Source organism: Guyanagaster necrorhizus (genome assembly GCF_019112545.1).
Source record: "Guyanagaster necrorhizus MCA 3950 unplaced genomic scaffold BT62scaffold_21, whole genome shotgun sequence".
Lineage (NCBI taxonomy): Eukaryota > Fungi > Basidiomycota > Agaricomycetes > Agaricales > Physalacriaceae > Guyanagaster > Guyanagaster necrorhizus.
This window is the reverse complement of record NW_025064900.1, coordinates 585,649-862,281: the sequence shown is the minus strand read 5'-3', so window position 1 is coordinate 862,281 and position 276,633 is coordinate 585,649. Positions and strand designations below refer to the sequence as shown.

The window sequence follows — 276,633 nt, the reverse complement described above, 5'->3', positions numbered from 1 at the left end:
TAAAAAAAGGTAGTTCGTGCCGTTGCTTCCGCTTTTCGTCAGTGAGCGTTCTCGGTGGCACGACGTCACGGCGGCGTGCGGGAGTGCGCGGCGTAGGCCTATTCTCTGCGAGACGGGCACGAGCAACAGTTGTATCCGCGTCGTTCACAGTATTACGACGGCGGGGTAGAAACTGTGGAGACCTATTGAGGGGAGATTCCGTAGAGGAGGCAGGGGAGGAAGTAAACGCAGGTGATGCGAGTACAGAGTCGATAAATGTTCGAACGTGGTGAGGGATGGCAGCAGAGGCTCAAGGCAGTCGCAATGAGCCCGAAGACAGTTAACCATTGCAACATCTCGAGCCCCCTTTTTCACATGAACCAAAATAGTATTCTCCAAGTCTTTTATCAGCAATGAATAATATCGCGAATATACAAGCCACGCAGGGCTTTCTTCTCATCCAATGTCTGCTTCTTCAGAATCTTCACTGAGGCATCTGTCTCCACAGTTGTCGATGCTGGGCGCTTCAGGGGCAATCTTGCTACGCTGGACATTTTCAGCCGTGAAGAACGTCGAGCACTAGATTCTCCATAGAAATTGGAGGGAGAGATGGGAGCGTTGTTCGCCAAAAGCAATTCAGACTCGGATTCGGCAGGTAATAGGATGGTCATGGTGCGTCGTTGTCAGTAAAAGATGGCGCCCCTGTCGCAAGCACTGATTTTGCCACTTTAGGGCAGGCTATTTCGTGTAAGGAGCCATTTCGTGTCACGATCACCTGATTCGTTCAGTCCGAACCGGAAATGCGAAGGAGAAACAAATACGCATTAATACGGCATCGCTTTCACTCTTCCCTACTCATCATGTTCACAGAGTCGACAGCTGGTGCAACAACTATCTCTTCAGGTTACAGGTGATTTGGCATATTACAATCTAGATACAATTGTTGAATCTGGTAATTGGACACAAGGATGCGAATGCAGTGGATATCAATAATAAGTAATGCCAAAGTAAGATATGCTCTAAGTCCGTAAAATGCGAGAAGTCATGATTCCACACGTATGGTGTGTTTCTGATGCTAGATTGAAGAATGGGAGGCGGGAGCAGGAATGCAGACTGATCTGAGTAGATTACATTGACGTCGGTTCTAAAACGTCAGGTTTAAAGCGTAGTCGAGCGATGAGAACGGTGGCATCCCGAGAGCCGTTTCTGGATATCTTGCTGGTAGACACGAAAGGAAGGTCCTCGTGATAAGAAGGACCACCGAGTTCAGAGGGAACCTCGTTGTCGGTTTTGATCACACCCCACGGCTGACCATTTCCAGGAGGGAGAACATCAAAGTAGGCCTATTGCGAACGTCGCGTCAGTAAATGATAACGCTAAACAATTAATCAGATAACGCACTTGCCCATCTGGATGTCCATGACTGACAAACAACGCATAATCGGGAGTAGTTAATGTTCCGATAACTAAATGGCTAGCTCAGAATAAGGCACTACGGGTACAGATCTAGAACCACCTACCCAGGAAGAGGTCCTCCTTCTGGATACGATGTTGGGTTCCGTATGTCGCCAGGATCTCGTCAACATTAGCCTTGAACCACTTCCTCGGCGCATCTAGGTTCTCAACATATGTGTAAACTGTTGTCTCCGTGTGCAGAAATGCGGTCTTATGTCCGGCACGAAGCGGGTGGGAATATCGTCGCCTAGAAGAACAATGATATCAATGACGCGGTGCTTGATCGTCAATAGGTATATTACTCACGAAGATGTGCTAGGAAAAGCATCCTTTTGGGCGGCGCTACGCTGGTCTGGCCGGTGAATCTGCACCGTAACCTCGCCATATCCATGTACCGACGACATCCCAACCGGATGCTCATCAGGCGATTTCTCTGGATTGACACAGTTGAACAAGGTTACAAAGGCACCCTCTGGCTTCTGTAAGTATCCAACAGCGCCGAGGTACACCTGAGACGGGGTCCATAATGGCAGGGTGACTGTGCCCAAAGATTAGCCTATTTCAAATGATGCATCTAGACGTCAAAACCTACGAGACGGATGGAACTCGTGGGTCAAAAGTAGCCTGTACCTGCGTTCATCCCGGGCTTCAGCAACGGGTGGAGAATCATAACCGTCGTATTCCATCATATTGCGAATGCTTTCATCTTCTGACTGGAAACTGGGGGTGGTCGACTCGGCAGTGGAAGAAGCGTGGCTCGAAGGCGCTGACGAAATGTATGCCATGGGTTCAGGCATGTGGACATTCATGGGAGCCTCTCGGAACGGAAGAGACGGCATTGGAGGTGAGGCCGACATGTCTCGAGCGGTACGGAATGATGCTGAAGGAGAACCTTGCAGCGGACCGAGAGTCAAGTCGCGAGCTATAAATGGATGAGAAAAATCCCGCCAAGAGATTTAGAGACTCACGAGGCGTGCCAGGTAACAAAGGTACAGGATGCATGTCGGGGCTAGGACGCGAGACACGGAACTCGAAACTTTCGTTGTCCCGCCATTCAGGGAATTTTAGCGAGACGACCTCAGGTAATTCCGAGCTTTTTCGCATCTGCTTCAATTCTTGAACGATCGTGGAGAAGTTTGGACGCAGGGACGGCTCCCTCTGCCAACATGTTCCAATCAAGTCTTGCAAAGCTGAAGTACTGAAATGCGTCGATGGAATATCGGGACGAGAATCTTTCACTGGTACAATTATTAGGACATTTTTAGGGGTAGATTTAGAGTAACTTACCAAGGACCAAATTCCTAACGGCATAATCATCCATGAATGGCCAGGGCATTCGTCCCATGGACAGAATCTCGATACAGCACATCGCAAATGCATACACGTCCATCTCAGTAGTCAGCTGGCTTAGACCCATCATCAATTCCGGCGCCTGCCACCTCAATGTGCCGTCTGTAGAGTAATGATGAGTGCGGGATTCAGAGTTCACAACATCGAAACTTACAAGGCAGGGGCATCCCACTGATGCGACAGGCTTCCGATTTCATCTCGCTCTGACCAAAGTCAGAGATGACGCAGCAAAGCCCATTATCGACAAGAACATTAGATGCCTGTTAAATGGTCATCGATTGGGGTCAAAACCAATAAATAGAAGACAACCTTGAGATCTCCATGCAACACGCCGTTACTATGCAGGTATGCCATTCCCTCGGCGACCTCATGCATGAACTTTAGAAGGTCCCATCCCTTCCAGCCAGCACCCATAGAATTCCGCGAATCGGATAATCCTCCAGTCGTGCCCCCGTCCACCCGTCGCAAGAACTCCACCAACGTTCCGTTCTTCAGATAGGGACTGACGAAGAACCACGGTGGATCACCACTCGCACTGCTGGCACCATATAGCTCCAGTACGTTCGGGTGTTGCAGCGTCTTCCAGATCCCGACCTCTCGGATGAATAGATTTCTTGGAGTCGTCTCTGCAACAACCTTGATAGCCACAGTTTGTTCAAGCCACGTTCCCCTATAAACATCAGAGGACGAGCCCCCGATCTTTCCCTCGTCGTCGACTTCATAACTACGCCAGCATGTCAGCCAAATGTGGTTTCAGAATAACGAAAACGCCTACGGAGTGATGGTCCAACTTAGTAGATTCAAGTTTACTTTCGAACCTTGACTCATTCGCCACAATGTGTAAGAATTCAGATAGCGTAACACGGCAACGTTGTGATGTCAAGCGAGATTCTTCAAGAATCGAGCGGTCCTGAATCCAAGGTCTCGAGGCGCAGCCCTGCGACCATGGATATCTGTGTGAATGCAAGTAAAGCAAGATTGATTACATAATTACAATACATGTCATAATTCCACATGTTCTACTCATGTTCCTTCAATTGAAACTCTGTCATGCTGGGAATAGAGCATTGCAATTATTGCTCTTCAACAAGGAATGCCTACATGCACTACTAAAGTCCATATTCATAGTAGTCTTACACAATGCATTGATACCAATCTCGATAAACTCTTGATCCAACATATCTTCTCTCTCCATGGAAGAAATTTCTTGACATTTCCTCCTGCTGTCTGTACTACTGTCACTCGAACTCCGGCGACAGGCGAGACATCTTCCATCCCCTGCATACTAATCCTCCTCGCCATCTTGATCAACTCACCACGATTGTGCCCGGTGCTGGAAACAGATTCGGCGTCATCAGTCGCAACTTCCTTCCCTCTTTCCTTTGACAACGTTGCTGGGGAAGGACCATCACTGCCTACACCATGACCCTCAGCATCGGCCTCATCAACTAGATGCCGGGAGCAGAGGGGTAGACCGAGAGTGATATTCAGATGTGGAAGAGAGTGACCGAGATAAAGGAGATTTGAAAGGGCCAGTGTTGAGCGATGTACGGGAACCAGTACTCGGGAGGCCGAGAAGGCCAGGCGGCTTGGGGGTAGTTTCCTCTTCCCGTATGCCTGTGGGTTGAAGGGCATTGTACCGCCTCAGAGACTCAATGATGACCTCTGCTTCTTTCTTCCTTTCCTCGTTTGACTCCTGAAGATGCTTGAGGGTACGAATTTGGATCGAGATCTAAAAAAACGAATTAACAGGAAACAAATGAGTGTCTGTAGCTAGCACGTACATTAAACATTCCCATAGCGTCCTGTAGTCTGGAATTGCAGGCCGCCATTTGCTTTAAAATCTGCTTTCGTTTAACATGGGCCTTGAGGGAAGAAAAACTAATGAGGTTCTCAAGAAGAACCCGGACCCTGCTAAATGCGCTAAAGATTTCACGTAAATTGATTACACGGCAATCGTAGGGCACGAAGAAGAACGTACAGTGCAAGCTTCGACATAGGAAGGGTCAACTCAGTGCTGACCATGTCACCAGCTTCATGTATTTCCTGTCGAATCGACAAAAGGATATTTGCACAGCGTTCCGTCAGACGTAGGCATTGCAAACGATTCATCTAAGAGCCAGTGAGATGGTATGAATGAAGGAAAGCAGATTACATATATCTACCAGCTGCAGGGTGTCCCATATCTGAAGCAGCATTCCCGCGATATCTTCCAGGACTGGAACTGGAGCAAATTCAAGGAAGACTTCGCCCAACATCAGTACTTTCTGGCCAACATCGAGTGCATTACCCAGGATCGATGATTCCGCTCGATCCACGCGCTTAAGTCATCGTAAGCAATACCGTTACGTTCCAAATGGCAGGATCTTCACCTGTCTAGTCGGAACCCAACCCTCCTTCTGCTCCGCGGGCAATGCATGTCTGCGCTTCGGCGATTCCTTCGGAATGAACTCGTCTTTGTCCAACGATGTCGACGCCAATTCTCCAAGAGATGTGGGCGTTCCGACAGACATTTTCCAAACGGACTCGTCAATGACACCTGACGACATGGATAGAGGCCGCGAGCGGAACGAGGAAGACTCTCTGTCTCTCAGAATGGTGGTGGCCAGTGATGAGGTAGAGGCAGATAATGGCGGGATGGCAGGCAGCTCTTTGAGCGTTGGTACTGAATGCCCTCGCCGTCGGCATTCAGGTCTGGGGGAAGAAGGGTTGAGCGGTGACGACACTTTAACGGTCGACGCCGACTCTGAGGATGGAGGAATATGCGCAATGTCCATGGTATAAAGTATTAAAAAATGCCTCTGGGCGTCGTCTACAACGGCGAGCAGTGAGGTCGTCGATGTAAACAGCAATGGTGAAGAGGGTATAAAGAGGGTACCCGCGGGAAGATCTTTCCGATTAGGTTTCAGATCAGTGTCGATCGGCGGAAGTATCGGTGCAAATCTGCTTAGACTTGAAATTATCGAAAAGCAAGTCTGTCAACAATGCACTTGGGAAAATGTGCCCCATGCTACTTTCATTTCTCTTCTACGTGTGTACATCTATGTGTGGTATGGCTTGCCTACGACCCTGTATAAACCTGTAGCGCAACTGTAGCAACCCGAAATGGTAAGTAGTTTGATAAATCATTTGATGCACTGAGCTATCATTCTGCATGCTGTCATCTTCCTCCACATTGACAGCCCCGAAGGAAGCTCCCGAGATCATCCTCGGACATATGGAGGAAATGCTCAGGGCTCTCTCAGGGGTACTGGATCAATAATCGTCAAATTTCTCCAACGAATTTTGCTGACTTTCTTCCCACGGAAGTAGTTGTTTGCTAACAGTCATGGCAATGATGACATCCTGCTTCTGGTATCAGGGAAAGCATCGTCTTACCACGGCATAACCTTCTGAACCTGCGATATGGGCAGTTGCTGTGGACCTAGGCAGCCACTTCATGCCCTCCATGTATTCCTCTCTCCAGCGTAGCGCCTCGTGAATCATACCTGTGTATCAAGCGGCATCCAAAAACGAGCCGACCGCTTGAACTGGCACACTCTGGAGGTGCTTTAACTGACAACTGGACTACGAGAGCGAGAGTATAGAGCCGCAGTATTCCGCGACCACCAACATAGGGATCGTCTGATGGAAGAGAAGACTACATTGTAAGACTAATTCGAGCCTGAGGACGATATAGCAATCCGGTGGGTATAAACGAGAGACTCGGAGATAACGATATTACAGAATGTCAGTAACTTGGGAATAACCTCGTATCTCTTATTATGAAAGAAGACCTTTCTCAGCCAGATAGGAACGATGCTCTTGTCGGTGTCCCTTGATAGTAGAATCCACGGACCGTCGCCATATAGGGAGTATCACCTACAATACATCAGCCAAGTCCTTCTACTGAAGTAGAGACGTACCCAGCCAATGAAACTATAGATCTCATCTAGGAACACATGATTTCGAGGTGTCGCGCCTCTGGTGGAAGAACGGAAGATGTTCCCTAACAAGTCCGCTGATATATGAAAATCGCCGCGCTGAACACCTGGCTTGCAGTGAAGGAGGATCCGGATGCTAACCGTAATCAGAACCAACCTTTCAATAGACCCTCAGCAGCCTTGTCGGGAGTCTGACCTCCATCCGTCTCTTCAATTGTGAGAGTAATCTTCGGCTTGCTTTTGTTTTCCGCTTCATAGCCTGGGCTATAGATCGTCCCAGGGAAGAATGTGTGGACAGAAATTCCGTACAGGAGCATTTCCGAACGAAGCGTTTCCGCTAGGCCTACATAAGTCGAAAAATTAGTAGCAGCCTGCAGAGAAGTTGGGGGAAAATAACCTCGTAACGCGTGTTTCGCAGGCGCATACGAGGAATAGCCCATAATTGACATGTAACCGAGGAAAGAAGAGACGAGCACAATCTTTCCAGCTTTGTTCTCCCGCACCATGCGCTTTGCGCCGGCCTAGTCACAGTAGTTTTAAGAAGGACTGAGTCGGAGAACACCAGGAGACACGTACCAGAGCTGACCATGCCTGCACCCAGTACCCGTTATCCATTCCCTTTCTCATCGACGTTTCGTCCTCTTCCACAAAAAATCCTGGTACTGCCGCCCCGGCGCACAAGAGGAGAGCGTCTGGGCAACGACCATTGTGTCCTTCGGATGCAGCTTCCAATGCAGCCTCGGACGATTTACACTCGCTGAGATCGTAGGAATACCATCTGAGAATTTGACTGGGAAGCTGCCGTGCTTTCTATGTGGCTTTAGATCCACTTGAAGCAAAGTAGAAGTACAAGAGACACACCTCCATCTCGGCATGTGCAGCACGTAGTTTATCTTCGTTACGGGCGACGATGGACACGTCTGCACCGAGCTTGACAAGAAGAAGGGCGACTGAAAGCCCTAGGCCCTGGGATCCGCCAGTCACATAACAGTGCTACATTCCAAAGAAACTGAGCACAACGATCATCAAAGGATTCGATACCATTAACCTTCCCTTTAGGATCCCATTTATTACGGTTGAAAGGAAATCTTAGCATGAGGACCAGTACAGCAAAAACGAGCGTCACCACAGTGGGAATCATCGTGGTGAGAGCTGCAGGATATTTAAATTTGCTAACAGCCACGTGGACAAAGCCGGAATCGCCGTATTGTGTGTTTCGCCAACAATACGGCTATTCCATATTGACAATGTGGCCATCCAACTGTAATTCTTCCTCAGCACCGCCTTATGTTAACAGCAACCAGAGAACAGTCGAGGCTCCGAGACGCACTATATAGACGTACGTGGTCACTGTTATCGGTTGTTATGCTGTCCAATGTTCTGATTATTACAATTACTAGATTGATGGGGTCGCAGAGGTATTATGCGATCTACAACAAACTTGCTGATGATACTAGCATTGAATATTATTTGCTGTGAAACACAGCGAAACCACTATTTGTCCGGGAAGCGCCGGATTTCGCCAGCGAAGAAGTCCTGTTTTTATGATAATCTGTACCATGGATCATTGCAAGTGTTTATTCTCACATAGAAGACAGAGTCAGAATCATGTACCGCAGACTTTCAGCACATCCAAAGTCCTCATTCAACAAACCGACTCTGCCAATCCTTCACTAGTTGATCCTTACCTGGAGGATAGAGATGAGTATATCATACACTCACCCATGACCGTAAAGGTCAATTTGTTAGTAATAGAAGAACAGGTAAACTACTACCACGGACATATATCAATAAAGATAGGGCAATGCTAGAAAGATGTGTCCAGAGCGAAATCATGAGGCGTAAAATAGATATAAAAACGGGGGTCACAATGTAGCAAGAACGAGAATGAAATCCAATAGATTGTAAATACTAATACATGTAGGCAATTACGTGTAGATCAAGTGTGTGTAGATATGCGAATTTGCGAAAGGGAGTCCCAAAGGTATCTATCTAGGTCATGCGAGAGGAGAATGAGTCTCACAGCAATCATTAAAACAAAAAAAAAGACAACCAGGATCTATCGCGCCAACATTTCCTAGACGTTCCTCGCTTTGGCACCTTTTGGTACACGAGCGAGCCAGTAGAAGAAGAGTGCACCGGCGATGTTCACTACAATGTACACCCAAAAAATGCCCAAGTTCCGCCATCGGTGATCGTACGATGAGTTGATCTGGGTCAAGAAAGCGTTCGTTGACGTGACGGAACAGAACTGACAGTTGGACGTCGCGTTAGGATTGGAGATGCTGCCTCCGGCTACGGCAATGTAGTCTGCGAGGTACTGAGCACAAGTTGTTCCGTTCGTAGGGTTGAACACCGAAACCTCGATATCCGAACACGTCGCCGCCGTATTAGCTAGACCTGTCGATAATAGGCCATCAACCAAATAGGTAAATGGGGATACGCGGTACATGAATATCCAGAAATGGGGGAACTCGTCTGGACCAGCGAGGACACTAAAAAAAGATATGTCAAGTCAGACCGCAATTCCGAATCTGACGGAGAAGAGGCTCTCTTACCCGCAGAACAGCAATGTCAGCGAGAACAGCATGTTGGCAAGGTTTCCTCCAGTCTCCGCCGTGTCAATACCGGCAATGATCATGTCCGTAAACGTTGATGTGAACACGAGGAACGACCAGATGTAGAGGAAGAACAAAGTACCACGTTCATGTATGGTGTCCGTCGCGTAGGTGTTGGCGTACAAGCCCACGGGATAATAGTAGCAGAAGAAGATCAACACGCCCATCAGCGAGTTCCAGGGCAACTCGGCTGTGATATTCGCCAACATGAAAGCTTGCCATGAATAGGTCTTCGACGGGCGTTCTCGAACTTCATACAGCGACCTCTGTGTAACGAAATGGGGCATGATTTGATTCACCAAGTTACCGAAGATGGTCATCAACATGAAAACGGAAAACATCTGGTTTTGCAGGCCTTGGAGAGTATTGTCGGCTTTGAAGAACGAGAAACCAATGAACAATGCCTATAAGATTAAGAACCTTGAACAAAAGACAGCGACGTGAGACGAAAAGATAAAACTCACCGTCAAAACCGAAAGAGCCGTTTTGGAATAGATATATGAAGGAGTGCGCCAGTATTGTTGGAAAACCCGATATGTACAGATAAGATATTGAGAAAAGAAAGGAGCGGCAAACTCGCGGGTAGCGTTGACGTCGGTGATAGCGACGGGATCGATAGGTTTCGCGTTCTCGCGTTTGCGTGCCAATTCCTCCTTGATAGCAACGAGCTCCGGGCTCTGATTCCATGCCTCAACGAAATCGCGAGAAGCAACAGCTCCAGGGGCAGCACCAATCACTTGAAGCATCCATTCGGCTGGATTGGCGTCAGGAGGACACCGCGGAGCACCGTTACGCTCAAAGTAGTCAATCATCGTCTGCGAGTTTTTGCCAATATCGCCATAGTAGACCGTCTGCCCACCACGACCGAGGAACAAAAGTCGATCGAATTCCTGGAAGAGAAGCGCGGAGGGCTGGTGGATAGTGCATAGAATGGCTTGGCCATTTTTCGCCAGTTTACGGAGAAGTGTGCAGATTGACCACGCGGTTTGACTAGGATCAGAGTATATATCAGGACTATTCATCGTGACCACAGAGGCTTATGGATTTTACCTGTCTAGACCCGAAGTAGGTTCATCAAGGAAGAGCAATAACTCAGGCTTGGCAGCCAATTCCACAGCAATAGTTAGGCGCTTTCGCTGTTCGACGTTGAGACCTGATTGGATTCAATCAAACACCGAGCTAACCAGCCAGAAGTCATGAACGCATACCTTCACCAGGAACACCGACGACAGCATCAGCATACGATCCCATCTCTAGCAAGCGAATGACTTCTTCAACGTATGCCACTTTCTCGGCATCCGAGATGTGCTTTGGTTGTCGTAACCTAGCACTGAACTCAAGAGCCTCCCGAACAGTTGATGTCTGGAGATGCAAATCCTAAGGACACCAAACTATGATTAGTATCATCCCGGTAAAACGTTTGAAGCGGACCGCACCTGCTGCTGAACATAACCTGTCTTGCGTTGGAATGAGCTGTCCCGATGGTGACCATCAACCAGCATAGAACCCGTAACGACACCCATCGTAACACGGCTAGCGAGCACGTCCAATAAGGTGGTTTTACCAGCACCAGAAGCACCCTACATCACAATCAAAATCAGCGATAGCCCCCCATGTCGCACTGTAAAAACGAAGTCCTACCATGAGAGCAGTCAATGTACCGGGTTCGACCCATCCATTGACGTGATCCAACAGTCGTCTCGGTTCACCCTTGATTTTAATATCGTAACAGACATCCTCCCAATGGAAGATAGCGGTCTGCTTCTGAAGTGCCCCAACTGCTTGATCTTGCTGACGAACCAAAGAAGTCTTATTCTCGTCAAGTGCATCGCCATCAGCCTCCTCGTCATTAGCCTTGCTGGGTTTGGGAGGAAGGTGCCCACGTCGAAACACGAGCACTTCGCCCTTGGACTTGGCTGCGGTGATGTATTCAGTCGCCGTCATGTATGTGAAGCAGAAAAAGCAAATGAAGCCAATTATGATGCCAAGGTTCCTGAAGGACTGACGTCAGTACATGGGAATTTCATATCAGTCGAAGAATTCGGCGTTACCCACCTCCAGAGATGCGAACGACGGTACTTGAAGGTTTCTTGGAGATACCGGGTGCCCAACACGAAGCTTGAACCAAGTTCTGATCCCGTCGTCGAACAAATATGATTTGTAGAGCCGACGTCAGAGTATGATGGTCCTGATGGTACGTAAGCGGAGCAAGGATACTGTTGCCCATCGAACTCGTTAACCATCAGACTCTCGAATGCGTAACCGATGGGATCAATGTAGTTGATCCATCGGAAGTAGACGTGCATTCCAGATGTAGGTATCGTGAAGCCCGTGTAGATAACCAGAGCGAGGATGAGAATAGCAGCAGGAGCCATGGCCTGGGAAATTGTCCGGGACAGTGCACCGATGGTCCGGAAAATCATCGACATTGCCAAAGTACACATGAACGAAAAGAGGAAGAAGACAAAGAATCCATCGACCGTACGACGCAGGTTGGTCATGAAGTATAGGACCGTATTGAAAAATATAGACGTAAGGATCTTCGCAGGCAGATCACAAATCATAGAGGAGATAGCTTCAGATGATGGGTGATAGAACGCCATGCGAGCATGTTTTTCAACGATGGGGCGTTGTTCGTACAATGTAAGAATCTATGAAATAATCATTAGATCGGACGTTCCGAGATGAAGATAGAGGTCTGCGAAACTAACCTCAAGAGCGGAACTAAAAGCATTCATAAGGATAGCAAAGAAAAGCAATGCCCCACGACTATAGAAGCTGCCGGTGTCCTTGGGAAGATTGTAGAAAATACTGGAGATGATCAAAGACAAGATGGAATTTCCAAAGAGAGCGGTGAAGAACAGAGTCATATCTCCATGCAGTCTCTGGAAGCCACGACGAAGGCATAGTCTTACTTGCATAGGCATAGAGAGGGTATATGGGGACTTTGCGCGCCTGTAGACAGAGGTTAGAGAAAGTAATGAACACGAAATTGCGCAAGGCCCAGCTCACATTCCCTTAGCCTGTTGCGCTCTGCGAGAAACTCGGAATTGGTCAAGCTGATCGCCGCCGATGGGGAACTCGCGGTCAAATTGATCGATCTCCTGCAAGAGACGTTTTCGCTCTTCACTCTCCTTCCATGCCTTGGCAAACTCGTCGGGTGTACGCGGAACCTTTGACTCGTATCCGGGTCGAACCTGACGTTCGGCGGGATTAGTGAGGGAAGTCAAAAAGTCTGCGGTGGTTTGACGCTCCGGACAGTGGAAGCCCATGTCGACGAAGAACCGCTTCGCAGTCTCCGTACGGCCAAAGTATATCTGGCGGCCCTCATAAAGAACGACGGCCTTGTCGAAGATCTGTGGGACGAAATTAGGGGGGCACTAATCGAGAATCATGACGTTACACACATCGTAGATGTCCTGAGAAGCCTGATAGATCGCGACAACAGCGGTAGCACCCATGTACTTGGTTGAAAGCCGGACAGTCTTGACGAATTCTAGTGCAGTTGCGCTATCGAGACCACGAGTGCTATTGTCCCAGCATTGCAGGGGACTACCGCTAAGTGCAACCTCTGCGATACTGACACGTTTACGTTCTCCACCGGAAACGCCGCGGACAAAGTCATTTCCGACCTTGGTGTTCAACGTATGGGAAAGACCAAAGACCGCCATTACGACATCCCGCATGTGTTCGGCCCACATGTCCCTCGAGACACCAGGGAGACGCGTACGGGGTGTCCGGGCACGAGCAGCAAACGATAAGGTTTGTCCGACGGTGAGATTGGGAAAATGGACGTCAGTCTCCGCATTGTAGACAACTTCGCCGCGAAAATCGCGGTGCATTGTCTTCCATGGAATACCTGAAAGACACTCAAAATAAGCTTACACGACCGTAAAATGGAACCGACCTTGATAGTTAATCTTTGCGTCCTTCTCGACGAAAAAGCCGTGGGTTTCACCAGATATGGTCTTGAGCAACGTCGTGCAACCACTAGGAGAAAATATTGTCACGCCTAGCTGAACAGAGAGAAAAAAGCAACGCACCTGCCAGGACGACCAAGAACGACTAGCATCTCGCCATGCTTGAGCACACCTTCAAAGTCCCGCAAGATATCTATCCTTCGGCCCTTGCTTCCAACCAAACCCCCGACCATCCTAGGCAAGTCGAGGAGCACATTCCCAACGGTCTTTTGGTGGTCAGTAGGCTTCCCGTACCCATACACGTTCAAATTCTGAAAACTGACGCCAGCTGTACGACGAGGATACCGGTCGGGGTCGCGTGAGGTGATCTGAAGAATGGAGCGAATCCACAGATGGTAGTCGAACTTGCCGGACCGGGGATCCATGCGTGGGTCAGTACAACCCTCAAATGGATTGTCGTCGTCACGAAGGCCCTGCCCAGCCAGAGAGGCATTTGTCAACGACCTGGCCAATTGTACGACTTGCTCAGCATCCTCTGGAAATGGGTTGGCGTCATAGGCTGTGATAGCAGATTCATGGTCGGCCGAGATCCCCTCGGTGACTTTTTCGTTGGGATCCTGTGTTCTCATCGTCGATGACAGCGACGGAGGGGAAAGAAAAAGAACGAAGAAATGGTACGGTGGAAAGAAACGCAGCGTCGCTCATGATTGTTGATTTAAGGAATGTGTAGTCGTCCAGGGGCCCGCTGACATATGCACAATTTGGTTACAGCACGAGGCCCGGCGTTGCCAAGCTCTTGTGACTTTTTAACTCAGATCATGCTCGATCGAGCCAAGATACGAGCCGAAACTTTCGTACGTCCATCTTTTGTGTAATTCTGCCACTTGGGACTTGTATGCTGATTGAATGGTGGCGGCTTCCTCGCTTAAGGTACTTCATAAACGTTTCAATAAGAAAAGTCCTAGTTCGAACCGGCAAATTTGGTACACTAACTTGAACGGTCCAAACGTTCACATGCCATCCAAGGATGACCTTTTATGTAAAAAATTGCTGGTATGAACTGGGGCCCAGATCGGCAAGGGTATGGAAGTTTATTCCCGCTCTGTCAAGAGGTATCGTAAGAACTCCAAGTATTCCTGAGCTTTCTTTCGCTAACGCAAGGATTATTATTCAACTCACTCGTTTCAGTTAGTTCCGCACCATATGTAAAACGGAATCAACCATCTCTGCGTGATCGTTCCGGCACATTTATGCTTCTTTCGTTCCTGATGGAATCTTTAGAAGCGGCGGAATGACTGCCTATTCCTCCTGGCCCGACAAACAAGGTCAGAATTGTGTGGCGTGCTTCAATTCGGATTGCGATGTATTCCCTCTGGAACACCCATGACCATCTCAATTCCAAGTACATACTATCATCCTTCCTAACCTCTGGCCTCAGTGGGACGTTGGCGGCAGACAGTCAATGCCGCGGTATCTCCCGGGCTCCGGTGCCTGACATGCAGTCATTACGGCTTTGGCATTGGCCCTTGGGAACCCTGGCAACCCCTGAAAGGAATACTTTTCCCGCCATGTCAGTCAAAGTAAAAGACACCGACTGCGTGAGATTATTTATTGGACAACGATTCATACCAGATCTAGCCTCCAAACTCAATCGCCGCTACCCAAAATTGATTAATGCCTATTGTACTAATTTCTATTTACGAGGTTCTTCGGGGTTGATATAGATTAGTAGAGGCTCGGGCCATTGTGGGACTTGTGTGTAGTCTACATGAATGACATACGATTCAGAAATATAATCAGGTGGGAATAAACAGACCGCTTATGCAAGATAAAATCGATAATTATGTCTTTGACGGCGGTGATTCTTGTCCCTCAGATTGTGAACGGACACGCGATAATCCGAGTGCTATATTGTTATATATACTCCACTGTGATAGCAAGTACCTACTGAGCCGCGTCTTTCACAGCACGAAATCATGACCAAATTCTGATTCGTCATAGAAGTAGGCTACGAAGTGTTCGAATGGTATCAGAAGCACGGGGCGCACTTCGAATTCCAAGATGAAAGCCAGCTTGACATCCGTATTCAAATTTCAGGGCTCCCGTATTCTAATGCCCCCGCCAGGGGAATTAAGCGAAGGAAAATTGTTCACTGATTAGATCACTCCTGCCAGGTGAGTGCGCGCGTCAGTCAAAATGCAACTGAAATCGACCCGGGCAGCAAAATCCGTCGGAATCCCGACTCAATTTGCTGTGGTTAAAAGCCTGCAATGGGTCAGATATACATCTGTCATCCACCCAAATAGCTGCCTACCAGGAGCAAGTACTGAGATCGACAAGCATGCGAGAGACGGTCTGACACTTCCGCGAATGATACAACTTCTGAGAAGCTCATTTCCAGATTATGCACACCCACCATCGATCTCCATCCTCATAGCATAGTTGGAATCCAAGTTGGGTGGACCGCTGTTCGATAAGCAACGCAAAGGGTATGAAGGCGAAAAAGGCGGTCCAGACGAGAAGACAGCACCTGACAGGGTGGTGTAAAGGGAATGGACCTGCATCCAGAACTGAGAAGCTGTTTGAATTCATTTTCGTGCAAGTAGCGGCATGTTTTCGATGGACTGCGCTTAGAAGCGGCGTGAAGGACAGACTTCTCAACAAAATGAATCAGATCCACTTCTACTTACATGGCAGTATTATTTATCTTCTGCGCATTGGGAGAACCCAGATGGCGTTGATAAAGACGAAATTCGTCCCAACCCGCTGTCAAGACAGTGACAAGATAGAGAAGAAGGGCGGTAATGAGCGCAAGTCGTTGCCAAAAAAAACCCGACATCCGGACCGTGGCGCTGCACGCCACGGCAACAGATTGGACTTGAATAAAGTATAAGAGAGCCTTCGTACATCCAATTCAATAAAAGCTATTGATATCGTTCTTCGATGCATTGAGACAGTGAGCATGGCAGATTCCTCGTAGTGACCGCAGTCCCCGTCTTCAAATTGTCCAAAAAAAAAGCTTCGACTCATTGTCGAGCTAGTGCTGGCGTACGAAGACCGTCCAGCGCCGCAGATAGATACGAAAGCCTGACAGCCGCAAAGGCACCCCCTCTTCCCCGGATAGGAGACCTAGAACACAGAACAACGTATGAAGAATCGAGCTCAAGTAAGGGGACGTGGATTGGGAGGAGGTCGGGCCGAAGTTCCGAAAGCCGAATTCAACGCGTGTGCTCCTTTTGGGAAGTGACCTGTGCCTTCTGCCACCATGATGGATCGTGTTCCTCCTTTGACTGCCAATTACTCTCAAGCCTGCTACGCCTGCCTCAAAACAGAAGGTCCGAATACAAAGATGTCGCGCTGTACACGCTGCAAACGCGTGTCATACTGTGGAACAGGTGTGTAACCGCTCTTCCCCCTCAACGGCTTTCTGACTAATGAGACATGCTAGACTGCCAAAAAGTTAGCTTTTTCTCCCCCCCTCCCCCCCCCAGAATCTCGGATTTCGGTGGAGCGAACATTTTTATAGAATGACTGGCCAAAACACAAAGCAATCTGCAAGGCACTGGACGCAGTAGAAAAGAACCCTCTTGCCGTCATGACTCTGACTTCTTCTCTCGCTGACGCACCATCTACCGATATCAACTTTCTGAATACTCTCGGTGATCAAATAGTTCAAAATGAAATCAGTCAAATCATGCAGCCCTTTCGCAAAGAAGGACGTCCACTGAATACCGCTGAACAAAATCTGCTAGCATTCCAACCCCGCTGCATGGCTTGGTATGTTACGCATCCTCACAAACAAAAACTCCACCTTTATGTCTTTAAAGCGCCAGGACTGACCGTCTCCTCCGAATGAAACCCTCGCCACTTCGTTCCTCGTCTCTTTCTTCTTGTCCAGACTGTAAAATGGCTTTCTACTGCTGCGACGATCACTGGGAAGCTGTCCGCCATATACATCGGGACCAGGCCTACGAAGAGGGACTGACCCAGTGTCAGATCAATCAGCAACTGCGTGCTGATATTCTCTTTGCAGGCTTGATGAGTGGAATGCCCGTGCCATTTTCTTGGGCCCCGGAGCGTTTGAAGGATGCTTGGCTTACACTACAAGGTGCGACGTGGGAGAACGAGTATCAAGATGATGTTCGGAGCGCGTTTGGTGCGGCTTTGCCTACATCTGTGGTGGTCCGAGCGGTCTCGAACCAGCTGTCGATGCCTATGACGATTTTATGGGCATTGGAACACTTGAACGAGGGTGACGCGTGGACCACAAAGGAAACGTTGACTATTCATGTAAGCATTCTTCAACGAAGTCTATTGTGACTTATATCGCAAAGATCGTCGGCGCGTATGAGGCTGAAGTCTTAGCTGGCCAAGTCTTTGAGGAAATTCTTCACAGACTTCCTCAGGTAAAGACTCTCAAGGTAATGCTACTTCTGTTAACACCCAGGCTCACCTTGACGGCGTGATAAGCTCGTTCTTTGTGGTCCACAACTGCCAAATATGATGAAGCCATGGTCTTCCAAAGTGATGACCATGGACACATGCTCGTGCGGCCGCTTCATCCATTATCGGTGTCGTTGCTTGACTCTCATGCAGAGACTGCAAAAGCAAATCCCGCGCTCGTTTCCACGAGCATTGTCGCGAGTACGTATGCTGTATCTTACAGGCTTATTCCGACTCGTATTTTTTTGTAGATTGTACCATGAGCTTGGTGCTGGTTCTCACTTCCAAAACCCCGACCTTGCCGTCGCCTTCAACTCTGGTCTCTCAGAAGAAAGCGCTGATACGTGGCCTAACACCATCAAATTCCTCAGCCAGCGACGCATACCCTCAATCTTCACTGTAAGTTTCATTTACGGCTTTTGTATCTTAGTTTCTAACTTTAAAATGTAGGCTTACAATCGCCATGAAGCGGAAGCCGACGCCAAGATCCTCGCATACTATGGTGCGCGATTAGTACGTACCCTCGGACCTAGAAAGAATCCGTGGGGGAGTCTTCTAGCCAAGCCCGAACCGTGCAAGGTGTATGGATTCTATTCTGTGAATGGCTGGGTGGCTGGAGCATTCCGTTAACGTATAATGCGTGTGAGTCCTAGTGTGTGTTTGAGCATTCTCTGTTTCCTTTGCTTAGTCGATGAATTCAATGTGATAAGGTCGCTCATTTTCAGACGCCAATGTTCAAATCACGCCGCAAAGATGAAACTTCTGAATGTACGCAGAAAAGGTACGGGAGATCGCTTTTCGCACAGATTTTACATAAACTTTGCGGGTTCCCAAAATTCATCGATTATCTCAGGCAGGTAATAAAGGTTTTGGATCTTTCAAAATACGAAGTTTGCCTTATTCCAGAAGAGCGTTTTCAAGACGGATCATTTGCCGTGTGGATCATTTCGGAGGAATACTATGAGAAATCGCCCATCTTTGCCCTCAGGTTGGCCGTTACCAGAGCTGGTCGGAACACGTTCTTGGCGGTGTTCGGATCTATTTCACATGACTATAGGTAAAGTCTTTGTTCGAAAAGAACTTGATGAGCCGTTGATGGTCAGGAGTAGCCAATTATTCGTGCTTTCACAGGCGTCGGAATGCCTTTGCAACATACGCGCAGAATTGTCTTCGTAGCGATCAAGACCATATAGGCGAAGGTAATCGTTAGGTATGCAATCGAATGCCTTGGGAACAGATAATTGACGTCTTTCTAAAAGAGTATACGAGCGATGCTCTCATCAGAGTTGCTGTTCCATGATGAAAAGATGATTCTTTAGCGCGTTCTTGATGCTTCTACGGCGGCTATAGAACGGCACCAACATCTTTAGGTATCGCGGGTTGATCTTCGAGATTCAATTTCGGCTCAGGGAATATTTAGATGCTCCTCAAGGCTCTTCAAGTGTGTACACCCCAAATCTTGGTGAACGCCGCTACGTTAAAGCAAAAAATCTGATCGGGGATCCCGGTCCGGCGGTGGAGCAGTACAAAACTCAAAACCCTTCCGTCGCCGATCTACTTCACCCCCTCCTTGCTCCACCATGCTCTTCCGACTTGCCTTAACTCGCAGGGACTCCATTCTGCTGATTTTGGGAGCATCACTGATGCATCTCCTCACTATTGTTCATCCTCCCTATTTGTTGGACTCGAATATCATTACTATCAATAACCACCTCCAGCATATTCCAGAAACGCCTTTTCAGGCTCCTATCTTGGCAGAGGATGTGTCGCCAATGATGGCCCAACCGGGCGAAATTGCTATGATGACTGCGGAACCTTCGATGCCATCGCAGATGGTCCATGGCGATCTACCACACACGTCCATCATCCATCATGCTCCTGGATGGACGCTCTTCCGAAATCTGTACATGTCTAACGGCACCCTATTTCTTCTCTCTTCGAATCGCTCTTTTCCAGAGTTCCGTCTAATAACCAGCTCTGGCCTACCTTCAGAGAACACACCAGGAAATGTCGCATTGCGCGAGCCGACTTTGCAACATATGAATTATATTACTCCTTTAGAGGCTCAGCAACGTTGGGGAGGAGCGGCAAGGAATCGCGTATCGACAGTGGATGGGAATACGGTACGTCTCTCAAAACGCATTCATGTCGTTTTTTTTTTCAAGTCTTTTCATTAGCTGCTTGTCAACGAACCGAGTCAATTTCTAGGACACTTCTATCACTTCGTCGCTGAGCTCTTCTTTGGCGTGCAAGCCTTCTGGTACGGGGCCTTCCCGGCAGCTTCCGTTGCTAATACCAATTCTGCGAAATTCACCCATGCCGCCCCACCCACACTGGACCGACTCATATTCGCCAATAGTGATGGGAACGGATGGCGCGACTACCCTGGATTCAACGCGTACTTTTTGCGCGCAGCGTTCCCCTCGCTTGCCATTGAAGACAGACGGGATTGGGCGGACCGAATAGCAGCTACTTCAGGCTCGTCTGTTGATCGTGCATGGCATTTCCCGCTCGTTCTCCTTACTGATCGGAGCGCGGCGCATCGTGGTGTGCTGTGCGGGAGTCAGACGCAGCGGATTGCATCTGAGGCGTGGGAGTACATGCGCGAGCGGTCTGGGGTATTGGGATTCACGGTTGGTGGGTGGTGGGAACCCGTTCGTGCGTCTGTGTTGAAGTTCGCTGGTCTGGACGTCGTCAGGTGGGAGGGGGACGACCTCCCGATGCCGGATAAGGCCGTCATCACGTATATCAGTCGGCAGGGTACTCCGAGGAGGAGGCTCACGGATGAGGCGCATGACTCGTTGGTAACGGCTCTGCAAGAATTGGTTGAGAGGAAAAAGGAAGAAGGCTGGGAACTCAATGTGATACAGGCTGAGCGCATGTCGAGGGATGCTCAGCTACATGTTGCGGCCCGGACGACGATCCTCCTTGGAGTGCATGGAAATGGACTGACGCATCTTCTATTCATGCCCCCTACGAGGGTGTCCACGGTCATTGAGATCTTCTATCCTGGGGGATTTGCACACGATTATCACTGGACGACGCGAGCGCTCGGAATGTCGCATGTCGCGGTGTGGAATAATACGTCCGTATTGATTATATCTATCTCAGTCTGTTTGACACTGACGCTGAGGACTAGTTATCGCACGTATCCGAACGAGCCTGTCGTCGGCTACCCCGAAGGATTTCAAGGAGACAATATTCCGGTCCATGGACCAACGGTCGCACAGATAATCGAGGAGCGTGTTGCCGGAAGGTTTTGATGGAGGATATACTCTGGTTTGTTATCGGGCGCATTATTGCTAATTATTTTATGGTGTATCATGTTCATGTATTCTTTAGTTTTCTTGTCATGGAGAGTGACTCGACTGCGTCCCCCCCTATCAACGGTAACCGGAATACCATTTCCCCCCGCCTGCTAGACGCTCTCCATTGATGTTCAACGCGAAGAGACCTCTCGATATACCGGCGCGTTATATCGCACAGCAAAGGCCAGTGCATTTGAGCTGGTAAAAATGAAACCTTAAAAGGTTTTGTTTTAGCAATGCCTTTTTCGGCCCTGAAAAGGGCGTCAGTAAAACGGTATGAAAAAAAATTCTCCCCCATCCCTATGGAACGGCTAGAGGCACTCTTGATTAGGCATATGCAGGACAGACTCGAGGAGGAGCATATAGCTAGGAGATTCACTGTATCCCTCGAAATGCCCCGAGGGATATTCGTGAGTGCCTGATGCGCCTACGCCTCGCTATACTTTTCAACTGGCCTAGAATCTCAATCTCTTTGTTCGGTACTCTATTGATGATGGACAATATCCCATTTGGAAGGAACCTCCAAAGAGCAGGAACGAGAATCGCAAGAGGCGTTGAGGCTATTTTTGAGAGCGCAGTACTGAGATTAAGAATCAGAAACGAATAACGGCGAGTAGGAGAAGATAGAAAGTATACAATGTAGATTTGGATGTCTGCCATCTCAGACGAACTGTCGTCGGGAGCGCCGATTGGCATCTGAAAGATACAGAAAGCAATATTTAAATTGTTGCCTTTGTTTCTAGAGTAGTTGCTTAGTCCAACAATATCAAGTGCGGCCTTATTGGTTCATTGAAATAGGTTTATTCCTTCGGTCCTTGACTGACAAGTTCATGAAACTTTCCGCAGAGCTATCAAGTGAAGTATATCAGCAGCGTAATATTCCATCATACAAGCAGGACTTCAATTTTGACCCGATAGCCCGTAACGTAACGCACTCAAAGACTTCCCTCAACTAGCTCGATGAGAATGCCGGACTGAAAATCTTCCATTGACGTTGGTGGACCGAATCTGTGGCGGCGAGCAGTCCTTTTCCCACCATCATCTCCCACAGGTGTTTTTGTTCCACTCTTCCGCTTTCAAATTCGGGTCTACGCCGACATCTCGTTGGATTTCATTCCTTTAAAACATTCACCATGTGTGGGGGAGTGAAGACATGTCAAGGAGCAGTAAGGGAGGTTGCATGTCGTGCAGCAGGTATGCTTTGAAACCTGTCTCCGACATATCTTGCAAAAAAAAAATCAATATGGTCATCTGAAAACTCAGTCATCTGGAATAAGTGAGAGAACGAAGGCGGATGGGAGGAGAGTTGAGCGAGTCGGTCATAGGAATTGGACGCTGGAAGATGCCACAATAATGCGTGCGCTTCAGTTGCTGGGATGTATCACCATAAGATTATTGTATAGAAGCTTGGATCAAGATCGGCAATGAGTATTATGGTGATGACGTCTGACGAGACTCATGCTACAAAGTCAACTCCATCCCTCAAGATCAGAGGAGCCTGGGTTCCTTCCTGCTCTCTTCCTTTAACAAGAGCCGTCAGGATCATCATTGCAGGAACGAGTATGAGATGTGGGGTAGGAGCCATCTTGGAGAGCGTAGTGTTGAGATTGATGCATAATGGACTAGAATTCATGTGTACTGAGTAAGAGATTCAGAATCTGAGAAAGGCAACTTTCGTGTTGCTTTCGTGTACATAAAGAGTTTACATACGGAAGAATTACATACATAAATAAACAAATATTCTGCTTCTTACCACCATTTTAAACCGATGTCAGAACCTGGTCCGTCCGCATCGACAACCGGTGCCAGTCGTGGTAGAGGCCGAGGAAAATCCAGGGGTGGCTTAGGAAAATACCTACGTGCTCGTGGTCGAGGGCGTGGATATGGTCGACCAGCGGAATTCCACCAACGGCTGGTCCTAGAGGACGAGGCAGCAGTCGAGGAAGACGATGAAGAGAGGGCCGAGAGGGAGCGCAAGTTCTCCAAGCGGCATCTGGGCACCAATGCAGACAGATACGCTGAGTCAGACCCAGGGCTCGATTCCGATGGTGCGTCGCTTTCGTGCATATCACTGATTCGCGTCCTGATTTTCACTAGGCGAACCAATAATCGAACCAGAAGTGGACCTGTCATCGTTCCTGCAGCGACAAAAGTTGTCCGACAACCCGGGGTCGTCGCTGCAAACAATACCACCCGATAACGACGATGACATAGATCATTCCCTAGCGCATATATCCTCCCGTGGTATAGGGTCAGAGGCACCGTCGCGCAAAGGAAAAGTCGAGCAGATTGTATGGGACGACGAGCTTGATGAATTGTCAAGGGAAAAGGCAGTAGCTGACGCTAATCGAGGTTCGGTTTTCCTTTATAATAACGATACTGTACATTCATTCAGCCTTATTTAGACCTGAAATCTCGTTTTCGTGCCAAATCCGAACGACTCGGGAAGAAGCCTACTGCCCCTACTGCTCGAGAAAGAAAACAAGGCGAGTCACAGAATTTTGTGTCGTAGGATGTGGGACTGAGTTTTTTCAGAGGCTTCTTACGTCAGTGCTCCAGCGTTACCGCTTCCTGAAGGCGCTGCGCCAAAGGACCCCAAGGCGGATATGGAGGATTTCCTTGATGGCCTTTTAGGCTGATTATTGCTCGTCGGGACAGAGAGAGGACTGGCATCACAAAGCTACATACTTTTATGCGATTCACTGTTATCTGCCTTCGACCCCTCTTCCAGTACCTAGCGAGCCAAGAAGCTATACTGCTACATCATGTTTGTTACGACGTCCATCTTTTTTGTATCACAGTACTCAATGTATCTACAGGCGATGTAGCTCATGACTCCCTAAACAACCTGGGCTCAAGATGAAACGTACAAGGGTCGTTGGATATAGCAACAGATGCATGAAGCTGCACTTGACCCTGGGTCAGCCCTGAACCCATCGTTGCCCTTTTACTGTCACGCTTGGATGTTGTGGGTCTTGCGTCAGCGAGCCTGCAAAGAGGAACGGTTCCAGTACAACTAATCTGCCAGCTACATCGCGATCTTCACTTCATAGAGACCGTGCCTTTGTACTCTTTTCCTGGGCCCCGAGTGTTCTGGCATTCAGAAGATGAGACGTAGAATGCTGAGTGTTCGGAGCACGTTTGGTGCGGATTTTTGTACACCCGTAGTGGCGCGCCGCCTCGGAACGGGACCAATGATGTGGGGGTGTATTCGTTGGTGACAGGGAGCAATAACGCGTCGATCGTAGACGTGGCGGGCTGTATGGTAGATTGGGTGCGGGTACTGTACGAGGACGGGGCGAGGATTTTTTTGCTTCAAAATGTAAGGACTACCACCACGATAAGAAAGAAAACGCAGCTGACGGCCCGGGGCGTAGATGGTCCCGCTGAATGAGACGATCCTGTATGCGCCATACTCGTACCCAAACTTTTACTTCAATGGGCCGCGGAACACGACAGAATGGAGCGTGTTTATCCGCGAGCCGGTGTTGAGTGGGAATGCGTTGTCGCGCGCGATTCTGCAGGCTTTGGTGCCAGAAGTTCCTGGTGCCCATATCGGGATCTTCGACTCGCATGGGCTGTTTCAGGATATACATGATAACCCGGCAATGTATTTGAATGGAACGGCGCCGCTGAATGTGATGGGTGCAGTGGTGTCGTGCGTGTACCCAGAGGAAGGCGAGACTGGTAGTGTCCAGTGCACGACGGTGTTCGGGACGGATCGGGATAGTTATCTCTGGTGGGTGCATTCCATTTTGTTTATTTCCGGTTGTGGTAGTGATCTTACTTTGACGTGGATGGCCGATGTAGGTATGACGAGCTGCATCCGAGCGAGCAGGCGGACTGAATCGTAGCGAGGCAGATTGCACAGGTTGCTAGAGGAGACGAGAATAAATGGACGACCTGGATTTCATGATCCTATGATGATAAAGATATGAGGCACGATAGTGATACGATAACTGTAAGTATGGCAATGAAAAAAGAGAGAGGTTTACGCAGAGGAGGCGTGAATATATCTTGTAGAATTAAGGCAAGGATTGTCTGCGAGTCCCCCATTACAGTACCTCGCTGGTAGTCCATCAGTTAGTAGTATATCCAATTCCTATACTGAGAGCTACTAGTCATCCTTCCATTGGATTCCTACTTATTTATACATTCAGTGTTTAAAGAAAGTTGAAGAACAAAAATGGATCTGATCATCGCTTCAATTTTCTACAATCAGCATCATAATTCGGCTGAGAAAAAAGGGAAATAGTGCTAGCGCACTGCAGAATAATTAATTATTTAATTAGTTATATCTTACACCGCTGCGGCGGGTTTTCCGTCCAAATGTGCAGCTGGGTATCGTACACTGTTCGCACCCCAAGATTGGCGACCCCGACTCATATTTGTTTGTGGTAGATCTCAAATCTAGTTGGTCCTAGAGGGCGAGGCACTGGTCGAAGAGATGAAGAAGACAGGGCCGAGAAACTGCAAGTTAAGAGACATTTAGGAATCGATATCGTGAACCAGATCCAGAGTTCGGTGCGTCGCTTCTGTGCATATTAATAATTCGCGTCCTCATTCTTATTAAGTGAACCAGCAGTGGAACTAGAACTGGACTTGTCAGCATTCTTTGAGAGACAATGGTTGTCCGACAACCCAGGGTCGTCATTGCAAACGGCACTGCTGGACGACGACGAGATGATTGGCTGGCGCATACATTCTCTCGTGGCATACATGTAGCATCAGAAGCATCGTCGTATAAAGGAAGGGTCAGGAGGATCGCGTGGAACGAAGAGCTTGAAGGGAAAAGGCAGTAGCTGACGTTAATCGAAGTCCAGTTTTCCTTCACTGTCGCTGTACAGCTACTCAGCCTTACTTAGACCTCAAATCTCGTTTTCGTGTGAAATCAGAATGACTGCGGAAGACACCAGTGTTCGATACAGAAAACAAGGCGAGTCAGAATTTTGTATGGTCGGCTGCAGGACTAACTTTTTGTAGAGGCATCCTATAGTAGTGCTCCAGCGTTGCCACTTCCTCAAGGCACTGCGCCCAAAGACCCTAAGGCTGATATGGAGGATTCTCCTGATGACTTTTTAGGCTGATTGTTGCTCGTTCGGGAGGGAGAAAGTGTGCTGGGGAGAAAGTGCGCTAGCACTACGGAGCTACTTTTGCGCGCCTTTCGCAAGTGGAATTTCAGAGGACCAACTTCCTCTTAGCAATCAAGACTCAGCGGGCCGGCTGGGAGGGTCGAAAGCCAGTGACAAGAAACCGCCCTACATATGTCGCTACACACATCTTTCTCGTGTCACAGTACTCAACGTTATTACAGATGATGTAACTCATTCTATCCGCAGGGATTCTTAGTGTTGCCACTTACTGGTGTTTGGACTTCAATGCGCTCAGAACAGATTACTGGAACCGTATCGCTAGGTCCGAGAGGGATAATGGAGAAGTGCTGGCGGTAGTTTTTCACTGATATGCCTTGTGTAGGTCAGCTTACCCTCAAGCTTTCACCCTCCATCAACCTCCTTCGTTGTTCGGCTATTGTTTTCCGCCTTTTAACCAATAGATTCGAGATGTCTTTATTCTGCCTAATGCTTTTCAGGCGGTCCACCATCTTCACAATTCGGTGTTGCCCTCGTCGCCGCAAGACCTCTTTTGGTCGCTCAACCACGTAACCTTTTTGTACTGATCTTTCTCTCAGATATGACTATCGTTCCTCGGCCCTTATTGCTGTCCAAGCAAGCCCAGTTTCCGAAGGTCTTTGGTATACTCGTACAAACCGTCAGAAAAGAATCAACGCAGGGATCAAAAATGCACGATACCATTCTCGGATGTGGAAGCTGTACGTGAAGTATATTATCACAACGCCAATACTTCTCCCTCTGTGAGGAAGAGCTGTCGCCAATGTGTTGAACCAAGCACGTTCGCTTCCATTGCGCAGTGTGTGAAAGCACATTTTGCTATTCAAGTTATAGCCTATGACAGGTTGACCATCGAGAGCCGAGCCATACGGCTCCCAAGGGACGATTCCTTGTGTCATATATCGCGGACTCCATGGCGATAGGATAGTCTCCATCGATGACGCTACGTCTGGCCGTGTGCCATGTGGTGTCGGGGACGTCAGAGCGATGGTATCGCACTTTGTTTTGTCTCGACGACGGTGATATCAAAAAGCCCATGATGGCGTCCAGCAACCATCCTCGAGGCTCGTAGCTAAGAATATCATGACCTATGCAATGTGAATGCCGTCGTCGTGCTATCTCTAATCATTGGCTTATACATGTTTGTATAGTCAATGCAGCTAAGCCCCCGAGATAATTCGATGCTCATAACATTTCTGCACGAGCTCGGAGCGGTGACGGGTTGATGCATTCACGTTTTCTTCACGCATGTGGCATTTGACTGCTCTACTTTGCTTTCAGGTTAACAGCATATTACAGAGGTTAGGGGCACCGTTTAGTGTGGAGTCTGGTGTCTCTAGCTGGATGACTTGATTTAGTTTTCTGTTTCGAATACTGTACTAATTCGTTTGGGTCTCTGAATTCACCGATCTTGTTCCATGTTTCGACTGCAATTCTTTGGTCTGCGTCGTCTTTTGCATATATCATATGAAAGACCAGGATGTGAGACATCTCGCTTGCAAAGTATTTAGGCCGAGGTACCGGCGAGCTTCGTACCTTGGTACCGTCACCATCTCCTATTGCAACCCTATTGTCTCTAGGATATCTTACCTTGTTTCCACCTTCATTCTCAACCCGTCTGATTCGTTAACTGAAAGACTATTCCTAGCCGTTATCGAGGGGTAAACAAGACACTCACAAGGAACATGGGTGAAGTCGAGGTATGTATTGGATGCATTCAAGCCGATGTACCTCTTCTAACTTGCTATTAGAACAAGTTATCCTCTTCTCCTCGCCTTGAGATGGTCAATTATGAAATTAAACCTCATACCACGGACGTGGACCTCCTTCCACTCCTTCGTGCCGGCTTCTCGTCTCTGGACCTGGACTCCTCCATGATCAATTCCACCAATACCCGAATACAGCGTCTGGATATCGAAGTGCAATCTCGTCAAAAGGAAATCGCTTCGATCCAATCTGTTCTACAACGTCTTCAAGAGGAGTGCGATCACACCGTGACCGATCTCTGATAATAAATCACTATTGTCCCCTATCCGACGCGTACCACCTGACGTCCTGTTGCACATATTCAATTTGGTAGCTGATGATAGTGAGATCTGTCTCACATCACTTCCGTTCATCCTTCGTAGCATATGCTACACATGGAGGGTCCTTGTGTTGTCATCGCCATCCCTTTGGTCTAAGGTGAACACCGATGTAACTAAATACCAGTGAGAGAGGAGTGAATTATACAACTCGAAGAATCTCCTCCGCACCGCCTTCTCTCTGTCGAGAAATTGTCCCCTTAGCATGTCAATTCAGAGCTCGGGCTACACCCCACAGGCATGGGCGTTAATGACAGAATGCATCGCTCCTACATCTCAACGGTGGAAATCCCTGTCTCTCTGTGTCTCTAGTCCTGAAAGCATCCGTGGCCTTTTGAACATCTCGGGACACCTCCCAATGCTAGAAAGCTTGTATTTTGCCATGTACAACCATCATCCACAAGATTACTTTGATACCGCGCTTTCCCGTATTTTCCGTTCCGTTCCTTTACTACGCTCCGTTACAATAGCTGGCGACTTCTTTGCCGAATTATCGCTTCCTCTTCATCAACTCACGAGCATCAATTTCGACTCTGGGCTAGGCCAGACGTCTGACAAATCCCTTTTCTATGGTTGTATTGTGCAAGGGACGGAACTGAAATCGTTCACCTTCCATAGCATGTCTGACGGTTGTTCGGACATGCGGAAATTTTCGGCACCATTACCGGAAATAACCCATTTAAATATCCGACAGCTTTCACCGGGATACGATATTCCCACAGGTCTGAAGTATTGTACTTTTCCAGCACTGGAGGACCTGACTCTTTTTGATTGTCTTAAACAACAGTCTTCACAACTCAGAGATATTGTACATGAACTTGGAATGATCTCCGAATTGTTGAAGCGCTCCAAACCCCGTCTTCGATCCTTCGCCGTGTACAGGCCTCTTCCTTTACCGGTTCTTAACGACATCGCCATGAGGATGTTTACGTCCCTCACAGATCTCGTCATTGCCGTAAACGAGAAAACATCAACTGAAATAGTGCAAAGATTGGCAGAACCTTCGTTCGCCCCATGTCTTCAGCGATTGTCCCTGCATATCTGCTTTCCAGTAAGATATTTATTTGAAGACGATTACCTGCACCCTATGGCTATATCCCGACACAAATGTGGGCTGAAATCGCTGGTCTTGTCTATTCCAGACTCCAACGCTTTAAGGTCCTATCGCCTTCCGGTTAATTCTGACTGGAAGGAGCATTTGTTGCAAGTATATAAACTGAAGGAAGCTGGATTGGGAGTGACCTTCTTCTCGTTGAATAAAACAGACTTTTTTAATGATGAAGTTGCATTTAATGGGCTTGCAAATTGGCTTGATCGTTGAAGTAATATCATGTAGCGTTTCGCCTAATTGTACGATTTGTAAATTTACTTGCTGGTTGTATTCTTGTGCCCCGAGTTTGATTAAATGAACAATCAATCCATAGAATGTAATTTATGGTGAGCGACGATTATCATGCCTGTTATGCTATGGGATAGTTGTGATTATGTACTTCCCGACCGGTGTTTTACCTGAGCTATTCATTACATAAAGGAACGGTGGAATCGGAAATCAGACGTGATTTTATCATATATTTTGAAATTTGACTTATATATGGATGGTTCGTACTTGAATTCTTCCTTGAATTCTTCTCAAGTCCATCCTGTGCCACTTTCTATTCTGCCCATTGACTTCCATCTCCTTAGGGTGCATCATCAGCTGTACCCACTGCACTTGTCAAGAACTTTGCCAATGCATGGTTTAGGTACAGATGCAACCCATTGCAATTAATATTGACCAGGATGGAGATGCAGAGATATGGCCTGGCCCAAAGTCTCTCTTCCTTTTACCACCATCATCAATGTGATGATGATGAAAGTCACCAAACTGTTCCCAATGTGATGGACCTTGATGATCTGAGTGCATGTATATGGTGGAACTCTCTGTAATATTTGTCTCATTGCTCAATGATAATGACAATGATATGGATGGCCTTGCTTGCATTCAATACTGATATCCAACTTGCATTGTGAGTCTTGCAACTGTCATTTCATCATTTTTGGCAATTATAAAGCCTACTATAGATGACTGATCCTGTCTGTACATTGCTTGGCATGCATATAGTCACTGAAATTCCCATTTCATCATGTATAGCTGGCTTCTGTTGGCTTGAAGACTTATTTCTAAGAGCAATACTGTCTATATGAAGTTCTGAGCTTGTGAAAAGGTAATATTTAAGCAATATTAGGTATGTAGTATGGTTTTTTTGGTGGTGTATTCAGTGGCTTATGCATCTACAGTCCCATTTCAAGGCTGAAAATGTCACATATCTGCCTCTTATAAGCATTATTTTCACCTGTTTATTGACTGATTCATCTTTTAGATCACTAACTCCTCATATGCCACATATATTCACTTAAATTCCAGCTGTACCAATTAGTGTGGGCCACCAACAGTTTGGACATTATTTTTAGTGTGGTATAGAAGCCACAGACTATGTTATCAGTAATAGAAGGTATGAGATGCATCCTTTCCTGTCATTCACAGCTCATACAGTTGCTTTTTTAAGCCTATTTTTATATCTACCAATATTGCTACTACAACTGAATTGCAAAATGTCTACATGGCTTGGTATCATCTTTTATAGGCTTGCAAAGTTGGCAGGCCCAGTGAGAAAGGATGATTGGACAAGCCTCCAGTGACCCATCATCAGAGTGATCCACTATTTCACTCAAGTTAACTTCTGTATTGCCAAGATGTTCCTAATGATACTGGGGTGGTATCAGCAGTCCTCCTTGATAAAGTGGCCCATATGTCATGCATAAATTGATGTTGGTGTTAGCATCACTAGAGCAGTGGCTCCATGTCAATGCATCAACAAAATGTCTTCAACTGGATGGTATTGGTATATTGTGTTATTTTATGCAAAATTAACTGCAATATATGATCTCAGTTATTGCAGGTAGCTCTCTTTCCTTTTAAGGTCAATAAAATATATTATCATATTTGCACTGACTTTTTCATTCCTGAGGGACCAATCTTCTCTCTTTGGAGATGGATCAATCTTGATCAAGCTGCTATATAATAATCTTATGATGATACATTTTAGCAACTGAAGTGCATACATTATTGTGCATTTTCTGGTGTTCTATTTCTACAACCAACTCACTTGACTATGTCATGTCTCATCTGGCTTCAACATATCAGGCAATGGTGTGTATGGTTGTAATGAGTGTGATTTTGGCTCTTTTCTTTATACTTCAAACCTAAACTTTGCAGATGGAAATACAGGTTGCTGAAAGTCTCCTCATTCCAGTTGAACTCCTCAAATCACTTGAACTTCTCAACTCTGGAGTGAAACTTTTCAATGGAATAGCAGAAATAGATTTGATGCACATCATTAAAGGAAGAGAACAGGAGGGAGTACAAGTACCTATGATTGTCTGAGCATTGAGCCTCTCCAAAGAGCAATAACTGACTTTCTACTCTTTCAAGACCAAGTTAGACTATGACTGTAGGTAGGTATTCCCATCAACATCAAATTATGTGAAGAAATAAGCAAACTTTAGCCAACTAGCTCAGCCTTCTCCACAGTTGTGAATTATCATATAAACAGTGCTTCTGAGAAAGTGCTAGCACTAGAAGTTTAATGCCTTTATAACCACTGGTACCTGCATCTCTTCTTGTTCTCTTCCTTTGATGATGGGTATCAAACCCATGAATGCACTCTCATTGAGAATTTCTGCTCCAGAATCAAGAAATTTGAATGATTTGAGTAGCTCCACTATGATAACTTGTAGTTGGATTAATCTGTTGGTGTCACCATGTCAGGTGGAAAGCAATCACCAAAGTGGGTTGGATGCATCCATACTTCCATCTATTCACAGAAGACAAGCTGAAGTCAGAGAGAAGGAGAGATGAGAAAAGGAATGCATCCTATACATCCATAGACACTATCATCTAGGTGAGGGTTAATTAGATAATTAAAGTCTATCTCAAAGATGGTGGCTCAACTGAAGTTCAAGCTATTAGAGGTCTTTTCAGTACAAATTATAATGAATAATTGAGAATAAAATAGGCCTACAGATTTGCATGTAGACTGACTGAAACTCTGTTGCTTTCCTAGAGGAAGTGTTCAGGATTTCAGATGTCAGGATCTTTGCTTCATACATTCAAAAGCCTGCCATCAAAAGTGAATAAGCCTTGGAAGTTGGAGGGATACCTCAGTTCCATCAATTGTATGTATACACTGAAAGCATCACTATCTGTCTCTTGTCCACTGAAATCTCATTCCACCTCTGGTCTGCTTGTGTTATAATGGGCTCCAAAGGAATGACATCATTTTCAGCTGAGTACCACAAAAAGATAAAGATGAGAGGATGTAGATGCAGAGTTTCCTTATATGCTCATATAAGAACTTGATTTGAAGAAAAAATAAATAAAGCAACAAATACATTTATGGCAGCATTGAGCAGAAGCATGATCTCATAATCTGTTATGTGAGTTGTTTCTTCTCTAACTTGGGATTGATACCCCAGATGTCAGCTGAGTTCATAGAGTGTCTAAGAGATCGCAGATGCTACAGTGTCCTCAGCAGTAAGAGTGAATATTCTAAAAGTAACAGGCAACATGTGAGCTATCAGAAAGTGTGAAACCTAGAATAATTACTCATTATGCCAGCTATGAGAGGATCTCATCCTTGTCCAATAAATCTTTATCAGATGCTATGGCTATTTACATTCAGCAGGTTCTCAGATGCAGTGAAAGATATATGCACCTAGGAGAGTCACAAGATCCTTTGAACCATTGTGGAGAGTATTCTTAATTGTCTCACATGTGGTCTTTCTTGCTATAGTGTTGAAATGCTGAAAGATCTTACTCTTCAGCATGGGTATCCTATCAAGAATGGATAGCACTGATTTTGGTAGGAATCTCCAGAGAACCAGAGCCAAGATTACAAGAGGAGTCAGTGATATGTTGGAGAAGGCAGCACTGAAACATGTCAGAGCAATAGACATAAGAATGGAGAAAGATCTGATCTGACTTACAATGAATGTTGAATCAAGTCTGCTATTTCAGATGATCTGCTATTGAGAGTGGCAAAGTTGTACTCCAAGAAGGCTGAAAACTAATAGTGAGAAGAGATCTCCATTCTCACTGAGAATTATATCTAGGCCTATATTGTCTAAAGCAGCATGGCCAGCCCATTTCAACATGTTGATCTTCCTTGGAGCTTCACTGACAAGTTCACAGATCTTCCCACAGAGCTGATTCCAAAGTAAATTTTGAGTAAACCATTACAAGAGTGTAACAACAAACTCTGATACCAGTAGCCTTAAACACACTAGCATACTTTTTAACTGAATAAATGAAAATGCTGGACCAAGAACCCTCTGTTGGCACTAATGTGCAGAGCCTGTGACAGCTATGATGCTTCTTTCTACTGCCATCTCTCATACATGCATGATGTCCCTCATTTTGGGGTAGTAGTATCCAGAATCATAGAGAATGTGTTAGATAGATTTGGAGTCAGAGGTCATCAGGATGTCTTGCTATAGCATTGGAGTCAGATGATGAGCAAAAATCAAGAAAGCACTTACTGCAAAGCATCTCTTAATACAAAACATGTTACTATATGTTTTCAGCCAAATTGTCTCTAAGCTGCCAGTGGTGGATTGAGCATATAGTTCAAATTTATGGCCTGAGTGGACTGTTAAGGTATTGACTGATTTCTACAAAGAAACAAAGCTTGCCTAGTAATATCGAGGACTGTGATGGGTCATGAAGATGTCAGATAGCCTTAGTACTCATGAAGTACTAATAGTACCCCACTAGAAAGAAAAGAAAGAGTATGAATGCAGTGATAGAGCATATTGTCACAGTGGAGAGTTCAGACAATGCTAGAATTAACATTTGATATGTAAGAGGAGATATTTATTCATCTTGGCACCTCTGAAAAGGTAATTAACCAGAGCCTTTTGGTGCCTAACCTCATTGTTGTCTGTGTAAAGCCATGATGCTTCATGGTAGAGTGCTCTTCCTTATGCACAATCAGAAGGAGTGTTTCCAGTTAGAGCCTGACATGAGAGGTCAGGCTGCTATAGACCTGGCACTTAAAGCCATCTTGTTTTTTTTTGGTTTTCTACTTTAGACAAATAAGCACAAGGACATTGAATACCACCACTAACCACTCATACTCTCTCTGAAATAAACTTTTTTTTGAGAAGTTTTTGTTGTATTGATATTGTGATGCAGATGACAATTGAAAACAAGAGAGATGACAGTCTCAAAGTTGACTATAATGCAATTCAAGTATTCTTCATGTGCATGAGTGGATGCTGTGGTGTGAAAAGATGCCAATCAAGAATTTGATGCTCACTGGTTTTTGACTAAGTGTTGTAGATATAAAAGTAGCAAACAGCAGACAGAAGGTATCAATCCAATGCAATAGAGGGGATAAAAAGGCCTCTCAGGCTCCTCAAGGCTTCTATGCGATACATAGATTTCCCATCAGGCTCATGGCATTATGCATGTTGCATGCTGGTTCTCTCTATTCACATCCCTAGAATAAGCATCAAATGATGTAGCTTGAAAAAAGTCTAAATGATCTTGATCACAAACTTCAGAATCAAGTTCAAATAACAACCAATATATCCTGGCTTATATCATTTTTTTCATGCTAACAGCAGACCAGTTCAACAATACTCACTGAATTGTGATACAGCACTGCTAGATACACCCTCTTTATCATGTGAGATCTCATGCAGTTAAGACACAAGTATTCCAAGCAAGTCAGCATAGTAGGACTTCTAAGTATATCACAGTGTATTTAGCAGAAAAGAGTAGTCAGATTTCAAGCTGATAGTAATTAACACCTGTTTAGTTGACACTCATTTACTTAGTCAGCACTTTATGCATCTGGACAGAAGCATTTTCCAAGTCTCAATAATGTCCATTGTCAGTGAACAGTCACTTGAATATTCAACTGTAACTGTGGAAACTTTCTGCATTTCACTCTGGTAGATCAAACTGCAGCTTGTGATAAGAGTGCTATTTTAGTGTAGAAGCTGCACCCATCAGTAACCTCAACACTTGGTAGTCTCATAAACCAGACTGAACAATCTGTATGAAGATATGTCATTCAATGGATCTGGTACTCAAGAAAAAGCTAACACTTGATGATCTTTCTTTGCTGGTACATATTTATGTAGTTGAAATCCTTTGTCTGAGAGAGACTCTTTGTCTATTCTGCCAGTGATCTATCACAAGACTCAGCACTCAGCATTCCTGTACAGAGTTGGCATCACTGTCATGATTCCTACTAAACTGACTCACAGTTCAGATTGGCTGCCTTCTCCCACTGGAAAAAAATACCCTATCTCAGTTGCCATATATGGTATATACAGTCTGAAGCTTGAAATGCTAATCACATGCTGACAAGGAAGCCTTCCAGATGAGCCATAAATGGGATGGACAGGCATGAAAAGAAGTATTTGACCTTGGCAAGCAAAATATTAACAGCAAGCCTATAGTATGAGAATTCAGAACTGCTTTCTCTCAGTACCAGTCATTGTGACATTGCTCAATATATCCCTATCTCATCTCTTCCAGCATGTTCTATGTAAAGCATAGCAATGAATCAGCATCTCTCAAATTTTCTAGAAGTTGACATATTCTTTTTGATCATTGACCACAGTACAATTATGTTTCAGAGACAGAGATGAAGTCTGCAAACAAAGAAGAAGATTAACAGAATGGAACTAGACATCAATAAAAGGTCTTCAGGAGGAAAGTGGTTCTAGATGCTCCATTGAAGAGAATCTGAGTGTGCACAAGATGAAAACAGATACAGCAGAGCACTATCCACTGACCACACTCACACTAACACACACACAAAACTCTTAGTTTGTGGGAGGATTATAATGTGATAAAAGTAGTAATCAACAAATATAATTGTCTTCTTCAATGAATCCACAGTGCACAAACAGTAATAGTGCACATACAACAGTCCTAGATCTCTCTAAGTCTCAAAGCTTTTCATTTTATCAAAACAAGAGGTGGCAACAGGTGTTGCCAGGCCTCAAGGCAAAAATCTCTAACACACACAATACATGACTCAAAGCTTTGTGCTCTAAGCAAAAACCAATCACAAACATATCCATAAGTGCCAAAGAGCACAGATCTCTGTTCATAAGTTTTCAAACTGATTATAGACTCACAGGATTCAAACTATGCAATCCAAAGACACAAAACACAATAAAATGCTATTCAACAGACCAAAAGGTTTGAACCTCTACCAATCTGTGGAAATAACACAAAAGCACACACTAATCAAGCCAAAGGGTTTGAATCTCTGCCACCTGTAGCACTGCATGTCACAAATACTTTAAAAACTCAAGATGATGCCCTTCAGATATCACTCTCTTATTCTCAGATTAGAGTGCAGTCCAAAACCTCTTATCAAACTGGATTCAAGTCCTTTATGAGCTTTGATGCCTCACTCAGTTCTCAAAGTGCTCTCAATGATATTTAATAATGAGTTTATTTTCTTGCCTGAAGTTACAAAAACAAGCCCAGAGCTAGAGTGCAAAACTTTCTGTGCTCAATACACCACAACTGTGAGAGTCAGAAACTTGTATCCTACTCATACAATACTATATTTAAATACTCTACTGTGGCACTTACTAGTATAATCCTACTATAGTATCTTCAAAGTATGGGACTCCATGCTGGATCCCACAGATATTATTCATGTGCATATTGCAGTTGCTGCATTTATTCTCTTCTGGGCTAAGACTGTGCAATGTTTCTTCTCTAGCTGACCTCAGCTAGCTGGGTTAGCCAGGTCTGCTCACTTTCTTATTTCTCTAGTGACACATCTCTGACAGTGGTAAACTGTTTCAGACCCCCAGGGTTATCTGCTATGTCTGAAGTCAGCTACAATAGTTATGTTCTCTTTTTCAGTGTCTTGACATTCCCTCCAGCTCAGAAAATGCACTGTTTCTGGCCTGACATGCACCAATTAGCTCACTCAATATGGTATGTGTTATACCTCAGTATGATGTGGAGTCCCTCACTGTGTTAAGCATGCTAAGGCACTATAAGTATGTGTGCAAGTCTCTGAGCAGTACATGTGCTATTCATCTCTGAGAGTAGTATTCCTCTATCTATTCCTTTGTTGCTATTATTTCATTTCTCTATTCAGCATCCAGTTATTCAGATACCTTTCTTTGGGTCTCAACTCTCTGTTCTAAGGCATGTCCTATCAGTGCATCAATGGCTATGCATCCTTGATCAATGTGATCAGGATTGCTGATCATATTTTAATCATATTCTTTTTATCTTTAGCATACCCTCTTATAATGGTATTGGCATGTTTAGAGCCAAGTGCTGGAACCTCACATGCAGTCTAACCCCTCCAGTATTAGTCTGCTACTAGGCCATGCACTCTGCTTCTTGTTACTTCAGTTTAGCCTTATAATACCTAGATTTCTGTGTGCTCTTATTCTATTCTCAGTTACATGCTTACTGGACTGAAATGCTGTTCATGTATTCTCAATTTTTGCAATTTTACATGCCTGAATATGGAGAGGGCATGTCACCATCATGAGAACAAATCAGAATGATACAGTTCTTTGGAGGATCAACATGGTGTTACAGTAGCAAATTTCTGAAATTGGTGTGGATGCTCATGCAGAAGGCCTGTGCATTCTCATTACCATTGACCACTTACTAGTTACATGAGCATCCTAACTATCTTGATTACTGGATTTAATGCTTTGATTCTTGCTTGTTTCAAATGTCACTTCATGGGTTTGTTACTGTATATACATATTCTTTATCCTGTGTGATGTAAATAAGAGAACACATGGAAGCCTAAAAGGACAGAGAAGAGGTAAGGATAAAATAAATAGAATAAAGAAGAATAAAGAGCCTGAGGAAGCAGGAGAAGATCAAAGTTAGTGGTGGATTCAGAGGTATTGCAGTGATAAAATCACACAAACAATCTTGGATGGTAGTAAATGATCAGCATCTGTGTATTGAAGAGATATGGTTGAGAATCTTACTATAGCAGAACTATGTTGATGACAGGCTATCTTTAGTGCAGGCTTGAATACAGTTTTAAACTGACACAGAGCTATCTCAGTGCCTGACTAGGAAAAAACAAAGATAAACTCACCCCACACTCATGCCACAATGCACATCATAACAGGTAGTTCAGGGGCAGCTTCTTGATTGATAGATATTGGAATGTCTGGCATCTCAAGAAGAAATGGGGCATCCTCTGGTGTGGATAGGATAAGAGAGAGAAACTCATCTATGATACTATGATGAGTGAAGAATGGTGGTGATATCAGATTCATTGTTGTGAATGATAATTAGAGAGCATTTTGTGGGCCAAATATATTAATTTGTTACAGCAAAAGCAATACACTTGCAATTGTATAAGCCATTGTTTGTCTCTTTAGGTGATTGAACTTTCTGATCCAAGATGCTGCTCTTGACTCATTGAGCAAACAATATATTTTGTGTGTAAGATAGAATAGTTGAATGGATATATAGAGAAAGACTGCAGTGAGAGAGATAGAGGGTTAATCAATAAAATATTCATTGCAATTGATGTGAATCTGAGAGTATTTAGTTTTGGTACTTGTAAGGAAATATTAAGAATCTGCAACCCACTGGAGTACATCTATGAATTTCCTTAGATCTCAATATATGTAAGCCAGAAAACTTCTTACAACTATATTGAGTGAATAATATAGCTTATTTTAATATCTAGTGAACATGTTGAAAAAGAGTAAACTTAGTGATGAGATGAAGGGCTGCATCAGCTTGCACTGATTGCAGTGTAAAAGACACTGCTGTGATTATCAGGACAAGACTATTAGCAATTCTTTGGCCCTGCAACAAGAAACATAAACCACACAAGTGCCCAAGTGGTATAATAGTTTAGATTCTGCAGATATAAAATTTCATGGACAAGCACAATGAAAAAAAATAAGGATATTATGAAGTAGACATGAAAATGAAATTTTCTACTTAACTGTAGTTATAAAAATGAGAGATGATGAATAAAGAAATAGAGGCACAATAGTGGAGGAGAGATTGAGAGATTGAAGGGTCAAAAAAAAGAGTGAAGAGTTCAACACAGTGGCTATTTATCACTGACATAAGGATGGCAGCCTGAGAGGTGAGATAGCTTGCAGCTTTATTTCATGTCCTGACTGAGTATAAGCAGATATACAAAAGGCTCAGTGTCACAGTAGATATATGGTTTTGTGTGATAATGTAGCCCTTGCCATATGCAGAGTACATCACCTCACACTTGATGTTAACTGATGAGAACTCAAGAGAGAAAGACTCTGAGCCTTCAAGATAGAGTGATATTGAGAGAGTTCATTGGTAAAAGAATGCTTTTCACTGGTGTAGTAGTAGAGACCATGGTTTTTAGATGCAGATATCACTTTTCCAGCAAGTGGAGATGAGTGGTATTGTTTAAGTAGGAGCAGTAGTTGAAGTGAGACAAATTATTAGTAAAGATTATTATGCCAGATTATTGTTGACCCAATTAGAATAGGTGAACAAATCTGATAGATGCTCAAGATGATATATCCTGTAATAAAGCCAGAAAATTATAGGGATCATGACAGAAAAAGTACTATATAGATTCTATAATCCTTAGTAGGATCCAGGGTTTGAGCTCAGTTGACCACACAGTGAGGGCTAAGATCACAGCAGCAATGAAGATGAGCATGATTCAAAGTAGCAATAAAATTGATTTCTGTGGTGTCCACCAGTCAGCTTGAAGCTGAACCAGCCACAGATCTTTCAGAATGCCAGATGGTACTGTTTCTTTGCTTCACTTGCAAATCTGAAGAGAGCAAAGAAAAGGAGCATGCAGAATATAGATAACCATCAAGTGAGCTCAACAGCAATCTTATAACTGTAATTGCTGTGCCAGATGAGCACTGGAATTTTATCTATACATGAGAATCCATAGTATGTGTTGGCTCAGAACACTTATGTTGCAAGCTGAATGCTCTTGAAGCCAATGTATATGATATATATGCCTAAAGGGAGTGTGAAGAGTATGTTGACCAAAGCAAGGATCATGAGTTGCACTCATGGGGAATGAAGTACAATAGGTGACCTCACATGTAGAGCAAAGTAGTAAGATGTAAATATATGTAAATACATTTATTTGATTCTGACCTCTGTCCTGAGCACTTCTTTCTTTTATTCTTCTTTGTCCTTATTGTAAGTAAAGAGCAGAGTAGTGTACAGAGGATTAGAATTGGTCTCTTGAGAGAGACATTCTACTTAAATACATTTTGTATTACTTTGAGATCTTTCTATAAAATACTAAATAAGTTCAGATTATGATCCAAGTCAGCTGCCACTGATTGGTATTGTATCTTTGAGTACATTCTCATACTCACTCAGGATTGCTATCCCAACACTCTCCCTCAATTCTGAGTTTCTAGAATACCTGCAGATAGATATTCATATAATGGTCTTGGTAGGCCTTTAGTGAATATATCTGCTAAGTTCTCCTCTGATGTGCAGTGTTGAACTTTGACTTTATTTAAAGCCATATGCTTATGAACAAAGTGGTGCTATATGTCTATATGCTTTGATCATGCATAGAATATAGGGTTCTCAGCAAATTTGATTGCTGATTGATTGTTGATGAAAATAGTTGTCACTTTATAAGGTGGCAATCCTAATTCAGTTAAGAGTACTTATAGCCAAATTACTTCCCAGATAGTATATGTAAGGGCCATATATTCTGCTTCCATAGTGGATAAAGCTATAGTGGGCTATTTTTTTGAGCTCCAAGTAACAGCTTGTTAGACTCAAGCTGCACATGATTGTAGACATGTGATAAACTGATGTCACTTTGTGTTTAAGTGTTTCATCAGAGTCCACTAATGTGAGTACTGATTTTTATGTGATAAGGCCTTATGATTGGCTTAAGAGTAGAATGGTGTAAAGATAAACTTTAGCTCAAAGCTGAGGATTCACCAGTGAGAGTGAGTCTCTTATATACTGTATATCTGTGGAGCTAAATATAAAACTACCTATTGTCCATTTCTAAGCCCTTATGCCCATTGCTCTTGAGTGTCACTACTATACACAAAAGGTTAGTTGCATGTCATTGAGGGTTGATCATTATATCAGAGGACAATGCTGAATTGGCATTGTTGTGATGGCTAAGCCACTCTCATAATCCTAAGCACTGGTCTAGATGCTCTGACTAAGTATAAATAGGGGTTAATTTGTGATAGTAAAGGAAAAATCATAACATTACCTCCTTCTTAAGATCATCATTCTGATGGCTTAATTAAAGGATAGTTCATAGTTTGAGATAGCATCTGCAGCATCCATGCATTTCTCATTCATCCATTAGTTGAACTCTGGCCTATAGCCTTTCCAGCTGATAAGGTAGTCCATCATCATTGTTGTTCTCCTGCTGCATGCTTTGATCTTACAAAGTTTATGGTCTAATATCTGATCAATTTTATAGTGTTCTTCATTATCAATGAGGTCAGGAGGTGGAGGAGGTGGATGTTCTTGATTCAGAAAGGCAGGTGCTACAAAGAGAGTGAGAAGTGTTTCATTGAAGATGTTGTGGATCTTCCAGTGAGGGAGAATGCATAGCTTGTATGCTGATGACCTGACTTTAGCAAGAATGGAGAATGGGCCCATTTGCTTATCATTGAGTTTCTTCTTTGGTTGTGGAAGATGGAGGTTAGTGGTGTCCGACCAGATCTTGTCATTAATATTGTAAGAATGTGTAGATTTTTGGTGTTTGTCATATTGGGCCTTCATTGTGGAGGCCACACATTCCAGGGTGATTTTAGTTTTGTTATGAATGCAGATAATCATGGTGGTGAAGTTAGTGGAGGTAGGAGTAGTGGTGTTTGCTTTTATGATATGCAAGATAAATGGGTGTCAGCTATGATTAATGAAGAATGGGATTTTGCCAGTTGCTGAGTGTATGTGATTGTTGTGCTGAAAGGCAGTGAGAGCCAGCCATTTGAGCCAGTCATCCTGATGGTAGTTAATAAAAAGTTATAGGTACTTTTCAATTTCTTGATTAGCACATTTAGTTTGACTGTCAGTTTGAGAGTGATATGCAGTTGATGTATTTTGGTGAATGTTGAGTAGCCAGTATAGATCATCCAAGAATTTGAAGACAAACTTTAGCTATGATCTGAGATTACAACTTGTGGCATTCCATATTTGGCATATACTTCATTTCAGAGAATCTTTGCCCATCCTTCTGAAGTCAATTCCATTGAGCATGTGATTGAAATAATGGCCTTCAAGAACCTATCTATGATAATGAATATAGCATTATACCTGTTGCATTCTGGCAGGCTGGTAATCATGTCTACTATGATATGGGTTCATGGTGATGAAGAGATCTCATTGGAATATAGAGGTGCTGCTCATGGTTGGGTGGAGGACTTGCTGCACTGGCAGGTTTCACACTCTTTGATGTATTATTCAATATTTTGTCCTAGTTTTAGCTATCAATATTCTCACAAGATGAGCTCCTTAGTTTTTGCAATTCCCAGGTGTCTGGCTGTTGCATGGTTATAGTATATGGTGATGATTTTCTCTCAAAGTTCTTGATCTTGGAGAACAGATCCTTCCATCATATTGAATCATTTCCCTCTCCTTCTTCATTCCTCATTTGTGGTTAAGAAATGAGGCCACATGTTAATCCCATTTGCTGAGATCTTGTATGGCATTTTTGATTCATTCATGTATCTCCTCTTCTGTTGGCATTATCATGGCTTGAAAGTGTTCAGGCCTTAATAGGATAATGCTATTATTGTCATTCCCTCCTTGATCATGGTCTGCCTGTCAGCTGAGAAGGTTGGCCTTCTTGTTAGCTGTTTCTGTCTTGTGATGTAGAGTGTACTGGTATTGGCTCAGTTCAGTCACCCACCAAGCCTGTTGTTGGTTTAGTTTTTGCAGTTGTCAGAAGTATTGGAGGTTTTGATGATCTGTTCATATCTCAAAGACTTAGACAGCACTGATCAGATAGTGTCACCACTCTTTTAGGGTGAGCATAATTGTGAGTAACTTCTTGTCATATATTTTATAGTTTTGCTCCATCACAGAGAGAGCTTTTGAGAGGAATGCTACTGGCCTCCACCTCCCCTTCTGCTCATGCAAAAGCACTGCTTCTATAGCTCCTTTGCTTGAGTTGGCCTCAACTTGGAACTTCTCATTCTGGGTTGGGATAGTGAGTATGATATCCTCTGCAAGTTATTACTTTAGATTATCAAAAGCTGCTTGCTGTGATGATCCCCAGATCCAGAGGGCATTGCTGGTTAGCTGTATCATTAGGCAGACTATTTTGCTGTAGTCTTGTATGAATTAGCAATAGAAGTTAGTGAACCCTAGGAATGACTGGAGTTCTTTCTTTCTCATTGGTTCTGGTCATTCAGTGACACTGATGACCTTTACTGGGTCTATTTGGATACTTTCTTCACTAATGATGACCTCCAGATACTCCATTTCCAATATCTCAAATTCACATTTCTCTGCCTTGAGAAATAGTTTATGCTTCTTCATCAATTCCAACATCTGGCAGACCAGCCTGCAATGTTCAGCTTGATCCCAGGACATTATAAGGATGTCATCCAGGCATATTGTGACCTTTCTGGTGGTGATGAGGTCCTTGAATATGTTGTTCATCATCTATTGAAAGGTGGCAGTGATATGCAGAGTATATGTTCAGCTCTATAATTTGCAAATTCTGCATAACACACTAAAATATGCTAGTAACTGAGGATCATTAGCCAGTAGAAGACTATGGCTGAGGCTCTGAGCTGATAGTCATGCTAGTCACCAATACTAAGTCCAAAAGGGACTTTGTAAAATAACATGGCCTAAGAATAAAAATCCTAAGTCAGGTTTGAACTTAGAAAAGTTCTGCACCACATCTTGGAAAATACTAAGTCCAGGTTGGACTTAGAAATAGTACCTCAAATAGGGCCAATTCTACATGCCACTAAGACAAATATATTCTAAGACAGCTAGGGGTAATACCATAGCCAGTTGTAGAGTATTGAGTAAAGACAGTATCATCCAGGAGTAGTAAGAAGAGAGATCCAATGATCTGTGGCTAGCACTCTGAGTTTTGACTCAAATGCCTAAGTCCAAATTTCCTAGATATCAGATGACCTAAAGGACTTAGAATTGAGAGGAATAGAGTGGATAGGACCGGTTGACTGGGCCTGACCAGGCCTGATTGATTGAGCTACTAAGAATAACTCAGAGGATTAAAACTCTGGGTAGACAGAAAGGAGTTAGGTACCCATGGGCACTGTAGGCTTAAAATAAAGCTGTGTGGTGGCTATACAGGTCTGGGCAATTCTAGAGGAGTCCAGGAGTGCTGCCATTCTGGAATAATAGCATGATTCTGCTTTAAACAGGAGAAATACTATTTTAAATGCTTTATTTATAGATTCTGTACCTGTTGTTGATGTATAAAAGAAGGAAATAGGGGAAAATAGCAGGCAAGCAACCCACACCCATGTTCAGGCCTTTTAGCCCACTGTAGCTAGTCTCTGAGACAATGGATTTTGAGTTTTGCTTTAACTTAGTGATTTATTTAAGTTGCTTTATCACTTAGAGAGGATTGGATTGGAATAATAACTGTATTTTGGGTTTTGGATTAATTTGGGTCTCAAACTCTAAGGGTTTTAGCATCAGAATACAAGTTCTTCAGTTTTGAGGACTGCTAGTCAGCCAAGAGTGCAGCTAGTCAAGTCTAAGTGCTTGATAGACTTAGTATTTGAGTTTTGGAGTTCATTGGGTTTTGGAATATTCTAAGTTGATTTGAAGCATAATTTTGATTGATTCTAAGTCCTAATTATACTTAAATATTGCTATAAACTACTATCATGAGTATTGCATCTTAGAAAGTAGGATAGAGTTGAATAACTGTCTTTATTGACTGTTTCTTTGATTTTACTTAAGACTGCAAGAGTGCTTCTATTGTAATTGAAACAACCAATCTCAACTGTATTTGGTGATTGTGTATTGAGTGGTTAGGTGTTGGTGTTTGAGAGTTCCTTCCTCATTCACTTTTCTTAGTCACTTAGCTGTTACCAAGCACATCAATGAAGTCAGAATACTTTGAGAACAGAGCTCACTGCCCAGGAATGCAGGAGTGAAGTAGGATCACAGTCTGCTCCAGTTTTCGATCCTGAGTTTAGTCTTTTTTGACATTGAATCAACTCCAGTGAAGATAACTCTTCAGAAATTGTACCACCCTCTACTTCGAACTCACACTCTAATTTAAACCACAATCTGAATCTGACAATCCCAACCAATACTGAGTTTGCAACTATAGCACTATTAATACCAGGACTGAATGAAAAAGCTGCACCATGCTTTGAGAGTTCCTCTGATCCCAAGAAACTTGAGTGTTTCTTCTCAAGGTTAGAAGACCTCTTTGACAAGTGTGTGATTGATGATGATGAGGAGAAAAAGAAAGCAGCAATATCTTATACAGATATCAAGACAGAGTATCAGTGGAAAGTGCTTTCTAGCTTTGCTGCTGATGAAAAATATGACAACTTTAAATCTGAAGTACTAGACTGTTATGATGGCATATGAGACAGTGATAGAGATGCAATGTTAGAACTCAAAAAGCTAATACGTCATTATGACATAGCCCAGATTAATGACAAGAGTCAGTTCATGGCATTCAAAAGAGAATTCCAAGTACTTGCATCTGCACTAAGCAAAGTACTATCAAACAAAGAACTGGTGGATTCTTTTCTTGCACTTATGTCTGATAAGCTGTATAGGTCCATTAAACTACAGCTAGAGCAGTTACCACCACCCACAGAATTGACATGACAAGATAATGCTGATCTCTACAAACCAAAAGAGATCATGAATGCTGGACTAATAGCATTGCAAGGTGTATTCTCATCCATAGACAGGAAGCAAGATGAGGTATGAGGTATCTCAATCTCAACATCAATCACATGTGAACAGCACTGGTCAACTATAGCTGTATGCAATTCAACTATGATAGAAGAGCATAGTGTGAAACAAGAAGAGATAGGGAGTGTGCTCACTGTCATAAAGAATTTCATGGAACAGCAGACCTCTGTGAGTGATAAAAGGCTTGCAAGCTTAGAGAAAGCTATAATAGAAAACCAAAAGAGTCTCATGATGTTTATGCAGCAGCAGGCTAACAGAACACAAGCACCAGCATATAATTCGGATCTAAGAGTGATGGGATATGGACAGAATTACTCACATGCATGCTTTTTCTATACAGATACAGATGGACACTGCTCAAGTGAGTGCCTCATGAAAGCCTTATACATCAAGGCTAGAAAAATAGAGATGGTCGATAGAAGAGCATGACTACCAGGTGGGAGAGAGGTATCTAAAGATATTAGAGGGCAGTATGTGAAGGAGTGCATTGATGAATACTATGCACACATGAAAGCTGGCAAGTTGCAGAGCCAGAATATGGTGATAAATGCTACAGACACTCCAGGGCTGTTCCATGTCCCAGGGGGTTATAGCATGCTATTGCAAGAAAAACAGGAACTGGAGTGCCAGGTGTTTGCAATGAGGATGCAGCAGACAAGCCAAGAGTCAGGAATGCAGACTCACAGTAAGAGGCCACCATCTGATGAACCAGTGGAGCAAGAACCATTGGATGAGAACAGAGAGCAGGGTTTTTCTAGGCATTTAATAAAGAAGGGCAGGAATCATACAACAACTCATAGAGTTGCCAGGTCGGATTCACCATCACCCCTGGAGGACATAAGAAACAAAAAACAGAGAGGAGCAGTTAGAGCTGAGGTAGTAGAGGATACATCAGATGATTCTGAAGTAGAATTTCCATCAAAGACAGCAAGCAAAAAGCAAGTGCAGCTGGATCCTGTGCCCAAGACCATACCAACTGCATGTAGTCTAACTCCAGAACCAGAGATGCCATATCTCAATGTTCCAGATATTACTAATGTGGGCAGAAAGGGAGATTCATCAAGAAAATGGCCCAAGAAGACAGGGTTTGTGTCCTATCTGGCTGAGGAGAAATTGGTGGCTTACCAGTTGAAAGCACCAGTAGAAGAGCATGCAAACCCACCCAAGGTATTGGAGTGACTTATAAAGTCTCTCATAGCCATGACAGTTGGAGAATTGCTTGCTCTGTCAAAGGTTAGCAGTGCAGTTAAACAAGAGTTGACTATGAAATGAGTATCCCTGGGTAAATCCAAGAAAAATAGCAAGCAACAGTTTGGGCTGGTCATAGAGGAAGAATCAGAGTCAGAGAGTGAAGACAGAGTCACCAAGGCCTTTTCTTTTGCAGAGACAACTGATGATAAGAGAACTGGATTACCAAAGGATGCAGTATACTTATCAGAGGTCCCATTTGAAGGAAACTTTGTGGTGACTACTGAGGTCAGCAATGGGGTTCCTGAAGGCATAGTGGTCTGGCAAGACCATTTTGAGCAATATCTGAATGATGCCACAGAGAAAGGAGAAGTTCCAAAACAGGTCTATGTAGCTAAAGACTCACAGGCTTTATGCTCTGTCTTCCCTTTTATAAATGGTATAGAGTGGTTTGAAAGCTTGTATGATACAGGTTCACAGATTGTGTCGATGTTTAGCTGAGTAGCTGAGAGCCTGGGATTGATATATGACCCAGACAAAGTAATAAACATGCAATCTGTGAATAAGCAAGTAGAGAAGTCCCTTGGGATGGCAAAGAATGTCTCATTCTTGTTTGGTGATATCACAGTATATCTATAAGTACATATCATCAAGAATCCTGCCTATGATGTATTGCTTGGTAGACCTTTTGATGCACTAACAACAAGTACAGTATATAACACAGCAGATGGAGGACAGACTATTAAGATAAAGAATCCTAACTCTGCATAATGTGTGATGGTACCAACATTCTCTAGGGGACAGAAAAAGTTTATGACATGCAAAGTAAGTGAGAGTTTTCAATGATCAATGATTTGATTAATGATCAAGGAGATTTAGCACTAATAATAGAGCCTGATCAAGATAGTGATCTGATGATCAGCATATATGCAAAACCCACTAAATCACATGTATTTGGGAAAGAAGAATTACAGACAGTATATGCCATCATGAGCTCAATGGTGTATGGCAAGGATACAAAGGCATGTGGGACTTTATCCTTATATTTTGGGGCACTTAAAGAAATAAAAAACATAAAAAGACAGGATGGAGGTGCAGAGACATGTGCAAGGAACATCACATGGAATGTAAGTGAGGTACAATGCAAAGAGAGCTCAGAGCGATGCACAGAAATTAAACTTTTTGATAAAGTCAGCATGGAGTATTCTTCACCAGCAGTAGGATCAGTAAAAGATGTCTTTGTGATGAAGAAATATAAGCCAGTAGCACAAAAGATACAACCTATTACAGGAGGATTACCATCAGAGTTCTGCATTGTGCATGAAATTAGAGGAGATCCTTTAGTGAGCATGCCTCAATTGAGTATCCATCCACTGGAATATATGCCAACAGGAAGGTACATCCAAGAGCACAAAGAGATAATTGACAGAGTCCACTCTGAAGACTTCTTCTGGCTGAAAGAGCACAAGCTCATGCATGAGTTTATGTTCCTGCAGAATGAGGGATTTGCCTGGGATAATACTGAGCAAGGCCATTTTAAGGAGGAGTACTTTTCTCCTATAACTATTCCAGCTATAGAGCATACTCCTTGGATACAGAAGAACATACCAATTCCACCAGGCATATTTGATCAGATATGTAAGATAATAAAAACTAAAATGAATGCAGGAGTGTATGAGCCATCAAACTTCTCTTATTGCTTGTGTTGGTTCTGTGTGGTTAAGAAAGATGGAAAGAGCCTGAGGCTAGTCCATAGCCTGGAGCCCTTGAATACAGTCACAATCAAGCACTCAGAAGTGTTTCTGGTGACAGATGAGCTAGCAGAGCACTTTGCAGGATATTGCTGTGAAGGCATATTGGATCTCTATGTAGGATATGATGAGAGAACCTTAGATGAGAGATCTAGAGATCTTACCACATTTCAAACACCATTTGGCATGCTAAGACTCATGACTTTACCCATAGGATGGACAAACTCTGTACCAATATTTCATGACGATGTGACATATATACTGAAGGATGAAGTATCTCACATCACTATACCATATGTAGATGATGTTCTGGTATGAGGCCTGAAAATATGCTATGAAGTTAAAGATAGGGGATATGAAACTATCAAGAAAAACTGAGATATTCACAGATTTGTGTGGGAACACTTTCAGAATATAAACCAGATGGTACAGCATATGAAATATGCTGGAGGAACTTTCTCTGATCATAAAGCTGTCCTTTGTGCATCAGAAATCATGGTTGTAGGACACTGTTGCACCTATGAAGGCAGAAAACCCAAAACAGACAGAGTAGAAGTAATAATGTGATGGAGACTATGTGAAGACTTAGGAGATGTGCACTCTTTCCTGAAAACAGTGGGAGTACACAGGATGTTCATTAAAGATTATGCCAAGAAAGCAGATGCCTTGACAAGGTTAACTCACTTAAAAGTATCATTCAAATTTGGAGATGAGCAGAGAGAATTGATGCAGATATTGAAGGATGCATTGTGCTCTAGCCCACCTTTGATGCCAATTGATTATGAACTGGACACAGATGTGATTTTGGGAGTAGACACATCATACTGTGCAGTTGGATTCCATATCTGTCAAGTCGATCCAGATAACCCAAAGCAAAGGAGATATGCATGCTTTGGTTTCATTGTTTTAAATGAGTGGGAAGTGTGCTTTTCACAACCAAAACAGGAGCTCTATGGATTATTCAGAGCCCTGCATGCTTGCCAACATTAGCTCTTTGGAGTGAGAAAATTGATGGTAGAGACAGATGCAAAATACATTGCAGAAATGCTTAGAAACCCTGATAAGATTCCTAATGCTGTGATAAACAGATGGATAGAGTCTATTCTGATGTTCCACTTCACATTGGTACATATCCCAGATGAGAGACATGCACCAGATGAATTATCTAGGTGCAGTTTCCAGCCAGGAGATGAAGAATACTCAAATCCAGAAGATGAATACAGTCCACCAGAGGAGGAACTATAAGAATTCATCAATGAGACTGAAGATGAGATAGAAGACATTGTGGAATTTAAAGAGAGAATTGACACTCAGCATGGCTTTGTAACAGTTGCCAAAGCAGTATATGACTTTCATGAAGACAAAGTAATATAGGAAGCCTTAGAGCATGGTGAAACATATGCAGTACTGTATAACATGGGACTACTGCTCTCTGATACTGCTGAGTACAGTGACATAGTGAGTTATGATGAATCATGAAGGAGTGGATATGCAAAGATGCTAGATAAGCAATTGCCACAGGTAATTCAGTGGCATGAGAACCCTATCATGCAGATATCTGGATTTAATGATAATCAATATTGAAACTTCATAAGATATGCAAAGAACTTCATGGTGGATAAAGGAAAGCTATATAGACAAGATATAGAGCCAGAATATAAGCTAGTCATCTATCCAGAGAAGAGAATGTATATAATGAAAGCTGCACATGATCAACTTGGACACCAAGGTATATATATGATGAAAATGTTGATTAAAGAGAGATTTTAGTGGCCAGAGATGGAACATGATATTTTATGGTTTGTTAGCACTTGCAACATATGCCAGGAGCACCGGAAGACCATCATCAAGATGCTCCCAATGGTGATCTTTACACTGTCAATCTTCTAGGTATTACATGCAGATACAATGCACATGCCAGAGATATCAAATCATCACAAGTATATTGTGCATGGGCATTGTGTGCTAACTAGCTGGATGGAAGGATGAACCTTAGTGAGTGAAACTGTGCAAACAATCACAGAATGGTTATTTGAAGATATCATATGCTGGTGGAGCTGTATTTCCTTGATAATAATAGATAACAGCAAGCAATTCAAAGCCACAGTGGTGTATTTGGAATGGAAATATGGTATAAAGGAGATAAGAATATCCTCATACAACTCACAGGCCAATGAAAGGATAGAACAACCACACTGTGATGTGTGGTAGAGCCTATTCAAAGCATGTGGAGGAAATAAGAAAAAGTGGCATTATTACTTCATGCTAGTGATATGGGCTGACAGAATCACTGTTAGAAAACAGATGGGATGCTCTCCCTTCTTTGCAGTTACTGGTGCACATCCAATATTACTACTTGATGTGCTAGAAGTGACATGGCTAGTTGAGTACCCAGAGAGAATTATAAAGGATTGGGAGCTCTATGGATTGCATGTGATAGCACTAGAGAAACATGCAGATAAAGTAGCAGAGATACACAATAATATGGATGAGAAAAAGAAACAAGATACATTGAAGTATGCAATGATGCATGCAAATAAAATTAAGTCCTATAACTTCAAATGAGGGGACTTAGTTCTAATGCACAATACACAGATTGAGAGTGCACTGAATACAAAGATGAAACTGAGGTATCTAGGTCTCTTAGTTGTATTGGACCACTCAAGCACAGAAAACTACATTCTGGCAGAACTAGATAGTGCACTAATTGGTTCAAAGATTGCAGCATTCCACATGATCTCATATCTTGCATGCAATTCTATAGAAATTGATGATAAGATCATGCACTGGCTGCACAAAGATTCAAAAGAATTGCAAAAGATATTAGAGTCACCAGAACCAAAAGACAGATGGCCATTGAACTTCACTGAAGAGTTCAAAGAATCACCAACTCCAAAAGTGTCAGACACAGTTAACTTAGATGAGGATTAGCATGGGATGCAGAAACACCTTCTGCAGGCATATAATTACTAAGTAATAACAGGATGTACAGCACTAGCTACTGTACTTGTGATGTGAGAAGGTTTAAAAGAGTGCTACATAAGAGTCAAAGACAGAAAAGGAGAATAAGAGACCATAACAAACCAGTAAGAGATGACCAGATGAGAGATGAGTACCATAGATGTCAAGTACCACTACTGCCCTGGAATCAGGCAGATGGAGGCTTCATATTAGATGAGATAGAAGGAGCAGAAGGAGTCTTGGTCTCTACAGGAGCAGGATCTCCAGAGTCTGCTGGTGCTGGAACTGAGAGATGAAGGGCAGACTGGATGTGCTCAAGTTCATCAAGGAGAAAAGTGCACTGTTTCTCAGCAGCATATAGAGTGTGCTGGAGCACAAGGACATCATCCATGAGGGCACTCTTGAGCTTGGTCAGATGCTCAGGTCTCTTCACCATGAAATGACCCATAGCTAATCCCTTATAACTCTCACACAAAGCATTGACACTAGGAGCAGCTCCCTCATCATCAGCAACTGAAAATATGAAGAGTGCAATTAAGAAATGATATAGCAAGCAATGAAAAAGAGATACATACAGGTACTAACAAGTCCAAGAGCTGAGGCAGGGTGCCACTCTCTGATCCCATGAGAACCATGATGGAAATACTCCTGGGCTGATGGAAGCAGGAATAATGGCTTAGCACACTTGCAAGCACAAGCACTGTCTTTGCTGATAAACCTTTGGGAAGTTGTCTGAGCCACTTTACTGGTCAGAAACACAAGTGATAGGCAAGAAAAGGAGACAACATACCTGACCCTTATTGGAGCAATCAGCAAAAGAATGACTATTGGCACCACAATGCACACAGAAAGATGGCTCTTCCTAGAATTACAATCTCTTAGTGAAGGGGACACTGATAACATGCAAAGACTCTGATCTTGTAGGGTTCCTTATGCTTGTCCTCAGTAACCACATTGCTAGACTTAGCCTTGAAAAACTTCAGAAACCACCCAGCCCTGGAGGCCTCCTCATCAATGACCATCTTGAGGAGATTAGACATCAGATAGTCAAGCAGAGATCATGAAGACTAGGCATACTTTAATAGACTCAGTATCAGAATCAGAATGGACTGCTACCTTGTCTGGATCATCCTCATCATCATCAGACTCAGTATCAATGGTGACATGAGAATGACAAATAGTGCAGCCTTTGCCCTTATTGCATGCAATGACTCTGGCTTAGCAGGAGAAAATCAGTCAGAGGAACTATTAAACAGAGAAAATGAGTACAAACTGGCTTAGAATCATGATGAGGGCCAGTCAGAATAGAAAGAGCACCTGGCTCACCATCTGCAAGCTGACCTTGCTCACTTTGAACCCATCCAGTGATGGTCTTGAGCACCTTATAGATAGACTGCTTGGAAGCATTGGTATGGAATTCCTTTTCAATAGCAGTGCAAGCATGAAAAACTGACTCCTTGAGGTCCTTATCCCTGGTGAGCTCACTTTTATAATGCTCAAGATGAGACTATCATATAGAAGTCAGTAAAACAGCAGGAATAATGCACAAACACATATGGTATACTCCTGGAGTTGATCAAAATGATCATTCACAGTAGTAGCAGGATCCTTGCAGAGGGACATGATGACAGCCTTCACAACAATGAAAGTAGAGATCATTTTGACAGAGAATGGAGAAGAAATGGACAAGTAACAGTGAAGACAATAAGAGAGGTGATGAGTGGAGTCAAAACAAGATGAAAAACCCTCAACCTTTATATCCATGCAATAATAATATTTGATCAGGAAAATAATAACAGAAAAAGAAATTCTGTGAGAAAGGACAGACATTAAGGGTGCCAAGCTCAGAAAACTAACATTTGACATGTGTGGGACTCAGAAACCTGATCTGGCCTTATAAAATAAATGAATTGTCATTTGAATTATAACTGAGAACAGTTAGATGCTTTTAATGTGAAGGATATAGTGGTATACCTAGGGTATTACTATAACAGAGACAGTAAATTTTGTGATTGCAATCTCTGCTAGGTATAGAAACAGAAGAAATGAAAAAGAAATAATAGAATAATGACAGAAAATCAAATTATTGATAGCAGTGACAGATCCAGACAGTTAAAGGAGAGTCAACATGCAATGATACTGACATCCCACCAAGGAAATAAGAAGAACAGGCTGAAAGAGAGCAATGGGACAGCTTATGAAATAACAGAAAAGGAGAAATAATGAATAAAGAATACTGATGTGCAGGACTCAGATATGAGCTCAATGTGGTAACCAGGACTCTTGTAAGCCAGAGAGATTGAAATATGAAACTCAGGCTCAGCTGAAATCAAAAAGAGTGCAACAAAAGAGGTATATTGGTATACTAGAGCCCTACAGGCCTGCAAGAAAAAGAGCATACAATATGACAACAAGCTATGAACAGAATGCTACTATAAATAAAGAAGAATATCTACAAGAAAACATAGTGTGAAGAAAAGAAACAGAAAGAAGTACAAGCATCTAAGATATGTTAAGAGAGGTACCAGGCTTTACTCAGTGTCAGAGCTAGACACCATGGCATCCCCATCAATAGATGCATCCTTAGAACCAGGGTATACCAAGAAAGATTTGAGGAGATCAGAGACTTATGCATAAGCTTCAATGATCTCAGTACTATGCTTATGAGAAGCAATGGCATCAAGACCATCAGTAAGCTCACTCACAACCTGCTGCCAGTCCTCATACAAGAGCTGAAGAGATCTTATGAGCAGCTTGATCTTGATCTCAATACACTTGATATGGTCAATGCCATGATGAATAGCTAAGAGCAAGACAATCAGGCAGACCAGAAATGAACAGAGATCAGAAAAGACATACCACCATCACCACTGAGAATGAGAGGATCCAATAAGGTAGCAGCATGATGGAGCTGATTGGCATCCCAGCATGCAGAGCAATGGCAATGACAAGTGGACTTGCAGCATATACAGATCTCCTTGCCAACACCACTCTCAAAAATGCACTCCTCAGGGAAACCAGCCAAAGTGCAGTTAAAGCATGGCCAAGAAAGCTAGTGAGTGAGGAAATAAGAACAGAAAAGAGGAACAGAAAAGACAAACATACCAGAGGAGAATGGATGAAATAAGGATTTTTATCAGAATGACAATGGTAGACATATTCCTGGCCACTGTGCAATCATGCAGGTGGTCTGTAAAGAAAATACAATCAGAATGTGAATAAAAAACAAAAAGAAAGGACTCACTTGGTCAAAGAGTCAGGAGCAACAGGAAGCATAGAAAGCTTCATGAATTCTAGGGCCTGACAGGAAGGAGATTCATGGAACTGGAGATCAATGGCCAGGTGAAAGGTGCATGCATAAATAGTATGGTTAACAGTCTCTCTCACAGTCATATTGGCAGGAGCCTTGGAAACTGTGAGAATAGACTGCTGCATACACTGAGAGTGAGGAGGCTTCTCAGAGGCCACCAGAACTGTCATCTCTTTGCATCAGAAAGATGCATGTGTAGGAGGAGGAGAAGCAGATTTAGAAGGGGCTGAAAAGGCAAGATAAGTGATACCAGAGAGAGGCTCACCAGTCAAAGGATGATATGCATGAGGAGAGAGAGATAATGGACTGTCCAGAGCTGAAGGAACAGCCTCCATGGGAGCACCCTCAGGACCCTCACTAGGAGGATCAGGAGTACTGACTGAGCATGGAGAAGAGCCAGCAGACCTAGCACTCTCCACAGCAGAAGGAGTACTAGTATTGTGATCAATGGATAGAGCTGAAAGACAATATCAACCAGAGAATAAGGAAAAACCATAGAGAAGGAATAAAAGAACACACCAGATGGGACAGAGAATTCAAGAGAGCCAGGAATTGGCTTCCACTGGAAGGTGGTCTGAGAAACTGAGAAAAGAGGTACCAAAGGCTGCACACAAGACTGAGATGAGCTAGCCACACTAAGGAAAATGGAAGATGAGGAGAATATAGCTGAAGGCAATATAAACAACATACAGGATAGGCTTGGCCCTCTTAGAGGCAGGGGCAGGTACAATCTAGGAGAAGAGAGAAGAAATGAGCACAAGCAAAGAGGAATAAGAAAGATTGACTTACAGGAGCCAGGATTCCTGTCTCCTGCTGATGTTTATGAACTACTGTGGTCCTCTGCAAAGGTAAAGATGATGAGAAGGTGAAAATCCAGATACAAAAAGGGATAACCTACTGAGCCAGAACTGACAGCTGAAAGAACTATGGAGATAGTATTTTTAGTAACAAGAGGAAAACCTAGAAAAAAGAAAGGAGCTACAGTAAGAAGGAGAGAGACAGAGTGCAACTTACTAGGTTCTCTTGAAACCTGGAGGGTCCTAATAGGTATTGGCCAGAGGACTCTACAAGTAGGGCAATAGTATGAGCTAACAGAGACACAAAAGAGCAATAAAGATCAGAACTCACTCAGATAAGCTAGCCTTGGGTTCCACAACTTTGGGGACTAAGGCAGTAGGGCCAATAACCACTGGAGCAGGGAGGGCAGAGATAGTGCATGAAGGGAGCAGAAGCTGGTGGAGAATGGAGGATGGATTCTCATCCTTATAACCCGGCTCCCCAGGCAGAAGAAGAGAAGTGTCATAGTCCCACTAGCATGAGGGAAATATGAGCAAGTGAAGCAGGCTGGGAAATAAGGGGACATACCAAGGAATTCTTATGCTCCACCTCTGTAAGTGCCCAAGCTTTCCATTCCTTGCATTAGAGATGAGTAGAGATATGCTGAACAGGCTTGGCAAGCTCTAAATGAAAGGACATGCTATAGTTGGAGTTACACAGGTCGAAATGCATGAGACCAGCATGATATGCTGCCTACAGAGGCAAAGTAGGCATGAACAGTGAGCTAATGAGTGGAAAGTAAGCATGCACTAAGTAAGAGGTTGCCTGGTTAACAGCAACAATGAGATCTTGGGGCTCTATGATATCTGCCACAGAAGAATCGAAGTATGTGGCTATGAAGGCATAGGCACCAATGAGATTATCTGCAAGAGTAGTCACAGGAATAGTGAGCAAAGGGATAAAGATTGTCATAGCGAGACAAGCTAGAGAAACAGCATGAAAGATGTTGAAAGAGTGAAGTGGGAGGAAAGAAAGAAAGAAATGGCATGAGAACAGCACCCATGCCTGATAAATCATCAGATATGAGAATTTCTTATATAAGTATGATGTGTATATGCCCAAACTGGTGAAGAGAATCTGAGTGCATGCAAGATGAAAACAAATACAGCAGAGTGTTATCCACTGTCTACACTCACACTAACACATACACAAAACTCTTAGTTCATGGAGGGATTATAATGCAATAAAAGTAGCAATCAACAAATATAATTGTCTTCTTCAATGAGATCACAGCATGCAAACAGTAATAGTGCACTTACAACAGTCTGAGGCCTTTCTAAGTCTCAAAGCTTTTCGTTTTATCAAAACAAGAGATGACAACTGATGTTACCAGGCCTCAAGGCAAAGGGTACTGCAGTTCAATACAATATATCAAAACACTCCTTCAAAACTCTCAAATGGTGCCAAGCACAGCTCAGATCAACTCAAATACCTAACACACACAATACACAACTCAAAGCTTCATGCTCTAAGCAAAAACCAATCACAAATACATCCACAAGTGACCAAAAGCACAGATCTCTGTTCACAAGTTTCCAAACCGATCATAGACCCACAGGATTCAAACCTATGTGATCCAGAGACACAAAATCCAATAAAACACTGTCTGACAGACCAAAAGGTTTGAACCTCTGCCACCTGTAGTGCTGTGCATCACAAATACCTCAAAAACTCAAGATGATGCTCTTCAGACACCACTCTCTTATTCTCAGGTTAAAGTGCAATCCAAAACCTCTTATCAAACTGGACTCAAGTCCTTTGCAAGCTTTGATGCCTCACTTAGTTCTCACAGTGCTCTTAATGATATCAATAATCAGTTTATTCTCTTGCCCAGAGTTACTAACACAAACCCAGAGCTAGAGTGCAAGGCTTTCTGTGCTCAATACACCACAACTGTGGGAGGTCAGAAAACTTCTTCCTCCAGTCATACAATACTGTATTTAAATACTCTACTATGGTACTTACTAATACAATCCTACTATAGTATCCTCAAAGCATGGGACTCCATGCCAGATCCCATAAGTATTATTCACATATATATTGCAATCACTGCACTTATTCTCTTCTGAGCAATGACTGTGCCCACTGTTCCTTCACTAGCTGACATCAGCTAGCTGGCCTCACCAGGTCTGCTCACTTTCTTATTTCTCCAGTGACATCTCTGACAGCAGTAAACTGTCCCAGACCCCCAGAGTTATTTCTCATACCAGGAGTCAGCCACAACAGCTATGTTCTGTTTTCCTGTGTCCAACCAGTCATTCTATCTGACTCATCAAAGGTGCCATTTCTTGGTACAATGTGCAGTCCCTCACTGTGTTATGCATGCTAAGGCACCATATGTATGCATGCAAGGCTCAGGGCAGTATCTGTGCTATTCATTCCTGGAGTAATATTCCTCTATCTGTTAGCTTGTTGTCATCAGGCTATTTCTCTGTTCGATACCCATTTACTCAGATACCTTTCTTTGGATCTCAGTTCTCTGTTCTAAAGCATGTCCTATCAGTGCATCAATGGCTGTTCATCTTTGATCAATGTGATCAGACTTGCTGATCATATTTTGATTGTAGTCTTTTTATTTTTAGCATGTCTTCTCATAATAGTATTGGTGCATTTGGGGCCAAGTGCTGGGATCTCACATGCAGCCTAATCCCTCTGGTATTAGTCTGTTACTAGGCCATGCACTCTGCTTATTGTTACTTCAGTTTAGCATTATGATAGCTAGGTTTCTGTATGCTCTAGTTTTATTTTCTGTTACATGCTTACTGGCCTGGAATGCAGTCCATGTATTCACAATTTTTGCAATCTTACATGCCTGAACATAGAGAGGGTGTGTCAGTGTTTTGGATGTGGTAAGTGAAGGATTGTGGTATTGAGCCAGACTTTGTTGCTGGTTCAATATTCATATGCAGAGCAGTAATGCTTGTCATATTGTTTTTTCATAACAGTTGTGGCCCTCTTCAGAGCTGCCTTTGTTTTCTCATGGATTTTTGTCATGGTATTGGCAAAATCTGTTGACATAGGTGTGGAGGTCTGCTGTTTCCTTATTTGGATTATGTTAGGGTGTCAGCCATGATTAATAAAGAAGAGGGTCTTGCTGGTGGCTAAGTGTATATGATTATTGTGTTGAAAATTGGTGAGAGCCAGCCATTCCATCCAGTCATCCTGGTGGTAGTTAATAAAGAGGCAGAGGTACTTTTCCACTTTTTGGTTGGCTCATTTGATCTGTCTATCTATCTGAGAATGATATGCTGTAGATGCATTGTGTTTGATATTTAGGAGTCAATAAAGGTCATCCAAGAACTTGGACACAAATTGAGGCCTGTGATTCAAGATGATGACTTGAGGCATGCTATGCTTGGCATACATTTCATCTCATAGGATTTTGGCCCATCTCTTGGAGACTAATTCTATTAAGCAGGCTATCAGAATGATTACCTTTGAGAACTGATCAATGATGATGATAATGGCATCATAGCCATTGCACTCCAGCAGATCTGTAATCATGTCTATCAAGATGTGGGTCTAAGGGGATAACAAAACCTCATTGGAGTATAGGGGTGCAGCCTAAGATTGCATTGATGATTTTTCTCTTTGGTAGACTTTGCATGCCTTGACATACTGAGTAATGTCATTATCCATTTTTGGCCATCAGTATTCCTATAATATGAGTTCCTTAGTCTTGGCAATGCTGAGATAGTCTGCTGCTGCTATCACATAGTTATGGCAGATGGTAATAATCTTGCCATGGAGACTATGGTCTCTGAGTATATAGATTCACCCATTGTAGCAAATTAACTCTCCTTTTTTCATCATCCTCCTTTTATGATTGAGCAATAGAGTGACTTGCTGATTTTATTTTTGAGCATCACAAGTTGTGTTTTTGATCCATTCATGGATCTCCTCTTCTGTTAGCATTATCATAGCCCTGAAGTGCTTGGACTGCAGCAGCATTACTCTCTCATTGTCACTTCCTCCTTGGTCATGATCTGCCCATTGACTAAGAAGGTTGGCCTTTTTATTGGCTGTGCCCACTTTCTGATATAATGTGTATTGATATTGGCTTAATTTGGTTACCCACTGGGCTTGGCATCAATTTAACTTCTGTGGTTGTCAGAAGTATCATAAGTTCTGATGGTCTGTCTAGATCTCAAAAGTTTGGGCAGCTCCAATCAGATAATATCACCACTTCTCCAGAGTGAGCATTATTATGAGCAACTCCTTATTATAGATTTCATAATTTTGTTTCATCATTGACAGTGCCTTTGAGAGGAATGCGACAGGGTGCTATTTCCCATCCTGCTTCTGGAATAGAACTGTGCCTATCACTCCTTCACTTGAATCTGCTTCTACATGAAACTTCTCTTCTTGGGTAGGAATGGTGAGAATTACATCCTCAGTGAGGTGTCACTTTAGATCATTGAATGCTGTCTGCTGACAGGATCTCCAGGTCCAGGAGGCATTACCAGTTAATTAAGTCATTGGTTAAACAATCTTGCTGTAATCTCAGATAAACCATCAGTAGAAATTTGTGAAGCCAAGAAAGGATTGCAATTCCTTCTTTTTGCTTGGTTTGGGCCATTCTGTCACTCCCACTACCTTGATAGAGTCCATTCAGATACTCCTCTTGCTAATTATGATTCCAAGGTACTTGGTTTCAAGTATCTCAAATTTGCACTTTTCCACTTTAAGGAACAATTTGTGTTTCCTTATTAGAGCTAGTATCTGCTGTATTAGCTCTCTGTGCTCCTCTGTTTTTGACATGATCAGAATATTGTCAAGATAGATGGTGACTTTTCCAGTAAAAATGAGGTTTTTGAAGATGTTGTTCATCATCTATTGGAACATGGCTGAGGAATTGGTGAGTCTAAAAAATATTACAGTTGGCTTGAACAGCCTTTGGTTGGTGTGGAAAGCAGCCTTTCATTCATCACCCTCTTTGATCCACACATTATTGTATCTCTACCAAACATTGAGCTTGGTGTAATACCAGGCTCCCCACAGTTTATCCATCAGTTCTGAAATCAAAGGAAGGGGGTAATGATTTTTAATTGTCATTTCATTAAGCTTTCAGTAGTCTTGAACTGGATAGAGTTTGCTATCCTTCTTTTTTACAAAAAAGAATAGCAATGCCATAGGGGACTTTGATGGTTAGATCTTTCTGCTGGACAAGTTTTCATCAAGAAACTTGTTGAGCTCTTGTTGCTTATTGTTTCTGAGTGAATAAGTCTTGCAATTGAGATTAGCATTGGCATTTGGGATTAACTTGATCATGTGATCCCAGGGTTTGGGTTCTAAGAGCTCATCAAAGCTTTCCTTTTTGAATAAGTCCTTGAAGTCATAGGCCTATTTAGATACCATTTCTTCAAATGTTTTTTCTTCTTTTTATTTGTTGGCTTTGGCTGCCAGGTTATTGGCATGGTGTATTATGCAAATATGCATTTTGCACTGAAGATCAATGGTGAGGATGGTTTCTCCATTCTCTATTTCTTTATTCTACCAATCCTCAGAGTTCCTATCTAGTAACTCAAAGAGGAGTTTGTGGCATTTGCAGTGGGCAAAGGTTATCTTTCCAGTCTTCCAGTTGATCAGTGGATTGTGCCTGATCAGCTAGTCATGACCAAGAAACACTTCTTTAGTTCCTAGATTGGTTATAGCTAAATCGATCCTTTCAGAGTGATCACCAATCATGAACTATAGTTTGACAAACTCAGTTATTGAACCTGTCTGGTTCTTGGTTCCATCAGCATTATAGATAGGAAGGTGTTTTGGCTCATCAAATGAATTTCTATAGTCCCCAGAGTTTGTCAAGCCATTCCAATGCTCAGCACCTCTCTACTTTCTTTATTTCTCTGATCATTCCATCAACCACTTCTTTAACCTGTGTCTTATGGATCCAATTCTTTAGTATGGCTTTTGCTACTACTTCACTCTTGGCATCTTTAATGGCCTGCCTGATCCATTTGGTATTGAATAGTTTGAGCTATGTGGTAGGGCTCACTGCCCCTGTTTGGCTCTCAGACACTTGAGTTTTTTCTTTTCATGATTCTTCAGTGTGTGGAATAGATGACTGAGGTATATTCAAATGCATAGATGGAATAGGCATAGGAGTAACTACAGAAATGCTATTAGTCTGACTAGTGGCTATTAACTGCACACCATTGACACACCCTCGCCATGTTCAGGCATGTAAAATTGCAAAAATTGTGAATATATGGACTGCATTCCAGTCCAGTAAGCATGTAACAGAAAATAGGACTAGAGCACACAGAAACCTAGCTATCATAATGCTAAACTGAAGTAACAATAAGCAGAGTGCATGGCCTAGTAACAGACTAATACCAGAGGGGTTAGGCTGCATGTGAGGTCTCAGCACTTGGCCCCAAATGCACCAATACTATTATGAGAGAACATGCTAAAAATAAAAAGGCTATAATCGAAATATGATTAGCAATCCTGATCACATTGATCAATGATGCACTGATGGAATATGCTTTAGAACAGAGATCCAGAACCCAAAGAAAGATATCTGAATAACTGGATGCTAAACAGAGAGATGCAATGATGGCAACAAGAGGATAGATAGAGGAATACTACTCTCAGAGATGAATAGCATATGTACTGCTCAGAGACTTGCACACATACTTACAGAGCTTTAGCATGCTTAACACAGCAAGGGACTCTGCATCGTACTGTGGTATGGCATATACCATATTGGATAAGTTAGTTAATACATGCCAGACCAGAAGTGGTGCATTTTATATGCTGAAGAGAATATTGAGACACTGAAAAAGAGAATATAACTATTGTGGCTGACTCCAGATATCAGAGATAACTCCAGGGGTCCAGAACAGTCTACCACTGTCAGAGATATGTCACTAAGACAAGAAGAAAGTGAGCAGACCTGGCTAGGCCAGCTAGCTGAAGTCAGCTAAGTGAGGAAACATTATGCAGTCTTGGCCTGGGAGCAAATAAGGATAGCAACTGCAATATGCACATGAATAGCATCTGTGGGATCTGGCATAGGTTCCTGCACTTTGAGGATACTATAGTAGAATTGTATTAGTAAGTATTATAGTAGAGTATTTAAATATGATATTATATGAGTAGAGAGGGAGTTTCTGACCCCCACAATTGTGGTGTATTGGACACAGAAAGCCTTGCACTCTAGCTCTGGGTTTGTGTTAGTAACTTCAGGTGAGAGAATAAACTGATTATTGGATATCATTAAGAGCACTATGAGAACTAAGTGAGGCATCAAAGCTTGCAAAGGACTTGAGCCCAGTTTGATAAGAGGTTTTGGATTGCACTTTAACCTGAGAATAAGAGAGCAGTGTCTGAAGGGCATCATCTTGAGTTTTTGAGGTATTTGTGATGCATGGCACTACAGGTGGCAAAGGTTCAAACCCTTTGGCTTGATTAGTGTGTGCTTTTGTGTTATTTCCACAGATTGGCAGAGATTCAAACCCTTTGGTCTGTCAGACAGTGTTTTATTGGATTTTGTGTCTCTAGATCACATAGGTTTGAATCCTGTGGGTCTACAATTGGTTTGGAAACTTGTGAACAGAGATCTGTGCTCTTTGGCACTGGTGGATGTGTTTATGATTGGTTTCTTTTGCTTAGAGCATGAAGCTTTGAGTCATGTATTGTGTGTATTAGAGATTTGAGTTGATCTGAGCTGTGCTTGAGACCATTTGAGAGTTTTATGAGAGTGTTTTGACATATTATATTAAATTGCAGTACCCTTTGCCTTGAGACCCAGCAACATCAGTTGCCACCTCTTGTTCTGATAAAACGAAAAGCTTTGAGACTTAGAGAGACCTCAGACTGTTGTAAATGTGCTATTACTGTTCACACACTGTGATCTTATTAAAGAAGACAATTATATTTGTTGATTGCTACTTTTATCACATTACAATCCTCTCATGAACTAAGAGTTTTGTGTGTGTGTTGGTGTGAGTGTGGTCAGTGGATAACACTCTGCTGTATCCATTTTCATCTTGTGCACACTCAGATCCTCTTCACCATAGGTATTATTCATGTGCATATTGCAGTCACCATGCTTATTCTCTTCTGGGTGAGGACTGTGCTCACTGTTTCTTTGCTAGCTGACATTGGCTAGCTGGCCTCACCAGGTCTACTTGCTTTCTTATTTCTCCAGTGACATCTCTGACAGCAGTAAACTGTTTCAGACCCCCAGAGTTATCTCTCATGCCAGGAGTCAGCCACAATGGCTATGTTCTGCTTCCCTATGTCCAACCAGTCATTCCATCTGACTCACCAAAGGTGCCATTTCTTGGTATGATGTGGAGTCCCTTGCTGTGTTATGCATGCTAAGGCACCATAAGTATGCATGCAAGGCTCAGGGTGGTATGCATGCAATTCATTCCTGGGGTAATATTCCTCTACTTATTACTTTGTCATCATCATTCTATTTCTCTGTTCAATACCCATTTACTCAGATACCTTTCTTTGGGCCTCAGTTCTCTGTTCTAAAGCATGTTCCATCAGTGCATTAATGGCTGTGCATCTGTGATCAATATGATCAGAATTGCTGATCATATTTTGATTGTAGTCTTTTTATTTTTAGCATGTTCTCTTGTAATAGTATTGGCACATTTAGGGCCAAGTGCTGAGACCTCACATGCAGCCTAACCCCTCTGGTATTAGTCTGTTACTAGGCCATGCACTCTGCTTATTGTTACTTCAGTTTAGCATTATGATAGCTAGGTTTCTGTGTGCTCTAGTCTTATTTTCTGTTATATGCTTACTGGACTGGAATGCAGTCTATGTATTTGCAATTTTTGCAATTTTACATGCCTGAACATGGAGAGGGCATGTCAGTGGATGTCCTTCTGGGTTTGCTTCTTCTTTGGGCAATCTTTGGCCATGTGGCCTTTCTGTCCACAGTTGAAGCATTTACCTTTCTTCTTCATGTGATCAATGTCCATTGGCTTTACTGCCTCTGTGTACATTGTTCCTGTTCTGGTCTTCTGCATGCCATATGCTGAGGTCATCAGGGATCCTGATGATTTCCTGGCAGTTGTCTCCAGTGACTTGGAGCTTTCTAGGGTTGGCAGGGTCGACTTTTTTGAATAGTCTTGCAGGGTTGATGTTTTTGCTTTCTGCTTTTGTCACTCCTTGTACATTTCGATGATCTGTTCCTTTCACTTATTGTATTCTATCAGCATCAAGGCTTTGATGCTGATGGCTGAGATCATCATGATGTATGAGGAGAGGACTCTCCTCTTAAGGGTCTCAACCGTTCTTCCATCATTTGCTGTATCATCCTGGATGCCAGCAAGCTTCATGAGCCATTCTAGTTTGTCAAAGTAGTCAGTTGCCACCTTATTCTCCATCTTGTAGTCCTTGATCTTTTGTTTATGGACTTCTTGAACTGTCAGATCAATAAATTTGTCATATAGCATTTGTTTAAATACTAGCCATGAGAGATACTAGTAGTGCTCCTGAGTTGACAATCAGAAGTTTGGAGAAATGAAGATCCATCAGGTCTTCACCTTCTCCTTGAGGTAGAAGGCAGTGAACATGACCTTGTTCATATTAGTTCCAAGAAATCCAATATAAACTTCAAAATATTGCTTGCAGTCAATCAGAAATCAGTTGATATCATCAGAAGCTCCCTTGAAGGGGCAGGGTTTCCAGAGTAAGTTGGGCCAATATTGCAATACAGTAGCATCTTGTGGTAATGTGTCTATCAGATTGGACCATTCTGAAAAAGGAGGACACTGCCATTCGATTGGTGGTCTGAGGAAAAAGTGTAATGAGTTGTCATCTGCCACTAGACTCCCTTGTAGCACTGCTTCTTTTCAGATAATTACTCTGTCCCATATTGTGAATCTCAGTCAGATGGCCTTAGGATCATCTTGCATCAGCTCTTTCCTCTTCTCACTCCTGGTTACCTTATCAGAGGGGAGCTGGGCCCTTAAGATTCAGCTTTCTCTACCAGTCTATGGATTCTGGTATAAGCTCAGTGGTGAAGTCTTCTGAGGTTGGAATCTTGCTAGCTGAGTGACTGTAGAGTGTGAGGATGGAACAGAGTATGAAAACATGCTTCAGATCAATAGAGTCATATATACAGCTCATTTTGGGATGACTGATGGTGACCACAGTATGGGTTGTATGGGTGGGGGTTCCTGGTATGCTGAAGGTCAGCTAACCAGATCCTCAGAATGCCTTTTGCTGTATTGTTGTGTGGCATAATCTGTTGCCACATATCTTAATATTTCTGTTTTTTCATTAATTTCTGATTGCAAATATAACTGTCCCAGACATAATGCCAGCCAGTTGGCATCACACCATAAAAAGTTTACCTCCTGCAGGTAATACTCCTGGTATTCCTTATCTCTAGCTTCTTGTATCACCTTTTCCAGTTCTTCTTCATCCATGTCTTCTTAGAGACCATAGCTGAGCTCTCCACTCTGACAAAGTGGTTTGCTCTCTTCAGTGTCTTTGTCCTTCTCAGGCTCATCCTCTCCTTTCTCAAGAGGGAAAATAGTGAGTGGATCATAAAAACTCTCCTCTCTCTCTAGCAGTTGTACCATTATTATTGATCTGCTGCTGAGGGTTGGACCCATTCATAGAGCCTGAAAAGTCTGATGCATTGATATAGATGGTGGCAGGCTGGCTTTTGATGTTGGAGTCATACCAGTTTCTCCCTGTTGCTCATGCCACTGCCACTTGCTTGTGATAGAAGCAGACGTTCTGTCAGTGTCCATCATCAAGAAGCTGGCTAACCACTTGGCTCCTGAGGAACCCTCAGAGGGCACAAGCAAGAATATAGGCATTGCCAGATGCTCATAGTCTATAGTGTTTGAGGATGGACTTGTCATCCTGAAACATGGTGTTGGTGCTGAGAGTTCATCAGAGAGGGGAATACTAAGGAGTTGGAGGGTGTCAGGAGGGTCCTGAGACATTATTCCAAGCAGGAGGAGGGATTCTGTTATCTCTTGCTCTGGCTTCCTCAGCTATGAGGATTTCTGCATCTCTCTAATATGCTGCATCCCAGGAGTTAGATTCTATGCTAGGTTCTCTAAAGACTGGAGTTGAGAGGGATTGGTCAGTGTGGACTGATGCAAGTATGGATGCAACCTCAAGCTGGAGTCTATACCAGTTGGAGACATCAGCCCTCACCAGTCAAGTCCTTTTGATGTTTTGCTGCTTCTTCCAGTGCTGCTGGTTATACTTGGCAGCTATAGCTGCTTCTCTCCTCTGCCTACTCCTCTTGATGAGATGCTCCTTAAGCTTGCTGTGAACTGGTCACAGAGCATCTCACTGTCTGCACTCTTCCTGCCAGAGTGCCTCATCATAGTTAAAGGAGACATTGGGATCTCAGGCTGGAAAGAGCCAGTGAATGATTTTGTTCCTGTTTTCTCTGTATTGTTGCTCATCATCGAGCCAGTCTGAGGGAGCCCTCTCCAGTCCACTGTTTGTTCTGACAGAGCAGGTGGTCAGATTGAGGGTTTCTTGAGACTGGCTTCAAGATATCATGCTGCAGGGTCCTATAGCCATCTGAGTAGCATTGAGGGAATCTCAGGCATGGTCAGCAATCCTGTGGGTGTGAGAGGTAGTGGAAGAATAGGGGAAGACTGAGTGGTGCTCCTGGCTGGAGATCCAGAAGTTTCTGAATCCTGTGACATGAGAGTCACCATCTCTGCTAAATCTCCTAGAAGAGTATTAGTGTCTTTCTTCTTCTTGAACATCCCCTTAATGCAAGCTGCTAGACCCAGCTTCAGGTATGGAGCTTGTTGGGAGCTAGTGGGACATTTATCTGGATTCTGAGATGTCATGTAGGGGGAGGTTGGAGGTTACATTTCATAGAATGTGTCAGATGTGTTGAAATTCTTGATAATGTCAGATGGTCCAGGCAGTTATCAAGTGACATCTCTGGCACAGCTGGATGATCACTAGTAAGCCTAAAAGTGTTCTGACAATGGAAGCTAAGAGTTCAAAGAACTCTCAGTCAAAGTTTGGATCTAATGAGTTGATTGAAGGCATTCAGTTTCCTCCACATTATAGTGTGTAAGAAAAGAGAAGAGGAAGCTTTGAGCTAATTGTTAGACTCAAGCATCACATAAACAGAAACATGTGATAAATAGAAGTCACCTCACACTTTGGGTGATCAACTGAGTCCACTGATATGTATTCTGATCAATATGTCACAAGGCCTGAAGGATCAGCTCAAGTATAGAATGATATATAAATGAACTTTAGCTCAAAGCTGGGAATTACCAGTGAGAGTGAGCCATCTTAAATACTGTACAAGGTCTGCTAATAATACTACTACCTATTATATATTTTTTAGTCTATTGTGCCTATTGTCCTAGAGTATCATTATCATACATAAAAGGGTTGTCATACATTGTCAAGCAGCATTGTCGCATCAAAAGACAATGACAGACTCAGCCAGTTGTGATGACTAAGTCTTGTCCCACAGTCTTAAGTGCTCATCTTAATACTCTGACTAAGCATAAATAGGGGTTAAGTCAAAAAGCAAAATGGAAAAATCATAACAAGCTTGCTTGATCTGCTCCTGCAGAAGTCTGATATAATCTTTAGCAACTTCAGATGAAATGCCAAGTTGGTGAAGTCTGTCAGCAAAGTGAAGAACATTGATAGTGCCTCTAACACATTCCTTGACAAGGTCTTCATAATGTTTAGCTAAGACAGTGACACCTTCAACATCAGTCAATTGATTGAAGGTTATAAATGAGATCAATAGATTTGAGAGACAAACATCTAGACAAAAAACTCAATAATTTATACAATAATGGTCCAGTAATATTGAATGAGGATTGGTTAGGTCTGGTGAAGCTAAGACTACTCAAATGAGCCAATTGTAAGATAAAGGAAGAGGTGGAGCCTCACTAGACAATAGAAGTTACTGACAAGTGAAGGAGAAGGTGAAGCCTTAAAGCCTGAGATTGGTGGTCAGAAAAGATTGACAGTGAGAGAGCAGAGCTTGTCTCACTCAGGAATGTGAGATGAAAGTGGAATGAAAAAGAGACATCTGATGCTAATGTCTCTCATAAATCAGCATCAGCTGAGACTTAGCACTGAGACAGAGATAACATTAGCAATTCCTCTTCATGGACAAGCAGAGCTCTATATCTCTGTGTCAACAGAGATTGTGATGACCTCAAGAGCCATACAGAGGCCTGCAAAAACACTCCCTACCCTTGGAATCTGTCTTTACAATAGATTGGCCACAATTGAGGAGGTTTGTAAAAATAAACAGACAATAAAGGAAATTTTTTAGATTTGCACCTACAGCAGGCAAATCAAAGCTATCATATTCACAGAGTTGACAGCTGGTATGACAACTATCTCTTCAGGTCACAGGTGATTTGGCATATTACAATCTAGATACAATTGTTGAATCTAGTAATTGACACAAGAATGCAAATGCAGTAGATATAGATAATAAGTAATGCCAAAGTAAGATATGCTCTAAGTCTGTAGAATGCAAGAAGCCAGAATTCCACAGGTATGGTGTGTGTTTTTGATGCTAGATTGAAGAATGGAAGGCAGGAGCAGGAATGCAGACTGATCTGAGTAGATTATACTAAACAATTAATCAGATAATACACTTGTCCATCTGGATGTCTATGACTGATAAACAACATATAATTGGGAGTAGTTAATATTTCAATAACTAAATGGCTAGCTCAGAATAAGGCACTATAGGTACAGATCTAGAACTATCCATCCAGGAAGAGATCCTCCTTCTGAATATGATGTTGGATTCTGTATATCATCAGGATCTCATCAACATTAGCCTTAAACCACTTCTTCAGTGCACCTAGATTCTCAACATGTGTGTAAACAGTTGTCTCCATGTACAAAAATGCAGTCTTATGCCTGGCACAAAGCAGGTGGAAATATCACTGCCTAGAAGAACAATGATATCAATGACATAGTGCTTGATTGTCAGTAAGTATATTACTCATGAAGATGTGCTAGGAAAAGCATCCTTTGGAGCAGCACTATGCTGGTCTGGCTGGTGAATCTGCACCATAATCTTGCCATATCTATATACCAATGGGATCTCAGCTGCATAGTTATCAGGTTCTAGATTGACACAGTTGAACAAGATTACAAAGACACTCTGGCTTCTATAAGTATTCAACAGCACTGAGGTACACCTGAGATAGGGTCTATAATGGTAGAGTGATTGTGCCTAAAGATTAGCCTATTTCAAATGATGCATTTAGACATCAAAACTTATGAGACAGATGAAACTGGTGGGTCAAAAGTAGCCTGTACCTGTGTTCATCCTGTGCTTCAGCAATTCATTTGTTAGCAATAGGTGGAGAATGATAACTATTGTATTCTATTATATTGCAAATGCTTTTTTGAGTGGTATGGAATGATGCTGAAGGAGAACCTTGCAGCAGACCAAGAGTCAAGTTATAAGCTATAAATAAATGAGAAAAATCTGCTAAGAGATTTAGAGACTTATAAGACATACCAGATAACAGAGGTATAGAATGTATATCTGAGCTGAGACACAAGACATGAAACTCAAAACTTTTGTTGTCTTGCCATTCAGAGAGTTCTGGTGAGATAACCTCCTCAGATAATCCTAAGCTTTTTTGCATCTGCTTCAATTCTTGAATGACTGTAGAGAACTTTGGATGCATGGATGGCTCCTTCTGCCAACATGTTTCAATCAACTCTTGCAAAGCTGAAGTACTGAAAGGCATCAATGGAATATTAGGATGAGAATCTTTTACTGGTACAATTATTTAGATATTTTCAGGGGTAGATTTAGAGTAACTTATCACAGACCAAATTTCTAACAGTGTAATCATCTATAAATGGCCAGAGCACTCATCCTATAGATAGAATCTCAATACAGCATATCACAAATGCATACATGTCTATCTCAGTAGTCAGCTGGCTTAGACCTATCATCAACTCTGGTGTCTGCCACCTCAATGTGCTATCTATAGAGTAATAATAAGTGTGGGGTTTGGAGTTCACAACATTAAAACTTATAAGGCAGGGGCATCTCACTGATGCATAAGGCTTTCAATTTCATCTCACTCTGACCAAAGTCAGAGATGATGCAGCAAAGCTGATCATCAACAAGAACATTATATGCCTGTTAAATCTTCATCAATTGGGATCAAAACTAATAAATAGAAGACAATCTTGAGATTTCCATGCAACATGCTGTTATTATATAAGTATGCCATTCTCTAAGTGACCTCATACATGAACTTTAGAAGGTCTCATACCTTCCAGCCAGCATCCCTAGAATTCCATGAATCAGATAATCTTTCAGTCATACTCCTGTCCACTCATTGCAAGAACTCCACCAATATTCTGTTCTTCAGATAAAAACTGACAAAAAACCACAGTGGATCACTACTGGCACTGCTGGCACCATATAGCTCCAGTACATTCAAGTGTTGCAGCATCTTCCAGATCCTGATCTCTTGGATAAACAGATTTCTTGGAGTTGTCTCTGCAACAATCTTAATAGCCACAGTTTGTTCAAGCCATGTTCTCCTATAAACATCAGAGGATGAGCCCCTGATCTTTCACTCATCATTGACTTTATAACTATGCCAGCATGTCAGTCAAATGCAGTTTCAGAATAACAAAAATGCCTACCAAGTGATGGTCCAACTTGGTAGATTCAAATTTGCTTTGGCACCTTCACTCATCTATTACAATGCATCAATACCAATCTCCATAAACTCTTGATTCAACATATCTTTCCTCTTCATAGAAGAAATTTCTTGATGCTTCCTCATGCTGTCTGTACTACTGTCACTCAAACTCCAGGTTGTGGACACTATTTTTAATGTCTTTATTTTGCCTGCAACAGGTGAGACAGCTTTCTTCCTCTGCATACTAATCCTTCTCACTATCTTGATCAACTTACCATAATTGTGCCTGGCACTGGAAATAGATTTAGTGTCATCAGTTGAAACTTCCTTCCATCTTTCCTTTGACAGTGTCACTAGAGAAGGACCATTGCTGCCTACACTATGAATCTCAATATCAGTCTCATCTCTACTACTGAAAAAGCTGCTTTGCTTCTCTATGATCTTTTCCAATGCTCTTTGTAATGCCTTGATGGCCTCAGGTATCTCTTTTCTTGTTATGCCTAATATTTCTGCTGTTTGCATATCACTGCCAGCACTCAGGACATTCTTCAGCAGTGCCCTTGAATCAGCTGCATCTATTGCTATATTATATTCATTTTGTCTGGCTCACAATTCCTTGAGAGTTGGCAAGATAGTTGCTGAGGCAGTGTCATGATTTTTGTCTCTAAATCATGATCTGCCAATGCTTAATGATGAAGACATGATAACACTATGGCTACATCTTATTCATTAATGCACAATAAGATGATAAGGAACAATATGATAACTATCACCATTTCATATCTTAAACACAATGGAAACTATGGCATATGGGAAACTCACTATAGCAATGATACAGCAGAGTGACAATAACAAACAAAAGCAAGAGCACAGTCATTGTTATCCCAGACAATGAGCAGAGGGCATAAAAAGCAGACAATAGTTGCCTGTAGAGCATAGGGTTCTTTAGACAGTATATAAGGCAGTAGTACACACTGATGTACCTCAGTCTTCAGCTAAGGTTTAATACACCTACTATACTCTCTGACTATCTGATGTGAATACTCTTGCCACAATGGCAGACTATATCTACCAGCTACAACTCTCCACCCCTCTCCACAAAATTCTTATAGCTTACCTTATTATACTTCTATATCAAAACCAGACTCAGACTCAGCATCTAGAATCAGATCCTGGCAGAAGCAGTGCTAGAGATTTGTGAGTGTCAGTGAAAGTCTAACAGACAGATGACATCAATCTTAGTGAAGTTAGAGTGTTAGATGAAGCACTAGATGCTGAGAGTGGAGGGGTAGACAGAAAGTGATATTTAGATATGGAAGAGAGTGATGCAGATAAAGGAGATTTGAAAGGGCCAGTGTTGAGTGATGTATGGGAATCAAAACCAGGAAGGCTGAAAAGAGCAGGCAGCTTGGTGTCAGACAACAACCAAACAATCACAAATACAATGCACTGCAACAGCCAGAGTCTGACACTAACTGAAGGTAGAGCAGAAGGATGAAGATAAGAGTGTATAAGATGATGATAAGAGAATGGAGTTATAGAGGTTGATAGACTACAACTGCCAGTGTTGATACTGAAGTGGTAGTCACACCAAAAGTTTAGGGGTTTGATCAGTATATTGACCTTAGCTTGAGACTAGAGTATATCATTGTATACTACTGACTTAAATACTGTATAAAAAAGTCTTGGCAATCTCAACCAAGCTATTGTCTCAGTGTCTCAAACCAAGTCTTAGCTGGACATGCATGATTTAGGGGCTAAAATCATGATATTACCCCCTCTTTAAGGCAGTCATCCTCAATTGCTGAGAAGAGCCTCAGAAATAAAGTGACAGCTTCATCTTTCTCATTAATCTCTACTAAGGTGTTGCATATCTGATCTAGAGGAAATGGCTGGATAACTACAAGTGTACTAGCCTTGATTTTATTGATGTCTTTTCACATGTGAAGCTTTTTGGCTTCAAATGGGTGTTGTTTGAGTTTGAAGGGAAGCTTTTGAGTTCTGATGTAGTCTGACTTATTGAACATTGGTCATCTGAGCCTAACATTGTTCACCATGGCAAGTGAGTTCTGTGCTGCACAGTGCTTTGCAATGAGCTTTTTTGCATGTGGAAGGTCCTTTTCAGCATACCAGTGGTTTTCCTCATTACCATATTCCTTGAAATGAATGAGAAACCACTGTTTTTGATAATGAATTTTATTGTCAAGGATCATGTCAATCTCATATTCATCTTCATCATTCATAACTATTGGTTTGGGTGGTGGTGATGCTCTCTGGTTGGAAAACTCTGCTGTTTGAAATAGTTTAAGAAGGGTTTCATTGAAGACAGGATGGATTTTTCATATCTTTGGAATAGCTAATTCATATACCCCATTGCCTACTTTCTTTATGACCTTGAAGAGGCCTTCAAACTTGTCATCTAACTTCTTCATCTTTCTGTCTGTCTTCAGATTCTTCATGTACAGTATAACTATGTTGCTTGGCTGGTAGTCTCTTGCCAGTGCCTTTCCCTTATCATATTGTCTCTTCATGAATTCTGCTGCCTTGTGCAATGCACATTCAGTCTCATCATGAATTTTCTTCATCTCTGCTGCAAAGTCTTTTGCCCAGGGTACTTGGCTTTCCCTTTGTGAAGTGTTTATTCCAGTATTCAGATGGGTTCCAGTGTTTATATAGAATGGACTGTAGTCTGTTGATGAATTTTCATAGTTATTGTAGGCAAATCCTACCATTGAGAACCACTCTACCCAATCATCTTGCTGGTGGTTTATGAAAATCCTGAGGTACTTTTCAATTTTTTGATTGACCCACTCTGTCTGTTCATCAGTCTGATATGGAATACAAGACTGGTATGCTCTATTTCAAATGATGTTGTGTCTTAGAACCTCTGATACCCTTCTATTACTTTATATATTATTTTTCAATTAGATAATATCTGGACATTGATTAACACTTTTATATAAGAATATTTTGTGTCTTGAAATAATTTATCAAAAACTTTAATAGCAATATTGGCTGATGAAAAACTTTAGCTTATTGGCATCCCAATGAAAACTAACAGCCACAAAATCTAATCAGGCTATTTCTTGAATATATTCATGACCTCAAAGTGTACAGAAAATAGGTGAGATCTAAACAATTGAACTCATCAATGTTAAGCACAATAAGAGGAGGCCAGAAAAGGCCAATGCTGTGGCCTATAGTTGCCAGAAGGTAATGACCTGCTGGCCTGTCTGTGTAGGGCTGCTAAATCCTCTACACATCCTGGAAGTGGTGGATCTCCAGAAACTGATCTTTGTGTTTTAATTGATATTTATGATCAGGCTATAGGGTCCCCAATAGTAAGGTCATTTTGAATATGACAATGCATCATATTCAAGATAGGATGGTAGCAGTCTGGCCAGAGGAGAGGCAGCATAAGGTTCAGTGGCAGTTGCAAAAGTGGATTAGAATTGTTTGGCATAATTAGAATAGTCATGTCTGGCAGTATGAAATGGTCTGGCTTGCCTTCAGAAAGGCCTTGTGAGATCAATGTCATGGACACAGATATGTATTTCATGCCAGGCAAGAGAAAACAGAACAGCTGGAAGGTAATATAGTTGAGAATAAAGATTTCTGAGCTCACCTTTTGAGTCCTGAAAAACCTGTAGTCTACAAAATAGCTAACTGTGTATACTATTAGGTCCTAAGAACAAATGCATGTCACTTTCTTATGGCATCCCTTTGGGATACTAAAGTTCATACTATGCTGGCATTGCCTGATCATTGCAGCAAGATCAAGATGCTTTCAAGTTCCTGGGTTGGCCAGGCCACTGATCTGGACCAAGGCAATGCCTAACACAATTGATGTTCAATCAGCATGGAACACAGTTCCCTATCAATTGTTCAGACCCTATGAGCATAGAATATACAATAATTAGCATTTTTGTGTCGCTACAGGGAACAACTCTTGAGTGATATCCTCTAATAGATGTACATCATGTGTGCCCGAAATTCCTCTGTGAGTACAGTCTCAAAGAGCATCGTCTGCCTTCGTTTGACACAATGTCTTCCTAACAGATTCACTACTCATGCTGCCCAAGTGAGGAGGACCTCCTCCAGACCCATCCAAGGCGCTCCGGAACCCTATCGTGACAAGTCGCATTGGGATGGATGGCTCTAAAGAGGCCGTATCTGTAAAGTCTTCGACTGATGCTTGTGTTAGAGCAGTAGGTCTCTGAGTCCACGCCTGGTTTTGCGTCTGAGTTTGATGAACTGTTTCGATCGCGATATCAAGGGTGGACCTAACGCAAACGAGGGTAATGATCAGAGTTGGATAGATGGCCTGTCACTGTCTCATCAGCATTCCCCAAGGACATCGGAGCTGCAAAAAACTGACTGTCAGTTGTGAGATGGTGTCAATCATAATATAGATTGCATTGCTTGAGGAAAGAAATATAGCGATGACGATGAGCTATGCGATTCAACGTTGTCAGACGGAGAGATGAAGAGGAGCCCGAGTCATACCCATGTGCAACAATATAAAGTGCCAGACTCGATTAGAATAGGGAGAATCGCACTTCGCTTGCGGAAGCTTCCCAGGATGGAGACGCCCGTGAGATGACGGACTAGCTTGAAGTGCAACCTTTCGAATAACGTTCATGTTTGGTAAACCATTATCCAAGACGAAATTTACCATGTACGATAGGCAACAAGTGTCGTAGCCCACGCGTTTGTTGAAAATGTTGAAAGTATGAATGCAACGGCCCAGACTTCAAGCCTGGGATCAGTAAACACGACGCCAGTAGGCGCCGTTGCAACGGTGTATACAAGTCCAATGCCCGAAGCTTGAGATATGCCAAAGATCAGCATGAACGACGGTATCTACAACGCCGATTACTTGCCCATGGTTCCCAGAAGAAGAAGCACGGATGAGAGTATGATCCACCACCTACGATTCCATAAAATCCATGCTCTCCATATTACGATCCCATCACCCAACGCTATCTATGTTATAAGTTAAGGAGAAGTTTAACCGATACTTGGGGAAACTCGCGCACATTCACAACCTCCAGCATGAGTTGAGACCACTGTGTCACGGACGACGTATCATGGAATACACTGTCGTCCTTGGCACCGTTATGCCAAAGGAAAGCCGCAAAGTTCTGCCTGAAATTGATGATCATATGGGCAGTAGCGACCGCATACATGAGGCAATTCACGAGAGTCATTACAGCAACGACCCGATTTTTCTTCTTCTTGAACCTAGAAACGATGCTACAGTTAATAACTCTGGTGCAATTTTGGCATGATTTCTCACAGCAGAAGATACATTGACGCCAAGAACAGTCCAGTGTAGAGTCCTGATTTATCCGAGTGAGTGATACGGCGAATATACGAATATCAAAGACAAACCATGCAAAAAGACTTCACAACCAAGTCCGATAAAATACCCTTCAGGCGTTGAGAAGGAGCCCATGCTTGATGGCGACAAGGGTTAGAAATTCTCTACAGCGGCTTTTTCTACGGCATCACGGGGATCCGATGAGGCTGGCTTGGTTTTTCTGGGTGATTGCCAGTCGGCACTTGGCAATGCGGATCTAACCAGCAGCCGAAATCATCAGAGGATTTACACAGCGTGCGGCTATGTGTTTTGTTTCCTGTTTTCAATTGAAAACCTCCGCTAAGAATTAGAGCACGGTGGTGATTACGGCCACTTCGGCCTGCAGTCTTGTTCCAATACACAAGGAGGGAACAGGACAAGCGTTTCATTATAGAATTACCAGTTGCTTGGTCGTCCACGAGGGCTCAGGCACGAGGAGTGACTGAATGCAACTTCCATTAGCATCAGTGGCAATGATGAAGCGTGGTGATCATAGTGCATGTCTCGAATGCTTTTACCATTGATATCAGAAAGACCAGTAGTAGAAAGGGGTGAGACTGACAGAAGTGTAAGTAGAGCGGTCTAATTTTTAAAGTTGAAGCCTCTGGCAGGATATCAAAAATCTGTATGAGTTCTGCGCCACGCCGGCGCCCTGCGAAGTCCGGACCCCGGCTACTGTGTTGCCGTTCACCGAAGTTTGTTGGGTGCCACCACCTTGTAATGGCCGGTATAGCGGCATTGGTAACCTTCCTCAGCAATCTCATCTCAGAATCGTTTATATGATACCTCTTTTGTCTGCTCTGCTAGCTACCTGGTTTGGAAAGCTCTCTGGCCGAACAAGATGGGATCCTCTAGGAAAGGTGCGTCGCCTTCAAACATCAAACTGGCCCTGTCCAACGAATCATATATTCTAGCATTGCTATATCACCGGAGGCTCCTCAGGGCTTGGCTTGGCGTTAGCGATCCGCCTTGTAAAGCTAGGCGCACATGTATCGATCGTGGCCCGTAACGAAAAGCGACTGCAAGAAGCGCTCGAAAAAATGGAGGTGCTTCACTTATATTTTCGAACCCTTCACTTGATATTGATCACAAAACAGAATGTCAGGCAGTCGCCGGACCAGATTCTCGCGGCCTATTCCTTCTCCGTTACAGCGTCGCAATCTACTGCTGATGCATTGGACGCTGCATCAGCACCGCATGGTGGCAGATGCCCGGATGCACTATTCCTTTGTGCCGGTGGGCCTTCTCCGAAATTATTTCTTGAACACGACGAAACTTCGATGAAAAAGGGAATGGACGACGCGTATTGGGTACAAGCTCTGTCAGCTCTCGTGAATGTCCTGCGCCCTAGTGTCGACGTTGTACTAATTTTGCGTAGGAAGGGACAAAACGAATGGTCAATGAGAAGATTCAGGGCAAAATTATATTCATCTCTTCGTTCTTGGCGTTTATGTCCATCGTTGGCCATTCGTCATATGCTTCCGGAAAGTTTGCTCTACGAGGTTTGTGCATTTCTATTCCGACTAAATGCTATTTTGACACCTCGCCTTCAGGTCTAGCGGAGACATTGCGTTCCGAGTTCCTTCTATATGGAATTACGGTCCACATCTTCTTTCCCGGCAACATGCTCACTCCAGGACTCGAAGCTGAAAACAAAACAAAGCCTAAAATCACTCTGAAACTGGAAGAGACTGACACAGGTCAAACCGCTGAACATACCGCGGATGGGCTTCTTCAGGGTGTGAACGGACCATTCTGCTACGCGTTTTCAACTGACATTCTTTCAGGCGTGTTTAGAGGTGACTTCCACATAACGAATGATTTGCTGGGAAATATCTTCCGTTCTTCGACGAGAGGAGCGACGCCTCGGAATAGCATCGTTCTGGACGAGATATACAGTTTCTTTGGCTGGGTAAGTCTGTTTTTGGGTCATTTCAAACTGATTCTGATATGAGACCTTTCAGGTGGGACTCCCCGTCTGGCGTCGGATCACAGACTCGACAGTGAGAGATCATCGAGAAGAACATCGCACATACTTAATGGAGACTGGGTTTCTGGTGACATCGAATGGCTAAAAGATGCCAAGATGCACATTCTTGATGAACTCTGCTATATTGTTTGTTCCGAGAAGACTTCACTTCGAACGGCGCCTTTCATACTTTCCTCTTCAGCGATGCTACCGATGGCTTTTCTTGTATCATTCTACAGCAGGTTACTCCGGCTTCGGTAGCGTAGATAAACTTACTCAGCTTGGACCCCAGATGATATATCGGCTCGGATCTGTATACCCATATCTCCGAGTTACCTATACGACCCTATCGCGTAATACTACCTACTTACCATCTATGTTTATGCTGATGCATTAATGACTTACGAAGGGAATTCGACGCACTACATATCAACGGCGTCTTTGGTCATCTGACTCCGAGAAACTACTTTAGAGGAATGGGGGTCATCGATGGCTTTCTCGAGTGCATGGAAGAGAAGGCTATATCGTAAGACTAATTCGAGTCTGAGGACGATATAGCAATCCGGTGCGTATAAACGAGAGACTCGGGAATAACCTCGTATCTCTTATTATGAAAGAAGACCTTTCTCAGCCAGATAGGAACGATGCTCTTGTCGGTGTCCCTTGATAGTAGAATCCACGGACCGTCGCCATATAGGGAGTATCACCTACAATACATCAGCCAAGTCCTTCTACTGAAGTAGAGACGTACCCAGCCAATGAAACTATAGATCTCATCTAGGAACACATGATTTCGAGGTGTCGCGCCTCTGGTGGAAGAACGGAAGATGTTCCCTAACAAGTCCGCTGATATATGAAAATCGCCGCGCTGAACACCTGGCTTGCAGTGAAGGAGGATCCGGATGCTGACCGTAATCAGAACCAACCTTTCAATAGACCCTCAGCAGCCTTGTCGGGAGTCTGACCTCCATCCGTCTCTTCAATTGTGAGAGTAATCTTCGGCTTGCTTTTGTTTTCCGCTTCATAGCCTGGGCTATAGATCGTCCCAGGGAAGAATGTGTGGACAGAAATTCCGTACAGGAGCATTTCCGAACGAAGCGTTTCCGCTAGGCCTACATAAGTCGAAAAATTAGTAGCAGCCTGCAGAGAAGTCGGGGGAAAATAACCTCGTAACGCGTGTTTCGCAGGCGCATACGAGGAATAGCCCATAATTGACATGTAACCGAGGAAAGAAGAGACGAGCACAATCTTTCCAGCCTTGTTCTCCCGCACCATGCGCTTTGCGCCGGCCTAGTCACAGTAGTTTTAAGAAGGACTGAGTCGGAGAACACCAGGAGACACGTACCAGAGCTGACCATGCCTGCACCCAGTACCCGTTATCCATTCCCTTTCTCATCGACGTTTCGTCCTCTTCCACAAAAAATCCTGGTACTGCCGCCCCGGCGCACAAGAGGAGAGCGTCTGGGCAACGACCATTGTGTCCTTCGGATGCAGCTTCCAATGCAGCCTCGGACGATTTACACTCGCTGAGATCGTAGGAATACCATCTGAGAATTTGACTGGGAAGCTGCCGTGCTTTCTATGTGGCTTTAGATCCACTTGAAGCAAAGTAGAAGTACAAGAGACACACCTCCATCTCGGCATGTGCAGCACGTAGTTTATCTTCATTACGGGCGACGATGGACACGTCTGCACCGAGCTTGACAAGAAGAAGGGCGACTGAAAGCCCTAGGCCCTGGGATCCGCCAGTCACATAACAGTGCTACATTCCAAAGAAACTGAGCACAACGATCATCAAAGGATTCGATACCATTAACCTTCCCTTTAGGATCCCATTTATTACGGTTGAAAGGAAATCTTAGCATGAGGACCAGTACAGCAAAAACGAGCGTCACCACAGTGGGAATCATCGTGGTGAGAGCTGCAGGATATTTAAATTTGCTAACAGCCACGTGGACAAAGCCGGAATCGCCGTATTGTGTGTTTCGCCAACAATACGGCTATTCCATATTGACAATGTGGCCATCCGACTGTAATTCTTCCTCAGCACCGCCTTATGTTAACAGCAACCAGAGAACAGTCGAGGCTCCGAGACGCACTATATAGACGTACGTGGTCACTGTTATCGGTTGTTATGCTGTCCAATGTTCTGATTATTACAATTACTAGATTGATGGGGTCGCAGAGGTATTATGCGATCTACAACAAACTTGCTGATGATACTAGCATTGAATATTATTTGCTGTGAAACACAGCGAAACCACTATTTGTCCGGAAAGCGCCGGATTTCGCCAGCGAAGAAGTCCTGTTTTTATGATAATCTGTACCATGGATCATTGCAAGTGTTTATTCTCACATAGAAGACAGAGTCAGAATCATGTACCGCAGACTTTCAGCACATCCAAAGTCCTCATTCAACAAACCGACTCTGCCAATCCTTCACTAGTTGATCCTTACCTGGAGGATAGAGATGAGTATATCATGCACTCACCCATGGCCGTAGGCGCCAATTTGCTTCCCATTATCCTCGGCAACCGGCACCTCAGCTGTATCGCACGGGGGTTTCATTCGATCGCCTGATCCTCTCCGTTCTTAACCTCTATCGAAGTCCTGTGCTGCTATATAAAAACTTGGCTATATAAACCCAAGAGTTGCAGGGTACATCTATTCTCTAACAATCGATCATTAATGACACTTGTTAGAAGAGCGCAAGTCCACTGATCGTCCGTGGACCCCCGTTTAGTTGATGCACACTTCCTACACGCCATAGATAATGAAGTCGCAGTCGCATGCTGCGAGATCCGAACCATGCCCGGTCGTACGAGTCAGACTTTGATTAATATTGGGCCACTAAAGTAAAGTGAACATGGGAAAATGACGCACATCCTCGTCGTAAACACGCCTCGTGGCTGTTCAGGATGACTCGATACAAGTCATATATGGCCTAAATCGGCGTCGGACCCACAGACGTTTGTTCATCCTACGTTACGGACGGGCCTCGTGCTGGCGGTGTGTCGAACACAAGAAACCTTGCATCGTGCTCGAGTTCAGGTGATTATAATCAGCCTGGGTGCTGCGATTGTCCCCCCCCGGAAAGATTGCCGCCAAGTCCTGTCGCTTACTAGGTGTGCGACACATTTTATGGCAAGGTGTTGTCAGTGTTCTGCACTACAGATGAAGCAGCTGAGTTTGCAGCGGTTCATCAGCATCAAATGTGTTGCTACGACTCCTTTCCTAACCTGGCCGAATCGGAACTTTTACTTGCTCGATCACGCATGCCAGGAAGCAATATGCACGCCTCCTGCGAGGCAACTTCCTCCATCCTTATATATAACGGCCATCATCTCTTCTAGCTTTCCATCATACCCTACCAAATCATTTCTCTTTGCGTTGAACGCCAATGAACTTCGATTTACCACCTCTCCGAATTGCTCTGCACTTCACTCTGGTAAGGTCAATCATCTCACGAGAGAAAGGATGCGCTGGTTCTCATCATGTTATGCCAGGGTGTATTCTCCATCATCCTTCTCGGGCTGACCTCTGCCCGAATACACTATACCACCAACCTCCCAGCAGGCGATCCTCTCAACGGCGGCGTCGATTTCTACGGTGAGCCCCAACGTGGTGACCGCGATCACCGAACCGAAGACTAAAATATCTCCCAGACCCAATTGTTGTGGAACTACTGGTTACCACAATCCTAACAATACCGTGGTGCATCTACATGTGTGTCTCGTAGCCTGCCCCCATTATGTTCTTCCCTTAACATTCCAACAGCGTCCGTATCATCCACAAACGTATTGACGGCAGCCTCATTTCCACCTTCCGCGGCGAGCTCATCGGACTTTCCGTCCTCTGGCTATTCTGGATAGTAGGCGCGGCCCAATCCAGTGTAGGCACTTTCTCTCTCCCATTTCTGCGCAGGCTCATACACACTATTTTGATGCAGACAATCTGGGGCGATCTCAGTTGGTGCCAGAGATATCAGCCATGCCGAATCCTGACCGCCATGCTCGCATTCGCCTGGCTGGGGTGGATCGTTCTCACGCTCATCATGGTCCTGAGCATCATATTCTCTATAGTGAATGGCGCCTTCAGTGAGCCCCTGCATGGTCGGTGGGATCCAAGAGCAAGCGTCTACACCGGGCAGATGTCGACACGCACCTCCGCTGCTGTGTAGCATTCTCCTTGTGGTGTCGAGCTGCGTGCATGTTCTAAGATGAAGAACGTGTCGTCAATGATTCCTACTTTCTGTTATATTTTGTATAATCAATTATTACTGTCCCTCGTTTTCATTTGAACAGAATCTTATATCTAGTCCTATAGTATTGGTTGATTGAAAAACTCATTCAGAATGCTGATCTTATTTCTTTGTTTACGACGTATAACTTGGAGGAGATGAACAGTTCATTGCATCGAGAATATCGCAAAATAATTGGATGTGCGTAAATGATACCTACTCAAGTTATGGCCTATGATAAGGGCCATGTTGACCATCGAGAGCCGAGCCATACAGCTCTCAAGAGACGATTCCTTGTGTCGTATATCGCGGACTCCATGGCGATAGGATAGTCTCCATCGATGATGCTACGTCTCACCGTGTGCCATGTGGTGTCGGGGACGTCAGAGCGATGGTATCGCACTTTGTTTTGTCTCGACGACGGTGATATCAAAAAGCCCATGATGGCGTCCAGCAACCATCCTCGAGGCTCGTAGCTAAGAATATCATGACCTATGCAATGTGAATGCCGTCGTCGTGCTATCTCTAATCATTGGCTTATACATGCTTGTATGGTCAATGCAGCTAAGCCCTCGAGATAATTCGATGCTCATAACATTTCTGCACGAGCTCGGAGCGGTGACGGGATGATGCATTCACGTTTTCTTCACGCATGTGGCATTTGACTGCTCTACTTTGCTTTCAGGTTAACAGCATATTACAGAGGTTAGGGGCACCGTTTAGTGTGGAGTCTGGTGTCTCTAGCTGGATGACTTGATTTAGTTTTTTGTTTCGAATACTGTACTAATTCGTTTGGGTCTCTGAATTCACCGATCTTGTTCCATGTTTCGACTGCGATTCTTTGTCTGCGTCGTCTTTTGCATATATCATATGAATGACCAGGATGTGAGACATCTCACTTGCAAAGTATTTAGGCCGAGGTACCGGCGAGCTTCGTACCTTGGTACTATCACCATCTCCTATTGCAACCCTGTTGTCTCTAGGATATCTTACCTTGTTTCCACCTTCATTCTCAACCCGCCTGATTCGTTAACTGACAGACTATTCCTAGCCGTTATCGAGGGGTAAACAAGACACTCACATGGAACATGGGTGAAGTCGAGGTATGTATTGGATGCATTCAAGCCGATGTACCTCTTCTAACTTGCTATTAGAAAAAGTTATCCTCTTCTCCTCGCCTTGAGATGGTCAAATATAAATGCCATATCACCGGCATGTATCTCCTTCCACTCCTTCGTGCCGGCTTCTCGTCTCTGGACCTGGACTCCTCCATGATCAATTCCATCAATACCCGAATACAACGTCAGGATATCGAAGTGCAATCTCGTCAAAAGGAAATCGCTTCGATCCAATCTGTTCTACAACGTCTTCAAGAGGAGTGCGATCACACCGTGACCGATCTCTCTGATAATAAATCACTATTGTCCCCTATCCGACGCGTACCACCTGACGTCCTGTTGCACATATTCAATTTGGCAGCTGATGATAGTGAGATCTGCCTCACATCACCTCCGTTCATCCTTCGTAGCATATGCTACACATGGAGGGTCCTTGTGTTGTCATCGCCATCCCTTTGGTCTAAGGTGAACACCGATGTAACTAAATACCAGTGAGAGAGGAGTGAATTATACAACTCGAAGAATCTCCTCCGCACCGCCTTCTCTCTGTCGAGAAATTGTCCCCTCAGGATGTCAATTCGGGGCTCGATCACCGCCCCAGAGGAATGCGCGTTAATGACAAAATGCATCGCTCCTACATCTCAACGGTGGAAATCCCTGTCTCTCCGTGTCTCTGATCCTGAAAGCATCCGTGGCCTTTTGCACATCTCAGGACACCTCCCAATGCTAGAAAGCTTGGATTTTACCATGTACCACAATCATCCACGAGATTACTTTGGTACCGCGCTTTCCCGGATTTTCCGTTCCGTTCCTTTACTACGCTCCGTTACAGTAGCTGGCGACTTCTTTGCCGAATTATCGCATCCTCTTCATCAACCCACGAGCATCAGTTTCGACTCTGGGCTGGCCAGACGTCTGACAAATCCCTTTTCTATGGTTGTATTGCGCAAGGGACGGAACTGAAATCGTTTACCTTCCGTAGCATGTCTGACGGTTGTTCGGACATGCGGAAATTTCCTGTACCATTACCGGAAATAACCCATTTAAATATCCGACAGCTTTCACCGGGATACGATATTCCCACAGATCTGAAGTACTGTACTTTTCCAGCACTGGAGGACCTGATTCTTTTTGCTTGTCTTAAACAACAGTCTTCAGGACTCAATTATATTGTACATGAACTTGGAATGATCTCCGAATTGTTGAAGCGCTCCAAACCCCGTCTTCGATCTTTCGCCGTGTACAGGCCTCTTCCTTTACTGGTTCTTAACGACATCGCCATGGAGATGTTTACGTTCCTCACAGATCTCGTCATTGCCGTAAACGAGGAAACGTCAACTGAAATAGTGCAAAGATTGGCAGAGCCTTCGTTCGTCCCATGTCTTCAGCGATTGTCCCTGCATATCTGGTTTCCAGCAAGATCATTATTTGAAGATGATTCCCTATATGCCATGGCAGTATCTCGACACAAATGTGGGCTGCAATCACTGGTCTTGTCGGTTCCAAACACCGAGGTTTTGAGGACCTATCGCCTGGTTAATTCTGACTGGAAGGGGCGTTTGTGACAAGTATATAAACTGAAAGAAGCTGGATTTGGAGTGATCTTCTTATTGAAGAAAAGAGACGTTTTTAATGATGAAGATGCATCTAATGAGCTTGCGAATTGGCTTGATTTTTGGAGTAATATGTAGCATTTCACCTAATTGTATGACTTGTAAATTTACTTGCTGGTTGTATTCTTGTGCCTCGAGTTTGACTAAATGAACAATTGATCCATAGAATGTAATTTATGGCAAGCAACGATTATTATGCCTGTTATGCTATAGGATAGTTGTGATTATGTGCTTCCCAGCTGAGGGTTTACCTGAGCTATTCATTACATAAAGAAACAGTATCAGTGGAAGCAGGAATCAGAAATGATTTCATCATAGAAGGGACAATGGACATATTTTGAAATTTGACTTATATATAGATGATTTGTACTTGAATTCTTTTTGGGTCCATCCTGTACCACTTTCTATTCTGTCTGTTTACTTCCATCTCCTTAGGGCACATCATCAGCTGTATCCACTGCACTTGTCAAAAACTTTGCTAATATGCAGTTTAGGTACAGATGTGACCCATTGCAGTTAATATTGACTGGGATGGAGATGCAGAGATATGGTCTGGCCCAAAGTCTCTCTTCCTTTTACCACCATTATCAATGCAACAATGATGAAAGTCACCAAACTGTTTCCAATGTGATGGACCTTGATGATCTGAGGGCATGTATATAGTGGAACTCTCTGTAATTATTCATCTCATTGCTCAATGATAATGACAGTGATATGGATGGCCTTGCTTGCATTCAATATTGATATCCAACTTGTATTGTGAGTCTTGCAACTGTCATTTCATCATTTTCAGCAATTATAAAGTCTACTATAGATGACTGATCCTGCCTGTACATTGCTTGGCATGCATATAGTCACTGAAATTCCCATTTCATCATGTATAGCTGGCTTCTGTTGGCTTGAAGACTTATTTCTAAGAGCAATACTGTCTATATGAAGTTCTGAGCTTGTGAAAAGGTAATATTTAAGCAATATTAGGTATGTAGTATGGTTTTTTTGGTGGTGTATTCAGTGGCTTATGCATCTACAGTCCCATTTCAAGGCTGAAAATGTCACATATCTGCCTCTTATAAGCATTATTTTCACCTGTTTATTGACTGATTCATCTTTTGGATCACTAACTCCTCATATGCCACATATATTCACTTAAATTCCAGCTGTACCAATTAGTGTGGGCCACTAACAGTTTGGATATTATTTTTAGTGTGGTATAGAAGCCACAGACTATGTTATCAGTAATAGAAGGTATGAGATGCATCCTTTCCTGTCATTCACAGCTCATACAGTTGCTTCTTTAAGCCTATTTTTATATCTACTAATGTTGCTACTTCTCCTGAATCACAAAATGTCAACATAGCTTGGTATCATCTTTTAAAGGCTTGAAAAGTTGGCAGGCCAGGTGAGAAAGAATAATTGGATAAGCTTTTGATGAGCCATCATTAGAGTGATCCACTATTTTGCTCAAGTTAACTTCTATATTGCCAAGCTGTTCCTAATGACACTGAGGCAGTATCAGCAGTCCTCCTTGATAATAGTCTGCATGTCATGCATAAATTGATGTCAACATTAGCATCACTAGAGCAGTGGCTTCACATCAATACATCAACAAAATGTCTTCAACTGGACAGTACTAGTATATTGTGTTATTTTATGCAAAATTGACCACAATATATGATCTCAGTTATTGCAGACAGATCTCTTTTCTTCTGAGATCAATGAAACATATTATATTTGCCCTGACTTTTTCATTCCTGAGAGACCAATATTCTCTCTTTGGAGACAGGAGCACTATTCCTTAAATCTATAATGGCAAATCTTTGTGCATCAAAGAGTAATATATATGCAGCAATGTTTTCTATATTAATTGTCTTTCTATTTGATGCACTTAAATGAGAAAGCTTGGCACTATCAGAATAATAAAAAACTGAATGTCTAAGGATACTTTACTACAAGTAGCTGCAGATCCTGCTGCAGAAATTGACTCTAGCTTTGACAGTAGAAGCATTCTATTTCTAACATAATATTCAAATATTGATCACCATCACTGTTTGAGGCATGACTGGACTCAAGCTGCTATGGTGACAGCAGCAGACTCAGTCTAGTAGTCTGATTCATTGCAATTACATGCAGATTCATATCATTTGCTATACTTGTCTGTATTTGTAGCTATTGTTTTATAAGTTGTAACTATCACTAGCCTCTCCAAGATCACAATAGTAAGAATGGTACTCCTCTCCTGTCCATTCAAGTGCCTAATAATACAGCAGAGTTTTGAATCTCCCATTACTCAAGTTCATCAATTGTAATTTAAGTAGTGTATGCTTACTGTTTCTTAATATTATTACCAAACTGAACAGTCTTACATTGTCACATAAAGCACTAAAATCCAAGATGAAACCTATATAACAAAATGATATACATACTACACTTCATATTTACCTGAAGTGCTTCTGCTATTGATTTATAATTAATTTACCCTTTGGATTTCTCAGTGCTCATTCTGAATCTTCTGACATCAGTGAGATGATGAGAATGTCAAGATCAAATTGATGATCTTGATTTTATCTTTAGTATTTGTCTCATAATATTCTATATGTGCCATGTAAAATTCTGTCAGTCATTCAGGACAGTGGAAGTTCTATTGCTTCACAATGCAATTTATAAGGTGTCACAATTTAGTGCTATTCAATGGAGTTTTTACTGACTCATTGAGTAGCTTTATAAATATATACACACTAATTTTTCAACAATTTTGTTAGAGTGAGAGCTGAAAAATATCAGAATCTCAGGCATGGTCATGGTTTCTATGAATAGCACCAGAAAATATTTATACTATAGATATATAAGTATTCAAGAGATGTGAGATATTTGTTCTCAACCCTCACTTGATTTCACCACCCTATATTCTCCTGCAGTTATCACTAGCATGTCTGTTTCAGAAATTTCTTCTTCTATTCAACCTGAATAGCAAGAGGTAAGTGAACCTATAAGTTTGATCTTCAGAAAGATGGAACTTTCTGTTTCTGTCAAACTTTCTGGTGCATCTGAAGAATCTCTGACTGAGTGTAGGTTCATTCATTATTATCAGAAATAGCATGATAGAACATTTCTGAAATAATTCATCAGTGAGAGCTGAGATGGTGCAAGTAGGACTAAAAATGTAGATCAGCACTAGTTCTCTGCTACAACAATGAAAAAAGAAACCATATATCTCTACTATACTCTCAGGAGACAGCCTAACATCTTCATTAAATTTCCACTCTGAGTCATTATGACATTGTTGAGATAAGTTGGTCAAGATGCTCTTATTGATGATTGTGTTAAGCTCAAATGATATGTGACCTAAACATGTGATAAACTGACACTGTCTCACACTTTGAGCAATGATGTCAGAGTCCATTTGATATATTATATGGTTTTGTATCACAAGGCCTTTAGATTGGCTCAAGATAAGATGGTGAAGAAATAAACTTTAGCTCAAAGCTGAGGATACTACAGTGAGAGCTATGCTACTTATATACTAGTCATCATCCATTTAAAGATATAACTATCTAATTGTGTGTCCTGGCATTATAGAGTGTTTTGTCCAGTGTCATTAAGCTACCTACAAAAGGGTATTGTCTGTCATTGAGTAGTAACCATTGCATTGAAGGACAATGACTGACTAGGCATTGTTGTGATGACTAAGCCTGATCTCACAGTCCTAAGTACTGGCCAAGCACTCTGACTAAGCAAAAATAAGAGTCAGTCTCTTGAATAAAAGATAAAAATATGGAAAAACTATAACATTACCTCCTCCTTAAGACTATTGTCCTGATGGCTTAAATTAGGGATAAGTCTGGGCATCCAGAGAGCAGATAACCTACCTTCTTCTTGTAAGATTCATGAAGATATTGACTATTAAATTGGTCAATGCCTCTGGTCATATTCACATATTGCATTCTCAGCATCTGTATGTTGTTCATTGATTCATTGATTTGACTTGGGTCTATAGTCTTTTCAACTGATCAGGTAGTCAGCTGTTGTTGTTATTCTACCACCTTTAGCCTTGATTTTTTATAATTTGTAGTTCAATATCTGATCAACTTTATAGTGTTCTTTATTGTCGATGGAGTTGGATGGTGGCAGAGGCAGTCATTCCTGATTAGAGAATGCCAGTATGATATATGGTGTTAATAATGTCTCATTGAAAATATCATATATTTTCCATATGCTTAAGAGATGCAATTTGTAGGCAGAATTGCCTACTTTTGTAAGGATAGAGAATGGTCTGATGCATTTGTCAGTGAGTTTCCATTTCAGGTGGAGGAGATAGAGGTTTATTGTATTCAGCCAAACTTTATCATTGACTGAATATTCATGGAAAGCATAGCAGTGTTTGTCATATTGCTTCTTTATTATTATTGCAGTCTTTTTAAGAGCTGTCTTAGTCTTAGTATGGATTTTTACTATAGTTGTAGCAAAATCAGTGGAGATGGGTGTGGAGATGTGTGTGCATTCAGTTTGAGTAATGTGAGGGTGTCATTCATAGTTTACAAAGAATAGTGTCTTGTCTGTGGCTGAGTGTATTTGGTTATTATATTGGAAGGCTGCCAGTGTAAGCCATTCCACCCAGTCATCTTGTTGATAATGTTACCATTTTTCCACTTTATTCCTTATTTTCTATCTTTGACCCCTATTTATGCTTAGTCAGAGCACCTAAACCAAGTGTTTGAGACTATGGGATAGGCTTAGTCAGCACAACAAGCCTATTCAATTATTATCTCTTGACATGACAGTGTTGCTCAATAATGCATAACAAGCTTTTGTGTACAGTAGTGATGCCCAAAGACAATAAGCACAAAGGACTTGACAATATACAATATAAAGGAGTATAATTAGCTATGAACTGTAACAGTATTTAAGCAGGCTCACTCTCACTGGTAATCCCCAGCTTCAAGCTAAAGTTTACTCTATACTATTTTATACTCAAGCTGATCCTAAGACCTTGTGACACAATGATCAAAATATGCATCAGTGAATTCAGCTGATCTCCTGAAGTGTGAAGAGACTTCTGTCTATCATGTGTTTCTATTCATATAATGCTTAGGTCTAACAATTAGCTCAAAGCTTCTTTCTCTCTTTTCTTATGCATGACTAGTGTAAAGGAAACCAAATGCCCTCTATCAACTCATCAGATCCTAACTTTGATTATGAGTTCTTTGAACTCCTTGCATCTATCATTGGAACATTTTTAGGATTATTAGTGATCATCCAGCTGTGCCAGAGATGCCAATCAATCACCACCTAGACTATTAGACACTATAATGAGTTTGAACACATCTAACATATTCTATGCAATATAACCCCTGATCTCTCCCTTCATGACATCCCTGAATTCTGATGAATATCCCACCAGCCTCCAACAAGCCTCTTACCTGAAGCTAGGCCTAGCTGCTTGTATCAAGAGAACATTCAAGAAAAAGAAAGATACCAATACTCTCTCTGATGACCAGACAGCTGAAACAGTAACAATCACATTGCAGGATTCTGTAATCTCTGGATCTCATCTCCTATTTCTAATCATGAAGACAAGGATCTCTCCAAAGACTTCTTTGAGCAGTCCCCATCTCCTGACCCTCTCACTGCCTCTAGAACCCATGGGATTGCTGACATCACCCAGGACTCTCTTGATGCTACTAGAATGGCTCAAGGATCCCAATATCCCTCTTGGAACACCTCACCAATATATATCACATTAGCTGGAAGCCCTACCACTAGTCCACCACTCTCTGCTGGAACTAGCACCAGAATGGGGAGGAGCCTCTCTCAGCATCTGGATGATGAGTGATAAGGATGGAAAGAGCAGGATAAGATTATCCACCAGCTCTTCCTCACTTGGGACCTTAACATCCTATTCAACTATGACAAAGCAGTCTGACAAGAAGAACAATAAAGAAGAGAGGCTCCAGAGTATGAATGAGCTTGGAACATGCTTACTATATGAATTCTGAAGGAGTGGCAGAGAGCTCTTGAGGCTACAGAGTATGACTGGCAGCATTGTGAAAGGCAGCATCTGGTTGAGGCTGCATGACTCAGGGCAGGATTGCTAGACTGGTAAGGGCTCTGTACTGAGCTCTCTCTCTCCACTCCTATATTCTAGGAGTCTAGTACAATAGAAGAAGATGATCTATAGGCAAGCAGGCCCACCAAAGTCCTCACTGCTGATGAAGCTAGAAATGAAGGGGACAATAGAATCTCACCACCTCCCTGAGATGTGTTACGATTTTATTCCTTTTCCTTTCGTTTTACCCCTATTCATGCTGAGTCAGAAAGCACAAGACCGTGGAAGGCTTAGTCAGCACAACTAAAACCTTCCATCAAGACACCATGACGGTCGCGCTCGACGACATACAATCATCCTTTTATGTACGATAACGACGCTCAAGGACAAGAGCACAATGGACGAAGACACACATAATAAGCAGTAGTATAATTAGCAGACAACCGTACTGTATTTAAGGACTGCAGCTCTCGCTGGTATACCCCAGCTTCGAGCTAAAGTTTATATTCATACCATTCTACTCTCGAGCCACTACGTGGCCTTGTGACACACTGAACCGATAACATCATAAGTGGACTCAGGTGATCCCTCGAAGTGCGAAGGGACATCTGTTTATCACGTGTTGTCATATCATGTGTCGCTTGGGCTTAACAATTAGCTCGAAGCTTTCACCTTCCCTTTCTCAAGCCCAATTGTGCTGAGAAACCGAATGCCGCCAGTAACAACCGCAGACCTCAATCACGACTTCTTCGAGTTAATAGCTTCCATTATCGGAACATTACTCGGTCTCTTAGCCATCATTACCCTTTGCTGTGGACGACAGTCAGTAGCAGCTTGGATAGTCAGGCACTATCAGGCGTTTCAACACATCCAGCGAATCCTACGCAACGTAACCCCCGATCTCCCCTTCCATGACATCCCCCCCTCCGCCAGAACGTCCTTCTTCCCGCAAGGGGGACCCGTACCAGAAGCCGGGAATAGCGACCCGGATCAGAGGAGCCTTCACGAGGAGGAAGGACCCGAACACCCCCGACGACACATCGGAGACTGTCACCCTGCTCTCACAGGGTTCTGGAACCCGTGGACGACGAACGTCGCTCAGGAGCCCGCCGAGGTCTCCAACTACGTCACTCCAGCAGGCTCCCCTGAGCATCCCGCCTCCCCAATTCCCTCAGGGATTGGAAACCGTGCTCGGGACTCCCTTGATGCCGCTCGGATGGCTGCGGGACCCTGCGAAAGTCCCGACCCCGCCCAGAACCCCCCCGAAACCCCCACTGAGCCAAACTCCGGCTCTAGCCCGTCCGTCAGCAGGCTGGGGGTCGACAATCCGCGAGGAAGGGATATCCATCCCGACTACGACAACGTGGACATCGCCATCTCTGCAGCAGGGGATCCGTATCGACACCTCCACATGGGAAGTGAGCCCGAGACCGGAACCGCCAGCGAAAGGGGGAGAGCCACTACGAGAAGAATCATCCAAAGGATATTCCCGGAGTGGGACCTCAACGTCCCCTTCGACTATGATGAGGCAGTCAGGCAGCAGCAGCAGAATCAAGAACGAGAAGAGGCAATCAGGCGAACTCAAGAAGAGCTCGCCGACTACGTCCGAGAGGAGGCCCGAGAGCGGTATGAAGCCGCAGAATATGACCGACAAGGATGAGCACAGAGAAGGAGAGAGGAGATCGAGAGAATGGGTTCAGCCTCTCCTAGGGAGTATGAGCTCTGTACCGATGCCGGATCCCCTTTCAGGGAGCCCGACTCAGAAGACGATCCATGGATGGGACCTGCCAGTATTATCAGCTGGGACGAGGCCATTAGATGAGGACGAACCGGAGAACCCCAGACCATCGACCTCGAATACCCCGCCCGCACCGACACCATCTCATCCGACGCCGACTCCGTCCTCGGAGCCTATGGGCTCCGAGTACCCGACAATGCCCACGTCTCTGACCGGGCTCTCCAGCGATTCCTGGGTAGCAGGGTCGCTCGACAATTTCTCAATCCCGAGTTCCAGCGACTCTTCAGCCGCTATAGCCGAGAACTGGAGGAGACGAGAGCACGCGGAGGAACGCGCTACAGTCGGCTCAGGAGCCCCCCCATTGCCCAAACCAGCGATCGGGGAGACGACGGGCCTAGTACCCAAGTCAACGGGAGGGTCCCCGACGACCCTTCGTCCTCTCGAGCCGTCCATTTACGACCAGCCCGTCAGTTCCCTCCTCGAGGAAGGGGACAGCGGGGACGAGGGTGACGAGGAGGACGACGAGGACAGTGACGACCCATATCGACAACGGCTGGAACGGGCAGGGGAAGATACAGATGAAGAAGCACTGCGAGAGGAGATTGAGAGAGCCAGGGGCAAAGAGTATCAGGAATTGTACGAGCAGGGCAGGAACTACTTATGGCAGGACGCGCGCTGGCAAGCGACGTCCCTAGGACTCGAGTATAGGTATGCGGCGGGTACTGAAAAGGAAAAAATTCTACAGTATGCCGCGACAGAGTACGCGTGGAAGGAATACGGGCGACGGCACCTGGAAGACCCCCTCATGCCGATACCCCCGTATCGGCCCGACAACAGACCAAGAAAACCGGCACCAATGCCGCGCACCCCCCCTGTACCACCCAGACAGGCCGTCTATGTCGCCCCCTCTATCCAAAGTCGGGCCGACGACAACCCGTCCATCCGAAGCACAGCTTCGTGACTTATCCAGACAAGAAATCGGCCGGCATGGCAAGCCGCTCAAAGGCAGAACCCCTGGACCGGCAAAGGAAGTCGGCTCCTCGGCAGACAACCCCCCCCGGACCAAGCAGAATCAAGTGGGAAGGATCCCATTCGGGACGACCCTGAGGCGGTCCGCCTCGGGTTCACGGTGCGAGACGGGGTAATCGTTCGGGTAACCGACCCGAAGGGAAGCCCAGTCGCAGACGATAACTCATTACATTCCTTCCCCGGGCCACCTGCGGAATGGAAACAACCACCGTTCGACGAATGGCCCAACCCGATGGGGGCACTCCCGCACAATGCTAACGTCTTACAATGTCACCCCGATCTTCTCCGCAAACCACGTCCCTTTAAGGGAGTCTCTGACGACATTGATCGGTTCCTGGTAGATTGCGAACAGTACTTCGAAGTCTACGTCGGATACATCGGGACCGACATGAACAAAGTCGCCTTCGCCACCTCCTATCTGGAAGACAAGGCGAAGACATGGTGGATCCTCATCTCCCCGAACTTCCGATCCACCACCAGGGAGCATTATCGGTATCCCTCGTGGCCGGTCTTTAAACGCATGCTGAACGACAAATTCATTGATCCCGCCGTTCAAGAAGTGCACAAGCAGAAGATCAAGGAGTACAAGATGGGGGATAAAGCGGCCACCGACTACTTCGACGAGCTGGAACGGCTCGCTAAACTCGCAGGAATCAGGGAGGATACCGCAAATGATGGAAGGATGGTAGAAGCCCTCAAGCGGGGAGTTCCATCCTCGTACCTGACGATGATCTCAGCCATGGGCGTCAAAATGCTGATGCCCGTCGGCTACAACGAATGGAAGGAAAGGATCGTCGAAATGTACAAGGAGAGGCAAAGGCAGAAAGCGGAGGCATCGACCTTGCAGGACTATGGCAAGAAGTCGACACCGCCAACCCCGAATAAGTCGGGGCAAACTGCCGGGAAACCATTGGGAACTCCCACGGCAACAAATTATGGCACGCAGAAGACTGGGACGGGGACAACTTATACCGGCGCCGGGAAACCAATGGACATTGACCGGATGAAGAAGGAAGGGAAGTGTTTCAACTGCGGGCTGAAGGGCCACATGGCCAAAGACTGCCCAAAGAAGAAGCGAACCCGTGAAGACATACAGGTGCAGATCGCCGAGTTACAGAAGGAGGACGAGGAATTAGGCAAAGAAACGAAGATCAAGGAGGTAAAAGACAGGGCCGATCAGTAAGCGACTCCACTGAATCGGCCAAAGGACTTCATGGTGTGCGGGCCCCCACCATTATGCAGACTTACGGTACCTCTGTAGTTACAACGCATTCGAATATACCCCGAATTGTCATCACACACCCCAGAGAGTTGCAAAACAAAACTCAAACGCCCCCGGGCCGAACACAGGCAGAGAGCCTGAAAACCTGGCTCAAGCCATTCGACACCGAGTGGACATGGCGAGCCATCAAGGAAGCGGGAGATGAGAAAGCAGCCGCGGCCGTACTCCATGGATGGATACACCGCACTAGGACAGGAGAGGTCACTGATGATACCATCAACGACCTCAGGAAAGCCGAAAGAAGCCGAGCCTTAGAGTGGCTGGATGAACTAAAGGGACCACAAAAGTTCGTCCGACGAGCCAAAACCCTGGGGCGAGACTTAACCACCAAAGCGCAAATCGAAACCCTGACCAATAGAACCACGTACTCGGTAACCGCCCTCATTGACAGCGGATGCACCAGGAGTTCTATTAACCGAGCCTTCGTCCAAAAGCATCAACTTCCTACTAGATCCACCGCGGCACCGATCCCAGTATATAATGCCGACGGGACCAAAAACCAAGCTGGCTCGATCACAGAATTTGTTGAACTCCGACTCACCATCGGGGATCACTCGGAACGGATCGACCTGGCCGTCACGGATCTTGGAACGAAAGAACTGTTCCTCGGCCATGATTGGCTAATCCGACACAATCCGCTTATCAACTGGAAAACCGGACGACTGACATTTGCCCGATGTCGGTGTCGGAAAATCCCGTATGAATTACCCGATGAAGACCCGGAAGACCGATGGGACGAGGAAATGGAGGATGGTGAAACCATCCTGGCGGTAGACCTGCAAAAGGAGATCCATATTCGGGCAGTACATCATGCCAATAACCTGGCAGCCAAAGCAAACGAGGGGAGGGAGGAGAAGACGTTCGAAGAGATGGTACCGGAGTGGGCATGGGACTTCTGAGATCTCTTCGAAAAAGAGAGTTTCGATGAACTTCCAGATCCAAAGCCTTGGGATCACGCCATCGAGCTGATCCCCAATGCTAACGCGAATCTGGACTGCAAAACCTACCCTCTCGGCAATCAGGAACAACAAGAACTCGACAAGTTCCTTGACGAGAACTTGTCCTCCGGGCGAATTCGACCATCAAAGTCCCCTATGGCGTCACCCTTCTTTTTCGTAAAGAAGAAGGACGGTAAACTCCGACCCGTCCAAGACTATCGGAAACTCAATGAAATGACAATCAAGAATCGGTACCCCTTACCCCTGATCTCCGAGCTCATGGATAAGCTCCGAGGGGCCAAATACTACACCAAGCTCGACGTACAATGGGGATACAACAATGTCCGGATCAAGGAAGGGGACGAATGGAAGGCAGCGTTCAGGACTAACCGAGGGCTCTTCGAGCCAACGGTGATGTTCTTCGGCCTGACCAACTCCCCGGCCACCTTCCAGTGGATGATGAACGACATCTTCAAGGACCTCATCGCCACTGGAAAGGTTACCATTTACTTGGACGACATTCTCATTATGTCCAAGACCAAGGAAGAGCATCGGAGTCTGGTCCGACGAGTACTCACCCTCATGAGGAAACACAAGCTGTTCCTCAAAGCGGAGAAATGCGAATTCGAGGTACTAGAGACTGAGTACCTCGGAGTGATCATTAGCGAGAGAAGTATTCGCATGGACCCAATAAAGGTTGCAGGAGTAGTCGACTGGCTGACCCCAACTAAGAAAAAGGAGTTGCAGTCATTCCTGGGTTTCACCAACTTCTACCGAAGATTCATACGAGACTACAGCAAGATCGTACGACCTATGACTCAGCTTACTGGCAATGCCCCCTGGGGATGGGGAAACCCTCAGCAGCACGCCTTCGAAGACCTAAAGTGACGACTGGCAGAGGATGTGGTCCTTGCCATACCATCACAAGAGGGCCGGTTCCGCGTAGAAGCCGATTCGAGCGAGGGGGCTATAGGTGCTGTCTTGTCCCAAGAACAGGACAAGAAATGGCGACCTGTCGCCTTTCTCTCAAAGGCATTAACGGTGACAGAAAGGAACTATGAAATCTATGACAAGGAGCTGCTCGCAATAATGCTCGCCCTTAAAGAATGGCGACACTACTTGATCGGAGCAGTCGAGACCTTTGAGATCTGGACTGATCACCAGAATCTCCGATACTTCCGACAACCTCAGAAGCTAAATCGCCGACAAGCCCGATGGGTCACCGAACTCGCCCAATACGAGTATACGCTCCATCATAAGGCTGGAGTCACCAACAAAAAAGCCGACCTCCTCTCTCGTCGTGCAGACCATGATCAGGGGGGGAACGACAACGAAGGAATCGTCATCCTTCGCCCTGAACACTTCCGAGCAATGATAATGCCCACGGAGGAGGAAATACACAAGCGAATCAAAAGTGCGACTCGAGACCCGCACCAGTGGGATCAAAGGATCGCCGCCTCGCTCAACCATGAACGAGGACTAACAAAAGAGGAAGGGATGATCCACTATGATGGAAGAATTTACATCCCACGTGACCACCGTCTCCGTGGCAAGATCATCGCCATATACCATGACCATGCTACAGCAGGACACCCTGGTATCGCCAAGACGAAGGAACTCGTACTCCGAGACTATTGGTGGCCTAAGCTCACCAATGACATCACGTCTTACGTCAAAGCTTGCGAAGTCTGCCAGAGAGGGAAAGCGTCCACGCAGCCAAAAGCGGCCCCATTACATCCTAATGAGATACCATCACAGCCATGGACTCATATATCAGTGGATATGATTACCGGCTTACCGGACTGCAACGGCTATGACACAATCATCGTCATAGTCGATCGGTTCTCCAAGGCGATCATCCCGATCGCATGCTCAACGGAACTAAACTCGGAGGGATGGGCGAAAATCCTATGGGACGAAGTATATGCAAAACACGGCATGCCACAGGTGGTCATCTCTGACCGCGGGCCACAATTCGTCTCCAAATTCCTCGCCGACCTATACAAACTGTTGAACATAACACCCAATGCATCGATGGCATATCATCCACAAATGGATGGGCAAACCGAACGCGCAAACTAAGAAGTTGAAAAATACCTCCGGCTATTTATCAACTACAAACAAGACGACTGGGTCGAGTGGCTCGCACTCGCCGCCTTCCAACACAACAACAGAGTACACTCCGCCACAGGCCAGACCCCTTTCTTCGTGAATCACGGCAGACACCCACATCTAATGCAAACAAATCTTCATAAAAAAACGACGACCCCAGCTTCTACAGACTTTGCCGCTATGATGGCAAAAATACATACGGAAACAAAGAAGGCGCTAGAGAAAGCGGCCTCGATGATGAAACTACAATACGATAAACATCGACGCCCTGCACACGAGTATCACGTCCACGATAAAGTCTGGCTTGATACAACAAACCTACACCTTCCACGGCCGAAACGAAAACTCACCGACAAGCGCACCGGACCCTTCGCAATCATTGCAAAAGTCAGAGAATCGGCCTATAAACTACGCCTACCGGCGACATGGAAAATTCATGACGTGTTCAATGAATCCCTATTGACACCTTACATCGCGCCAGCCTTTCCCAACCAGGAACGACCACCGCCTCCACCCCCAGACTTGATCGACGACGAAGAACACTACAAAATTGATCAGATACTAAACCACAAACTCCGAAAAGTAAAAGCCCGTGGGGGCGGCATGACAACGACGGTCGACTACCTCGTTAGTTGGAAAGGTTATGGCCCGGAATCCAACCAATGGATCAACGAAAAATACATGAACGCGGACACAGCCATACACGATTACGAACTCTCTCTTAATTAAGCCATCGGGACGATGGTCTTAACAGGGGGGTAATGTTACGATTTTATTCCTTTTCCTTTCGTTTTACCCCTATTCATGCTGAGTCAGAAAGCACAAGACCGTGGAAGGCTTAGTCAGCACAACTAAAACCTTCCATCAAGACACCATGACGGTCGCGCTCGACGACATACAATCATCCTTTTATGTACGATAACGACGCTCAAGGACAAGAGCACAATGGATGAAGACACACATAATAAGCAGTAGTATAATTAGCAGACAACTGTACTGTATTTAAGGACTGCAGCTCTCGCTGGTATACCCCAGCTTCGAGCTAAAGTTTATATTCATACCATTCTACTCTCGAGCCACTACGTGGCCTTGTGACACACCGAACCGATAACATCATAAGTGGACTCAGGTGATCCCTCGAAGTGCAAAGGGACATCTGTTTATCACGTGTTGTCATATCACGTGTCGCTTGGGCTTAACAAGATGATGTCTGCCCCACCAGCCTCAAAACACTTGAGTATTCCCCTCCCTGATATACTCTGAGCACCAACTCCAACCTCAGGGATAACAAGGCTATCCTTAGGCACTATGGGCTTTGAGTACCTCTCAATGCCCATGTTCCTGCTTGCCCCCTCTGAAGCTTCCTTGAAAGTTGAGTCACCCATCAGTTTCTCAATAAAGGATTCTATGGAAACTTCTGCCTCTATAGTGAGAGAGTGGAGGCTGCAAGAGTAACAGGAAGCAACAGGTATGACATCCAGATCAGCAGTCACTCCACTGCCAGCTACACAATCACTATCACCTCCAATGATACAAGCTCTGTCACTGAGCCTAGTACACAGCCAGAGCAGCAGCTCTCTGGTGACACTACCACCCTCAGGAGTCAAGAAAAGTATCTCTGACTGGCCCAATGTTTTTTTTACTGAGGACAAGGAGGAAGAGAAACCATTTGATGAGGAAGGAGACAGTGAAAGCAGTGAACTACCACTCAGAGGCAAGGACCTCACTTATTTTTACTCAGAAGACACAGATGAAGAAGTATTAGGAGAGGAGATATGAAAGAATAGAGAAAAAGAATTCAAAGAGTGGTATCAAGAAGGAGTAAAGTATCTGTGGAGGAATGACAACTAGTTGTCAACTGAACTAGAAAAATTATATATTGCTGAACCATCTGAATGACAGAAGATATTAAGACATGCCACAACTATCTATGCAGCAGAAACCTACAGTCATTACCACCCAGAAGATTGACTCAGCCAGTTACCAGCCTACCAGTCACCACCTAAAGTCTGATCAATGCCTTAGTCACTGTCTGTCACACTAAGATATGCTATTTATATGGCATCATCTATCCAAAGTCATTATTCAGACTCAACCTCATTGGTGCAACACTTGACAACCTGGCTAATGTGTTCCTGAGTATAGCTGAACACTCAGCTTTCTGACTATCAAAACCTATAGACAGAAGCCAGAAGCCAACTTCTAGCCACTCAACCACCCCCAGATGAGGCCACAGGAAGTGATGCTGGGAAGAAACTGATTCAAGACAATCCAGAAGCCATCCAGCTAGAGTTTACCATTTATGACAGAGTAATAGTATAAAAAGAGGAAGTTCTCTGGAGAAATCCAGTTGCTGATGACAACTCACTTCACTTCTTTCCTGAACCTCTTGTCAAATAGAGGCACTCCTCCTTTGAGGACTGGCCTAATCCAATGGGTGTCCTCCCTAAAAATACCACCATGCTACAGTGCAAACCTGACCTACTTAGGAAGCCATGACCCTTTAAAGAAGCATCAGATGACATTGACTGCTTTCTGATTGATTGTGAACAATATTTTGAGATGTACATTGGGTATCTTAGGACTGATATGAACTGCATAGTATTTGCTGTCTCCTATCTTGAGGAAAAGGTAAAAACATAGTGAATCCTGATCTCACTCAATTTTTGATTGACAATGCATGGGCACTATCAGTATCCATCATAGTCAGTATTTAAACAAATACTCTATAACAAGTTCATCAATTCTGTCATACAAGAAGTTCACAAACAGGAGATCAAGAAGTACAAAATGGGTGATAAGACAGCAATGGACTATTTTGATGAGCTAGAGTGACTCACAAAGCTTGCCAGAATTCAGGATGATATAGCTAATGATGGATGAATGATCAAGGCCCTCAAGAGAGGCATTCTCTCCTTGTACATGACAATAATCTCTGCTATTAGCATCAAAGCACTGATGCCAGTGGGATGTGATGAATGGAAAGAGCAAATCATCGAGATGTACAAGAAGTAGCAAAGGTAAAAAGTGGAACAGTTGATACTGCAAGATTACATGAAAAAACTGACCTCATCAACTCTGAACAAATTGTCAGGGATAACTGCCAGAAAACCATCAGAAACCTTGATGGCCCCAATCTATAGCATGCAGAAGACAGGAACTGGAACAATATATACCAGAGCAGGGAAGCCCATAGATATAGACCAGATGAAGAAGGAGAGCAAATGTTTCAACTGTGGCTAGAAAGACCACATGGCAAAGGACTGCCTGAAGAAGAAGCAAACCCAAAAAGATATATAGGCACAGATTGCCAAACTTCAGAAAGAAGAAGAACTTAGCATGAAGACAAAGATGGAGGAGATAAAAGACAGGGCTGACCAGTGAGTGATTCCACTGGATCAGCCAAAGGACTTCATGGTGTGCAAATTACAGCTGCTAGTCAGACTGACAGTATCTCTGTAGTTACTTCTATATCTAACTTATACACACATTCAAATATACCCTGACTATCTGCCTCACACACCAAAGAATTGCAAAAAGAAACTCAAGCACTCTCAGGCTGAATAGGGAGAGAGACCTCTAATAAATGGCTCAAGCCATTTGGGATGCCACAACAAAAGAAGCTGCAAAAGCCATACTCAATAATTGAGTACATGGAATCTGTGTAAAAGAAGTCATCAATGAGATGATCAAGAGACTAAAGGAAGCAGAATGGTGCCAAGCTCTGAAATGGCTCAATGAACTACATGGATCAAAAAGATATATCTGCCATGCCAAGACCATGAGATGAGATCTTATTATCAAGGCTCAAATCAAAACCCTGACTAACCAAGCTAATCACTTGGTAATCATCCTGGTAGACAGTGGCTATACTAGAAGTTTGATCAATCATGCATTCATTGACAAGCACCATCTTCTGATCAGAGCCACAGCCACCCTTATATTAGTTTACAATGCTGATGGCACAAAGAATCAAGCTGGCTTGATCACCAAGTTTGTAGAGCTATGATTTCTGATTGGAGATCACTCTGAAAGGATTAATCTGGCTATAACAGACCTTGGCATGAAGGAAGTCTTTCTCAGACATGACTGGTTAATCAGACATAGCCTGCTGATTAACTGGAAAACTGGAAAGGTAACATTCACCAGTGTAAATGCTGAAAGTTATCATTCAAACTATCTGATGAGGACCCTGACAATCAATGGGATGAGGAGATGGAAGATGGAGAAACCATCCTTGCCATCAACATATAATGGGAGGCACACCTCCAGGCAGTACATCATGCCAACAATCTAGCCATCAAAGTCTATGAGCAGAAGGGGAAAAAGATATTTGAAGAGATAATACCAGAGTGAGCATGAGACTATAAGGACCTTTTCAAGAAGGAAAGCTTCAATGAACTCCTGAAACTAAAACCCTGAGATCATGCTATTGAGTTGACTCTCAATGCCAACATCAACCTTGACTGTAAAATCTACCCACTCAGACACAACAAACAATAAGAACTTGACAAGTTTCTTGAAGAGAACTTATCCAGTGAGAGGATATGGCTATCAAAGTCTCCCATAGCATCCTCTTTCTTCTTTATTAAAAAGAAAGATGGCAAGCTTCAGCTGGTTCAAGATTACCAAAAGCTTAATGAGATGACAATCAAAAATCACTACCCTCTTCTGTTAATCTCAGAATTAATAGACAAACTTAGAGGCACCAAATACTATACAAAGCTTGATGTCTGATGGGAGTATAATAACATACAAATCAAGGAAGGAGATGAATGGAAGGCTGCATTCTGAATCAATCATAGGCTGTTTGAACCAATGGTTATATTCTTTGGGCTTACCAATTCATCCATGACCTTTCAGTAGATGATGAACAATATCTTCAAGGACCTCATTGTCACTAGAAAGGTAACTATCTATTTTAATGATATTTTGATCATGTTCAAAACAAAAGAGGAGCATAGAAGGCTGGTGTGCCAGGTGCTGGCACTGATGAGGAAGCACAAACTGTTTCTCAAAGCAGAGAAGTGTGAGTTCAAAGTACTCAAGACTGAGTATTTGAAAGTCATTATCAGTGGAGAGAGCATATGGATGGACCCCATCAAAGTAGCTGGAGTCACCAAATGGCCAGAGCCCATCAAAAAAAAGGAGCTCCAATCCTTCTTGGGCTTCACAAATTTCTACTGATGATTCATTCAGGATTATAGCAAGATCATCTGACCTATGATACAACTTACAGGGAATGCCCCATGGATATGAAGCCTATTCCAACAACTTGTCTTTGACAACCTTAAATAGCAACTGGCCAAAGATGTTATACTCATGATACCAACACAGAAAGGAAGATTCTGGATTGAAGCTAATCCCAGCAAGAGGGCCATTGGCATTGTGCTCTTCCAGGAACAAAATGGGAGATGGTGACCCATAGCATTTTTCTCAAAAGCTCTATTTGTCATGAAAAGGAATTATGAGATCTATGATAAGGAGCTCCTAGCCATCATACTAGCCTTCAAAGAGTGGAGGCACTATTTGATCAGCATGGCCCAAACATTTGAAATCTAGACCAACCATCAGAACTTACATTACTTTTAGCAACTGTAAAAATTAAATCACTAGCAAGCATGATGGGTTACTGAGCTGAGCCAATACCAGTACACTCTACACCATAAGGCTGGAACAGCAAACAAGAAAGTGGATCTACTTAGTCACCAGGCTGATTATGATCAGGGGGAACACAGCAATAAGGAGATGGTGCTCATACATCTGGAACACTTCAGAGCAATGATCATGCTCACAGAAGATGAAATTCATGAATGAATCAAAAGCATCACTAGAGACATCAGTAAATAGGACCAGCATATGACTCTATCTTTGAATCATGAATAAAGTATAATAAAGAAAGAGGGAATAATCCAATATGATGAGAGAATCTATATCTTCTGAGATCACATACTACATGGTGAGATTATTGCTGTATGTCATAATCATGTGACTGTGAGACATCCTGGAATTGCCAAAACCAAAGAATTGGTATTGCAAGAATATTGATGACTGAAACTGGGACAAGATGTTGAGCAGTATATTAAAGCCTGTGAGATCTGCCAATGAGAGAAATCCTCAACCCAAGCCTGGACCACACCTCTACACCCCAATGAAGTTCCACAAGTGCCCTGGACTCATATCTCTGTAGATATGATTATGAGACTGCCTGATTGCAATGGCTATGATACTATTATCATCATAGTCAACTGTTTCTCCAAGACAATCATTCTGATCACCTGTTTCACCAAACTCACATCAGAAGAATGGGCAAAAATCCTGCACAATGAGGTATACACCAAATATGATATACCTCAAGTCATTATCTCTGACTGAGACCTCCAGTTCATCTCAAAGTTCTTTGACAATTTATACCATCTCCTGAATATCAAGTGAAACACATTCACTGTCTATCACTCTCAGACAGATAGACAGATGGAGCAAGCAAACTAAGAGGTAGAGAAGTACCTCCACCTCTTTATCAACTATTGCCAAGATGACTGAATGGAATGGCTGGCTCTTGCTGTCTTCCAACATAATAATTGAATTCATTCATCCACTGGCAAAACTCCTTTCTTTGTCAACTATAGCTGACACTCTAACATGGCCAAAACTGAGTGAACACATATATCAACCCCCACCTCGACTGACTTTGCCACTATGTTGGGATTTTGCTGGAAAGTTCTAGAAAGGGCAATCTGGCATCATGCCAAGAGTTGATGAGTAAGCCTAAGAGAAAGAGGAAAGTTGTAGTAAATTCTAGATACAAGTCTGGAGAGTATAAATATGAGCTCTGTAGGAGCTGCAGAATAATAAGTTTATACCATCTGGCCTTACCAGCCTGGAGTCTACCCTGCACAACACTGAGGATTTCCAACAGGTTATGGGCTCGGGCATGATTAGACTCTGATTATAGTATCTCAACTTCTTAAATTTGCTCTCATTCATTACCTACTATGAGCAGCATGACCAATAGTCTTCTGGGCTCTGTCTCAAAATTGACAGGAGACAATTACCATTCATGGAAATTTGCAATTTCAATGGTACTCCAAAGGACAGGTGCATGGGATATACTATTGGACAAGCTTGATGAATCCAAACCTGCATTCTAGAAGAAAACAAGATCTGAAGAAAAGGATGACAAGGACAAAGCTTCCAAGCTAGATCAAGCACTCATTACTATTGGTCTGACTGTTGACACAAGCCAGTATCAATATATTGAGAATTGCTCAGATAGTGTCAAAGCATGGAAGGCTCTTGTGGACATTTATAAGAAAAACAGCTGAGCTAATCACATTGCCCTGAAACATCAATTTTATGGCTTTGAGCATGATTCAAACAGGCCAATTCACAATTACATAAGTGGAATCACAAGTCTTGCTGGAAGGTTGAGAGCTATTAGAGTCAAGTTGGATGATACAGATATAGTTGATGTGCTCATTTTCAACCTAGATGAAGAATAGTCAAACATTGCAGCCTCACTATGTGTAGGAAATGATAAGCCAAATGCATTAGCTACAGTGACAAATGCTCTGATTGATGAAGAAGAAAGGAGGGGTGGCACACATGGTACAATGGCTCTGATCACATGATCAAAGGGATCAAGCAGTCCAAAGCAGAATATCAGATGTTACATATGTAGCAAGACTGGCCATATTAGTTGTAGTTGCCCAGAGCACACAAAATGGAACAACAGTGCTGATGCTGCAAACATTATGCAGAGTGATGATGAAGAAATGGAATATATCTTTTGAGGCAACTTTGGTGGAAAATCGGTTATATCTTTGTGAATTCCCTTAGCCCCTTGGTAGGAATGTGTTTCTGCTGTGGTTTAGACTGGGTCCAGCTAGCTTGATATTGGGATCAGCTGACTGTAAGTAGCATTTGGGGCTCCTGCAGCATGGGTGAGGATAGAGAATGGTCACAAGTCTTAGGATATAATTGGGAATTTTCAGACTATTTTAAGTTTCAAGAGGAGACTTGGGATATTAGGATATTTTAGGATATATTAGGATATTCTGAAATATTGTGGCAGGATGCCATATTGAAGAGGAGTGTTGGGATTTTGCTGGAAAGTTCTAGAAAGGGCAATCCAGCATCATGCTGAGAGTTGATGAGTAAGTCTGAGAGAAAGAGGAAAGTTGTAGTAAATTCTAGATACAAGCCTGGAGAGTATAAATACAAGCTCTGTAGAAGCTGCAGAATAATAAGTTCATACCATCTGGCCTTACTAGCCTGGAGTCTGCTCTGCACAACACCAAGGATTTCCAACACACTATAATGGCAAAAATCCATAATAAAACAAAAGTGGCCCTTAAGAAGACTGCTATAATCATAAAAAAGCAATATGATAAACATTGTCATCCAGCATGTGAGTATTCAGTCAACAGTAAAGTGTGGCTGGATATGACTAATTTTCATCTATCTCAGCCTAAACAAAAGCTGACTGATAAATGAATGGGATCTTTTCTGGTTCTGGCCAAAATCAGCATCTCTACATACTGACTTCAATTACTCATGAACTGAAAGGTCCATAATGTCTTTAATGAGACACTACTAACACTATATATTGCATCAATATTCTTTAACCAAGAATGACCTCTACTACTGCCATCTGATCTGATCAATGATGAGGAGCACTATGAAATTGATCAGATACTCAATTATAAACTATGAAAAATTAAGGTAAGAAATAGTGGCATGACAATGACAGTGGATTACTTGGTTAGTTGGAAAGAGTACAGACCAAAATTGAACCAATGGGTAAATAAAAAACAGATGGATGCTACTAATGCAATCTGAGACTATAAATTATCTCTAAATTAAACTATCAGAATGATGGTCTTAACAAGTGGATAATGTTATAATTTTTCCACTTTATTTCTTATTTTTTACCTTTGACCCCTATTTATGCTTAGTCAGAGCATCTAAACCAAGCACTTGAGGCTGTAGGACAGGCTTAGTCAGCACAATAAATCTGTTTGATCATTGTCTCTTGATATGACAGCATTGCCTGATGACATATAATAAGCTTTTATGTACAGTAGCAACACCCAAGGACAATGAGCATGAAGAACTTGACAATGTATAATAGAAAGGAGTATAATTAGTTATGAACTGTAACAGTATTTAAACAGGCTCACTCTTGCTGGTAATCTCCAGCTTCAAGCTAAAGTTTACTCTACACCATTTTATACTTGAGCTAATCCTAAAATCTTGTGACACAATGATCAAAATATGCATCAGTGGATTCAGCTGATCTCCTAAAGTGTGAGGAGACTTCTGTCTATCACATGTTTTTGTTCACATGACACTTGAGTCTAACAGATAATTGATGAAGAGGCAGAGGTATTTCTCCACCTCTTAGTTTATTCATTCTATCTGACTGTCTGTCTGGGGATGATAGGCAGTCAATGCATTATGCTTGATGTTGAGGAGATGATACAAATCATCCAAGAATTTGGATACAAATTATGGTCTCTTGTCTGAAATAATGACTTGAGGTATACTGTATTTAGCATATACTTTATCACATAAGACCTTCACTCATCCTTTGGAAGTTAGCTCAGTAGAGCACACAACTGGAATGATTGCTTTGGAGAAGCAATCAGCTATAATGAGAATTGTATCATAGTCATTGTAATCCAGTAATCTGATGATCATATCCACTAAAATGTGAGTCTATGATGATGATGAGATCTCATTAGAGTGGAAGGGTGTGGCACAGGTCTGTGTCAAGGACTTGCCCTGTTGACAGGTTTCACATACTTTGATGTATCATTCTATATCTTGGCCTATTTTGGGCCACCAATATTCCTGGAGTACTAATTCCTTCATTTTGGTGATCCCCAGATGTCCAGCAGTCACATGGTTGTGGCAGATAGCAATTATCTCACTATAAAGTGTCTGGTCTCTGGAAATATAGATCCACCTGTCATAGCAGATCATCTCTTCTTCCTTTTTCATCCCTCACTCATGGTTGAGTGACGGAGCTATGCATTGGTTCCATTTGCAGGTGTCTTGTGTAGCACTCTTGATGCATTCATGAATCTCCTCTTTCATCAGCATGATCATTGCATGAAAGTGCTCTGGTCTCAGAATCACAACTCCCTCATTGTCATCTCCTCCTTGGTCATGATCTGCTCTCCTGCTGAGCAAATCTGCTTTCTTGTTGGCTGCACCAGCTTTGTGGTGCAGTGTATAGTCATACTCCAATAGTTCCATAACCCACTGAGCTTGTTGGCAGTTCAACTTCTGTGATACTCAGAAGTACCAGAGATTCTGGTGATTAGTCTAGATCTCAAAGGTCTGGACCACTCTAATTAAGTAATGTTGCCATTCAGCCAGGACAAGCATTATAGTGAGCAACTCCTTATCACATATTTCATAGTTGTGCTCTATAATGGTTAGTGCTTTGGAGAGGAATGCAACTGGATGCCATTTACCTTCTTGCTCTTGAGAGAGGACAGTGCTGATGGCACCTTTGCTTGAGTTGGCTTCAACATGGAACTTTCTGTCTTGGATTGAAATAGTCAAGATTACATCTTCTGCTAGTTGACACTTGAGGTCATTAAATGCTGACTGTTGAGATAGGCCTTAGGTCCATGGTGCATTGCCAGTCAGCTGAGTCATTAGTTGGATCACCTTGCTGTAGTCCTGAATGAACTATCAGTAGAAGTTCATGAAGCTGAGGAAGAATTGTAATTCCTTCTTTTTGGTCAGCTCCAGCCATTTGGTCACTCCTGCTACTTTGACAGAGTCTATTCTGATGCTTCCTTTGCTGATAATGACTCTGAGGTACTTGGTCTCAAGCACCTCAAATTTACATTTCTCAGCCTTGAGAAATAGTGGGTGTTTCCTCATAAGGGTCAGTACTCATTGTACTAGCACTTGGTGTTCCTGCTTGGTCTTGGATATGATGAGAATGTCATTCAAATAGATCATAATCTTTCCAGTTGTGATGAGGTCCTTGAATATATTGTTTATCATCTATTGGAAGGTTGCTGGTGAATTGGTGAGGCCAAAGAACATAACTGTGAGCTGGAACAGCTCTCAGTTAATGCAGAAAGTGGCCTTCTATTCATTGCCTTCTTTGATACACACATTATTGTAACCCCAACAGACATCTAACTTAGTGTAGTACTGGGCACCATGAAGTTTGTCTATTAATTTGGAGATCAGCAGAAGCAGATAACAGTTTTTAATTGTCATCTCATTAAGCTTCCAGTAATTCTGTACCAGTCAGAGTTTGCCATCTTTCTTCTTGATGAAGAAGAAAGGAGAGGCCATCAGAGACTTCAATGGCCTAATTCATCCACTGGAGAGGTTCTCTTCCAGAAACTGATTGAGCTCTTATTGCTCATTATTGCTAAGTGGATACACCTTACAGTCCAAATTAGCATTAGTGTTTAGAATCAGCTCAATCCCATGATCCTATGGTTTTAGATCAGGCAGTTTGTCAAAGCTCTTTTTTTTGAACAGATCCTGATAGTTTCATGTCCAATCAGGCACTATCTCTTCAAATATCTTGCTCTCTTTTTCTGCATTGGCTTTCATGGCTAAGTTATTGGCATAGTGCATAGCATGAACATGAATGGCTTTCTGCAGATCCATGGCAAGAATCATCTTGCTGTCCTCCATCTTCTCATCTCACTGGTCTTCAGAGTCTTCATTAGGCAGTTTGAATGGGATCTTCCAGCATTAGCATCAGGCAAATATGATTCGACTGGTCTTTCAGTTGATCAGTGGGTTATACTAAATTAGCTAGTCATGACCAAGAAAGATTTCCTTGATCTCCAGATCAGTAACAGCCAAGTTGATTCTTTCAAAATGATTACCAATTGTGAGCCTGAGCTTGATGAACTCAGTAATCAAACCAGCTTAGTTCTTAGTTCCATCTGCATTGTAGACCAGGATTGGAGCTGCTGTAGTCTGGGTAGAAAGATTGTGCTTGGTGATGAAAGCATGATTGATGGAGCTGCTAGTGCACTCACTGTTGATTAATGCAGTGACCACATAGGTGCTTTGAGACATGAGTGTCTCAATTTGGGCTTTGGCCAGGAGGTCTCAGCCTGGGGTTTTGGATTGCCAGATAAATTTCCATGGTCTCTGGAGTTTGTCAAGCCACTTCAGGGCTTAATAGTGTTCTGCCTTCTTCATTCCTTCTATCACTTTGTCTACCATCTCTTCAGCTTGGATTTTGTGAACCCAGTTCCTGAGCATAGCTTTTGCTGTGGCTTTATCCTTCATGTCCTTGATGGCTTGCCAAGTCCATTCAGTGTTGAATGGCTTGAGCCAATTAGTGGGGCTCACTACCTCTGTTCAGCCTATAGACAGTTGAGTTTCTTTCTTAGGTGATTCTTGGATTTGAGTGGTAGAGTCAAATATATTCAAATGCATGCATAATTTAGATATAGGTGATACTACAGAGATAAAATCAGTCTGTCCAGTGTCTGCTTGTGACACACTACTCTTTGTTCTGGCCTTGTCAGCAGAATTGCTCACTGCTTGGCCTGGCTTTTTACCTCCTTGACCTTCATTTCTGATCCAAGGTTTTCCTCTTCCTTCTGCAACTCAGTGATTAGTGCCCAGAGGTCCTCCTGAGTATGCTTGTTCTTCTTCCACAGATAGTCCTGTGCCATATAGCCCTTCTGGCCACAATTAAAGCACTTACCCTTCTTTTTGAGTCAATCCACATCTATAGGCTTATCCATTCTGGTAAATATCATGCTCATACCAGTTTTTTTTTTGCTGTATGAGGAAGTTGAGATTGAGCTGCTAGGCTTGACAGACATGTTCAAACTGGAGGGGGTATTCTTTGTTCCCTGTCCTGATAAGAACAGAGTTGTTGACTCAGCTTTTTGTTACTGTCATTCTCTGTACATGGTGATGATCCATTCCTTTCATGCATTGTATCCCTTCAGGATGCCATGGCTGATGTCTGAGATGATCTTTAGATAGGAAGGCAGGGCTCCTATCTTCATGTACTTGACCATTCATCCAGTGTCTGTGATATCATTGTAGACTCCAGCAAGCTTGCTGAGTCACTCCAGCTTGTCAAAGTACTTAGTGGCTAGTTTGTTGCCCATCTTGTACTCCTTCATCTTTTGTTTGTGTATCTTCTGGATGGTAGAGTCGGTGAATTTGTCAATCACTATCTGTTTAAACACCAGCCATGAGAGATACCAGTGATGCTGCTGCATAGTTGACCAGAATGTGGAGGCAAAAAGTACCCACCATGTTTTAGCCTTGTCCTTAAGGTACATAATAGTGAACCTGACTTTATACATATCAAGCATGAAGAAGGGTGTGTACACTTGAAAGTATTGATCACAGTCAATGAGAAAGTGATTAATGTCACTGGAGACCCCTTTGAATAAGCAGGATTTCCATAGAAGATCAGGTCTACAATTGATGACTGCTGCATCAGCTGCCAGCATGGTCATCAGGTTCAGGATTCTGCCAAAAGGCAGAACATTCCAGATTATCAGGGGATCTGAGAATGAATGGAGAGAGCCATTATTGGCAATAGGACTTCCTGATAGCTGTGCCTTCTTATATACAATGCACCTGTTCTTGATAGTGAACTCCAATTCTACTGCTTCTGGATCACTCTCTGTGTCTTCAGAGACCTTTCTGCTTCCTTTGGCTTCATCAGACAAAGGTTGTCTAGCAAAGGGTCAGCACATCAGCTGTGCCCATAGGTTCTGGTGGAAGTCTCTTAGCCTGAGTCAGCTTTAGGTGAGCCAAGATGCCATACTGCAGATGGCAGAAGTGATGAATGTATACCAAGAGGAGGTCATTCAGATTGAGGGTGCCATATAAACAGCTCAACTGGATGCAATGCTTAGCATCTACAGCATTGATCTAATATCAAACTTGGACTTATATGCTAATAATGATGCTAGTTGAAATCTTAAATATTTTCTGTTATAAATAAAAATAGTCTGCTTGGTGGCCACATATTAGAGAATATCCACATGCTTGATTCTATCAGTGGTGGTGTACCTTTGTCCCATGGGCAACACCAACCAGGTGTCATCCATTCATAAAGTGGCCATATCTTCCTGGTACAGCTATAAAAACTTCTTCTGGTGTGCCTTCTGCACTCTTCTGCTCAGCAGGGTCAAAGAAAGAGCATTGTGATACACTCATCCAGGATCTGCTTGAGATCTCTGGTGAAGTCAATATGCTTATCATCACTCCTGAGATCTCCTCTCATGCTTCATAGATCTCTCTTAGCTTAGTATATCATCAGTGTCAGTAATTGAATCTGTCCTATAGGATAGCAGGCAGTTGTCATCAAGGTCAAGTGATGCTCACCAGTGGACATCATCTATATGGACAACACCCTTAGGAGGTATCACTCATAGGTTGAGCTCAGAGGGAGCAGAGATGCTGGGCTCCCAGAATAGAGAGTCAGAAGCACTATATTTGTATTCAATCTTAGAGATGCTAGTATAGAGACTCTCAGAGCCCATTCTCCACTTTGCAGCTTCTCTGTTTCAGAGATAGCATCTGAAGAGGGTGCTTTCTCTAGCTTCTTCATACTTGATGTGTGTCTGCTCTGTGAGGTACTCAGTAAGGGACTTAGTGCATTGTACTTCATTCTCATGGGAGAGGACCAGGTCAATGGGGTCAGCTGGTTATGGTGGCATTCATATGTGGCCAGCTCTGTGAGCTGCACAGCATTCCATCCAATCAAATACTCTGGCAGCCTCTCACTAGTATCACCCCTCATCACTGTCATCTGCAAAGAATACATTATCAATCCTGACAATGCCTGTTCTTCCTCCCTTGTTATCAGTGCTCTGGTTTCTGACATATAACTCTGCAGAGAAGCTTTCTCTGCTTCCTGCCAGAGTGGCATATAAGGACTCATGTCTATTATTGGAGAAGGTACTTCCACTCCTTGGAGTCACCTGAATGACATCAAAGGAGTCTCTGGCATGGCATCCAATGCTGGACTCAGAGAGTACAGTTGAGAGAGTGGCCTTTGTCATATGGACATTGCTAGAAATGTCCACTCACTTGACATGTGGAATAAGCATATCAGACCTTGGTCTTCAAAATCCTGTAGCCCAAGGGTTGCTATCATTTTGAATGATTGCCATCAGAGATCTGAGCAGGTATTAGTGTTTCTTTCTCAGGATGCTGCATAGGCACATCTTCAGGGTTGGTTTCAAATACAGTTCCTTCTGTGGGCTGGAAGGACTGTTGGACAGAGAGAGGGATGTTGTGGAGGAGGAGGTCAGAGATGATATTTTATAGAATATGTCAAATATGCTGAAATTCTTGATAATGACAGATAGCCCAGGCAGTGATTGATTGGCATTCATGGCATAGCTGTATGATTACCAATAATTCTAACAAAGTTCCAATGATAGAAGTGAGGAGTTTGAAGAACTTGTGAGTGAAGTTTAAATCAGCAGAGTTGATAGCAGGAGGCATTCAGTTTCTCAGCATGATTGGGCTTGAGAAAGGAAAGCTAGAAGCTTCAAGCTAATTGTTAAGCTCAAATGACATGTGACCTAAACACATGATAAACTGACACTGCCTCACACTTCAGGCAATGATGTCAGAGTCCACTTGATGTATTATATGGTTCTGTATTGCAAGGCCTTTAGATTGGCTTGAGATAAGATGGTAAAGAAATAAACTTTAGCTTGAAGCTGAGAATACTACAGTGAGAGCTATACTACTTATATACTAGTCATCATCCATTTAAAAATATAACTATCTAATTATATGTCCTAGCATTATAAAGCATTTTGTCTAGTGTCATTAAGCTACCTACAAAAAGGTATTGTCTGTTGTCAAGCAGTAACTGTCATGTCAAAGGACAATGACTGACTAGATGTTGTTATAATGACTAAGCCTGGTCTCACAATCCTAAGCACTGGCCAAGCACTCTGACTAAGCAAAGATAGAGGTCAGTCCCTTAAATAAAAGATAAAAATGTGGAAAAATCATAACAGATTGCCTACAGCATATATTCAGTCTCTACAATACAATCAGCTACAGGAAAGGAGACAATACTTATGTGAGATACAGAGATATTCTGCTTGCTGAACTCTTTTGTCAGACTCTGCAATAATGCTCTCAAAGTATATCTCCCAGTGGAGAATATACTGATGATGATGTTCTCTCTAATACTTGCTGTGGCTTCTGTGAAGATCAAAGACCCTCTCTTGCTCTTCTCATCAAGTCTATTCATCTGGAACATCTGAATGACATTCTTTGAGAATGCAAAAGCATCTTTGATATTTATTTGTGTAATAGCTTAGACATTGTCTGGCATAATGTCAAGGAGTGGTTTCCAGATGCTATGTCTGGCATTGTAGAGTGTGATGTGGATGGGCTGGTCTCAGTAGTGGGCTCATATTTGAGTGAAGGCAGTTTGATGTCTACAGTGCTGCTAAGAGCCTGAAACATATAACTGATGATCCCTTTGCTGCTGAGACTTAGCATGGACCTCTGGTCTCACAAAAGCAATTTGATATCCATCCTCAATCCTGTATTTTGTTGTGTGCAGAAAAAAACAAAAAACTCATAGTGCAGTATATCATGAGCTGTATTTGCTCAGAGAGATCAGAGAACTCAGGCTCTAGAGGTTGATAGTGTTTTTGTTAACTTTTTTTCACAGACTAAAGTCTAGTCTGCTGATTAGAGGCTACAAGCAGTCTGGTATTGGAAGAGAGATATGAGAATGATAGTGAGAATAATGGTATGGGAGGGTGGTATTGTAGTTAGAGTGGTAGATTGAGTTGAAATCTCACTGTGTATTCTTCTTGATTGAGTTTTAGGAAGTGGAGCCCATAATCTATTGGCAGAAGAATATAAGTAATAGTCTCAGTCAGACACAGCATAGGCAAAATGACTGAGGTATATGAGTATCTATGGCCAGGCTATATAAGTGATCAAGTAACAGCAGAAGGCATGTACATATATGATAAGTAGAAACAAGTGACAATCAAAAAGAGAAGCTAAAAGTATACAAATGGATATTCTTAAACAACATACTTCACCTGAAGATATGCCTATGGAATTCAAGACTGGTATGCTCCAGTTATACACCTGTTACATCAATACCCAGTATTTCCATATATTTGTTCTCACTATATAAGATACTATGATCTCAGAGACAATGTCTGCAATAGATAAGGCAAATTCAATTTTTATTATTGCTATTTTACAAAACAAGTGACTTTTATTTTATATTTAAAAATCAGAAATTAACTATCTTGATTGAAATTATCAAAAGTGTGCTCTATCTTAGGCAATTACATCACTCTGGAACAGCTTCACAATTTGGAAGATAACTTGAGTGAAATAGTTGGTCACTCTGATGATGGCCTACCAAAGGCCTGTCCAATCATCCTTTCTCACCAGGCCTGCCAACTTTGCAAGCCTATAAAAGATGATACCAAGCCATGTAGACATTTTGCAATTCAGGAGAAGTAGCAATGTTGGTAGGTATAAAAATAAGCTTAAAGAAGTAACTGTATGAGCTGCAAATGACAGGAAAGGATGCACCTCATACCTTCTATCACTGATAACATAGTCTGCAACTTCCATACCACACTAAAAATAATGTCCAAACTTTTGGTAGCCCACAATGATTGGTACAGTTGGCATTTAAGTGAATATATGTGGCATATGAAGAGTTAGTGACCTAAAAGACCAATCAGTCGATAGGCTATTATTACTAGAAGAAGCCTGCTAAAGGTCCAATACAAAGAGATATCTTGGTTGACTCTGCGTTGCGACCATTTCAGATTACCACCATTAGCTAACTCGGTAAAATTCACATAGGTGTGGGTCAATGATTTGTGGACCCATACTGACGATATAGCTAAGAAAAACATATCCTTGTAACAGCATACCTTGCCAAAACAAACAATCAGTTGGCAAGCTATGTTGATCTCTTTCCCGCTGCTTTAATGAATCTTCTGGAATCAGTTTCAGACAAGAATACTTCTATACTCGTTTCTTGCAGATCAGGGTTCACGGACAACGCCGACAAGATCGCTACACCGAGACCGCCCGTTGTTACCAATGATGAGCTAACCCGTTCGGGCATAGCGGCCAGTCAAGCCGTGGGCACCAGTGTCATTAGCTGAAAGTAATGTAATGTAAAGTACAAGAACCGTATCTTGTCATATCCTACACGTTATCTTCCGCCGAACTGTTGATACTCTTGGTATTGTTCCCCGCATTCGGGCTCGCGTCATCTTCACCTGCGGGATATGCAACAGGGATATCTGTCGTGCCAAACTCGAGATGCGGCAGCCCCTCCTGGTGATGCTGCGATGGCATCGCGACAAGGACGGACAGCCGCAATGGTCCGCCCGAAGGATCAGGGAGTAGAGGTGCGTCCAGCGCTGGGGATGCAAGGGGTGGTGGGAGCGGAGAGGCGTCAACGTGCGACCATATCCGGTGAAAGCGAGCCCGAGCAGAGTTGTCCTGCTGTAGGGGAGGAGGCACCAGAGGCGGTGTACGTTTCGAGGCAGCGACCGTGTATGATACAGAAAAAGGCTGTGTTTCGCCCTCGATATTAGAAAAAGGGTATAATTAACACAGGGGTCGTACCTTGCATGCTTCCCAATCATGATGGTTCTTTTCGATGTTCATGGCTGCTTCATACATGATAGGTTTTTGAGAAGGGTCAAAGCGCATGCCCCGCCTGCTGGCAGGTGGGATCCAAGTGCCATTTAGAATGGCTTCATTGACCATGCGTCTGTGGCGCCTTCGAAGAATCAGAGACCGAAACACGATCGCTGCTGAAACGCCGAGCAGCAATATGAGTGTTGCTGAAGAGGGAATTAAGTATGGTATTCGACAGGTGCAGGGAAGAAAAGGCAACGAACCTAGGAAAGTGTATACTATATGAATCTGATCAGTAACATGACAACAGCCATCGTGTGAGCACACGTACGATACAACGACGCAGATGAATTCAGGCTGCCACCATCGTTCCCCGACCCAGCCCCAAGACTATCACTGCTGCTGCTAGTGGTGCTAGTCCCTTGGTCGCTGGACGTTGAGCTGAATGGGTCTGTCCATGTTGACGAAGCTGTGAAAGGTGGTACCGATGTAGACGTAGACGGCGATGCCAAAACTGGACCCCCAGTACCACCTGGAGAAGAAGACATGGTAGGCCAAAAACAAGAAGTTTAGTGCAGTAAAGCTGTGAAGTTGTCAATTGTGAGGTCTTTCAGGAAGACATCGGGATCCTGCTTACCAAGTGAAAGTACCGCACGAAAGAACAAGGGATCACCAACCAGGTGAACAAGGGAAATGGGCCCGGTAGCCACCCTGGGACGGGTCCAAATGGTGGTGAAGAACAAAGAAGAGGTGTCGTGGGACGTCAATAATAAGCCGCCGGTGGGCCACCCCACTGACATCACAAGGCCTCGGATCACATATATAATCTTATCTGGTAATTTTTTCCCTTATTTGACTCTTTTGATTTGCATCTGTGACACATAAAGGCCTCATCATCATCATTCCAACTGTCCTTCAAATCATACACGGCATTTGTGAGAAATACAGTCACCTTGGCGAACCTGGGAAAGGATAGTACTGGATAGTAGGGCCCGGGCGACTCCGAGTTGATGAAATGCTCCGACGGCGACCTCGATCGTGTTTACGTGAGAAAAATACATCCGCTATTGGGCTATTTGGCCGGAAGTTACGGAAGAAGTTGAAACCTACGCTCGTGACATCGTTTGTAGTCGAGAAGAAAGGCCGGTACTTGTCTGGGGCTACTAAAAATGGAGGAACTTCCGTTCTGATTGTCATGGGAGATAGGAAACAGCGCTTGAAAGAGGGCCTGGACATCGAAAATTTTGAATGAGAAGAGTAAAGCATTGATGAAACATACAGCAAGCCTAGATGTAGATCCTGTTCCTATATGTTCCCCCAATACCGGAAGGAAACAATACAAATATGATCAAATATGATCAACTGGCTCATCTGATCTGCGTCCGATGCTATTTCTGGCGTTGGAATGGAAGATAACGGCTGGAGCATTTTTGTTATCACGAAGCGCATATCTAACTTTTAGAGCATCCCAGGGGTTCCGAGATCCCCGAAAAACTCGTCTCCAAGTACCCCCCCACAAAGTTGTGTTCACTCACCGTTACCGTGTATAAAATAAAACACCGGGTACCATAGGGATCGAGGCCAAATCAAGGCAAGCGCGTTGGTGGCGCTATGTCATGTCGGAGTTTGAATGTTCCTTCATCGTGTTACCATCTATGCTTTCCTTCATTTGACGGATATTTTATATTCGTAACAGCATCTCTGGCTCGAGCATTCTCACTTGTTCAATAGTCGGCGCATACTACTACTACAGCAGAGACCCTGACAACTGGAATAGACATTCTTATTGTCATGGAGTGCGGCAAGTTTTTCTGCATCCATCTAAGGTGCGCAGAAGGCGGCATATCACTCTTTACAATCATTAACATGTTCTCGCAGATTGTCATGGCCAACTTCTCTCCCTTTCTTTAGCGATGAAAAACCATCCAGTAGCAGCTTTCTGAAGATTCTGATTGTGGTAGACACCAACTAAAATTTGGCATTCGGGGACCCTGAAACCCGTTCAACCCACAAAAAGGCCTTGGCAGGGACAATTACGTGCTCATGGGATTAGGTGCAGATCGCGGTATAGGACACCCGTTACAACGTTATCGTATTCGATGAAAATGTAAGACAGCCGTACATTCTACGACTGTGCTAAAATGAACGATATAATAGGTCCCTTGACTTTGGCTCAATCAATAACCAACGTTTCTGACGGAAAACAATCCAGCAGCAGCTCCTTTACTACCGCATTCAAATCATAATGGAAGCAACGGAAATTGGGCGTCGGCCCATGGACTCTGAAGGATAGCTATCCAGTGTTTTCCAAATTCGATGGGAGCGATAGCGCCGATGTCACAGTACCGTGAATCGATCATGAGCGAAATGGTAATCATCTCTCGATGGGAGACGGAGGTGAAAGCTGCTTGACCATTCAAGTACAGAGACCGGCCGGGAGGCGGAGGCCGCTGTAGTCTTGGAGCATTTCCGACCTGAGGAATAGGAATGAATTTTGGGGGATTAAGCCCCGGTTTCTGTCCTGTCTAGGCTGTAAGGTCAGCAGAGCTCGTCCAGCCGTGGGACATAGCACTAACCGACGACTCCGTAGGCGCAACTCATATCCAATCTCACGAGAGATTCGACTGCCGCGCCAACTATCTCTTCCGTGCCGTATAGTCAGTCATACATGTTGTAGACGACTGCGACGCGAGCCTTGTAGGAGTGTTTGGTCCGGACATAACATCAGCTCGCTTAGGTGGATACAACCCACGTCGTCCCAGACACGGGTCGTGGTGCCTCGAATCACGGAAAAACTGCCTTTTAAGGCAGCATTATGCCATCGAGAACGAGCCATTCGAGCCTGGGAATGCTCTTGGAAAAGCTCAGATGCCTGTGCTACGCGGGGGAACATGCCATCGATCAACAGGTGGTCGAATGATACCAGAACTACTTTCTTCGAGCCTGAGGGAAGAGACGCTGGGCAAGGTTCCAGAGAATGGCTTTTGAGCGTGGATTTCCATTGTACAGGTGATCGTCTACTTTCCATTTTCAGTTTCTTCTATGCTCACTCTATCGTAGCGCTTGGTTAAGATTCAACACCACATCAAGTGTACTACGGCAGTTAGCGGTCCAATGCAGAGGGAGTCAGGCAACGGCAAGAAAAGCGTAAATCCCATATCGCACTACCATCTACGATGAGACCCAGAATCATCATCGTCAGAGATTCTCGGACAATGCCGAATCCTGTACCTTAGCGTCAAAGGCCGTACTTATCGTTTCGCGTTTGCTGCCCTCCAAAATCACCTGCTTGGATGTAAGCGACATGATGAAACAGTACCCTGCTCTCCTAGCCGCCATATTTGGACGTTTGGTCAGTGATTTGCCTCCGTTTGTCAGATCCTGGTAATTGAACTTGAAGGCACACAGCGTCGTAGTGCTGAAGGGCTATATTCCCCCCCTGCGCTTTGTGGCTATTTTACGTCTCAGCCATGATGAGGTCCTACGTATTTGGTTTGAATACTTCGCCCTTAGCCACCTCCTGCAAGGTAGCCCTTGTGACGAACATTTCGAAGCCGCATGATGTGAAAACTGTCAAAGACACGCCTTTTCAGGTTGCTACCGGTTACGCTCAAGACTGCATGGGCTAGGCCATTAATAGTTCTTTGTGAAGACTTATAGTATGTAGTTTTGCTTTCGTTTGGATTCTTGTGATAATATTCCACGCTAGGTGCTGCTGCGCAAGACATAGCTCCCGTCCGAATCTCGTTCAATATCAATTGTTTAGTACGAGGTTTAAATAGTGTGGCGTCTTATTACGGAACATTGCATCAATGTTGATGCAATTCGTTTCCGCTTTCTCTTTTGCGACTTGGCGACTTTTGAAATAAACACGAAAACCGTGAACTTCGAGAGACAATCGTCAAGACTTCCACGACACGGACCTTTGACTCGATATCCATCTTTCTCAAGTCCGTGTTTCGGGTCCATCAATCATGCTGCGTCTCAGTGAGTTGCTAAGTACTGCCAAATAGTAAGCCCACATTATCTCCATCGATGAATCCCCATCTCATGAAACGATATATCTCGTATGTGGGTCAACAGGCACTGAACATCCTGGCTTCGCACTACCATGTCCTCTGTTACGACGAGCACTATCGAGCTCTTCACCCCGCCCTTCTCACCTTCATCAACATTCTCGGATTTCGGCCCGAGACCCACTAGAAGACAGGGTCCCAATGGCGGCGGTCTGGATGGGAATAACGACGGCCTTGGTGGAAATGGAAATCGGGGCGGGGGAACATCTGCGACCGTGTACTGTAAGTCCTCCTTAAGATGATTGGAAACCTAAATGATGATCAGACTAGTGTATACGTTCTTAGGTGCGTTATATTGCTATAATCAATCACCAACCCAGCAATTCAACATCAACAGGAGTGCTCTTACTGTTGCTCGCCATCTCAGCAACCATCGTGGCTCGCACCATCATGCGTCGTCGACGCCAACGACGCATGATGGAGGAAGCCATCCGGAACGGCACTTGGATACCGCCTAATGGGAAGCCCCCAAAGCCCGTCATGTACGAAGCAACGTTGAATGCCGGCAACGAACACCACGACTGGGAAACATGCAAAGTGCGAGCCCCCCCCCTCCCCCCCTCCCCATCTTATATAATTTGCCGGGTTCTATTATTGGCTCACACGTATCTTTTCATAGCCTTTTGCCGTCTCATACACCCAAGACCTCCCCCTTCCAACTCCCCCGCCTGCCCGTATCTGGGCACTCATCAAGTCGTCGTCGTCGTCCCCTCCCCATGGTCCCGTCGCGCAGACCATTCCTCCCGGACCGCTACGCATATCTATGTTTATCGCCATGCCGTCACCGAAAGATGAGCAGAAGGCGGGGCAGATACCACAGATTGAACTGGGCACCGCCGAAGTTCCTGTCCTGCATCCGCCCGCCGCCGCCGACCCACCCTCGACCGCTAAGAGGAGGGCCGTGGAAGAGGTGTGATGCTCCCGCTCCTGGGCCGTGCGTGGGCATGTGTATACGACTCGTTAAATGAACTTTTTATGGCTTTCACGATAACTGTTAACTGTGTGTAGTACGATAATCGGGCCCCTCGTGGGATACGAGACGAGACCGCGTATCGGGTGATAGCCTTTTGAATGCGCGGACGTTGATCGCCAAGGAATGAATTATGAATCCCGTAATTGCAGCCCCACAGATTGACCGACTCAATGGATCTTGCTCGGCGCAGCAGAGATCTGCTGTCACCAGTTGTGCTTCGCTTCCGATTCCCCCCTTTCTCTTCTATTCTTGGAGCAACAGGGGCGGCCTAGAGAGCGCAAAACCGAACAAGCTACTTCAGCAGGGCGGGACTTTGGGGAGGGGGGGTGATCCAATAACATCGATAATCTTTGAATGACGAAATTGTCAGATATGCCAGCGGGATTCCCTTTTTCACCAGCTTGGCAAGTTGTCACGCGCTCATCCGGCTCTTACAGTCTTTCTTTCTCGTGTGGTACTTGCCAGATTATTCGTGAAGTCGATGTGTGAAGTGCGGGACGTCCTTTCGGAGCCCATACTAAGCGCATTGAGGTGTAGTTGACCGAGGGTTGCCATGGCGAATAGGGCTGACGTATTTCTTCTAATCAGGCGGTGGTACTGGGCTGGGATAAGGCCCTTCGTGCGTGAGGGGGGCGAAAAATACAAAAAAAAAGTCATCAAGCAGATCAACTCAATGTCATAATTTATATCGCTGCTGGCCGCAAGGAGAATGCTCTCAGGAAATGCAGAAAGTATGTTACGAGGAGTCTTGTCGTAAGGAATTATAATGTGGGGTAAGTCGAAGACTCAACAGCTTTGATCCAGACTGCCAGTGTAAAACATGAGTTTTCGACAAATATACGTCGTGGTCATCTAGCTCTTCCGGTCATGCTAAAGTCTATCCTTCCTCATAACGGGACCAACACACGAGCGACTCGGATATTCTGGAATCCCTGGTAGAACAGCGATCAACGAGGTACACGAAGACAAAGAGAGTCGAAAAAATCCGCCACTACCACGCGTCAGTCATGTTATTTGGCACGTGGTAAGGTAAGTAACAGTCACCCCCCCTCCCCTCGGAATAAAACGGTGACTGAACCCCACTGGAGGTTTACGGTCAACCCTACTGCTAAGGGAACGCGGAAACAAAAGAAGAATGTAAACGAGCAATGACCGAGACAGGGGTCGAACCTGCAATCTCCTGATTCGTAGTCAGACGCGTTGCCATTACGCCACACGGCCATACATCTTGAGTCCAGTCTGGCGTCTAGGTTTAAAGACGCCAATGAAGATAGAATAGTGTCTTCGTTCCGCATACAGTAGAACCTGAGAACGGGCAATGTGGCCTCGAGCAGACATCCGTGGAAGAATGGCCGTCTTCCGAGATGTGCTTGATTTGACAATCGAAGGTGGAAAAGGAAGGGGCGGCTATTCAGACGGTGAGCATTTGGACCACAAGTCTATGCTCTCTCCTGACCTTCCAAGACGTATTCCTTCCCAATTGAGAGAGCCCTTCCTTCCGTCCAACGTCAAGATAAAGATCGGCCGCTCTATGGATCACACATCGAACAACAGTAGTACGTCAAGGTATCTGTTCGACGAGAGACTTTGGACTGAGGGAAAGAAAAAACGAAACATGATCTGGCCATGGAATGCCATCTTGAGTCTGTCGTATGAGTCTGGGACAGGGCACCAGAATTGAACTAGGGAGACCAGTGGATTTGCAGCCTAGGCGAAATGACCGCGACGTGATCCACAGCTGTGCCGGAGGGACGATGGTAGTGTAGCCTTCAGGTTCGAGCCTGTGACGACGTCTAATGTCAAATGGGAACCGCCAGAAATGTATACACACGCTTTCGAATGCGCGAGCAAGGGCGGAAGACGAAGATGCGGGCACGGATATGCCGAGCGACCTGTGGTATTGTCAGCTTGGTGAAGAATATCTTCAATACTCCTTCCTAAGCCTGGCACATCATTGAAAGGTAGTTCCTAGAGCAATTGATGGCCTCCTCGCCGTTGCTGGGGAGACAAAGCTGCATCTTCGGCTTTAGTGAGTGGTATTGTCGAGGGGGACATGTCGTAGAGCTCACCTAGTACAATGCGGGAGATCCTTTTCGTTCATTTGGTGGAACGCTTGGCTTGGGGGCTTGATATCGTTTTTTGGTCTGCTTTAGCCATCCCGGCGGATGCTCTGACCTAAATTGCTCTCTACAACGTCAACTTCGCGCTCCAACACATAAGCCAAGGACCGCAGCTACCTCAGATCTCGCTGAGCCTCTGGGTTCGACGTCAACATCCAAATACGGCTGTTCCGATGGCCACCAAGATGACATCATGCGCATCGACGTCATTTCGCCACTAAAGTTGCGCCGGGAGGAGGTCCTATAAAACTGGAAGGGCTGGGACATCACCACCACCATCATACATGAATAATACCGCCACACAAATCCCACTCATTGTCAGTACCCAAACGCCGTCACATGAATGGGCCGACGAGACGATGTCAGAATTGACATCGCCGAAGTCCCTGACTCCAACACTGTTGTCTGCAGTGTCGACATCAAGCCATGATTTTCCGGGAGCGTATCCTGGAGGATCGGAAGAGCAAGTTGCTGAAGGAGCTGGGGGAGAAGGAATCCTAGAGACAGCGAAGCAGTATATGCTGGGCCAAGAAGATGTTGGGAAAGTGCTGTGTAATGCCACAGGAACGGAAAAGCAGTATTTACCCCAGGCGGTGGTCTCGTATTTCCGTGAGTATCGTATTTCATCCGGGCAGGTGCGATATTTGACAGCTTTTTCAACTGAATCAAATTCAGCAGGTAGTGCTTCAGAAGATTCTGGTAAGGAGGCCCCTGCAGCCCCTGATAGCGATGAGCGTATCAAGAAAACGAAGGATGGCGGCGCCGGGCCAACTATCGACACGTCCATACTAACTCCTTCTACGAATCCTACATCGGATTTGTCAACGTGGAGGGACCTATCTATCTCCGAGTTAAGTACGGTGACACAACCAGGAAACGGCAGCCAGACAGCTATACCGCCCACCACTACACCAACCGCGATGGAAGCAGGAGGCATGGGTGACCTTCCTGGACCTCCTTCAGAGGAAAACGTCGCAATGCTGCCTAAAAAGAGAAACGAGACGCTCCATAAGAGGCCGGAAGAAGAGGTAACGTCATGGTCGTAAGGAGCGCATTCCATAGTGTGCTGATGTATGATAGCCTGGCTATCCCGTGTCTCCACCAGATATCAGACAAGTGAACACAACGCCACCTCTTCACGAACAGAACAAAGTGGATGCATTGCTAGACTGGTCGCTCCCATCTGTATGTCGACCATATCTAAGGGAGTATGAGCACTTAGTTGTCTTTAAAGGAAATGGCACCTTTACCGCCTGTCCTATCAAGTGACGAATTGAAGGTTGCTGACTCTGGCCACAACACGAGTTCCTGTGGCTCAAAGTTTGTCGAGAGGTCCGTTGTTAGGCCTCAGTTCTCTAACAGCAGCGGTAGTAGTGGAAGCGTTGGGAAGAAGCGGAAATTCATGGACAGGGTTAAAGGCGAGGTCAAGGTCCTTTCGGGAAAGTTAGGAAATAATGAGAGCAAAATCGTAGAAGGCAAGAGAATGTTGGGCAAAGCATGAATGGTTTGATTGCTTTTAATTCTTAATCTCGAGAAAAGGGGGGTTGTTGTATGATAGAGGGAAAGACGATATAGTAGAACCTTTATCTTGTAATCATCATTCATTACTGCTTAATATAAGGGTGCAGGGTGGAACCAACGACTCTACTGACAATGTCAAATTTGATAATCTTATGCGGACACAGGACAAAATACGTACTACTTGGTCTCTTTAAGATACATTCGATGCCTGGACATAAATGAATAGCAATGTCGCTGGGGTGATTTGATACGCGTGAAAGAGCAACGGTTTGGATGAATCGCATGCATCGCGTCTCGTCGAGCTGACCGTCGCGTAAATCAGTGTTTGACAAGGCGTTTTTTTCTTATTAACGATGATCTTCTTCCAAGCAAAATCGCGCTCAAAATGCCATACTAAATTAGTAAGCGAAATCTACAGTTCTGAATAAGTACGCGGATATTCCATGAATGGTAGACGAACCTCAATGAACACCAGCTGTTGCTTTAGTTCGTCACTTCACCATACAGGTTGCTCAATCCTGTATATGCCCAATATCAGAACTAATCTGAATACGAAATCAATATATACGCCAACGAACGATGCGAACTTGTCGAGCAACGCAAGTAGCGGCGATCCAGATTGCTGCTTGCATTCCAGAAACAGAGATTGTGCTGTCTCCTAGCCATGAGACAGGATAATAAGACACTGATACTGGGGGTGTGGGTGATGGTAACGATAGGAAAGGTGCTGGTGACAGTTGGCCTGACTTGAACCCGTACATCCCACGTGCCAAGCCTGACTAAGCCTTATACTTCGGGCCGGATCTCCGTCTCCGCTTTCGTCTTAACTCGTATCTCTCATACATGGCACAACGCATGCATCCGTTTAGCCGGGAGGATCTGAGCAGAGTACAAGCAGAGCGTACTTCCAGCTCACACCAAAAGAAAAGCCAACTTGAAATCTATATCCTTGCCGTCTTTCTTACTTATATAATCACAAGTGACAATTTCCTTCATTACCTTTACTTTTACAACTAACAAGCTACCGAGGTAGATTAGTTTTACACTTATTTACCTAAGCTGTACTAGCAGAGGTGGCCAATTCACCCTGTTTCTATTCAATGTACTACGTCCCGAGATATGGGCGACAGTTTCTGTGACTGAACATCTAGTATGCTGCTTTTCTGGAATTTCTTCGGTGCCTCTTGCTGTTTCTCGGCAAAAATGCCGTCGGGCCATAGTCCTGACCTACAGGATATTATCCGACGACTCGGACCGGATCTATTATAGTCTCCGGGAAATGGTACTCGACGACCAGCTACAGTTGCTCTTATTTTCTCAGGACAGCCCATATTATCGACGAATTATCTATGTCACTTGACACCCTATGCAGCTGAATGTGAAGACGACTCCTTATTATCGCTGGTACGCATTCTAAGTATGCAATCGCTTACATCCCTTCATTCAGATTGACACTATACATGGAAGAACACAAATTTCTTAGTCAATATCCGCTCAACATGGAGCTCGCCGCAGTTTTATTTCTCTCTGTTCTCCTCTTTTTTCACTGCCCATCCATCTCTGATCCATCTATTTTCCTAGATATCTGGAATGGCGTAATAGCACAATAGCACAACTTGTTCCAGGTATGCCGTTGAGGAACGGTCCCGTGCTAGACGTCACATCTCCGGACATTTTTTGCAATGTGAATCTTACTCCCCCAAGAACAACTGTTCCCGTCGCGCCGGGAGCACTCTTGGATTCAATTACGATGGTATTTATCATCTGCCGCTATATATTTAGGATAGGCCTCAGGACCTCCTGTGGCAGATTGGGGTGGGATGGGTGTGGGGAGAGGTGGTACAAGCCATGCCGCAGGCATCCAGCGGGAAGAAGAAGCTCGACATTGATCATCCGATATGATAGCAGAATGGTGCGCTACTTTTACTCTCTTGTCGTTGACGTATTATTACACGGTTACAACTTAAGACCACTATTCCATCAGATATTCTGGCTTGAGAGGTGCGTAGATTATTTGCGGATCTTTTCACACTGAAATACACGATGTCTGGTATCTCGCTAGATTGGTTACCTGGATACGGCATGGTCTATTATTGAGCCTAGACTCGATTCAATTTTGTCCTGGGATAGATCAATCGAACTACACATTCCTTTCACCCCCCAGTTCTCCATTTTTGCGTCCAAATCAAGGTTAATGGCGGAGAATCTACCTCTCCAGCGATGGTCTCCATTCCAGGGTGTCTTTCTCGTACTGATTAGTTGTTAAATTTTTTCGTGTACTCACGCTAAAAACATACGTTATATTTAGATCCATCATTCAGAGTTAGCATCTGCGATCCCGCCTTTACGTCTTATTAGGAACGCTTTTCTATTTGCGCTCGGTACCGCCTAAATGTCCTTCAGGTACCAGGGCCTGCCATTTTTAGTGGATGATCAGGAAGCAAGAAACATCTGTAGATTGGCGATATTCAGTGGCCGAGTATCGTGCGAGTTTTCAGTAAATACGATACTTGCCTCATCAAGTAGGAACGCTCCGAGTGCCTACTGAAAATTATTCAGTATCAATCACGGACGGCGACAAAGGGTTTCTCCGTGAGAGTGTCTTGTGGTCACTCAGCGACCGTCATTTGAACGGTATTTTCCGCAGTCTTGTGGAGACCAGGGAGAAGAATTCTCATACCAGGCTTCTGGGTCATGAACCGTTTCGAAATGTCGCAATTTTCATGAGTTTCCATAAGTTGCGCTTTTTTTTGGCGAGTGGGGGATGTGAATAGTTATCCCTTTCTTGCTCATTGTCAGTCAAGTATTGAGATTCTACGGAGCTCTCTGAGACCCAACTTCGCGCTGCACAAAAGCAACTTTCGTTCCCGAACGGTGAAATGTCAATATCTCCGACTGCGTGTACAAGACTATAGTCCGCGTGGCATAGACAAAGATCTTATTTCCCGTAGCTTCTCCGTCATTAGAGCTTTCGGCTTATACTCTGAACAATGAACTATAGGCGTATTTAAGGCAACCTAAGTTTCAACTACTAGTATATCACAACATGACGATGAAGTTTGTCTCAAGCCTTTTATCACTTGCCATCCTCTCCCAAAATGTTTCTGCGTACTGTACGTCCTATAGATTTCCTTCTGTCTCTCAATTTTATCGACATCGCCATGGATATATGGACAACCCATATTGCAAAGAGCGCCACATCTCCCGCCGCAGTCCAGCGGCCGTAGAACACAACACCCCGGTCACAGATGTCGAATCACCCGGCATCACCTGCCATCGTAACGTCGACCCTTCTCCTGCAACCAAAACGGTCTCTGTCACTGCGGGAAGTACTATCAGGTTTCCGGATAATACACTTTATCATCAAGGCCCAGCAGCAATTATCCAGATAAAGCTCCGATTCCCGCCGCGGTTTGGGATGGGTAGGGTGTGAACTGGTTCATGGTAGGGAATTCGTCTTTCTCTGCGGGTATCCAGGGTCTGGACTCTAACCAACTGCGCGAATATATTGCGGAATGGGACACCACACCACTTTCACGGACTACGGCCTTTGTTAGTTGACTACGACGCTTCCTGTGGACATCCCTGTCGGTGAAATGAGTTCTACTCTCCGAAGATATTATTTAACTCTGGGATGATCTTATGTGCCTCCTGGTAATATTTCGCTCCGATTGGACAGGTCAGTTAAATAAACCTTTCAATGTCTGCGATTCATTATATGTCTTATCAGTAACAAGATCGTGTTCAATGGTACATCTCTTGTGCCCAAATTTCGTCCAAGGTATCGACACCAGGCTATGTTTCCCCTGATGGTGAGAACTTATTGGAGAAAACGATAAGTCGCTATTACATAGATCCGGGCATTACCGTCAATATCTACTACCCTGTGCCGACAGCATACACAATAAGAGTTCGGTGGTTTGTGAGGCATTTCATTTAAGAGTCCCTGACCCAGCTGTTTTGACTGGGTAAACGAAAAATCTTCTGTACAAATCGCACAACGGTTCGTTGTTATTATAATATTATCGTCCCAAGCGGCTTCTCGCTACCATATTTCCGGAGTCGAATTCATTATTTCGGATGTTAGAACTAATGATGGCGTCAACAGTGATTGATGCCAAGACGCGCCCGAAAGCCCCGATTTTGATATCCACCATGGTCATGGGCCGGCGTCTTATACACATCTCATTGCAGTTTGTAGTTCCAACATCACACCGAATTCAGCATCAAAACGTGTAAAAATACGAAGAGAAACTTTTTTAAAACCTATTCAGCTCGTTAGTAGGCAATGGCGAATTGCATTAGCATATGACACTAGTGATTAATTGCCGGTAAGTCACCTCCTCTTGCCGGAGGGATTTTCGTCGAGGTAACTTATCTGTCATGTGACTAGTTAAGCATATATATTCAATTTACGAAGTACACTCATATGCATCCAACATTTACTGATGACTTTCAGCTCCTGATAAAGAAAACCTGTAAAAACACGAACACAAAAAAGAATCAGAAGTTCAGCTCACCTGTCATGTGATAGGTGAGTAATGGTAAATTACCAGATCAACGCCCTTCCCCTCCGTTGGGTAAGGGTCGGTAAAAAAAAATGGAAACTTACAGTTCTTGATATTTCGTACACGATCATAGGCACCACCTTGTCATAAGCTGACCGAGACAGGGGTCGAACCTGCAATCTCCTGATTCGTAGTCAGACGCGTTGCCATTACGCCACACGGCCATGCGAACTTCTCAACCTGTATTATAAAGTCTCTGATCACATGTATGATACACCATCCAATCAAGGATTCAATAACTTACAGCGCCAGCGATCCTGCTCAGTACTCACAAGACTTTCCTATACCAAGCAATCCATGATTGTATCTTAAGGACGGTTCACGCATGCGTTAGTGCATGCCACTTCTATTCGGTAGTGATAACGTAAAAAAGCCCGCTACCGTTACTCATGATTGCATAGCAATGGAGGGCTCCACATTCCACACGTCCGTTTCAACAATTTTTCCAACCAAAAGATTACGATAGGAATAAGCCAATTCAGCGCGATGAGTGAGGGGAAGTATTCAGAACTTATTGGAGTGCAAGACGAAGCACAAAAAACAAACAACAGATGCATTCGAAGCTTGTGAGGGCGGACGGAAAAGCAACAGGTGGAGGTCTATTTTTAGGACATGATGCGACCAAGCAGAGACAAACTCAACTGATCCACGACGCCTGAGATACCTCCATTTTTTCCTTTCCCACCACGAACACCGTCGACAGAGCCTTTCTTCATCTCTCTACTCTTCGACAGCAACAACGGCGGCGACAGCTTTACCAGTTTTCTGCTTTAATAATAGCAGTACGCAACATGCCTGGCATCTGGACCCGTCATCCGCGTTATTCGCTTTTCGTGTTGATTGTGCTGGCCGCCACCCTATACCTGCTTAATACTTACCACACGACCCCGACGATCTCTACATATTCATTCATTCGTGACTCGGATCTGCCAGCTAGGCTGGCACGAGCAAATGCCATTTACGAAAAGACCCTCCGGGATCGAAAAGGACTCATAAGAACCTTTGGTCCGACTCCGAATGAAGTTTTAATGTACGCACGTGCCTTAGAGCTCAAATCTTGATCTTATATATACCAGGTTTCCTCCAGATAAGGATCCTTGGCCAGCTTATACCGTTTGTATGTGTCCAAAGGTCCCCCAGTCAATATGCTGCTGAATCCCGTCCAATATTCCAGGGGATTTTTTTCCAGCCTCGTATAATTGCCCGCATGAGGTAGAACGTCTTGGTGCGCTCGGTGATGGCGGAAAATGGGTCTGTGGGCTGTCTCGCGTGCAGGAAAAGCCGAACTGTGTTATTTATTCCATTGGTGTGTTGAAATACCCTCTTCGCGGACCGGGGCATTGACATTCGACTCAGGCATTAATTATGAGTCTTCATTTGAAGCGGAAATCCTTGCCAATACCCGGCATTGCGAGATCTGGGGTTACGATCATAGTGTGAAGTCATTCGGCCCTCAAATACCACGGTCCCTGGCGTCCCGCGCCCATTTCTTCCCATATGGCCTGGCAGGCAGCGATAAGGCGGCGACAGATGACTCACCTGCTATGTACACCCTCGAACGTATCATGGCAATGAATGGTTCGTTCCATTTCACTTTCCTTTGCGTTGACAGGTTACTTACCTAACATCTTAGGACATACCCACATTGACATTCTCAAGATTGACGTGGAGGGATGGGAGTTCGAAACCTTAACTGCTCTCATCGGTCCGTACTTGCACGCTGACAAGCCGCTTCCGTTTGGCCAACTTCAACTCGAAATTCACACATGGGGGAAACAATTCGCCGAATTCTTGACGTGGTGGGAGACACTCGAGGCAGCCGGTCTTCGACCTTTCTGGACTGAGGTTCGTCTCGACATGCTTTCGCTCATAAGGTTTGACTGGGTCCCCAACGTGTCAAAATGCGACCTTCGCGGCGTATTTTTTGGAGCCTAGTCTTAACCTTATGGGCGTACGCGTCGGTTGAAACTTTCTGACTCTCCGATCTTCTCCAGCCCAATCTGGTATATCAGAACTACAACAAACAGAGTAACACTGATCTTGCAGAGGTGAATGAAGTCTGGACTATTCCTTTGGCTGTCGGTGCTAACGGTTCTAAACAGTACTCGTTCCTGAATATTAAAGGCGACAACATATTCATCAAGGACCGTCCTAAGCGGCACATTGTCGCAGCTGTTGTCGACTAGACGCTCCGCTAGAGGCGTCTTGTATAACTTATGTAGTACGCTTACTGTATCCAATCAAATCCTGTAGATTATTCGCTTTCGTAGTTGGTTGGACTGCTTCTGTTCATATGTTATGACATCTATCGTACTTTTTTTGTTTGCCGCATTTGCCTTCCTTCTCTTTCCCCGGGACATTTACCACTTACTTAATCCTAACTTTTATATATGATTTCAACCGTTTGCCATCGCTTTGAATTCTTCGAAGAACAGCAAATTGCATCACGTTGGTTAAGGAATCCTATTTTGACGAACTAACGGGTTAATGCTATTGTCCGACGTGCGTGTCCAATACATTCGCCATTATTGCCTGACACTCTAGGCCTAATGGCTTGTGAACCGGGTACCCTTGGATACGTGCCGGGCCGCGCCGACCCGCTCACGGATAGGGCGCATCCCGAGTTGTCCTGTATACGCTCACTGAAACGACAATCCTTGTTTGAAACGTCCGTCCCCATCTGATAGGCAACGTCTTCTTCTGACATACACCCCATTCATTACTGGTCCAGATCACCGTTGTTCATTTCCCAGACAAGAACGTGCGAGGCATATTCCCTTTTCACGGTTTGGGGGGCCAGGGACGACATACAGACTTGGAATGCGGGACCTTACTCGCCACGTACACCTACTGCGGGTCAAGAAAAGAAACACTGCACAGCACACTCGGAAACCATAGCCCTTCCCGAGCGATCTTTTCAAATCAGTTGACGACGCCTCGACTCGGGGGGTTTTGGGGTGCCTAGGTCCGAAGAACGCACGCAACTTGTAGGGATGCGAAGGACACAGGCGCAAGGCTGAGAAATGAATAGGGATTAGGAACGCTAACCAGCGGAACCAATGTATGGGATGGCGATTGGGAGGAGACCGTTCGGTATTCTGATGGCGGAAAACTTTGTTGGAGATTTGGATCAGTTAAAGCGGATGTACCTCGTATCTTGTCTTGATGCCATGTAACCGGCTACATGCGAGTCGAGAGCCAAGGGACAAGCAAAAAAACCTTGGTGCGTGTATTACCGGGGAAAACCATCACTGACATACAACGGTCATTAAGCGAAGGTTGGCCTTGTTAGGTACGCGTTAGGGGAAAATGGTCGGGGAGGGGGAGGGGCCCATGTGAACGGTTTTTGGGGACGACTCACCGCGCAAAAAAACTAGTGCACACATGCGGTTACCGCTGGTTATTCACAGCTCTTCATCTTCGCCAAGAAGGCCAGAATCCGTACCAGACTCTTCTTCCTCGCTCTCTTTCGATAGACTGTCACAGACCGTCCACAGGTCGTTAGCAAGCTCCTTAAGATCGTCAATGTCATCAGGAACGACGACATCCAGGGTCCGTCTTCGGAGCGTTGAGTCGACAAATTTGGCGTAGTCGGCAAACATACGCGCAGTACCGCTAGATGTTGAAACCGAAGAGAACGTTTCTACGGGCGTGGGACCGGAACGTGACCAAGATAAGGGGCTTTGGGGCACGAGTGCCGGTGGTACTGGGTACGCGGGCGCGTGCGTGCTGTCGCGGAGTAAAGGGTTGATATGAACGCCAAGCGCTAGCAAGAAAGACAGGTTTTACCGTGTGATAAACATGTCGTGCAGGGATGACCGCGCGGACCACTGATCATATGCCCCGAGACTGTGGGTTGTGAATCCTCGGGTCACATCGCGGCGGGAGTACTGGCGACGAGTCTGCAGCCAGAGCAGGTGAATAAGCTCGTTCCAAAGAGCACGGTTCCTTACATCGAACCTCTCCATGTCGGAGAAGTTGAATATATTGCTTTTCAGGTCCTGTTCGGCAGATGTTATAGTCGTAATTCCGCATATCTCGGCGTAGGGGGGTCCACGGACGTTCAGTTGAGAGCAGAAGCTGGATATGGAATCCGCAGTTTTGCGCAATCTATTCAGCCGTACCGGTAAAGTTAGAAGTGCTGTAGGGTCTGGTGATCAAACTCTCTTACCTCAACGGAAGGGTCGAGCTTTCTATGTGCGCGCAAATTATTCCAGATGTATGGTAAAGATCATTCTGCAATATGACGGGGATAAGTTTCTTGTCCTAACCGAGGTATTGTGGAAGTAAACACCCACTTGGGTTTTGAGCTGTGGTGAGGCTTCGTAATGGGCCCACACAGAAGGAGATTGTATGGGAACTGTGAGAGACGCGGTCTCGCTTAACCCGCGCAGATAGAGCGCGTCATTGATCAATCTTCTCGTTCCTCTGCGCTGAAAAAAGTGTTCATGGAAAGAAGATGATGTGTGAGAAATTGCATACGTCCTCGACATCAATTTTCCATCCATAGGGATCGGAGAGCAAAGGAAAGACCAAACATGGGATTTTCAGCATATCATCGTGTAGTGCCGTGAGGAGCGAGTGCATGAAGGGACCAAAGCTAGCCGTATCATTTAAAACTTGTACCCCCTATTTTTACATGAATTTGCGAACAATTACGAGAAATTTAGTACCCACCTGGACAGAATCAGACTCTTCAAGAAATAATCTAACAGAGCCTTCCAAAAGAGAAGCGTCCTGGGAAAGTTGGTGATATTATAGGAAGCGCAGCAAGCGATGTGATTTACCTCATCAAACTGCCTGAAGTACTGTTCTCCCTGCTTCCAGTCTCCTTCCGTGGACTCCCAATCCAGGGTCTGGGGGACCATCTGGATAGACTTACGGGTATAATAGACACGACTGAAATCCGACCAGTATCTGATGGGCTCACGGTGGCGCTCATTGCCTAATGACACTTCATCGCCCTGAGGTGCCTCCGTGCTGTCCTCGTCGTCGATCTTTCTGGGAGTAATCAGGTCTTGTCTGTATTCCAATACGCCACCATCCCTTACATTCCAATCAGTTCAGAACGAATACGTACAAGTGCCTGGCGCCCTTACCACGTTTCTAGATCATCCTCTACAGAGGGATTGTTTGGGTTTGCGTCATGGATGACGTGAGTACTGGCTACAGCCCCAAAGTTGCCTGGCACAAGGTTAAGCCTGGTTGCACTCTGGCAATTTCAGCGCTTACTCTTCTTATCGAAGGCGAGCAATCTCGGAACACATGTAAGCTCTCCCTGATACAGAAAACGTTCAGAAACATCATCAACATATCGTGCTGTCACCCTCGTACCTGTCGGCTGTATTCTTCCCCAAAGGACGTCACATGAGAAATTTGGGTCGCATCGTCAGTTTCGTCGGACAAATAGGCCTCTTGAGTATTCCAGAAATGAGTTCCTACATAGTTGGAGAGCATCCCGGCCTGAATATACAAGATTTCCCGCATTTTTTCAGAGTTTCGCAAGCCTGCACACGATTTAGAGAGTGAGGAAGGGAAAAGTATAAGCCGTGGGACGTCAATGCCTTATTTGTCCGGCCATCATTTTTCTCGGCTTCTCTTCGATCACTTTGCTGGCATTTTGCTGACATGTTCTACTTTAGCAGAGCAGAAATTTAATTCATTGAGATGGCAGGAAGATATGGCTTTCGATGGTGGTGGTTGCACACGAAATTTTTTTGGCAAGGGCGGACGGTTCCGAAACTCGGGCGCTGCATCAAATATCGTTCGGTAAATAGGCGCGAGGGTAACTGTCCAAGCCCATTTGATCACAAATCACATTCGGTTCACCGGTCACAATATAACATAATTTCATTAAGTACATTATTATCCCTACGGTGAATAAACGGACGATTACTTTTCAACTTTCAACACGGCATTCCCCCTTCAACGGCATTAATCTGGTGACCCTCTATCCAAAACAAGGATACCTGTCCCGAATCTACTTAAGTGGGTTTTCGGGTACGCGGTACACAGCACACAGGAGTCAGAAGCTCTCCAGAGAACAGGCCACTCAAAACCCATCTACGCTCCTTAAGGAGGCGGCTGAGAACTTCCAGCAGGCTATCTTCGACAGTTTGACCTATCGCGCCACCCACAACAATCGACATGACAGACAAAGCCGATACCCGACAGCCCGACAGATCTTGTTCATAGCTTTTTTTTTACATGAAGCCGCAATATGCCAACCGCGATCAGCCTGAGAAAATCATCCATCTCGAGCAATGAACAGTACACTTTAAGCTATTGCACATGTTGAGATTCGATTTTACTGGCACCGGGTCGGTAAAAACAGCCCACCTAGATGTCATAAACCGATTCGAAACCTGTCCAACACTCGGCGATCCTCTGACGATAAGGGTGTATATGATGCCGGAACGGGGGTTGCACCCCCACGACTGGACGACGAAGAAGTCCTTTCATGAGTGTGAGAACGACCAGGATATCCCATAGCTGACAAAGGAGGTAGAATAACCCGCTGGTTTGGATCGCGAGCGTGGAAATTCGGCATCGATAGCTGGAGAGAACCGGGGTTGACCAATGGCGAGGACATCGAAGGTGTTGGCGGGGAGGCTGGGCTTTGAGTTCCATAATCGGAGTGCCTCGAAGGTCCCGCCTGGTCATTCGCTTCAGTGTCGTCGGAATAATACGAGAAACGATCCGTCCTCAGAGGTACAGTCTTGGTCGTCATTATGACGCCCTTCGGTACCTGAATGCGACGAAGGTTTTCGTAGTTTTCGATGACTGGGAGCGAAGAGTAGTCGTTGCCCTACAAGGGAAATGAGCTTTCGCCCCAAGACAGTAAAGTTTGGAAAAGTCCTACCGAGAAATAAGCAACGACGTGCCACTTACGCCCTTCTTTGGCGCCCGGAAGATAGACTAGGGCGGAATAAGTCTGCTTCGTCAGTCCATTAGGCTTTGACGGACGATCCTTTCGTCTTGTAGGGGGAGGTATAAGTGCTGTCGGATCTGTGGCTCTCCGGGCTCTATTCGCGATGAGGATAGATTAGCACTTATATGGCATGGCAGAGCCATAGAAAGAGGATACCTGCGCGCGGCCTTCGCATCTCGTTCTTCTTGAGTCGTTTCCACCTTTTCTTCATAAAATAAGTAGTCGCCACGCATGCGACTTTGTGACCTAAAATCACTCCCATGTGAGCATTAACAAGTAATTTTGGACGTCCAGCAGAATACCATCGTCGTCCATCGGTCCACCGAAGCAAACCGCCTTCGTCTTCCGCCTCTTCCCAGACGAAAACGTTCCCCGCAGTCAGCTGGTCCCTCTCGGAAGCCACAAGCCGTCGCTTGATCAGAGGTAATATGTTTCTCCTGACGGCTTCCAAAATAACCTGAGCGTCATGGGCGTCCCGGAGATCTACATTTTAAAGTGAGGAATTTGTCCACAACGCCTGGCACGAAGGGCTGGGACTCACGAAGTGACGGATGAGTCAACGCTCGATTCGCAGAATTGTTGCTGTAGTGAGGTACAAAAGACATGTCCGTCGCGTCAAGAGAGACCAGAACCCAGAGCAGAGAGCAGACTCCAATCAGGAGGAAGGATGAGCTGTAGACCAAAAGACTAGAGGCAGGAGACGTTTGATATATGAGAAAAATAAGCCCGTCCCACACCAGTGGTACAAGTAGAACGAAGCTTCCTATTAAATGGAATTACGGACCTCTCAAATGTGGCCTAGACGAGAAACACATAACGGACCGCGCTTGCCGAGGGAGATTTGCAGTTTTTTTCTTACGCATTAGGCATCTTTCCGAGAAATACGTGTAGTTTTCCATTTAACGATGAACCAACTTTGGGCCGCCAACGTAAGTTCGCATCACGGCCTGAATAGACTTGAATCAAATTCCAGCGGATTCCGTAGTCGATCTCGATCCCGGTTCCAAAACCCACCACCAGAACACCTCAAAAGAAGCACACAGGCGGAATAGCGGGGAGAATTCTCGGGATGCCGAAGTTTTTCCCTGAAAGTGAAATTAAAAATATCAATATTTGGTGGTGGAATGACAAATCATTTCTACTCAGGCATCGCGCCCGGGAAACGCAGCTGGAGTTGAACCTGAATGTGCGCACGTTCACACGACCTTGGAAACAGCCTTACACAACGTAGGCAGGCAGATTTGAGAAAATATAAATCGTTTTGGACGCTTACGTTGTTTTTCATGATGCCTGATTTCTCGATTTGACGAGGTGGCATCATGCAGCGTACCGAGAACGGAGGTAAAATAGTCAATTCTCACCGCAATCGTGAGACGCCTAGAAAAAGAACAGATCGATGCCCCTGTGCCTAGTTTATTCGGGTTCATATTCTTTTTTCCAACGGCGTAAGTAGACCCTTGGGTGAAGAATGACATCACCTTCTGAAAGATAGAACACGCATTTATCTTTGAGATTAGGGGGAACTTAAAATGTTAGTGAACGACGAGGCAAATTAAGAGGATATCAGCGAGGGTGGACACGTTTACCATCAAACGGGTGGGTAAAGGCGCCCTGCACCTGTCACGACATTGATTAGAGCTTCATTCCAACAACGGAAAGTAATGCTGATCAATCAGGTCTACTTTACCTGGTGTACATGTGGTCCATCGTGAATATTTATATGGCGGCGAGGTCTAAAGTCTTGAAATCCAACCGAACCTGGTGTCTTGCGGGATTGCCCACAAAAGGTCAGGATTACTGTCGTCGTCCTGAATCCAGGGGATCTAGAGGGAACAGCGTCGTCATGGGTGATGGAGAAGATGTATGACTTGTGCATATGGCTGAGACCAGGTGGTCAGTGTGAGTCATGTTAGACGTAGGCACCCGTTTTGAGGGTGATAACATGCGGTAGTTTGGGTTTTGCTCATGAAGAAAGAAATGCCATGTGCGACGTCCTCTCTTTCTAGTAGCTTCCCATTGACAATTGTTCGCGAGGGCTCCCGCAGCATACAGACGTGCCGGCCTAGAAGCGATAAGGATAGTCTAGAGATTGAACTGATAGCCAAACTTGCCAAAGTTTAGACAGATATGCGTAGAAGCGTGACCACTGACCAATATCCATCTTCACGACAAATGAACATGATCGGCAACATTTCGGACAAGGCACGTATAAGGTCCTGTGCCTGTTGGGGAAGAAGGAGCCCCGGAGAGCCCTGAAAACCCCGTCAAAATTTCTGCGGCGAGTTTCTAACCAGAAACTCTGATGATCAACTGCCGGCCGCGCACGACCTACGGGGCTTTATTAGCGCGTTTACCGATATGGCCGGCGGACGGTGACTAAATGGACAAGGAACTTACCGGCAAAGTGATGCCTGCGTGCAATCGCAGGTCGCAGTCCGGCGGATCCAACTCGAGTTTTAGACCTGACCGTTCCTTTGGGAATGATTGGCATCGCGCCACCATGGAACTGGAGTAAACTGTTTGCGGGGTAAAAGATGCCCAGGCGCCAGTAAGATAGAGCGGTAAGATGCGAATGAATCTTACACGTCAGGTTTGTAACGAAATCCCCCTTGGGATAAGGGACCCTGTATCATAATTGTCGTCGCGAGCGCCTCCCGAAGCACTATAGTAACCTCAACAGCCGAGAAAATTGAATATCACCGGCTACAGCCCTTATTGAGCCCGAATATTTTGTTGTCAGAGGCAGAGACTACGGTTCTCATAGGAAATGAAGCACATCGATGGATGTCAGCATGGTAGAACGACAGCATGATAGTTATGTCTGACCCAAAGTTCATGTCAAAGAAGTCAAAGGAAAGCATGCGACAGAATGTGGGATGACGTACCATTATATGGGCACGGGGAACTTGGTGGCACTAGGACGGTCCGATGCCACCTTAACAGCTATCACATATGAAAACAAGAACGTTACCGCACTACACCATGCTTCAAGCAACTCGGGAAGGCCTGTTTCCGAACTTCGGAGTCTCTTCAATCATTGAAATGCGACAACGACTGACCCAAAAGGCGTCATCCAGGCTCACTTTTCCCAACTGACACCGAACCCATGGCGTGCTTGACATGGAATCGGATGAGGCGCTCGGGTCCAATATAGAGCCCTGGTACTTCTACACAAGTCGTTATTACAATTTCTTGTGCAGTGTGTGCGTGCGCAGTTTCTGGAACAAACAGCCTGTAAAAAGGGCAAGTAAGATGAACTTGGCCCCCCCTTCACGCCCGACACCAAACTATGTCCGGATTTAGCTTCAATTTAGTTCAATTTAGCATATTTTAGGCTTCGACTTGACAGCTCTATCCGAAGTTAGCATATTTTGGGCCTAACGAAAAGCCCTCGAAGGAGCAGCCCTACCTCGGCGAGAAAAGAAAGTGGAGGCAAAAAAACCTAAATGAGGCCAAATTTGCTTGACCAGGAGGACGACGACATTCTTGCTCAGCAGACGCAAATATGGGCACAGCCACGTCCATGTGCCTCCGGCCAGGAAATTGGCCACGATTGAGGTTTGTAAAAATAAACAGACAATAGAGGAAATTTTTTAGATTTGCACCCCGGTGGACGAATCAAAGTCATCATGTTCACAGAGTCGACAGCTGGTGCGACAACTGTCTCTTCAGGTCACAGGTGATTTGGCGTATTACAATCTAGATACAATTGTTGAATCTGGTAATTGGACACAAGGATACGAATGCAGTGGATATAGATAACAGTAATGCCAAACTAAGATATGCTCTAAGTCCGTAGAATGCAAAAAGCCAGGATTCCAGACGAGTAGATTATAGTGACGTCGGTTCTAAAACGTCAGGTTTGAAGCGTAGTCGAGCGATGAGAATGGTGACGTCTCGAGAGCCGTTTCTGGATACCTTACTGGCAGACACGAAAGGAAGGTCCTCGTGATAGGAAGGACCAAGTTCAGAGGGAACCTCGTTGTCGGTTTTGATCACACCCCACGGCTGACCATTTCTAGGAGGGAGAACATTAAAGTAAGCCTATTGCGAACGTCACGTCAGTAAATGATAACTCTAAACAATTAATCAGATAACGCACTTGTCCATCTGGATGTCTATGACTGACAAACAGTGCATAATCGGGAGTAGTTAATGTTCCGATAACTAAATGGCTAGTTCAGAATAAGGCACTACGAGTACAGATCTAGAACCACCCACCCAGGAAGAGGTCCTCCTTCTGGATACGATGTTGGGTTCCGTACGTCGCCAGGATCTCGTCAACATTAGCCTTGAACCACTTCTTCGGCGCATCTAGGTTCTCAACATATGTGTAAACAGTTGTCTCCGTGTACAGAAATGCGGTCTTATGTCCGGCACGAAGCGGGTGGGAATACCGCCGCCTAGAAGAACAATGATATCAATGACACGGTGCTCGATCGTCAATAAGTATATTACTCACGAAGATATGCTATCATTCTTCCTGAATATGTTAGTAAAAGCATCGAGTCCCCTTTGGGCGGCGCTACGCTGGTCTAACCGCTGATTCTGCGCCGTAATCTTGCCGTATCCATGTACCGACGGCATCCCAGTCGGATGCTCATCAGGCGATTTCTCTGGATTGACACAGTTGAACAAGGTTACAAAGGCACCTTCCGGCTTCTGTAAGTATCCAACAGCGCCAAGGTACACCTGAGACGGGGTCCATAACGGCAGGGTGACTGTGCCCAAAGATTAGCCTATTTCAAATGATGCATCTAGACGTCAAAACCTACGAGACGGATGGAACTTGTGGGTCAAAAGTAGCCTGTACCTGCGTTCATCCCGGGCTTCAGCGATTCTTTTGTCAGCGACGGGTGGAGAATCATAACCGTCGTATTCCATCATATTGCGAATGATTTCATCTTCTGACTGGGAACTAGGGGTGGTCGACTCAGCAGTGGAAGAAGCGCGGCTCAAAGGCGCTGACGAAATGTATGCCATGGGTTCAGGCATGTGGACATTCATGGGAGCCTCTCGGAACGGAAGAGACGGCATTGGAGGTGAGGCCGACATGTCTCGAGCGGTACGGAATGATGCTGAAGGAGAACCTTGCAGCGGACCGAAAGCCAAGTCGCGAGCTATAAATGGATGAGAAAAATCCGCCAGGAGATTTAGAGACTTACGAGGCGTGCCAGGTAACAAAGGTACAGGATGCATGTCGGGGCTGGGACGCGAGACACGGAACTCGAAACTTTCGTTGTCCTGCCGTTCAGGGAATTTTGGCAAGACGACCTCCTCAGGTAATCCCGAGCTTTTTCGCATCTGCTTCAATTCTTGAACGACCGTGGAGAAGTTTGGACGCATGAATGGGTCCTTCTGCCAACATGCTCGAATCAATTTTTGCAAAGCCGAAGTACTGAAACGCGTCGATGGAATAACGGGACGAGAATCTTCCCCTGGTACAATTATTAGGACATTTTCAGGGGTAAATTTAGAGTAACTTACTAAGAACGAAATGCCTAACGGTATCATCGTCCATGAATGGCCAGGGCAGTCGTCCCATGGACAGAATCTCGATGCAGCACATCGCAAATGCGTACACGTCCATCTCAGTAGTCAGCTGGCTTAGACCCATCATCAACTCCGGCGCCTGCCACCTCAATGTGCCGTCTGTAGAGTAATGATGAGTGCGGGATTCGGAGTTCGCAACATTAAAACTTACGAGGCAGGGGCGTCCCACTGATACGAAAGGCTTCCGATTTCATCTCACTCTGACCAAAGTCAGAGATGACGCAGCGAAGCCGATCATCGACAAGAACATTAGATGCCTGTTAAATGGTCATCGATTGGGGTCAAAACCAATAAATAGAAGACAACCTTGAGATCCCCATGCAACACGCCCTTACTATGCAAGTATGCCATTCCCTTGGCGACCTCATGCATGAACTTTAGAAGGTCCCATCCCTTCCCGCCATCAACTACCAATGAGTCTCCACCGATGCTATCACTTCTTCCCCTGCCAGTAGGCAGGTCTAGCCCAAGGCCTACTCTTTGAATCGCCTCTCTGGCCCTCCCTGGGCTAGCGCCCATAGAATTCCGCGAATCGGGTAAGCTCCCAGTCCTACTCTTGCCCCCGTCCATCCCTCGCAAGAACTCCACCAACGTTCCGTTCTTCAGGTAGGGACTGACGAAGAACCACGGTGGATCACCACTAGCACTGCTGGCACCATATAGCTCCAGTACGTTCGGGTGTTGCAGCGTCTTCCAGATTCCGACCTCTCGGATGAACAGATTTCTTGGGGTCGTCTCTGCAAGAACTTTGATAGCCACGGTTTGTTTACGCCACGTTCCCCTATAAACATCAGAGAAGAACCCGATACCGATCTTTTGCTCGCGGTCAACTTCATAACTATGCCAGCATGTCAGCCAAATGCGGTTTCAGAATAACGAAAACGCCTACCGAGTGATGGTCCAACTTGGTAGATTCAAGTTTGCTTCGGCACCTTCACTCATCCGCCGCAATGCATCGATACCGCTCTCCATGAACTCTTGATCCAACGTATCTTCCCTCTTCACGGAAGAAATTTCTTGACGCTTCCTCCTGCTGTCTGTACTACTGTCACTGGTCGAACTCCGGGTTGTGGACACTGTTTTCGATCTCTTTATTTCGCCTGCAACAGGCAAGACAGCTTCCCTCCCCTGCATACTAATCCTCCTCACCATCTTGATCAACTTGCCATGATTGTGCCCGGCGCTGGAAATAGATTCGGCGTCATCAGTTGCAACTTCCTTCCCTCTTTCCTTTGACAGTGTTGCTAGGGAAGGACCGTCGCTGCCTACACCGTGATCCTCAACATCGGCCTCATCTCCGCTACTGAAAATGCTGCCTTGCCTCTCCACGATCTTTTCCAACGCTCTTTGTAATGTCTTGATGGCCTCAGGCATCTCCTCCCTCGTTACGCCTAATGTTTCTACCATTTGCACATCGCTGCCAGCGCTCAGAGCATTCCGCAGCAACGCCCTCAAATCAGCTGCATCCATCGTCATGTCGTGTTCGTTTTGCTTGGCGCTCAATTCCTTGAGAGTTGGCAAGACGGTTGCTGGGGCAGGTGACATCAATCTTGGCGAAGTTGGAGTGTCGGACGAAGCACTAGATGCCGGGAGCGGAGGGGTAGACAGAAAGTGATATTCAGGTGGGAGAGAGAGTGACGCAGACGAAGGAGATTTGAAAGGGCCAGTGTTGAGCGATGCATAGGAACCAGAACCAGGGAGGCCGAGAAGGGCAGGCAGCTTGGGGGTAGTTTCCTCTTCCCGTATGCCTGTAAGTTGAAGGGCATTGTCCACAGAAATGGCATTGGACCGCCTCAGCGACTCAATGATGACCTCTGTGTCCTTCTGCCTTCGCTGTTCTGACGCCTGAACCTGTTTGAGGATACGAATTTGGATAGAGAGCTAAAAAAAAAATTAACAGGAAATAAATGGGTATCTGTAGCTAGCACGTACACCAAACGTTTCCATAGCGTCCTGTAGTCCGGAATCACAGGCCGCAATTTGCCTTAAAATCTCATCTCGTCTAAGATAGCGCTTGAGGAAAGGACGATGAATCTGCTTTTGAAGGAAAACGTAGACCTCGTTGAATGCGCTAAAGATTTCGCGTAAATTGATTACACGACAACCGTAGGGCACGAAGAACGTACTCTGTGAGTTTCGAGATAGGAAGGGACAACTCAGTGCCGACCATATCACCAGCTTCATGTATCTCTTGCCGAATCGACAAAAGGATATTTGCACAGCGTTCCGTCAATCGTAGGCATTGTAAACGATTCATCTAAGAGCCAGTGAGATGGTATGAATGAGGGAAAGCAGATTACATACATCTACCAGCTGCAGGGTGTCCCATATCTGAAGCAGCATTCCCGCGATACTTTGCAAGCCTGGAACTGGAGCAAATTCAAGCAAGTCTTGACTCAACACCAATGCTTCGTGGCCAACATCGAGTGCATTACCCAGGATCGATGATGCCGCTTGAGCCACGCGCTTAAGTCATCGTAAGTAATACCGTTACGTTCCAAATGGCAAGATCTTTACCTGTCTAGTCAGAACCCAACCCTCCTTCTGCTCCGCGGGCAATGAATGTCTGCGCTTCGGCGATTCCTTCCACGGTCTTGGAACGAACTCGCCTTTGCCCCACCATGTCGACGCCGATTCTCCAAGAGATGTGGGCGCTCCGACAGACTTTTTCCAAACGGACTCATCAATGACACCTGGTGACTTGGATCGAGACCGCGAGCGGAACGAGGAAGACTCTTTGTCTCCCAGAATGGCGATGGCCAGTGATGAGGTAGGGGCAGATAATAGCGGGCTGGTAGGCAGCTCTCCGAGCGTCGACACTGAGTGCCCTCGACGTCGGCATTCAGGTCTGGGGGAAGAAGGGTTGAGCGGTGACGACACTTTAACGATTGACGCCGACTCTGAGGATGGAGGAATATGCGCAGTGTTCGCTTTTTCCATGGTATAAAGTTAAATAAATGCCTCTGGGCGTCGTCTACAACGGCGAGCAGTGAGGTCGTCGATGGAAACAGCAACGGTGAAGATTGGTGGTGTCAAAAGGGTAGTACTCGTGGGAAGATCTTTCCGATTAGATTTCAGATCAGTGCCAATCGGCGGAAGTATCGGTGCAAATCTGCTTGGACTTGAAATTATCGAAAAGCAAGTCTGTCAACAATGCACTTGGGAAAATGTGCCCCATGCTACTTTCATTTCTCTTTTATGTGAGATGGACAGCAGGGCTATCTGATGCGTGTACATCTACGTGTGGTGTGGCTTGCCTACGATCTTGTATAAACCTGTAGCGCAACTGTAGCCACCCGAAATGGTAAGTAATTTGATAAATTCCCCGCAGATAATTTTTACTTTGATGATCACCAGCTGCTGCAGGTGTTCCGCGTATTCCTAGCTGTATACCTCCCTGCCAATATGTCCTAGAGATGGTGTTTTTCTTCAACCGCCGGTCTCGGGCTCTTCTCACCGATTCACCACAAGGTAACACATGATCCGGGTGGTAACCAGCACTACACATCACCTCAACGTCGGAGGAGCATTTAAATCTTTGTGACTCTTCTTCTACTGCTGCGCTTTCTCCTTAATGGAAGGTCACAACCGTACCTCACTGATCTGGGCTGTCTCCTCTGCTGCAGGCTGGTGCTTAGATGCAGTAGTTTTGTACTCTCGGTCCATGATGCATGAGGGTCTTCCATGGACGTATACTTACTCCTTGGTTATGCCGTTGTTCCACCGACCAGCCATGCAGTTAACGTCATCGCTAATTACAGCTTCCCGTCTCTAAAACTTGTGCTTCCAGTGACAAAAATCCATAGTCATTTTTTCCAATTAATGTGACTAATTTGATGCAACTCCATCGGGCACTGAGCTATCATTTTGCATGCTGTCATCTTCCTCCACATTGACGGCCCCGAAGGAAGCTCTCGAGATCATCCTCGGACATATGGAGGAAATGCTCAGGGCTCTCTTAGGGGTACTGGATCAATAATCGTCAAATTTCTCCAACGAATTTTGCTGACTTTCTTCCCACGGAAGTAGTTGTTTGCTAACAGTCATGGCAATGATGACTCCCTGCCTCTGGTATCAGGGGAAGCATCGTCTTACCGCGGCATAACCTTCTGAACCTGCGATATGGGCACAGCATACACAGGAACTATTGTATCGACTGAGAAAGTTGCTGTGGAGTTAGGCAGCCGCCTCATACCCTCCACGTATTCCTCTCTCCAGCGTGGCGCTTCGTGGATCATACCTGTGTATCAAGCGGTATCCAAAGACGGGCCGACCGCTTGAACTGGCACACTCTGGAGGTGCTTTAACTGACAACTGGACTACGAGAGCGAGAATATAGAACCGCAGTATTCCGCGCGACCACCAACATAGGGATTGTCCGGAAATCATGCATTTCATTGTCGGAATGGCATATTCATTTTCGGATCAGTTACCCTTCTTCACCTGAGGAATACCACTCGGGATCGATACTAACTTGGTGCGAGGAACCCTACTGTCCCCCGGGTCCCCACCGAGCTTCCAAGCGCAGACCCTCCTTCCTCCCCGGCTGGCCACCATGGCGTAGCTATTTCGATGACATCCTGGTGCCTGGAGCTCCCGTGCTCTGGTACACATCTTTCGAGGTGACATCAGGCAGCTCTGGAGTCGGGACGGATTGGCCACTGGCATCGGGGTCGACGACGGTATTTAGGGTGACTGGCTGAGGAGATGGTTGGCGCCCTACGATGGTATTCAGGTATTAAAGACTGGAGGAGACATTTACAAATTCACGTACCGGCTGGGCGACCGTCGACGATGCCTTGGTTCGAATGTTGGGTAGCTGTGTAATTTTGAGCTCCTGACATGGCTTGCTTAGTAGGGACTTTCGGGAGTTTAGGAAGGGTTATGTATGATATTGATAGAATGAGTGATGTCAGGATGAAGTCAGCACCACAGGATGGATAAAGTGACAGAATATTGCATCATTGGTATCCATGAACAAATTAATATTATACTCTTGCGCCATAATTTTGGCTGTACAATAAAGACAATGTCGCTCTTCGAGTGCCATTATAGGGTTATTACCTTAAAACGCATACCAATTCTGCAATCTGGTGGTGGTATTAGTATTGGTAGAAGGACAGCAAAAATAGGGGCCAGCGCAAAATTCAGAGGTTGCCACGCACGTGGCAATATCATCCACCATTGAACCAAAAACAGGTCTTGTCGATGCCTGGTACATAGGTTGATTTCTGACAAATTGGAACGTATTGGATACTTACCTTCTTACAGGTGTCGGTAATGTGTTATTTTGTTCCCGGGCTTGCGGCTTGCCAGACTTGTTTTTTGATATCGCTGAAATCACTGTCAATCCCATGACTCGGGTTTCTTCTCTTCCTCTTTGTCTTTTCTCCGAGTTTAATCCCCAGGACGGTATTCTTGATAGCTTCTATCAAGAGTGAAAGGAAACGTCGAAGAATGTAGAACTTATGCAATTCCAGCTCGACCCGAGGAATCATCGTAAGTTTCCGTCAACCGCCATTTCTTTGCGGTAATGCTCAGGACAGAAAATCTCTTTAGCAGGCGAATTTTCACTTTGACGAGCGTTCACGGCCGATATTCGGCTTTACTGTCGTCGGGCCGCCACTGGCAACATCATCCATGTTTGTATCAGCTGTTCAAGTACCACCACCCAAAGATGCCATCCGCGGAAATAAAATGGCGTCCTTCATCGGTATAAAGGACAGGGTTGAAATTCTCCAATGATTGTGTGACGATGATGAGACGGAACCTCGCCCTTTCCTGCTTGCTGCTCCCCGGCGCATTTGCTGACTTGATTTCACGCGCCACGAACGCAGATGGATCCACCCCGTTGTACAAAAACGCCAATGCGTCAATTGAGGATCGTGTCAAGGATTTACTCCCTCGGATGACGTTGAAGGAGAAGGTGGCACAACTGTATGTCGGCCCTTCTTCTTTGTCGTGTTTCTTTTCTTGATAATCGCCCCGCAGGATACAGGGAGATATCGACGGGTGGATGAACACGACAGATCCCCTCGATAACACGCTTACGTTCAATAAGACGGGGCTGGAGGAGATGGTAAGTTTGAAAGCGGGATCGATCTGGGCTGGATACGAGATGCCATGGGAGAAATATGCATTTGCGATAGAAACGGGACAGAGGTATCTTATGGAGAACACGACCTTGGGTATTCCAGCCCTCTTTGAAAGCGAAGGTAAGCTCTAATGTTTTTATGATTTCTGTCTCCGTCTCACAAATGATCAGGACTGCATGGTTTCACGAACAACGGGACGATATTCCCCTCCCCAATCGGGCTCGCTGCTAGTTTCAACAGGGATCTCGTACAAAATGTTTCCACAGTCGTCTCGAACGAGGCGGAGGGTTTTGGTATCTCGCATATCTTTGCGCCTGTCCTAGACTTGTCACGTGAGCTACGCTGGGGCAGGGTGGAGGAGAACTTTGGCGAAGACCCATACTTGACCGGAGAGATCGGTTTAGCTTTCGTTCGCGGTCTGCAAGATGGTACTCGTCGAGGGGTGGAGAGCGGGCAAGGGCGGAAGAGAATAGCTGCAACGTGCAAGCATTTTGCTGCGTTCGGGAGTCCACTGGGTGGATTGAATTTGGCACCTGTGGCTGGAGGTGAAAGGGACCTGAGGACGATGTATCTTCCGCCATTTGAGAAGGCCTGTGTGGAGAGCCTGAGTATCATGACTGCATATTCAAGTTACGACGGCATCCCCGCTATTGCAAACAAGCGTACGCCATTTTACCTTGCGGTTTGAAGAGCAAACTAACGCTGGCGGATTTAGATATGATGATTGATATCGTTGGTCGCGTTTCTTTGTCCTGTCTCGGCAGTGTTTTGACCACTTTCTACAGGTACGAGAAGAATGGGGCTATCCCTATTGGGTCACTACAGACGCTGGATCTCCCGACCTGTTGATCACCCTGCACGGGACATGCGAAACGAGAGAATGTGCAGCGAAGACCACTTTAGAGAACAGTCTCAGCGGCGAAATGGGCGGTGGTACCTACACCTATTTGACTTTGGTCGGTAAGTTTAAAGCTAGCCCTCTTTGTCTTGAACATTGCTCATTGTAGATACTGTAGACCAAGTCGGAGAAGGTCTCGTCAATGAGTCTGTTATTGATCAGGTTGTTTCAACATTACTGCGAGTCAAGTTTGAACTTGGCCTGTTTGAGAGTAAGTTTAGTCCAAGATCTGATCTCTCAGGGCTCCATCCTCACTAATGCTGTCGTTGCAGATCCATATCCTTATGACGACTACGCATCAACCGTCCGCACTTCAGCTTCTCGGGACGTTCTTCACCAGATTGAACTGGAATCAATAGTCTTACTGGAAAACCGCGACAACGTACTTCCATTGAGTACTGATATAGGCAGTGTGGCACTGATTGGTCCTCAAGCTGGCGTCGTCACGGTGGGGTCAACCTTATTCATCTAAATGCATGTAAATACTGATCGGACCTCGCAGTTCGGCGATTATGTATTTTTTAACGCCTCGAACAACGGCATATCACCTCTAACCGGCTTTGAAGAGTACCTCAGCAGCATATCGAGTGCAACCCAGGTAAACTACGCCGAAGGATGCAAACGGTGGTCAAACGACGAATCTGGTTTCGATGAGGCTGTCAGAGCAGCGGAAGCTTCCGACGCAGCCATAGTGATGGTTATCATCCCTCCTTGTGACATTTCTGTGATCCATAGCTCATACCCGTGAAGGTTGGTACATGGTCCCTTGATCAGACACTGCTATGGACGCCAGGAACAAACGCTACCACAGGCGAACATGTCGACCTAGCGGACCTCGCCCTCGTCGGCGCACAGCTCAAACTCGTCCAAGCTATCAAGGCGACCGGGAAACCAACCATCGTCGTACTCGTCAGCGGCAAACCCGTAGCTGAACCATGGATCCAAGCAAGTATGGCGATGCAGTTTCCGCGGTTTGATGCTCGCTAATAAGTTTCAGATGCCGATGCTGTGATACAACAATTCTATCCCGGTGAATTAGGTGGACTGGCAATAGCAGAAATTATCTTTGGTGCCGAGAATCCTTCTGGTAAGGCAACTTCTATGTCGAAATATGTCTCGAGTCCTTATGTTGGGAAGGTAAACTCTCGGTGTCATTCCCGAGAGACGTCGGTACTACCCCAGCGTTTTATAATTATCTCAAGGGCGGGCGACCTGTTGATCCCGGGGCAGTTCTGGATAACGGAACATTGGTATTTGGACATCAGGTCGGTTGACATATGTGTTCATCGCTACATGCTGACGCCATCGTAGTACGTGCTTAATAGTCCCGTGCCGCTGTGGGGCTTTGGGCATGGTCTTAGTTACACGACATTCAATTAGTAGGAGACACTTTTACCCTCCTGCTGGGACAGGGTCTGATAAATTCTACAGCACCGATCTGACGCTATCGCGATCCACTATTGGAACTAATGATGACTTGAATGTGACGGTAACGGTTCACAATAACGGTGCCGTTGATGGCAAAGAAGTGGTCCAGGTTAGCCCATCCACCTCTCTCCTGTAATTCATGAAATTCATCATTCATTCCCACCAATAGGTCTACATTACAGACACCTTCAGTTCCGTCGCCACTCCTAATCAGCAGCTGGTCGGGTTTAATAAGGTTGATGTTGCGTACGTAGATTCGACTTGCCGCGTAATACATGTCTTGATAGAGATCTCTAGTGCGGGATCGTCACAAAAAGTTACGATTCCAATATCGTCCTCACAGTTGGCCGTATGGTCGTACAATGGTTGGGTTGTCGAGCCTGGTAGCTTCAATATGAAAATAGGGACGAGCGAGGAAACGTATATCAACACTACTTTGACCGTCCAGTAGGGCAAAGCAGAAAGGGTAGGCATAATATGACTTAAATATGACTGGGATGTTATAAAGCCTGATCATCTGCAAAGGCCTACGTCAGAAGGAACTGATAATATGCCAGAAACAAGACACAGACGCAATACACAAGCTCCATACTATGGGAGTTATATTAACACCCGCAATATTGAATTAAACATGCTGCCTCTTACATTCTAGCATCATATGTAGCAAAACCACTGGCTTATAGAACGTCTGATTAGTGCCTTCAGCTGGATGTATCCCTCCCAACCCGGGAGAAGTTACCACTGAGGAAACTAAACGTCTCAGTAGGAACGGAAAACGAGATGCTATCCGTAGGGGCAAGGGTAATGCGGAACCTAAGGCAGCTGACAATGCATCTTGCATACTTAGAAGTCCAGATCAGTGGGACGAGGCTGGTTGCTGTAAAGGTCCCGGACTTGGCAGATGCGCAGACGGCAGCACCTTATGGATATCAGAGCAGAAAAGAAGTACACAGCTGCTGTAATTACATTGCCGATAGACTCCAGAGAGATTGGTCGGCTCGAGGGAAGACATCGAAATTGAGACCGGGAGTCTGCTATTTGGCAGTGACAAGTTTGATTCAAAGTTGGTACATGAGATGCGTGTGACGATAAATTTAAAATTTAAAAATTTCTCGTAAAGGCGGCCGACCAAATATCATTTCCCTAGCACTTTATTGGCTTGGCTTCCTTCTCTGGCTTGGCAATCTCTACCTGCCAGTCCGACCACTACGCGGGGTCCTCTTTCGCTTGAATATCACAAAAGTGACACTGTACATAAAATGATGTAGGCGTTGCACTATAGTTCAGTAGTTGGCTGGATTACGCAGTGTGAGATGCAGAATCTTAATCAAGGAGGATCAGGAAACATGCTATTCTGGCAGGACATCGCCAGCATCATTGATCTCATCGGGAAGGCAATCTTCGCAGAAGGTGCGTGGACACGTTCGGCACCTTGCAAGGATTCAGATGAAGCATGAGGACCAACACCGCGGAAATGCATACTTGTAAAGCATTCCACCGGATTGAGCCATCGAACGAGAGCACTCACAACACGAATGTTGTTTATAAACTAAGAATACCTTCCTGCTGGCCTCGCGTTGAGATATTCCATAGCATTCTGCATGGAAAACTAGAAAGATTTTATGTTAACAAGAAGGAAATGTGGATAAAAACTTCCTTACCTCTTGGACAATGAGCACATGTTACTAGCTCCCCTCCGTCACGACAGTGAATACACCAATTTTTGTTTTCCCGCTGTCTCTTCTTATTTTTGGCCTTCTTAGCTTCCATCATATCGCGCTGACGCTGCGGTGCTTTCTGCTAAATCTACCAATTTCATCAATGAATAGATGAAGTGTAGAAAAAAAGACAATGCGTACATCTTCCAGTGAAGGGCCGTCGACTATGAAGGTCGTCCCACTTATTGTCACTTTGTTATTGCTCCTGGTGCGTTTCTGGGTACTCAGTGTCAACTCCGAAACAGTATTGTCCATGTGCTCGATGACATTCCCCTCAAATAGCCAACATTTGACCTGCATGATGCCACTCAAAAGTTGCTTCTCCTGCTCTTCAGCACTAAGAACAAGGTCTTTTGCGACTGCGGATTCGTCTTCCCCAATGTTCTGCTTCATCTTTGCATCACGAGCATCCTCTCAAGCCTACGAGACATCCAGTATATCAGAAAGGGACGCATCAAGGAAACGGCCTAGATTCATGTCACCATCAGATGAAGACAACGCACTGCTGCCCTTTTGGAGAATATCTTTCAATTCAGTCAGTCCCAAGGAGGCATTTTCTGATGATGAAGAATCGCCATCCATAATCTTCAAAGACAGGAACAGTTTCCTCCATAGGCAGTCCTAGGGAAAGGTTCAGCTGATACTTGGCATCATTAATGCTACATGTACCAGCATTTGGTCTTCAACACTTCCTTGGCATGTTAGTCTATAAACATGGGATGGATATCAGTTATTATACAATATCAGCTGCAACATATCATTACCTTCACCATCTTCGTTTGACTGATCCTATGAGCCCAGGCAATGCCTTGTAAGTCATTCTGAGGATTCCAGCTACTATCACACAACATAATGTTCTGCACCCTAGTAAGGTTGATGCCTGGAATAGCAAGAAACACCAATTCAGCAGTGCCATCTAGAAGTGTTTAGGATGTACATACCAAGACCACCAGCTTGAGTCAAAATAAGGAATACTTGATATGCTATCAAAAAGCATAAGTATCCCCCCATATATTGTAACTGATTACAACATATGTGATTTTTCTCATTGGAACTGTAATAAGAATGGTCAGTTGGACCATGAGGAGAATACCAAGGAGACACATGAGTTTGATATCCAGATTTCAATGAGGTTGAGTAGTTGACCTGTCCAGTCAGGCAAAGCATATATTTTGAAGGTTCATAAAGTCCTCTAAGAGATCAAGCATTCTTTGTAATACAAATAAATATCAGTGATTATGGAGACCATATGCAAAACATACCTCATCCATTGCTTCAGGAAAAAATCAGGGCCAAGTTCTCATGCTGACTTAGAGACAATGTTGAGGACTCACTGAAAATATAAGTACCTTCTCTCTCTTTGAAAGAATGTCCATGAGGATTTTATCTATTGCTATCATTTTCAAAGATGAGGCAACAATGTGTTCTCCCTTTGTGTATGGATCTGGCTCTGCATCAGGTAAAAGATAGGGGCTATAATGGAGACATCAACAATAGCCAGGAGATATGCCAGCAGGAAACTTATTAATTGCATAATATTTATAGCTGTATGAGGATAATACTGAGTTGCTGCCACACTACAAAAAACCATTAGCTTCATCCAGATTAATAAATACAGTTGACTATCTCACAATGCATATGGTCAGAAGACACCAAAACCATATGCATTTATAGATTTATGCAGAACTAAAATAGCATGTGTTGTGATATGTGACTTATGTGACAACATTATCACATTGCATCAGTCATAGTCTCACCTTAGAGCTACATGTTCTGATACCAGGATGCAACAGCATGCTCCACATCTCCACATTACATGCCAAAACTGTTAGACCCAAGTGTCACATAAACAGAAGCATGTGATAAACAGAAGCTGCCTCACACTTTAGGCAGTTGACTGAGTTCACTGATGCATCTTCTGATTGGTGTGTCACAAGGCCTTAGGATTGGCTCAAGTATAGAATAGTGTGAAGATAAACTTTAGCTTAAAGCTGGGGTTTACCAGCAAGAGCAAGCCTTCTTAAGTACTATACAAGTTATGACTATTAATAATACTACCTATTATATGTTGTTGTGTCCTTTATGCCCATTGTCCTTAGATGTCATTACCATACATAAAAGGTTGATTATGCATCATTGGCACACATTGTTGCATTGAAAGACAATAACTGACTCAACCTAGTTGTGATGACTAAGCTTGATCTCATAGTCTTAAGTGCTTGTTGTAGATGCCCTGACTAAGCATAAATAAAGGTTAATCATAGAAAAGAAATGGAATAAGGGAAAAATCATAACATTACTCTCTCCTTAAGACCATCATCCCAATAGCTTAATTTAGAGATAATTTATAATCATGTATAGCCACATTTGCATTTATTTGTTTTTCATTAACTCACTGGTTGGACTCCAGTCTGTAGCCCTTCTAGCTGACCAGGTAATCAATGGTCATCATCATGCCATCTCCTTTCACTTTGACTTTTTGTAATCTATAGTTGAGGATTTGGTCAATCTTATAGTGTTTTTTATTGTCAATCAAGTCTGGAGGAGGGAGTGATGGTCATTCCTGATTAGAAAATGCTGGTGTGATATAAGGAGTTAGTAGTGCTTCATTGAAGACATTGTGAATCTTTCATATTATTGAAAGACAGAGTTTGTAAGCAGACTGGCCAACTTTAGCAAGTATTTAGAATAGGCCAGTGCATTTATCAGTGAGTTTGCACTTTGGATGTGGGAGATGTAGATTTGTGGTATCCAGCCATACTTTGTTGTTGGCTGAGTATTTATGTGCAGCATGATAGTGTTTGTTGTACTGCTGCTTCATGGTTTTTGTGGCTTTTTGGAGAGCTGCTTTGGTTTCATTATGGATCTTTGCCATGGTGGTGGTGAAGTCCATAGATGCAGGTGTTGTGCTTCAGTGTCACTCAGTTTGGGTGATATTTGGGTGTCACCCATAATTGATAAAAAATGGAGTCTGGCCAGTGGCAGAATGAATGTGGTTATTGTGCTGAAAGGCAGTGAGAGCCAGCCATTTGATCCAATCATTCTGTTGGTAGTTAATGAAGAGACAGAGATATTTTTCAACTTCCTGGTTGGCCTGTTCCATCTGGCTGTCTGTCTGCAGATGATATGTGGTGGATGCATTTCTTTTAATATTTAGCAGATGGTATAAGTCATCCAGAAATTTGAAGATGAATTGTGGTCCTCTGTCTGAGAACATGACTTGGGGCATGCTATATTTGGTATAGACTTCATCATGTAGAATCTTTGCCCATCCTTTGGAGGTTAGTTCTGTTGAGCAGGCAATCAGAATGATTATCTTGAAGAATCAGTTGACTATGACAATGATGGTGTCATAGCCATTGCAGTTCAGTAATCTGGTGATCATATCTATGGAAATGTGGGTCTAGGGTGATAATGGGACCTCATTTGGGTGGAGTGGTGTCACCCATGGTTGTGTTGAAGTCTTGCCCCATTGGCAGATCTCATATGCTTTGACATATTATGTGATGTCATTACCCATTTTGGGCCACTAGTACTCCTGCAGGACCAGTTTCTTGGTTTTTGTGATGCCTGGGTGTCCAGCAGTCATATGGTCATGATGTGTGGTGATGATCTTGCTGTGAAGTGCCTGATCTCTTGGAATGTAGATCTATCTATTGTAGTGGATCATCCCACCTTCCTTTGTCATTCCCTGTTTATGATTTAGCAAAGGGGCTATCTTCTGATCCCACTTGCTGGGGTCTCTAGTGATGCTTTTGATCCACTTGTGGATCTCCTTCTCTGTTGGCATTATCATGGCTTAAAAGTGTTTGGGCTTCAATAATGTTACCCCTTCATTGTCACATCCTCTTTGATCATGATCAACACATCAGCTGAAAAGGTCAGCCTTTTTGTTGGCTGTTCTGACATTATGATGCAGGGTGTACTGATATTGGCTGAGTTCTGTCACTCATTGAGCTTGCCTCAGGTTCAACTTCTGTGGTTGGTGGAAGTATTGCAAGTTCTGGTGGTCAGTTTAGATCTCAAATACCTCTGTAGCCCCAATTAGATAGTGCCACCACTCTTCCAGGGTGAGCATGATGGTGAGTAATTCTTTATCATAGATCTTATAATTTTATTCCATGACTGAGAGCACCTTTGAGAGAAAGGCCACTGGTTGCCATTTGCCATCCTGTTCTTGAGACAGTATGGCTCTGATGGCTCCCTCACTGGAGTTGGCTTCCACCTGGAACTTCTCTTTCTGTGTTGGAATGGCAAGGACTATGTCTTTGATAATATGCAGGCTACATGTCCAGCCCTATAATTTGCAAATTCTGCATAACACACTAGAATATGCTAGTAACTGAGGACCATTAGCCAGTAGAGGACTATGGCTGAGGCTCCAAGCTGATAGTCATGCTAGTCACCAATACTAAGTCCAAAAGGGACTTTGTAAAATAACATGGCCTAAGGATAAAAATCATAAGTCAGGTTTGAACTTAGAAAAGTTCTGCACCACATCTTGGAAAATACTAAGTCCAAGTTGGACTTAGAAATGGTACCTCAAATGAGGCCAATTCTACATGCCACTAAGACAAGTATATTCCAAGACAGCTAGGGGTAATACCATAGCCAGTTGTAGAGTATTGAATAAAGACAGCATCATTCAGGAGTAGTAAGAAGAGAGATCCAATAATCTGTGGCTAGCACTCTCAGTTTTGACTCAAATGCCTAAGTCCAAATTTTCTAGGTATCAGATGACCTAAGGGACTTAGAATTGAGAGGAATAGAGTGGATAGGACCGGTTGACTGGGCCTGATCAGGCCTGATTGATTGAGCTACTAAGAATAACTCAGAGGATTAAAACTCTGAGTAGACAGAAAGAAGTTAGATACCCACAGACACTGTAGGCTTAAAATAAAGCTGTGCAGTCACCAGGTGGGTCTGGGCAAGCCTAGAGGAGTTCAGGAGTGCCACCATTCCAGAATAATGGTGTGATTCTGCTTTAAACAGAAGAAATATTATTTTAAATACTTTATTTATAGATTCTTTATCTGTTGTTAGTGTATAAAAGAAGGGAATGGGGGGGAAATAGCAAGCAAGCGACCCACCCCTGCATTCAGGCCTTCTAGCCCACTGTAGCTGGTCCCTGAGACAAAGGATTTTGAGTTCTGCTTCGACTTAGTGATTTATTTAAGTTGCTTTATCACTTAGAGAGGATTGGATTAGAATAATAACTGTATTTTGGGTTTCAGATTAATTTGGGTTTCAAACTATAAGGGTTTCAGCATCAGAATACAAGTTCTTCAGTTTTGAGGACTGCTAGCCAGCCAAGAGTGCAGCTAGTCAAGCCTAAGTGCTTGATAGACTTAGTATTTGGGTTTCAGAGTTCATTGGGTTTTGGAATATTCTAAGTTGATTTGAAGCACAAAATTGTGTTGATTCTAAGTCCTAATTATACTTAAACATTGCTATAAACTACTCTCATGAGTATTGCATCTTTGAAAGCAAGATAGAGTTGAATAACTGTCTTTATTGACTGTTTCTTTGATTTTACTTAAGACTGCAAGAGTGCTTCTATCATACTCAAAACAACTGACCTCAACTGTATTTGGTGATTGTGTATTGAGTGGTTAGGTGTTGGTGATTGAGAGTTCATTCCTCATTCACCTCTCTTAGTCACTTAGCTGTTACCAAGCACATCAGTAGGCAGTTGAATGTTCAGTTTTTGTGATTCTTTTGGGATGTTTGTAGTAGTCAAGGGTCAGAGTATATTCAAATGCATGCATAAGTTAGACATAGGTGTAACTACAGAAGTGCTATTAGTCTATTTAGCAGCTACTAGCAACATATCACTAAGTTCTTTGGCTGATCCAGTGGAATCACTCACTAGTTGGCCCTATCTTTTACCTCCTCCACTCTTGTATTCTTGCTGATTTTCTTGAGTCCATTGGCTTCCTTCTGCAACTTGGCAATCTGTGCTCTGATGTCTTTGTGAGTTTGTTTCTTCTTCAGACAGTTCTGTGACAGATGTCTCTTCTGTCCATAGTTAAAGCATTTGCCTTTCTTCTTGAGCCAATCTATATCTATTGGTTTACTGCTTCTGGTGTATATGATGCTGGAGAACAAGGCAGTGATCTTAGCAGTGTCAGTTTGATTTCCAGGCTTTGCATTCTGTGGTTGGTAGAGTTTTTGATCACTCTGAAGATTCATCTATTTGGCCTTCTGCCACTATTGTTCTTTGTACATCTTAATGATTTATTTCTTTCATGCATCATATCTCTTCAGGATGTTCATTCTGATGTCTGAGATTATTTTAATGTAGGAGGGAGGTGCCCTATGTTTGAGCATCTCAACCATCCTTTCATTGTCAGTGATATCATTATATATCCCAGCAAGCTTGCTGAGTCACTCTAGCTTGTCAAAATATTCAGTGGCTGGTTTGCCTCATCTTGTACTCCTTCATCTTGCTCTTGTGCATCTCTTGCATGGCAGAGTCAATGAATTTGTCATTGAGTATTTCTTTGAAGACAAGCTAGGACAGCAGTTAATGATGCTGTCTGATCATCAAGTAGAAATTGGATGACTGCAAGATCCACTAGATCTTAGCCTTGTCTTTAAGATAGGATAAGATAAAGGCAACCTTGTTCATGTTGGTGCTAAGGTAGAGTTTTTGGAGCAAGTCAGGCTTGCACTAGAGGATGGTGGCATTCTCTGGTAAAGCCCCCATTAGGTTCAGATACTGCTCAAAAAGTGGTCACCACCATTCTGCTGGCAGTCCAGAAAAGAAATGTAGAGAGTTGTTATCACTAACAGGGCTTTCTATTAGTCCTGCTTTCTTTTGCATGATGACTATTTCATATAGTGAATCTCAGTTTGATGGCTTTGGGATCATCCTTTACAGAGTCCTTCCCACTGCCTTCAGCCTCATTGAGAAGCAGTTGTCCTCCAAGGAGTTGGCTTTCTTGGCAGGTCCACAGGTTTTGGAATCCAGTATTTCAGTTAATTGGCTGGGGTCAGCTGTGAGCAAGCTGAGTTGCTGATGTCTGGACCAATAGAATTGAGTATATGTATTGAATACTGGTTGTTCAGATAGATAGCACTATATAAATGGCTTGTTTCAGCACAACTGAGGGGGTCCACAGCATCAGTTTGATCTTGTGCTTAGACTTATATGCCAGAAGCTTCTCCAATTGGTCTTTAGGGTGTGTCCTATTATAAATGAAAATCATCTATTCAGTTATAGCATACTGTAAAATGTCTCTTTTTTCAGTATTATCTGTGGTGATATACTCCTGTCCTAGAGGTGACATTAGCCAACTAATGTCTCTCCACAAAGTTGCTGTCTCATCCCAGTATAACCTTTCATATTCTTTCTCCCATTCTTATTGAATTTCCTCCTCTAGCACTTCTTCATCTGTTTTTTCTCTGGCATATTCCATAAATTGCCTCTATTTAAGAGAGATATTCTGTCCCTTCTTCTTGTCCTCATTTCTGTCCTCATTGTCTGCCTCTTTCTCACTGTCCTCAATAGGGAAGTTGTTGGGTGGGTTGTAAATAGACAGAGCATAGGGCCTGATCATTGTGAGAGAGCTGGTTATTGTTTCAGATACTAGGCTTAGCTGTATTGGAGTCTGTTTGAGGAGGAGACTGTGACTGGAGTCAGCTAGTGCTGATCTCAGTGTCTCTTCAGTGGTAGCCATGTATTTTCTGCTTCTCTAGTTTTCAGCAATACTGACAGAAGTTTTGATAGAAGTGAGAGTTGAGGAATAATCCTGCAACTCTTTCTCCAAGGAAACATCAGAGTCTGTGATCAGAAATGTAGGTATTGAGAGAGACTCAAAGCCTATAGACATTGAGTATGGACTCAGAATGGGAGGGAATGGTATCAGTGTCTGTGGTGCTGATTGTTCTGGGGGGAGAGAGAGAGGGAGATAAGTGTTTTCCTGAGCAGTCTCACTTTGAGTGATAGCTTCTGCAGATCCATGGATCTGTCTCTATTGGTGTGCTGAGCTCTTGGAAAGGAGAGCCCATAATGTCTGTTTAGAGGCTATACCAGCTTGGAGAGCCAGATTCTCAAGTGACAGCCTCAAGTTTGTGCTGATGGCAACAGTACTGCCTGTTGTACTGGGCCTCCTCATACTTGTTCTGAGCTTAGGCCATCATATACTTGGCAGTATCATGGGCTCATTCTTCTGTGTCTTGCCTGGCCTACTCTGTATGAGTGGCAGCTGAATAGTCTTCTGGCTGTATATGTTCAATATTTCTGCAGGCATTATCATCTGTATAATTTCTTTGTGTGTCTCAGTCAGGAATATACTGAGCATGAAGCCTTCCACCTGAGTCAACTTGGGCATGGAGCCTTGTTCTCTATTGTTCTGGCAGCTCTTTGTCATTTGATCAGAGATCAGTGGCCCCATAACTACTATAGTCAGTGTAGACAGAGGAGGCTGGGCTTCCATTTGAGGTCATATAAAGAGAGTTGTGTCCAGAGTTGGAAGATGCATGGCAGGAGCCTGGAACCACTCTAGTGGTATCAAGGGAATTGTGGACATGGTCTCCAATCTCATATTCTGGTAGGATGGTGGAAGGGTTAGAGAACAACTTGGTATCAAAGAAGTTGTCAGGAAGGTTCTTGTCTTCATGGTCAGAGATGGACAGGAAGTGTGCTAGTACTCATGGGTTTCTGAACTCTGTGTGCTGATTGTTGCAGTTTCTACTGTTAGTTCTGAGAGGTCTTAGAGGGTATCAGTATCCTTCTTCTTCAACATTCCACATACTTGAGCTGCTAGGCTGGGTTTTGGGTATAGTTCTGAATGTGGGCTGAAAGGAGATTCAGGCAGAGAGAGAGATGTTGTGAAAGAGAAGGTTAGGCATGACATTTCTGAGAATTTGCTGTACTTGTTTGAAAGCATGATAGTGCCTGACTATCCAAGCTGTTACTGATTGTCATCCATAGCACAGTTGTATGATAGTGAGTAAACCTAGAAGCATTCCAATGATAGAAGTCAATAGTTCAAAGAAGTTGTGAGTGATATTGGAGGTTGTTATAGCTGATAGTGGCATTCAGTTTCTTTTGTGCTAATATGCATAAAGAAAGAAAAGCAAAAGCTTTGAGTTAATTGTTAAGCTCAAGTCACACATGATCTAAATACATGATAAACTGATGCTGTATCATATTTGTATAGTCACATCAGAGTTCACTATATGTGTTTGTTGATCAAGAGCTTCAAGGCCTATAAACAGTCAGCTTGAGATGAAGTGGTAAGAATAAACTTTAGCTTGAAGCTGAGAATATACAGCAGGAGCTATTCTATCTATATACTATTCATTTGTCAGCTAAATATACTACTACTAATTGTGCATTATTCAGGCTATAGTGTCTTTGTCCTTGAATGTCATAACCATCTATAAAGGAGTTGTTGTCCATCATTGAGAGGTATCACTATGTTGGAAGACAATGATGGACTGAGCCTGTTGTGATAACTAAGTCTCCCACAGTCCTAAGCACTCATTAGATGCTCTGACTGAGCATAAATAGAGGTTAATTGAGAAAGAAAATAGGAAAAATCATAACACTTCACTGATAATAACTCTAAGATATTCAGTTTCTAGTATCTCAAACTCACACTTTTCAGCTTTGAGAAAGAGCTTATACTTCCTCATCAACTTGAGTACTTGTCATATGAGTCATTGATACTCATTCTGATCCTTTGATATAATCAGAATGTCATTTAGATAGATAGTAACCTTTCTAGTTGCTATGAGGTTTCTGAAAATATTGTTCATTATCCATTGAAAGGTGGTGGGAGAGTTTGTTAGTCCAAAGAATATGACTGTGGGCTTGAAAAACTCTTGGTTGGTTCAGAATGCTGCCTTCCATTCATCTCCTTCCTTGATTCAAACATTGTTATATCTCCATCATACATCCAGTTTGGTGTAGTATTTCACTCCTCAGAGTTTATCCATCAGCCCTGAGATCAAGGGAAGCAGATAACAGTTCTTGATCATCATTTTATTTAGCTTCTGATAGTCTTGAACTGGTTGGAGTTTTCCATTCTTCTTTTTGATGAAGAAGAAGAGAGAAGCCATAGAGGACTTCAATGGTCAGATCCTTTCACTGGAAATATTTTTATCTAGAAACTTGTCAAGTTTCTGTTGCTCTAGTTGCCCAAGGAGATATGTCTTGCAGTCTAAATTAGCATTGGCATTTGGAATGTGTTCAATGGCATGATCCCAAGATTTTAGTTCTGGCAATTCATCAAAATTCTCTTTGTCAAAGAGATCTCAGTAATCCTGTGCCTATTCTGGCACTATCTCCCCAAACATCTTGGCCTTCTTCCTGGCATTTGCTTTGGCAGCTAAGTCATTAGCATGATATGTCATCTGGATGTGGATTGCTTGATTCAGGTCAACTGTGAGAATAGTATCCTCATCTGATAGCTCAAAGGGGACTTTTTAGCAGCAGCATTGTACAAATATAATCCATCCCATCTTCCAATTGATCAATGGATTATACTATGTGAGCCAGTCATGACTGAAAATGATTTCTTTGGATCCCAAGTTAGTCATGGCTAGGTCAATCTATTCTGTATGATCTCCAATCATTAACTGGAGTTTGACAAACTCCATAATTGAACTGGCTTGGTTCTTAGTGCTGTCAGCATTGTAAACAGGAATCAGGTCTGCCATGGCTCAGGTTGGAAGATTGTGCTTGGTGACAAAAACACAGTTGATTGAGCTTCTAGTGCAACCACTGTCAATCAGAGTAGTGACAGTGTGCACAGACTGGATGGTTAGGGTCTTGATCTGTACCTTTGTTGTCAAGTTCCTTCCAGTGGTTTTTTATCATCAGATATACTTCTTTAGCCCTTTTAGCTTGTTTAGCCATTCTAGAACCTGATTTCTTTCTGCTCTCCTCATCACTTTGATCATTTCATCAATTACTTCTTTGACCTGGATCCTGTGTATCCAATTTTTGAGAATGGCTTTTGCCTCAGCCTCATTTCTGACATCTCAAATGGCTTGCCAGGTTCATTCAGTTTTGAATGGTTTCAGCCAGTCATTGGGGGTCTCTCTCTCTGTTTGGCCTATAGGCAGTTGAACTTTAGGGTTTTGCAATTTTTTCAGTGTGTTTCAGATAAAAAGATCAGGTATATTCAAATGCATATGTAAATAGGTATCTACAGAGCTAGCATAAGTCTGACCAGTGGTATTCTGAGATACACCATTAAGTTCTTTGGCTGACCAAGTAGAATTATTCACTCATTAGCTCTATCTTTTACTTTTTCAACCTTCATGTCCTTTTCAAGTCCCTTAAGTCTATCTGCTTCCTTCTGCAGCTCAGCTATTTGCACTTGGATCTCTTCATGGGTTTACTTCTTCTTTGGACAGTTCTGAGATAGGTGATCCTTTTCTCCACAATTGAAACACTTTTTTTCTTTTCTTAATCTGTTCACATCTATGGGTTTCTCTTGCTCCATGTAGATAACTCTGGTACCTGTCTTCTGGGCAGAATAAGAGAATATGGAAGTTGAAAAGGATGTGCTGGACTTGGCAAGAGTCAAAGTACTAGTTTTCTCTTGATTGCTGAACCTTCAGTCATCCTGTCAATAAACATTTTTCACTTTCTGTTGGTGCTACTCCTTGTTTATCATAATGATCTGTGTCTTCCATTCTTTGTATCTCTTCAGTATGTTGACACTGATATTGGTGATCATTATAATATAAGAGCAGAAAACTCCATTCTTCAGGTACTCCATCAGGCATCCATTGTCTTCAATGTTGTCAATGAGTCCTGCCAGTTTAGCAAGTCACTTGAACTAATTGAAGTATTCAGTGGCTATCTGTTTTTCTATTTGAAGATCCTTTATTTTCTTCTTGTAGACTGCTTGGATGACTGGATTGGTGAATTTGTCACATACTCTCTGTTTGAATATCAGCCAGGATGACAGTCAATGGTGCCCTCTGATTGTAGAATAGAGGTTCTGACTTTTTAAAGTCCATCAGACTTTTGCTTTGTCCTTAAAGTAGAACACAGCAAAGGTGACTCAGTAAATGTTGGCTGATAGATATGCAGAGTATACCTCAAAATATTGTTTGCAATTAATTAGAAAGTGATCAATATCATCAGATTGCTCTTTAAAGGGTCAAGGTTTTCATACAAGATCAGGTTTGCATTGTATGAGAACTGAATTGTTGGCAAGCACCCCCATTGGATTTGAGTACTCATGAAAGAGTGGTATCTTATGGTGTAACCCAGGGAATGAATACAGGGAGTGATCATCAACAATCAGGCTCCCAGTGGGTTGGTCCAGCTTTCTGACAATCCTTCCATTGATAATCATGAATCTCTGTCTAGTGGCTTTGGGATCATCTCCATCAGTCTGGCCACTAGTCTCAGCTTTGTCAGCAGAAGATTGTCCTTCTATTAATTAGCTTTCTTTTGGCCTCCAGAGGTATTTGGTCAGATTCTTGACTTATAAGATTTGTGGTCACCAGCAGTATGTGGAAGCCATAGCAGTAGTTCAGATGGTCAGTGCCAAATAGATGGCTCACTTTAGAGGGATAGGCAGCATGTTTGATATTGGTTGAATATTGAACTGAGACTGATAATCCAGGAGTTTGGCTAAGAGGTCTTTGGGATAGGCTTGGTTGTAAAGATAAATAGCCTGTTCTGTAGTGTTGTACTGTAAAATGTCAATTTTTTCAATGTCTGACACTGCTAAATATTCCTGTCTCAGTGGGATCATACCTCATCCTATGTTCCAGAGGATCTTGATGATCCTCTCCTGGTAGATTCTCTTAAATTTTTTCTCTCTCTCACTGTATTTCTTCCACTAATACTTCTTCATCTTCAGGTTTATAAAATCCTTTGGGCCAGTTAAAAGATGCTGCATCCTGAGCATTCCTCTTGCTGTCCCTATTATCCCTGCTATTCTCTTTGAAGAAGTTGCTGGGTGGGTCAAAAATAGACAGTGCCTGGAGTTTCACTATCACAGATGAGCTGTCCTTGGTTGCTGGGCCTAGAGTCAATAAGAGAGACAGATTGAGGGAGGAGTCTCTCATTGGACTCATTTTTGCTTTCTGTTGCCTCCACTGCTGCATGATACTCTCAGAATTGGTCAGTATTCTGCTTATTGAGGAGTACTCCAGCAACTCTGCCTCAGATGAGTCACCAGATAGTTGAGTCAGAAATATAAGCTGGAGATGAGAGATGGATTCCATAAGTGGATAAAGGGGTATTGGGAGTTCAGAGAAGGGAATCTTCAGCAGGGAGATCAGCAGGTTCAGATCTGGATCAGCTCACCAATGAGCCTTGTCAGCTTGGCTCCTAGAAGAAACTCTGAGACTTGCTATGGTAACTGCTCTACTTGTAGTGGTCTCTCTGTTGTTGTTGTCTTTCTTCTTCACATTGCTCTCATTCATAGGCTTCTTCAGCACTGTGCCAAGCTTTGGACTTAGACTGGATTCTGGCTGGCCATGCCCTGTGGGCTCTTGCAACATTTTGGTTAATTTCTTTAATACTCTGCTGATAGAGGCTAGAGTTACTGTGCCTGTCACTCCAGGTGATGGAGATAGGGCTCACAAGATTTGGATCAGAAGTCATATAGTGAAAGTCATGGCTGGAGTCTGTAGCTATCTTAGGGGCATCAAGAGAGTCTCAAGCATAGTCTCTAATTCTATGCTCCAGAGGGGCAATAGAAGGGGCAAAAGACAGTTTGGTGTCAAAGAAGTCATCAGGAAGGCCCTTATCTTCATGGTTTGGGACTAGAGGGAGATGCAGCAGGTTGTGAGAGAGGATATGTCAGTGGTATCATCTTTGGTATCTGTTTTTTTCTTGTTCCATTGAAAGAATTTCCAAATTTGAGATTTCAGAGATGGCTTTCAGTATGGTTCCTTATGCAGGCTCATTGGTAGTGCAGGCAGGTTCAAGAGGGAGAATATGAAGGGAGAGAATGGGAGTGACATTCTGGGTTTGGCAGTAAACTGTTCAGAGGCTATAGTAATACCTGATTATCCAGACAGTAATGGACTGGTTTTTTTGGTAGAGATATGTGATAATGAAAAGACTGAGCAAGATGCCAATGATAGTGCTTAAGAGCTTAATAAAGTCAGATGTAATGTCATAGGTTGATAGCATTCAGTTTCCTTTACCACTAGTATGCATAAGGAAAGAGAAGCAGAAAGCTTTAAGTTAACTGTTATATCTAACTGGCATGTGATCTGAAGACATGATAAACTAGCACTGTATTGCATTTGTACAGTCATGCTAGAGTTCACTTAGTATGTTGTACCAGATGAAGTGCTTCAAGGCTGAAGACAAGCTAGGCTCAAGAAAATAGTATAAGATAAACTTATAGCTTGAAGCTGGACTACTACAGCAAGAGCTATCCTACTTATATACTGTTTTGTCTGTAATAAATATAGCTACTTCCTATTGTATAGGCCTGTGCTATGATACTGATGCTGTCTGGTCATCAGAAAAGAGATAATAGGGAATTGTCTATAGATGAGATGACTGAGTACAATAGTACCCCATCTGTTGGGATTATCTAATCTTCCCATGCCTTAAGAAGCACTCAAGATAAGATAGACACTCTGATAAGATAAGAAAAAAAGAAAAAAGATATGAAAAAAATTATAATATGAGTGAGAAACAAAGAAAGAGAATGATAACAACAAAAAAATAAATAGAGAAATACTACTAAAAAGATGAATAGTGTGCATATTGCTCAGAGACTTGTGTGTATAATTATAGTGTCTTAGTGTGCATAACACTGTGAGGGACTCCACATCATACCAAGGTATGACACATACCTATTGAGTGGATTAATTAATGCATGTCAGATCAGAAGTGGCATATTGTGAGTCAGACAGAATGTTTGGATGCTGAAAAAGAGAACATAATCATTGTGGCTGACTCCAGATATGAGAGATAACCCTGAGGGTCTGAAACAGTTCTCCAGTGTCAAAATGCTTTACTGGAGAAATAGGAAAGCAAGCAGATCTGGCTAGACCAGCTAACTGATGTCAGCTAGACAGGAAACAGCAGGCACAGCCCTGACTTAGAACAAAATAAGTGTGGTGACTGTGACATGCATGTGAATGATATGCCAGAAACTCTAGAATGGAGTCTCACACTTTGAAACTACTATATTTGATGTATCTTAGTAAGTACAGTAATATACTATTTAAGTACTGCATTATAAGAATAGTAGACAAGTTTCTGACCTCCCACAGTTATGATGTATTAGACATAGAAAGTCTTACACCTTAGCTCTGAGTTTGTGTTTATAACTTTGAGTGAAAGAATAAACTTATTATTGATATCATTAAGAGAGATTTGAGAACTGAGCAAGGCACAAAAGCTTGTGAGAGACTTGAGTTTGATTTGATAAGAGATATTAGATTGTGCTCTAGCCTAAGAATAAGAGAGTAGTGTCTGAAGGGCACTATTTTGAGTTTTTGAGGTATTTGTGATGTGTGGCACTACAGGTGGTAGAGATTCAAACTCTTGGGCTTGATTAGTGTGCACTCTTGGGTTATTTCTGCAGATTGGCAGAGGTTCAAACCCTTTGGTCTGTCAGATGGCATTTACTGTGTTTATTGTCTCTGGATTACATAGGTTTGAATTCTGTAGGTCTACAATCAGTTTGAAAACTTGTGAACAGAGATCTGAGCTCTTTGGCACTTGTGGATATATTTGTGATTGGTTTCTGCTTACAGCACTAAGCTTTGAGTCATATATTATATGTGTTAGAAATTTTGATTTGATCTGAGCTGTGCTTGAGATCTTTTAAGAGTTTTGTGAGAGTATTTTGATGTATTATATTGAGCTACAGTACTTTTTCCTTAAGGCCCAGCAACACCTGTTGCCACCTTTTGTTTTGATAAAATAAAAAGCTTTGAGACTTAGAGAGACCTAGGACTGTTGTACATATGCTATTGTTGTTCATGTGCAGTAGATTCATTGAAGAAGATAATTATATTTGCTGTTACTACTTTTATCACATTATAATCCTCCCATGAACTAAGAGTATTGTGTGTGTGTGGATGTAGATGTGATCAGTGGATAGCACTCTGCTGTATCTGTTTTCACCTTGCACATCTGCAAGACCTCTTCACCACAAGGATTTCAACTCATTCTAGTCTGTCCTGTCTAAGGCATTCTGTGCTGCAAACACTTAAAACTTTTCTGCAGCTGGAAAGGGCATAAGCATTGATATGCCAAATGATGCAAATGCAAGCAACCTGCAACTCACTAAGGTCATGTGCTCTCCTGAAGTTGGCTATACACTCATTTCAGTTAGCTGACTTGATGATCTTAGTTTTGAGTTGACTTTTGATAGTAAAAAATGCATCATCCATGCATCAGATGAAAAGATAGTTGGGGTTGTCCCAAAAGATAATGATGGTCTATATTGGATTCATTATAAGGGAGATTTGGCTGGGGCAGCTGAGGAGATGCTTACTCTAGACCAATTGCACTGCTGTATAGGCCACATTTTACCCAAAGTTGCTCATTTTCTGATTAAAAAAGACTTTGTGACCAGAGTAAAGCTTGACAAGTCATCTGGAGAACTACAGTTCTGCATGTCATGTGTCTATGCTAAGGCTATATGAAAGCCAGTGTCTAAGGCTCAAGAGAGAGAATATGCAACTGATATTGGAGGTAAAATTCACTCTGATTTATGGGAACCTGCACCTGTGGAATCCCTATGTAAATGCCATTACTTTATCTCCTTCATTGATGACAGCACTCATTGGGCTTATCTTGAATTCTTACACTAGAAGAGTGAAGCTTTTATGATGTACAAGACCTATGAAGCTTACATTCACACCCAGCATGATCATCCTGTAAAAATCCTCCATTCAGACTATTGTGCTGTACTATAGGTTCATGGGCACTAAATTTCAGTTTTTCTAGCTCTAGATCTGCTAGAGCATCAAGAGAGCTGAGCAGTGAGCATCATTCTACCTTCAAAATAAGAAACCATTCTCCTACTATGGCTCAAGCAATGGAGCACTGACACAATCTGCCCAGAGATCTGCTATACAATCAACAACTTATAAGATAATAATAGACAGCTTTCTGCTGTCTGCTCCTCCCTATGTCTGATGAGCAATCTTAGCACTTAGGAGCAGATGCATATCAGCTGAGGTGTGCACATGATGGATGCTTCATCTGATCAGAGATGGATCAGACATAAATAGCCTTATAAAGCTATTCAATGAGGCATCATGTTATGATTTTTCACTCTTTCTCAACTTTTGACCTCTATCAATGCTTAGTCAGAGCACTAACACAGGCACTTAAGACTATGAGATGAGGCTTAGTCATCACAACTAGCCAAGTCAGTCATTGTCTTTCAATGCAACAGCATTGCCTGATAATACACAATCACTCTTTTATATATAGTAACAACACTCAAGGACAATGGGCACAAAGGACTCAACAACACACAATTAGCAGTAGTATACTTAGACAGAGACTTGTACACTATTTAAGAGGCTGGCTCTTGCTGATAATCCCTAGCTTCAAGCTAAAGTTTATTCTATCTCATTTTATCCTCAAGCTAATCCTTCAGGCCTTGTGACACACCATTCTGATTATGCATCAGTGAACTTAATCATTCTACCCAAAGTGCAAGGTAACAGTCACTTATCACATGTAATTGGTTCATGTGATGCTTGAGTCTAACAATTAGCTTGAAGCTTCCTCTTCCCTTTCCTTATGCCAGTTAGTGTGAAGGAAACTGAATACCCTCCATCAACTCAGCAGACTCAAAATTTGATCAAGAGTTCTTTGAACTTCTCTCTTCCATCATCAGAACATTGTTAGAATTATTGGTGATCATTCAGCTGTGCCAAGGATGCCATTCAATCACTGTCTGGGCTATCAGACACTATAACAAGTTCCAACATATCCAACATATCCTATGCAATATAACCTCTGATCTTCCCCTACATAACATCCCCAAATCCTGATGAATATCCCACCAGCTCCTGACAAGCCTCTTACTAGAAGCCAGACCTAGCAGCCCACATCAAAGGGACATTCAAAAAGAAGAAAGACACTGATACTCTTTCCAGCAACCTAGCAGAGACTATGACCTTTGTCTCACAGGATTTTGAAACCCATGGATCCCAGGACCTCTGTCTGATCACAAGAATGAGGATGTCCTAGGAGACTTCTTTTAGCAGTCTCCCTCTCCCAACACTGCCACCACCTCTTGAACTGAAGGGATTGCTGACCATACCCAAGATTCTCTCAATGCTGCTCAGATGGCTGCAAGATCCCACCAAACATCTCCTGGAAACCAGCCTCACAGCCCCACTCCCTCCATTCTCCACTCAGTTGGAACCAGGAGTGGGCTGGAAAGGGCACCCTCAGATCAGCTTGATGATGAGCACTAAAACCAAGAGGTCCAAGAAGAAACCATTCATTAATACTTCTCTACCTGGGACCTTTATATCTCTTTCACCTACAAAGAGGCCCTCCAACAGGAAGAGCAAAGACAACAAACCACACTGCAGCCAGTGACATACCCTCTCCATGTTCAGACATGTAAAATTGCAAAAATTGTAAATACATGGACTGCATTCCAGTCCAGTAAGCATGTAACAGAAAATAGAACTAGAGCACACAGAAATCTAGCTATCATAATGCTAAACTGAAGTAATAATAAGCAGAGTGCATGGCCTAGTAACAGACTAATACCAGAGAGGTTAGGCTGCATATGAGATCCCAGCACTTGGCCCTAAATGCACCAATACTATCACAAGAGGACATGCTAAAAATAAAAAGACTACAATCAAAATATAATCAGCAAGTCTGATCACATTGATCAAAGATGCACAGCCATTGATGCACTGATGGGACATGCTTTAGAACAGAGAACTGAGACCCAAAGAAAGGTATCTGAGTAAATGGGTATTGAATGAAGGAATAGACTGATGACAACAAAGTAATAAGTAGAGAAATATTACTCCAGGAATGAATAGTGCACATACTGCTCTAAGCCTTGCATGCATACATATGGTGTCTTAGCATGCATAACACAGTGAGGGACTCTGCATCATACCAAGAAATGGCATCTTTGGTGAGTCAGATAGAATGACTGGTTAGACACAGAGAAGCAGAACATAGCCATTGAGGCTGGCTCCTGACATGAGAGATAACTCTGAGGGTCTGAGACAGTTTATTGCTGTCAGAGATGTCATCAGAGAAATAATAAAGTGAGCAGACCTAGCAAGGCCAGCTAGCTGATGTCAGCTAGTGAAGAAACAGCAGGCACAGTCCTCATCTGAAAGAGAATAAGCATAGTGACTGCAATATGCATGTGAATAATACTTGTGGAATCTAGCATAGAGTTCTGCACTTTGAGGATACTATAGTAGGATTGTATTAGTAAGTATCATAGTAGAGTATTTAAATATGATATTGTATGATAGGAGCACAAGTTTCTGACCCTCACAGTTGCAGTGTATTAGGCACAGAAAGCCTTGCACTCTAGCTCTAGACTTATGTTAGTAACTTTGGGTGAGAGAATAAACTGATTATTGGATATCATTAAGAGTGCTGTGAGAACTAAGTGAGGCATTGAAGCTCATGAAGGACTTGAGCCCAGTTTGATAAGAGGTTTTAGATTGTCTCTAACCTGAAAATAAGAGAGTGGTGTCTGAAGAGTATCATCTTGAATTTTTGAGGTATTTGTGATGCACAGCACTACAGGTGGCAGAGGTTCAAACCCTTTGGTCTGTTAGACAGTGTTTTATTGTGTTTTGTGTCTCTGGATTGCATAGGTTTGAATCCTGTGGGTCTACATTCAGTTTGGAAACTTGTGGACAGAGATCTGGACTCTTTGGCACTTGTAGATGTACTTGTGATTGGTTTTTGCTTAGAGTGCAAAGTCTTGAGTCATGTATTATGTGTGTTAAGGATTTTGAGTTGATCTGAGCTGTGTTTAGGACTTTTTAGAGAGTTTTGTGAGAGAGTTTTGATGTATTGTATTGAGCTGCAGTATCTTTTGCTTTGAGGCCTGGCAACATCTGTTGTCATCTCTTGTTTTGATAAAATGAAAAGCTTTGAGACTTAGAGAGACCTTGGAATGTTGTAAGCATGCTATTACTGTTTGTGCACTGTGATCTCATTAAAGAAGACAATTATATTTATTGATTGCTACTTTTATCACATTATAATCCCTCCATGAACTAAGAGTTTTGTGTGTATGTGATGTGAGTGTGGTCAGTGGATAATGCTCTGCTGTATCCATTTTTACATTGTGCATGCTCAGATCCTCTTCACTGCTTTCTTATCGACTGTGAGCAATATTTCAAGATCTATACCACTTATCTCAGCTCAGATATGAGCAAGATAGCATTTGCTGCCTCTTACTTCAAAGGCCAAGTGGTGGTGAATACTAATTGCACTGACTCTCTATTCTACTACCTAAGATCACTATCAATACTCATCATAGGCCATCTTTAAACAGATGGTTAAGGATAAATTCATTGATCCAACAGTTCAGAAAGTCCACAAGAACAAAATGAAGGAGCTCCAGATGGGCAACAAAGTTGCTAGTGAGTATTTTGATAAGCTAGAATGACTCAGGACTCTGGCCAAGATTAGAGAAAGCATCAATAATAATGGACAGATGGTTAAGTATCTCAAGATAGGAGTACCCCTATCCTACATCAGTATAATCTCCAATATTGGCACAAACATTCTGAAGGGTTATAAAGCATAGAAGACATGGATCATGAAGATGAACAAGAAAAGGCTGCAGCAGAAGGCAGCTAGTGCTGGAGTCATGATCAATCAGAAGAAATCCCATCAGAGGAGAAACAGAAAGAACAGTGGAGAAGGAGCTTTCATCAATCCTTTTATGGCTCCACAGACTTCTATCTTGACACCTTCTTACACTACTCAGAAGATAGGCACTGAAACAATGTATACCAGCACTGGCAAACTAATGGATATTGACCACCTTAAAAAGAAAGGCAAATGCTTCAGCTGCAGCCAAAAGAGTCATATGTTTAAGGACTGCTCAAAGAAGAAGCATACTCAAAAAGATATCAGAGCACAAATAGCCAAGTTGCAGAAGGAGGCAGATGGACTTGAGGACTCCAGGTCAGATTTTAGAGTTGAGGAGGTAAAAAATAGGGTCAACAAGTAAGCAATTCCACTTGGTCAGCTAAAGAACTTCATGATGTGTTACCAGTAGCCATGGGTCAGACTCATATGCCCTCTGTAGATAGAAATATTTATGCACATTTGAATATACTCAGAGTCACCTCTATTGCACCACCACCTAAGGAATTGCCAAAAGAAACTCAACCACCTAAAGGCTGAACAGAGGGAGAGACCTCTATTGGCTGGCTCAAGCCCTTTGATACCAAATGGACTTGGTGAGTCATATGAGAAGGAAAGGAAAAAGAAGTAGTGGTGACACTCAAAGGCTGAATCCATCAAACCTGGACTGAAGAGGTCAACCACAAGCTAGTGGATAGAATATGAAAAGCAGGATGAGCAAAAGCCCTGGAATGGTTAGATGAACTTCAGGAACCCAAGAAGTTTATTCAGTGACAGAAGACTTATAGTCAGAACCTTGTGACCAAGACACAGATTCAAACCCTCACCAATTGAGAAAAATTTACAGTTACAGCCCTGATTAATAGTAGTTGCACTGGAAGCTTCATAAATCAGACATTCATAGAAAGATATCACCTTTCAACAAAAGTCACTATGGCTTCAATTCCTATTTATAATGCCAATAGTTCTATTAAGCCCAAATAACATATGACTGAACATGTGATAAACTGATGCTGCTTCACATTTGGGCAGTTATATCAGAGTCCACTATATGTTGAAGAGGATCTGAGCACACACAAGATGAAAATGGATACAGCAGAGTGTTATCCACTGTCCACACTCACACCAACACACACACAAAACTCTCAGTTCATGAGGGGATTATAATGCGATAAAAGTAGCAATCAACAAATATAATTGTCTTCTTCAATGAGATCACAGCATGTGAACAGTAATAGCATGCTTACAACAGTCTAAGGCCTTTCTAAGTCTCAAAGCTTTTCATTTTATCAAAACAAGAGATGGCAACTGGTGTTGCCAGGCCTCAAGGCAAAGAGTACTGCAGTTCAATACAATATGTTGAAACACTCCTTCAAAACTCTCAAATGGTTCCAAGCACAGCTCAGACTAACTCAAATCCCTAACACACATAATACACAACTTAAAGCTTTGCACTCTAAGCAAAAACCAATCACAAACACATTCACAAGTGATCAAAAGCACAGGTCTCTGTTCACAAGTTTTCAAACTGATTGTAGACCCACAGGATTCAAACCTATGCAATCCAGAGACACAAACACAATAAAACCCTGTCTGACAGACCAAAGGGTTTGAACCTCTGCCATCTATAGCACCACATGTCACAAATACCTCAAAAACTCAAGATGATGCCCTTCAGACACCACTCTCTTATTCTCAGGTTAGAGCACAATCTAAAAACTTCTTATCAAACTAGGCTTAAGTCCTTCACAAGCTTTGATGCCTCACTTAGTTCTCACAGCTTTCTCAAGGGTATTCAATAATAAGTTTATTCTCTCACCCAAAGTTACAAACACAAACCCAGAGCTAGAGTGCAAGGCTTTTCTGTGCCCAATACACTGCAACTGTGGGAGTCAGAAACTTCTTTTTTTGCAGTCATACAATACCATATTTAAATACTCTACTAGGATACTTATTAATACAATCCTACTATGGTATTCTCAAAGCACAGGACTCTGTGCCAGATTCCACAGATATTATTTGCATGCATATCGCAGTTACCACATTTATTCTCTTCTGGGTGATGACTGTGCCTGCTATTCCTTCACTAGCTAACATCAGCTAGCTGGCCTCACTAGATCTGCTTGCTTTCTTATTTCCCTGGTGATATCTCTGACAGTGGTAAACTGTCTCAGACCTTCAGAGCTATTTCTCATGCCAGGAGCCAGCCACAATGGCTATGTTCTGCTTCTCTGTGTCCAACCAGTCATTCTATCTGACTCACCAAAGGTGCCATTTCTTGGTATGATACAGAGTCCCTCACTGTGTTATGTGCACTAAGGCACCATATGTATGCATGCAAGGCTCAGAGCAGTATGTGCACTATTCATTCCTGGAGTAATATTCCTCTACTTGTTAGCTTGTTGTCATCAGTCTATTCCTCTGTTCAATACCCATTTACTCAGATACCTTTCTTTAGGTCTCAGGTCTCTGTTCTAAAGCATATCCCATCAGTGCATCAATGGCTGTGTATCTTTGATCAATATGATCAGACTTGCTGATCATATTTTGATCATAGTCTTTTTATTTTTAGCATGTCCTCTTGTGATAGTATTGGTGCATTTAGGGCCAAGTGCTGGGACCTCACATGCAGCCTAACCTCTCTGGTATTAGTCTGTTACTAGGCTATACACTCTGCTTATTGTTACTTCAGTTTATCATTATGATAGCTAGATTTCTGTGTGCTCTAGTCCTATTTTGTGTTACATGCTTACTGGCCTGGAATGCAGTCCATGTATTTGCAATTTTTGCAATTTTACATGCCTGAACATGGAGAGGGTATGTCAATGTGTCTGTTTGTTTATATGTTGCAAGGCCTTTGCAGTTGGCTCAAGATAAGATGGTGAAGAATAAACTTTAGCTCAAAGCTGAGGTACTACAGTGAGAGCTATGCTACTTATATACTAGTCATCATCTGTTCTATAGATATAACTATCTAATTGTGCATCCTGGCATTATAGAGTATTTTGTCCAGTGTTGTGAAGCTACCTACAAAAGGGTATTGTCTGTCATTGAGTGGTTACTGTCATGTTGAAAAATAATGACTGACTGGGCATTGTTGTGATGACTAAGCCCATATCCCACAGTCTTAAGTGCTCTGACTAAGCAAAAATAGGGGTTAATCCCTGAAATAAAAGATGAAAATAAAAAAAAATCATAACATTACCTCCTCCTTAAAACCATCATTCTGATGGCTAATTTAGAGATAAGTCCTGGCATCCAAGAGCAGATAATCTGCCCTTTTTCTCAGGAGGTTCATGAAGACATTGACTATTAAGTTGACCAATATCCCTATCATAGTTGTATATGGTTGTAAGATTCATAAAGACATTGGCTATTAAGTTGGTCAATGCTCCTGTTTATAGGTATGTTTATAATCTCTGATTGCATTATCAGTGTCCATTTGTTTTTTATTGACTCATTGGTTGGATTCAGGTCTATAGTCTTTCCAACTAATCAGATAGTCAACTGTCATTGTCATTCTGCTGCCTTTTGCTTTGATCTTTCATAATTTGTGTTTTAGTATTTGATCAATTTTATAGTGTTTCTCATCATTGATCAGGTCAGATGATGGGAGAGGCAGTCACTCCTGGTTAGAGAATGCCAGTATGATGTAGGGCATTAGCAATGTCTCATTAAAGATATTATGTATCTTTCAAGTGGCTGAGAGATGCAATTTGTAGGCAGAACTGCCAATCTTTGCCAATACTGAGAATGAGCCAGTCCATTTGTCAGCCAGTTTTCATTTCAAGTGGGGGAGATAGAGGTTTGTTGTATCCAGTCACACTTTGTTATTGGCTGAATATTCATGTGCAGTATAGCAGTGTTTGTCATATTGCTTCTTCATTGTTGTTGCAGCCTTTTTAAGGGCTGTCTTGGTTTCAGCATGGATTTTAGCTATTGTGGTGGCAAAGTCACTGGATATGGGGGTCAAAGTGTGGGCACATTTAGTTTAGGTGACATGAGAGTGTCATCCAAAATTAATGAAGAATGGGGTTTTGCTTATTGCTGAGTGGATTCAGTTGTTATGTTAGAATGTGGCAAGAGCCAACCATTCCATCCAGTCATCTTGTTGATAGTTAATAAAGAGACAGAGATATTTCTCCATCTCTTGGTTGCTAATTCTGTCTGACCATTGGTCTGTGAGTGATAGGTGGTTGATGTGTTGCATTTTATGACCTGAGGCATATCATACTTGGCATATACCTCATCATATAGGATTTTCACCTATCATTTCAACATTAATTTGATAGAGCATGTGACTGAAATGATTGCTTTAGAGAAGCAATTGACTATGATGAGGATTGCATTATAGCTATTACAGTCCAGCAATCTGATGATCATATCCACTAAAATATAGGTTCATAGTGATAATGGGACCTCATTTGAGTGGAGTGGAGCAGCTTGTAGTTATGTAGAGGACTTGCCTTGCTGACAAGTCTCACAAGCCTTGATATACCACTCTATGTCTTAGCCTATTTTGGGCCACCAGTACTTCCACAAGACCAGCTTCTTTGTCTTGGTGATCCCTGGATGTTCAGCAGTCATGTGATCATAGCAGGTGGCAATGATCTCACCATGAAGCACCTGGTCCCTGAGAATATAGATCTGTATATCATAATGGATCATTCTGTCCTCCTTCTTTATTCCCTGTTTGTGATTGAGAGATGAGACCACTCATTTGTCTCACTTGCAGGTATCCTGAGTCATGCTTTTGATGTGCTCATGAATCTCTTCTTTGGTTGGTATGATCATTGCCTGGAAGTGTTCCAGTCTCAAGATCATGACTTTCTTATTGTCCTCTTCCTCTTGATTGTGGTCTGCTCTCTAGCTCAACAGATCTGCCTTCTTGTTTGCTGCACCAGCTTTGTGGTGCAGCATATAGTCATATTCTAATAGTTCTGTGACCTATCATGCTTGTCAGTGGTTTAGCTTCTAGAGTACCCAGAAGTATTGGAGATTTTGGTGATCAGTCTAGATTTCAAAGGTCTGAACTGATGTGATGAGGTAATGCCACCACTTGGCCAGAGCAAGCATTATTGTGAGAAGTTCCTTATTGTAGATTTCATAGTTGCATTCTATAGTGGTTAGTGCTTTAGATAAGAATGCAACAGGGTGCCACCATCCTTTCTGCTCTTGAGAGAGGACAGCTCCAATGGCACTTTTGCTTGAATCAGCTTCAACTCAGAATTTCCCATCTTGAGTCAGAATGGTGAGGACTACATCTTTCATGAGTTGGCACTTGAGGTTATTGAATGCTGACTGTTGGGCCAGGCCCCAGGTCCATGGGGCATTACTGGTTAATTACATCATTGGTTGGACTACCTTGCTGTAGTTGCAGATAAAGCATTAGTAGAAATTTATGAAGCCAAGAAATGATTAGAGTTTCTTTTTCTTTGTCAGTTCCAGCCATTCTGCAACTCCTGCTACTTTAATAGGGTCCATTCTGATGCTCCCCTTGCTGATAATGACTCCAAGGTACTTGGTTCCAAGTACCTCGAATTTGCACTTCTCTGCCTTGAGGAATAGTTGGTATTTCCTCATCAGAGCTAGTACTTGTCATACTAGCTGTCAGTGTTCCTTCTTCATCTTGGATATAATGAGAATGTCATTCAAGTAGATTGTGAACTTTTCAGTGGTAATGAGATCCTTAAAGATGTTATTCATCATCTACTGGAAGGTTGCCAGTGAATTTGTGAGACTGAAGAATATAACTGTAGGCTCAAACAGCCCTCAGTTAGTGTAGAAGGCAGCCTTCTATTCATTGCCTTTTTTAATGCACACATTATTGTAGCCCCAGTGAATGTCCAATTTAGTGTAGTATCAGGTGTCATGGAGTTTGTCTATCAGTTTGGAGATTAATGGAAGCAGGTAATGATTCTTGATTATCATCTCATTGAGCTTCTGATAATCTTGTACTGGTCAGAGTTTGCCATCCTTCTTTTTGATAAAGAAGAAGAGAGAGGCCATCAGAGATTTTGATGGCCTAATTCATCCACTGGAGAGGTTCTCTTTCAGGAACTGATTGAGCTCTTGTTGCTCATTATTGCTAAGTGGATACATCTTGCAGTCCAGATTAGTGTTGGCATTTGGGATCAGTTCAATCATATGATCCCAGGGCTTTGGGTCTGATAACTCATCAAAGCTGTCTTCATCAAACAGGTCCTGATAGTCCCATGCCCATTCAGGCACCATCTCCTCAAATGTCTTGCTCTTCTTTCCTGCATTGGCCTTTGCCATCAGGTCATTAGTGTGGTGTATTGCATGAATGTGAATGGCTTTTTGCAGGTCAATGGCAAGGATAATCTTGCTATCTTCCATTTCCTCATCTCACCAATCTTCTGGATCTTCATTGGGGAGCTCAAATGGAATTTTTTGACATCAACAGCAAGCAAATGTGATGCATCTGGTTTTTCAGTTAATTAGTGGATTGTGACATATCAGCCAATCATGGCCAAAGAATATTTCTTTGGTTCTCAAGTTGGTGATGGCTAAGTCAATTCATTCAGAATGATCTCTGATTGTGAGCCTAAGCTCAATAAATTCAGTAATTGAACCAGCTTGGTTCTTAGTACTATCTGCATTATAAACCAGGATTGGAGCTGCAGTAGCTCAAGTGGGAAGGTTATGCTTGGTGATAAAAGCACAATTAATTGAACTTCCAGTACAATCACTGTTGATCAGCACAGTTACTGCATGAATGCTTTAAGATGTGAGCATCTTGATTTGGGCTTTGGCCAAGAGGTCTTAACCCAGGGTTTTGGATTGGCATATAAACTTCCACAGTCCTCAAAGTTTATTGAGCTATTTCAAGGTCTAACATTGCTCAGCTTTCTTCATCCCTTTGATCATTTCATTGATTACTTTTTTAACTTGGATCTTATGAACCCAGTTCTTGAGCAAGGCTTTAGACATGGCTTCATCCTTTGTGTCTTTGATGGCTCACCAAGTCCATTCAGTGTTGAATGGTTTTAGCCAGCTAGTCAGGCCTGCTGCCCCTGTTTGGCCCATAGGCAGTTGAGTCTGTTCCTTAGGCAATTCTTGTATTGGAGTGGTGATGTCAGGTATATTTGAATGCATGCATAATTTAGACATAGGTAGTACTACAGAGATAATATCAGTCCATCCAGCATCTGCTTGTGACATCCTACTCTGTGTTTTGGCCAAATCAGCAGAATTGCTCACTGCTAGCCTGGTCTTTTACCTCCTTGACCTTTGTTTCTGATCTAAAGTCTTCTTCTTTCTTCTGTAACTCTGTGATTAGCACCCATAAGTCTTCTTAGATATACTTGTTCTTCTTCTGAGAGCAGTCCTGTGCCATGTGTCTCTTCTGTCTACAGTTAAAGCACTTACTCTTCTTCTTGAGTCAATCTATGTCTATCAGCTTACCCATTCTGGTAAATGTGATACCTGTACCAGTTTTCTTCTCACTGTATGAGGAAGTTGAGATTGAGCCACTAGGCTTGGCAGATGTGGTCAAATTCAGAGGGCTGGACTTTGCCTCCTATCCCTGATGCTTCTGTCTATGAGTGGACAGAGTAACCTGTTTGATCTTCTGCCATTGTCATTCTCTGTACATCATGATGATGTGCTCCTTCCATGTATCATAACTCTTCAGGATATTCTGACTGAAGTCCAAGATTTTCTTGAGATAGGAGGGTGGTGCTTCCATCTTCATATACTCAACCATGCAGCCTATGTCTGCAATGTCATCTTAGACTCTGGCAAGCTTGCCAAGTCATTCCAGCTCATCAAAGTATTCAGTGGCTAGCTTGTCAGCCATCTTATACTCCTTCATCTTCTGTTTATACACTTCTTGCACAGCTGGATCTATGAACTTGTCAATGATCATCTGTTTCAGCACCAGCAATGTAGGCATCCAGTGGTGCTGTCACATGGTTGACCAGAATGTGAGGGCTAATAATACTCACCATGTCTTCATCTTGTCTTCCATATAAGTCATAGCAAATATCACCTTGTACATGTCAAGAAAGAAGTACAAGATGAAGATCTGGAAATATTAATTACAGTCAGTAAGAAATCTTTCAATATCCTCAGATGCTCCTCTGAAGGAGTGGGGTTTGCAGATAAGAACCAGTTTGCAGTTGCATATAGTGGCATTGGCTGCAAGTGTCATCATAGGGTTCAGGATCCTGCTAAATAGCAGGACATTTCAGAATATTAGAGGTTCTAGAAAGGAATAAAGGGAGCTGTCATTGGCAATAGGATTTTCCAGTGGTGGGGCCTTCTTGCATATAATGTGCCTGTTCTAGATAGCAAATCTTAGTTTGAGTGCTTTGGGGTCATCTTTGGGTGGAGGAGCTGTGGGGGCTTTTCTGCTTCTGCTGTCTTCAGCTTTATCCAGCAGTAGTTGGCCAGTGAATGGTTGGCACATGGGTTGGGCCCACAGGTTCTGATATAGGTCCCTTGGCCTGAGTTGGCTCTGCATGAGCCAAGATGCCATGCTACAGATGGCTAAGATGGTGAACATGTATCAGAAGAACTCCATTCAAGTTGAAGATGCTGTATAGATGGCTTGACTTGGTGTCATGCTCAGCATCCACAGCATAGATTTGATGTTGAACCTTGACTTGTATGCCAGTAATAGCACTAGCTAATGTCCTAAATATTTTTTATTGTAAATAAAAATAGTCTACTCAGTAGCTACATATTGAATAATGTCTGCATGCTTGACCCTGTCAGTGGTGGTATACCTTAGTCTCATGGGTGACATTAGCCAAGTGTCATCCTTCTATAGTGTGGCTGCCTCTTCCTGATACAGCCATAAAAACTCTCTCTGGCACTTCTCCTGCATTTTTCTGGCTAATTCTTCTTTTGTCAGATGCTTTATGAATATGCTTCCTCACTTAGAGAGGAGATCATCTTCCTCATCCTCCTTCTCATCTCTGTCCCTCTTAATGAGGGAATTGTCATTGAGTGAGTTATAGATTTTCAGGGTGGTTTGGCTGCTGCTGCTGCTGAATGCTGAGTCCAGCATCACTTGGTCTGGGGTGAGGAGAAGGCTCTCACCTTCTTTGTTGCTTCTCAAGGGCCTTGTCTCTTGCTGCTTCCACTGCTATTACTCTGCAATATTGGTGGAAGTTTCTGTAGAATTGGAGTCAGAGGAAGAGAGATGTGAGGTGCCCATCCAGGACCCACTTGAGGTCTCTGGTGGGGTTAAGGTGCCTCTCATCACCTCTGAGGTCTCCACTGTGACTAGAAAGATCTCCATCCCAGTCTGAAATATTGTCAGTATTAGCAATAGAATCAGTTCCATATGATAGCAGACAGTCATCATTAAGATTGAGCAATGCTCTTCAGTGGATATTGTCCATGTGGATAACACCTTCAGTGGATACTGCCTATAGGTCTGGCTTAGAGATGGCAGGAGTACTAGATTCTCAGAACAGAGTGTCAAAAATGCTGTTAGTGGTGATAGCAATGAGAGTGTTAGTTCCAGAGCTCCCAGAGCCTCTTCTCCAGTCTGCCATGTCTCATGTTCAGAGGTAGCATCAGAAGAGTACATCCTCTCAGGCCATCTTATAGTCAATACATGCCTGCTCCTTGAGGTACTCAGTGAGGATGTCAGAGTGCTATGCTTTATTCTCAGTAGAGAGAACCAGATCAATAGTGTCAGTTAGTTGTGCCAGGCTTGGTGGGCCTGGTATGCTTCTTGCTTGGTGAGCTTTGCAGCATTTCTGGCACTGCTCCAGTTAATCAGCCTCTCTAGCAGCCTCTCACTAATATCTTTCTTTGGCTTTATTATTATAAATAAAGTATGGATCATCTGTTCTGATGACCTCTGTTCTGTTCCTCTCACTATCTGTGCTTTGGTTCCTGATATATAACTCAGCAGAGAAGCTCTCTCCACTGCCTGTAGGTATTGCATATAAGAATCCATGGTTGCTGTTGGATAAAAAACTTCTGTTCCCTTGAGCCACTCCAGAGGCATCAAGAGAGTCTCTAGCACAATGTCTAATGCCAGGCTCAAAGAGTGCAGTTGAGAGGGCAGCCCTCATTGAATGGATGCAGCTGGTGATGTCTATATGCTTGACATGCAGGATAAGCATGTCAGATTTTGGTCTTCAAAATCCTGCAGCCCAAGAGTTGTCATTATTTTGGATGACCACTGTTGGAGGTTATAGTGGGTATCAATGCTTTTCTTCTTTTCTAAGACACTCTTCAGGCATATTCCTAGAGATGGTTTCAGATATGGTTTCTTCTATAGGCTGGAAGAACTGTCAGGCAGAGGAAGGGATGTCATAGAAGAGAGAGTCAAAGATGATATTTTATAGAATATGTTGGATGTGCTGAAATTGTTGATAGTGACAGATAGCCCAGACAGTGATTGATTGGCATTCTCAGCACAGCTGAATGATCACTAATAATCCTAATAATATTCTGATGATAGAAGCAAGGAGTTCAAAGAACTTGTGGTCAAAGTTTGGATCTGATGGGTTGATAGCAGGAGGCATTCAGTTTCTCAGCACAGTTGGGCTTAAGAAAGGGAAGCTAGAAGCTTCAAGCTAATTGTTAAGTTGAAATAACATGTGACTGAAATATGTGATAAACTGATGCTGCTTTGCATTCAGACAGTCATGTTAGAGTCCACTATATATGTTTGTTTGTCTATGTGTTGCAAGGCCCTTGCAGTTGGCTTAAGATAAGATAGTGAAGAATAAACTTTAGCTCAAAGCTGAGATACTACAGCAAAAGCTACACTACTTATATACTAGTCATCATCTGTTCTATAGATATAACTATCTAATTGTGCATTCTGGCATTATAGAGTATTTTGTCCAGTGTCATGAAGCTATCTACAAAAGAGTATAGTCTGTCATTGAGTGGTTACCATTGCATTGAAAAACAATGACTGACTGGGCGTTGTTGTGATGACTAAGCCCATGTCCCACAGTTCTGAGTGCTCTGATAAAGCAAAGATAGAGGTTAATCCCTTGAATAACAGATAAAAATAAGAAAAAATCATAACAGGTTCCAAAAATCAAGCAAGGTCGATCACAGAATTCATGGAGCTTCATCTAATGATCAGGGATCATTCAGAGTGGATTGACTTAGCCATTACAGAACTTAGAACCAAAGAGCTATTCTTAGAGCATGACTGGCTTATTTGACATAACCCACTTATCAACTGGAAGACCAGATGCATTATCTTTGCCTGGTGCCAATGTCAGAAAACACCATTCTTACTACCCAATGCCAACTCTAAAGAGAGGTGGGACAAGGAAATAGAGGAAGGAGAGAGGATCTTCACTATTGACTTTGAGAAAGCCCTGCAAATATGAGTGACCCATCATGCCAATGACTTGGCTGCCAAGACAAATGAGGAGAAAGAGGAGAAGACATTTGAGGAGATGGTCTCTGAATAGACACAGGATTACCATGATCTCTTTGTCAAAGAAAGCTTCAATGAGCTATCTGCATTCAAACCTTGAGACTATGCCATCAAATTAGTCCCAAATGCCAACACCAACCTAGACTATAAAACATACCCTCTAAGACACCATAAGCAGCAGGAACTTGATAAGTTCCTAGAGAAAAATCTTTCCAGTGAGAGAATCTGACCATCAAAGTTCCCTATAGCATTGCTATTCTTCTTTGTCAAAAAGAAGGACAGTAAACTCCAACCAGTATAAGATTATCAATGTCTCAATAAGATGATGATCAAAAACTGGTACCTGCTTCTCCTCATCTTGGAGCTAATGGATAAACTTTGCAGAGCCTGATTCTATATGAAACTCAATGTACAATGAGAATATAACAATGTGAGGATTAAGGAGAGAGACAAGTGAAAGGTGGCATTCAGGACCAACCAAGGGTTGTTCAAACCCACAGTTATGTTCTTTGGGTTAACAAACTCTCCAGCTACCTTTCAGTGGATGATGAATGATATCTTTAAAGATCTCATCACTACAGGAAAGGTAACAATCTATTTGGACAACACACTTATCATGTTGAAGGACAGAGAGGAGCACTGATGACTCATATAACAGATACTCAAGCTAATAAAGAAATACAAGCTATTCCTTAAAGCTGAGAAATGTGAGTTTGAGGTGCTGGAGACAGAATACCTAGGAGTTGTCATCAGCAAGAGGAGTATTTGGATGGACCTGATTAAAATAGCTGAAGTAATGGAATGGCTAGAATCAACCAAGAAGAAGGAGTTACAGTCCTTCCTCAGCTTCACAAACTTCTACTGCTGGTTCATATGAGACTATAGCAAGGTCATATGACCCATAACTCAACTCACTGAGAATGCACCATAGATCTGGAGGCTATCCCAATAGTCAGCATTTGACAAGCTGAAGCAATGACTAGTGGAAGATGTAGTCCTAGCTATCTCCAGCTAAGACAGGAAGTTCTGAGTTGAAGCAGATTTTAATAAAAGAGTGATAGAAGTGGTACTGTCACAGGAACAGAATGAGAGATGGAGACCTGTTGTATTTCTCTCTAAAGCACTAATAATTACAGAGAGGAATTATGAGATCTATGACAAGGAACTCCTAGCTATCATATCAGCACTGGCAAAGTGGCAACATTACCCCATTGGAGTGACTCAAGTATTTGAAGTATAGACTGATTGTCAAAACTTTCCATACTTCTGACTTTCTCAAAAACTCAATTGCTGACAAGCTTGATGGGTAACAGAGTTGTCTGAATACTAATACACACTCCACTATAAAGCAGGCACAGCCAACAAGAAGGCTGACTTACTCAGTCAAAGAGCCAACCATGATCAGAGAGAAGAAGACAATGAAGGAGTGGTACTACTTAAACCAGAACACTTCTGAGCCATGGTGATGCCAATGGAGGAAGAAATACATGACAAAATTCAAAGTGCTATACAGCAGCCTAATTTGTGGGACCAGGGAATTGCAACATCCCTAAACTACAAATGCAGCATCTCCTAAGACTACAACCTTCTCTTCTATGATAAATGACTTTATATCCCATAGAATCAACTCTTATGTGGAGAAATCATAGCAATGAGCTATGACCATGTAATAGCTAGATACTCAGGAATAGCCAAGATGAAAGAGTTGGTACTAAGAGAGTATTGGTGGCTGAAGATGGCAAAGAATATCAAGAACTATGTCAAGGGATGCAAGACATGTCAAAGGGCCAAATCCTCAACTAGAGCCTGCACCACACTGTTACACCTGAACAAAGTCCCAACACAATCATGGATCCATATTTCAGTTGACATGGTGATAGAGCTTTCAGACTGCAATGGCTATGATGCCATTATAGTCATTGTCAATTGCTTCTCAAAGATAATCATTCTAATTGCATGTTTGACAGAGCTATCTTTGAAAGAATGGGCAAAAATACTTTGGGACAAAGTCTATACCAAATATAGTATGCCACAGATCATTATCTCAGACTGCAGACTACAGTTTGTTTCCAAATTTATAGATAACCTGTATCAGCTGCTCAATATTCACAGCAATGCCTCCACAGCCTATCATCCACAGACAGATGGCCAGACAGAATATGTCAATCAAGAAATTGAGAAGTATCTCTATATGTTCATCAATTATCAGCAAGATAATTCAACTGAATAGCTCACACTTGCAGCCTTCCAACATAACAACCATATCCACTCTGCTATCAGCAAAACTCTCTTCTTCATCAACTATGGTTGACACTCAAATATAATAAAAACAATATGAGCACATACAACTACCCCAGCATTGACTGATTTTGCAGCAGATATGGCAAAGATCTATCTCAAAACAGAGACAGCACTATGAAAAGCAGCCAATACTATGGAGACATAATATAATAAACACTGACACCCATGTCATTCATTTCAAATAAATAACAAGGTCTGACTTGATACAACAAATCTTCATCTCTCACACTTTAGACAAAAACTCAATGACAAATGCATCAGCCTGTTCATGATCATGGCAAAGATCAGTGCATCCACCTACAAACTCTGATTATCACTGCAATGGCAAATCCACAACATATTCAATCAGGCCCTTCTGATGTCATATATTGCCTCTGCCTTTTCCAATCAAGAACAACCACCACTACTACCACCACCTGATCTAATTGACAATGAAGAGCATTATGAAGTTGATCAAGTACTCCACCACAAAATATGACAAGTACATAAACATGGAGGTGGTATGACCACCACAGTGGACTACTTGATCAGCTGAAAAGGATACAGACCAGAATCCAACCAATGGGTCAATGAATGCCAGATAAATGCTGACAATATCATACATGACTATGAATTATCTCTAAATTAAGCTATTAGGATGATGGTCTTAAGGAGGGGATAATATTATGATTTTTCCACTTTTATTTCTATTAATCCCTATTCATGCTTAATCAAAGTGCCTATACCAGTGTTTAGAACCATGAGACAATCTTAGTCAGCACAATCAGCCATTGTCTCTCATTCCCTAGTGATGTCTTGACCACAGCACAATGAACCTTTTGTAGGTAACACTGCCTCAGTATGACAACTAGCACTATAGTGCAGACACTTACAATTAGTAGTAGTATATTTAGTGACTGACTTCAGGGTATATAAGTAGCATAGACAGCACTATGTATCCCTAGTCTTGAACTATCCTTTATTCTACCACTTTACCTCAAGTCAACTACTTGCATTGACCTTGAGATATAACAACTATAAACACATCAAGTGGACTTAACCATGATTGTATGAATGTGATACAGCACTTATTTACTATATATTGTAGCTCACATATCACTCAGGCCTAACAATTAGTCATCATACAGAGGTATATGACTAGACTTGCTTAAGCCAGCCTTCAGATTCTGTGCCTTGGTTTCACTTAATGAAATAGGTTTTATATTTTCTACCTACAGAGAGTCTAATCAAAGAATTTCTGATTCATCACTGCAATAAGGGAACAAATTATATTTAGGTGATGATAGGTTTCTATCTCATATTAGTGTTCTTGCTAGTGTCAGAGAGTGAGTACAAGATAATGTCACTGCACTAAGAGACATGTGGATCACACCTTCATCACTGTCACATTCAGTATTTCAATGCTCATCACATATACTAAGAGGCTATCATATCCTTTGAGTGATTACTTAATGGTGCTAGTTTAAAATAAAACTGGAATCATAATCAGTGCAAAATAGACATCAAGGAGAAGCAGTCACTCTGAAAAAGGAATATATCTCAGTAGACAGAGGTTTATATATTCTTAAGCAATATCAGTCTATGCCTGAGAGTTCAGACCAAGAAAACAAATGGCTTCATCAAGTGACTGCATCATTGAGTCTAGAGCATTCTAATGTCATTGTCAGGTGAGCACTAGCTGCACAGGATTATGTTCATAAGAGAGATAATTGTGTGCTTGGTGATATATAGTAAATAGTCAGAATTGCTCAAAATAAGAGACCAAGATTTAGCTACAGCTTGTCAATGTTGAATAGTATAATAAAATGGTTAGAATGAAAATCTAGTCACAGCATGATACAAGAGTATGAACCAGACTTGGAGAATAACCCTGTCAGGTTTTCAGCTCAGTTTAAACTTAGACTCACTATAGGCTTACCAGCACTGAAAGGACTCCTGCCACTCTAAAACAGGCTTTCAACAACAGGCTTTCTAGAATGCCTAATTAAATGAGCCTTATAATCTATTGATATCTCTGATGACTCATAAGCAGCTGACACTACTATAGACTCTGGCACTAGAGACTCATAGAAATTCAGGCTCCTATATGCATACCAGGTACAAGCATGAGCATAATCAACAATTTCTAATTGATGTCCAGATTTGATATAATATCATAGCAATCAGCCACTAGACTGTTCAATTTGAGAAGAGGTTTGGTTTAGAATACAATGTAAAAATATGCATGCTGATTATACAGATTGACCATGAGTCTCTGGAATTTACAATATATAGTGCCAAGGTTGAGAATTGAAATAGGTTCTTAATCTGAGAGGCTCAGTATTGAACATCTCATCAATGCTGAATGTAGATCATCCTCAGAAAAGCATTAATCAAAAAGATAACCAAGAAGAGTGCAAGCTAGAAAGAAACAAACCACATGAAAAATGGTAAGATAAGTAAAACCTATAAAGAATCTGGAAATTTGGGGATTAAATTGGAAAAATCAGGCATGTAATGCATTGGTCAATGGAGTCAGAGACTCCAGGTTTTCATGAGATCACAAAACACTCTGTGTTATTGACCGAAATTGCTGCTAGTAGCCACAAAAGTTGGGCTGATGGTCTTCTGATGCTAGTTTCAACTGATTCTATATTGATGCTATGTTGGATATTAGCAAACACTGAGATGAGGAGAAACAGATGCAAGCCAGCAAGCATTTTATTCTGAGAGTATCTGGAAAAAGCTCTTATTTCCTTGTCATCTCCTTCATATGATGAAATATTAAGAGTTAGAACATGTTTTGGCTCTGTTGAGTCAAAATAAAGTATAGTAGTTGAGTCAGAAATATGTGGCTGACTGGCAAAAAGGGGTTCATGAGAATACAAGTCCACTTTCTCTTGTTTCTTGTTAGAAGACACTGTTCATCATCAATTAATTTACAGTAGCTGAGTCCTATTTGTAAAATTTGGCAAAGAGTAAACATATTCACTTCTACAGGAAAGGCTATAACTAATGTAAATCAATAAAAGCATGCTGTACAGTGGTATTTACCAATAATAATTTGTGCTGTTCATGGTGAAGGAGTAGATACATTCTTAGCCCCACTACATCCAAACAAGATTCTAAGTATGCCATAGACATACATCTTAGTGGATATGATCATCAGACTATTAAAGTGCCATAGCTATAATGCCATTATTATCATAGTTGACTGGTTCTCTAAAATGATCATTCTGGTTGTATGCTTGACAGAGCTATCATCAGAAGGATAAGTGAAGATCCTACAAGATAAGGTCTATACCAAATACAGAATGCCACAGATAGTGATTTCAGACTGTGAACCACAGTTTATCTCCAAGTTTATGACAGACTTATATCATCTCCTTTAAATCTGAAGCAATGGTTCTACTGTCTATCATCCTCAAACTGATGGACAGACAGAGCAGGTCAATCAGGAAGTCAAAAAGTACCTTTGGATGTTCATCAATCACCACCAAGATGACTGGATTGACTAGCTACTATTTGCAGTGTTTTAACATAACAATCATGTACACTCAGTGACTGGCAAGACTCTGTTCTTCATCAACTATGGATAACACCCTTATATCACCACCTCATTCTAATACACTGCCACCACTTTCATGTCTACAATGTTTATAGAACAAATGACCAGAATCTATGATAAAACAAAGTCTGCCCTCAAGAAAGCTGACACTATAATAAAGCATCAATACAATAAATTATATCACCCCACTGTTCAATACAAGATCAGTGATTATGTCTGACTAGACATGACTAATCTCCATCTCTCACATCTGAAAAAAAAGCTGGCCAATAAGTGCACTGGTTCTTTTTCTATCACAAAGAAGATCAGCACTTCTATCTACCAACTCACACTGCTGCTCAGTTGGAAGGTTCATCCAGTATTTAACAAATCTCTTCTCTCCCCATATATGCTATCTGCCTTTCTCAATCAAGAAGTTCTCTCTCCACTAGAGCTCATCCTGATTGAAGATGAGAAACATTATAAAATTAAACAAATCCTCAACCATTGCATCCAAAAAACATATGGCCATCAGAGTCTTAATCTCAATATCACTATCAAATATCTCATCAAATGAAAGGGTTATAGACCAGAATCTAATCAGTGGATCAGTGAACACAATATAAATGCTGACACAGCTATTTATGACTATAAACTCTCTTTTAATTGAGCCATTGAGATGATGGTCTTAATAGGAGGTAATATTATAATCTTTCTGTCTATCTTAACATTTTTTTCTTATCTTATCTTGATTTTATCTTATCAAAGCATCTATCTTATTTCAGACACTTGTTGATGATCATGAAATGATTACTTAACCACAAAAGGCAGGCCATGCTATTATCCTTCAGCATGTGATAGATGCCTCAACAATGAATAATACCTTATTGTCCTACACTTGACAACCAAGCATTCTGGCACTATTGGATAGAAACACACAATTAGTAAGAATTATATTTATCACAGGTCTAAATGTATATAAGTAGTGTAGCTCTTACTGTTGCACCTCAGCTTTGAGCTAAAGTTTATTCATACCACTCTTTCTCTCTTGAGCTTAACCTATTGAAGCCTTGATGCATGCTGAAAGCATACAAAAGTGGACTTCAGCATGACTGTATGAACTCAATACAGCATTGGTTTACCACATACTTAGAATCACATACTGAGTGGGTCTAATATACTCTATGCAGAGGAAAATCACATGTACTCATCTCTTAAGATACAATTCATCTCTGGATATCAGGATAAGAAAGATCAAGACTCAAGACTATAAATACACTATTTTTGTATATCCATATAAGAAACAACTGGCCATAAAGCAGTGGTATAGTTCAACAAGAACTTTAAAGAAAAAAGATATAACAGCACTCACTTAGTAATCTTTCATCTCACCTTCTTTTATATTCTTAGGTTGCACTTAAAATGAATAAAATGCTACTAGAGCATCTGACATTCCAAGAGACAGTAAATATTTGAATGTGATAAGGAATGGCAGTAGAGGCTCAAAACAGTCACAGTGAGCCTGAAGCCAGTTAACCATTGCAACATCTTAAGCCTCCTTTTTCACATAAACCAAAATAGTATTCTTTAAGTCTTCTATCAGCAATGAATAATATTGTGAATATACAAGCCATGCACAGCTTTCTTCTCATCCAATTTATGCTTCTTCAGAATTTTCACTAAGGTATCTGTCTCTACAGTTGTCAATGCTAAGCACTTCAGTGGCAATTTTGCTATGCTGGATATTTTCAGCTATGAAGAATATTGAACACTAGATTCTCCATAGAAATTGGAGAGAGAGATAGCAGCATTATTTATCACAAGCAATTCAGACTCAGATTCAGCAGGTAACAGAATGATCATAGTGCATTGTTGTCAGTAAAAGATAGTGCACCTGTTGCAAGCACTAATTTTGCCACTTTAAGGCAGGCTTTTTCATATAAGGAGCCATTTCATGTTATGATCACCTGATTCATTCAGTTGGAACTGAAAATGTGAAGGAGAAACAAATATGCATCAATATGGCATTGCTTTCACTCTTCCCTACTGATGAATATCTTATAGTGATGAGAATCAAACCAGAATGTAGCATTGTCTTCTTACTCTGCTTTGTTAGTCTGAAAAAACTATTTTTGCCACTTTTCCATAATGCCAGTGACAGTATCAGCTTATTAGAAGGTTTCAAAAATCTCTCAATCTTCAAAATCTGAAATTAATCTTTATATTGGCCTATAGATAAACTGATCTGGCTTGCCTTAAGAGTCACCTAGATTGTATTCAAATGTTATATTAACTTAATACTCAATGACCTATCAGCTATTTGATGACTACACTTTATTGAACTTAGATTGAACATGTTCAGATGGACATGGTGATGAGTCATTTGCATCTGCAGTAGAAGCATCCATCAGACACAATATTTAGCTATTACTTTACAATAGCACTTCACTCCTAGTCACTTGAATCATCTCCAACAAAAATTAGAGACATACAAAGATCACTTAGTTTCATTAACCACATATCAGTCTGATCTTTCTGGTGGAAGATGCTACAAGGCAACAGAAGCTGTGTTCATATGGAGCTCTAGATGTCTATGCTGAATGTCCATCATGGTAATTCTAGTTACTATTGACATGTATTTTGACAGTTATACAATGATATTTATAAATAAGAGACTCATTCAGCAGTAGTTCACTCATCTTGACCAGCTGGCTGTTATGGATTTCATTCTCTTCTATGGGTACATTTTGTAACCTCATCTCATATGACACTCAATCTATATTTGCTAGGTTTTTAATCACATTAATATGTCAAGTTTCCAGTCTCTCTATCATGATCTCAAGTGCTCAAGAAAGCCAAGGGATTATAGCTTAAGGACCACAAGATCCTGAATGCTTCTATCTTGTTTGTTTGAACCACATGTCACCTCTGGCAGAAGATGTGAATGGAACTTTGGAGAGAACTTGCTGACTCATCTTCTTTTTATTTTATCTGGTGTTGCAGTGTACAGAAAACAATTCCCATGAATAACTGAGTAATGACAATGTTTGTAGCCTAAAGGATATAGATGCATCATGCAGCATGTTATTTGCTCTTCATGTGATATTGCCTGATGCTCATATCATCAAGGATGGCACTAAGACCACCAAAATACAAGCTCAGAGTGCAATGTTTGAAGTATTCAGGAATATCAATGATAGAGACTTAGGTGAGGATGAGGGTAAGGAGGTCTAGAAACATGCAGACAATGGAGATGTTGTCATAAAGAGTCAATCTGGCAGGAGTATGACTAGTGGAGATGCTGGAGAACAGTGGCAATGGCAGAACTGCCACTAGCAGAAATGCTATAATAACTGGTGGTGTTGGTGGTTCTGTGATTAGTGGAGAAGTCATAGCTGGGAATGATGAAAATGCAACTAGTGGTGAGACTATAAACAGTGATATTGGTGGATCTGTCATTAGTGAAAATGCTATAGTAAGTATAGTAGGTGGCAAATCTGCTATCCCTACTTCTGTGTAGGTTTAATTCAACTCCATTCTATGAGTAGTTATGTTGACTACCTTCCTCATAGAAAAGTGACTTCCACAACTGCATCATCAAGTCCTCACCATACAAATGCACTAGTCATTATTGGAAGCATCATAGGATCATTGACCTTGATGATAATATCAGTTTTATTAGTAATCCTCTGGTGACAGCATCAAAGCAGGTTTAGAGACAGCAAAATACCTAAAGTTGAAAGTTCAACAGTGGATTCCAGATCTAGACCCCTTGATACTCCCATCTTTGTAGCCTATCTGTATCCTTTTGCACCAAGTAGGAGATGCAATAATTTTCCTCTGCCTTCAGGAGAAGGCTTGCCTCAGGCAAGAATGGTTTCACCTCCTGGATGTTCTTGTGGCCAGGAGAGAATGAAGGGATTCTTGTGCAGGAATATTCAACAATGTCAATGGTTGAGATAGTGGAAACTATAAATGGTGAATTGCTTCCTCCAGCATATCAGATATCCCATTAATGAGAAGACATGATCCCTCCATCCACATTCCCAGTTTCACAATTACAGCAAAGAAGTTTCAACAAAGAGTTCTATGTATTTCAGCTACAAAATCATATGGATGTTGTGACCTGCATGCTCTTATTTATTAATGGATTTCTACCATCTGAACTAACTGATGAGTGCCCATTCTGGTTCTTGGATAGTCTCATATGTCAGTACTATTCTACATCTATGTGTTAGCAGATCACAGTATATCAATAAATCCTGCTCTGGGTGACATATCTATTTTGGCACATATGGGACACTTTGTTAAGCTATCAACTCAGTGGGGATGAATTAGTGTGAATATTCAGACATGTTATCACATCTCAATCATAACCTTTCTGTGAAGACACTTAATATGAATACTATAAAAGAAGTCCATTTAATTTCTAAGTTTCAGCCTGCTGACAAACTATCTGGCACCCTTAGGATGAATGGCTAGAGTGTCCATTCCAGTTTCATATGCATAGTTTGCTCCTAAGAGAATGACTGGATGCCAATCAACCAATCTTCTTAAATGCTTTCAATCTATATTATAAGCCACTTTTTCAAGAATATGCAATACTTATCTTTACTTTTCCCTCTTGGTCCTTTCCCAGCCACAGAGTACATTGATCACTTCTCTCTTCTCATCCATCAGGTGCTAGTAATATCAGTTGTGGAGAGAGTAGAGAGCACCTGGAACCAGGCTGCCTTCTCAGTCTAATGACAAAGAACTGAACTTGGAACAATCGGTCCGGTACATATTTCATGTCTCGCAAATTGCCGAGAGCGGCTGTTGTTCCTTGTCCTCACTTGCAACTCGCACGGCGCTGCTCATCTTGCATAAATGGCACTAATACAGAAATATAACTATCCCCTGATAACCAGTCTAATTCACTGTCATTGTTTCTTGAGGATCACCAGCTTTATAATTCCTGCTTGCTTGCTCTTGTGACTTTGTTTCACCTACCCGGCCGGAATCAGCATCATACTATGTCATTTTGGATTTCTCGTTTCTTCCCACTCTCATCATGATTCTCACTCCAGGAATTCGTTTTCTCGCAGCTGCATTCCTTCCCGTTGCTTTGATGGCTGGTTTCGCCACATTTTTGCAACGATGGGGCCTTCTCTTGAACCCAAAGAACTGGGACGCTTCCCCTTCCGTAGTATTTCTGACGGCCCTTGCGACTTCCCTCGTGTTCTTGGCCTTGCGCGTTGTCTATATGGACCGCCTTCATAAAAATTCAGCAAAAGCTATTGGTGCCCGTATCATGAAGCGAGTTAAAGGCAGATGGCCTGGAAATGCTGATATCTTTGCGGCAATGGTCGGTCCCTGGGCAAACGGCTACCCCAGTAAGACATTGTATCTTGGTACCACGGAACAGCTTTTTCATTGCGATGTCGTACAGGTGATGGTCTAGGAGAAATGACAGACACGCATGGGCCTTACTTTAACCTGCCCCTTCTATGGTCTGACATGATCTTTACAACGTCGCCGAAGCAAATTCAGATTGTCCTTGCCACTGAGTTCCAGAATTTTGAGAAAGGTAGACCTATTCTGCATCCTGCCTACCATTGATATGGAAGGCCATGTAGGTGAAAGATTCCAAAATAGCATGAAATCTGTATTAGGTTTGGGAGTATTCAATGCCGATGGTACGAGCCTGCCCAAGTTCATAGACCTCCCTGCTAATTCATAGACCTTCAGGTCCCATGTGGAGGTATGCTATAGTAGCGTCACCTTCTGAAGTTGTATATCGATTCTAACTTGATCATCTTAGATTCCATCGATCCATGACCAGACCTTTTTTCACCCGGGACAGGATCATCCATTTCGATTTATACGACCGACACGCAGAGACAGCAATCAGTCAGATGAAACAAAGGCTTCGGAGCGGCTATCCTGTTGATTTTCAGGTTCGTTAACGAATTATCGGATGAAAGGATCGTCCTGACCTGTTCTCGTAGGATCTGACATACCGCTTTACTCTGGACTCTGCCACCGAGTTTCTCTTCGGCTCTTGCGTCAACACTCTTACGGCCGCGCTACCTTACCCTCAAAGTATATCTATTGTCCCAGCAGAAGCCAACGATGCTCGCTCTCTTGAAGCCAATGAGTTTTCCGAGGCATTTTTTGAGGCCCAGGAGATATTATCTAGTCGCTTGCGCAAGGGATGGATCTGGCCGTTGTTTGAGATCAGGAAGGATAAGACTGAGGCTCCAATGAAGGTCGTGCGAGGCTTTGTCGAGCCCATCATCCAGGCGGCATTGAAGAGGAAGGAATCGTCCGATTCTGTGAATGAGAAACCAGAGCCCGCTGCCGTTGGCGACGATGAAACGTTGCTGGACCATCTCGTCAGCATCACATCTGGTATGGCGCCTAATTATTCCCGATAAATGTGCTTAATTTTGATCCTACCTTCACAGACCCTGCTGTCATCAGAGATGAAACGTAAGTCGTACGGTTTTCTGCTTTCGGCGTTCGACTGATGTATCTTTGGAGTCTTAATATCTTAATTGGTAAATGTCTATCTTCATTTAACGATGTAAAACTCATATCTGCCAGCTGGACGCGACACTACCGCGGCGACACTCACTTTCCTCGTCTATTTCTTGTCCATGTATCCAGATGTTTGCACCCGTCTCAGAGAAGAGATTCTCACCAGAGTCGGCACCACCCGTGCACCCACTTTCGAGGACATCAAGGAAATGAAGTATCTGGGAGCGGTGATCAATGGTATGCCTTGAAATCGATGACGCCGAGCCATGTATTCAAGTGATTGTCTTAGAAACGCTGAGACTGTATCCCGCCGTGTACGTATCCACAGTTTTCATGCTCAGATTCTTCTGACGCCCAGAGTATAGTCCTTTCAATGTCAGGTAGGATGGTGATATCTCCCAGTTCTTTCAAGGCTCATGATGCTCGTCAGAGAATCTATAAGCGCCACAACCTTCCCTTCCGAGGATCCTTCGGAGAAGCCATTGTATATCCCGGCAAACACGAAGTATTATCTCCCTTCATGCTACGCCTCGGTTCATTAAGTTCATTTTCAGAGTCTCGTATTCAGTTTTCATCATGCATCGTCGAAAAGATCTTTGGGGTCCTGATGGTAAGCGTTACCGATACCTATAGACCAGAAGGCGGACGTTGACCTACTTTCAGCCGAGGAATTTGATCCTGATCGTTTCCTGGACCACCGACTGAAGCAGTATCTAATACCTAACCCCTTCATTTTTCTTCCGTTCAACGCGGGCCCAAGGATCTGCTTGGGGCAGCAGTTTGCGTATAACGAAATTTCTTTCATGGCTGTGCGACTCTTGCAGAACTTCACGTCGTTCGAATTCGATCAGGATGCTTTACTGAACGAGTTCCGTCCTCCGGCGGATTGGGCCAAATGTAAGGGAAGGAAGGCAGTTGACAAATTTTGGCCGAGATATACATTGACGTTGTATAGCGCGGTGAGCGGGAACCTTTTTCTTCTTATTCTATACCTTCAACTAACAGCTCCGTCGCTTAGGGTGGTATGTGGATTAAGGCGACTGAAACTGATAGCTTGAATTTGGCTCAGGTTTGAAAATTTGATGCGTGTGTTCCGATATTGTATATTTAGTATTTGTAAGTGTAGTATCTGTACTGAAAGTAATATGTGTGAGGCTCAATTTACCTTACAAAGACGCGTAGCAGTTTATCATTCCCGTGAGCCATGAAGTAAGGGCTGGGTCGCTTTTGAAATTTGTTTAGCTGACAAAATCGAAAGGTAACAAAGTGAAGGAAGAACTACTGTCAGCTTTAGACCCCCGACTTACGAAGACGACAAAATACCCTGCTGGTACTCCAGTATCGGTGGAAACTGCCAGAGCTAGGGAAATAGGGTGCAGGAGGCGGCCAACGGCAACGTCAATGTCACATTCAAGCTTTTAAAACTTCCGAAGTCCCAACGGCCACCGATATTAGGAGGTCAACCGTGTCACGCGGCCCGCGGCTAATCCTCGGGGCATGCCGCACATATCCACGCGTCCGAGGCGTTTCTCAGAGCACAGCACATTATGTTGATTCGAGAGCGTCAAGGGCGGACGGGGTCGCTCTTTAGGATTGCAATCGATAAAACTGAAGCTCCCATGAAGGTCGTTTATGACTTTGTCGAACTTACCATCTAGGCCACACTCCAAAAAAAGAAAGCTTCCGGTCTCGAGGACTTCAATGAAATTGGCGACGAGGAGACATTACCAGATTATCTCGTCAGCATGACAACTGGTACGAGGGGTAAAATAAAATTTGACCATTCCTTCGAAGCCTCTTATCCAGATTTGGTCGACATCAGGGATGAAACAGAGAATAAATCGGAATACCAACACTTCGTAGGAGCTAAAGAAGGAAGGTGTAAGGAAGGAAATAAAGAGGGAATGCCATTGGAGAAATGCAGAGACGTCTACCGACCTTTCGGACAGTTTTTCTTCTTTAAAGCTGATACTGCATTCTAGGCTTTTTTAGAATGACACCTTGTCACCAGTGTTGGGGTCGTTGAGTTGTCGCACCGTCATGGCACATGATCGCGAACAAACCAAAACAAAACAGACTTTGTAATTGCCGTACCGGCGTTTCTTGACCTTTTACCATCACCATCAGCTTGTTCTTTTTTTGCTTTGAGTTTTTCCTCCTTCGTCACGATGATGATGACAGGTATGCCTATGGCGACTCTTTATATCATCCCAGAAACGTTCCAGATGTTAACACGTTGTTCAGGACAGTCATTGCATGCAGCGCACCGACTCGGAGGTGAGGATGAATCGTGTTTTGGCTCAGAACTGACGACGCTGGTGAACGAACATCTTCAGCGCTTTGCTCATCGCCGAGTTCGACCTCGACTTGCAAGCAACCCTTAGGCCGGATAGGTACCAGAATTCGATACTGTTGAGGTGCGCGTCAAGACTCGTTTGCTTTCGAAGGTGGCGACAAAGGCAAAAAGGTTTGCGAGAGGCTTGGTTCATGGCTCGAAGGTGAGCGTTTTGCTAATGCTTGCCAATTCTGTTCTCACGGATAGCAAGACCGATGCCTTTAAGATCCAAAGCGCATTACCTACCCTTATTCTTCCAACGGACAGCATGGAGATCAATATTGAAGAGCAGCACCCTCTCGCTGTCGTTGCTCAAGCGCCTGCAGATATACATGACGTCAAACCTAGCCTGCATCCCAGGTCCATCTCCATGACTGCGGTCCAAAATCTTGACATAAAGACTATCGAAAATGTTCGTGACATACTCTTTTCGTTATGTACACTCCAATAACATCATCCAGACGCCCACTGAAGAAGCCAACGCCGTCTTCGTTGACTCAATTGAATATCTCTTTGATGAAGCTCTCGCACCTAGATTCCCGGATTTTCCCCCAAATTCAGTTCCTCCGGCTCTTTTGAAAATTCTTCTCTTCCTTCTTTGGTGTGGTCCTGTTGGTGGAACCAGTTTGCTCTCCTAAGCACCTGGAATATACTGCATTCTTTCTGGGATATATTGCGTCACCTCAAGGAATCCACCGCTTTGCACATTGGGCCAACGTCGCTATTCTTCATGTTATGATCTTCGGTTTCATCATATGTATCGGCGCGTAGCACTTACCACTCGGAGTCACTCTTGTCGCTCTTACCATCGAAAAAAGTATCGTGGCGTGGCACGACTTCCGTTTTGACAGCAAAATCCCTATGGGCAACGACAATAGGCAGTTTCTGTATTTTATTGCGGTAAATTTTGGCTGCTCCAAGCCATTCTCGATGACGCAATTGCCAAAAGGGTACTTTTCTGGATGCGAAGAAGTCAGTACTGCCGTGGACGATGATTCGGATACAGAATGATTGATTTTGGATGTCACTAGGTGTTAATTCTTCGCCTTCTCCTAGCACTTTACCTGCATGTCCTCATTCTCGAAATGCCAGTTCGGATTTATATTTTGATGTCTTGGTCTAATTCCAGAATGGATATACATTTCTCTCGCCTGCATGATGCAAGTTTTTTTTTCAGGTAGGCTTGGTAGAAGAACAATTTGCCCATGGTTTGGCTGCTCATAGAATGTGTTTACTCCGGTAGGTTGAATGTCAACTTGCATCAGGTCCCCGTCATCTATAAGAATGCCTACTCATAATTGTATATGTCTAAGGTATGTTACACTTGAAAAGGTTTGCAAAGTCCATTGAATAAGTAGTAAATATGCAATATTCCTCGCGTACTCTCTAAACCCGGACGAGACGTATTCTTGTTGGCAATGGTAAAAGCTGTTTTCTGCGAAATTTCAGGGTGAGAGTCGGTGAATTTCTAGGGTGCCGAAGGCCCCAGTTGCTACAACCATATGACAAATTTATACAGAACTGTACAATATCGTGAAATGTACACCGCGTACCACCTCACCAAAATATAATTGAAAAGAAAGAGTACAGTATCCTTGTCATCAGTCGTGTTCTGGGTTTCTGTGCAACGCCGGAATGCGGCTCAAGTAGATATACAAACTGTATCAAGACGTCCGTGAAAAACTGGGGGCGAGAAAAGTGGAAATTCATTCTAGAATCAGATCAAGACGTGAAAATATTAAGTCTTAGTGAGTCCGAATTGAAGAAGATAGTAAAGTAATAAGAATGACATTGTAAGAACTATCGGGATAAGTAAAGTGCATATAGGTATATGAGTTAAGTAACATACCTCAGTCAGTGCAGTATAGGTGAAATGACTGAGGATGGGGGGGTGTAGCTACTAGGCATATATAATGTCAGGATGAAGTATAGGAGCTCAGACAAAAGAAAGAGTCCGTAAGGAATGGTGTACAATATAGATAATAAAGGAGGAAAAGAGTCGGGTAGTACGTGTCTCGTTCAACAGATACAGATGAAGTATTAAGTAAGGCCAACATTCTTTGTCATTCAAAATAAATCATTCGGAGAATGATTGTTCGCAGAAACATTGGCTTCCTCCCCAGCAACATACCCTACAATGAAAGCGAAGAGAACCATAACATGGAGAACAGCCAAGTCGGTCCAATAGGCAAAGCAGTGCATTCCTTCAGGATGCCTGGCAGAGAGAAATATGGTTGCACAGAAAAGAATACACCAGGGAAAGAATAGAAGGACTTTCGGAAAAGCGGGAGAAACATCTTCTGAGACAAAGTCCAGGGATCTAGGTGCCTCTCCGAGAGCACCGTCAGACTCGGATGGATGTTCGGACGAGTCAACACAGACAGAAGTGGAATCTTCAGAAGGTGTCTAAACGATTGTGATGTGAGTTTACATAACGAAAAACAATATGTCACGAACATTTACGTTGGGTTCTGTGTCAAGATTTTCGACTGCACTCACGGAGTTGAACGTGGCTTGCTCTGAGGTCGTTTCCCTGGCCTGCTCTGAGGTCGTTTCCCTGGCCTGCTCTGTGGTCGTTTCCCTGGTCTGCTCTGCGGTTGTTTCCCTGGTCTGCTCTGCGGTCGTTTCCCTGGTCTGCTCTGCGATCGTTTCCTTGGGAGTAACGATAGCAGCGAAGGGGTCGCTATCCAGAAGATCGGCGTTGTCATGCGTCATCTGTTCTTCAATATCTGTGCTGTCCAGGGTGGGTGAAAAATGCTGGCCCTTCAAGTTGATCTTGCCACCCTTCACTACTGAATCCGCAAGCATCATCGAAACGCCCACCCTCGAGCTTTGAACCAACTTGAAGCATCTCGCAAACCTCTTTGCCTTTGCCACCACTCTCTTCAGCGGGCGAGTCTTGGTGGGTAACTCAACGCCATTGAATCTCAGGTACTTGGCTGACTTAGGCTTTTCTGGCGAGGAGTCAGGGTCAAAATCGGAGTGGGCGATGGGCTGCTCGTGAAGCCCAGAAAAGCCTGAAGGCTGGCGATCTTCGTCCACTGGCGTGGTCACTGGTTCCGAGCCAGAATGAAATTCGTCCGTCTGAGTCGCCTCCCAGTAGGTGCTCTGCAAGTGGAGAGTGCCCTGAACAGCGTCTTAGCGTCTAAACAAAGCTATAATGTAATGAAATATAAGACTCGCCGTATGCATAAGCTTCGCCATTATTGTAGCGATGGCTAATAGAGATGGTGATGGTAAACGGACAAGGAATTATCGAGGGTTGTGCTGTAAAGGTCGAAGTCTTCGACAAGCCGCGCACTCTCCGGGAAATCAAAAGTACAAATAAGCTGATGAGACATGAGTTTCACCCGTCACTGACTCATATCGTCCATTGTTACGAGACACGGTTCAGAAATCTGAGTACATGATAAATTTCTGATTCTCACCCTGAGCTTCGAAGTGTGGAGCTTGTGCTCACAAACTGAAACCACTAATGACGACTCCTGAGACAATTGGGACCGTAAAATACTCAAAAAAAATAAATATTTTTGTTCGTGGCCCAAACTTATTCGGAAGATGGCGCAGCTCTCACGTCCTGGAGTCGGTACTCCAATTTACTCCCATCGATTTGATAACATATGCCTTCGGTTCCACCTTCTCAGATGACACAAGCCCTTCGTGAGACTCAGTATTTCTAGATGATAGCACCTCTTTTTTTGAAGCTATCATGTGCTATTAAAAGGGTTAGGAGTCTTAGTCAGAGAAGTGCTAGATTCACAATATCGGAGCATGGGTATCAATTTTTTGGATGCAATTTACATTCAAGCCCTATCGGCTTCGGTGGCCTTAATCCACAAACCACCCTGAGTCAAATGTCAGTTTAAAAACACAATGAGACAATATTACTCACTCACCGCGCTATACAGGGTCAACGTACTTCTTGGCCAGAATTTATCAACTGCCTTTCTCCCATTGCACTTTGTCCAATCTGCTGGAGTACGGCACTCATTCGGCAGAGCCTCCCCGCAGAATTTAAAAGAAGAAAAGGTCTGCAAGAGCCGGACAAGCATAAAAGAGATTTCGTTATACGCAAACTGCTGCCCCAAGCATATCCTCGGTCCCGCGTTGAAAGGAAGGAAAATGAAGGGGTGAGGAGTCAGGTATTTTTTGAGCCGGTGGTCCAGGAAACGGTTGGGGTCGAATTCTTCAGCTAGAGAGAAGTTGGTACTCGAGGCGTGTAGCTTTTCATAAATGGTAGTGCTCACCGTCAGGGCCCCAGAGATCTTTTCGGCGATGCATGAGAAAGACAGAGTAAAGTATTCTAAAGATACATGGTCATGATAAGACAACGAACTGAATTTATAGGAAAAGGTGCTACGTCGTATGCGCAGGAATATAGAGTGGCTTTTCGGAAGGATTATCTGAAGGAAAGGTCGTCGCGTTGATTGAATCTCTGATCAGCATGGTAAGAGTCAGTCAATGTATAAAACGTGCTTTCGCCTTACCTGACATTGAACGGACTATACATAGGCGGTCAACAAACAGAGGAATAGACGGACGTGGACACATACACAATAGGGTACAATCGCAGCGTCTCTGGAACAACAGATGAGATGATTACACCACTTTACAATCTGTACCTCGTACCATTAATAACTGCCCTCAAGTATTTCATTTCTTTTATATCTTCAAAAGTAGGCATGCGGTTGGGACCTACTCTTCTTAGGATTTCCTCCCTGAGGCGCGAGCAAGTGTCAGGATACATGGACAAAAAGTAGACGATTAAAGTAAGTGTCGCTGCAGTAGTATCGCGTGCGGCTGTAGGGATGAGCTCGAAAACATGATATCAATAAAGGAAGTATATACCTAATAAAATATTCAACCTTAGAAGAACCATCAGCTGGGAAGTAGTTCTTAGTACTCTAGAACATACGTTTCATCCCTAATGACGACCTGATCTAGACAAGGAGCTCAGAAGGAAAGCTCAGATTTTATTTTACCCCTCGTACCAGATGTCATGCTGACGAGATGGTCTAGCAACGTCTCATCGTCGCCAATTTCACTAAGATCCTTCTTCTTGGAGACGGATATTTTCTGTTTTCGGAGGGCTGCATCGATGATAGGCTCCACAAAGCCATGCACTATCTTCATGGGAGTTTCTGTTTCATCGTTTGTGATCTCAAAGAGCGGCCATATCCCCCCTTGACGTATTCGATTTGCCAGAGTGCGTTGTGCTTTGAGGAATGCCTCCGCGAACACATTGGCTTCATTACGACGGGTGTTATCAGACTCTGCCAGGATAAGAGAAGCGCCATGCGGATAAGGTAGTGTCGCTGAGAGGCTGTTAACGCAAGAACCGAATAGGAAATCAGTTGCAGAATCCATTGTAAACCGGCCCATTAGATCCTTTGAGGCAGAATTAGAGTATCCTTTCAAAAATACGACATGTGATGGATCAACGTGCCTGAAATTCCACGGCATAACCACTGCGAAGCCTACGCTTCATCTGAGAGATTGCTGCATCTGCATGTCGGTCATACAAATCGAAATGAGTGATCCTGTCTCGCGTAAAGAAAGGCCGTGTCATTGATCGATGGAACCTGCGAACATCATTTTCAGATCGGTTCATAATCGGAATGTGGTGACATACTTCCACAGTTTACCTAAAGGTGGAGGAAGTTTCAGCCTTGAAATCCATGAGAGATGAAGAGCTTACCGTCAGCATTGAATACCCCGACACCTAGCACAGATTTCATAGCATATTGGAACCTTTGACCTGTGTGGAGTATTTAGTCATTCTTCCCCCGGAGTGTTCATATCAGTTAAACGCACCTTTCTCGAAATTCTCGAATTCTGTGGCAAGAATCTGCTGGATGTGCTTTGGTGATGTCGTGAAGACCATGTCCGACCATAGCATGCGAAGGTTGAAGATGCTTCCATGTGCATCTATCATCTCGTCGAAACCGTCGCCTGTCGGAGCTCTCATCAGCGATATCATCTCCAATCAGATGGAGAGCTTACTAGGATATCCCTCAGCCCATACGTACATGGATTTAGCCAGTATGTCGATATTACCAGGCCATCTCCCTTGTGCACGCGGCACGAGACGGGCTCCCATAGATCCAGCGTCCTTTTTATCACAATGATCCGCGTACACGACGCGAAAAGCCCAGTAAATAAGAGCCGACATTGTTGCACCCAGGGCCACGATCCCAGAGGAAATGTAACAGACGAAGAGGATCCATCTCTGCAAGAGGGAGACAAAACCAACAAATAGGGCAATGGGAAGCACTATGGGTGCTAAAAAACGAATGCATGGAGTGAGAATCATGATGAGAACGAGAGAGCGGGCGTGGAAACTGAAAATGATATCGAAATCAAAAATTATAAATGGGTCTACTCGGAGCACACGAGTTGCCGGCAAATGACAGCACACCAGGAGATAGCAAAGAGATCCCCACGTTAGTAACCTGTGTCCTTAGTCGTCGTTGGTTTCTCTCGTATCGACCTGCGTGCAAGCCATATGCCTTCTATTCATGGGAATTCGCAGTCATCTAGTTGTGTTTTGGAATTTTCACCCTGTGAAGTTTGCGATTCTGGCCATATAATATACGACTTGTCAAGAATCAAAAAAAATGAGAGACTAGGGAGAAGATTTTTCTATGACCTACGGCGACTATTCCTGCCAGACAGACCAATAGAAACCATACAAAGATAGGCCGCGGCAACCCCGGCAGAGAAGCAAAATGCCGCGGGCCGCAGGAGAAGGGCACGGCAATATCCGGATGGAAATTTCGGGATATCGGCCCGTTTTGTCCCCAACGTTGTTCATGAGCAGGACATCCAAGGATATCGTTGAAGCTTGAAGGTGTACATGGGCCGGAACTGATTAGAATGTATGCCAGGTCCATGAGAGATAACCTATGACAGGCATGATAGTACGTTGGCACCTAACCATGTTCATAGCAAACAATAATGCAACACTTGGTGTTGCGGGTCCGACAATCGTCGATGGTAATTGGTTCAGCGCCCAGGGTTTATTCCAAAGGTTGAGATTTAATTCTAGGCGCAAAACGCGACCGGTATGTATCTCTGTGTCTCATTTGGGCCACAATACGATATTCTTGTGCAACGCGGTATGGCCTAGTGATATGGGCATCGCAGTCCCTAGCCAATTCGTCTCCACGTTCGATTTGATTCCCACTAGGAATGCATTGTCTGCTATGTTTGCCGCTATCAATCCCGAAACAGGCGCATTACCGGACTCAGGGCCTCCTCTCTGCCAGCTCGGCTCGGACACCTATCACTGCTGGACTCTCATCGGAACTCGTCAGTCGTATGTATGCAACCATGATTTTAGAGATGATGGTGTTTGTATAGACAACTACTATCTTTATTCTGGAGATGATGACTGGCTTAGCACCATCTGGACTAATTATACTCATGCCATTGCTTGCCTGGAAGGCAATGTAGACAGCACCGGGTTAATGGATGTCACTGGCCTCCCAGATTGGGCTCGGCTGGGTGGTGGTGGATGCAATGCCGAAGGAAATGCCATCCTATACAAGGCGAGTTCCATGGTATCCCCTTCTTGACACCCTCTCTTACACTGCAGTAGGTCCTTTTCACAGCCTCGGATCTAGCGAATTATATGGGCGATGAATCTCTCTCCGCAGCTTGAGGAGAAAACGCTACCGCACTCAAAGTCAAGTTCAACGAGGCCTTCTGGGTGGAACGTGCTGGGATGTATCGAGACAACTTGATGACAACGCTTCACCCGCAGGATGCCAACTCGTTCGCCGTTCTTTATAATCTGACTCTTTCGAACGAACAGAAAGGTCCGGAAAAGAATTGGAATGACTTAGGACCCGTGGTTCCAGAGCTCCCAGATACGACCTCGCGGTTTAACATTAGCGGCTTTGAGGTGAGTGCGAGCTATCTTAGAAATGGCGCCTCTAAAACTAACGATGGTTCTCGTCGGTAGCCTCAAGCCCATTTTAAAGCCGGTAAAGACGACCGAGCATTGGACCTTTTACGTCGAGAATGGGATTACATATTATACACGAACCTGTCTGTGCAAAGTACCCTACTCGAGGGTTTTATGGCGAACGGCTCTCTTTGGTACGTCCTTTTTCCGTTGTTCCTGTATGTAATTCACATCAGCTGCAGGTACCGATCTTAAAGAGGATACAACTATGATGCTGCATATACCTGGCACGCACACAGCTAGTCTTCTGGACTTACTTCCGCCCTGACTTTGTATGTCATGGGACTGTCTCTCCGGGGTGCTACCTGGTCTGTGAGCCCCCTTATAAACGGCGGACTTCCTGGCGCCGAAGGTGGTTTTGAAACCTTGCTGGGGTGGTTTGGGATGAAATGGGCACTGAAGGACAATCAGTTCTTCATGGAGATCAGTACTCCGAAGGGAACGAATGACCAAGTGAAGCTACTCAGGAATGGTTCTGTTGTGGTTGATGAAGAAGCTGTCGACGTCGGTGCGGATGGCGAGATTGCCCTTACCGGAGGGAAACATGGCGTGGTCATCTTCAGTTAGGTATTTGTGTACGTCGGTATGCCTCCTCGTCTAAAGCGATTCAATGAAAGAGGTTCTAGCATCGTAGTCTAACAAGGACATATCCGCTGAATACGAGCAAAGTAATATTACATCTACAGCGTTCAGTAACCTTCTTGCAGCAGCCGTATAACACTGTCGTCTGTTAAGAACTCATAGTGACCCCCCTTGACAAAAACAACCCGCGCGTCGGGAAGAAACCGCTTTGTGCCCAAGTCCGCCCACATCTCCCTATCTTCTTCAGCTACGCTCTTCACCGACCCTTCCGCAGCAACAACCACCGTTATCGGCGCCTTTATAGTCCTCATCCACTGAGCCATCAACTCCATCGAAGCCGCGCCAGTCTCGTCTGTAGTCAAATCGTAGACAAACTCGGCGATGGCAGTGAGGTATGCCTTTATGGTACCGACTGATTTTCTTGAGATCTCATTGGCTGGGCCACCGTTCCAGGCTTCGAGAAGAAGGTTCTTCGAACGCCGGAGGGTGCTTCCATGCGCGTCCCGGTCCATCATGTCCCCAATCGCAGACATTCCCGCGTCGAGCATCATCTTGATGTTCTCTGCCACCCTCGGGTCCGGGTTCCCAAACTTGTTCGCCGAGTACATGAACATCGCCGGAAAGTGATCGAGTATGACGGCCTGAACAACCTCATCTCCATTGCCCTCAAACAGTTTAGTAAGCACAACGAGGAGAACGCTCGATGCCGAGTACGACGCCAAACGGTAGGGACCTGTGGGCCGTTCCGCTTTGATCTTGGCGAAATAAAAAGCGGCCATCTCGCGTAGGGAAGTCAAAGGAGTATCGGGCGTCACGGTCATGGTCCAAACTGCCGTCCTGAACTTTTCAGCTAAAAATACGTATTCGAAATACAATCCTCCAGCGCCTACGATGACATCAGAAACCTAATACCCTTGCCGTGAGGGAAGCTACTGACCATGGAGCATAATCAAAGGCGGCTCGCCTCCACGTTCTCGTAACTTGACTAGGCTTCGGCCCAAGTCAGGGACAGAATCGATTTCGGGATATCCTTCCTCATCGGCCTCGTCATTTCGGGTAGCCGGTCCAGCTCCTAAGGCAGCGCATGCACCAACTACGATTCCGTGGATGAAAGCGCTCATAGCGGCGATAGAAGGAAGATCAAAGACAAAATTATGCGGTAGAGCTCTGATGACGGCGACTGGTACTACTTTGGACTTACGAATCGCCCGAAGAACTGAGTTTCGGATGGACGTTGCGGTAAGGCTAGATTTCAAAGATTTAGCATCTTGAAAAGGCAAACGAATGGCAGCATACCTATCACCTCCTGCTAAGAAAATATTATCGGTGTCGCCAATATTCTGTTGGAAGACTGCGGTGACGATGTCCCTAACCATGGTCACGACATTCTTCAAAGTCCATAGCCGCGGAATAACGATGTCCGTCTCTGACGCTTCATCGACAGTCTTGTATAAAGACTCAATTTCTTGCTCGTACGCTTTTAAGACCGCCTTACGTCGAAGAGATCCTTTTACAGTGAACTCGAAAGGCTTTGCCGGGTTTGCAACGATGATCATCTTCAAAGATAATCAGCAAATGATGCTTGATGCTTGATGAGTGACGAAGAAAGCCCCACCTCCTTGTAGATCCGAGAATGCTGAGGTGCCTGCTCATTGGCTTTCGTGATAGTATCCCTGTAAGTTTCAATATGAGCGCAGTTCAAGAAGAGCGAATGTGAGGGCTAACCAGATGCTAGTTCGGTATTCCGCAAGTCGCGTGGTATCATTCGGATCAAATGTTTCCTCTGGAGTGGGCAAAATGAGGACGCCCGGCTGGAATTTGGCACGACCAAACATCATAGCTGCCGCTATATGCTTATCCAGGACTAGGCCAGCCTCTTCATTCATCTGTGTTAGCATAGAGCGAAGTGCATCATTTCCTGCTCACCGATGGGGACAGGGTTTGTCTACAAAACATATTTAGCACGGGCACTCAAAGCATGATGAATCTCCTTACTTTCTCCTGTGAAATAATAGAATGAGATACCATCAGAATGATAGAGATAAACACGGACTCACCCCTGTGCTATGCATAATTTGTTCATCTATGAACCGGTATGAGAATCGCATGGCAACTAATTGAAAGTATTGTTTCACCGGCACGCCCATAGACCTTGAATAATTTCCGGTTCGAAGGATGTAGTTGTACCAAGTCCTTAGTGTCGAAGGCTTTTACTCCATCAATTTCGGTGTCCAGGACCGCAGGCGAGTGTAACGGACCGTCCTAATGTCCGCGCTACACTGTTAGTTACTTGATGAGGTACCGCCGACACCGACCTACCTTGACGTACAGACGGTAAACATCCTGCTCATCTGTTGGTACAAAAGCGACATCGACATTTCTCGCCACCTAGAAATGTGTTACAATTCATTGCCAAGGATATTGGGAGATACTTACTTTCATCCACTCCCATCCTTCGACTGGAATACTGTCTATGTAGCAGATAAATCAGACTGTAGCCGGAAGGGAACAATGCACGTACTAGGCAAGACCAGAGATACTGTAGATTCAGTACTACGAACGATATACGCATTCTACAGTCAATCAGGATATAAAACAAGGCTCACAGTCCATAGACAGAGAGTAACAAGATATCATTTGCAACGAGAGTATCACCGGCTTCCTTCTCTAGAGGACCGCTAGCATAAGCCTAAAGAGACATGAGTGACAGCAATTCGGCTGTGAGACGATAGCCTACAACTGCGGTGGTAGCTTTCAGAGCCTCGACAGCCTGTGGGTTCCTGGCCCATTCCTACGACACATATTAGCTATGCAGTCTGATATTCAATGAGCGGTCTCATACCACCAAAAACGAAGGAATGGTGGCGACTATTGTCGTTCCGGTATTAATTATACTTGATAAAACATGTTCAGCTGTCGGTTTCACAGGTGGCTCTACCGGCGGGAAGCAAGCCATAATAGAACCTGTTGCGGTCTGGCCGATAGACATGAATGATGTAAACCAGTAAATGAGATATAACACACGGAATTCGTGATAGAAATAAAGCCCATTACATCTGGAACGTAGTATCAGCATTTTCGCAATCGAGGATACCTATGAAATAGACACAAACGGTACATAGCAGCTGACTGGGATCCATACACTTGTCCACATAGGTCCACATCTCCATAATCTACCCAACGTTGAGTTTGAACAAAAGTCCAAATAAGAATACACTTACATGGTCTCACAGCATGGTGCAGCAAGTGCTTGTGCGTGGCATAGATAGGACTAGGAAAGCGCGTTGTCCCCGATGAATGCATAATGAACGCCGTTTGTGACCAATCAGGGTGCACAGAAGGAAGGGGTTCGTATCTCCCAGGCTTTGTAGAAAAGAGATCATTAAAGCAGGGCATTGGTATGGTCGTTATCTTATCGCCACCTTCAGCCTCCCAGAATTGATGACAGACCGTGTCCGCCACTTTCTGCAAAGAGGGATCCCGGCTAACAATTAAATGCCTAGAGTCCGTGGACTTGATCAAATGGGCAACGGCGGCTGCAGAGTTACGAGTTGAGATAGGGAAAGGAATGAACCCGAGACGCATCAAGCCAGTGATTACCGCGAAGTAAGTGATCGAATCTGGAGGGGACGGTCAGAACCTTGATTCTGTAGGGCGGCGAGCGGACAGACTTACTGGTATTAGCTAAAATAGCGATGGTGATGGGAGCTTCGCCCTGGATAAATTTCTTGAAGTAGTGTCCGGCGGTGTGGACGGCGGCGACACCTTCTTCCCAGGAGATGGTACGAAATCCGCCATTGTCAAGGTCATCGTAACGAAACAGTGTGTGCTTAGCGCTATGAATAGCATTGTAGTCGAGTAATTCTGGAAATGCCAGTGACCCATCGAGCGGAGGAGCCTTGAAGGTTGGAGAGGAAACGCCTTGGGGAGCTGGTAGTGACATTATGACGTTAACGTTAAGGTTTGACTTGCTTTGAATTTGTATGATCCAGAAGGGTTTTCCCATGGTATCAAACCTGTCGACATAATGGATGCATGAATGTCGTATTTACCGAACGCCGGTATCTCGTAGGCCACCGCTTTGAGACTGAATACACAACTATACAGCGGTAGCAGAGAGAAAGGGTCCGTAAACACAATAGTTTCCTTACCGGTGGTCTTCTTGATCAGCAGGTGTGGGACCAACGTACACGGTATAGTAAGAACATCGGTGATGTTTCTGAACATCGCCGAGGTAGTAAGGCGACTGCAATCATCGTCGTCGATGTTGTAAATTGTAGGTGAAATGTATCTATAATTCGAGGGTAGACGATGCCCACGTCAAATAAAGAATAAAGCCGTGGATATTTGACATGTACTCAATACTTTGGGAAAGATATGCAAGGCTCTTTCGCGCCCTCGGCCCTCCAATAATGCCATTCCCTGGCCGAGACTGTTGTCCGAAATCATGATCATGCGTGTCGTTTGTCAATGGGACCTTGCACCTTGTGCTATCAAGCAGAAACTAATATCCGAGACTCTTTGCGGTAGAATTCTTCATTGGCTCTGGAGAACAGGAAAAGTTGAACACTTACATAATCGACGCCTCTGAAGCAAGCGAGAAACAGAAGCAAATAATGCGTCTTTCCCACAATTCAAAATTCTTTCCTGGCAAATTCCTGAGTGCTCCTGACATTAAATATCTGGGCTCTGTGATTATTTAGTGTTCTTCATGCCTCTAGCTTCAAATCAACAACAGGCCAGAATAGTGAAAAGAAAACCTCTGGTTTAGATTGGTGGCTATCTGGCATATTCATCTCTGCCATGCTCAGATCTCCATTTCACTAGCAGTTCTGAGTCGATTTGACCATCCTTGCTATGGACCTCAGAAGCTCTTTGTCATATTGTACATGTCAAGTCTGCTCAAAGCCAAAGAAGCATCCTTTGTTTACTCTAAATAGCATTACAAACCAACTTTTGAGTTGGATGACTCCATCTGTGATTTGGCTTTTGAATGAATATGATTATCTCCTTCTTACATGGTCCTTGAATACGTCTAAATACAACTCTAAAGAGCTTAGACTCTTTGATTTTTTACATCTGTTAGTCAAAGTGCCATTATCAATCAGATATGAATTGAGACATCTAAACTCATATCTCATGAGATTGGCCATATGGTCATGGAGAAAATATCAATTCATCACAGATCACACAGCCCAACTAGAGAGAATCCATTTTTAATTTAGCATAGGCTCAAACTAGCCTGACAGTTTCCAATACCATGGCAGATCATGCCCCAATGCCCATCTCCCTGACATTGCCCAGCTTAAGTTAATCAGTTCTCTGCATCCTAACACCTTGAGAGATTCTCTCAACTACTCAGGCTTCTGGGGTGGGCCAGAGACAATTGGCCAGGAATACATGGATAGTCTTTAGAATCTACTAAGCTAAGTTTGTAATCTCATTATCAAAAAGTCAGAGAATAAAATCAATAACACTTCTGATACTCTCTGGCTGAGAGTCAAACCCAACTTTTGTGCAAAAGTCCAATTATTCAAAAGATTATAACAGGCACATGTACTAATTAATATACTACCAGAGACACATGATTGTCATTTTTGTATCCTAATATTCAATGGAGCAAGTAGTGAATCAAATTCCAGTTGCATCAGATGGGCTTATGTGTAAGAAAGTGACATGTATTTGTTCTTAGAACCTAATAGTATATGCAGTTAGCTATTTTATAGACCTCACACAGTATAGCAAGAAGTGGAAACACAGTGTATAATTCACAGTATCTAATAGCATATGCAGTCAGCTATTTTGTAGACTATAGGTATCAATCAGTAAGATAAACAATGTAATATAGGTAGATACTTACCCTCACACAGCATAGGAATAAGTGGAAACACAGTGAGAGTGCTAGACAGTTTGCATTCAGTATATATAGTCCATTCTAATATAAAAAGGTATTGAGCTCAGCTGGCAGAATATGATGGAGCTTCTACTTGTTAATCCAACACACACTCTCAAGTAGAGCAAAGTCTGAGTTCAGCAGCAAAATACTTCACCTTGGCTAAAGGCAAAGACTTAGTGAGGGTGTTGGCCATCATATCTTCAGTGAAACAATAAATGAGACAAAGAGATTCTTTGCTAATAATCTATCTGTTGGCATCTTATTGTGTTCTCAGTAAACACCAAGGGTCTTTCTTTGTTCCACCACTATTTAAATAGTGTAGCTCCTTGTTCTACTTCTTTCTTCAGTCTATTTGTACACTATCATGTTAAGACTGAGATGAGGCATTTACTATCTCTTTTGATTTACTTTACTTATAATGTTGTAGTTATTTTTCTTACAGATACAATATAATATAGTCTATTTATGCACTATCATGTTGAGATTGAGTTACTCTTCTTACAGATCCAGATTCTAACAGATTATAGGTGTTTTTTTTAAAGCTATAAGCCAAGAAGTTACTATCTGAATCTGATTATGACTTAATTTGACATGAAAATATGAACTTCTCTTTACATTTTTGACTACCAGTATGCAAGCCACTGAGCCACTGCCACTGAGCCACTATGATGAACTCTACCAAAACCACAATTCCCAGTGCTATGACTGCTCTGTCTCTCATTTCTTCATTGCCCACTGATGCTACAAAACTCTCTATATCAGTTGTCACCATTTAAAGCTCACTATTTATAGCTATAAACCTCAACAAGAAAATTAATAATTGGAAAGAATGGAGTGATGATATACTCAATTGCTTAGTAATGTCTGGAGGCATTGACAGGCACCTGCTTGATTGTCTCTCTTGCTCTGACAAGTCACTTGAGCTATGCATGCACATGAATTGGCAAACCAATGATTATGCCATTTGTGCATTCATAAATCTGAAAGCTGTTAAAGCAGAGAAGGAGTTTTTGTCTAAATATAAGTTGTTGAAGGCAGCATGGAATGCTCTCAGTATGCATTGTAAACAAGAGTGTCATGATTTTTGCCTTTAAATCATGATCTGCTAATGCTTAGTAAGCAGATGCTTACCAATCCTAACCCCAGACTGACCTTACAAAAGATGTTGAAGACATGACAACACTATGGCTACACCTTATTCATTGATGCATAATAAAATGACAAGGAACAATATAGTAACTGTCACTATCTCATGTCTTGAATACAATAGAAACTGCAGCATATAAAAAACTCACAATAGCAATGGTATGTTATGATTTTTTTAATATCTTTTTCTTTTCTTATCTTATCAGAGCACCTATCTTATCTTGAGTGCTTCCTTGAAAAGTGTGGAAAGATTAGATAATCACAACAGACAGGGTGTTATTGTCCTCAGTTGCCTCATCCACAGACAATTCTTTATTGTCTTTCCTCCAACAACCAGACAGCATTGGTACTATAGCATAGACTTGCACAATAAGTAGCAGTTATATTTATTACAGGCAGAACAGTATATAAGTAGGATAGCTCTTGCTGTAGTAGTCCAGCTTCAAGCTATAAGTTTATCTCATACTATTTTCTCTCAAGCTTAGTCTGTCTCTGGCCTTAATACATTTTGCCTATCAAAAACACATTAAGTGGACTCTAGCATGACTGTACAAATGTGATACAGTGCTAGTTTATCATGTGTTCAGGCCATATGCCAGTCAGGTTTAACAGTTGGCTCAAAGCTTTTTGCTTCTCTTTTCTTATGCACTCTAGTGGTGAAGGAAACTGAATGCTATTGATCTGTAATATCGTCTCTGACTTTGTAAAGCTCTTGAGCACAATCATTGGCACTCTGCTCAGACTTTTTTGTTTTTGTATATCTTTGCTGAGGAAACCAGTCTGTCACCATCTGAGTAATCAGGTATTACCACAGCCTCTAAACAGTCTACTGCTGAATCTGAAATGTCACATCTGTCCTCTCCCTCCATGACCTCCCCTTCAGGTCTGCTCAAGCCACCAACATGTTACATGCATGCCACTGGCCTCTGTGTTATCTCAACCAACCATGACTTCAATCACTAAAACCCACTGGACTCTGCTTGCTCTCTATTACCTATTAATTTCATTTTTACCATTATCATTTCATATCTGTATTTCACATTATAATATCTAGACCCTGAACTTGATAGCAAATAATTGACATTAGAATCCAATGGATCCTGACTCAGAATTAGCTACTATTAGTATATAAAACTGTATAATCATTATAACTACTCAGTTTAAATATCAACTTAGATAGCCATCTACACTTTATGCTCACTTCAACTCCTCTCTACCTCATCCATCAGATTCTGCTCTGAAGGATATTCCTCTTTGCTTCTCTGATGGAACTCCATTATATCTATTCAAATCCTTAGACCCCAACTCAAGAGTGATATTGCCAATAGCTTCATTAATGCCTATGCACTCTGTCAATCTCTGCATGTGCATAGAAGTCCAGTTGATTGGCACATTTCTAACAGCATATTTGAACTCAAACTCTTGAGTCAAAAATTTTTATCATATCCACCATATTTACTCAACTCACAGAAGCTGATCCTGAACAAACTCAGCATATCCATCACAATATATTTTCCATAGAAGACATTTCAGCCTCTGTTAGACTCAAGCGTCACATGAACAGATATACATGATAAACAGAAGTCACCTCACACTTCAGGTGATCAACTGAGTTCACTTGATGCATATTCTGATCAATGTGTCACAAGGTCTTACAATCAGCTTGAGTATAGAATGATGTAAGAATAAACTTTAGCTTGAAGCTGAAGATTACCAGTAAGAGTGAGTGTTCTTAAATACTGTACAATGTCCACTAATAATATAACTACTTATTGTGTCTTTCTGAGTCCATTGTGTCTGTTGTCCTTGAGCATTGTTATTGTACACAAAAGAATGATTGTGCATCATCAGGCAATGCTGTTGCATCAAAAGACAATGACAGACTTAGCTGTTGTGCTGACTAAGCCTTGTCTCACAGTTTTAAGTGCTTATTTTAGCACTCTGACTAAGCATAAATAAGGGTTAATCTGTGAAAAGAATGAAGAAATAGAAAAAATCATAACATTACCCTCTCTTTAAGACCATCATCCCAATGACTTAATTTAGAGATAATTCATAATCATGTATGGCATTCACAGCATCCATCCATTTTTTATTAACTCACTGATTGGATTCAGGCCTATAACCCTTCCAACTGATGAGGTAATTGATGGTTGTCATTGTGCTGCTGCCTTTAGCTCTGACTTTTCATAATTTGTGATCTAGTACTTGATTGATTTTATAATGTTCCTCATCATCAATCAGGTCAGAGGGCAGTGGTGGTGGTTGTTCTTGATTAGAAAAAGCAGGCATGATATATGATGTCAACAATGTCTCATTAAAGACATTGTGAAACTTTCAATTGGGGAGGATTCTGAGTTTGTATATGGAAGTGCTGATCTTTGCAAGAATTGGGAAGAGACTGATATGCTTGTCAGATAGTTTGTGTTTTGGATGTGGCAGATAGAGGTTAGTGGTATCTAGCCACACCTTATCATTGACTGAATAGGAATGGACCAGTTGTCAATGTTTGTCATATTGTGTTTTCATAGAGATCATGGTTTTTTTCAGCACTGTCTTTGTTTTGGCATGGATTTTTCTCATCATGGTGGCAAAGTCTGCAGATGCTGGCATTGTAGTGTGTGTTCATTCTGTCTGGACAACATGTGGATATCATCCATAGTTTATAAAGAACAGTGTTTTTCTCATAGTAGAGTGAATATGGTTGTTGTGTTAGAATGCTGCCAGTGTGAGCTATTCTGTCCAATCATTCTAGTGGTAGTTGATGAATAGGTGAAGGTATTTTTCTATCTCCTAGTTGACATGCTCTGTCTGTCCATCTGTTTGAGGGTGGTAGCTGTAGAGGCATTTTGTTTGATGTTGAGAAGACAATATAAATCATCTAGAAATTTGGAAACAAATTGTGGTCTCCAGTTGGAGATCACTATTTGTGGCACTCCATACTTGGCATAGACTTCATCACATAAGATCTTTGCCCATCCTTCAGAGATCAATTTGGTGAAGCAGGTGATTGGAATGATCACTTTAGAGAAGCGATCTACTATGACAATGATGGCATTATAGCTGTTGGAATCTGGTAGTCTGGTTACTATGTCTACAGAGATATGGGTTCATGAGGTTGTGGGTACCTCATTTGAATACAGTGGTGCTGCTTTTGGTTGAGTGGAGGACTTGCTGCATTGACAGATCTCACATGCTTTGACATATTGAATAATATCATTGCCCATCTTAGGCTACTAATATTCCTGCAGAATTAGTTCCTTCATCTTGGATATTCCAGAGTGTCCTGCTATTGCATGATCATGGTAGGTGGTGATGATTTCACTGTGCAGGTTCTTATCTCTAGGGATGTAGATTTGACTATCATATTGAATCATCCCCCCTTCTCTTGTCATTTCTTGTTTGTGATTTAGAGATGGAGTCATGCATTGATTCCATTTGCTAGTGTCCCTCATCATGCTCTTGATTTGCTTATGGATTTCTTCTTCCATAGGCATGATTATTGCCCTGAAATGCTTAGAGCAGGTCAATATCACTCTTTTATTATTGTGCTCCCCCTGATCATAATCGGCCCTTCAGCTGAGCAGATCTGCCTTTTTGTTGGCAGTTCCTGTCTTGTGGTGAAGGGTATATAGGTACTGGCTGAGTTCTGTGACCCAGCATGCCTGTCATCAATTGAGCTTTTGAGGCTGTTGGAAATATTAGAGATTCTGATGGTTGGTCTAGATTTCAAAGGTCTGAATAGCTCCAATCAGATAATATTGCCACTCCTCCAGGGCTAACATTATTGCTAATAGCTCCTTGTTGTAAATCTCATAGTTGCATTCAGTGGTGGTCAGAGCTTTTGACAGGAACACCACCAGTTGCCATCTCCCCTCCTGTTCCTGAGAAAGTACTGTTCCAATGGCTCTTTCACTCAAGTCAGCTTTGACTCAAAATCTTCTCTTCTATGTTGGTATCATGAGAACAATGTCCTCTGCCAATCATTGTTTGAGATCATTAAAAGCTATTTGTTGAGATAGTCCTCATGTCCAGAGGGTATTCCTGATCAACTGAGTCATTGGTTGAATGACCTTGCTATAGTCCCAAATAAATCAGTGGTAGAAATTGGTGAATCCTAGGAATGATTGAAGTTTCTTTTTCTTCATCAGCTCTGGCCATTCCACAACTCTGGCTATCTTGATGGGATCTATGCAAATGCTTTCTTCACTAATGATCACTCTGAGATACTCTATTTTTAGCATCTCAAATTCACATTTTTCCACCTTGAGAAAGAGTTTGTGCTTTCTCATCAATGCCAGTACTTGTTGTACTAGGTGTCAATGCTTTTCTTCACCTTAAACATTATTAGAATGTCATCCAAGTAAATAGTGACTTTTCTGATAGTGATGAGGTCTTTGAATATATTGTTTATCATCCACTGGAAGGTGGCTGGTGAGTTAGTGAGCCTAAAAAACATGACTGTAAGCTCAAACAGCCCTTGGTTAGTTCAGAAAGCCACTTTCCACTCATCACCCTTTTTGATTTCAATGTTGTTATACCTCCATCTGATGTTGAGTTTAGTGTAGTATTTGGCACCTCAGAGCTTGTCCATTAACTCCAAGATTAGGGGTAAGGAGTATCAGTTCTTGACAGTTATCTTATTAAGCTTCTGGTAATCTTGGACTGGACAAAGCTTCCCATCCTTCTTCTTGATGAAAAAGAAGGGAGATGCCATTGGTGATTTGGAGAGTCAGATCCTCCCACTTGAAAGGTTTTCATTGAGGAATTTGTCAAGCTCCTGTTGTTCATTATTACCAAGTGGATAGGTTTTGCAATCTAGATTTGCATTGACATTGGGAATTAGTTTGATAGCATGGTCTCAAGGCTTAGGATCTGAAAGCTTGTCAAAGCTTTCCTTTTTGAAGAGATTCTTATAGTCCTGTGCCCATTCAGGAACCATCTCCTCAAATATTTTCTCCTCTCTTTGTTCATGAGCTTTGGCTGCCAGTTTGTTGGTGTGGTGTATTGCCTGAATGTGTATCTCCCTCTGGAGATCGATGGCTAGGATGGTCTCTTCATCTTCCATCTCCTCATCTCACTTGTCTTCTGGATCCTCATCAGGCAATTTAAAAAGGAGTTTTCAGCATTTGCACCAGATGAAGGTTATTTTGCCAGTCTTTCAGTTGATCAGAGATTTGTGTCTGATCAGCCAGTCATAGCTGAGGAATACCTCTTTAGTCCCAAGGTCTGTTACTGCCAAGTTGATGTGCTCAGAATGATCTCTGGTCATTAGTTGGAGTTCGATGAACTCCATGATCGAACTGGCTTGATTCTTTGTCTCATTTGCATTGTAGACTGGAATTGGGGCTGCAGTAGAATGGATTGGGAGTTTATGTTTGTCAATGAAAGCTCAATTTATTGAACTGCTGATGCAACCACTGTTTACCAGAATAGTGACTGAGTGACTGATTCAATTTGTGAGGGTCTCAATCTGGACTTTGATGGTTAGATCCTGCCCAGTGGTCTTTGTTCACCAAATGAAGTGCTTTGGTCTGCACAATTTCTCAAGCCACTCCAAGGCCTGACATCTTTCTGCCTTCTTGATCTCTTCAATCATTTTGTTAATTACTTTTTTGGCTTGGGTCTTGTGTACTCAGTTTTTGAGTACAGCTTTTGCCACTTCTTCAGTTGAAGCTTCTCTGATGGCACACCAGGTCTATTCAGTATCAAAGGGCTTGAGCCATACTTTGGGGGCCTCTCCCCCTGTTTAGCCTATAGGCATTTGAGTTTTTGATTCTGGCGATTCTTCAGTGTGCAGAATAGAAATTGAATTGGATATAGCTGAATGCATGTATAAGTTAGGTATAGGAGTAACTACAGAGGCATAATTAGTCTGACTAGCAGCTACTATTTGCACACTATGAAGTTCTTTGGCCAGCTCAATGGAATCACTCATTGACTGGCTCTATCTTTTACCTTCTTTACTTTTGTCTCCATGCTGAGTTCTTCTTCTTCCTTCTGGAGTTCAGCAATCTGTGCTCAGATATCTTTCTGAGTGCACTTCTTCTTCAGGCAGTCCTTCATCATGTGGCCTTTCTGACCACAATTGAAGCACTTACTCTCCTTCTTTATTTGGTCTATGTCCATAGGCTTTTCTGCCCCTATGTATATTGTCTCTGTTTCTGTCTTTTGTGCACTGTATGATGGTGAGGCCATAGAAGATTCTGATGATTTTCTGGCAGTTGTCCCTGGTAGTTTATTCGAGGTTGATGGTGTTGACTTTTTTGTATAGTCTTGTAGCATTGATTGCTCAGCTTTCTGCCTTTGTCACTTCTTGTACATCTTGACAATTCTTTCTTTCCATTCATCATAGTCCACCAGCATTAAGGCTTTGACACTGATGGCAGAGATCATCATGACATATGAGGAGGGGACTCCTCTCTTGAGGGCCTTGACCATTCACCTATTGTTTGCCATATCACCTCAGATGCTAGCCAACTTGGCAAGCTGCTCTAGTTTATCAAAGTAATCTATCACTGCCTTATTGCTTATCTTGTATTCCTTGATCTTCTGCTTGTGTACTTCTTGTACTGCTGGATCAATGAATTTGTCATGAAGCATTTGCTTAAAGATGGGCCATGAGTGGTATTGATAGTGCTTCTGAGTCGACAATCAGAAGTTTAGGGAAATCAACCTTGAAATATTGTTCACAGTTGATCAGAAAGTAGTTGATGTCATTGAAGGCCCCCTTGAAAGAGTAGGGCTTCTGAAGCAAATCTGGTCTGCATTGAAGTATGATGGCATTGTCAGAGAGTGGATCCATCAGGTTAGACCATTTGGAGAAGGGAGAGTATTGCAACTTGTTCAGTGGTCCTGAGAAAGAGTGAAGAGAGTGTCATCAGCAATTGGACTTTCATGTAGTGCTTCTTTTTTTTGAATGATAATGCTATCTTTGACTGTGAAGCCTAGCCAGACTGTCTTGAGGTTATCCTGAATTGATTTTTTTCTGGTTCCACTCTCTGTGGCCTCATCTGATAGGGGTTGCCCAGCAAAGGGTCAGTGCATTGACTGTTTTCATAGGTTCTGATAGGGATCCCTTGGCTGAGGTTGGCTCTGAGTGAGCTGAGATACCATACTTCAGACAGCCAAGGTTGTGAAGGTGTACCTGGATAAAGAGGTACTATAGATTGATGGTGCTATATATATGGCTTATTGCAGAGTGATAGATGGTGATCACAGTATTGGTTCAATCTTTTGTGGAGATTGATACTCTAGTGGTCTGCTGACCAGGTCTTTAGGATGATTCTTGTTATATTGCTGGATGGTGTAGGCTGTGGCCACATGTCTTAATATTTCTGTTTATTTGTCAGATTTAGAATGAATATATAATTGTCCCATCCATGATGATAACCAGTTATTGTCATGCTATAGGAATGTTACCTTCCATTTGTACAACTCCTGATACTCCTGTATCCTTGCCTTTTATATTTCTTCTTCCAATATTTCTTCATCTATAGTTTTGACAAGCTGGTAAGTGAGCTCTCCTCTGGCATGGGATGGTTCACTGCTTTCAGTTTCCTCATCCCTCTTGGGCCCATCATCCTCTTTCCCTTTCTTGAGAAGAGAAACATCAGGTGGGTCATAGAAACTCCCCTTGTCCTCTTGTGGTTGTGCTGTCATTGTTGATTCACTGCTCCAGCTGGGTGCTGGGCCTAGCTGTGGGGTCTGAAAAGTCAGAGGCATCAAGATAGGCAGTGACAGAGCAGCTCCTGATGTCTGAGTCATATTTTTTCCCACTTGCTGCTCACATCACTACCAATTGCTTATGATAGATGCAGATGTTTTCTTAGTACCTGTTGTTGAGGAGCTGCCCAACCACTCTGCTGCCAAGGAATCCTCAGAGAGCATGAGTGGAGATGTGGGCATTTCCAGACACTTATAGTCCATAGTGTCCAAAGACAGACTCATCATCCTCAAAGGTGGTATTGGCACTAGGAGTTCATTGAGAAGAGGGATATTGAGGGGTTGAAGGGCATGAGGGGATTCTTGGGACATCATTCCAAGCTGGAGGAGTGATACCTTGATCTTCTCCTGTTTAGGCTTCACTGGTTGTAAGGACTTCTGCATTAGCCTAGTATTCTGGGGCCTATGGGTCAGTTTTGGTTGTGCTTGGTTTTCTGAATACTGGAGTAGAGAGAGATCAATCAGCTCATACTGGTATAAGTACTGATGTGATTTTTGGCTGGAGCCCATACTAATTTGAGGCATTGGTCCTTTTGAGTCATGCTCTCTCAATGCTTCTCTGTGACTCTGAGTGCTGCTGGTCATGCTCAGTGGCCTTGTGCCTTCTCTGCTCTCTTTCAATGAGTCACTCCTCAAGCTCACTAAGGACCAGCTGGAGGGCATTTCACTGTCTTTGCTCTTCTTGTTGAAGGGCTTTGTCATAGTTGAATAGGATGTTGAGGTCCCAGATTGGAAAGAGGCAGTGGATAATTTTGTTTCAATTTTCTCAGACCTGTTGCTCATCATCAAGTCAGTCCAAAGGTATCCACCGCATCTCAGCACTGATTCCTGTGGAGCAGTGGGGGGAGAGGCTACAAGGCTGGTCTCCAGATGATGTGTGTCAGGATCCTGCAGCCATTCAAGTGGCATTGAGGGAGTCTCTGGCATGGTCATCAATCCCATGGGTCCAATGAAGAGGATCTGAGTGCATGCAAGGTGAAAACAGATACAGCAGAGCATTATCCACTGACCACACTCACATCAACACACACATAAAACTCTTAGTTCATGGAGAGATTATAATGTGATAAAAATAGCAATCAACAAATATAATTGTCTTCCTTAATGAGATCACAGTGCATGAACAGTAATAGTGCACTTACAACAGTCTGAGGTCTCTCTAAGTCTCAAAGCTTTTTATTTTATCAAAACAAGAGATAGCAACAGATGTTGCTGAACCTCAAGGCAACAGGTACTGCAGCTCAATACAATACATTGAAACACTCTCACAAAACTCTCCAAAAAGTTCTAAGCACAGCTCAGATCGACTCAAAACCCTTAACACATATAATACATGACTCAAAGCTTCATGCTCTAAGCAAAAACCAATCACAAACATATCCACAAGTGCCAAAGAGCACAGATCTCTGTTCACAAGCTTCTAAACTGATCATAGACCCACAGGATTCAAACCTATGCAATCCAGAGACATAAAACACAATAAAACACCATCTGACAGACCAAAGGGTTTGAACCTCTGCCAATCTGCAGAAATAACACAAAAGCACACACTAATCAAGCCAAAGGGTTTGAACCTCTGCCATCTGTAGTGCTGTGTGTCACAAATACCTCAAAAACTCAAGATGATGCCCTTCAGACACTGCTCTCTTATTCTCAGATTAGAGCACAATCTAAAACCTCTTATCAAACTAGACTCAAGTCCTTTGCAAGCTTGGATGCCTCACTTAGTTCTCACAGCACTCTTAATGATATTCAATAATCAGTTTATTCTCTCACCTGAAGTTACTAACACAAACCCAGAGCTAGAGTGCAAGGCTTTCTGTGCCCAATACACTGCAACTGTGGGGGTTGGAAACTCTCCCTTCTACTTATACAATATGGTATTTAAATACCCTATTATGGTATTTACTAATACAATCCCACTATGGTATCTTCAAAGCACAGGACTCTATGCCAGGTCCCATGAGTACTATTCACATGCATATCACAGTTGCTGTGCTTATTCACTCCCTTAGCTGACCTTGGCTAGCTGGCCTAGCCAGGTCTGCTCACTTTCTTATTTCCTCAGTGACACATCCCTGACAGTGGTAAACTGTTCTGGACCCTCAGAGTTATCTCTCATGTCTAAAGTCAGCCACAATAGTTATGTTCTCTTTTTCAGTGTCTCAATATTCTCTCCAGCTCATAAAATGCACTGCTTCTGGCCTGGCATGTATTAATTAATTTATCCAATATAGTATATGTCATACCATGGTATGATGTGGAGTCTCTCACTGTGTTAAGCACACTAAAGCACTGTAAGTATATGTGTGAGTCTCTAAGCAGTACATGTGCTATTTATCTCTGAGAGTAATATTTCTCTATCTATCTCCTTGTTGCTATCATTGCATCTCTCCATTCAGCATCCAGTTATTCAGATGTCTTTCTTTGGGTCCTGGATCTCTATTCTAAAGCATATTCCATCAGTGTGTCATTGATCAATGTGATCAGGATTGCTGATCATATTTTGATCATATTCTTTTTATTTTTAGCATGCTCTCTTGTAATGGTATTGGCACATCTAGGGTCAAGTGCTAGGACCTCACATGCAGTCTAACCCCTCTGGCATTTGTCTGCTACTAGGCCATGCATTCTGCTCCTTGTTACTTTAGTTTAGCCTCATGATAGCTAGATTTCTGTATGCTCTTATTCTATTCTTAGTTACATGCTTACTGGACTGAAATGCAGTCCATGTATTCTGAATTTTTGCAATTTTACATGCCTGAACATGGAGAGGGTATGTCACTGAGGAGTGGTGAAAGGGTTGGAGGAGGGAGACTGCTGAAAGAAGTCATCTGAGAGGTCATCCATGAGTTTCAGAGTCCTGTGATATGATGGTCACAGTTTTAGCTATTTGTTCTTCAAGGAGGGTATTCATGCCTTTCTTTTTCTTGAATATCCCTTTGATGCAAGTGGCTAGGCCTGGCCTCAGGTAAGGGGCTTGTTGTGGGCTGGTGAGATATTTGTTGGGATTTGAGGATATCATAGAGAGGTAGATCTGAGGTTACATTGCATAAGATGTGTCAAATATGTTGACACTCATTATAATGTCTGATAGCTCAAATGGTAATTGATTGGCATCCTTGGTGAAGAGGATCTGTGCATGTGCAAGGTGAAAATGGATACAGCAGAGTGTTATCCACTGACCACACTCACACTAATACACACACAAAACTCTTAGTTTGTGAGGGGATTATAATACAATAAAAGTAGCAATCAATAAATATAATTGTCTTCTTTAATGAGATCACAGTGCATGAACAGTAATAGCACACTTACAACAGTCTAAGGCCTTTCTAAGTCTCAATGCTTTTCATTTTATCAAAACAAGAGGTGGCAACTGGTGTTGCTGGACCTCAAGGCAAAGAGTACCACAGTTCAATACAACATGTTGAAACACTCCTTCAAAACTCTCAAATGGTTCTAAGCACAGCTCAGATCAACTCAAATCTCTAATACACCCAATACACAACTCAAAGCTTCATGCTCTAAGCAAAAACCAATCACAAACATATCTACAAGTGACAAAAAGCACAGATCTCTGTTTACAAGTTTCCAAACTGATCATAGATCCACAGGATTCAAACCTATGTAATCCAGAGACACAAACACAATAAAACACCATCTGGCAGACCAAAGAGTTTGAACCTCTGCCACCTGTAGCACTGTGTATTACAAATACCTCAAAAACTCAAGATGATGCCCTTCAGACACTGCTCTCTTATTCTCAGATTAGAGTGCAATCTAAAACCTCTTATCAAACTGGGCTCAAGTCCTTCACAAGCTTCAATGCCTCACTTAGTTCTCACAGCACTCTTAATAATATCCAATAATCAGTTTATTCTCTTATCTGAAGTTACAAATACAAGCCTAGAGCTAGAGTGCAAGGCTTTTCTGTGCCCAATACACTGCAACTGTGAGGGTCAGAAACTTGTCTCCTTCAGTCATATAATACCATATTTAAATACTCTACTATGGTACTTACTAATACAATCCTACTATGGTATCCTCAAAGCACAGGACTCTATGTTGGATCCCACAGGTATTATTCATGCACATATCACAGTCACCATGCTTATTCTCTTCCAGGTGATGACTGTGCCTGCTGTTCCTTCACTAGCTGACATCAGCTAGCTGGCCTCACCAGGTCCGCTCACTTTCTTATTTCTCTGGTGACATCTCTGACAGTAGTAAACTGTTCCAGACCTCTGGGGTTATCTCTCATGCCAGGAGTCAGCCACAATGGCTATGTTCTGCTTCTCTGTGTCCAGCCAGTCATTCTATCTGACTCACCAAAGGTGCCATTTCTCAGTATGATGCAGAGTCTCTTGCTGTGTTATGCATGCTAAAGCATTGTAAGTATGTGTGCTATTCATTCCTAGGGTAATATTCCTCTACTTATTACTTTGTTGTCATCATTCTATTTCACTGTTCAGCATCCAGTTAATCAGATACCTTTCCTTGGATCTCAGTTCTCTGTTCTAAAGCATGTTCCATCAGTGCATTATTGATCAATGTGATTAGAATTGCTGATCATATTTTGATCATAGTCTTTTTATTTTTAGCATATCCTCTCATAATAGTATTGGCACATTTAGGGCCAAGTGCTGAGACCTCACATGCAGTCTAACCCCTCTGGTATTAGTCTGTTACTAGGTCATGCACTCTGTTTATTGTTACTTCAGTTTAGCATTATGATAGCTAGGTTTCTGTGTGCTCTAGTTCTATTTTCTGTTATATGCTTACTGGACTGGAATGCAGTCTATGTATTCACACTTTTCACAATTTTACATGCCTGAACATGGAGAGAGTGTGTCACTGAAGAACCCCCAGTGCAGATACCACATTCAAGAATGATGAGTCCATCCTCGGACACTATGGACTATGAGTCCCTGGCACCACCCACATCTCTGCCTGCACTCTCCAAGAATTCCTTGGGAATCAAGTGGTCAGACAACTCCTTGACAATGGGTACAGAAGAAACATCCAGCTCTATCATGAGTGAGTGGCAGCAGCAAGAGCAATAGGAGAGAATTGGTATGACTCCAATATCAGAAGTCAGCCAGCTTCCATCTACCTCAACACCTCAGACTTCTCAGGCCCCATGGCTGGATCTAGTACCCAGCCAGAATAGCAGATCAACAGCATGACTGCAAGAGAGTGGAGAGTTTCTATGATCTGCCCACTGTTTTTCTTCTCAAGGAAGAGGAGAATGAGGAGGATGAGGGGGAAGAAACTGAAAGCAGTGACCCACCTTATGCTGGCAGAGAACTCACCTATAGGCTGCAAGAAGATACAGACAAAGAAGAACTGGAGCAGGCAATACAGGAGGTAAGGATGCAGAAATACCAGGAGTTTTACCTGTGGAAGGTAAATTTTTTATGGTGCAATACTACTTGGATAGCATCACAAATGAGACAATTATATTTGCATTTCACAACTAATAAAAGAACAGAAATCCTAAGGCATGCAGCCACTGACTACACTGCAGTACAGTACAATAAGAAACACCCTGAAGATCAGATTCAATGACTGCCAGCTTACCAAGTGCCAGAACTCATATGACCAATGCTGTAGTCACCATTTGTCACCCTGAAACAAGCCATATATATAGCTCCATCCATCCAAGGCACATTTTCATACTCAGCATCCTCATCCCACTCTATAGCAACTTGGCTATCTCAGAGCTGAGCCCCACCTGATAACCCACTGATCTCATACCAAAATTCATAGACCAATAAAGGGAGCAGGATGCTAGGAGCCCAGTCTCCACCTGATGAAGTGAGCAGAAGTGGCTCCAGAAAAGAACCAATCAGGAATGACTCTGAGACAGTATTTGGATTCACCATTCAGGATGAGGTCATAGTCTGAAAAGAGAAACCACCATGAGGAAGTCTGATCACAAATGACAACTCACTCCACTCATTCCCCAGGCCACCATAAGAATGATGGTGACCCCTGTTCTCTGACTGGCTCAACCTGATGAGTGTGCTACCCAATAATGCAGCAGTCCTTCAATGCCATCCAGACCTCCTATGGAAACTCCACCCCTTTAAGAGGGCATCTGATGACATTGACCAGTTTCTTGTAGACTGCAAATAGTACTTTGAGGTCTACATAGGGTATCTAGAAACTGACATGAACAAGGTAGTCTTTGCTGCCTTGTATCTTGAAGAAAAGGCAAAAACATGGTGGATCCTTATCTCTCCAAACTTCTGATCATTAACTTGGAAGCACTATCAATACCCCTTATAGCCCATATTCAAGCAAATGTTGCATGACAAGTTCATTGATTCTGCAGTACAAGAAGTACACAAACAGAAGATCAAGGACTATAGAATGAGAGACAAAGTGGCTACAGACTACTTCAACAAGCTTGAATGACTTATCAAGCTCACTGGTGATATGCAGGCTACATGTCCAGCCTTATAATTTGCAAATTCTGCATAACACACTAGAATATGCTAGTAACTGAGAATCATTAGCCAGTAAAGGACTATGGCTGAGGCTCTGAGCTGATAGTCATGCTAGTCACCAATACTAAGTCCAAAAGGGACTTTGTAAAATAACATGGCCTAAGGATAAAAATCCTAAGTCAGGTTTGAACTTAGAAAAGTTCAGCACCACACCTTGGAAAATACTAAGTCCAAGTTGGACTTAGAAATGGTACCTCAAATGGGGCCAATTCTACATGCCACTAAGACAAGTATATTCTAAGATGGCTAGAGGTAATACCATAGCCAGTTGTGGAGTATTGAGTAAAGACAGCATCATCCAGGAGTAGTAAGAAGAGGGACCCAATGATCTGTGGCTAGCACTCTGAGTTTTGACTCAAATGCCTAAGTCTGAATTTTCTAGATATCAGGTGACCTAAGAGACTTAGAATTGAGAGGAATAGAGTGGATAGGACCGGTTGACTGGGCCTGACCAGGCCTGATCAATCAAGCTATTAAGAATAACTCAGGGGATTAAAACTCTGAGTAGACAGAAAGGAGTTAGGTACCCACAGGCACTGTAGGCTTAAAATAAAGCTGTGTGGTGGCCAGGTGGGTCTGGGCAAGCCTAGGGGAGTCCAGGAGTGCCACCATTCCGGAATAATGGTGTGATTCCGCTTTAAACAGGAGAAATATTATTTTGAATGCTTTATTTATAGATTCTGTACCTGTTGTTGGTGTATAAAAGAAGGGAATGGGGGGGAAATAGCAAGCAAGGGACCCACCCCCGCATTCAGGCCTTCTAGCCCACTGTAGCTAGTCCCTGGGACAACGGATTTTGAGTTCTGCTTCGACTTAGTGATTTATTTAAGTTGCTTTGTCACTTAGAGAGAGGATTAGATTGGAATTATAACTATATTTTGGGTTTCGGATTAATTTGGGTTCCAAACTATAAGGGTTTTGGCATCAGAGTACAAGTTCTTCGGTTTTGAGGACTGCTAGCCAGCCAAGAGTGCAGCTAGTCAAGCCTAAGTGCTTGATAGACTTAGTATTTGGATTTCGGAGTTCATTGGGTTTCGGAATATTCTAAGTTGGTTTGGAGTGCAATTTGGTGTTGATTCTAAGTCTTAATTATACTTAAACATTGCTATAAACTACTCTCATGAGTATTGCATCTTTGAAAGCAAGATAGAGTTAAATAACTGTCTTTATTGACTGTTTCTGTGATTTTACTTAAGACTGCAAGAGTGCTTCTATCATACTCAAAACAACCAACCTCAACTGTATTTGGTGATTGTGTATTGAGTGGTTAGGTGTTGGTGTTTGAGAGTTCATTCCTCATTCACTTCTCTTAGTCACTTAGCTGTTACCAAGCACATCAACAGCAGATTCTCTGAAATGTCACATCTGACCTCCCCTTTCACAACATTCCTCTCTCTGCCAGAGTCTCCTTCCAGCTCCTGATCAGATCTGTACTCCAAGCTGGGCCTAGCAGCTTGAATTCATGGAACACTGAGAAAGAAGAAAGACACCAGTACCCCCCTCAACTCCAGCAAACTAACAGAAGAGACAGCAACCCTCAGCTTATTGGGTTCTGGCACATCTCCCTCCAGTCCTGAACCATAAGAACAAGAATCTCCTCAATGACTTCTTTAATAATGAGTCATCCTCCAACCCTTCCACTACTCTGCCAGAACATAGGATTGGAGACTATACTTGGAACTCTCTTGATGCCACTCAGATGGCTCCAGAATCTCAACACATCTCTAGATTCTAGCCATGATTCTCTCTATGTAACACCAGCTGAAAGTTCCATCTTGTCAGTCTACACTAATTACAGTAGTCATAGGACCACTGATCTCTGATCAAATAATGAGAATCCACTGGAGCAATAGAAAGAAAGACTCACAGCCTGAGTCAACTTGGGCAGAAGGCTTCATGCTCAATATAGCTCTAAAAGAGGCCCATGAAATAATATCAGAGAAGAGGAACCCAATGACTACTATACTGCTGCCACTCAAGCAGAGTCAGCTAGAGCAGAAGCTGAAAATGAGCCTGAGATGCTGCCAAGAAAGCAGCTGCCTGGGCTTAAAACAAGTATAAAGAAGCACAGTATGACCACCAATATCAATGATGATAGCATGAGCTTGAAGCTGCCACCTGAGGATCTGGCTCTCTAAGCTGGTATGGCCTCTGAACTGAATCCACAAGCTCTCCTTTCTGAGAGCCTAGTACACCAGCAGACACTGACCTATGGGCAGAGTCAGCTGAAGCTGTCACTCTCAGCAAAGCTGCCCAGAGGGCTACTTATCCTTTTGCCTCTAGAACCTCTAGTATTGCAGATACTGACACTATTCCCTCTCACTCTGAATCTGTACTTGATGCCTATAGGCTTCAAGTCCCTCTCAATGCTCACATCCTCAACCATGGACTCTAGAGGTTTCTTGGAGAAAGAGTTGCAGCACTTTTTCTCAATCTCTGATTTTACAAAAACTTCCACCAGTATCACCAAGAACTGAAGGAGCAGAGAACATGCAGCAGTCACCAAGGAGATGCTAAAATCACTGCCAGTTGACCCAGCAAGCAGCCTCCTCCTAAGACTGACACCAATAATGCTAGACTTAGCAACAGAAACAACAACCAGCTCTCTTGTGATGGTCAGACCTCAGACCCTGTCTATCTATGACCCATCTGACAACTCTCTCATTAAGGACAATGAGAAAGAGGCAGACAATGAGGATGAGAATGAGAAGAATGAGGAGAGGGGGAAGGACATTTCTCTTAAATAGGAAGACTGAGAATATGCTGCCAAAGACACTGACAAAAAAGCACTGCATAAAGAAGTACAGCAAGAATGAGAGAAAGAATATTTAAGGCTGTATTGGAAAGAAACAGTGTTTCTATAGAGAAATGCCAATTGGTTAAAGACCTCTCTGGAAAGGAGTATATGATTGCCAACAACATTGAAAAAGCAGAAATTTTACAGTATGCAGTGACTGAATACATTATTAGGACTTATAACTGAACACACTTTGAGAACCAGCTTAGCAGGCTTTCACTATATAAATCAAAATACAAGATTGAGCTGATGCCATGGATCCCAGTAGTCACCTCCAGATAAGCCATCTATATGGCATCATCCATCTGAACTGCTAGCATCTAATATACATACTCAACACCATTGATCCAATTTATGGTCATCTGGCTCACTTATAGCCAACCATGGCCAACTCCTTGAGATAGCAGATTCTGAAATCTCTGGACTGGCCAGGGGAGCTGACTTCTCAGAGAGCAACCACCACTCAACAAAGCTAAAGGAAGTGAAAAAAAACCAGTCAAGGATGATCCCAAGGCTATTAGGCTAGGATTTACTATATGAAACAGGGTAATTATACAGAAAGAAGCAGCATCAATGAGGAGCCCCATCACTGATAATAACTCCCTACATTCATTCCTCAGACCACCAGTTGAATGGCAATGACCATCCTTTAATCAATATCTGAATCCAATGGAGGCATTACTAAAAAACACTGCCATTCTTTAATGCAAGCCTGACCTGCTTCAGAAACCCTGCCCCCTTTAAGGGTGCATCAGACAACATCAATCAGTTCTTGATTGATTACAAATAATACTTCAAGATGTACACTGCTTATCTCAGAACAGACATAAACAAGGTTGCCTTTACCATGTCATATCTTAAAGACAAGATAAAGACTTGGTGGATCCTCATCTTATCCAGCTTCTATTCTATGATCAGACAGCATCATTGACTGCTATCCTGGTCTATTTTTAAACAAATGGTCAATGACAAGTTTGTTGACCCTGCAGTGCAAGAAATACATAAGAGTAAGATCAAGGAGTATAAGATGGGCAATAAACCAGCTATGGAATACTTTGATAAACTAGAATGGCTTGTAAAGCTTGCTGGGATATAAGATGACATTGCTGATGATAGTTGAATGGTTGAAGCACTCAAATAGAGAGCACTGTTATTATACATAAAGATGATCTCAGACATTGGGATGAATATACTAAAGGGATATGATATGTGGAAGGAATGAGTCATTGAAATATACAAAGAACAGCAATGACAGAAGGCTGAGCAGATGAACCTACAGGGTGATCATAAACTCTATCAACTACAAAACTCAAAACTTGGCAACCAAACTGGTGCCAAGGCCACCACCTCATCCTCCAGCACCTCCACTTATAGAACACAAAAGACAGAAACAGAAACTACATATACTGAGATGGACAAGCTGATAGACATAGATCAGCTAAAGAAAGAAGGCAAATAGTTCAATTGCAGGCAGAAGGGGCATCTATCAAAGAACTGCCTGAAGAAGAAGCACATATGAGAGGATATCAGAGCACAAATTGCTGAGTTACAGAAGGAATAAGAAGAACTCAGCAGGAACATAAAAATCAAAGAGATAAAAGATGGGACCAACCAGTGAGTGATTTCACTGGATTAGCCAAAGGACTTGGTGATGTGCCACACACAGCTGCTGGATGAACTGAAAGTGTTTCTGTAGCTATAAATATGCCTAAAATATCAGAACATTTGAATATACCCTGTTTCACTTTTATATAACCACTTAAGGAATTGCCAAAGACCAAAACTCAACTGTCTATGGGCCAAACAGGAGGGAGAGACCCCCACTGGATGGCTCAAGCCCTTTGACACCAAATGGAATTGACATGCCATCAAGGATGTGAAGGATGAAGAAGAGGCAAAAGTGGTACTCAAAAATTGAGTACACAAAATAATGACAAAAGAGGTGATCAATAAGATGATCAAAGAGATGAGCTGAGCTGAGCAGTGTCAGGGCCTAGAATGGCTCAATAAACTTCAAGAACCCTAAAAGTACATCCAGCAGACTAAGACACCAGGGCAGGATCTAACTACAAAGGCCCAAATTGAAACTCTCATCTCTCAGAGCACTCATACAGTCATCACTTTAATTGACAGTAGCTGCACTGAGAGCTCTATCAATCAAGCTTTCATTGACAAGCATAAACTCCCAACTCAGGCAATGGCAGCCCCTACCCCCATATACAATGCTGATGAGACTAAAAACCAAGCTAGTTCAATAACTGAATTCATCAAATTATGGTTAACCATTAGAGATCATTTGAAGTGAATCAACTTGGCTATCACCAACCTAGAAACTAAAGAGGTGTTTCTTGGCCATGACTGGCTCATATGTCATAATCCACTGGTCAATTGGAAGACCACTCAAATCATATTCACATAGTGCTAATGCTGCAAAATTTCTTTTGAATAGCCAGATGAGAATCCTGAAGACCAGTGGGATAAAGAAATGGAAGATGGCAAGACAATTCTCACTGTTGACATGCAGCAAGCTCTATATTTATGTGGTCTATCATGCCAATGACTTAGTGGCAAAAGCCAATGCTGAAAAGGAGAAAAGAACATTTGAAGAAATAATGCCTGAATGGGCCTGAGACTATCAGAATCTGTTCAGTAAAGAGAGCTTTGATGAGTTGCCAGAGCCAAAACATTGGAATCATATGATTAAGCTGATCTCAAATGCAAGTGCCAATCTAGATTGCAAGATGTATTCCTTTAGTAATCTGGAGCAATAGAAACTCAATAAGTTTCTGGATGAGAACCTCTCTAGTAGATGGATTAGACTCTCTAAATCCTCTATGGCTTCTCTCTTCTTTTTTGTCAAAAAGAAAGACAACAAACTTCAACCAGTATAGGACTATTGAAAACTAAATGAAATAATGATCAAGAATTGCTACCCTCTTCTCTCATCTCCAAACTCATGGACAAACTATAAGAGGCTAAGTACTATATAAATTTGAATGTCAGATGAGAATACAATGACATGAGGATCAAAGAGGATGACAAGTGGAAGGCAGCATTTCAGATGAACCAAGGGCTATTTGAGCTTATGGTAATGTTCTTTAGACTAATAAACTCACCAGCAACCTTCCAGTGGATGATGAATGATAAGTGCTCACACTCATGAGGAAACACAAACTATTCCTCAAAATAGAGAAATGCAAGTTCAAAGTTCTAGAAACAGAGTATTTAGAGGTGATCATCAGTGAAGAAAGTATCTGGATAGACTCAATCAAGGTGGCCAGATTAACCAAGTAGCTAGTTCCAACCAAGAAAAAGGAGTTACAATCCTTTTTAGGATTCACCAACTTCTATTGATGGTTCATTTGAGACTACAGCAAAGTTGTTTGACTAATGACACAACTAACCAGCAATGTTCTATGAACTTGGGGATATTGTCAACAGAATGCCTTTGATGATCTCAAATGATGACTTGCTGAGGATGCCATTCTAGCAATCCTGACACAGGAGAGAAGGTTTAAAGTAGAAGCTGATTTAAGTGAAGAGGCAATCAGAGCTATACTCTCTCAGAAATAAGATAGAAGATAGTATCCAGTAGCCTTTCTTTCAAAGATGCTCACAGTCACCACACAGAACTACAAAATCTATGACAAAAAGCTTCTTGCCATAATGATTGCCCTTGTAGAATGGAGACACTACCTAATCAGAGCAGTTCAGATCTTTGAAATCTGGACTGACTATCAAAACCTCTGATATTTCTGACTTTTCCAGAAGCTTAATTGATGACAAGCATGCTGGATTACAAAGCTTTCCAAATATGACTACACACTCCATTATAAGGCTGAAGCAGCAAACAAAAAGGCAGCCCTGCTCAGCCAATAGGCTGACCACAATCAAGAGGGAGACAATAATGACAGCATCATATTATTAAAGTCTAAACATTTTCAGACAATGATAATGCTGACAGAGAAGGAAATTCATAAATGCATCAAAAGCATTATAAAGGACAATAGTAAATAGGATCAATGGATGGTCTCATCTCTAAATCATGAATGAGATATGATAAAAGGAGAGAGTTTGATCTACTATGACAGGAGAATCTACATCCTGAGAGATCAACAACTTTGAGATGAAATCATCACCATATATCACAACCATATGACAGCAAGACACTCAGAGATTGTGAAGACCAAAAAACTGATCTTACAGGAGTACTGGTGACCTAAGATAGATTAGGATATAGAACTCTACATCAAAGAATGCAAAACCTGCCAACAGAAAAAGGCATTAACTCAACTACATGCAGCACCACTACACCCAAATGAGGTTCTCCAGATACTATAAATCTATATTTTGGTTGATATAGTAACTGAACTGCCTGACTATAATAGCTATGATGCAATACTAGTTATTATTGATCACTTCTTAAAGGTGATCATTTCAGTCACATGCTCAATAAAATTAACATCAGAAGGTTGAGCCAAGATTCTATATGACAAGGTCTATGCTAAATATAGTATGCCTCAGATTGTCATTTCTGATCAGGGGTTCTAATTTGTCTCTAAATTTTTTGACAACTTGTACTGTCTATTGAACATTTGCCATAATGCCTCTACAGTGTATCATTCCTAAACTGATAGACAAACAGAGTGCATTAGTCAGAAGATTGAAAAATATCTCTGACTATTCATCAATTATTGCTAGGATGACTGAGTGAAGTGGCTTGCACTAGCTGCCTTTCAGCATAACAACTGCATCCACTCAGCTACTGGGAAAACCCTATTCTTTATTAACTTTAGTCACCATCCCAACATCTCACATATTGAGCATGCCTCTACATCTATACCAGCCTTATCTGATTTCACATGAACAATGTCCAAGATTCACAATAAGATCTGAGCTATCTTTGAAAAGGCAGCAACAACTATAAAAAAACAGTATGTCAAACACTGAACCTCTGCATGTCAATACTCTGTCAACAACAAAGTTTGGCTTGACACCACTAATCTCTATCCTCCTCACCCAAAACAGAAACTTGCTGACAAATGTACTAGCCTCTTTTCAATCCTTGCTAAAGTTAGTTTCTCTGCATATAAACTTCAGCTTTTCAGAGCCTGAAAAATTCATGATGTATTTAACAAAACTCTACTCATACTTTATATGGCCTCAGCATTTTCCAACTAACAACAATCTCTGCCACTAGCACCAACATTAATTAATGATAAAGAGCACTATAAAATTGATCAAGTACTAAATTATTGTCTTCACAAAATCTGGGCATGAGGTGGAAGTATGACAATGACCATTGACTACCTGGTCAGTTGGAAGGGCTATAGTTTAGAATCTAACTAATAGGTCAATGAAAAGTACATGAACACCTATGATACCATCTGTGACTATGAATTATCTCTAAATTAAGTCATCAGAATGATGGTCTTAAAAAGGAGGTAATGTTATGATTTTTTATCTTTTTTTCTTTTAACCCTTATTTATGCTTAGTCAGGGCATTTAGGCCAGTGCTTAGAACTGTGGGACAGGCTTAGTTATCACAACAAGACTAAGTCCATCATTGTCTTCCAACATAATGATGCCTCTTAACAATAGACAACAACTCTTTTGTAGGTAATAATAATGCCCAAGGACAAAGAGCACTATAGCTTGGATGAACACAATTAGCAGTAGTATATTTATCTTAACAAATGAATAGTATATAAGTAATATTACTTTTGCTGTAGATACCCAGCTTTGAGCTAAAGTTTATTCATCTATTATTCTATCTCAAGCTTATTTGCAATAGTCTTGAGATACAAAGTCATACAAATGCATACAAGTGAACTTAAGTGTGACTGTATAAATGTGATACAGTGCTTATTTATCATATGTTTAGATCACATGTCACTTGGGCTTAACATGAATACACTTAATATATTTTCATATTCCACAAAATTATATATGTGAACACATTAAGAGTATGTCAATGATACAACTAGAAAATGAGTCAAATTCCTAAAAGGAAGCACAGGCCTCTGCTGATGCAAAATGTTGGCTTGAAGAGTATCAAGATGAACTGAAGTTATTAAAGGAGATAGGAGTTTACAAGCTCATTCTGAGATCTGCTGTTTCTCAAGGCCACAAGATATGAAAAGACTGCCCAGTTTTGTATATAAAATATGATGAGAATAGTACTACTATTTGTTGAGAAGTATGCCTCATATTCAAAGGTTTCAAACAAATATATGAACAAGACTATACTAAAACCACACCTACTGCTCACATGAAGTCTTAGAGAATTTTACTTTACATTGTATCTATGCTCAACTGGAATATCCAACAAATTGATGTAAAGATAGCCTTTCTTTATGGTTTGCTCCCAGATGATGAGACTCAATACATGGAACAGTTAAGTGAATTTGAAAAATCTGGCAAGGAAGATTGAGTATGAGAACTTTAATGAGAACTATATGGCATGAAACAAAGTGGATGAATCTAAAACAAGACCATAAATGATGCTATAGTCTTATGAGGTTTTATTCATCTCAGTGCAGTGATATGCTGACCACATATTCACACCCAGATTTTGCAATTTTAAAACAATTCTATCACAGATCTGTTTTATGCTGGTATATTTTAACAGAATTATAGTTGAGGTCTCAGACTAATAGTCAAAACAGTAGATAACTAGTATGAATAGAACTTAGATATGATACTGCTAATGAGTCAAGTCTATCAGCCAGTCATATTGGTAACTCTAAATCAGCCATGACTGGCAGTGTATGGTCACTAGTAGAAGAGGAACTTGTTAATGCCTCAAATTAGAAACAGAAAGCAAAAGGCTCATAGAGCAAAGTCATGATCATACTATTCTGAATATGAAACATTTAAGTGTAAATAGCTAGCATTACTTAGAATTGAATAACAGAGCATCAGACCAGAGTTTAGAGCTGGTGATATGCTCTCAATATGTTCATGCATGTAAATTTGTGATTTCTAAGAATATAATGACTGTATTCATGTCTATTATGTATGCAATAGAAAGTATGGCTAGAGCACAATGAAACAAGATTTAATATGATATCTGACTTGAGTGATGATTGATAAGGTGCATGGTCTAGTAGCAGGATAATACAGGAGGGATTATACTGCATATAAGATCCTAGCACCTGGCATTAAATGCACTAATACAAGTATAGAGAGACATGCTAAAAATTAAAAAAATATGATCAAAATATGATTAAAACTTTGTGTCACATTGATCTATAATGCATAAACATTGATGTACCAGGAGACATGTTCTAAACTAGAGAACTGATGCACAATGAGATAAACTTGAATATTCCAACAGTCAGCTGAGGAATGAGAAGATTATATGAAAATAATGATCAGAGAAATAAATCCAGAGGTTTGAAATGTATACTATATATAGTCTAATGGCACCAAGGAGATAAGAAAGCAAAGAGGTCTGTGGCCAGGCTGAACAGTCAAGCTAACCAATGTCAGATTGCATGAAAACAGCAGGTCCAGCCCTGCATCAGAACAGAATATGCATGTCAAACAGTCACATATATGGAAATAACTCTCATGAGACTCTATTCTGGAGTTTTATGCATTGAAACTACTATATTATATTTGTCTTAGTACTGAAGTGGCTTATTTAAATACTGCATTGTAAAAGTAGTATACAAGTTTCTGATCTCTACTGTTGCAGTGTAAAGGCATGAAGATCTTGCACTCTAGCTCCTGAGATTAGTTTGTAACTTCAGATAAGAGAATAGATCTTTTATTGAGATCATTAAAAGTCATTTGAGAACTGTGCAAGATATCAAAAGCTCTCAAAAGGCTCTAATTCAAGTTAATAGATGGTTTTGAATTGCACTCTAGTCTGAGAATAAGAGAATAGTGTTTCAGGGCACTCTTTTGAGTTTTTGAGACATTTGTGATATGAGACACTATAAGTGGCAGAGGTTCAAACCCTTGAGCTTGATTAGTGCTTACTTTTTAGTTATTTCTGCATATCAGCAAAGGTTTGAATCCTTTGGGTCTGTGAATAGGATTTATTGTGTTTTTGTGTCTCTGAATCACATAGGTTTGAACCCTGTAGATCTATGATTGGTTAGAAAACTTGTATGCAGAGATTCAAACTCTTTGGTGCTTGTGGATGTATTTGTGAAGTGTTTCTGCTTAGAGCATGAAGCTTTAAGTCATGTATTATGTTTGTTAGATCTTTTGAGTTTGGTCTGAGCAGTGCTTAGGACTTTTGAGCATTTTGTGAAAGTGTTTCAGAGTGTTGTGTTGTGATACAGTATTTTTGTCTTAAGGTCTAGCAATATTCATTGCCCCTCTTATTTAAACAAAAAGCTTTGAGACTTAGAGAGATTATAGATATATATACACATACTATTGCTATTTGCATACAGTGAATCATTGAGAATACAATTGATATTGCCATTGCTACTCTTTGTTAAGCCCAAGCGTCACGTGAACTGATACACGTGATAAACAGATGTTCCTTTGCACTTCGAGGAATCACCTGAGTTCACTATATGTATATCCGAGCAGTGTGACCCAAGGTCAGATATAGACTCGAGGTAGAATGGTATGTATAAACTTTAGCTCGAAGCTGGGGTATCCCAGCGAGAGCTGTGGTCCTTAAATACTGTACAGATGTCTCCTAATTATACTACTGCTTATTATGTAGGTCTGTATCCATAGTGCCCGTTGTCCTTGAGCATCGTTACCGTACATAAAAGGATGGTTGTGCGTTGTCGGGCTGACTGTTGTAACGATTTGATGGGCAGGTTAGTTGTGCTGACTAAGCCTCCCATGATCTTGTGCCCTCTGACTAATCATAAGGATAGGGGTAAAAGAGGAAAAAGAAAGATAAATCATAACATTACCCCCCGCTTAAGACCATCGTCCTGATGGCTTAATTAAGGGATAGTTCATAGTCGTGTATGGCGGTGTCGGCATTCATGTATTTCTCGTTTACCCATTGATTAGATTCCGGTCCATAGCCCTTCCAGCTGACCAGGTAGTCCACCGTTGTTGTCATTCCGCCGCCCCGTGCTTTGACTTTTCGGAGTTTGTGGTTTAGCACCTGATCAATTTCGTAGTGTTCCTCGTTGTCAATTAGATCGGGTGGCGGAGGAGGTGGACGTTCCTGGTTAGGAAAGGCTGGCACTATGTACGGCATGAGGAGGGCCTCGTTGAATACATCGTGTATTTTCCATCCTGTTGGCAGCTTCAGTTTGTATGCAGAAGCGCCAACTTTTGCTAGGATAGGGAAGGGACCGGTGCATTTGTCGGCCAGTTTTCGTTTTGGCCTGGGTAGGTGGAGGTTGGTCGTGTCCAGCCAGACCTTATCATTGGTCCGGTATTCATAGGCTGTCCGCCGGTGTTTGTCGTATTGTTTTTTCATCGTTTTGGCGGTTTTTTCCAACATGGCCTTCGTCTCGAGATGGATTTTATCCATTGTTGTAGCAAATAGTGTGGAGGTGGGAGTTGTCGTTTTGTGACGCAGTGTCTGTGCGATGTGTGGGTGGCGGCCGTAATTGATGAAGAAGGGGGTCCGTCCCGTTGCTGAGTGTACTCTGTTGTTGTGTTGAAAGGCGGCTAACGCCAACCATTCAACCCAGTCGTCCTGCTGGTAATTAATAAAAAGACGGAGGTATTTTTCGATCTCCTGATTTGCTCGTTCGGTCTGACCGTCGGTTTGTGGGTGGTATGCTGTAGATGCATTCCGTTTTATTTGTAGCAGTTTATATAGGTCGTCAAGGAATTTTGAAACGAATTGTGGTCCTCGATCTGAAATGACGACCTGGGGCATCCCATATTTGGCATATACTTCGTCGCGCAGTATTTTTGCCCACCCTTCTGAGGTCAGTTCCGTGGAGCATGTGATCGGAATGATTGCTTTGGAGAACCGATCGACTATGACAAGGATGGCGTCATAACCGTTGCAATCTGGTAGTCCTGTGACCATATCCACAGAAATATGAGTCCATGGCTGTGCCGGTACCTCGTTTGGATGTAGGGGCGTGGACCGGGGCTGTGTTGACGTCTTCCCCCTCTGACATGTCTCGCAGGCCTTTATATATGACGTGATGTCATTGCCAAGTTTCAGCCACCAGTAATTCCGTAGAACAAGCTCTTTGGTTTTGGCAATGCCGGGGTGTCCTGCCATGGCATGATCGTGACAGGTCGCAATGATTTCCCCTCGTAGTTGGTGGTTCTGCGGGATATAAATCCTTCCGTCATATCGAATCATCCCTCCCTCCTTCGTCATCCCCCGTTCATGGTTTAGGGAAGCGGCAATTCGCTGATCCCATTGATGTGCGTCCCGTGTCGCACTTTTGATGCGTTCATGGATTTCTTCTTCCGTCGGCATGATCATTGCGCGAAAATGTTCGGGGCATAGCATAGTAACGCCGGTATTGTCGTCTCTGCCCTGATCATGATCGGCACGGCGGGAGAGGAGGTCAGCCTTCTTGTTGGCGACCTCGGCTTTATGGTGAAGGGTATACTGGTATTGGGCGAGTTCTGTGACCCATCGGGCTTGACGATGGTTCAGTTTCTGGGGTTGGCGGAAATACCGAAGGTTTTGATGATCCATCCAGATCTCGAAGATGCTGACTGCCCCGATTAGGTAGTGTCGCCACTCCTCAAGGGCGAGCATTATGGCAAGTAGTTCCTTGTCATAGATTTCGTAGTTCCTCTCCGTCACAGTTAATGCTTTGGAAAGGAAGGCGACGGGGCGCCATTTCCCCTCCTGTTCCTGGGATAATATGGCGCCTATGGCCCCCTCGCTAGAATCGGCCTCCACTCGGAACTTCCCCTCTTGGGACGGTATGGCGAGTACTACGTCTTCTGCCAGTCATCGTTTCAAATCTTGGAAGGCGAGTTGTTGAGGGACCCCCCACCCCCATGGGGCATTGCCCGTAAGTTGCGTCATGGGGTGGACAATCTTACTGTAGTCCCGTATGAACTGCCTGTAAAAGTTGGTGAAGCCCAGGAAAGATTGTAACTCCTTTTTCTTGGTGGGGGTCGGCCAGTCTACTACCCCCGCAACTTTTATCGGGTCCATGCGGATACTTCCTTCGCTGATGATTACCCCGAGGTATTCGGTTTCCAATACCTCGAACTCGCACTTCTCCACTTTGAGGAATAGTTTGTGCTTCCTCATGAGGGCGAGTACCTGTCGGACTAAAGCGTGGTGTTCCTCCCTCGTCTTGGACATGATGAGAATGTCATCGAGGTAAATGGTTACCTTTTCAGTGGCGATGAGATTCTTGAATATATCGTTCATCATCCACTGGAAGGTAGCGGGGGAGTTGGTTAGGCCGAAAAACATCACGGTGGGTTCGAACAACCCCTGATTGGTCTGGAATGCGGCCTTCCATTCGTCTCCCTCCTTTATTCGAACATTATTATATCCCCACCGGACGTCAAGCTTGGTGTAGTACTTGGCCCCTCGGAGCTTGTCCATTAGCTCCGAGATCAGGGGCAGCGGGTACCGGTTCTTGATGGTCATCTCGTTTAATTTGTGATAATCTTGTACTGGACAGAGCTTCCCATCCTTCTTTTTCACAAAGAAGAAGGGAGAGGCCATGGGTGATTTCGATGGTCGGATGCGTTCGGATGATAGATTTTCTTCCAGGAACTTGTCGAGTTCTTGTTGTTTCTGGTTTCTGAGGGGATAGGTTTTGCAATCGAGGTTTGCATTAGCGTTGGGGATTAGCTTGATAGCGTGATCCCAGGGCTTCGGGAGTGGGAGCTCATCGAAACTTTCTTTCTCGAAGAGGTCCCGGTAGTCACGTGCCCATTCCGGTATCATCTCCTCGAAGGTCCTCTCCTTCTTCCCCTCGTGGGCTTTTGCTGCCAAATCGTTGGCATGATGCATCGCCCGGATGTGAATCTCCTTTTGTAGGTCAACGGCTAGAATGGTTTCACCGTCCTCCATTTCCTCATCCCATCTATCCTCTGGGTCCTCGTCGGGGAGTTCGTAAGGTATCTTCTGACAACGGCATTGTGCGAATGTGAGCCTTCCGGTTTTCCAGTTAATGAGTGGGTTGTGTCGGATGAGCCAGTCATGTCCCAGGAATAATTCTTTGCTTCCGAGATCGGTTACGGCTAGGTCGATCCTCTTGGAATGATCTCCGATGGTTAATCTGAGTTCGACGTATTCCGTAATTGATCCGGCTTGGTTCTTTGTTCCGTCGGCATTGTAGATGGGTATGGGGGCAGCGGTGGATCTGGTGGAGAGTTTGTGCTGATGGACAAAGCTTCGATTAATGGAACTGCCGGTGCACCCGCTGTCGATCAGGGCAGTAACTGAATGGGTCGTTCGATTGGTCAGGGTTTCAATCTGAGCCTTGGTCGTCAGATCTCTCCCCGGGGTCTTGGCTCGCCTGACGAACTTTGGTGGACCCCTGAGCTCGTCTAGCCATTCCAGGGCCCGACTTCGTTTGGCTCCTTGCAGCCCGTGTACGGCATCTATGGTGGCTTCTTTTACTCTAGATCGATGTATCCATCCTCGTAGCACAGCTTCTGCTGCGCTGTCGTTTACGGCTTCTTTGATGGCCCTCCACGTCCACTCGGTTTCGAATGGTTTGAGCCATTGTTTGGGGCCCTCTGCCCCTGTTCGGCCCGTAGGCGCTTGAGTTTTGTTTTGCGACTCTTTCAGGTGTGTGGTAATAGCTCGGGGTATATTCGAATGCATTGTAACTACAGGGGTAATATAAGTTTGTACAATGGTAGGGGCCCGCACACCATGAAGTCCTTTGGCCAATTCAGTGGAGTCGTTCACTGATCGGCCCGATCTTTTACCTCCTCAATCTTCGTTTCCTTGCCCAGTTCCTCATCTTCCTTCTGTAACTCAGCGATCTGTGCTCGTATGTCTTCGTGGGTTCATTTCTTCTTTGGGCAGTCTTTGGCCATATGGCCCTTTAGCCCACAGTTAAAACACTTCCCTTCTTTCTTCATCCGGTCAATGTCCATTGGTTTCCCGGCGCCGGTGTAAGTGGTTCCCGTTCTAGTCTTCTGAGTGCCGTAATTCGTCGTCGTGGGAGCTCCTGATGGTTTCCCGGCAGTTTGCCCTGACTTGTTCGGGGTTGGCGGTGTCGACTTCTTGTTATATTCCTGCAAGGTCGATGCCTCCGCTTTCTGCCTTTGCCTCTCCTTGTACATTTCGACGATCCTCTCTTTCCATTCGTCGTAGCCTACAGGCATCAATATTTTGACACCCATGGCTGAGATCATCGTGAGGTACGAGGATGGAACTCTCCGCTTGAGGGCTTCTACCATTCTCCCGTCATTCGCGACATCTTCCCTGATCCCTGCGAGTTTAGCGAGCCGTTCTAGCTCGTCGAAGTAATCGGTGGCCGCTTTATCTCCCATCTTGTATTCTTTGATCTTCTGTTTATGCACTTCTTGGATGGCAGGGTCGATGAATTTGTCGTTTAACATGCGTTTAAAGACCGGCCACGAGGGATATCGATAATGTTCCCTGGTGGTGGATTGGAAGTTCGGGGAAATGAGGATCCACCACGTCTTGGCCTTGTCCTCCAGATAGGAAGTGGTGAAGGCGACTTTGTTCATGTCGGTCCCGATGTACCCGATATAGACTTCGAAGTACTGTTCGCAGTCTACCAGGAATCGGTCAATGTCGTCAGAGACCCCCTTGAAGGGACGCGGTTTTTGAAGGAGGTCGGGGTGGCATTGTAAGATGTTGGCATTGTGCAGGAGTGCCCCCATCGGGTTGGGCCATCCGTCGAATGGTGGTTGCTTCCATTCTGTGGGTGGTCCAGGGAAAGAGTGCAGGGAATTGTCATCTGCGACTGGGCTTCCTTTCGGGTCGGTTACCCGAACAATCACCCCATCCCGTATTGTGAATCCAAGGCGGATCGCTTCAGGGTCATCCCAAATGGGGTCCTTCCCACTCGACTCTGCTTGATCCAGGGGGGGCTGTCCGCCGAGGAGCCGACTTCCTTTGCCGGTCCAAGGGTTCTGGGTTTGAGCGGCTTGCCATGCTGGCCGATTTCTCGTTCGGATGAGCCATGAAGCCGTACTTCGGGTTGACGGGTTGTCGTCGGCCCAGCTCCGAATAGAAGGGGCGACGTAAACGGCTCATCTTGGTGGAACGGGGGGGGTACGCGGCATTGGTGCCGGTGCCCTTGGTTTGTTGTTGGGCCGATATGGGGGTATCGGCATGAGGGGGTCTTCCGGGTGTCGTCGCCCATATTCCCTCCATGCGTATTCCATCGTGGCGTACTGTAGAATTTTTTCTTTTTCAGTGCCCGTCGCATACCTATACTCAAGTCCTAAGGACGTCGCTTGCCAGCGCACGTCCTGCCATAAGTAATTTCTCCCCTGCTCATACAACTCCTGATATTCCTTGCCCCTGGCCCTCTCAATTTCTTCTCGCAGTGCTTCTTCATCTGTATCTTCTCCTGCTCGTTCTAGCCGTTGCTGATATGGATCGTCACTGTCCTCGTCGTCCTCCTCGTCGCCCTCGTCCCCGCTGTCCCCTTCCCCGAGGAGGGAACTGACGGGCTGGTCGTAGATGGACAGTACGAGAGGACGAAGGGTCATCGGGGACCCTTCCGTTGACTCGGGTACTAGGCCCGCTGTCCCCTCGGTCACTGGTTCGGGCGATGGGAGGGCTTCTGAGCCGACTGTAGCACGTCCCTCCGTGCGCTCTCGTCTCCTCCAGTTCTCGGCTATAGCGGCTGAAGAGTCGCTGGAACTCAGGGTTAAGGAATTGTCGAGCGACCCTGCTGCCCAGGAATCGCTGGAGAGCCCTGTCGGAGACGTGGGCATTGTCAGGTACTCGGAGCCCATAGGCTCCGAGGACGGAGTCGGCGTCCGACGAGATGGTGTCGGTGCGGGCGGGGTATTCAAGGTCGATGGTCTGGGGTTCCCCTGTTCTTCCACGTCTGATAGCCTCGTCCCAGCTGACAATGCTGGCAGGTCCTGTCCATGGATCGTCCTCTGAGTCAGGCTCCCTGAAAGGGGATCCGGAGTCGGTATGGAGCTCATACTCCCTAGGGGAAGCTGACCCCATTCTTTCAATTTCTTCTCTCCTTCTCTGTACTCGTCCTTGTCAGTCATACTCTGCAGCTTCGTACTGCTCTCGGGCTTCCTCTCAGACATAGTCGGCGAGCTCCTCCTGTGTTCGCCTAATTTCCTCTTCTCGCTCTTGATTCTGCTGCTGCTGTCTGACTGCTTCATCGTAGTCGAAGGGGACGTTGAGGTCCCACTCCGGGAATATCCTTTGTATAATTCTTCTCGTGGCGGCCCTTCCCCTTTCGCTGGCGGTCCCGGTCTCGGGCTCACTTCCCACATGGAGGTGTCGATACGGGTCCCCTGCTGCGGAGATGGCGATGTCCGCGTTGTCGTAGTCGGGATGGATGTCCCTTCCTCGCAGGTTGTCGACCCCCAGCCTGCTGACGGATGGGCTGGAGCCGGAGTTTGGCTCAGTGGGGGTTTCGGGGGGGTTCTGGGGGGGGTCGGGACTTTCGCGGGGTCCCGTAGCCATCCGAGCGGCATCAAGGGAGTCCCGAGCACGGTTTCCAATCCCTGAGGGAATTGGGGAGGCGGGATGCTCGGGGGAGCTGGCTGGAGTGACGTAGTTGGAGACCTCGGCGGGCTCCTGAACGATGTTCGTCGTCCACAGGTTCTGGAACCCTGTGAAAGCAGGGTTGCGGTCTCTGCTGTTTCGTCGAATGGGGTGTCGGGGTCCTTCCTCCTCATGAAGGCTCCTCGGATCCGGGTCGCTATTCCTGGTTTCTGGTATGGGTCCCCCTTGCGGGAAGAAGGACGTTCTGGCAGAGGGGGGGATGTCATGGAAAGGGAGGTCCGGGGTTACGTTGCATAGTATTTGTTGGATGTGCTGGAATGCTTGATAGTGCCTGACTATCCAAGCTGCTACTGATTGTCGTCCGCGGCAGAGGGTGATGATGGTGAGAAGTCCGAGTAGTGTTCCGATGATGAAAGCAATGAGCTCGAAGAAATCGTGATTCAGGTCGGCGATGGTTACTGGTGGCATTCGGTTTCTCAGCACAATTGGGCTTGAGAAAGGGAAGGTAGAAGCTTCGAGCTAATTGTTAAGCCCAAGCGTCACGTGAACTGATACACGTGATAAACAGATGTTCCTTTGCACTTCGAGGAATCACCTGAGTTCACTATATGTATATCCGAGCAGTGTGACCCAAGGTCAGATATAGACTCGAGGTAGAATGGTATGTATAAACTTTAGCTCGAAGCTGGGGTATCCCAGCGAGAGCTGTGGTCCTTAAATACTGTACAGATGTCTCCTAATTATACTACTGCTTATTATGTAGGTCTGTGTCCATAGTGCCCGTTGTCCTTGAGCATCGTTACCATACATAAAAGGATGGTTGTGCGTTGTCGGGCTGACTGTTGTAACGATTTGATGGGCAGGTTAGTTGTGCTGACTAAGCCTCCCATGATCTTGTGCCCTCTGACTAATCATAAGGATAGGGGTAAAAGAGGAAAAAGAAAGATAAATCATAACACTCTTATTGTATTATAATTCTCCAACAAACTAAGAGTGTATTGTATGTGTGTTGGTATAAGTGTGATTAGTGAATAGTTCTTTGCTGTATTAGTTTCTAGCTTGTATATGCAAACCACCTCTTCACCAGTTAGTGTGATATAAATCTGTCATAATCAGCACTAGTATCATCAGACTATTCTTCTAATCACAATTGATGACTGTTGCAGGCATGCCAGTTCAGATAGTTGAATATTCTTGACAGTAATAAAGTGTCATCAGATCCATGGATTGGATAAGGCATTGGCCAAGGTTTCTGGATCTATTAGTCAGCATGGACCACTTCTAGAACTTGGATGGTGTGATTATTTGTTATGAAATATGACTACAGCATAGGCATCTCACTAATATTATATCTTATATTTAATTAGCTATAGCATATAATGTCTTTAAGTAGAATATATTTTAGCTAGGAGAATAGAATGATAGAGGCAGGCAAGCCATCTCTTCAAAATTGTGACACCACTAGTAGAAGTCTAGAGTTTCAATTAAAGGAATTTGTGTTTAGAATCTTGATGAAGCAATGCAAGTTGTTAAGTCTTTCTTGAATTGGGTGATTTGAAGTTAGCTTCAAAAATACAATTGCATCTAAAATAGCCAAGAGTGTTTTTGTAAGTTCACTTAGCAAGTTTACTTACAGTATAATATTATTCTTAGGCTGAGAGTGCTATTAGTTTCTAAGAGTGTGACTAGTCAAGTGTCTATCCACTTATAAGAAGTAGTTAAACTAAAAGCACTTGTAGTTTCTGAGGCAGTTTCATCTTATCAGGCACAGTAGCTTCAAAACCTAAGTCACTTTTATTGTAATCATGTCTTACCTCTACTAGTATGAGTTGTACCTTTGTGTAGCTCACTAATATTGAATAAACATCTTTGAGCAACACTTCTCTTGGTTATTGAGTCTGCAGAGTGCTTCTACTATACTTGAAACACTCAAATTCAATATATTAGTGATAAGTATAGAGTCTTGAGGGATTTAGTTTAGTTGATTGTTTATTTTCAGCCTGCCACTCACTATTACTGAGCACATCAGCAGAATACTATATTTACTACTGAAAAACCTCAACAGATAGTGTTCTTACAGCCATCCACATTGATGATTTCCTCTTTGTTGCCAGTTGAAGGAGGAGAATGAAAGATTCAAGATACAGATACAAGAAAAATAGACATTATCAGATTTAGAAGAGGCAAAATTCTGTGTTGGAATTACAATATCAAGGAATCATGCAAAATAAATAGTATCTCTGTCACAAATTACCCTCATTGACTAAATAATATCTCAATTTAGACAGAAAAATGCCCACCCTATATTGATTCCAATAGATGCAGAACTGAAAACTCTGCTAACATGATCCTACTGATCTCTGACCTGAAGATTGAGCTGAACTACAGAAGCTGCCATATCATTCACTGGTCAGATCTCTAATTTATCTGGCAATTAGAACTCAGCCAGATATATTCTATGCTGCCCAACAGCTGTCTCACTTTCTGAATAGCTACTTCTTTGTGCATTGGAATGTAGCAGTTCAAGTAGTATAGTATCTTAAGAGAAAAAGAGAACTCAAACTTCACCTTGAAGGTTTTTCTGACTTTAAATTACTTGGCTTTACTGATTCTGACTGAGCAAACTGTCTTGATATCTATTAAAGCATAGGGGGATATTGCTTCACCTTGGGTTTAAGATTGATTTCATGAAATGCCAAAAAACAACAGATGGTTGCCACATCATCATACAAAGCAGATTACATCAGCATATGAATCCATAAAGGAAGCTATATAAATCAGATCATTATTGATGTAGCTTAGTCTTAAACAAATAAATTCAACTCCTCTGCTGTGCAATAATAACAATGCCATCAATCTTTCAGAAGATCTCTCTTTGCATGCTAGGATGGAACACATTGACATAAAATACCATTTTATCTGAAAATGAGTTGAAAGCAAAAAGATTACCCTGTCATATATTAATATGAAGAATAATGTTGCTGACTGCTTCATAAAAGTGCTGAAACCAGCAGCATTCATTCACCTTTGAGGATTCATGGGTGTGCAATGAAGGAGGAGTGATTCTCAGTGAGAAGGAGTGTTAGCACTTTATTATGTTCTCAGTAAACACTAAAGACCTTTCTTTATTCCATCACCATTTAAACAGCATAGCTCTTTGTTCTACTTCTTTCCTCAGTCTGTTTATATTCCATCATGTCAAGACTGAGATGAGGCATTTACTATCTCTTTTGATTTACTTTACTTATAATGTCATAGTTACTCTTCTTATAGATATGATATAATATAGTCTGTTTATGCATCATCATGTTGAGACTGAGTTACTCTTCTTACAGATCTAGATTCTAATATCATCAAATAAAATAAAAGCAAATATTGATATGTTTGATTCAAACATAGTACTGGTGGTTGTTTGAGAGTGCAATAACTAACTAGTTGTCAGAGAACAGTATTATAGCTTTAGGAATCAGAAAGAAAACTTGAGATAACAAGCTATAAAGCCAAAGTTCTTTCTTTGAAGCATGTATAGCAGTTATATACTCTGATTCTGTTGTTGAAAGCAAAGCAATTTTCTGCTTTTAAGATGACCACAACACAGCTCTACTATTTAACATGAAAGCATACTCAGTAATAGCATATCTATCATCAGCCATACTTCTATCTGCACTCACAAATCCTTGCAAAACTCTCTCATTACTGCCAAATGTCAATTTATAGTCTCTCATGCCCTTCAGATACTTAAAGATGTGCTTCACAGCTCTCCAATAAGCTTCTGCAAGTGCCAATATGAATTTTGAGACAGTTGTTGTTGCAAATGTGATATCAGAGTGAGTCACAAGCATAATCCAGATTTAGGAACCAACAGACTCTTTGTAAAGAATATCTCTTATAACTAAAATCTCCTGAGTAGAGACTGGTGCAAAGAAAGGAGGCAAGTGGATGTTAGTATCCATTAGCATGGAGATTAGCTTGAGATCCTTGAAGCTATAGTAATGAATGATGGTATCAATATATAAGCATTATGAGAGAGAAATGCAGTGTGATGCATGGTTATGCATTATCTCAATGTCAAGAATCCAGTATAATACACCCAAATCTGTAACCTCCATGTATTTTGCTATTTCTCTTTTTATATCTCATGCCAACTGCAATGATAATGCAATTATCAATATATACTGCAATAACAGTCAAGTTTTGATCTTTCTGCTTGGAAAACACAGCCTGCTTGATGTCATACTGCTTGAACCTCAAGTTCTCAACTAAAATCTCAATAAGACATTAATACTAGTGATGGCCACTCTATTTTATACTGTACAGTGTATTTATAAGACAGCAAACTTGTCTAGAATGAGAGCCAGACTCAGGATAGCTGAAAGGTTGACACATGTAGATGATTTCTTGGTCAGTGAGTTTGCTATTTAAATAAGTATCTTTGATGTCTACTTGGTGGAGTCTTAGATTGAGTGCTGCAGTCATAGCAAGAATAGAGTAGATAGATGTGAGTCTTGCAAGAGGAGCACAAGTATTGAAATAATCAATACTGGTACCTGTGAGAACTCTTGTGCTATAAGACAAGCTTTGAATTTAATTATGCTGTCTTGAGCATTCTTCTTGATTCAAAATACTTATTTCAAGCCAACAATATTCACTCCAACTAGCTTATCAATAATTTCCCAAGTCTCAGCAGCTTTCAACATAGCAAGCTCTTTCTGGATTGCATCTTTTCACAAAGGCCAATCAGATTGACACTTTGCTTCTGCTAGACTATATGATTCTAGTGCCTCAGCATCTGCTGTTACTATGGCCAATGTATATTTCTCAAAGAATTTCACATCTTTGAGTAGTATCAACCAAGCTGCTTCTTCCTTCCTCTCAAACTCTTGAGATGCTATAATAAGCATACCATGGACCTTCAATTCCAATCCAACCTTTGTTGTCCAACTCCACATTTGATTAGACTCTATCAGACTCTATTTTTCAGTTTCTATTTCATATTCCATTCTATATTTCACTTACTAATTTCATTTCTATAATTTATCACACTTAGATTCTGTTATAATAGCAAATAGATACATATCAGAGTTCTTGAAATCCTGACTCCTCTAGTTACAACAGTCCAGACATAGACTTAATCTCTAAAACCTGATTCCTCAGACTCCACACTAGTATATAAGCTGTAAAATTACTTATACATATCTCAGCTCAAATATCAACTTAGATTAGCTAACTCACTCACTCTTCTCTTTGACTTTCAAGTCAAACTTATAGGACTAACTCTTTCTCTCATTCCATGAACCTCTGTCTCATTGTGTCAGACTGAGTCATTATTTCATGACAATATCTCTGATTTTATGCTGTATGTCATGCAGCTTCTACAAGGTTTCTCCATGGCTAAGAGCAATCCTGTCAGGATTTATTGAGCTTCTCTAGTCTTAGCTGGGCATGATTTAGAGGCTAAAATCATGATACCCACACACTTCACTGGTCTCTGTATGTGCAATCCAAGTCTATCTATTGGCACATTCCAAACAAGAGAGAAGGTTGCATATAGCAGAATGTGCAAGGTGTGTGGGCCAAGCAAAGTTGTTAGCAATGTCATCTCTGAGCTGAAGCCCTAAGAACTTGCAGCTACTTAGTATATAAGCTGTAGAAAATCTTATACTACTTCAGTTTGAATATCAACTTGGTTCAGCCTAATAACTCTTGCCTATAGATCTTCAACTCTGTTGGACTCCTCCATCTCTCTCTCTCTCTCTGTGTGTGTGTATGTGTGTAAACCTCTATCCTCAAGTTCTTAGGGCTTCAGCTCAAAAGTGATGTTACTAATAGCTTTATATAGGTCTACACATCTTGCACACTCTGCTACATGCATACTTCTCTCTCTTATTGGCATATTTCTAATACTGACAAGAAAATCAGTATGTCTTCTTATTGGCACAAATGAGTTTTACTGTGAGTTGGCAACCAGAAGGGAGTGGTTTGATGAGATGGTTTCAAAGATTCTAGAAATACAAATTGAATGTCTAAAGAAATATGAGCTTGAGCAGTCTATACTATCTCAGAGGATGTCTCCACTCCTGATCATCAAGCCTAACAGACAGTCTGTTAGACTCAAGCATCATATGAACAGATACATGTGATAAACAGAAGTCACCTTGCACTTTGGGTGATCAACTGAGTTCACTGATGCATATCCTAATCAATGTGTCACAAGGCCTTAGAATTGGCTTGAGTATAGAATGGTATAAGAACAAACTTTAGCTTGAAGCTGGAGATTACCAGTGAGAGCAAGCCTTCTTAAATACTGTATATGTCTGTACTAATTATACCATTGTCTATTGTGTGTTGTCATATCCTTTGTGCCCATTGTCTTTGAGCATCACTACTATACAAAAGGATTAGTTGTGCATTATCAGGCAATGCTGTTGCATTGAAAGACAATGACTGACTCAATCTAGTTATGATGACTAAACTTTGTCTCACAGTCTTAAGCACTTGTTAGGCACTCTGACTAAGCATAAATAGGGGTTAATCATAGAAAAAGAAGTAAAATCATAACATTACTCTCTCCTTAAGACTATTGTCCTGATGGCTTAATTTAGAGATAAGTAGGCTGATCCTAGAGCAGATATTCTGCCCATCTTGTCATGAATTTGTGGTCATTCATTCCTCTGTTTGTAGTTGTATATCATTCTGTCCACATCCATCTGTTTTTTATTGACCCATTAATTTGATTCTGAGCTGTATCTCTTCCAGCTTACTAGGTAATCCACTGTTGTTGTCATGCTGCTACCACATGCTTTGACTTTTTGTAGTTTGTGGTTTAAGATTTGATTGATTTCATAGTGTTTCTCATCATCAATCAGATCTGGTGGTGATGGTGGATGGTCCTGGTTGGGAAATACTAGTGTATTGTATAGTGTTAATAATGTCTTGTTAAAGATATTATGTATCTTCCAATGCATAGGTAGTCAGATTTTGTATGCTGAGGCCCCAACCTTCAATGGTACAGAGAATGGACCTGTCTGCTTGTCAGTGAGTTTGCATTTGGATCATGGTAGATGAAGGTTTGTTGTATCCAGCCAAACTTTGTCATAGGCTGAATATTCATGTGCCAGCCATCAGTGTTTATCATATTGTTTCTTTATGGAGATAGCAGTGTGCTCAAGAGCTGTTTTAGTTTCATCATAGATTTTTGCCATAGTGATAGTAAAGTTGGTGGAAGCAGGGATCATTGTGTGGTATCATTCAGTTTTTGCAACTATGAGGTGATGTCTATAGTTGATAAAGAAAGGTATTTTACCAGTAGACAAATGAATCTGATTGTTGTGTTGAAAAGCAGCAAGTGCTAATCACTCTGTCCAATTATCTTGCTGATCATTGATAAAGAGGCAGAGATACTTTTCCACCTCTTGATTTACTCACTCTATCTGTCCATCAGTTGGTGGGTAGTATGCTGTGGATGTGTTTTATTTGATGTTGAGTAACCAATATAGGTTGTCAAGGAATTTTAAAATAAATTGAGGATCTCTGTCTGAGATCATGACTTGTGGCATATCATATTTGGCATATACCTTGTCATAGAGGATTTTGGCCCATCTTTCAGATGTTAATTCAGTAGAGCAGATGATCAGAATGATTACTTTGGAGAAGTAATCAACTATGATGATAATGACATCATAGCCATTGCATTTGGGCAGCCCTATGACTATGTCTGCAGAGATATGGGTTTAGAGTATTTGTGAAACCTCATTGGGGTGTAAAAGTGTGGCACAGGCTTGTGTTGATGATTTTCCTCACTGACATGCCTCACAGGCTTTAATATATTGTTCAATGTCTTATTCTAGCTTCAGCCACCAGTATTCTTGTAGCACTAATTCTTTAGTTTTGGTGATGCAGGTGAAGAAGATCTGAGCATGTGCAATATGAAAATAGATACAGCAGAGCATTATCCACTGACCATGCTCACACCAACACACACACAAAACTCTTAGTTCATGAGGGGATTATAATGTGATAAAAGTAGCAATCAACAAATATAATTGTCTTCCTTAATGAGATCACAGCACATGAACAGTAATAGAATGCTTACAACAGTCCAAGGTCTCTCTAAGTCTCAAAGCTTTTCATTTTATCAAAACAAGAGATAGCAACAGATGTTGCCAGGCCTCAAGACAAAGAGTACTGCAACTCAATACAATATGTTGAAACACTCCTTCAAAACTCTCAAATGGTTCCAAGCACAGCTCAGATCAACTCAAATCTCTAACACACACAATACATGACTCAAAGTTTCACACTCTAAGCAAAAAACCAATCACAAACATGTCCACAAGTGCCAAAGAGTGCAGGTCTCTGTTCACAAGCTTCCAAACTGATCGTAGACCCACAGGATTCAAACCTATGTGATCCAAAGACACAAAACACAATAAAACACTGTCTGACAGACCAAAGAGTTTGAACCTCTGCCACCTGTAGCACCACATGTCACAAATACCTCAAAAACTCAAGATGATGCCCTTCAGACACTGCTCTCTTATTCTCAGATTAGAGTGCAATCTAAAACCTCTTATCAAACTGGGCTCAAGTCCTTCACAAGCTTCAATGCCTCACTTAGTTCTCACAGCACTCTTAATAATATCCAATAATCAGTTTATTCTCTTATCTGAAGTTACAAATACAAGCCTAGAGCTAGAGTGCAAGGCTTTCTGTGCCCAATACACCACAACTGTGGGAGTCAGAAACTTGTCCTCTACTCATACAATACTATATTTAAATATTCTACTATGATACTTACTAATACAATGCTACTATGGTATCTTCAAAGTGCAGGACTCTATACCAGATCCTGCAGGTATTATTTGCACACATATCATAGTCACCATGCTTATTCTCTTCTGGGCAAGGACTGTGCCCACTGTTCCTTTGCTAGCTGACATTGGCTAGCTGGTCTCATCAGGTCTGCTTGCTTTCTTATTTCCCTGGTGACATCTCTGACAGCAGTAAACTGTTCCAGATCTCTGGGGTTATCTCTCATGCCTGGAGTCAGCCACAATGACTATGTTCTGCTTCTCTGTGTCCAGCCAGTCATTCCATCTGACTCATCAAAGGTGCCATTTCTCAGTATGATATGGAGTCCCTTGCTGTGTTATGCATGCTAAGGCACTGTAAGTATGTGCACAAGACTTGGGGTGGTATGCATGCTATTCATTCCTGAGGTAATATTCCTCTACTTATTACTTTGTTGTCATCATTCTATTTCTCCATTCAATACCTATTTACTCAGATACCTTTCTTTGGGTCTCAGTTCTCTGTTCTAAAGCATGTCTCATCAGTGCATCAATAGCTGTGCATCTTTGATCAATGTAATCAGAATTGCTGATCATATTTCAATCATAGTCTTTTTATTTTTAGTATGTCCTCTCATCATAGTATTGGTGCATTTAGGGTCAAGTGCTGGGACCTCACATGCAGTCTAACCCCTCTGGTATTAGTCTGCTACTAGGCTATGCACTCTACTCCTTGTTAGTTCAGTTTAGCCTTATGATGGCTAGGTTTTTGTGTGCTCTTACTCTATTCTCAGTTACATGCTTACTGGACTGAAATGCAGTCTATGTATTCTCAATTTTTGCAATTTTACATGCCTGAACATGAAGAGGGCATGTCATCATAACACAGTCTGTGTCATAAGCTACAGTGATATGACTGAGAGCATATGTCTGGTAAACTTACACTTATCTCATCATCTTTGGTACCAGAATCATTTTTCTGTTGCATACTATCATCTGAGATTATAAAGCATTCAAATATGCATTCTCAAGATTGACACTTAACACTTATAATAAAGAAGAGTTGGTCTTCTAGTTGAGTGTTATATATCAAGGCCTTTATGTATATTATCTGATAATATTTGGTCAAAGTCATCCTTGCATATATGAGGGGTAAGCTCACTATGTTTTTGCAGGTTGGTTGATTTGAATTGAGATGCAAGTCACCATCATCTGAGTCTAAAAGCATGATCATGTCTTCTACTCTATATTTATAGATGTTTATGATTCACTGAATGAATACATATATGAAGAATAATAGAAAGTGCACACTAATTAGTAGCTGTTAAATATTTCTTGTGTTATGATGCAGACACTGCAATTCTTCTAATTCAGAGCTGAACATTTTTCTAATGGTAATAATCAATGCTTTTCTTTGGAGCAAGCTGCCAAGTGCAGTCTCTCAGAGAGTTATCAGTTACAGTTTATTCATGTTGAGGGGTCTAATAAGTGAGAGATAGGTAGACAGATTTCAAAGATAGAAGCAGTGCCTAGAGTTCATATACCATAGTGAAACTAACTAGAATGACTAGTGATATCATGAAAATGAAAATTTGTGATATAGATCTTCAAAAACATTCATCAAACATTCAGCTTTGTGATAGTGAGCAGAAGATGCCAGTGCTCCATAGTATCCTGTGGCTAGAGCCTGCATCTATTGATGACTGACTTGTTGTATCTGCAGAAAATTGTGAGTATATCTTAGGAAATTATGTTGGAGACTATATATCCACTAAATCCAAGAGTGAAACCTTGATAATGTCTTTGAATTATATGAAATGCTATCACTGATTAATTACCAGAGATCTCCATCAGCTCTGATGATTTTAATTTGATGGCAGCTGCTGTGAATCATGAGTGGAGGGGATTTTCAAGTGGATGAAAGATTGAGTTGAAACAATTCTGTCTTCATTATTGTTAGATCTAAGTCACACATGATCAAAACACATGATAAACAGATGCTGTATCATGTTTGTACAGTCATGCCTGAGTCCACTATTATGCTTTATTGACCTGTGTGCTTCAAGGCCATTAACAAGAGGCTCAAGAGTGAAATAGTATGAATAAACTTTAGCTTGAAGCTGAGGTTGTTCCAGTGAGAGCTAGCCTACTTATATACCATTTGTCTATTGAGATAATTATACTACTGCCTATTATACTCATTCAAGTCTTTGTGCCCTTTGTTCTTAGGCATTGCTACTATCTACAAAAAGCCATTGTGCATTGTCAAGAGTTTGTTGCTATACCAGAGGACAATGACAGATCAGCTTGTTGTAATGACTAAGCCTCTCCTATGGTCCTAAGTGCTGGTCTAGATGCTCTGACTAAGCATAAATAGAGGTTAATTAAGAAAGAAAATAGAAAAATTATAATATTACCTCCTCTTTAAGATTATTGTCCTGATGGCTTAATTCAAGGATAATTCAGTCTCATATAGTGTCATCAGCATTCATATGTTTTTCATTGACCCATTGGTTAGATTCAGGGCCATAGCCCTTCCAACTAACCAAATAGTTGACTATTGTTATTATACCTCTCTCTCTATATGCTTAGATTTTGCATAGATGGTGATTAAGGATTTGATCAAGTTTATAATGTTTTTCATCATCAATCAGGTCAGAGGGTGGTGGCAGTAGTCAATCTTGATTAAAAAAGGCAGGTGCAATGAATAGGGTAAGGAGGGATTTATTGAAGACATTGTGAATCTTTCAGTTGATCAGCAGTCAGAGTTTGTACACAGAACTACTGACTTTGGCCAGAATAGTGAATGGGCCAGTGCATTTATCTGTCAGTTTCTGTTTAGGTTGAGGAAGGTGAAGATTGAAGGTATCCAACCAGACTTTATTGTTAATGTTATAGATGCATATAGAACTACAGTGTTTATCATATTGTTTCTTCCTGAAGGTCACCACTTTTTCTAAGGCAGCCTGTGTCTCAGGATAGATCTTGGACATTTCTCATGTGAAGTTATGAGAGGCAGATGTCATAGTATGAACATGTTCAGTTTGAGAAATGTTAGGATAATGGTCATGGTTAACAAAGAAGAGGGTCTTCCCTGTGGCAGAGTGGATACAATTATTATGTTGAAAAGCAGCTAAGACTAGCCATTCTACTCAATCATCCTGTCAATAGTTAATAAAGAGCCAAAGATATTTTTCAATCTCTTGATTAACATGTTCTGTTTGTCTGTCTATCTGGAGATGATAGACTATAGAGGCATTCTATTTGATGCTGAGTAGCCAGTATAGGTTGTCAAGGAATTTTGATATGAATTGTAGCCCCTGATTGGAGATCACAATCTGTGGCATGCCATACTTAGCATATACTTTGTCATATAAGATTTTTGCTCATCCTTCTGACATCAATTCAGTCAAGCATGTGATTGGAATGATTGCCTTTGAGAATCAGTTCACTATGATAATCATTGCATCATAGCTATTGCAGTTAGATAATCTAGTGATTATATCCACTAAGATGTGGATCCATGGTGTTTGTGGGACCTCATTTGAGTGGAGTGGTGCCATCCACAGCTGTATAGAGAACTTGTTTCATTGGCAGATCTTGCACTCCTTTATATACTGCTCTATGTTTTAGCCTATCTTTGGCCACCAATATTCCCACAGTATCAGCTCCTTGGTTTTAGCAATACCTGGGTGTCCAGCAGTCACATGATCATAGTATGTGATGAGGATTTCACTGTGAAGTCTCTGGTCCCATAGAATATAGATCTGCTCATCATAGCAGATTAATCCTCCCTTCTTGATCATTTCTTGCTCATGATTTAATGATAGAGTCACATGTTGGTCTTATTTACTGTTGTCTCTCATGGCACTTTTGATTTACTCATGAATCTCTTCTTCCATAGACATTATCATTGCCCTGAAGTGTTTGGGTTTCAACAGTATTACTCTCTCATTATCTTCTCCTCCTTGATTATGGTCTGCCTGTCAGCTGAGTAGATCTGCTTTTTTATTGGTGACCCTAGCTTTATGATACAGGGTGTACTCATATTGAGATAGTTTGGTTACCCAGTGGGCTTGTTGTTGGTTCAGTTTCTAGAGCTGTTGGAAGTACTGAAGGTTCTAATGATCTGTCCATACTTCAAAAGTCTGAATGGCTCTAATCAAGTAGTGGCACCACTCTTTCAATATGAGCATTATGGCAAGGAGTCCCTTATTATAGATTTTATAGTTTTATTTGATAACAGTGAGCACCTTTAAAAGGAAGGCTACCAGACACCACTTCTCTTTTTGCTTCTGAGAGAGTATAGCATCTATTGCTCCTTTGCTTGAGTTAGCTTCCATCTGGAACTTCCCATTCTGTGTGGGGATGACAAGGACAACATCTTCTGCAAGTTGTTATTTTAGGTCTCAAATGCTTGTTGTTGAGAATATCTCCAGTTCCATAGGGCATTCCCTGTTAATTGCATCATTGGTCAGACTATTTTGCTGTAGTCCTGAATGAATCACCAATAGAAATTGGTGAATCTCAAGAAGAACTGAAGTTCCTTCTTGGTTGGCATTGGCTATTCAGTTACTCTGGCAACCTTAATGGGATTCATCTATATGCTTTCTTCACTGATTATCACCTCCAAGTACTCTGTTTCCAGTACCTAGAATTCACATTTCTCCACTTTGAGGAAGAGTTTATGCTTTCCCATGAGTTTGAGTACTTGTTACACTAATTTTCAGTATTCTATTCAATCTTTGGACATAATGAGAATGTCATCCAGGTAAATTGTGACCTTTCCAGTGGTGGTGAGATCTTTGAAAATGTTGTTCATTATCTATTGAAAGATAGCAGGGGAATTAGTGAGTTCAAAGAACATTACTGTGGGTTTAAATAGTCTCCTGTTTGTTTGAAACACCATCTTCCATTCATCACCCTCTTTGATCTATATGTTATTATACCCCTATCTAACATTGAGTTTTATATAATATTTTGCTTCCATTAATCTTAAAACTAATAGACAAGCTGTGAGAATGGAAAGACACCACTTGACCACACCAGCATCCACAGAGTTTGCTGCCATAATGACAAAAATCCAGATCAAAACTAAAACAGCACTTGAAAAAGCATCCCTGACAATAAAAACACAATATGATAAACATTGCAGGCCCACACACTCATATACCACTGGCAACAAAGTATAGCTCGACACCACAAATCTTCACCTCCCATGCCCAAAATGTAAACTAGCAGATAAATACACTGGCCTATTTCTAGTCATCTCCAAGATTGGAGCCAGCACTTATAAACTCAGACTACCATCAATCTGGAAAATCCATAATATTTTCAATAAAACATTGTTAACTCCATATATTGCATCAGCCTTCCCTAATCAGGAATGACCCCCACCACCATCTGCAGAATTGATCAATGACAAAGAATACTATAAAGTCAACTAAGTGTTACATCATAAACTATGCAAAGTTAAAGCAAAAGAGGGTGGAATGACTACAACAGTTGATTACCTGATCAGTTGGAAAGGCTATAGTCTGGAATCCAATCAGTGGATAAATAAAAAACATATGAATGCCAACAAGGCCATACAGGACTATGAATTATCTCTTAATTAAGCTATCAGAATGATAGTCTTAAGGAAGAGATAATATTACAATTTTTCCACTATTTTCCTCATTTAACCTCTATTTATACTTAGTCAGAGCACTAAACACAGGCACTTAAGATCATGAGACAGGGCTTAGTCATCACAAATGACTGAGTCCATCATTGTCTTTTGATGCAACAGCATTGCCTGATGATACACAGTCACTCTTTTATATACAGTAACAATGCTCAAGGACAATGAGCACAAGGAGCCCAGCAATGCACAATTAGTAGTAGTATATTTAGCACTGGATTTGTACAGTATTTAAGAGGCTCACTCCTGCTGGTAAAAACCCCAGCTTCAAGCTAAAGTTTATTCTATCTCATCCTACTCTTGTGCTAGTTACACAAAGCCTTGAAGCACTGGGAGTCAGCATTAGTACATATAGTGAACTCTGACAGAAGGCTCACATGTGAAGCCATGTTAGTTTATCATATGCTAGTTGATCACATGCAGCTTGAGCCTAACAGCAGTGCTGCATGCTTGCTGCTCTTCATCCCAGATCTGGACAGTGAGAGCATTATGCACTCATTTATACTTAGTAGATTCTCCAATCTGATGTTGTTCTTATTGGATGGCTTCATCATAATTGAATGGGATATTGAGATTTCAGATTGGGAATAGATAGTAGATGATCTCATCATGACTAGTGATCTCTCTTCTTTGGTCTTTATTCTGCTCTGATAGAGAGTGTGCTATCCCTTCACTGATTTCAGAGGACAGAGTTGCAATGAGACTTGTGGTGGGGGTTCTATTACTGGTGAAAGAGGTATGTTGGGGTCTCAGAGCCATCTGAGAGGTATTGAGAGAATCACAAGCATGATCAGCAACCTCATGGGTTCTTGAAGTGGTGGTAGGGTCAGAAGAGAGAGACTAGTGGAAGAAGTCCTTCAGGAGGTTTTCATCTTCATGATTCAGAATGAGGGGCAGGACTTAGGGATTCCTGAATCCTGCAAGATGAGTGTTGCTGTTTCTGCTGTCTGGTCTTAGTCAAAGGGAGTCTCAGTGTTCTTCTTCTTGAATGTCCTCTTGATGCATGCTGCTAGGCCTGGCTTTAGGTAAGAGACTTGTCAGAGGCTGGTGAGATATTTGTTGAAAGTCTGGGATGTCATAGAGGAGAAGATCAGAGGTTACATTGTATAAGATTTGTCAGATGTGTTGGAATTCTTGATAATATCAGATAGCCCAGGTGGTAACTGAGTGACATCTCTGGCACAGCTGGATAATCACTAGTAGACCTAAAAGTGTTCTGATGATAGAAGCAAGGAGTTTAAAGAACTCTCAGTCAAAGTTTGGATCAGTGATGTTAATAGAGAGCATTCAGTTTTCTCCACACTATAGTGCATGAGAAAAGGAAAAAGGAAGCTTCAAGCTAATTGTTAGACTCAAGCATCATGTGAACAGAATTATGTGATAAACTGAAGTCATCTCACACTTTGGATGATTGATAGAGTTCACTGATATATATTCTAAATAGTGTGTCATAAGGCCTTTGATTGGCTTGAGTATAGAATGATATAAGAATAAACTTTAGCTCAAAGCTAGAGTTTTATCAGCAAGAGTGAGCCTTCTTAAATACTATACAAGACTGAACTAATTATACTGCTGCCTATTGTGCATTGCTATATCTATTGTGCTCATTGTCTTTGAGCATTACAACAGTATATAAAAGACTGATTGTCATTGGGCAATGCTGGCATCAAAGGACAATGACTGACTTGGCCTAATTGTGATGACTAAGCCTTATCCTATAGTCCTAAGTGCTTGCTCAAGTGCTCTGACTAAATGTAAATAGAGGTTAATCATAAAAAAGAAATAGAAGGATAGAAAAATCATAACACAAACTGGATGCTGATAAATTCTTAAGAATGTCATATTTTGAAAAGTATTAAATATTGTACAAGTCTTCTGGAGTAATGTTGTGACAGGCAATAAAAGGCTTCTGTTCTTTCACTATTTTGTCTTGATAAAAAATCCATGAATACAAGTTTCAAAGAACTATTATAACTGTACTGATGCTGATGTTTGCATGGAAGTTCATTCTAATATCAGAGAAGATGATGATGGATCCATTGGCATCACCACCACTGTCAAAGACATCAGGTGTCATTTAAAAGTTAAAAGTAGAAATAGAGCTCACCCTTCAGTAAAAGAAAACCTGATTACATTATAGAAGATCAAATGAAGTGACTCATGTACCTAAATACCAATGCCACCCATAATCAGTGAAGGCAAGTTGAAGACTAAGAAGAATTCTGATGTCTTCTCTGCACTCTCCTCCATCAAACAGGTTCACTTGGATGTCATCAATGATAGAGAATAGTGCACAGCAAGCCTTATTAGTAGCAGTGTGAATACCATCAGCACATACCACTTGCTTGGTGAGGGCAGCTAGATAAAGACCATTAGAGTCATTGCAAGCAAAGAAGGCTAAGCAATACTGTCAGACTGGCATACAAGGGTAAGAGAGAAGAGAACAGCAAGAAGGTGTGTAAATGCCATGTAGTGTTGACTACTGCAGTGAAAGCTCATATTGTCTAGCATTTATATGCCTCTCTCATTCTAAAAACAGGACATGAAGACAAAACTGTGGGATGGGCCCATTCAATAACATGTCATATATAACACTTTGCTCACACATAAGGGATAACTTTGGCATGCCAAAACACACCTGCATGGTACTGCCAACCAGAGGATAGAATCAGGGTCAGAATTGAGAGTACAGGTGCATCTTTGTGAGATATTTTCATACACTATTATGCCTCATGTTGATGTACAGAGTCTGAGTGAGAAGCACTGTAGATACTCCACAGTGGGTATTACACTGAATCAGAGGTATTGTACAATGGATAGAAAAGATGATTCAGTTTCTGCCAGAGTTGAATCAGTGTCACTGAAGCATCTGGATACCAGGATAATGAGAGGGAAAGTGAGGTATACTGAGCAAGTCAATGTCCAGTTTTGGGTTCCTGAGTTTCAATGAAAAGAGCTTGTTGCTATGGTACACCAAACAAATTCTTTTTCATGTTGTTCTCTGTTCCATTGTATCATGTTTCTTTCATTTTGTGCCATATAGCTCTGGAATTCAAGCATGTTATTATATGTATAAAGAATTTATGTCCCTTTTCAGCCTGTGAAAATATGCATATTATCAACTTTGTTCTCTTTCAGGTATTATGGTAGCCCTTTAGCTTGATACATCCAAGTCTTCAGTTATTCTGGGTGAAGTAGTTGCCTGCACTTGAAAATGTGGATACTCCCACAGTCTATATTAAGCAAGTCATAGCCTATGAGTGTACATAAGCCAAATTTAAACTAAATATTTGTCACAAATCTGCATATGAAACTCATATTGATGTTGAGTTTGTAAAGTTTGTACAAATGCACTACAAGCCATGATGTCTTGCTGATCAGAATAGGCCATTCCACATATAATGCATTCCCAGGCATGTTATATAAATGAACAGCTCAGCATCTCTGGCTTGCACAATAAAAACTCAGTCAACAGTGAATCTGAAAGCTGTTGGGTTCTACAAACATAGTATAAAATCTGTCAGAGAGTAAATCCTCAGGTCTCACACTTGTTTTTGTCACAATAAATCTGGACACATCCATGCCAAGAACTCAGGAGGGTTGAATACCTGTGCTAGGATTTGAAGATGTCAACAATGATTCCATGAGGAAGCCTGAAGCCTGAACCTGGAAGCTTGAGATCACCATTGCTATTAGACTAGAGTGCCAGGATAAATGCAGTGAGCTCTAAGACAGTTTCATCAAGGAAAAGGATGAAGATGACATCAACAATGATGGCCATGGTGTTTCTTGCTGAAGCAATTCCGAGTTTTTGAATTCATTACACTTATGTTGAACTGGATAGATACGTGTATGTCCATTTTTCCACAGAGTCAGTACACAGATGATCAGTAGTTATTGTACTTGTATAAAAACAACGATTTCAATTATTGGATGGGACTCGGAATCAAGCGCATTGGCATCTAAGTACCTTTAGACATCTCATCCCGCACCATGGGAATCATAATCCCAGCATGCGTCGCTTGATGTTGATGCCTGCCTTAGGGAGAGCAAACTTGAAGGACTCGATCAGTTCAAACAGAATGACTTGCAGCTCCATAACGCTGGGACAATATGACATAAGCATGAGACATGCATAGGAAGGGAAGGAAGACCGACGCAAAAAACGCCAGCCAATACAAAAGCGGACTCCAGCGCCTAGTGGTAGTATTGGGATAAATGTTTTTAAAGATCATAATGCTGAAAGTCAGACTAGAAATATCAAGAAATGAGACTTGTTTTCTAGACGAACAGAAACAGACTTACAAGTTAGTGTATACTCCAACTGGTGTCTGCTTATCCAGTTCACCCAAGAATCGATCTGGATTCCAAACGTCGGCATCAGAGCCCCATACCGTTGGATTACTGAAAGTGTCTGTAAGCGACTGTAGACTCGGATCAGAAAGTAAGCTTTTACCACTGACCGATTGTAGTAACCAATTCCAATCTCGACTAGTTGGCCCTTCTCCACGGGTATTTCGGTGACCTTGACTCCGGTAGAAGTGGTGACTGGATCGGAAAGTGGGATGACATTATCGCAAGCTAGGACACGAAGCAGGGCGGGAGCGATACGATGGAATCGAAGAGTTTCCTACCAACCCCAATCTATGAGTGAGTGTATTATTCAGAGGATGAGAAGGAAGAGGGATACACACCTTGATTACAGCGTTCATAAACGGCATACTATCGTAATCCTCTGAGGTGAGTTTACCTGTAGATCCATGCCGGCTGCGGACTTGCAATATTTCTGCGCTGATACGATTTTGTTGCTCGGGGTGATTGCACAATTCAAACAGACTCCAGGTGAGGGTAGATGCCGTAGTCTCGTGTCCTGCCAACGTAAGCGAACTATCACCACGAAGAATCAGTATGATTGCTTCAGAATGGAATAAGGTAGACTGACGCTATCTGGGCAAGGACCTCATTAGCTCAATCGTGTTCTGCCCACGCTAAGAAAGTTAGTTCGGATGAGTACACTGGGCCAATAACAGTGACTCACCTAAGATGCTGAGAACGTCCTTGCCGGAAGATGAGTCGAAATCTTTCCCCTCCACATTCTCTTTGAAGAATTCTCGTCCAAGCGTTTTGGCAGCGACATTGAAACTTGAGACATGCGTCTTTTTCTGGGAAAGAATGAGATCCATGAGCTGGAGGAGAGGCTTTGGCATGATTATAGGCAATGCCAAAAACAGTATTCCAGCGCGGGAAGGAAGTACTCCCGCAGCATGGCTAAAAGGAAATAAGCAAAAAAGACCGTCAAAGAGATTGATGTTACGAACAATTAATTGTTCAGTATGTTGGCCAGTTTATTATTTTCGTCATCAAGTGCGCAGTACTTGTATCCAAAGGCAGCTTTTAATGTCAGTACTTGGTAACAGTATCTCTCAGAACGGACTCACTTTCGCCAATAATGTCCAAAGTCAGCTTGTCAAGCCATAGCTTCATATCAATATTCCGTTGTCCGTCTTCAGCCATGTCGGTGAGTTTTCGAGAGAACTAAGCAACTCTTGTTAGATGACCATCACAAAGAAAGGTCTGTCAGGCAGATGAACCTTCTTCGCTGATCATCGAAGAGGGGGAGAGAAGTCCGAAGTTGTGCTGCAGAGAAAGCAGGATTTATAACTTTCCTGTGTCGTTGGTGGATGGATCCTAGCAACATTGAGTAACACACATCGACGAATTGAGATGTAATTGCACCAGCTACAGTGATGATTCCCCTCCCAAATAGCATATTCATGTTATATTCTGAATCGGGGACTTTGGGATAACGGTATCCAGAGCCATGAAGGATGTGCTGTAGACCTTTCGGGTCGCCAAGGACCAATAAGTATTTACCTAAACCCTTGGATTGTCTCTCACTATCCATCAAATCCTCGGCGAGTGATTCGTCGCATGACGTGTACGCAATGATCCACCGGGCCAAGGGGAATTTCTTTCTGTGGCATCGCAATTTGCAACGGAACTTACTCTGCTGATATATAGGAGGTAAAATTTCTAGTCCTTGTAGGTTTCACAATCAGACGTCGTTCAAATCTCACGTACTGTAAACAATTGGTTACTTGAGCCAATAAAAATCCTTCCATAAAACACATCTACGTAACGTCTTGAAAAACAGAAGGTATACTCGAATCGGAATTTATTCCGAGAAGACGGTCGGTCCAGGGACCTGCAGGCTCGCGACTGAGCTCTGAAATACGAGATCAAGTGAACTTTAAATACTCACCGTATAAGCCGTGGGCGTAGGGTAATAAATGTCTGGGGATAGGTTAGTCGGTTGTTTGAACAGCGTTAAATTGAGAACTTGAACTCACTAACGGTCAGTCCGGGATCTGCAACAAGTGCACATTAATAGTTGATCCCACTCGACAAGACTGACTCACCATCAGCGTCTACGTATCCAGGGATCTCAACCATGTCGGGGCTAGCTGATCCTCCGTCTGTAATAGAAATTTGTGCACAAGAGATGTACCATTGAGGAGCTCCCGTTACATGAAGACCAATCTATTTAAAACTTAGCTCTTCAGCGATACTGGCCTGGAGTTGAAGACTAACCTGTTCAATACGGGCGAGGTACTAGGGTCCGCAAGTTAAAAGTATGCACCGAGCACACGAGAAGAGAAACACTCACTTCGCCAGCAGGAACACTGGAAGGAATGGTAGCGTTCAGAGCGCTGGCGCCGTAGTCAATGAAGGAGAAGGAAGGTTCGAATACTGCTCCCCATTCAGCGATCTACGCTTCAGTTAGGTTAATTAGGTATAGGCGGAAGAGAATAAAACATAATAACCTTGAACCAGTTGGCACCGCTTCCGTCCCAGTCAGCAGCAGTCGAAGGAGCCTTGCCAAGGTAAAGCGCAGCAGGGCCTAGATGGTAGATAGTGTTGTCGAGTTGAAATCCAACAATGTCACCAGCAGCAACGGAGACCGTCGCAGTGGCATTGGCTGGGCTGACGTTGCATCTTATATCGTCTATCAGTGGGTTAGTGGAGATATTACCGACGAGAGGTATGCAGACCAGAAGTCACGTCCAGGACGGGAGAGTTACTCGGAGGCTGGCGAACCGCCGTTTTGGAAACTGTGTCGCCAGCGACAAGAGTAGTCCAGATATCTGTCTCAGCGCATCAAAAGCGTGAAGAGTAGAAACAGAAGAGGATCAACGCACAATGCGCAGAAACCACTTGGAAGCCAGAAAGAAGGGCCAGAGAAGCAAGAGGGAAAGAGACCTTCATTGTTTGGCAGGTTCCAGCGAGGAGATGGGACTGATGCTGGTAGAGGCATTTTGGCGAGCTTTATATGAAGTAGAGATTCCTACCAAGATACGTCGTATAGCAACGGCCAGCCGAAATCCTTTCGTACTATGCGAACTTATTCCGACGCAGCTCAGCAACGCGTAACAGAAGCAGGTGGTTGCGATCGTAGTCTCAGAGTGACCTAATCAATGGCGTACTTTGTTAGCTCCGTTGCTATCAATGGGTAGGAGAAGATAGCTATAGAAATGGCGTCGTTCTGAAATTTGAACGAGGTCTACAGAATATATCCCATAGAAACGAGCACAGGAATGATAGAGGTCGACAAATTTTTCCGTCGGGTGCCGTGTCGCCAGAGCTGAGACAATCACAAAAGGCGAAATTTGTTCGTTTTCACGAGATGTGCCTAGGTCCAAGAAATGAAGCTCGTGGAGCATTGATGGGAGAGGTACCAGATGATACGGAGCGGTTCATGTCCTGTCGTTCTCGCATGCCAACCATAGCCATAATGGCCTTTTCAGACTTTTCTTGACAATGAGCGAGGTCTATGTTGTTTCATAGGTAATTGTTGTTTTTGGGTCGTCGACCGATTCGCGCGGTGTCCCCAAGAATTAATGTGCACATGAGAACTTCTTCCCCTCTAGTATAGTTCAACCGTCGTCTTCGGAGTCGGAAAGGTAATGCTAATGCTCAAGAGGTTATCCCGAGAAAGAATCTCTTCGGACGAAAATTCACCGTCCGTCCTTGACAACACACACGGAAAAATTGCGCATCTGGAGGGCACGATCTCGCCAAAGTTCACTTGCTCCACCCTCCATCAGACATCTTTCGTAATTTTCCTGGTGGACACTTCTTACTTAGACCAAGATTATAGTCACGAGAGTTATCCCGGCTTAAATCTACAGGAGATCAAGATTGCAAAACCAGTCCGGCGATGGATAGATGTCAGAAGATGCCCGGAGAATACATCAGAAAAAAGGCTGTTGCTATGTAGCACCCTGCCAGTGCTACATAGTGTTATCCGAGGTACTGACCACAGATAGCATGTTGCCAGTGCTATGTAGCATCAGTAATGGTTCATAGCTTCGCCCTTCGAGTACATACCAGTGTATAGTATTCAATTCTTCAAGTATAGATTGCATAATTCCACAGTGTGGGAAGGTGGAAGAGAGTTCAGTTCAAGATACATTTGTCACATAAAAGTACAAAATCAATGTTTCAGAGATAAGAATTTAGGAAGAAGGTATGGCATGAGTCCAGGATATTGTCACTGGTGAACCATGGATTAATAATGCATCCAGAACATTGAGAAAGATGACAGCTATGAGAAATATACATGATTGGAATTTTAGATGCATTTGGGTGACCACCTCAGATAGTAGAATATTGGACTTTGAACATTCCAGTGAGCTCATCCACCTTGCAGAGGGGTGTGAACCACTCAACATAAGCAAGGGGGTGATGAAATTCCCCTAGCTCCAGAGAGAGATCAAAGATGACCTGAATTCAAGCAACATGGAGGCCTGCAAAAAGGTCAAATCTGTTGGTAACAGCACCATGAATACTTCAAGCATGTACTACCTTTGGGTCCAAGCATATCCAGACTAATGCTACCATTCTTAGGCAAGTCCTTCCTTGCTAAGACCATATCAAAATATCCTGATGTTGCCTTCTTGTGACCATGGGCTGATTCTGGAAGAGTTGTGCAGACAGAATCATTGGTAGTGAGTTGTGAGACTTCAGATACAGGAGGAATAGAGATACTAAATTGTTTATATACTGAGTATGCTGCTGGTTCTTCATCCCAATAATCTATACTGAACAGTCCATATTTGCAAAGAAAGGCTTTCATAGCATGGATGAACTTGGAAGCCCCAAACTTTGTCTGTAGATCATCAAGGCTGACATTGGCATAGGATAGAGTTTTTGGGATGAAGCAAGAAGATTCCCTATATTGAAGCCAAGACTGTATCTGCATCATTGTTGTCACCATGATGGTGATGATTTCTAAGAGGTGCAGTCAAGTCAATATGACCATCAGTGTCTATATCATCTTTCTCCTCTGATACATCATCTCCTGTCTCTGGCTCTATGTATTCATCAATGGCATACTGTAAAAACCTCTGAAACTTCTCAACAGCCTTATGCCTCTGCATTCATACTGTCATCTGTTTGACATACCCTTTTTTGTTCAAAGCATTGTATGCAATCTTTGCATAATTAATGTGGAGATGTTCTGAAGCTTCTGTGTTGTAGCCACCTGTAGAGCCATGTGAGAGTATCATTGAAGTGTAATGGTGCATGGAGTGAATTTTCAGAACATTGAAATGATCATGTATTCTCTAGTCAACAAAGATCTCCTTGTGCTTGTGAAAGTATGCCATAAATCTTCCAGTTTCTTTGATGACTCAGTTGTATGCTCTTTATAGTGTGCATAGTATATAAAGTTGACAATCACTCTGACACATTTTGTCATCTTCTCATCTGCACATCCAGCTATAACAGCTAGAAATACTTTCTCCATATTCTTGTATTCATTACCTGTCTACTGCAAAATTAACAATATCTCTTTCTTGAAATGTCAAAGACTTGGATGTCATATTATAGCTTGGAAGTGATGATCCATTTCAGCTTTTTGCAGTCCATATATTTGATGCTCAGGTCTATCAACATTCACTGTAGCTGTTGCCCACTTGATGACATGATCCTTGAAGACCTCTTTGTGTGGTTGGCAGAGGATATTGAGAGTGAAGCACTGGAATATATTACAAGAAGGTAAGTCAACCCAAAATGGATTGACTGGCTATAGACTCCAGTTCATAAATTCTTGTGGTTCAAACTCAGCTGATGCCTGCTTCAGAATCTTGACTGTTTCCTTTGGATCATGCATAAGTGAGCACACAGAATCTCCAAGTTCATGTTAGGAATATGCTAATAGAATGAAGTTGATTGCACTTGCAGAGACCAGTAGAGTGCATGGGTCTTGGTGAAGCTATTAGCAATGTCACTCTTGAGTCAGAGTCCAAAGGATCAAAGTAATGAAATGGAATCTATCAGAGGGAGGAGGGTTGGATAGCAGGTAAGATATCCTAACAGAGCAGAATCCATCAGACTTAGAGAAGAGCTTGGAGTGAGAATGAGATTATTGGGCTGAACCAAGTTGATATTTGAACTGAGTGTCTATAGTGATTGTATATGGCTTATATACTAGCAGTAACTAATCCCAAGTCAGAGTCTGATGGACTCTGATGCTAACTAATCACTACTAGTTTCAGGGTGTAGAATTTAAGATGCACTGAGAATAATGGTGACATGCCTGCTGCATGTTCAGGCATGTAATTTTGTGAATTATGACAATAAATTGACTGTATCACAGTCAACTATGTGTGCAATAAAGAATATGGCTAGAGTGCAGTAAAATGGGACTTGTATGACAGCTGGCTTAAGTGATGATGGGTAGGAGGCATGATCTAGCAGTAGGATGATACCAGAGGGGATCATACTGTGCATGAGGTTTCAGCACTTGACACTAATTGCACTAATACAAGCACAGAAAGACTCACTGAAAATAAAGAGCACATGATCAAATTATGATCAAGACTTTGCATATGACTTCATGTCCTATTGATCAATGATGTATTGGTATTAATTTGCTGAGGGACATGTTCTAGAATAGAGCATTGGTGCACAATGAGATAAACTCAAATAGCAGAATCATTGGCTGAGAAATGAGAAGATTTCATGAAAGTAATAACCAGAAATGATCCCAGGAGTCTAGAATGACTCCTGTGCATGGATTAATTGCTCTGGAGAGATAAGAAAGTGAAAGACCTGTGGCTAAGCCACTAACAGAGATAACTGGTGTCAGATTGCATAGAAACAGAAGGCAGTTCTGACTCAGAACAGAATATGCATGTTAGACAGCAACATGCATATAATGATATGCCAGGAACTTCAGAATGGAGTCCTGCACTTTGAAACTACTATATTTGATGTGTCTTAGTAAGTACAGTAGTAGACTATTTAAGTACTACATTGTAAGAGTAGTAGACAAGTTTCTGATCCTCCACATGTTAAGCTGCCTAAGCAACATGTGACCAAAACACATGATAAATAGGTGCTGTATTGAGTTTGTACAGTCATGTCTAAGTTCACTAGATGTGTTTATGTGGTGCTATATTCTAAGGCCATTGCAAGTTGGCTTGAGATAGAATGGTAGAAGAATAAAATTTAGCTCAAAGCTAGAGATATACAGTGAGAGCTACACTACTTATATACTGTTTGAGTCCAAGTTAAATATATCCCTACTAATTGTGAATTTCTATGTTATAGTGCTCTTTATTCTTGAGCATCTTAACTACCTACAAAAGAGTGTTGTTCATCATCAAGGGTTGTTGTTATATTAGAGGACAATGATGGACTCAGTCTATTATAGTGACTAAGTCTGTCCCATGGTCCTAAGCACTGGTCTAAGCACTCTGACTAAACATAAATAGGGGTTAATCAAGAAAGAAAAAGGAAAAATCATAATATTACCCTCTTCTTAAGACCATCATTGTGATAGCTTAATTTAGAAATAATTCATAGTCATAGATGGCATTGTCAGCATTTATATGATGTTCATTGACCCATTGGTTGGCTTCTGGGCTATAGCCCTTTCAACTGATCAGATAATCAATAGTAGTTGTTGATCTCTCACCACAGACATGGATTTTGCAAAGACAATGATTGAGGACTTGATCATGTTTGTAATGTTCTTTGTCATCAATCAGTTTAGGTTCAGATGATGGAGGTTGTTTTTGATTTGGAAATGCTGGTGCAATGTATGGGGTGAGCAGAGTTTCATTGAATACATTATGAATTTTCCATGTGATAAGTAAGCAGAATTTATACACAGAGCCACCAACTTTGGCTAGGATTAGAAATAGCCCAGTATATTTGTTGGCAAGTTTCTACTTTGGACAAGGAAGATGAAGGTTGGTTGTATCAAGCCACATCTTATTATTGATGGAGTATTAATGAGTGAGAGAGCAATGTTTATCATATTGTTTTCTCATAGTGGTTGCCATCTTTTCAAGAGCAATGTGGGTTTCATTATGGATCTTGGACATAGTTTATGCAAATTCAGAGGATGTGGGTGTTGTCATATGAATGTGCTCAGTGTGTAATATATTTGAGTGTTGGCTGTGGTTTATGAAGAAAGGTGTTTCTCCAGTGACAGAATGGATGTGATTGTTGTATTGAAAAGTGGCCAGGGCAAGCCACTTGATCCAATTGTCCTGGTGGTAATTAGTGAACAACCAGAGATACTTTTCAATCTCCTGGTTGACTTGCTACATCTGGCCATCAGTTTGGGGATGATATGCAGTGGAAGTATTGTGGCAAATACTTAGGAGTTAGTACAAGTCATCAAGAAACTTTGAGAAAAATTGTGGTCTCTGATCAGAGATGATGACTGGTAGCATGTCATATTTGGCATAAACTTCATCATGCAGAATCTTCACCCACCCTTCTGATATTAACTCTGTTGAACATATGACAGGAATGATCATCTTAGAGAATTGGTCAATAATCACTAGGATGGTATCATATCCATTGCACTCAGGCAGTCTGCTGATCATATCAACCAAAATATGAGTCCATGGTGACTGAGAAATCTCATTTGGATGCAATAGTGCTGCATGTGGTTGGGTGGATGCCTTTCTCTGCTGGCATGTTTTGCATCCTTTTATGTACTGCTTGATTTCTTGACCCATCTTTGGCCACCAATATTTTTGTAAAACCAATTCCTTGGTCTTTGCAATTTCTAGATGTCCTGCTGTTGCATGGTCATGAAGGTGATGATCTCATCTCTGAGCTGTTGATCCCATGGGATATAGATGTATCCATCATAACAGATCAACCTCTCTTCTCTTGTCATCTCATATTTGTGGTTCAGTGATAGGGCCACTCATTGATCCTATTTACTGTTGTCCCTTGT

General features: G+C 43.0%; 48 protein-coding genes, 2 non-coding genes and 1 pseudogene across 51 annotated transcripts in view; 24 read left to right on the top strand and 27 right to left on the bottom strand.

The window, feature by feature from the left end:
* The window catches only part of BT62DRAFT_1078282 (uncharacterized protein), a gene marked incomplete at its 5' end in the record, with an annotated part of 1,109 nt that extends 459 nt beyond the window's left edge, over positions 1-650 (bottom strand). Inside the window, 2 exons of the mRNA XM_043179375.1 lie at positions 1-288; positions 422-650. The exon at positions 1-288 is cut by the window's left edge and continues 192 nt beyond it. Coding sequence (XP_043037315.1) covers positions 1-288; positions 422-650 — 517 coding nt within the window. The remainder of the gene's footprint in view (positions 289-421) is intronic.
* Positions 651-808: 158 nt separating this feature from the next.
* BT62DRAFT_315955 (kinase-like protein) lies at positions 809-3,762 on the bottom strand. Its single transcript, XM_043180480.1, has 10 exons — positions 3,560-3,762; positions 3,094-3,508; positions 2,939-3,044; positions 2,722-2,886; positions 2,403-2,672; positions 2,027-2,356; positions 1,741-1,972; positions 1,500-1,681; positions 1,381-1,445; positions 809-1,322 (listed from the first exon to the last, which is right to left on the bottom strand). The coding sequence occupies exons 1-10, from the start codon at positions 3,610-3,612 to the stop codon at positions 1,107-1,109; spliced, it is 2,034 nt and encodes a 677-aa protein (XP_043037314.1). The 5' UTR covers positions 3,613-3,762; the 3' UTR covers positions 809-1,106.
* Positions 3,763-4,228: 466 nt separating this feature from the next.
* Positions 4,229-5,297, bottom strand: BT62DRAFT_902080 (uncharacterized protein; the record flags this gene model as incomplete). Its single annotated transcript, XM_043183481.1, has 5 exons — positions 4,229-4,516; positions 4,569-4,707; positions 4,766-4,896; positions 4,950-5,105; positions 5,157-5,297. 5 exons carry the CDS (start codon positions 5,295-5,297, stop codon positions 4,229-4,231), a joined length of 855 nt encoding a protein of 284 aa, XP_043037313.1.
* Positions 5,298-6,546: 1,249 nt separating this feature from the next.
* On the bottom strand, positions 6,547-7,803 carry BT62DRAFT_902212 (oxidoreductase; the record flags this gene model as incomplete). The annotated part of the gene is made up of 7 exons (XM_043183485.1): positions 6,547-6,645; positions 6,690-6,814; positions 6,865-7,050; positions 7,105-7,228; positions 7,278-7,517; positions 7,569-7,700; positions 7,756-7,803. The coding sequence occupies 7 exons, from the start codon at positions 7,801-7,803 to the stop codon at positions 6,547-6,549; spliced, it is 954 nt and encodes a 317-aa protein (XP_043037312.1).
* Positions 7,804-7,944: 141 nt separating this feature from the next.
* Positions 7,945-8,651, top strand: BT62DRAFT_315891 (uncharacterized protein). Its single transcript, XM_043180479.1, has 3 exons — positions 7,945-8,046; positions 8,108-8,276; positions 8,335-8,651. Exons 2-3 carry the CDS (start codon positions 8,131-8,133, stop codon positions 8,516-8,518), a joined length of 330 nt encoding a protein of 109 aa, XP_043037311.1. The 5' UTR covers positions 7,945-8,046; positions 8,108-8,130; the 3' UTR covers positions 8,519-8,651.
* BT62DRAFT_953103 (putative ABC transporter) lies at positions 8,307-13,995 on the bottom strand. Its single transcript, XM_043188255.1, has 13 exons — positions 13,369-13,995; positions 13,233-13,315; positions 12,733-13,184; positions 12,338-12,681; positions 12,037-12,280; positions 11,381-11,976; positions 10,967-11,318; positions 10,762-10,905; positions 10,534-10,702; positions 10,376-10,478; positions 9,790-10,315; positions 9,266-9,729; positions 8,307-9,202 (listed from the first exon to the last, which is right to left on the bottom strand). Exons 1-13 carry the CDS (start codon positions 13,872-13,874, stop codon positions 8,785-8,787), a joined length of 4,401 nt encoding a protein of 1,466 aa, XP_043037310.1. The 5' UTR covers positions 13,875-13,995; the 3' UTR covers positions 8,307-8,784.
* A 2,515-nt stretch (positions 13,996-16,510) lies between these two features.
* Positions 16,511-18,318, top strand: BT62DRAFT_901802 (uncharacterized protein; the record flags this gene model as incomplete). Its single annotated transcript, XM_043183474.1, has 9 exons — positions 16,511-16,640; positions 16,694-16,704; positions 16,772-17,022; positions 17,073-17,535; positions 17,580-17,666; positions 17,716-17,792; positions 17,842-17,889; positions 17,940-18,087; positions 18,139-18,318. 9 exons carry the CDS (start codon positions 16,511-16,513, stop codon positions 18,316-18,318), a joined length of 1,395 nt encoding a protein of 464 aa, XP_043037309.1.
* On the top strand, positions 18,164-19,100 carry BT62DRAFT_315771 (uncharacterized protein). The gene is made up of 4 exons (XM_043180478.1): positions 18,164-18,330; positions 18,414-18,745; positions 18,798-18,898; positions 18,948-19,100. The coding sequence occupies exons 1-3, from the start codon at positions 18,325-18,327 to the stop codon at positions 18,862-18,864; spliced, it is 405 nt and encodes a 134-aa protein (XP_043037308.1). The 5' UTR covers positions 18,164-18,324; the 3' UTR covers positions 18,865-18,898; positions 18,948-19,100.
* A 420-nt stretch (positions 19,101-19,520) lies between these two features.
* Positions 19,521-20,951, top strand: BT62DRAFT_902099 (uncharacterized protein; the record flags this gene model as incomplete). Its single annotated transcript, XM_043183482.1, has 3 exons — positions 19,521-19,811; positions 19,866-20,773; positions 20,828-20,951. The coding sequence occupies 3 exons, from the start codon at positions 19,521-19,523 to the stop codon at positions 20,949-20,951; spliced, it is 1,323 nt and encodes a 440-aa protein (XP_043037307.1).
* A 356-nt stretch (positions 20,952-21,307) lies between these two features.
* BT62DRAFT_1078275 (uncharacterized protein) lies at positions 21,308-21,710 on the bottom strand (the record flags this gene model as incomplete). The annotated part of the gene is made up of 2 exons (XM_043179374.1): positions 21,480-21,710; positions 21,308-21,433 (listed from the first exon to the last, which is right to left on the bottom strand). The coding sequence occupies exons 1-2, from the start codon at positions 21,690-21,692 to the stop codon at positions 21,308-21,310; spliced, it is 339 nt and encodes a 112-aa protein (XP_043037306.1). The 5' UTR covers positions 21,693-21,710.
* A 1,020-nt stretch (positions 21,711-22,730) lies between these two features.
* Positions 22,731-23,637, top strand: BT62DRAFT_953096 (uncharacterized protein; the record flags this gene model as incomplete). The annotated part of the gene is made up of 4 exons (XM_043188254.1): positions 22,731-23,044; positions 23,094-23,348; positions 23,402-23,501; positions 23,548-23,637. Exons 1-4 carry the CDS (start codon positions 22,765-22,767, stop codon positions 23,633-23,635), a joined length of 723 nt encoding a protein of 240 aa, XP_043037305.1. The 5' UTR covers positions 22,731-22,764.
* A 546-nt stretch (positions 23,638-24,183) lies between these two features.
* On the top strand, positions 24,184-24,843 carry BT62DRAFT_902255 (uncharacterized protein; the record flags this gene model as incomplete). The annotated part of the gene is made up of 3 exons (XM_043183490.1): positions 24,184-24,318; positions 24,374-24,735; positions 24,807-24,843. Coding segments are annotated over 3 exons (534 nt in total), but the record flags the coding sequence as incomplete, so codon positions are not given.
* A 2,717-nt stretch (positions 24,844-27,560) lies between these two features.
* BT62DRAFT_315543 (uncharacterized protein) lies at positions 27,561-28,168 on the top strand. Its single transcript, XM_043180477.1, has 3 exons — positions 27,561-27,718; positions 27,774-27,825; positions 27,877-28,168. Exons 2-3 carry the CDS (start codon positions 27,811-27,813, stop codon positions 28,132-28,134), a joined length of 273 nt encoding a protein of 90 aa, XP_043037303.1. The 5' UTR covers positions 27,561-27,718; positions 27,774-27,810; the 3' UTR covers positions 28,135-28,168.
* Positions 28,169-28,414: 246 nt separating this feature from the next.
* Positions 28,415-29,530, top strand: BT62DRAFT_1033482 (uncharacterized protein; the record flags this gene model as incomplete). Its single annotated transcript, XM_043178356.1, has 1 exon — positions 28,415-29,530. One exon carries the CDS (start codon positions 28,415-28,417, stop codon positions 29,528-29,530), a length of 1,116 nt encoding a protein of 371 aa, XP_043037302.1.
* A 1,836-nt stretch (positions 29,531-31,366) lies between these two features.
* On the top strand, positions 31,367-32,150 carry BT62DRAFT_921730 (uncharacterized protein; the record flags this gene model as incomplete). Its single annotated transcript, XM_043184346.1, has 4 exons — positions 31,367-31,399; positions 31,478-31,615; positions 31,682-31,700; positions 31,987-32,150. The coding sequence occupies 4 exons, from the start codon at positions 31,367-31,369 to the stop codon at positions 32,148-32,150; spliced, it is 354 nt and encodes a 117-aa protein (XP_043037301.1).
* Positions 32,151-45,595: 13,445 nt separating this feature from the next.
* On the top strand, positions 45,596-45,835 carry BT62DRAFT_902243 (uncharacterized protein; the record flags this gene model as incomplete). The annotated part of the gene is made up of 1 exon (XM_043183488.1): positions 45,596-45,835. A coding segment is annotated over one exon (240 nt), but the record flags the coding sequence as incomplete, so codon positions are not given.
* A 282-nt stretch (positions 45,836-46,117) lies between these two features.
* On the top strand, positions 46,118-46,860 carry BT62DRAFT_921729 (uncharacterized protein; the record flags this gene model as incomplete). Its single annotated transcript, XM_043184345.1, has 5 exons — positions 46,118-46,180; positions 46,223-46,339; positions 46,512-46,532; positions 46,578-46,641; positions 46,787-46,860. 5 exons carry the CDS (start codon positions 46,118-46,120, stop codon positions 46,858-46,860), a joined length of 339 nt encoding a protein of 112 aa, XP_043037299.1.
* A 6,089-nt stretch (positions 46,861-52,949) lies between these two features.
* On the bottom strand, positions 52,950-53,694 carry BT62DRAFT_921728 (uncharacterized protein; the record flags this gene model as incomplete). Its single annotated transcript, XM_043184344.1, has 4 exons — positions 52,950-53,093; positions 53,149-53,288; positions 53,398-53,578; positions 53,665-53,694. The coding sequence occupies 4 exons, from the start codon at positions 53,692-53,694 to the stop codon at positions 52,950-52,952; spliced, it is 495 nt and encodes a 164-aa protein (XP_043037298.1).
* A 908-nt stretch (positions 53,695-54,602) lies between these two features.
* Positions 54,603-57,130, bottom strand: BT62DRAFT_921727 (uncharacterized protein; the record flags this gene model as incomplete). The annotated part of the gene is made up of 16 exons (XM_043184343.1): positions 54,603-54,653; positions 54,777-54,874; positions 54,931-55,123; positions 55,177-55,240; positions 55,316-55,395; positions 55,459-55,553; positions 55,647-55,838; positions 55,901-56,016; positions 56,072-56,112; positions 56,171-56,221; positions 56,280-56,341; positions 56,396-56,445; positions 56,510-56,691; positions 56,747-56,794; positions 56,828-56,911; positions 56,969-57,130. The coding sequence occupies 16 exons, from the start codon at positions 57,128-57,130 to the stop codon at positions 54,603-54,605; spliced, it is 1,569 nt and encodes a 522-aa protein (XP_043037297.1).
* Positions 57,131-70,524: 13,394 nt separating this feature from the next.
* Positions 70,525-72,453, bottom strand: BT62DRAFT_902262 (kinase-like protein; the record flags this gene model as incomplete). Its single annotated transcript, XM_043183491.1, is given in 8 exon segments — positions 70,525-70,961; positions 71,092-71,177; positions 71,230-71,339; positions 71,386-71,434; positions 71,552-71,773; positions 71,855-71,902; positions 71,915-72,110; positions 72,267-72,453. Coding segments are annotated over 8 exon segments (1,335 nt in total), but the record flags the coding sequence as incomplete, so codon positions are not given.
* A 3,300-nt stretch (positions 72,454-75,753) lies between these two features.
* Positions 75,754-77,774, bottom strand: BT62DRAFT_934758 (uncharacterized protein). Its single transcript, XM_043186780.1, has 8 exons — positions 77,248-77,774; positions 77,153-77,195; positions 76,893-77,097; positions 76,737-76,839; positions 76,529-76,679; positions 76,360-76,477; positions 76,232-76,306; positions 75,754-76,177 (listed from the first exon to the last, which is right to left on the bottom strand). Exons 1-8 carry the CDS (start codon positions 77,309-77,311, stop codon positions 75,866-75,868), a joined length of 1,071 nt encoding a protein of 356 aa, XP_043037295.1. The 5' UTR covers positions 77,312-77,774; the 3' UTR covers positions 75,754-75,865.
* Positions 77,775-79,615, top strand: BT62DRAFT_953090 (oxidoreductase). The gene is made up of 7 exons (XM_043188253.1): positions 77,775-78,075; positions 78,130-78,261; positions 78,313-78,546; positions 78,594-78,717; positions 78,769-78,954; positions 79,003-79,127; positions 79,180-79,615. The coding sequence occupies exons 1-7, from the start codon at positions 77,995-77,997 to the stop codon at positions 79,288-79,290; spliced, it is 993 nt and encodes a 330-aa protein (XP_043037294.1). The 5' UTR covers positions 77,775-77,994; the 3' UTR covers positions 79,291-79,615.
* On the bottom strand, positions 79,398-81,049 carry BT62DRAFT_971970 (oxidoreductase; the record flags this gene model as incomplete). The annotated part of the gene is made up of 7 exons (XM_043189048.1): positions 79,398-79,891; positions 79,936-80,060; positions 80,111-80,296; positions 80,351-80,474; positions 80,530-80,763; positions 80,815-80,946; positions 81,002-81,049. 7 exons carry the CDS (start codon positions 81,047-81,049, stop codon positions 79,793-79,795), a joined length of 948 nt encoding a protein of 315 aa, XP_043037293.1. The 3' UTR covers positions 79,398-79,792.
* Positions 81,050-82,584: 1,535 nt separating this feature from the next.
* BT62DRAFT_902107 (uncharacterized protein) lies at positions 82,585-83,364 on the top strand (the record flags this gene model as incomplete). The annotated part of the gene is made up of 4 exons (XM_043183483.1): positions 82,585-82,632; positions 82,691-82,793; positions 82,850-82,910; positions 82,962-83,364. The coding sequence occupies 4 exons, from the start codon at positions 82,585-82,587 to the stop codon at positions 83,362-83,364; spliced, it is 615 nt and encodes a 204-aa protein (XP_043037292.1).
* A 1,148-nt stretch (positions 83,365-84,512) lies between these two features.
* BT62DRAFT_995822 (uncharacterized protein) lies at positions 84,513-86,082 on the top strand (the record flags this gene model as incomplete). Its single annotated transcript, XM_043190547.1, has 4 exons — positions 84,513-84,527; positions 84,579-85,033; positions 85,255-85,911; positions 86,001-86,082. The coding sequence occupies 4 exons, from the start codon at positions 84,513-84,515 to the stop codon at positions 86,080-86,082; spliced, it is 1,209 nt and encodes a 402-aa protein (XP_043037291.1).
* A 20,040-nt stretch (positions 86,083-106,122) lies between these two features.
* BT62DRAFT_934756 (uncharacterized protein) lies at positions 106,123-107,163 on the top strand (the record flags this gene model as incomplete). The annotated part of the gene is made up of 2 exons (XM_043186779.1): positions 106,123-106,131; positions 106,935-107,163. 2 exons carry the CDS (start codon positions 106,123-106,125, stop codon positions 107,088-107,090), a joined length of 165 nt encoding a protein of 54 aa, XP_043037290.1. The 3' UTR covers positions 107,091-107,163.
* Positions 107,164-117,320: 10,157 nt separating this feature from the next.
* BT62DRAFT_995821 (uncharacterized protein) lies at positions 117,321-118,692 on the bottom strand. The gene is made up of 5 exons (XM_043190546.1): positions 118,580-118,692; positions 118,274-118,525; positions 118,206-118,220; positions 117,928-118,148; positions 117,321-117,873 (listed from the first exon to the last, which is right to left on the bottom strand). Exons 2-5 carry the CDS (start codon positions 118,488-118,490, stop codon positions 117,502-117,504), a joined length of 825 nt encoding a protein of 274 aa, XP_043037289.1. The 5' UTR covers positions 118,491-118,525; positions 118,580-118,692; the 3' UTR covers positions 117,321-117,501.
* A 1,490-nt stretch (positions 118,693-120,182) lies between these two features.
* BT62DRAFT_1008870 (uncharacterized protein) lies at positions 120,183-121,489 on the bottom strand (the record flags this gene model as incomplete). Its single annotated transcript, XM_043177496.1, has 6 exons — positions 120,183-120,463; positions 120,519-120,584; positions 120,622-120,982; positions 121,038-121,106; positions 121,174-121,360; positions 121,428-121,489. The coding sequence occupies 6 exons, from the start codon at positions 121,487-121,489 to the stop codon at positions 120,183-120,185; spliced, it is 1,026 nt and encodes a 341-aa protein (XP_043037288.1).
* A 313-nt stretch (positions 121,490-121,802) lies between these two features.
* On the top strand, positions 121,803-123,028 carry BT62DRAFT_314918 (uncharacterized protein). Its single transcript, XM_043180476.1, has 5 exons — positions 121,803-121,954; positions 122,026-122,240; positions 122,289-122,303; positions 122,356-122,555; positions 122,638-123,028. The coding sequence occupies exons 2-5, from the start codon at positions 122,054-122,056 to the stop codon at positions 122,932-122,934; spliced, it is 699 nt and encodes a 232-aa protein (XP_043037287.1). The 5' UTR covers positions 121,803-121,954; positions 122,026-122,053; the 3' UTR covers positions 122,935-123,028.
* A 1,112-nt stretch (positions 123,029-124,140) lies between these two features.
* BT62DRAFT_t138 lies at positions 124,141-124,212 on the bottom strand. Its single transcript has one exon. It is a non-coding gene; the product is annotated as a tRNA-Arg (tRNA).
* A 1,803-nt stretch (positions 124,213-126,015) lies between these two features.
* BT62DRAFT_934750 (uncharacterized protein) lies at positions 126,016-126,675 on the top strand (the record flags this gene model as incomplete). Its single annotated transcript, XM_043186778.1, has 3 exons — positions 126,016-126,139; positions 126,192-126,296; positions 126,346-126,675. Coding segments are annotated over exons 1-3 (248 nt in total), but the record flags the coding sequence as incomplete, so codon positions are not given.
* A 793-nt stretch (positions 126,676-127,468) lies between these two features.
* Positions 127,469-127,661, top strand: BT62DRAFT_934748 (uncharacterized protein). Its single transcript, XM_043186777.1, has one exon. It carries the CDS (start codon positions 127,476-127,478, stop codon positions 127,647-127,649), a length of 174 nt encoding a protein of 57 aa, XP_043037285.1. The 5' UTR covers positions 127,469-127,475; the 3' UTR covers positions 127,650-127,661.
* A 288-nt stretch (positions 127,662-127,949) lies between these two features.
* On the top strand, positions 127,950-130,572 carry BT62DRAFT_971965 (uncharacterized protein; the record flags this gene model as incomplete). The annotated part of the gene is made up of 4 exons (XM_043189047.1): positions 127,950-128,544; positions 130,190-130,232; positions 130,370-130,444; positions 130,487-130,572. The coding sequence occupies exons 1-4, from the start codon at positions 128,260-128,262 to the stop codon at positions 130,570-130,572; spliced, it is 489 nt and encodes a 162-aa protein (XP_043037284.1). The 5' UTR covers positions 127,950-128,259.
* A 720-nt stretch (positions 130,573-131,292) lies between these two features.
* BT62DRAFT_t137 lies at positions 131,293-131,364 on the bottom strand. The gene has a single exon. It is a non-coding gene; the product is annotated as a tRNA-Arg (tRNA).
* A 510-nt stretch (positions 131,365-131,874) lies between these two features.
* Positions 131,875-133,619, top strand: BT62DRAFT_314710 (uncharacterized protein). The gene is made up of 7 exons (XM_043180475.1): positions 131,875-132,230; positions 132,277-132,317; positions 132,375-132,506; positions 132,557-132,778; positions 132,834-133,045; positions 133,195-133,248; positions 133,303-133,619. The coding sequence occupies exons 1-7, from the start codon at positions 131,992-131,994 to the stop codon at positions 133,384-133,386; spliced, it is 984 nt and encodes a 327-aa protein (XP_043037283.1). The 5' UTR covers positions 131,875-131,991; the 3' UTR covers positions 133,387-133,619.
* A 631-nt stretch (positions 133,620-134,250) lies between these two features.
* On the bottom strand, positions 134,251-136,687 carry BT62DRAFT_1033448 (mtDNA inheritance protein Dml1; the record flags this gene model as incomplete). The annotated part of the gene is made up of 11 exons (XM_043178355.1): positions 134,251-134,929; positions 134,990-135,102; positions 135,154-135,310; positions 135,372-135,436; positions 135,499-135,633; positions 135,683-135,829; positions 135,878-135,937; positions 135,988-136,246; positions 136,303-136,384; positions 136,433-136,478; positions 136,535-136,687. The coding sequence occupies 11 exons, from the start codon at positions 136,685-136,687 to the stop codon at positions 134,605-134,607; spliced, it is 1,542 nt and encodes a 513-aa protein (XP_043037282.1). The 3' UTR covers positions 134,251-134,604.
* Positions 136,688-137,447: 760 nt separating this feature from the next.
* On the bottom strand, positions 137,448-139,031 carry BT62DRAFT_314614 (uncharacterized protein). Its single transcript, XM_043180474.1, has 5 exons — positions 138,673-139,031; positions 138,434-138,614; positions 138,288-138,377; positions 138,063-138,225; positions 137,448-138,008 (listed from the first exon to the last, which is right to left on the bottom strand). Exons 1-5 carry the CDS (start codon positions 138,734-138,736, stop codon positions 137,547-137,549), a joined length of 960 nt encoding a protein of 319 aa, XP_043037281.1. The 5' UTR covers positions 138,737-139,031; the 3' UTR covers positions 137,448-137,546.
* Positions 139,032-141,745: 2,714 nt separating this feature from the next.
* Positions 141,746-146,741, bottom strand: BT62DRAFT_995815 (uncharacterized protein). Its single transcript, XM_043190545.1, has 14 exons — positions 146,202-146,741; positions 145,989-146,150; positions 145,811-145,941; positions 145,617-145,755; positions 144,574-145,565; positions 143,991-144,522; positions 143,836-143,941; positions 143,619-143,783; positions 143,297-143,569; positions 142,907-143,251; positions 142,594-142,852; positions 142,353-142,534; positions 142,234-142,298; positions 141,746-142,175 (listed from the first exon to the last, which is right to left on the bottom strand). Exons 1-14 carry the CDS (start codon positions 146,622-146,624, stop codon positions 141,963-141,965), a joined length of 3,987 nt encoding a protein of 1,328 aa, XP_043037280.1. The 5' UTR covers positions 146,625-146,741; the 3' UTR covers positions 141,746-141,962.
* Positions 146,742-148,083: 1,342 nt separating this feature from the next.
* Positions 148,084-148,561, bottom strand: BT62DRAFT_1078260 (uncharacterized protein). Its single transcript, XM_043179373.1, has 3 exons — positions 148,459-148,561; positions 148,297-148,403; positions 148,084-148,248 (listed from the first exon to the last, which is right to left on the bottom strand). Exons 1-3 carry the CDS (start codon positions 148,526-148,528, stop codon positions 148,174-148,176), a joined length of 252 nt encoding a protein of 83 aa, XP_043037279.1. The 5' UTR covers positions 148,529-148,561; the 3' UTR covers positions 148,084-148,173.
* A 698-nt stretch (positions 148,562-149,259) lies between these two features.
* On the top strand, positions 149,260-152,556 carry BT62DRAFT_1033412 (glycoside hydrolase; the record flags this gene model as incomplete). Its single annotated transcript, XM_043178354.1, has 15 exons — positions 149,260-149,621; positions 149,676-149,899; positions 149,950-150,441; positions 150,495-150,511; positions 150,565-150,739; positions 150,787-150,888; positions 150,950-151,125; positions 151,180-151,374; positions 151,428-151,626; positions 151,675-151,764; positions 151,815-151,942; positions 151,989-152,056; positions 152,109-152,214; positions 152,275-152,351; positions 152,403-152,556. The coding sequence occupies exons 1-15, from the start codon at positions 149,440-149,442 to the stop codon at positions 152,554-152,556; spliced, it is 2,385 nt and encodes a 794-aa protein (XP_043037278.1). The 5' UTR covers positions 149,260-149,439.
* Positions 152,557-153,311: 755 nt separating this feature from the next.
* BT62DRAFT_921713 (uncharacterized protein) lies at positions 153,312-155,199 on the bottom strand (the record flags this gene model as incomplete). The annotated part of the gene is made up of 9 exons (XM_043184342.1): positions 153,312-153,353; positions 153,665-153,702; positions 153,767-153,902; positions 153,965-154,236; positions 154,327-154,444; positions 154,588-154,703; positions 154,765-154,877; positions 155,086-155,096; positions 155,158-155,199. 9 exons carry the CDS (start codon positions 155,197-155,199, stop codon positions 153,312-153,314), a joined length of 888 nt encoding a protein of 295 aa, XP_043037277.1.
* Positions 155,200-197,069: 41,870 nt separating this feature from the next.
* Positions 197,070-199,457, top strand: BT62DRAFT_953066 (cytochrome P450 monooxygenase pc-3). The gene is made up of 14 exons (XM_043188252.1): positions 197,070-197,214; positions 197,271-197,408; positions 197,458-197,533; positions 197,643-197,778; positions 197,830-198,232; positions 198,289-198,313; positions 198,365-198,381; positions 198,428-198,598; positions 198,651-198,675; positions 198,727-198,741; positions 198,792-198,866; positions 198,916-198,971; positions 199,025-199,320; positions 199,380-199,457. Exons 1-14 carry the CDS (start codon positions 197,085-197,087, stop codon positions 199,434-199,436), a joined length of 1,620 nt encoding a protein of 539 aa, XP_043037276.1. The 5' UTR covers positions 197,070-197,084; the 3' UTR covers positions 199,437-199,457.
* Positions 199,458-202,751: 3,294 nt separating this feature from the next.
* On the bottom strand, positions 202,752-204,037 carry BT62DRAFT_1078257 (uncharacterized protein; the record flags this gene model as incomplete). The annotated part of the gene is made up of 4 exons (XM_043179372.1): positions 202,752-203,102; positions 203,154-203,822; positions 203,876-203,891; positions 203,943-204,037. 4 exons carry the CDS (start codon positions 204,035-204,037, stop codon positions 202,764-202,766), a joined length of 1,119 nt encoding a protein of 372 aa, XP_043037275.1. The 3' UTR covers positions 202,752-202,763.
* Positions 204,038-204,458: 421 nt separating this feature from the next.
* On the bottom strand, positions 204,459-207,063 carry BT62DRAFT_934730 (cytochrome P450 monooxygenase pc-3). The gene is made up of 15 exons (XM_043186776.1): positions 206,700-207,063; positions 206,511-206,648; positions 206,395-206,454; positions 206,329-206,341; positions 206,143-206,278; positions 205,688-206,084; positions 205,612-205,636; positions 205,545-205,561; positions 205,326-205,496; positions 205,250-205,274; positions 205,184-205,198; positions 205,057-205,131; positions 204,944-204,999; positions 204,593-204,888; positions 204,459-204,541 (listed from the first exon to the last, which is right to left on the bottom strand). Exons 1-15 carry the CDS (start codon positions 206,866-206,868, stop codon positions 204,500-204,502), a joined length of 1,635 nt encoding a protein of 544 aa, XP_043037274.1. The 5' UTR covers positions 206,869-207,063; the 3' UTR covers positions 204,459-204,499.
* A 571-nt stretch (positions 207,064-207,634) lies between these two features.
* Positions 207,635-209,232, top strand: BT62DRAFT_1008852 (uncharacterized protein; the record flags this gene model as incomplete). The annotated part of the gene is made up of 8 exons (XM_043177495.1): positions 207,635-207,692; positions 207,745-207,760; positions 207,826-208,007; positions 208,059-208,258; positions 208,322-208,414; positions 208,462-208,602; positions 208,663-208,827; positions 208,909-209,232. 8 exons carry the CDS (start codon positions 207,635-207,637, stop codon positions 209,230-209,232), a joined length of 1,179 nt encoding a protein of 392 aa, XP_043037273.1.
* A 122-nt stretch (positions 209,233-209,354) lies between these two features.
* On the bottom strand, positions 209,355-213,190 carry BT62DRAFT_901807 (NRPS-like enzyme; the record flags this gene model as incomplete). The annotated part of the gene is made up of 19 exons (XM_043183475.1): positions 209,355-210,133; positions 210,185-210,492; positions 210,544-210,803; positions 210,863-210,920; positions 210,973-211,123; positions 211,174-211,192; positions 211,243-211,248; positions 211,305-211,330; positions 211,383-211,509; positions 211,567-211,635; positions 211,684-211,718; positions 211,769-211,800; positions 211,854-211,936; positions 211,985-212,038; positions 212,090-212,221; positions 212,272-212,303; positions 212,361-212,420; positions 212,469-212,867; positions 212,923-213,190. The coding sequence occupies 19 exons, from the start codon at positions 213,188-213,190 to the stop codon at positions 209,355-209,357; spliced, it is 2,898 nt and encodes a 965-aa protein (XP_043037272.1).
* Positions 213,191-214,732: 1,542 nt separating this feature from the next.
* Positions 214,733-214,828, bottom strand: BT62DRAFT_t136 (annotated as a pseudogene). Its single transcript has one exon. The product of its transcript is annotated as a tRNA-OTHER (tRNA).
* A 36,454-nt stretch (positions 214,829-251,282) lies between these two features.
* BT62DRAFT_902248 (uncharacterized protein) lies at positions 251,283-251,432 on the top strand (the record flags this gene model as incomplete). The annotated part of the gene is made up of 1 exon (XM_043183489.1): positions 251,283-251,432. A coding segment is annotated over one exon (150 nt), but the record flags the coding sequence as incomplete, so codon positions are not given.
* A 13,792-nt stretch (positions 251,433-265,224) lies between these two features.
* Positions 265,225-265,704, bottom strand: BT62DRAFT_902225 (uncharacterized protein; the record flags this gene model as incomplete). The annotated part of the gene is made up of 3 exons (XM_043183487.1): positions 265,225-265,298; positions 265,350-265,423; positions 265,544-265,704. Coding segments are annotated over 3 exons (309 nt in total), but the record flags the coding sequence as incomplete, so codon positions are not given.
* Positions 265,705-267,369: 1,665 nt separating this feature from the next.
* BT62DRAFT_1008845 (cytochrome P450) lies at positions 267,370-268,576 on the bottom strand (the record flags this gene model as incomplete). Its single annotated transcript, XM_043177494.1, has 7 exons — positions 267,370-267,472; positions 267,528-267,620; positions 267,675-267,773; positions 267,833-267,999; positions 268,064-268,256; positions 268,312-268,336; positions 268,408-268,576. 7 exons carry the CDS (start codon positions 268,574-268,576, stop codon positions 267,370-267,372), a joined length of 849 nt encoding a protein of 282 aa, XP_043037269.1.
* Positions 268,577-269,433: 857 nt separating this feature from the next.
* BT62DRAFT_953058 (glycoside hydrolase family 61 protein) lies at positions 269,434-270,659 on the bottom strand. The gene is made up of 9 exons (XM_043188251.1): positions 270,569-270,659; positions 270,422-270,514; positions 270,194-270,375; positions 270,037-270,138; positions 269,961-269,981; positions 269,789-269,909; positions 269,720-269,737; positions 269,632-269,663; positions 269,434-269,574 (listed from the first exon to the last, which is right to left on the bottom strand). Exons 1-9 carry the CDS (start codon positions 270,633-270,635, stop codon positions 269,545-269,547), a joined length of 666 nt encoding a protein of 221 aa, XP_043037268.1. The 5' UTR covers positions 270,636-270,659; the 3' UTR covers positions 269,434-269,544.
* Positions 270,660-276,633: the final 5,974 nt, after the last annotated feature.

Excerpts from the sequence above, each read along its gene's own strand:
- BT62DRAFT_315955 (XM_043180480.1), bottom strand. The coding sequence starts at position 3,612 with ATGAGTCAAGGTTCGAAAGTAAACTTGAATCTACTAAGTTGGACCATC. Across the intron at positions 2,673-2,721 it reads CGTTAGGAATTTGGTCCTTG|TGAAAGATTCTCGTCCCGAT; the intron begins GTAAGTTACTCT and ends TAATTGTACCAG. Across the intron at positions 2,357-2,402 it reads TTTGTTACCTGGCACGCCTC|CTCGCGACTTGACTCTCGGT; the intron begins GTGAGTCTCTAA and ends ATCCATTTATAG.
- BT62DRAFT_934748 (XM_043186777.1), top strand. The coding sequence starts at position 127,476 with ATGGCACAACGCATGCATCCGTTTAGCCGGGAGGATCTGAGCAGAGTA.
- BT62DRAFT_953066 (XM_043188252.1), top strand. The coding sequence starts at position 197,085 with ATGGACCGCCTTCATAAAAATTCAGCAAAAGCTATTGGTGCCCGTATC. Across the intron at positions 197,215-197,270 it reads CTGGGCAAACGGCTACCCCA|GTGATGGTCTAGGAGAAATG; the intron begins GTAAGACATTGT and ends GATGTCGTACAG. Across the intron at positions 197,409-197,457 it reads GTTCCAGAATTTTGAGAAAG|GTGAAAGATTCCAAAATAGC; the intron begins GTAGACCTATTC and ends AAGGCCATGTAG.
- BT62DRAFT_1078260 (XM_043179373.1), bottom strand. The coding sequence starts at position 148,528 with ATGTCAGGAGCTCAAAATTACACAGCTACCCAACATTCGAACCAAGGC. Across the intron at positions 148,404-148,458 it reads CGTCGACGGTCGCCCAGCCG|GGCGCCAACCATCTCCTCAG; the intron begins GTACGTGAATTT and ends ATACCATCGTAG. Across the intron at positions 148,249-148,296 it reads CTGATGTCACCTCGAAAGAT|CTACGCCATGGTGGCCAGCC; the intron begins GTGTACCAGAGC and ends TCATCGAAATAG.
- BT62DRAFT_995821 (XM_043190546.1), bottom strand. The coding sequence starts at position 118,490 with ATGTCTTCTTCTCCAGGTGGTACTGGGGGTCCAGTTTTGGCATCGCCG. Across the intron at positions 117,874-117,927 it reads ATGATTGGGAAGCATGCAAG|CCTTTTTCTGTATCATACAC; the intron begins GTACGACCCCTG and ends GGCGAAACACAG.
- BT62DRAFT_314710 (XM_043180475.1), top strand. The coding sequence starts at position 131,992 with ATGCCTGGCATCTGGACCCGTCATCCGCGTTATTCGCTTTTCGTGTTG. Across the intron at positions 132,231-132,276 it reads ACTCCGAATGAAGTTTTAAT|GTTTCCTCCAGATAAGGATC; the intron begins GTACGCACGTGC and ends TATATATACCAG. Across the intron at positions 132,507-132,556 it reads CTGTGTTATTTATTCCATTG|GCATTAATTATGAGTCTTCA; the intron begins GTGTGTTGAAAT and ends CATTCGACTCAG.
- BT62DRAFT_315891 (XM_043180479.1), top strand. The coding sequence starts at position 8,131 with ATGCGATCTACAACAAACTTGCTGATGATACTAGCATTGAATATTATT. Across the intron at positions 8,277-8,334 it reads AATCTGTACCATGGATCATT|CACATCCAAAGTCCTCATTC; the intron begins GCAAGTGTTTAT and ends GCAGACTTTCAG.
- BT62DRAFT_315771 (XM_043180478.1), top strand. Across the intron at positions 18,746-18,797 it reads TCTATTTCACATGACTATAG|CCAATTATTCGTGCTTTCAC; the intron begins GTAAAGTCTTTG and ends GGTCAGGAGTAG.
- BT62DRAFT_934758 (XM_043186780.1), bottom strand. The coding sequence starts at position 77,311 with ATGGGCTCCTTCTCAACGCCTGAAGGGTATTTTATCGGACTTGGTTGT. Across the intron at positions 76,680-76,736 it reads TCTTCTTCTGGGAACCATGG|CTTCGGGCATTGGACTTGTA; the intron begins GCAAGTAATCGG and ends GCATATCTCAAG. Across the intron at positions 76,478-76,528 it reads CTTGTTGCCTATCGTACATG|GTTGCACTTCAAGCTAGTCC; the intron begins GTAAATTTCGTC and ends GTTATTCGAAAG.
- BT62DRAFT_314614 (XM_043180474.1), bottom strand. The coding sequence starts at position 138,736 with ATGTCTTTTGTACCTCACTACAGCAACAATTCTGCGAATCGAGCGTTG. Across the intron at positions 138,226-138,287 it reads GATGCGAAGGCCGCGCGCAG|AGCCCGGAGAGCCACAGATC; the intron begins GTATCCTCTTTC and ends CATCGCGAATAG. Across the intron at positions 138,009-138,062 it reads ACGTCGTTGCTTATTTCTCG|GGCAACGACTACTCTTCGCT; the intron begins GTAGGACTTTTC and ends TTTCCCTTGTAG.
- BT62DRAFT_314918 (XM_043180476.1), top strand. The coding sequence starts at position 122,054 with ATGTCCTCTGTTACGACGAGCACTATCGAGCTCTTCACCCCGCCCTTC. Across the intron at positions 122,556-122,637 it reads ACGACTGGGAAACATGCAAA|CCTTTTGCCGTCTCATACAC; the intron begins GTGCGAGCCCCC and ends ATCTTTTCATAG.
- BT62DRAFT_953058 (XM_043188251.1), bottom strand. The coding sequence starts at position 270,635 with ATGAAGGTCTCTTTCCCTCTTGCTTCTCTGGCCCTTCTTTCTGGCTTC. Across the intron at positions 269,982-270,036 it reads CCAGTGTTCCTGCTGGCGAA|TACCTCGCCCGTATTGAACA; the intron begins GTGAGTGTTTCT and ends TGCGGACCCTAG. Across the intron at positions 269,910-269,960 it reads ACCTCGCCCGTATTGAACAG|ATTGGTCTTCATGTAACGGG; the intron begins GTTAGTCTTCAA and ends AGTTTTAAATAG.
- BT62DRAFT_953103 (XM_043188255.1), bottom strand. The coding sequence starts at position 13,874 with ATGAGAACACAGGATCCCAACGAAAAAGTCACCGAGGGGATCTCGGCC. Across the intron at positions 11,977-12,036 it reads CTTTTAGTTCCGCTCTTGAG|ATTCTTACATTGTACGAACA; the intron begins GTTAGTTTCGCA and ends ATTATTTCATAG. Across the intron at positions 10,906-10,966 it reads GTACATTGACTGCTCTCATG|GGTGCTTCTGGTGCTGGTAA; the intron begins GTAGGACTTCGT and ends ATTGTGATGTAG.
- BT62DRAFT_934730 (XM_043186776.1), bottom strand. The coding sequence starts at position 206,868 with ATGTCGGCTCTTATTTACTGGGCTTTTCGCGTCGTGTACGCGGATCAT. Across the intron at positions 206,649-206,699 it reads ATGGGCTGAGGGATATCCTA|GCGACGGTTTCGACGAGATG; the intron begins GTAAGCTCTCCA and ends GAGCTCCGACAG. Across the intron at positions 204,889-204,943 it reads AGATCTCTGGGGCCCTGACG|CTGAAGAATTCGACCCCAAC; the intron begins GTGAGCACTACC and ends ACTTCTCTCTAG.
- BT62DRAFT_953090 (XM_043188253.1), top strand. The coding sequence starts at position 77,995 with ATGATACCTCTTTTGTCTGCTCTGCTAGCTACCTGGTTTGGAAAGCTC. Across the intron at positions 78,547-78,593 it reads TACAAGCTCTGTCAGCTCTC|GAAGGGACAAAACGAATGGT; the intron begins GTGAATGTCCTG and ends AATTTTGCGTAG. Across the intron at positions 78,718-78,768 it reads CGGAAAGTTTGCTCTACGAG|GTCTAGCGGAGACATTGCGT; the intron begins GTTTGTGCATTT and ends CCTCGCCTTCAG.
- BT62DRAFT_995815 (XM_043190545.1), bottom strand. The coding sequence starts at position 146,624 with ATGGAAAAAGCGAACACTGCGCATATTCCTCCATCCTCAGAGTCGGCG. Across the intron at positions 145,942-145,988 it reads ACACCCTGCAGCTGGTAGAT|ATGAATCGTTTACAATGCCT; the intron begins GTATGTAATCTG and ends ACTGGCTCTTAG. Across the intron at positions 142,299-142,352 it reads GAAGGAGGACCTCTTCCTGG|TTATCGGAACATTAACTACT; the intron begins GTGGGTGGTTCT and ends CTAGCCATTTAG.